The sequence below is a fragment of the Malaclemys terrapin genome, chromosome 2, assembly GCF_027887155.1.
Source record: "Malaclemys terrapin pileata isolate rMalTer1 chromosome 2, rMalTer1.hap1, whole genome shotgun sequence".
Lineage (NCBI taxonomy): Eukaryota > Metazoa > Chordata > Testudines > Emydidae > Malaclemys > Malaclemys terrapin.
In genome coordinates, this window is record NC_071506.1 from 105014019 (window position 1) to 105237982 (window position 223964).

At 42.7% G+C, this 223964-nt stretch overlaps 4 protein-coding genes across 8 annotated transcripts in view; 2 read left to right on the top strand and 2 right to left on the bottom strand.

The window, feature by feature from the left end:
* Window positions 1–13201, bottom strand: part of ALDH5A1 (aldehyde dehydrogenase 5 family member A1) — a 16205-nt gene extending 3004 nt beyond the window's left edge. Inside the window, exons 1-9 of the mRNA XM_054017684.1 lie at window positions 12696–13201; window positions 9418–9501; window positions 8835–9005; window positions 7984–8100; window positions 7314–7457; window positions 6197–6340; window positions 3590–3748; window positions 983–1152; window positions 131–189 (exon numbers count right to left, since the gene is read on the bottom strand). Of these exons, the coding sequence (XP_053873659.1) occupies window positions 131–189; window positions 983–1152; window positions 3590–3748; window positions 6197–6340; window positions 7314–7457; window positions 7984–8100; window positions 8835–9005; window positions 9418–9501; window positions 12696–12995 (1348 nt within the window). The 5' untranslated portion in view covers window positions 12996–13201. The remainder of the gene's footprint in view (window positions 1–130; window positions 190–982; window positions 1153–3589; window positions 3749–6196; window positions 6341–7313; window positions 7458–7983; window positions 8101–8834; window positions 9006–9417; window positions 9502–12695) is intronic.
* A 9205-nt stretch (window positions 13202–22406) lies between these two features.
* On the top strand, window positions 22407–58441 carry GPLD1 (glycosylphosphatidylinositol specific phospholipase D1). 2 transcript variants are annotated; one of them, XM_054019999.1, is made up of 25 exons: window positions 22407–22608; window positions 25702–25757; window positions 28278–28356; window positions 31169–31266; window positions 34088–34198; window positions 34507–34555; window positions 35324–35378; window positions 36415–36522; window positions 37754–37781; window positions 37876–38015; window positions 38834–38899; window positions 40827–40947; window positions 42371–42510; window positions 43726–43912; window positions 45916–46026; window positions 47592–47666; window positions 48585–48741; window positions 50267–50408; window positions 52444–52546; window positions 52643–52736; window positions 53328–53504; window positions 53831–53991; window positions 54316–54342; window positions 54474–54524; window positions 55923–58441. In XM_054019999.1, exons 1-25 carry the CDS (start codon window positions 22491–22493, stop codon window positions 55998–56000), a joined length of 2532 nt encoding a protein of 843 aa, XP_053875974.1. In that variant the 5' UTR covers window positions 22407–22490; the 3' UTR covers window positions 56001–58441. The 2 variants fall into 2 exon arrangements, with proteins under 2 accessions (XP_053875974.1, XP_053875973.1); XM_054019998.1 differs by lacking the exon at window positions 55923–58441 and having other exon boundaries at window positions 54474–55228.
* A 3215-nt stretch (window positions 58442–61656) lies between these two features.
* Window positions 61657–75969, bottom strand: MRS2 (magnesium transporter MRS2). The gene is made up of 11 exons (XM_054017859.1): window positions 75665–75969; window positions 73617–73690; window positions 72186–72222; window positions 71446–71558; window positions 70593–70766; window positions 68459–68589; window positions 67726–67842; window positions 65020–65172; window positions 63798–63915; window positions 62779–62892; window positions 61657–61958 (listed from the first exon to the last, which is right to left on the bottom strand). The coding sequence occupies exons 1-11, from the start codon at window positions 75864–75866 to the stop codon at window positions 61848–61850; spliced, it is 1344 nt and encodes a 447-aa protein (XP_053873834.1). The 5' UTR covers window positions 75867–75969; the 3' UTR covers window positions 61657–61847.
* Window positions 75970–76030: 61 nt separating this feature from the next.
* On the top strand, window positions 76031–203579 carry DCDC2 (doublecortin domain containing 2). Of its 4 annotated transcripts, none has more exons than XR_008443797.1 (12): window positions 76031–76177; window positions 91872–92232; window positions 100690–100741; window positions 133859–133935; window positions 134048–134179; window positions 139804–139950; window positions 142105–142159; window positions 145103–145286; window positions 183293–183393; window positions 201365–201691; window positions 202258–202366; window positions 203012–203099. XR_008443797.1 is itself a non-coding variant. In XM_054017862.1 (12 exons), the coding sequence occupies exons 3-12, from the start codon at window positions 91940–91942 to the stop codon at window positions 203114–203116; spliced, it is 1473 nt and encodes a 490-aa protein (XP_053873837.1). In that variant the 5' UTR covers window positions 76031–76177; window positions 81744–81810; window positions 91872–91939; the 3' UTR covers window positions 203117–203579. The 4 variants fall into 4 exon arrangements, 3 of the variants coding, with proteins under 3 accessions (XP_053873837.1, XP_053873835.1, XP_053873836.1); XM_054017862.1 differs by lacking the exon at window positions 202258–202366 and adding an exon at window positions 81744–81810 and having other exon boundaries at window positions 203012–203579; XM_054017860.1 differs by lacking the exon at window positions 202258–202366 and having other exon boundaries at window positions 203012–203579.
* The last annotated feature ends 20385 nt before the right edge of the window (window positions 203580–223964 follow it).

Genomic DNA, 223964 nt, shown 5'->3' on the forward strand with positions numbered 1-223964 from the left:
GTTTTTGGGGAAGGTCCTTATTAGCCAACAGAACTAATCAAACTGAAATAATTCATCTCATGCAATTGCAACCCTAAGCTCAAGGGTGTAGCTGCACAGTGGTGTATCGGTCTGAAAAGGGAGAACGTACCTGCTAAACCCACATTGGCTGAATTTGCTATAGCAACAGCTTCTGCTTCGGTATCAAACCTGCCAATATAAAGAAACAGATATCAGTGAGACCTGCAATCAACATAGCAGGGGGGAAAGAAAGTAATCCTTGCTGCCTTCCTGTTCTCTGGATACTGAGAAGCAGCCTCACTGCAAATGGGACGAAGTGAATGTCAGTTTGTTCTCCTTGGTATATTTCTGATGTTTATTATTCAATTTTCAGTCTCAAGCTTTTGCCATTTCCCTTGAGTTACATTAAATTTTAAAATGTGTTAACACTTGTCAACTAATGTGGTTTAAATATGCCATTCACTTCCCTGTCTAGACAAGATCTCACATCTGAGAAAGATTAGTAAATCTTCCCCGTACTGAGTCCTACCATGTTCAATCATACTGGGGAGGGGAAGACCTCAGAGAAAAAGACTGCTAGAGAGGGAAAATTGTCCAAAGTGTACTTTGGATCAGAGAAACATAGAACTATTAGGTAATGTGACAAAATGCAAAAAGCTCTCAAGTCCCTTAAAGGAGCATGAAAATTGATGGTCTTTACTGTTATCCTCCCTCGCTAAACTGCAGGTGCCATTTTACAAAAAAAATAATCTTGCTGAATAAAAGTTAACAGGTCAAAATTACAGGTACACTTTTAACAAGTAAAAATCCGAGAGAGAGAGAGTGTGAGTGTGTGTCTGTGTCTATCTCACCAGAAGCCTAAAAGACCTAAACAAAATCTGTATAATAATAATAATGCAGATTGTATACTTATTCACATGAAATAAATCCTTTTTTGAAGTTTACTAAACTCTCTGTTAATCTGAAGAATGGATTATCTTACTTGATAACTGGTGCTAAGGGACCAAATGTCTCTTCTTGCGTGCAAAGCATGTTTGTTGTGACGTTGCTGAGCAGAGTAGGCTCAAAGAAATTCTTTCCAAAGCTGTGTCGTTTCCCTCCTGTCACGATGGATGCTCCTTGAGAAACCGCATCGCTAATGTGTCTCTCCACCTGAGATGAGCAAAATAAGAGATTCTCAAGCTAGCATTTAGTGGCAAAGGTTTGGTCTACTTTTCCTTGAATACACAAGATTCCCCAAATTAAACAGGGCATTAGACAAAAGGAGTTTATGCTGCACCTTATTTAGAGGACTGAGACACTGCTTAAAAACTCCCTTTTTGCTGAATTTTCAGCTCTCCTCCTGAACTTAACCTGAATTTTAGCTTTACAAACCAGGATCACTTGCAATGCAGGGCTGAAATTCAGTAAAGATTTACACACATGCTTAACTTTATGGACACTTATTAGTCCTGCTGAAGTCAAGGGAAGTACTCACAGCGTATAAAGTTAAGCACACATGTAAGTCTTTGCAGGATCAGGGCCACGCATTCATGGTCAGCCTCGTCAGAGAGAGATACAAAAGACCATGTAGTGCTTACCTACTGACAGAAAAAATATTCTATCTCAGGGCTTGTCTACACTGGCAATTTACAGCGCTGCAACTTTCTCACTCAGGGGTGTGAAAAGCGCCAGAGTAGATGGTACCTCCACCTCGTGGAGGTGGTTTTTTTAGAGCGCTGGGAGAACTCTCTCACAGCGCTCTGTCACGACCACACAAGCCACGTTAAAGCACCGCCAGTGTAGACTAGCCCACAATAGCAAGTCTTCAAGATGGTAGTGGAGAGACCATATCTTCATCTATACGCTAACGTAGACAGAACGCACATTAAACTAACATCTATGAACACCAGCCAGGGTGGATAAAAACTGATGATTTCTTTTTAAAAAATTGATTTTTTAAAATTTAAATCAGATTTTTATTTTTAAAAACAAGACCTTAAAATTAAATTTGAATTTATGGTAACCTACGGTAAGGCCTAAACTTACTACAATCTATTCAAATAATTTTCAAAGATGAATTAAAAAAAACCTACTTTACATGAGTGAGTCATCTGCAAATTTTTGTAAGTTAAAGAGTACTACTTTTTAAAATCAACAAGGAGTCTGGTGGCACCTTAAAGACTAACAGATTTATTTGGGCATAAGCTTATCCGAAGAAGTGAGGTTTTTACTCACGAAAGCTTATGCCCAAATAAATCTGTTAGTCTTTAAGGTGCCACCAGACTCCTTGTTGTTTTTGTAGATACAGACTAACACGGCTACCCCCTGATACTTGACTTTTTAAAATGTAAACAGAATTGGGGTCAATTCAAGCTTTATAAATATGTCAATGTCATATGGTGCATTAAATATCTATATTATTTTCAATCTTTACGACAGACTGAATGGTGGTATTGACATTTTTCCTAATACAAGTACTTTCAGTTCCTGTTATACAGAAAAGCTTTTTCCTTCATTTTACTTTTGGATTCAGTTTAGCAAGCTGGGGCAGAGAATTTATTTTCTTTCTTTGGATTAGTTCATCCAAATTAAGAAACCAACTGGGAGTTGAAAAAGTAGGAAAGCTTGTGTTCCTCTTCCAATCTATGAACTATAAGACAAAAAAACCCAGGTGGGAGAAGATGAACTCTACTAGTTCTAAAAATTTGAAGGAGATGGGGCCAGATTTTCAAGGATATTTAGGCACCTAAAGATGCTGATAGGCACCTAATGGGCTGTAGCATCTTCACACTATCTAATAAATAAATGCAATGCCACTCCTCATTTTCCATATAATAAAAAAATGTAAAAATGAAGAATCTGAATGTATGTATGTTAAGAAATAACTACTTATATAAATGAGAATGCACCTTTCTTTAGGAAAATACCTAAAAAGTACAAATGCAAAACAAAATTAAAAAAAAGTCACCCTCCAAATTCAGAGCCACCAATAGTTTTAGCTTTAATTTGAGCCTTAATTTGTTTTTCTGATTAGTTTTGATACACAAAAACAGACTGTTCAAAACAAACTCTGTCTTGCTACCTAGAGACATGAATACACCCAATGCAACTCCCACAGTCTGTTAAGCTTTTGCAAATGTTCTCCAGAAAAATACCAATCAGAATATAATTAGGAAGAAAGGCTTGCTCATGGTATATTATTCCCTTTTCTTTTCCTAGTTTAACAAGGCAATGATGGCTGTAATTACTCCTGTTCACATCATTGTGGGCTTTGAGGAGAGAATACTTTCTGCAAATACAGAGAGACAAAATGGGTGGGGTAATATCGTTTGTTGATGAGACAGACAAGCTTTTGAGCCACACAGAGCTCTTCTTGAGATCTGGGAAAGGTACTCCCAGCATCAGCGCAAAATGCAAGGTGGAACAGATTGTTTAGCGTAAGTAAAGAGCATATATTGTAAGGGACCATTCCAGGTAGAGTGGCAAATATAGTCTTACAAAACAGGTATTAGACAAAACTGGGTATACAATGTGTTTAATACTTCCTAAAAATATAAATTACAATTTCAAAAGTGAAATCAGTATATTTTGATATAGATATACATACCTTTCCCACTGCTTTTTCATTAATTAATGGCCCCTGGGTAGTTCCTTCATCAAATCCATTTCCTACATGTAGCTCTCTTTCAATGGCTCTGGCAAATTTTTCCACAAATGCATCGTGGATCCTTTTTTGCACCAAAAACCGGTTTGTGCAAACACATGTCTGAAAACAAACGTGAAAGAATAACAAAAGACAAAGCTTAGTGCTCTTCCCGCTTTTTAGAGCACAGTAACTGATTACCATTACGATTCCTTCCATGCCTTCTCTTCACCCACAAAGGCTGTTACCAAGGTTTGCCCTTCTCTCATTACAACACTCTGAAAATCAAATACTAACAAACTGCAAGTGTTTCCCTGAAACACCTCACCCTGTAAGCAGGTGTGGCTCTGCTAGGAAAGGGTTAAGTGGGTGCCACTGATTCTCTAATACATGTATCTACCAGAATACCAGGGAGGTGCAGTGGGAGTTATCCTCTAATCAAAGGATACAGGTTAAGTAGCAGACTCTTCATCTAAGTGAAGGTAGGAGCTGACATTTCTATCTTATTGTTGTTGTCTTTGTTAAAATAGCTAAATCCCACATGAAGAAGGAGAGTCTGGATTTTACAAATTGGATTTGTAGATTGGGGGAAGAACACCTGTTCACTCTGACCCTTTGTTCTGTCCACACCCTCCTCTCCTACTGCCTTAATTACTACAACCTCTTGCTTGATGTTCTCCAACACATGACTGCTAATACAGGTCAGAGTGCATTATCCCCTTTGAATCCCTTTGGTAACTTTCTATATCAAGTCTAAATTCCTTATCCTTGCATACAAGATCCTACACAGCTGCGTCTTGGTTTATATCTCGGGTCTTGTTTTATGTTATGTCCCCATTCACCACTTTTGTTCTACCAAAGAGTCCAGCCTCATTACTTTACTCATTTCCTTCTCCCAGGTTAGTATTTGCATTTTCTCTCATGCTGTCCCCTCACTTTGACTAGTGAAATTATTTCATGCTAATCAGGCCCCTTTCAAAATCCACCTAAAACTTGCTTCTTCTGCAAGGTCAATGACTACTAACCCACATCAGTCATGTGCCTTCTCCACATCTTCTAGGCAGTGTGCACCTCAGAACAACTATTGTCTTTAATGGTGCCAAGTGCACTGAACTCCAATGTAAGTGCCAACTACTCTGAAAAGTAACTCTAAAAATGGCAGATTTTTGCCATATTTGTTTGTCTTATAACTATTTTCATAATCAAATGTGCTCCATAGATAAGCAGAGAAGCCTTTTTGAACTGCCAGCCTTGCAAACTCAACCTGGGCACACAACACCATTCACTGTTTTTCCCAAGATACTGCTGATATAATTAACACTTAAAGCAATGTAGAGAGTGCAGGAGGGGTTGGTTGTTTTTTTCCCACTTGACTAAGATCTTACAGGATTGGCTCTAAACCAACTTAGTGAGCTGTACACACTCTGTTTTAGGTGTTAATGACAGCAACTGTGTCTGGGGAGAAACACTGAATCTTGACACAAAGGAGAAATTATTTCCACCTCTTTATCTTAAACTGTTTGTACCATTTATAAACTAACCCTGAACACACATGAACAGATAATGAATGGTTAAGGATAGTGAACTTGATTTTAAAAACTTTTCCATCTGGTTAAACACTTTCACAATGTCCTATTGCTCATCCTTCTCTCATTTCCATTTTGTAGATGTCTAACTCAGGTATGGGACCTGACTTGATTAGAAGAGTGGTTCCTAATCACTGGCACTCGAGATTAGTGACTGGTATTCAGGCTAGTGGCTGCCACTGAAGCCTCTGTCTTGGGCCTGCATGTACCTTATTCAATTATCTGAATTTTAAGCTACAACACAGTTCAATCCTCTGGGAAAAGGAGTTTGAACAACCCTCAATTCCAATTCAAGTTTGATTACACACAACTGAACAAGGGGCAGCTGGTGCCAGAACAGAGGCTGGATTTCAGGTTTGTCATTAAGGTAGGGGACAGAGAAGTTACTGGCTCCAGGAAAAGGGATATGGAGACGTGTCACTACTGAAAACGACTTCTCCTGCGTTCTTTGCACCACCCTCAACTACCACTAACTCCACTGGGCATCCTAGGGGCACAAGGAATACAGGATTAGGTGCACATCCTTACAAACAGGTTTGGTTGCCCAAAAACTGTGAGCCACTAATTTAAAACAGAGCTAAATACACTTTGTAGTGTCTACTTTAATGGCCTGAGAGTTGTTTTAACTCTGTTCCCACTCTTCAGGAATTCGTGTGAGTTTATTGCCTGTGAAATGTCCGTATGACAAAATCATCTGCAACGGATACCCTTGTGGGCAGTTTCAGCACAGAGGCCACTAAACTGGCATTGTAGACTCATCTTCTCAATACTATAGGTAATGACTGAACTGTGTTGCCATGATAGTGCTGCTATCTGTGCTTTATCTGTTCAGTGGATAGGGGACTTCGATGTCCAGGGCTGTAAATCCAGCAGCTTTCCTTTCACAAGCAAATAAAGTTAGGCAAAAATATCTTAATCACAAAAAATATGGCTCTTTCATGCTCCAAAAGGTGAAATAGGCAAGGTAGAAAAATAATTCTCTCACCTGCCCCGAGTTTCTGTATTTAGAAGCCAGAGCTCCTGCAACAGCTCGGTCCACATCAGCGCTGTCAAACACTATAAATGGAGCATGCCCACCAAGCTCCATGGAAACCCGCTTCACGGTGCCAGCAGCATGATGCAGCAGTACCTACAAGTATGCAGCAGACACCAAACAGAGTAAGTGTGTAAGTAAGCAGTTCACTAACAAATCAGAATTTAGAGGCAGAGGGAACTAACTCTGGTGGGGGTTGAACTCCCATAATGAACCTACAAGTTCGCCACAGAGCCAAGAGTCCATCTTTTCCATTCCCTTGCCAAAGCAGGCAGTCCTGTCCTACATTGAAGTCTCCAGTGGAAAAACTCCCATTGACATTAATAGGGCCAGGATTTCACCCAATTACTTTGTCCAGCCTATATTTAACTAGAACTCAAGGAAGAGTTTCTTCTACTTTCCTTTGCAAGATCATTCCACAGTTTAATAAAACTTGCTGTTAAGATTTTTCTCCTGATATCCAGTTTAAATTTTCCTCTTCTCGCTGTCATCCCATTCCCCCTCAGACCATTTTAGAAAATCCCCCTTCCTTGTTAAGGTGAATCTTAACTCATCTTAACCCACACACTAGTATCTTATTCCTCAAATAGTCCTACTGATTTCCATGAGACTACTCACAGAGTAAAGGGAGTAGAATCTAGCCTTAAGTAAAGGTTTCACCTCATTAACCCTTCCCCTCTTTCAGTAATGCACTTCATTACTGAGCAGCACATTCTAATGTGTTCCCACTAGAGTCAAGTCATCACATAACCTGAAACAGCAGTTTCTGGAGCTGAACTTTCCTGAGTAACTGCTCTTCATCAAATTACAAACTGCAATGATGCACATTACCACTGTTCTAAAAAGCTAACAGATACCAGATTAAATGGATAGCAATTCAAGGAAAAGTACTTAACAGGATCAGGGATTTGTGTGAAGCCCTCAACAGCCAGAAGGGAAGAAAGTTTGTTGCAGTGTGGGGAAGAACCACCCCAAAGGAAAATGTTCTATATACACATTTCTCTCCACAAAACCCTTCCCCTTGCTTTTCAATAAAAACCCTTCAAACATTCACTGTCTTGTCATGTACCTTTCCTGTAGCAGTGGAGCCAGTAAAAGATATTTTTGCTACCAAAGGATCAGTGCACAGAGCTTCCCCCACAGCTGGGGTTTGTTGTTGGGAACAGGGGACAACATTATATACACCTGCTGGAATTCCAGCCTGGTTTGCAAGCTGCAATGAGAAACAGTGAATATGCAGTTACAAAATAATATACTTTGTATAAGGATCAGTTAGGTAATATTTTTATATTCGTACATGTATTTGTAAATTTGCTCTGAAGACATAAGCACTGAGTCGATGAGAGCTGAGGGTGCTCATCACTTCACAATATTGGGCCCCATAAACATTACATGTTGGCATTGCTATTTACACACAAATAGGCTATTGCTGACATCAACTAAAGCAAAGATATTCAAAGTTAAACCTGTCTTTTGCAAAGCACTTTTGCAAAGCTAGGCCAATGCTGGAAGATACTCCTACTATGCCCAAAATATATTCCAATGTTTTTATTTATTTTAAAGGTACCTATTCAATCTAAACCACCTGCTTAACAGAATAAATTTGTACTCTCTGTGTGAGATTGTGGCCAAGAGTTATGTTTGAATGCCCCTTCACTTCTTGTTTACAGATTGCTACTGCAAGAGCCTTTGTGCAAGATACAGTCCATTGCCAGGGTAATACCAGTGCAAAAGCTCACCTCAGCAAGTGCTAATGCTGATAATGGTGTGTCTTCTGCAGGCTTCACCACCACAGTACAGCCTGCTGCCAGAGCTGCACCAACTTTTCGTGTAATCATAGCGCTGGGGAAATTCCACTAGTTGGAGAGAAATATACAATGAAAAAATCAGAAAAGCTGCATACTTCCCTCTCTGCCCAAATAACTGGCTATTTTTGCAACTTCTAGCAAGAATCAAAACAAACCTTGTATAAGAATGAGAGTTTGCTTTACTTTCACAATTAAATACTTTTCAAAAACTGAAAAGGGGCGAAGAGGCAGCATTTATAAAAGACCGTGTATATAATGCCACTACCAATTACCTTATGCTCTAAAAATTCTACTAATTAAATGGCTGAGAGATTTCTACATCAGTGAGAAACTGGTACTGACTATAGAAACTCAAAAACTTCAACCTTTTTTTGGGGGGGGGACCTACTGCTAAGAGTAGGTGGAGAAAAAATATGAGGAAACAAATCTGTACCCCTAGGAACATGAATACCAAAAACATGGCATGTATTTTCAGTATAAAGAAGCCATTATTTGTCTCATGATACGTAATTCAATGAAGAATTACATCCAGATCAGGGCTGTAACTTTCTAATATCTTATCCAGAGTCTGTGCTCTGTCCTACATGGCTATGCAGGGGAGTAGAGCGCACCCAGGACAAATGAGTGGGGAGCAGAAAAAGGGCTTTATTTTTTGTGTGTGGGGGCAGAGATTCGAGGGGGGTTCTCCTGGGCAGTGGCGGTCTCTGCTACCCCATTTTCAGAGCTGAGCTGAAAGCCCTAAGTTAGTCCTTAATCAGTCTGGCAGATCCAGCTGCACTTACAGGCGTGATAACGGCTGCCACTCCAACAGGCTGTTTCAGCACCAAGAGCCTTCGATCTTTAACAGAAGGTGGAATGATGACACCATAAATGCGACGAGCTTCTTCTGCAAACCATTCCAGGAAGGAGGCAGAATAAAGAATTTCACCTTGTGCCTCTTTCAGAGGCTTCCCCTATGATTAAATCACAATGCAGAAATACTTCAAAGAGACCAAAGTGATTGAAAAAAGTCACTTAGGTCATTATTTTCACTCTTATTATTATTTGTATAACCACAGCACTTAGGAGCCCTCGTCATTGTGCGAGGCACCATAAATGGCACTTTGATTCCAGGTTACAGACATTTCGGACAGAGTCTGGGCTAAGGATTTATAGGAGTCTTTCCATTACTTCAGCAGGGCCCTACATTACTTCAGGCCCTACATGGTAAATTCGATAGCTAATGTATCTTTCTTGCTTAAGGCCTGGGAGTTGTGGGTGCATACCACCACTCAGGATAAGACTCTTTGTTGCCAAAGGAGTCCTTTGCTGGCAAAGAGGCCTAAAAGATGCTGAAATTAGTACATTTTTACATGTAAAACTCACATTCTCTGCTGTAATTATCTTAGCAAGGTCATCTTTATTCTCCATCATCAAATTGTACCATTTGCGAAGTAACGCACTTCTCTCCTGAGCAAGGAAAAAAAAATATTTTAGCAAAGCTGACATTGTTTTAAACATAGATAAAAATGTTACTACACTGAATTAACTTCTTACTTTATGAATAAGTGAATGTGTGCTGTTCAAACAGAAAAAAGATAACTGAGTAAGGATGACATGAATTCAAAATTGTATTGGAGGGCTAGTGATGCCAGTATAGACAACGGTCCCTTCAGTCGGGTAACTTGTCTCTGACAGCACCAGGTGCTTCAGAGGAAAGTCTTTCCAGAGTAGAAGTTTCTTCCTCAAGTTAGTTGGTAGATTAGAGAGAGAGAGAGAGAGAGAGAGAGGGTGGGTGGGTGCGCGCGTGCTCCCCACTGTTACTATTTGTGTACAGGTCTACCTCTTTTGAAACTAATAAGCCCTTGACCTCAATATCTTGAGGCAGTCAGTTTCACATGCTTTAGATATATGTAAAGGACTACTTGCTTATAAACAGTTAATGAGAACAGGAGGACATGCTTTAAAAAGAAAATCACTTTTTCTAAGGCAGTGGCTCTCAACCTTTCCAGACTACTGTACCACTTCAGAAATTGGATTTGTCTTGTGTACCCCAAGTTTCAGCTCACTTAAAAACTACTTGCTTACAAAATCAAATATTAAAAAAAAGGGTTGTTGATTAATTGCAGTAAATTCACGCAATTAACTCAAAAAAATTAATTGTGATTAATCGCAGTTTTAATTGCACTGTTAAACAATAGAATACCATTTGAAATTTATTAAATATTTTTGGATGTTTTTCTACATTTTCAAATATATTGATTTCAGTTACAACACAGAATACAAAGTGTAGTGCGCTCACTTTATATTATTTTTGATTAAAATACCTGCATGTAAAAATGATAATAAAAAATCATACGAGTAGTGCAATCTCTTTACGTGAAAGTGCAACTTACAAATGTAGGTGTTTGTTTGTTTGTTACATAACTGCACTCAAAAACAAAACAGTGTAAAACTTTAGGCCCTACGAGTCCAATCAGTCCTATTTTTTGTGCAGCCAATTGCTAAGACAAACAAGTTTCTTTACGTTTATGGGAGATAATGCTGCCCACTTCTTATTTACAATGTCACCAGAAAGTGAGAACAGGCATTGGCATGGGACTTTTGTAGCTGGCACTGTAAGGTATTTACGTGCCAGATATGCTAAAGATTCGTATGTCCCTTCATGCCTCAGCCACTATTCCAGAGGACATACTTCCATGCTGATGATGCTCGTTTAAAAAAAATAATGGTTTAATTAAATTTGTGACTGAACTCCTTGGGGGAGAATTGTATGTCTCCGGCTCTGTTTTACCTGCATTCTGCCATACATTTCATGTTATAGTAGTCTTGGATGATGACTCAGCACACGTTGTTCATTTTAAGAACACTTTCGCAGCAGATTTCATAAAACGCGAAGGAGGGACCAATGTGAGATTTCTAAAGATAGCTATAGCACTCGACCCAAGATTTAAGAATCTGAAGTGCCTTCCAAAATCTGAGAGGGACGAGGTGTGGAGCATGCTTTCAGAAGTCTTAAAAGAGCAACACTCCGATGCAGAAACTACAGAACCCGAACCACCAAAAAAGAGAATCAACCTTCTGCTGGTGGCATGACTAAGATGATGAAAATGAACATGCATCGGTCAGCTCTGCTTTGGATTGTTATCTAGCAGAACTCATCATCAGCATGAATGCATGTCCTCTGGAATGGTGATTGAACATGAAGGGACATATGAACTTTAGCACATCTGGCACGTAAATATCTTGCAATGCTGGTTACAACAGCACTATACGAATGCCTGTTCTCACTTTCAGGTGACACTGTAAACAAGAAGTGGGCAGAATTAGCTCTTGCAAATGTAAACAAACTTGTTTGTCCGAGCAATTGGCTGAACATGAAATAGGACTGAATGGACTTGTTTTACATTTGTTTTGTTTTTGATTTCAGTTATTTTTTGTACATAATCCTACATTTGTACGTTCAACTTTCATGATAAAGAGACTATACTACAGTACTTGTATTGGCTGAATTGAAAAATACTATTTCTTTTGTTTTTTACAGTGCAAATATTTGTAATAAAAATAAATATAAAGTGAGCACTGTACACTTTGTATTCTGTGATGTAACTGAAATCAATATATTTGAAAATGTAGAAAACATCCACAAATATTTAAATGGTATTCTATAATTGTTAAACAATGTGATTTAGTCGACAATAAATCTTGATTATTTTTTAATTGCGCAATTAATCACAATTAATTTTTTTAATCACTGGCCAGCCCAAATAAAAATACAAATGTCACAGCACACTATTACTGAAAAATTGCTGACTTTCTAATTTTTACCATATAATTATAAAATAATGCTATTGGAATATAAATATTGTACTTACATTTCAGTGTACAGTATATAGATCTGTATAAACAAGTCATTGTATGAAATTTTAATCTGTACTGACTTCCCTAGGCAAATAACTAGATGAGTTGATGTACCCCCTGGAAGACCTCTGTGTAGCCCCAGAGGTGTACCTGTACCCCTGGTTAAGATTGAACCACTCTTCTAAGGTATGTGTAAGGTGATCTGTGGCCTTCAAGCCAGTTTTTAAATTTAATGCACCACCTTCTAACTGCCTCCACTAACCCTCCTTCTGTATTTCATATTATTGACAGACCTGTGAGAGGCAGTACCTAGAGGTCTATCAGAACCTCACTGAGCTGCACCTGCTGCAAGCCACCAGTCCCTGCCCCAAAGCGCGTGTAGGCGAAGTATGGGATTAAATACACCACCCACAAGAACAGAGGAAGCTGAATCAAGGCCGCGGGAGCTCTTTATTTGAGCGCAGTCCCTCCGTGCAGCGTTTGCAGGAAGGCTCCGACCCTGCACGGGGCTCTGCTCACCCGTGGGCCGGCCTGCCTGGTTCTGCTGCACTCATAGCCTCAGACGCGGGCATGCCATGGGCGCACCTGGAGAGTAAATCACACTCTGCCAAGTCCTGCCGTGCCCCACTCACCCCCGGGGAGGGGGGCCTGACTGCAGCAGGGGCCACCCTCCCCCAAAGCTCCCGTCGGGCCCCTGCTCCATAGGGTGGCGCTTCTCCCCTGGGCCGGGCTTTCCCCGACTGTCCCCATCCTCTGGCCGGGGCCCGCTCCCCTCGCCTCCCCGCCCCCCCCGGGGCTCTCACCTTGGCGGGGGCCGCGCTCCAGCCGGGCCCGGCCTCCCATGCGGCTCTCACCGCGGCCCGGGCCTCGGCCACGCCGCAGTCCGCCACCCGCCCCAGCTCGGCGCCGCTGGCCGGGTCCAGCACGGGGAAGGCGGCGGCCGCCTGCACCCAGCGGCCTCCCACAAAGCCGCCCGAGCGCACCAGGGAGCCGGGCAGCCGCGGCGGGGCCGGGCCGGAGCCGCTGCGCCGGAGCGGGGCCAGGAGCAGGCGCTGGGCCGCCCGCAGCAGCAGCGGGGTCCGGGGGAGCCGCCAGCTCGCCATGGCGGGCGGGGCTCTGCTGGCAGCCGGGCGCTCTGCAGCGGTCGGCCCCGGGGCTGGGGGCGGCACAGCCCGGGAGCCCCCGAGCCTGCGGAAGTCAGGCCCCGGAACACCAGCCGCTCCCCAATCGGCAGGCCTGGCCCTGCCCTACCTGTAACAGTTACTGATCTGTAATGAGTTGTAAGAAACTACTATGGTAAAAGACCGCTACCTCATGTAGCAAGTGCCTATAGATAGCAGTTTGTCCCCTGCACTCAAGGCAGGACAAAGTATTATCTAGACCATTCCTGACATGTGTTTGTCCAACCCACCCTTTAAAAATCTCCACTGATGGAAATTCCCTACCCTAGGCAATTTATTCCAATGCTTTAATCACCCTGACAGTTAGGAAGTTTTTCCTAATGTCCAACCTAAGCCTCCCCTGTTGCAATTTAAGCCCTTTGCTTCTTGTTCTATCCTTAGAGGTTAAGGAGAACAATTCTTCTTCCTCTTCCTTGTAACAACCTTTTACGTACGTGAAAATGGTTATCATGTTTCTGTCTTCCCTCATAGGTCATGTTTTCTAGACCTTTAATCACTTCTGTTACTCTTCTCTGGACTTTCTCCAATTTGTCCACATCTTTCCTGAAATGTGGCACCCAGTATTGGACACAATACTCCAGTTGAGGTCTAATCAGCACGGAGTAGAGCAGAAGAATTACTTCTCCTGTCTTGCTCACAACACTCCTGCTAATACATCCCAGAATTATGTTCCCTTTTTTGCAGCAGTGTTACACTGATGACTCATATTTTTCTTGTGCTCCACTATGACCCCCAGATCCCTTTCCACAGTACTCCCTTCCCAGGAAGGCATTTCGTATGTTGTATACATGCAACTGATTGTTCCTTCCTAAATGGAGTATTTTGTAGGGTTACCATATTTCAACAATCAAAAAAGAGGACGGGAGGAGCCCCGCCCCTGTCCTAGCCCCGCCCCCGTCCTGTCCTAGCCCCGCCCCTGCCCCTTCCACTCCCTCCCACTTCCTGCCCCCTCAGAACTCCCAACCCTCCCCCCCACTCCTTGTCCCCTGACTGCCCCCCAGGACTCCACCCCCTCCCTAAGCCTCCCTGCCTCTTGTCCCCTGACTGCCCCCTCCTGAGACCTTCCCCACATCCTAACTGGCCCCCTAGTACCCTACCCCCCTACCTGTCCCCTGACTGCCCCAACCCTTATCCACACCCCCACCCCCTGACAGCCCCCCCCCAGAACTCCTGACCCATCTAAACCCCTCTGCTCCCTGTCCCCTGACTGGCCCCTCCTGGGACCCCTGCTCCTAACTGCCCTCCAGAACCCCACCCCCTACCTAAGCCTCCCTGTTCCTTATCCCCTAACTGCCCCCCAGGACCCTACCCCCTACCTGTACCCTGACTGCCCAAAACCTTATCCACCCCGCCCCCAGAAAGCCCCCCCCGAACTCCCGACCCTCCCCCGCTCCCTGTCCCCTGACTGCCCCCTCCTGGGACCCCTGCTCCTAACTGCCCTCCAGAACCCCACCCCCTACCTAAGCCTCCCTGTTCCTTGTCCCCTAACTGCCCCTTCCTAAGACCCCTCTCCCTAACTGCCCCCCAGGACCCTACCCCCTACCTGTACCCTGACTGCCCAAAACCTTACACCCCCAACCCCCAGACAGCCCCCCCCAGAACTCCCAAACACCCCCCCCGCTCCTTGTCCCCTAACTGCCCCCTCCTGAGACCCCCCCACCTGTACCCTGACTACCCAAAACCTTACACCCCCAACCCCCAGACAGCCCCCCCCTGAACTCCCTGACCCATCCAACCCTCCCCCCTGCTCCCTGTCTCTTGACTACCCCCCCCGAACCTCCCTGCCGCTTCTCTGGCCCCCCGGCCCCCTTACTGTGCTGCAGAGCAGCGTGCTCGACAGCGGGGGAGGGCAGCAGTGTCGGAGCCGGCGATCTGTGAGTGGAGGGAGGGAGAGGAGGGGGGGTGTCAAGTTTCAGGAGGGAGGAGGGGGAAGTGCAAGCAGGGCTCTGGCTCTGGCTGTCGGAGCACCGGCTGCTTTGTAAGCGCGCGCACGCTCTGCATGGGAGGGGGAAGGAGGGGAAGTCCGGACATTGACAAATTCCCCCCGGACGCTATTTTTAACCCGAAAAAGCCGGACATGTCCGGGGGAATCCGGACGAATGGTAACCCTAGTATTTTGTATTTGTCCTTATTGAATTTCATCCGATGTACTTCAAACCATTTCTCCAGTTTGTCCAGATCATTTTGTATTTTAATCCTATCCTCCAAAGCACTTGCAACCCCTCCCAGCTTGGTATCGTCCACAAACTTTATAAGTGTACTCTCTACGCCATTGTCTAAATCAGGGATCAGCAACCTTTCAGAAGTGCTGTGCCGAGTCTTCATTTATTCACTCTAATTGAAGGTTTTGTGTGCCAGTAATACATTTTAATGTTTTTAGAAGGTCTCTTTCTATAAGTCTATAATATACAACTAAATTATTGTTGTATGTAAAGTAAGTAAGGTTTTTAAAATGTTTAAGAAACTTCTTTTAAAATTAAATTAAAATGCAGAGCCCCCCAGACCGGTGGGCAGGACCCGGGCAGTGTGAGTGCCACTGAAAATCAGCTCGCGTGCCGCCTTCTGCACATGTGCCATAAGTTGCCTACCCCTGGTCTAAATCATTGAAGATATTGAACAGAAATGTATCCAGAACTGATCCCTGCAGGACCCCACTTGTTATGCCCTTCTAGCATGTCTGTGGACCACTGATAACTACTCTCTGGGAACAGTTTTCCAACCAGTTTTGCACCCACCTTATTGTAGTTCCATCTAGGTTGCATTTCCCTAGTTTGTTTATGAGAAGGTCATGCGACACAGTATCAAAAACTTTACTAAAGTCAAGTTATACCAAGTCGACCACTTCCCCCCATTCACAAGTCTTGTTACCCTATCAAAGAAAGCTATCAGGTTGTTTGACAGGATTTGTTCTTGACAAATCCATGCTGACTGTTACTTATCACCTTATTTTCTTCTAGATGTTTGCAAACTAATTGCTTAACTATTTGCTCCATTATCTTTCTGGGTACACAAGTTAAGCTGACTGGTCTGTAATTCCCCAGGTTGTCCTTATTTCCCTTTTTATAGATGGGCACTATATTTGCCCTTTTCCAGTCTTCTGGAATCTCTCCTGTCTTCCATGACTTTTCAAAGATAATTGCTAATGGCTCAGATATCTCCTCAGTCAGCTCCTTGAGTACTCGAGGACGTATTTCATCAGATCCTGGTGACTTAAAGACATCTAATTTGTCTCAGTAATTTTTAACTTGTTCTTTTCCTATTTTTGCCTCTAATACTACCTCATTTTCATTGGCGTTCACTATGTTAGATGTCCAATCACCACCAACCTTCTTGGGGAAAACTGAAACAAGGAAGTCATTAAGCATCTCTTCCATTTCCATATTTTCAGTTATTGTTCCCCCCTTGTTGAGTAATGGGCCTACCCTGTCCTTGGTCTTCCTCTTGCTTCTAATGTATTTGTAGAATGTTTTCTTGTTACCCTTTGTGTCTCTAGCTAGTTCAATCTCATTTTGTGCCTTGGCCTTTCTAATTTTGTCCCTTCATACTTGTGTTATTTGTTTATATTCATCCTTTGTAATTTGACCTAGTTTCCACTTTTTGTAGGGCTCTTTTTTGAGTTTTAGATCATTGAAGATCTCCTGGTTAAGCCAAGGTGGTCTCTTGCCATACTTCCTATCTTTTCTATGCAGTGGGATAGTTTGCTCTTGTGCCCTTAATAATGTCTCTTTGAAAAACTGCCAACTGTCTTCAATTATTTTTCCCCTTAGACTTGCTTCCCATGGATTCTTACCTACCAGCTCCCTGAGTTTGCTACAGTCTGTCTTCTTGAAATCCATTATCTTTATTTTGCTGTTCTCCCTCCTACCAGTCCTTAAAATCATGAACTCTATCATTTCATGATCACTTCCACCAAAGCTGCCTTCCACTTTCAAATTCTTAACCAGTTCCTCCCTATTTGTCAAAATCAAATCTAGAACAGCCTCTCCCCTAGTAGCTTTCTCCACCTTCTGAAATAAAAAATTGTCTCCAATACATTCCAAGAATTTGTTGGATAATCTGTGCCCTGCTGTATTATTTTCCCAACAGATGTCTGGATAGTTGAAGTCCCCCATCACCACCAAGAACATAAGGTTGTTCTTATTTGCTGACTTGTCCTAATTTGTTAAAAACTGCTATATGATGCAGCTAATTCCTACAGATAGCCATTTCTTACACTATAGGGTGTGTGAAACTGCTATCTGTAGGAATTTGCTACTTATAGCGGCAGACAGTTCCTACTTTCCTAAAAACTGCTATCTGATGTAGCTAATTCCTACAGATAGCAGTTTTGCACACCCTATAGCAGGGGTCGGCAATGTTTGGCACGCGGCTCGCCAGGGTAAGCACCCTGGCGGGCCGGGCCAGTTTATTTACCTGCTGACGTGGCAGGTTCGGCCGATTGCAGCCCCTACTTGCCGTGGTTCGCCGTCCCGGGCCAATGGGGGCAGCGAGAAGCAGCGCAGGCGAGGGATGTGCTGACCGCGGCTTCCCGCCGCCCCCATTGGCCTGGGACGGCACCATAGTAAAAACTGAAAAATGTTTCACGATCATTTTATTAGATTTAACTCATGTTTTTAAATCATCACACAAATTAGAGTAGGCTATGCAAGCCTACTATGAAGCACTATATCTACATCTTTCTTGTAATTTTTCACAACTCTGTTAATTAACTTCTCAAATGCAGTGCATTCATCTTTGGTGGCTTCTCATGTGTTAGATACTTCCAGTCCTTCATGATATGCTCATGATCAGGCAGAAGGCGACTTCTTTCAGAACACAAAATTCTATTCAATGAGGAAAAAGAACGCTCAACTGTAGCTGTTGTAACTGGAAGTAGAAAGAGATGAATTCGTACTTCTTTCATCCCAGGAAACACAGCACAAAAATTGGGTTGAACCATTAGTGATGATAAAGAAGAAGTTGAAATCAAATCTACATTCATTCATCATATGATATTCCACTCTGTGTTCAAATTCTCTGTTCTGTCCTGATCACATGGCAGCCCCATTGCTGGTAGTGCCTCACTCCACTCAACTGTTGGTGTTTTATAAGACAGGCATCTGTAAAAGCTACGTAGAGGTTGATGGAATCCAAAAGTTGTTGTAGAGATGTAAGAATTGAGACCGTGTACTTTACTTTTTCAGCTGGCTTAACAAACACTTCTTGGCCTAGGCTACACTAGTGCGAGGGTTTGAACTAAGATATGCAACTACAGCTATGCTATTTGCGTAGCTGAAGTCGAAGTATCTTAGTTCGACTTACCTGGCCATCCTCACAGCGGTGAATTGACCGCTGTGGCTCCCTCGTCAAATCCGCTTACTACTCCTGCTGAGGTGGAGTACGGGCGTCGATTCGGGGATTGATTTATCGCGTCTAGACGAGATGTGATAAATCGATCCCCGATACATCGAACACTACCTGCCGATCCGGGTAGTATAGATGTACCCTTAGTCTTCTTCATTTAAGGAGTTAATATAAGTGTCCTAATTAGTCAACTTCTGAACTGAGGTCTTTGCTTCTTCCAGTATGTTTTTGATGGATATCTCTCTGATTGATCCAAGTGTAGCTTCCATTGCTGGACAGAGATCTATTACTGTTGTAGCAGATGCCTGGATGGCATTGTATAATGACCCAAGTGGTTTCAACAGTTGACTTACAAAAGAGAATGGCGATTGTGTTCTCTGAACTTAGTAGCGAAAGTAATCCACCAGCCTCACTAATTAGATCCATCCCATCTCGGTAGATACTTTCCAAAGCCAATAATAATGGTTGCCGTAATTTTAAGACAACAGCCAAGGATCACTCATGAGAAAGCCAGTGGATTTTCCCAGGATGGACTAATTTGAACTTCTGTCCCAATGTATCTTCTATATTTTCCGAGATGCCTTTTGAAGATTCTGCAGCTTGTACTAGTAGTAGTAGATGACCTCTGCAGTGTGTATTGGAGAGATTAGAGTTACACTTTTCTCTGAGCAAAGCTTGTACCCCACTATGTCTTCCAGAGAAGTTTGCAAGCTCCATCAAATACACACGCAGCCATCTGTTTGGGGGTCAATTGACAAGCATTTAACTCTTCTAAGATGTGGTTGTCAGAGATGCAGCCGATGTGTCTTCTATAAACTGAACATCTAAAAATTCATCTACTGATCTCCCACTGATATCAAGATAACATAGGCAGTGACTTAATACTTGACACCCATTTGCGTTGGTGCATTCATCAGCCATGTATGCACATTTTTTGAATGCGGTGAGAGAGTTCTTCACTTTTTCAACTGCTGAGTCTTTCACTGTTGCACTGCATGCTTCTAACCAGTCAGTTGAGTTTCTTGCAGAAAGATAATGAGCATTTGCTGGTCTTGGTCATAACCAGTGTCCAACTTCTGGATTAACAAATGACAATGCACTTAACATTGGCCTCCAGTCTGTAGTGTGTGGTATCTCTTGCTTAAAGAGAAAGTATGATGTGACAGCCATGTTTGTTTGCATAAACTGTGTTGTGTTTCCAGCATTCTTAACAGCCTCATTAAGTACTGCTAAAAGTGGCTTTGACAGTGACTGGCTTATAAGGCTTTCTGCATGTTGATGCAGTCCAGAGGATTGGTGTTTTTCAGCCTTTTCACATAGTTTGTCAGCAGTGGCTTTGCTGATCAGTCTGGCAAACCAAGCTCCTCCATTTTTACTATATAAATCATGGTATGCTCACATCTTGAATACTGTGTGCAGTCCTGGTCATCCCATCTCAAAAAAGATATATTGGAGTTGGAAAAGGTACAGAGAAGGGCAACTAAAATGATTAGGCATATGGAACAGTTTCCATATGAGGAGAGATTAAAAAGACTGGGGAACTTTCCAGCTTGGAAAAGAGGAGGGTGGGGTGTCTATAAAATCTTGACTGGTGTGGAGAAAATGAAAAGCTCCCTCACGTAACACAAGAACTAGGGGTCACTCAATGACATTAATTGGCAGCGGATTTAAAACAAACAAAAGGAAATACTTCTTCACACAACATACAGTCAACCTGTGGAACTTTTTGTTGTGAAGGCCAAAGCTAGAACAGAATTCAAAAAAGAACTAGATAAGTTCATGGAGGATATGTCTATCAATGGTTATTAGCCAGGATGGGCAGGGATGCAACACCATGCTCTGGGAGTCTGTTTGCCCGAAGCTGGAAGTGGACGGCAGGGAATGGATCAGTCAATAATTGCCTTGTTCCGTTAATTCCCTTTGAAGCACCTAGCATTGGCCACTGTCGGAAGACAGAGTACTGGGCTAGATGGACCATTGGTCTGACCCAATATGGCCATTCTTATATAAAAATTATTTATAATATAATAATGATTAGTACAGAAACTCCCAAAACACCAGCCAAAATTGATCACTTGGGCAACACAGCTTTGTCTGCTGAATACCTAGGCAGAGTAGGTGAGTTCATGTAAATACAGTCTGGTTCTGAAGCCTTCCCCGCAACCCTGGCTCATCATTATCTGTCAGGGAAGAGCTCATTCAGACCTTGCTTACAAATCATAATTTTAAATTATAAGGTTGGCTAACATTGCTGAAATGAATGTGCCAACATTGTCAGAAATAACAACAGCTGTGTGAGGAAGCTAGTCTTTGTTCATACTTTTCAAACCTATTATACTTTTTCAGGTACAAGTATTTTATCATACATTGTATATGCTTTTAAAGTGTGTATTAATGTTTCAATTTCGATTCAAATTTCTAACCAATGACAACATTGGTAACACTGTTGTAACTAGTTGACCACTGGGGGGTGTTGGGAAAATTCAGGGGGGGGTGTACAGCCCCCTGGGGGGATGTAGGGAAGGCCCGGTTTCACTGAATTAAGTCTCCTGCTGCAGCACCTGAGTAGATTACATCAAAGAGGAACTGCAGTGACTAGGCATTTGGATGCCTGTGCCTTTAAGAACTCAGCCCTGGGAAGCCCATGCTGAGAGGTGTGGTCTGTGGGAGGGGAAATAAAAAAAACCCTCTGCTCCCCCCACCCACCCTATTTTTTTGACCAAACACTGGTATCTGAGTCCACCGGGGTAACTGTTACCCCCTCTGCCCCTCCCTGTGCCGGGGTTTTGCCCTCTGCCACCCTCTGGCAGTGCCTCACCCTAGGCTTAACTCTGTCTCCTTCCCCTCCCCGCATCCCTGATTTTGCTTTCAGCCCCTATCCTAACCCTGCTTCCAGCTGCTTGACCCCCCGGACAGTCAATTTTCAACCACTGCTCAGACCCTGGCCACCTCCCTCCTCCAATTTCCACCTTTTGCCCCTTTAACTCCTGTAAAAAGCAGTCAGCAGAATCTTATGGCTAATAAGGGCAGGGTGAAGGGCAGTGGCTTCAGCAGATGTTACTGATCATGCTCAGTTTGTGTAAACATGCAAAAAAGCCCCTCTGATCAAATAAAAAGGCTCCTCTGCCCAACCACCCTATTTTTTTGGCCAAACACTGGTGTCTCAGTCCACCGGGGTAACTGTTACCCCCTCTGCCCCTCCCTGTGCCGGGGTTTTGCCCTCTGCCACCCTCTGGCAGTACCTCACCCCTAGACTTAACTCCATTCATATAAGTCTCTGCAAGATCTGGCCCGAAGTGACTTTTTCTTAGGTTTGCGGCTTTGTGACAGATTTTAAAATGTGACCAACTTTGCTCAAAGTCTTGTGAAACTTTTGACAAACCTGAGCCCCAGTCCTACTGGACTCCATGCAGACACCAGAAACTGAAAAAAACCCAGCAAACACTTTTACAAGCTGTATTACAAGAGCCCACTCAACTCTTAGTGGAAAACAACCTAAACACCACTGGGTTATGGGACCTAAACCACAGAAACATACATGCCAGTTGTTGGTGGGAGGGGTGTTAATAAGTTCTGTGGTTTCTCACCTCAAGCCTTGTGAAACTTGTAAAATTGGTATTTATGTTGATTTCAGCTAAAAAATACCACTTTGTAATATTGTGTTAGTCTTCTATAATAGTTTATGTAGCTGCACAAGACAGCTGTATGCCATACTACAAATATTTTTGAATGACCCTTTTTATCTTACAATGATATCTCTATTTAAAATACAGAAGTGTAGAAGATCAAGTAATAGAAGTTACCCTCCCATAGTCTAGAAATGCCACAGATTTCAGGAGGGAAATATCCTGTAGTACAGATTTCTTTTGCCTTTGGTCATAAAAAACATCCACTCTGATGTAAAAGATAAGTGCTGATAATGATTAACATCAAACTGGAAAACAGGGGCATTTCAAATAACCTGACAGTTTAGCCTCTGTGTCAGCGACATGCTTGAAAGGAGAGAAATATACTGTAACCTAGATTTCAAAGGTCACAGTAATACTGCCCCAAGCATTTTCAAAGCCATGATTTATGTGCCAGTATATTAGCAATATGGATGGTTTCAAGGTTTGGTCTGTTCTGCTGATTATAGTTTACAGCCTGTCCCAAAGATGTATGCCGTCTGGTATTTCAACACATATTGAAATAGGTAAGATACATACAAAATATGCATTTTAGCATAATATTTTAAATTGCTTGCAAAGGAAAGTGAATACAGGATTGGCTAGAAAATTGGATCACTGGAAAGTGATCATGCAAATTCCATCTTTCTTAGACTAAATAGCAGATATGAATGTCTGAGTATATATCCTGTCTGGAACTTGTGCTGTAGCACTAGTTTTCCTGTTTATTTTTATGTTAGGTGTTTAAATCAGTGTGAATTCTCTAAAATGTGGCATCATGTAATTGGAATGTTTGTATTTGTGTCTATGGATCTTATACAAAAATGGCCTGGTTGGCAGAAAGAAGAGAAGAATTAGCCTAATGCTTAACTTCACCAATACTATCACCTTTCTGATCACGAATATGGGATATTTAAATTACAACAGATTTTCTAGGAAATAATTTATGGCTTATTTATATTTCTAAATGTTCTTTGTTGCTACATGGGTGTCTTAATTATATCAGCTTTCTCTGTTCAAATTGTTTTTAATAATATTGTACATTTTCAAAGCACTGTATGTTAACTTCTTTGTAAAATTGGTAGTGAAGTATGATGCTGAATTTGTCATATAAAAATAAGTGTCAAAGTCTCTGTTGTACTTTTATTTGAGGTAGGTAAATATACAGTTCAGCTAATGCCAAATAACATTATGCAACACAGAATCAAGGAGAGATGGGGCAAACTGGGATGGAGGGCAGGGAAGAGGAATCATAAATATTTTTGTTTGAATTTTTAAATAAATTTATTTTATTGCATCTGCTTTCTGTAAATATTCTACCAAATGAGTTTACTGGCAAGAATATTAATGGAAACAGTGAATTTTAAGTGAATGTTGTGGAATGTTCACTCACAACACATTTTTAATTTATAATTTGTGAGTACTTGCACCAGAAATCCTGACACTTAGTATTCATCTTAACCAAATACGGAATAAAAACATAGCATGTGGCCTTGGGCCAATCAAACTTCTCAAATTTCAAATATTGAATATTTGCAATTGTGAACAAGTTACAGACTAAGAGTATGCACAGAATTTATTCAGAGCCAGGTTGTGCCCTCTTACAGTGTGTAGTACTGTAGGCTGTATCCTGCAAAGACATATGCAGATGCTTAACTTTGTACACCATGAGTAGTCCCATTGAAATTAATGGGACAACTCATAGAGCATAAAGTTAAGTAGGTGCATACGTCTTTGCAGGATTTAGGCTAAAGGTGCTTACTGTGAATAAGGATGGCAGAATCTGCAAAACTGAGATAATTCCAATCTGCTTGCAGAAAATTCAGAGACAAAATTTGACAGATTTATTCCAAATTAATCCACTCTAATCAAGGACAAACTTGATATATTTTCCAAATTAAAAAAAGGCTACATTTATTTAACCCGTTGATCATGATTACCTGAGTAATGCTCCTTATAATTTGCTATTGGGTCACAATTTATAACCATATTTTAGTTATTTGTCTGAAAATACCACTCATTGGACCCAATCTTTCTCTCACTGAAGTCAAGCCTGTTATCACTGAAGCAAACTGGAGTTCTGCCATTCACTTAAGTGGTGGCAGGACTGGACCCATAGTTAATAAAGATATCCAGTGCTAATGCAGGTAAAGACATTTCATTTCCTAAGCCATTTCTAGTTTACAGATCCATGAGTTACACTTTATAGAAAACAAACCTGCCAGAAATGGAATAGAATTTGATTTCATATAACACTTTTCATATTCACATTTCTCAAAGGACTTTAAAATTAATCATATAGTCAAAATGTTGACTAAGTTTGGTGTAGGTAGCAATGCTTCCTTGCACTCTACTTACTATGGCCATACAAAAACATGTGCATGGACAAACATATACATCTGAGTGGAGCTCCATTGACGTCCGTTCCTGAGGCTCTACCATTGTAAAGATCTGCCTGCGACGGCGTAGACCAACTTGCAGAATCAATATGTTTGATTAATAGTGTGTATGGAGGAATAGAGGAAATAAATTGCCAATCCAAGAATTCCAGGCACTGGAAATTATATCTCTTCTCTGTTTAAAATATAGAACTAAGAAGGTGGAAAGGCCTATTAAGTTATCTTGTCTATTCCCTTGCTGATGAGAAATTGTTCCCTAAAGTATCTGTGTGTGCTTTATATACCATAGTTTTAAATGGTCCAAGCTACATTAATAGTCAAAATGAAACCAGTATTCATAGCAAGAATTGAATAGCTGGTGGGTTTGCAGTTTGAACCAAATCCTTTTACAGAGAGAATATATGTAAATAAATTGTCTCCAGGGATTGTCACATTAACACAAGTCAAATGTAATCAAAGTTTGAACAATATTTCACTTTAAAATAGTGATGCCCATTTATTTTATTCTATAGTGTGATGCTTGCCTAGTAAGTACTGCGTGGCAATGTGCATGCCTAACTGATCAATGAGTAAACACTGTCTTTACTTTGCTGACTGCAGATTTTTGTTTTTCATGTATGGTAAAAATTAATCAAGTAGTTAAACATTAACGATGGGTCACAGGTTATATCTGATTCAATACCTTAGGGGAACAAAGAAACTTAAATGGTATGTCTATAATAAAAATTAATTAAAATTACAAGAATTACTTTCAAACTCAAATTCCAAGTAGCCTATCTAGTGGTACCTAGAATTTTGTGGAACATACCATATCAAAGCTGTGTGAATGAGCATTCCATTCCTTAATTGTGATAGTCTGGGCTCGGATGTAAGAAGACCCTTTGTTGTGTTACAGTATTAGGCTGGCCAATGCAGCTTGTGGTTTCTGGGAACTGGAGAGTCAAGGAGAACAAGGTCTCAGTCTGTGTCCAAAAGCATCAAAGAAATATCATCTTTGCATTTATTAAAACCGAGTACCATCTATTTGCTATGAGAAGAGAACATGTCATTTACCACATGGGAAATGTCAAGAGGGGTGGTGTGCTGTATGCCAATGCCAGTTGTGTTATAAGTACACTTCAATTCATTCTAGCACCTATATTTTGACAGTACTTCTAATGAAAGCTGGGCCTAGCCACAATACTTTTAAGTTAGTTTTTAATGTTATATGTTGTTTTTCAGCACACCGAGCTCTGGAATTTTTCAGTAAACATGAAGGGAATGTTAACTATAGAAAGGTAAGGAAGCATATTATTGTTTCATTGCATATATGTTGTGACAATTTCCTCTGCCCACTTTTTGTCTATTTGTCAATCTTCAGACAGTGAGCTCATCAGATTCCCGCCTTTTCGGTGTGGAAAGTGCTTTGCCTATGCTGCACGCAACCGGAAATAAATACATAATAACTACCATTAGGTGTACACTGTGTAGCTGTACAGAAATTTTTCTGCTTGTATTCTTGCCAACTGTCTTAAATTAATTAGCATTCCTCTTGAGGTAGATGTCTGGAGGAATTAATCAATGACTCCTGGAATGGAGATTTAACAACAAAAACAAGTAACAAACAAGAGTCATGTTTGTGTTTTCATCAGCCACGTGTAATATCACTTCAGATGAGAGAAAAGGTTTGTGTAATTATAGCACACTTCTACAGGCTTTCCGCAGCCAGAAAAAACACTTTAAGCATGTGCTTCTCTTTAAGTATGTCTGAGTAATCACATTGAATGTGTGCATACATACTTGTATATACAGTAAAAGCTTTGTTATCTGGCATGTTGGGGAAATTGGAATTTTTGATTAACTGGCACTCCCCATTAACTAAGAGTTATACTTACCAATGGAATACCAATTTTCAAAGAATTAGAATAAAATGAATAAAGTAGAAAATAGTAAACAGATACTCACCAATCCAGTAGTAGTACTGCACTGCAGAGTGGTTGGTTTCTTGAAGCACTTAGGTGCATTCAAGTAAAGTTTTCTATACAGTAAGTTATCTTATGACACTACATATCACTATGGGCAGCACATGGCGTACACCCAGATCACTAAAAACACACTTAGCACTAAAACTATGCTGAACATAATTTAATCTTTCTTTGATGATTCAGAAGGCACTTCAGGATCATCATTATCAACATCAGTTATCACTGTAGATGTAGAAGGTTGGGCTGAATCTGTAATGACCCTATGACACACTCTGGAACCTGCTTTTTTGAATAAATCCCTGATATCAGCTTGCTTACTTGTCTTCTGCCTCTTTTGCACATGAGTAGAGTGCAGAATGTGCAATTGCATAACCTCCTGGGCAGTATACTAGTCCTGCTTACTAGATTGAAGATTTGTATTGGTAGATATCAGTAATGCCGGTTAATAGAGCTTTCTGGTTGATAAAAGTGCCCGATAACACAGCTTTCACTGTAGTGCATTTAAAGTGCTTTTGGTATCCTTCAATGCAATATAAATTTTATTATTTATATTTAGGGCTGTCAAGTGATTAAAGAAATTAATCGCGCGATTAATTGCACGGTTAAACAATAATAGAATACCATTTATTTAAATATTTTTGGACGTTTTCTACATTTTCAAATATATTGATTTCAGTTACAACACAGAATACAAAATGTACAGTGCTCACTTTATATTTATTTTTATTACAAATATTTGCACTGTAAAAAACCAGAACCACCAAAAAAGAAAATCAGCCTGCTGGTGGCATCTGACTCAGATGATGACAATGAACATGTGTCGGTCCGCACTGCTTTGGATCGTTATCGAGCAGAACCCGTCATCAACATGGACGCATGTCCCCTGGAATGGTGGTTGAAGCATGAAGGGACATATGAATTTTTAGCGCATCTGGCACATAAACATCTTGTGAGTCGGCTACAAAAGTGCCATGCAAACACCTGTTCTTGCTTTCAGGTGACATTGTAAACAAGAAGCGGGCAGCATTATCACCTGCAAATTGTAAACAAACTTGTTTGTCTGAGTGATTGGCTGAACAAGAAATAGGACTGAGTGAACTTGCAGGCTCTAATGTTTTACATTGTTTTTGTTTTTGAGTGCAGTTATGTAACAAAAAAAATTCTACATTTGTAAGTTACACTTTCATGATAAAGAGATTGCACTACAGTACTTGTATGAGGTGAATTGAAAAATACAATTTCTTTTATCATTTTTACAGTGCAAATATTTGTAATCAAAAATAATAATATAAAGTGAGCACTTTATATTCTGTGTTGTAATAGAATTCAATATATTTGAAAATGTAGAAAAACATCCAAAAATAGTTTAAAAATTTCCATTCGTATTCTATTGCTTAACAGCGCGATTAATCATGATTAATTTTTTAATCACAATTTAATTTTTTTGAGTTAATCGTGTGAGTTAACTGCGATTAATTAACAACCCTATTTATATTATTTGGTCTTTTCTCAGAGTACTGGTTTTATTTAAGTGTCTGTCCACTATTTTATTTTTTGTTGTATAATGTGAAGATTTTTTTGTTTTGTTTTGTGTGTTTGTTTTTGAAATCACTACAATATAAACCAGTTAGTTTAGACTCTTTTTTTTTCTGCCCCATCCCTAATCTTGTAAACTGAAGTAATGTATTTGACTATTAGTTTTACTTTGGCAATATCGTGCTGAAGTGTAAATGTTGTCTTTGACTCATTGCACCTTAAGTATTCACTATAACCTTTTTCTGTCGTCGTTAATTGTATTCTGATTTCTTGTTCCCTCATCCTTTCCTCTCCCAGTTGTTACTAAACCACCAGGATGCATTTCAGGCTGGGAGCCTTTATCCTGATGCTTTTTATCCTGTTATCTGCAAGAATGGTAAGAAGAGGGTTTATTATAGTGGAGCTGTAGTTAAGGTTAAGAACAATTTCTGTTTAAAGATAGACTTCTAAATGCTCTAAAATCTGTGTGGTTACTTGGATTGCTTTGAAATTTTGTGGCTTCCTGGAGTCTGGGTAGGGATAGTAATCCACATTTGGGGTTATTTGAACAAAGGGTTCCTGCAACACAAGCCTCTGAAAAAATCAGCTCTTAAGATTCACAGATTCTACTAACTTTTTGGGCACGCCTGGCTTCTAAAGTTCTCCTGGCGTAATGGGATACGAAAGGGAGGGTGAGCTGGAAATGGTGGCAGAGGTGGGGGGAGAGACACTGTATTAGGTGCATGCTGGGCCTGTCTAGTTTTGGCCTGTTGCCCTCTCTGATCAGTCAGGAATTTCTCGGCTTGATGCGACACCAGTGTTCTTTATTACAGTTGTTTTCCCACCACCACTTTCCATCTACGTACGAGTTTCGCACCCAACTTTGCCAAGTGCAGGCCTGGCCAGCAACAGACCAGAAGGCTCCCAGCTCCCTCTGTGCCTGTGTCCCTTTCTCTTCCCACCCCACTCCTCTGGTTTACTCCCAGCCTTTATAGCCCTGGCTAATGAGGCTGTCAGATGCTGCCCGTTACCAGGCAGACGCAGGGCTATCCAGCCAGCCCCAATCCATTCCCCTAGATTGGGGCTGGAGAGGCAGGGGCTGATTAAGTGCTTCTCACTCAGCACCCTGTCACAGACACATACTAGTCTTCTCCTAAGTTAGGTCTACACATTACTTCAGTATCACTTACGTTGCTCAGGGGAGGGTGAATAATCCACACCCCTGAGAGATGTAAGTTACACCAACCTAAGCACCAGAATGGACAGTGCTATGCCAGCTGGAGAGTTTCTTCCGCCAACATAGCTGCCACCTCTCACAGAAGTAGAGTTAAGCTGACAGAAGAGCTCTGTCCCGTTGACTTCCAGTGTCTTCACCAGAAGCCCTACAGTGGCACAGCTGCAGTGTAGACATAGCTTATCTCATGCCTGTTTGGGGGCCTATTTGAAATAAATTTGAATCCTAATCCCTTTTTTTTGGAGAACGAAAGTCCATATAAAAAAATTATGACTACAACTGGCATTATTGGTACCAATAGCTAAGTCTTCCCATGTTTCCAATTCATCTCCTCTTAAGAATGAAAGGAAAATAGTAGGCTGTGAAATCATCCAGGAGACCCTGTCGATTTTGTTAGCATTTATACATAAAATCATGTTCTTTTCATCCATCATCTTTCCGGATTCTAGAAAATCTATTTGCTCTCTTCCTCCCCCAATAAAAGAGCTGCACTTGGATAGAACTCAAAGTTACACTACTAGGCACTGTAAAATTAACTCCCAAAGCATTACATAGGCACACTGAATTTGCTCTCCTGGCTCAGTATCAGATGAGACCACACAGGGGTGAAAGTAGAAATAGGGACTTACCAGTACGGGGCTGGGTTGGGGCTGGCTCTGGACCCCGGAAGGGGCGGGACCTCGGGTGGAAGGGGCGGGGATGGGGGGGTCAGAGCCAGCCCTGCCCCGCTCTGTACCAGTAAGTGCCCTCCCCATGGGCTCCGGTAGCAGTTTAAAGAGCCCAGGGCTCGGCTGTCGCTACTGCCCCGGGCCCTTTAAACCGCTGCTGGAGCCCTCAGCTGCTGCTGCTACCCCAGGGCTCTGGCAGCAGGACTCCGGGGGCTATTTAAAGGACCCGCGGCTCCCCTGCCTCTTCTGCCCCAGGCCCTTTAAAGAGCTGCCGGAGCCCTGCTGCTGGAGCCCTGAGGTAGTGGCAGCGGGGCTCCGGGGGTTATTTAAAGGGCCGGGGCTCCCACTGCCTCTACTGCCCTGGGCCTTTTAAATAGCCCCCGGAGCCCCGCCGCTACTCCAGGGCTCTGGGGGCTATTTAAAGGGCCCAGGACTCCCCTGTTTCTACCACCCTGGCCCTTTAAATAGCCCCCAGAGCCCTGGGGTAGCAGCGGTGGGGCTACGGCGGCTATTTAAAGGGCCCAGGGCAGTAGAGGCAGCGGGAGCCCCGGCCCTTTAAATAACCCCTGGAGCCCCACTGCCGCTACCCCAGGGCTCCGGCAGCGGGGCTCTGGCGGCAATTTAAAGGGCCTGGGGCTCCAGCCGCTGCTGGGAGCCCCAGGCCCTTTAAATTGCTGCCCGGGGAAGCCGGGCCACCCCGGTACAGCGCACTGGTTCTTGCCGGTATGCTGTACTGGGGCATACTGGCTTACTTTTAACTCTGAGACCAGATCTGAATTGTCCAAGTCCAAGTGAGGCCAGAGATTGATACTTCAGACGAAGACCTAATCTCCCTACACAAACCGATAATATACCTAATCAGTTTTGCAATCTTGTACACCGAGATGATGGCTGTTTCCTTCCAGACCTCTGTGGCAGTCAGCTCATGCCCTGAAGCATGGGATTTTGATTTGCCTGGATTCCCCACTAGCTTGTCTTACCATAAAATCCAGTGCATTCATTTGGCCACTAGCCTCTCTCTTCACTCTGCTAGACTTCTCCCCTTAAGGTGTGATATACTTTTCTGTATCTCACTTACTCATAAACCATGAGGGCAGAGGGGGGTTGGGATAAGGGTTTCACATGTTTCCATCAAAAATACGGCAGGTAAATGTAGTATCTGTTTTGACAATATAAAATATGCACAAGTGCTTTTCAGTGACTCTTGGTACAATAAAATGTTTCAAAAGTAACATGTGCAATTGAGCAGAAATCTAACGTGTGGAGCAGTTCAAATCAAGGTATAATTTTGTTTTTTGATGTTGCAGGAATATTTCATTATGTTTCTGAAGACACTCACTGGGCACCATTTCTCAACACTAGTATCCATTACATCAGGAAGAAGTATCCTCAGCCTTGGGAGGAGGTAGGAAAACCCCTTGAATTTACATGGACTTCTTAAAGCCTCCACCAACCATCTTTTTCACCTAAACAGTATTGCCAACTTCAAAAGATTAAAAATCATGAGTCGGACCCACAAAAATCACAAGATTAAAAAATAAATTATGTTTTTTAGGTCGGTCTCTTGATATTTGAACTCCCCTGCCCATCCCCCAAGTATGTGCATGTTGCCCACTCTCCGACATGTACTAGATAAGGTGATTTTGACCCCGCTACAAATACTCTAACCCCCACATTTGCTCGTCTCCTGCCCAGCAATTAATCCTGTTCCTCAACCCCCCAACAGTTCTACCATCACCACCCCTTCAGTTCAGCGCCCCATCCCCATCAACCCCCACCGCCCTCAGTTCACCCTCCCAGCACTCACTCCCATCTGCTCAGAATCCGCCATCAATACAGCCCCATCAGCCCCCACCTTCCTCACCTCACCCCTCCAGCTGCCTCCAGGCAATAGTTCAGCTCTCCCAACCTCACATCTGCCCCTTTTAGGATTCTTTGCCCTCCCCAAGCCTGGTGAGGCTGCAATGGGGTCCCCTCTCCCATTTCCCAGGCTGTCAGTTGGAGCCTGGTCACCTGGGGTGACAGCAATTTCAAAGTAAAATTAAGTCTCACTCATGAACTCGGGATAGAACTCTCAGATGTCAGTGTGACTGGGTTCCCAATGGGGGCCAGCTGAGGTCACTCAGTTAGGATGAACTGCAAAGAATGGGGAAGATAATCCCCAAAGCTGGTGGATATTTTTAATACTTAGATTTACCAAGCCAGCATAGAACAGCTTCTTTATTACCTCACTGGTTGCCCAGATACCAACAACACAGTTCCCTTAAAGTAACCCAGCCTCAGGCCTCCATCCAGGTACCCATGTCAAGTATGATGAAGATTTCTGAAAATCTTATTTCATCATATAAAAGAAAAGGTTCTACCAATCCCAAAGGATCAGAAACATTACCTCCCAAGTTAATGAATATTCCAGATCTTACCCAAATACACACTACAGTCAATTCTTATTAACTAAACTAAAATTTATTTAAAAAGTAAAGGGAGAGAGTATGGATAAAAGATCAATATACATACAGACATGAGTTCAATTCTTGAGGTTCAGATACATAGCAGAGATGGTGAGTTTTGTAGTTGCAGAGTTCCTTTAAAATTTAGTTCATCGGTTATAGTCCAATGTCCAATATCATATCCAGGGTGTACCAGCTTAACTGGGATCTCATCCTGCGACTCAAACTTCCCTGGATGAAGCTTAAGCAGATCTGAGATAAAAAGGATCGGGACCCAAGGAACTTTTATACAATTTCAGGTCTTCTTTGATAAGTCGGAGTCCTTTGGGGAACAATAGGTAATCAGGGCGTCTTTGAAGTGGGTCCATCATCGATACTTAGCTATACGAATTAACATAAGACAATCGCCTGTTCCTCCACCATTCACTGATGATTTGCTATACATTTCAAAGAGAGATGAATACAGAGCTATCCTGTGTTTACACTTCATTCAAAGATCAAAAGAACATCCTAGCATTTAAATTATCAGAATACAGCATAGACAGGGGCTGTTGATTACATTGTTGACCACTGCCCATACATATGTAAATACACAAAAACACAAACGTTATCTCCCCACATGTCTTTAAGGGTTGAATTTGAGTAATTTATTTTGCAGGATGTTTAACCCTTTCTGGCCATGTGTCACAGTCAGGGTTGTTGTTTTTTTCCAGCCGCGGCTGGATCATATCCTTGGGGGTCATATCCTAGTCCCTGCCCCCTGGAGAGTTTGCCAGTTTTGTAGAATTTTGCCAGCCTTTGCTCAGGAGAATCCAATAATTGCAATAGCAATTCAAGGCATTTTATAGGTCAGCTCTGAAGTGCATTCCTAAACCTGGGAGGTTTGGGAAGAGCTTGCGCAGAGGCTGCCAGCATTTTCCCTAGGTCTGAACAGTACTGTTCATGTGGACTGTTTAACTTTCATGAGCTGTAAAGTTGTTGAGGGGGGAAAATGTATCAGTTCCATATTTTAAAAAATCTCTAAAAGTGATCATGGTTTAGGGAAGACCACTGATTCTTGAAGAAACTCAAACAACACTGCTGAGGAATGTGTTCACAAATGACTTCTCTACTTTTTGCCTATGAAAGCTTGAAATAAACTTCTAATTAGACATAAGGTGGGACTTCATATCATATTGTATTAGAAGTGGATATATCTATTCCTAAGTGACAAAGGAATCTCTCTGAAATTATTCAGTGCTTTATACTTCTACCTTTATGTTGAGTAGTGCTCGCACAGGTACTCCATTGTCTTGTCTATGAGACTATTAGCATAAGTATGGCTAAGTAGGCTCAGTCTTGAAGGATGCCGTCGTGCTGAATATTCTGTCTCTGATCCAGCATAGCACTGATATGCTTAACTCAAAGGAGATGAGTAGGCCGACTGACGTCAATAAAGTCAAGTATGTAACTCCGTAGTCTTGGACCTAATACAGTACTTAATGTTAGGCATGTAACTAAATGCTTTGCAGGATCAGGAACAAAGACCCCAGATCCTTGAAGGTATTTAGGCTCCTAACTTCCAATGAAATCAATGGGAGTTAGGCACCTAAATACCTTCAAGGATCTGGGCCATAGTTCTCAGCACCTTGCAATATAGAGCCCTTAGTGAGAAAGGGTTGCTGAATTGTATCCTTATTTAATGCACTGAGCAGATGAAATGCTAATAACTTTTTTTAAAGATAATGGGGCTGTAGTAAAGTGATTGGGCATTACTACACGCATATTATTGTTGTTTAGGCTACAGAGAAACTGGTGGCTTTCCTGTTTGGAATTGCCTCACATATGGTGGCAGATGTGAGCTGGCATAGCTTGGGCATTGATCAAGGATTTCTAAGGACCATGGGAGAAGTAAGTGTACATCATTTTGTTGGTTAATCAAACCTGTAGATATTGGTATTGATAACTTGTATTTACAAATAGGCTTTTAACCCAGGGGAAAAATCTAGGTCTCTGGCCTTGGAAAGACTTACCCGTAATGCTTAACTTCACACACTGATGTGACAAACATTTGCAGAACAAAGTTGGCCAAATTTTGGGCCTATCAACTTTAGTGTCACTTTACTTATCCTTTTCTGTTTGTACTGAAGGATGATCAAAATTGGCTTATTGTAATTGGTTTTATACATGAAATATTCTTCTTTTTTATTTCCCCCCAGATTGATTTTCATGGCTCATACTCAGATGCTCATCATACTGGTGATTTTGGTAATTTTTATTTTTACTGATATGAACCAATGAGATCCCAGTCCCTCTGTGAATACCAGTGTAGTGCATAGTCAAATTATGGGGATGATTCTGCCCCCGCGTATGCTGATCTGATGGTGTACAGGAGTCAGAAATGAGCCACAAGGACTCTGTCCTGTCTCCCTTCCACCACCCCGCAAGCCCTGGTGTAGGACCCATATGGATGGTGGCTGGGAATGGGAAGGGTGATTGCTAAACTGTTCAGCACTATGTAGAGTCTGGGATGCAATGCAGGTGTTGTAAATTAAAGTAGTGCCACTTCTCCCTCCCCACCCCTCCCTATGTCATTTTGGCTCTCCTTGGCAACAGAGTCTGGATGGCCAGATTCTGCATAAAATCACCTTTGCCCTCCGACCCTGGTGCTGCAGCTGCTGTGCATCCCTCAGAAGATACGCTGCAGAACCTGGCCATTCCTACTTAAAGCCAAAATGTAAGCAGGAGGACTTCAAAGTTAAACTGAGTCACTGCTCTGACTTTAAATATGATAATGCTTTTATCATGTTCTGGAAATGCAGAATGCTTATCCGCTCTCTCTCTTTCAACTGTACCATCAACATATTCCAAGTCAGAAATATTTACATACCTGAAATGGAACTCTACAGTATTAACACGCACAGGAGCCATATGGAGTACTGCCAAGGCCCAGTGATAGATACCTTTTTAAAAAAGAAATTGATGTTTTGTGCTAATATAGTAAAGCTGATTTTTAACCCCTCTCTCTAAATGTAGGAGGTGACGTATTGAGCCAGTTTGAGCTTGATTTTAGTTACCTGAAAGCAGACTGGTAAGAGCATTGTGCTTAAGCTATCAATGTTTTGAAGGAATACTCTCATTAATTTTTGCTGCACACATAACACATACTGTAGATGATAATTTCAGGATGTTCTAATACAATAATATTTATTTGTATTATTGTAGCACCAAGTGGCCCCAACTGAGATCAGAAAGTCATTGTGCTAGGCACAGTACACACGCAGAGTAAGAGATAGTCTCTGCCCTGAAGAGCAGACAAAGGGGAGGGAGAAAGGAAGTAGTAGTATCCCCATTTTACACATGAGAAAACCGACACACACAGATGAAGATATTCACACTGGTCACACAGGAAACCAACAACTACAAAAATAGTTTGCTGGGAAGTCCTAGACGTTCTTTATATAACTCAATGGCAATATCTTTATATGGGATACCTCTGTTTAGTTTAGCTATTTTTTGGTGTTTTTATGCAAAATCTTACTAGTTTTTGTAGAAATAAAAATTTGTGGGTGTCAGTATTTAAATATTTTTCATTGCATAATGAATCATAAAGTGGTCCTATTGGTTATTTGATGTCCTATAAATTGAACATCACTAAGAGAAAAATTGAAATTCATATCAAATGGACACTTGCTTCAATTAAACATTGTAAATCAAGAGTAATACATCATCATCAGGTACATTTAAAAACCAGTTTTAGATATTTTCTTGTAACTTATAACTTTCAGGTACAATATATTTATTTAACAATTACATTGAAACATTGGTTATGTCGTATTTTGTGTGACTAGGGTGAAGTTCATCCCAGTGCAGAAGATCCTTGTCCCTGTTTAAGCCCTGTCATAGGTCTGTGCTGAAGGTGGGGTAGGAACGATTATGCTAGCTCTGAATAGACTGATCCTAGAAGAGTGAGGGGTAGGCTGGGGACAGGCCAGAGGAGAGGACACAATCCAAGACTAGGCATATCTACTAGACAAGAATCCCATGGAGGGAGTTATATAAAATGTATTGTGTTTTATTGGATTAAATGGAAAATATTAGTTCTAACACTTCAGTATTGTTTTTAGGTATGTACCAGTCAAAGACCTGCTAGCTATCTATAAGGAATATTATGGCCAAGAAGTAATAACCGAAGGCACAATTATTGACTGCACTTACCTGCTGTTTCTCGAATTGTAAGTCACTGAGTTGTGAACTTCTTATTTCACAAAACATATGCGGAAAAATTATAACAACTTTCATAGTAAATCACTGAACCTGCATCTCTACGTTAGAGATGAGCCAGACTCAAACTTCTCTCCCACAAACTCTTGAGCTTTGGGGAAATTTGGAATGAAGGTTTGGATCTGTATCCAAATTTCACATTCGGTACATTTTATAAATAGATGAATACAATAGTTGGGCTGTATGTCTTAACAACATAAATAGGCCTGTGTTGTGAGGTAACAGCAATGTTTTGAAGCATGGCCATGTTGTGACACTTCAGCAGTAAAACTCTGATCTTCTTCAATGAAGAGCGCAATATAGCTGTGTAGCTATAGCTAGCTCACTTGCCCACAGACATTTACACCAATGCAGACACTTCCAGGATACTACAGGTCTGAAGGTTAGGTAGGGAAGTTGTCCCTCTTAGCTCAGAGAACCTGAACTGTGGTAATGACTACTTTAGAATATTTTGAGTCTCATAGCTATGTTCATTAATTCAATTATTTACTAATTGGCTATGTCTACACTATCCAACAGGGTAATATATGGGGTATATGTAGCCACAATGAAAATAAGCCGTATCCACGATGCTGTGTCACTGAAAGGCTCTGGCAGTGGAGAAAGGGTTCAGCAGCTCCCCCACTGCCAGAGACTATCACTGCAGCGAGTAAAGGCTCTGCCAGGAAAAGGCAGTGGGGAAAGAATGAGTCTTTCCCCACTGATAGTCTTTTCCTGAAGCGGGGAAAGGCGTTAGCTGTGGGGAGGCAGTGGGACAGTATACTGCTAAAAATAGCAGTGTAGTTGGGGACTGGGGAGGCAATGCTTTGGCAAGTAGAGAGCCATGTACCTACCCACAGCCTTCAGGTATATCTTTACTTTATTGGCCTAAGGAGTGCCTCACCATCTACACTGCTATTTATACCTGTGCTGCAGGCAGTGTAGGTGTACCTATTGTTGTGCTGAGTTGCAGAGCAGTGTAGAAGTTACAACTATTAAGAAGCACAATAAAGATCACAATCTCTGATGTTACAGATCTTATTATGATATAGTAACAAACAAGGAAATATCTCAACATTACCGTCCTTAAAGTCGGATAAATACTGGGTTATTATATAGGGGCCCACAAAGGCTTTGAAATGGGTTATTTTCATATTATTTGTTAATGAAGCACATTTATCTGAAGATTATTTATTTTTGCAGGCATGGAGAAATGCTTGCTGTTGCCAAGGTAACTTATTTTTTTTCTTGTTAGCAACTAGGTACATATTAATGTTAAGATACACTGAACCATTCCACTAATTATACTGTGTTTTGTTTCGTAGCTTTTCCCATCATATGCTAGCAAATCTCCATTTTTGGTGGAGAGGTTCCAGGAGTATTTCCTTGGAGGACTGGATGACATGGCATTTTGGTCAAATAATATTTTTCAGCTAGCAAGCCACATGTTAGAAAATGGGACTAGGTGAGATGTTGTTTTATGTGTTAGGATGCACCTCTTATGAGACTACAGTAAAGTCAGATAAATTACCTTTGCTATATTGAATTTATGAAGTCTGTTTAATTGTTCTCAAGGAAGCAGGCCCAGTCCCAGAATTGAAGCCTGAAACTGAAGACTTTGCTTACTTAGTCAGAATTCAGTCAGACTAAGGGCCCAATCCAACTCCCAGTGAAGTGAGAAGATTCTGATTGAGTTCAGAGAGTTAGAATGAACCTTAATTGTCTAAGAGTTGCAAGTTCAGGCTCGTATTTGGCTGGTATTATTTTCATAGAAAACTTTATCACTATAATACCACTTATACAAATATTTCACCTTTGCCCTGATAGGTTTACAATCCTTGCTGTGGAGAGCAGACCTCAGACAATTGTACTGTTCGTCTTTATAATAATATTACTGCACATATATTGGAAAATGGTGTTGGAAACATCAAATCATATAATCTATTGTGTTGCATGCTTGAAAAATGTCACTTTAATGAAAAACATTTTACCTACCCAAAACCACTTACCTTTACTAGGATTAGCAGGTTATTAGTGCCAAAGTAAGTTCTTACATAATCACACATGACATTCTTATGGATTCTAAATAATTCATCAACAACTTAAAAAAATACAAAAGGAATTTCTCAGGAATATAACAATGCCCTAATTTTGAATAAGCCGAGGCTACTGAGGGAGATGACCTCACTTCCCAAAAAAAGGAATCTGTATGGATGAAAGTTCTATTTAGTTTAACTGCCATTAGAATAAATAAAAAACTGTGTGTTTTCAATATTTTTTCAGTGGCTGCTTCATACCTGAGAACCCTCTGTTTATAGATTGCAATGGGGAGCACAAGAACAGCGACATGTAAGTATAATCCTGAAAGCTGCAAAGATTTACCTCTGAAAGAAGAAATGTCCATTTGTGTGGAAATCCAATTACATGGGTAACCTATCAAGGTCCCTCACTTCTCCTTTTTGGAAAAACTCTACTCCAGGGGAGAAATTTTTTCATGTATGAAGAGAGATACTTGTTTGATCTTTCCTTTGGGTGAAACTTAGGCCCTCCCCACCCAAATAATCTTGTTGCCAGTGGATAGGGTCTGGAGTAAACATTCTGCCCCTTGGGACTGTTGTTCCAGCACCTGGATTGGAGTAGGAGTGCAACATCTGCACACCCATGAATGAGGTCTGGTGGCTCATTGGCCATACGCCTGTCTCTCACACAGATAACATCAAAAAGTCCTACTGTGCTGGTCTATGTGCATATGGAGTCCAGCTCTGTAGTACACAGGATGTGTAGTCACCTGCACACCCATTCCACAGCTAACTTCCTGCTTGTGTTGTGTATGGCCTGAGGCCTCTACACTACTGGTGAATTCTAATTGAACTGAAACTGCAATGAGTCAGAAAGTACATCAGAGACACAGGAGTTAGTCAAACTTTGATCATAAGAATATAGATCATTCCACAAAAATCCACACTCTAAGGGGTATATTTTTATTCCAAGAATTCATAATTAATCCTGGGAATTACATTCAGGATACATCTAAAATCCATGATCACATATTCAGTTTAGATAACAAAAAGATTCAGAGTTTTCTCAGCCTGTATATCTGAAGCTTTCATATGTAATTCACTTCAGTTTGCATCTAACTAGTATCGAGGCAATGGAGTGGTATGGGGCAGCACAGCGTAGAGAAAGGGTCACAGAGAGATAACAAGTAGTGGGGAGAGAAAAAGAAAATTGATAGAGATAGGGAAGAGGATCAGCAAATAGAAGTAGCGAGAGAAAGAGAGAAAGCAAGATGGCAGAGGAGTAGGAGTTTCCTTTGAGGGCTGTGCTTCCCATTTGTGCATAAACCTCTTCACCCTCACTAGTAAACAAACAACTAATGCCCCATGCACAAACTGAAAAAGACTAGGGATTTTTGCTTGACAGGTAGATATGGTTATAAATCTCACATTTTGGGGAAGCCTGGAGGTCTGAGAGCTGCCCTACCTTTATCTTATCACTTTCTTTTTTGGATTTCAAGTGAGAAGAGATTCGCTTTTTATTTTATTTGTTTCCCTTGGTTGCTTCCAGTCTTAGTCAAGGGAGACAATTAAATGTTCTGTAATCCTAACTTACATTCCTTGCAACTCCATTGACTTCAATAGAGTACAAATTGGAGCAGAATTTGGTCTAATATGTGTATGGCAATGGATTTACTAGTCTGAGGAAAGGCAAGTAGAGTATTTTAGAAATATACTCTAGTAATAACATTAACAAATCATTTATTTGCTTGTCTATGTATTACTGCTGTAGAGATCATTAATAACTCATAAAAGAATTTGTATGCTTATGGCTTTAAAAGAAAAGAATTTCAATACTCAGGTTCAAGTGACTAGTGTACAATATCACAATTCAAATCCATCTGTAGACAACATAGTTTGAATGTTGTTCTTACACATTTATAGTGTACCAGCAAAAATAATACTGGTAATGAGGGGAAAACACCTAATGATACTGATGTAATAGGTAATACTAGATTCTCAGCTGCTGTTAACTGGCATAGTTCCACTAACTTCAATGAAGTTAAACTGATGTAACTCAGTAGTGAACCTGGTTCTAAGATCTTTTTATTATAAATTTGGCTAAATGGCCATCTGAATGGCATATGGCATGATCTTCTCATTATATAATCATGGCATAAAATCTTCAGTCCAGTCATTAAATTCCATTTAATGGGTTTATCTTGTTAACGGTCCCCTCAGCAACATTTCTAATTATTACTGCCTCTTTATCTCAACAGAATTAGAGAGTCCAAAAAGGAACAGCACAAGAGCATGACTTCTTCACTCACAAAAACAATTGAAAAGAATATAAATTATACGGAGAAAGGAGTTTATTTCAATATGCAGTCCTGGGCAACCGTAAGTCTTTTTAGATCAATAATGCAAGGGGAGATAGATGGGCCATGCAAAATTTGGATCTGCCATAAATTGTTTTAGTTCCTCAGTCTGGTACATTGCAGGATGGAAGAGAGTCTCCCGATGGTGAACAGCCGTTATATTGTTGTATATAATGATATTACAGTATGTCTTTAATATTCATGCTTCATAGCAGCAGCTGGTCACCCTCACAGGTCAAGAAGGAATCCTACTCTTAGTGCATTCTTGGCCAGTTGTGCTTTGGATTTGTTAGGGTTCTGCCTCTTTCTGAAGCAGCACTAAGGGCCTGATCCAAAGTCCACTGAGTCATACTCCTGGGGGAATGTTGTGTCACTGCATGTGCCTAGAATTCATGTCCCCTGCAGATTTCTTTGCTTCCCTGCAGAAAAATGACTTCTGACAGGGAAGCAAAGGCAAGCTGCAAGAGCAGTCACACGCCCCTCTCCAGCAGCGCAGGCAGGTTGGTTTGGGTGCCTGGAGCAGCCGGTTGTAACGTAAATCACTGCCAAGGGAGACTGCCTTGGCAGTCGTGCATGTGAGAGAGTGAGAGAGACACACTTTATCCTTCTCACTCGCTATTGCAGCATGCTCAATGTGGAGGGGCAGGGCTTCAGGGTGTTTCTGAGGAAGTCAGTGTGGGACATGCTCTGTTCCCTCAGGCAGAGCAGAATGTAGCAGCTTGCCTGCTTAGTGAATTGTTTCCATTCCCCCAGGAATATAAAACAGGTGTAAAAGTCTTAAGGCTCCTTTACTTTGCCACAGTGGTGTAAAGGACAGTATGGCCTTATAAATGCTTATTATGCTTTAGTGATTACAACTGGTCTAAATATTTGGACTGAAAAAATTTCCTATCAAAATGTGCTCCATGAACTGTTTGCTACTTACCTTTCTGGAGATGGTCAGTAGCCAATATAAATTGTGAGTTTGATTCCCCAGCCCTCACTTGCTCTTCAGTTGCCTATAATGTAACCCCAAGCATATGGCTGCATATATTTGTTGTCTACCAACTAGAAATATAGGGTCAAACCTAGCTACATTAATATTAGGCAAAGGGTTTGGGGGATTTCCTCCAATGCTCCCCACTCCCATTCTTCATCCATTATATTGTTGTTTAAATAAATTACCAAAATAATAGAAACCAGTGTGATTATATTGTTATTTTGACAAATAAAATATGCAGAATTTTGCAGAATTTTAAAATAGTGTGTGCAGAATTTTTAATTTTTTAGCACAGAATTCCCCCAGGAGTAACTGAGATCAATGTAAAGACTCCCACTGACCTGCATGGGGTTTGGATCAGGTCCTTATTTGTTCAGAGTTCCTATTGGTAAGGAAAATACACTGTGGGTGTTTGTTTATGTTATATTATTATTCCCATATTTCTTGAATTATTACTTTCTTTCAGGAATCTCTCCACTTTATTAATAGTGCTTTTGGAAAGACTGTCAGGAGAGCGTTTGCAGTCACGCATCAGCAATCCTCTAACCACGTCTTCAAGCCCACAGCCTCATACTTTCTGAAATCACCCTATGCCAGGCTTGGATGGTTGGTGCAGATTTCTCTTCTTTTTCCTTTCCCTCTCTCCTCATTTGTGAATATTTTAAGCAGCAGTTAAAGTATTAAATCTTTATTCCTTGAAGAGATTTTAAAGATACACTTATGGGCCATGTTAAGCAGGATGCAAATGCTGTCAGCTGCAGAACAACTTACTTTAGCTTGACATTGCTGTGAGGTATTGAGATATGGAGCCTTTTTGATTTTGGGGCACTGGTTTACTGCTGACCACATCCGTACTGGTTGAAAGTCATGATCAAAGTTTGATCCAAAGCAAAACCCTGGTTCCAGATAACACCAGTGCTTGGAAATGTTCAGATCTAGATCCAAACTTTGTGGCTAGCCCCGTCTAATGAATAAGACCAAAACTAAATCTGATTATGTACAAACTTTGGGAAAGCTTGGATCCAGATTTGGGTCTGGATCTGAACAACATGACTTGGGACCATCATTACCATCTGATGACCATTTAATAGCTTATGTGACATGAATGGGTTGTCCCAGTTGATACTAATTGGTATTCTTGGTAGCATTTTTAGTAGAGAAATGAAGGACTGACTCAGCATGGAGAATGATACCTACCCTCTCTCTTCTCCTCCATCCTGATTATGGCAGACACGCAATGGAGAAGAGAGATGGAGGAAGTTTGCACTGGTGCTAATCTTGCTGTATCTACTCTGGGACAAAAACTGGAGACGTTAGGCTCCAGGGCTGTTAATCTGGCACCCTTCATCAGTATTTAATACAAAAAAATTACTATATAAATGCCAGTTTGTTCTTTCTCTGTCAACCTCTGTGAGCTCCATCAAGTAACTGAGCCTCACCAAACCAAGTCAAATGAACAGATCAGAAATTGAGGCAGAAATCATGGCAGATGTGAGCAGCACTCTGTCATGGTTCTTTGTTTGATGCTGCTTGGTGGCTGCTAAGTGGTACAGTTCAGTAAATAAGAACACTATCTGATGGCAATCCAGGCAGATCACAGCAATGTTAATGGAAGCTGCACCTCAGAGACTCTAATCTGTTTAGTTCAACAGAATAGGTCTGAGAGTCAATAAGTTTAAATCACTTGGAAAATGGCTTTACAGACTCTTAGGATTAAGAAATGGTGAAAGTGACCAGTTAGCTTTGAATTGTGAATGTTTACATTTGCTGAACCAATGTGGTAATTGATGCTATGCTTTTGTTTTCTCCTTTGGTATACAGGGCAATGGCCACAGGTGACTTAAACCAAGATGGTTATGAGGATCTAGTGGTTGGAGCACCAGGATACAGCAGATTGGGCCATGTTCAGATAGGACAGGTGTACATAATCTACAGTAATCGGTCAGGTTTGCCTCCAGTAAACATGGATCTAGACAAGGAAGCAGATCAAGTGCTGGAGGGTTGTCAGGTGGGGAATCAAGTCAGATATTTGTCATTTAAAACAATTTGCCTTTATTTTTTATTAAAAGGTCAGTGCTCTTTATCCTTCCCTTGACTGATCAGTGGTGCTGTTAATTTTTTTCTCACAAAGAGTTGTCATGGTTTCTGAAATGTCTCTCCTGTAAACCAGGACGTTATGTGCATTTAAAGAAAAACAATCCCTGTTATTAGGAAAGATCCTTGTGGCTGAATTAAAAATTATCTGTTTACTCTTCTCTCCACCAGGCAAAGTAACACTAAAACAAACTGGGACCCTTAACTGACACTGAGCTGGAGGAATCTATACATGGATACCGGGCCACTGCATAATTGGGCCGAAAACTGCCCTTGGCTTCTTTTTGCATACACGGGGCTATTTATCTTAGTTTTTCTATAGTGCCTCTGATTGTAGTAGCTATAATACTGCTTAGGTATAATAGCTATAATACTGCTACTGCTTAGTAGCTATAATACTGCTTAGGCCATTGGAGGAGCTGGGAACCCCACAACTTACGAATTTGAGTCTTGAGACCTCAGTACCTATATCCACTGGGCTTGGGGAGGATGAGGCGCACATTGTTTAAGTGCTATACATGTTTAGGAATCGCCCACCTACCTATTGGAGGTGTTCTTTGTGGATTCACATCTCCTCAGGATACAAAACAGAACAGGAAGTCACATAAATTACTCAGTTTCTATTAGCAAAAACAACGAGGAGTCCTTGTGGCACCTTAGAGACTAACAAATTTATTTGGGCATAAGCTTTCGTGGGCTAGAACCCACTTCATCGGATGCATGGAGTGGAAGTCAAGAACAGACTTAAAAGTGGCAATTTTCAACAAAAAACTTCAAAAACAACGTGAAACTGCAGAACTGGAATGAATTTGCAAACTGGACACCATCAAATTAGGCCTGAATAAAGACTGGGAGTGGATGAGTCCTTACAAAACCTAATTTTACCATACTAATTTCCCCCTACTGTTACTCACACCTTCTTGTCAACTGTTTGAAATGGGCCACCCTCATTACCACTACAAAAGTGATTTTTCCTCCCTTGGTATTCTACTGTTAATTGAATTGTCTCGTTAGACTGATCCCCCACCTGGTAAGGCAACTCCCATTTTTTCATGTACTATATATAACTATACCTGCTACTGTATTTTCCACTCCATGCATCTGATGAAGTGGGTTCTAGCCCACGAAAGCTTATGCCCATGTAAATTTGTTAGTCTCTAAGGTGCCACAAGTACTCCTCGTGGTTTTTGCTGATACAGACTAACATGGCTATCACTCTGAAATCAGTTTCTATTAGTCAGTTTACTAACAATGCAAATGGTTTCTGTGAAATGCTATGCTGTGATGTGACAGAGGGTGGGGAGTGACTTTGGCTTGAGATTGACCAGTAGGACTAGATGATGATATATTGAGTAATATAAAGATCATGCTTTGTTGTAAGCATCTTACTAAGAAACAGAAAGACACACACACACACACCCTTTAAGTACAATAGTGTCTAAAGCAAATATGTTTGAGTCGTGAGGTGTCTTCTGCTTTTTTAACATAAATGTTATTGGTTCACAGACACAATGATAGTAACAGCGGGTAGTCTAAGCATCACCTAAATGAAAAATAAAACCTGCGAAGAGACAACAGTGTCATAATGAGATTAACGAGCTAAGACCAAACATGTTATGTTTTTTTTTAAACTCTCCCTCTCTGTCAAAACAAAACAAACCATTCCCACATGTACTCACTTCAGATATTGGTACTGTACATCTGTACAGGACAATCTGTTTATTCAGCTGCTCTTTTAAGAGTAAATAATACTGACAATCTAAGAACTGTGAGATGGTTTTTTGTCAGTTCTGGATTTCCAGCTGTTTCATAGGATGTTTGTTCTACAAAAAATTCTCGAGGCGGCAGACACCAAGATTTAGTTTTATTGTTTTTAAATGTTACTTAGCTGCATGAGTGTGACATGTGTCTTCTCAGCCTTCAGGCAGGTTCGGTTCTGCCATAGCAGTACTGGACTTCAATGAGGATGGAGTACCAGACTTAGCAGTGGGAGCACCTTCTGTAGGATCACAGAATCTCACTTATACAGTAAGAGCCCTTCATTTAAAACAACATCTGGTTTGTTTGTTTATGTTACAAATAACAGCATTAAAGAGCAAATCTCTCACATTACTCAGGGTGAATAAGCTGGCAGCTTGCTGGTGGTTCCCAAACTGGATCTTGTTTTGTAAACGCGGAGGCCTTGTCAATGGGGAGAGCTCGATCTAAGTTACGCAACTTCAGCTACATGAATAACGTAGCTGAAGTCGACGTACTTAGCTCTACTTACTGTGGGGTCCACACTATGCTATGTTGATGGGAGACAGAAAAATGTGGGCCATATGAATTCTGCACCCCCACATGGCCGCAGAATCCCCCCAGGAGAAATATTCATATGGGGTTCAGCCCCTTTTCCTTATCTGAATTTCCACGCCCTACTTATGTTGGAGTTCCCAGTTTCTATAGGTTAATTAACTGGGTACATCATATTCATGAGCATTTACGTCAATTGGTTGCCATAATATTACTGCTGTCAAACCTTGTGAGTTTCAGTTAAACAGATTATACATATTGCTTAAACATACCTTCTTAAAAAATCAGTAACTTACGTGGTTTCTCACTTCACACATGTCAACTGACTTACTTTTATTTACTGCTATGTTTCATCTTGTGACTTAAAGTCACTTGCCTGTCAGTTATTTATGTCAAGCAAAACCATAGGCCTTGATTTGTTATGCTAAGCTGTTTTACGTTACAGGCCCTAAGCCTGTTGATTCTCTACTTGTGTTACAGCCTCAGTCAATACTTATACTTGACCTATGTAGCCAGCTATATGTATAGGTAATCTTCACCCACCATTCATAGAACTGACATACTGCATCAGATCTTTCCTATATTCTTCCAGTCAGTGTCATCTTGCAGTGGGATAATGGCTGCTATGTTTACATGTACCTTGGTTGCCAGTATTGCTTTATCAAATTGCCTAATACAAACTACAGCCCAAATTCTCAGACTTGACTGCCTCAACTTAGGGATGAAGAGCTATATTTCGGTGCCTAAATAAGTGGTCTGATTTTTCAGAAATGCCCTGAGCAGCCCCCATATAAGTCAATGGGTGTTCGAGCTGCTCAGCACTTCTGGAAAATCAGGTGGTGCTTATTAGCTGCCTAAATATGGATTTAAGTGCTTACATTAGCCTTCAAGTTTGGAAAATTTGATACTACACATCTCTTGTTGCCTACAGTCTGTACCATTGCCTTAAGTTCCTGAGAACTACACTGCAAGCTGCATGCATGGTTTATTTATATTAATGATATTGCCTATTGTCCTTATCAAGTAACATAATGAAAACTCCCTTATCTGTTGAAACGAGCATGTTGATTCTCCTTCCCCTCCCCTCCCCACCTGAAACTCTAGATGGATGATTTGGTCATCACATTTAATTCTTAGGTTTGGGGTGGAAGACACACTATACTGTGTGGGCTAAGAAAAATGCAGCCTAACTAATGGTCTTCCCAGAATTAGTAGTTTCTCTAACTTGTATTATTAAGTCCATATTTGGCATTGGTGTATACATTCTCAAAGGTTTCCTCCCTCCCCCCCCCACTGTTTAGGGTGCTGTGTATGTATATCTGGGCACTACAGGAAGAGGCTTGTCTCCTTGGCCAAACATTACCATAATTTGCCAGGTACAGTACATTTAACAGTAAGAAGGATAATCCAAAACTGCAGAATTGGGGACTGAAGGAGGGGGGCAGATCACGGTACCATTTTATTCAGTATTGTCCTATCCTTTCAGGCTGTTATCTGGGGGATGCATATGAGACAGGCAAACTAATTTTTACATTTACACAGGGACCACAAGGTTATCAGTGGCAGTAGAAAGGAAACATGACACAGTTCATATGACATGGAAAGTCAGGTGCAATAACTGCTGTTTAGAGCCTTTTTCATAAGGCTTCTGTTCAGATGAGCTGTCTACATTCTGCAGACCTTCAGTTGTCCAGGACCAGAGGTTCAATTTTACTACCGCGTGCTTCAGGACAGTATCCCTGAAGTCAAATGGCAGGTGGAGGCAGAGGGGGGAAACAGTCTGTCCACACTGCTATTCTCAAGCCTCCATTACTGGGGATACTGTAGAGATGTTGGCCCAGATCCTCAAAGGTATTTAAACACCTAACTTCTATTGAAATCAGTGGGAGTTAGGTGCCTAAATACCTTTAAGGATCTGGGGCATTGCTATCCGCTTACTACTCACCATGAGAAAGGATGTCAAAATCAACCCCTGTAATTGCAAGGGAATATATATTTGTGCATTTGTCAGAGGCCACACATTAAAAACAAATGCCTCATTGTACTTCTGCCTTGTCTCTTTGTCGAATGGTCATGTCTCTTTGAGTGCATGTACTCCAGGAAATGGACTCCCTATTCTCCAATTATTTTTTTAAAAAACCCAAACAACTTAGTTACAAGATGGGAAGGTGATTGATCAGGTATATTCAAAATTAACTCTTTAGAAGAGATCTAAAGTAACATAACAAAGCAAGTTGGCAATTACAATTCTGCTTTCCACTTTAAAGTTTTGATTGAGATATTGTCTCTTGCAGCACACATTCTGTAACCTTGGCTGGTCACTGCTGGCTGCTGATATTGATGGGGATGGAAAGTCTGATCTGGTTGCCGGTTCTCCTTATGCACCTGGCGGTGGGAAGCAGAGAGGATTTGTAGTTGCATTTTATTCTCACTTCAACAGGAGTGACAAAGGTAATATTTACTGAGTAAAATTGACATTTCCATATTTTATGTGGCTATACTTGTGGTTTTAATTTGACACTTTTGTTTTAATTTGAATCCTTTGTTATGTGAAACCTGAGCAATCTATTAATTGTCACAGATTCTTGAAAGGTTTATGTGCACTCTAGAAGTAAAGAAATACGTAAAAATAGGTTTCTGGTATTTATATTGCCTTACCTGGATTTCTACTGTCCCAGCTGAAGAAAATTTAAAATGAATTTATTCCTGTATTTCTGAGTATTTGATGATTGATTAACAAAAGTCAGCCTAGTAATGCAATAATATTGTAAGCGCCTTGTATGTTAAGTAGGTAATTTTGCACCTCAGCCTAATTGTATAAGTATTAATTCCAAGGTTAGTGCACATAATTCCCAACTCAAGGCAAACAGAAGTGTACATCATAAGAATGGGGGTAGGAGAAAACAGTTTCCTAAGAATTTAGGCCCTGGACCTGCAAACACTTGAGCATGTGTATAACTTTACTTAGATGAGTAGTAGTGCTATTAAAGTCAAGAGCTGTTTAATGCTTGAAGAAAACTACAGAACTTGGCTGTGAAACAGAAATGAATGGCCGACAGTGTGGAAGGAATGCTTATCAACCAGTGCTGCCAGGTAGTGATGGTAGCCCCTTGCATCAGGAGGGGTCTAACTGGATTTTCTCTCAAATTGGCAAGGGCCTGAGAGTACCACAAGATCATTCGTGCTAAGAGCTCCTTCATGTGGCAAAAGGGGAATGCTGCAAGTGAGCACTGTAACTATAGCTCTGTAACTAAAGGGTATGGGTCAAACTGGATTATTGTGGGACGGGAAGAGATGTGAGCTAGAAAAAGGTTGAAGCCTAGAGCTGGAGAAAGTCAGTGTGAATATGTAGGGATGCAAAACTTCATCAGCTGAGGTTTGGTTTTTGCATAATTAAATTTAGATCAGAGTCCCATTGTTTTCAAAACCGGTGTTTGTAGATGGGGAAGGCTTTCAGCTAAATTGTACTAAATTTGACCCATATCTATTTCATATAAGGATGGAAGCAACTGGGCAATGATTTTGAATTCACAAAACTTGTCAGCTGAAGTCTGCGAAAAACCAAAACCCAGCAGTGACTTGAATTAAGATCTCATTTATTTGAACTTTGGATTCAGATAAATGGCTTCAGTTTTATCTCCATCCTAGTGAAGACATTTCAGTTCCATTCAAACTGGTTCGATATCTCCTGTATACCTGCCTTTAGAAGTTGAAAGCATCCCATAGGTCATGTTGGGGTGACTTAGAGCCAAGATTTCACCACAAACACAGCTGCTGAGTACTGCTTTGCCACCAAACACAGTGTATGATAAAATTAGTAATAACTAGTACCATACCCTGGGAAGAGTAACCCAATCAAAACAAACGTGTCTATTGCTAGATTGAAATGTGGTATGTTCCAGAAACTGATAATCAATGTTCTATCCTTGGTGAACATCCCGACTTAACCTTTGCCTGGTTTGATCCTATCTGTCAGAGCTGCTGTCAGTAGAGGATGCCAACTGGATGGTGAAGGGGGAAAAGAACTATGCCTGGTTTGGATATTCACTTGTTAGTCACCAGTTGAAGAACAAAACCTTACTGCTGATTGGAAGCCCTACCTGGAAGAGCTGTATTGGGTGTGTTTCTCTTTTATTTGGTGGTTGTACATGATCATAACACAGTTCCTTTCACAACCTGTATTTTTTTTTCTATAGTCTTTAAGATCTACAGTAGAATAAAATTGTTTCAGTAGGTTTACCTATGGAACTCCACTCTTTGGGGACAATAATAGTCGTATTTAGAGGAAACTTCAGATTAGTAAATTCAAAATTTTTAACTCCTTTTTCAAAGCAGTTGGTCTTTATTATGACTCTTCATCAAAAACAAATTCTCCGGGGTCTTTTTATAATTTTTAAAAATGCCAGCATAGAGGCAAACCTAAACAATCCTACAATGGTAATTAACTATACCGAGTAATACCTACAAGCTTCATGACCGGGGCCCCATTGTGCTAAGTGATGTACAAATATAAAGGTGGACAAAGTCTCTTTTCTGAAAGATCTTACAATAGAACTTCAGAGTTATGAACACCACAGTTATGAATGGACTAATCAACCACACACCTCATTTGGAACTGGAAGTCATAGTCAGGCAGCAGCAGAGACAGCAAATACAGTACAGTGCTGTGTTAAACATAAACTACTAAAAAAAAAGGGAAAGCAGCATTTTACTTCTGCATAGTAAAGTTTCAAAGCTGAATTAAGTCAATGTTCAGTTGTAAAGTTTTGAAAGAACCACCACAGTGTTTTGTTCAGAGTTGACAACTGTGACGGGTTGGATCACAGAAACTCCCTTGGGGCTGCCAACTGATGTGCCAAGACTACTTCTGCCCCTGCTTTCCCTGCCAGCTTGGGACTCCAGCACCCTGTCTTGTTGAGCCAGCCACACCAGTCTGCTCCAACACAGACCCAGGGTCTGAACCACATGCCCCAAAGCTGCAGACTTAACTAAAAGCAGGTTAAGAAGTGTTCCTGTCTTTAACACTCAGATGCCCAATGGGGCCCAAACCCCCAAATAAATCTGTTTTACCCTGTATAAAACTTATACAGGGTAAACTCATAAATTGTTCGCCCTCTATAACACTGATAGAGAGATATGCACAGCTGTTTGCCCCCCCCCCCCAGTATTAATACATACTCTGGGTTAATTAATAAGTAAAAAGTTATTTTATTAAATACAGAAAGTAGGATTTAAATGGTTCCAAGTAATAACGGACAGAACGAAGTGAATTACTAAGCAAAATAAAATAAAACACACATGTCTAAGCCTAGTACAGTAATAAAACTGAATACAGATAAAATCTCATCCTCAGAGATGTTTCAATAAGTTTCTTTCACAAACTGGACACCTTCCTAGTCTGGGCACAATCCTTTCCCTTGGTACAGCCCTTGTTCCAGCTCAGGTGGTAGTTAGGGGATTTCTCATGATGGCCGCCCCCTTTGTTCTGTTCCACCCACTTATATATCTTTTGCATAAGGCGGGAATCCTTTGTCCCTCTCTGGGTTCCCACCCCTCCTTCTCACTGAAAAAGCACCAGGTTAAAGATGGATTCCAGTTCAGGTGACACGATCACATGTCACTGTAAGACTTCATTACCCACTTGCCAGCACACATGTATACAGGAAGACTGACAAGTAAAACAGAGACATCTACAGTCAATTGTCCTGGTTAATGGGACCCATCAAGATTCCAAACCACCATTAATGGCCCACCCATAAATATATGAGTTATATTTCATATTTCTAGTTTCAGATACAGATACATTCATACAAATAGGATGACCACACTCAGTAGATTATAAGCTTTGTAATGATACCTTACACGAGACCTTTTGCATAAAGCATATTTTAGTTACATTATATTCACCCTCATCAGCATATTTTCATAAAATCATATAGAGTGCAACGTCACAAGAACAACCTCCATTCCTGAGGTCATAACTTTGAGGTTCTACTGTAATTCTAATTAGAAACAAGAATGAGAATAATGACCAGAACAGCATTTTGCACACAATGAAAGAAAACAATATTCTGCATACACGCAATGCTGTATGTATCTACAAAATACATTTCAAGTTATTACTTTGACTGAAAATAATATTGTGTGTTCCAGTCTAGGTTGCTACAGCTCATTGGATACCAAACAGAGTGTTGGAAAGGTGTATGGATATAACCCACCAAGCACACTAAGCTGGTTTTCCGTAACTGGAGACATGGTAGGACCTTTTCTTTAGTATGCTGGGAATTTACAGGTATGAACTATGTGAAGCAAAATGGTATTCTGTGCAACTGATGTGTTTAACAATCAACAGGACAGGGGCAAACTGGGTTCGTCATTGGCCAGTGGCTTCATGTCTGTGGCTGGAATTCCAAGAGAAGTGTTGGTGGTGGGTGCACCTACCTCTGGTATGTTGTTCTGGAAACTGAAACCCTTTAGCTAGGCATTATCTATGTCTCAAGTGAGTGGTAAACTAAGCTAATTACAGCAAGCTAGAAAATGGACTTAATAGTCACATTGAATTTATGAGTGCTATATATGATGCTCTCCCTATGGGTATCCTAAAGTGCCTGGTATACTTTGCACAGCCCCATCTGCTAGAGCCTCAGATTAGTTTAGGGCAAGATTTTTGTATGGAACAGACTTTTGTTAAGTGCGTTCTCAACACATTATTTATGTAACTGATTCATTATTAGGCCATAAATTCCTTGGCACCAATGACAGCATAATTAAATGGTCAAGAGTCACTGTATAACTTAGGAGCACACACTTGATACGTGTTCTTGAACACCGATTTTTTTCAATGTAGAACTAACATTGTAACTGGAGTAGAAATAATGAAGTATTTGATAGTTTTTTGTACAGTCAGTATGTTTTCATTTTGTTCATATATTTGATAATGCCAGTATTACCTACTGTTAGTACACTGCATGTACTAAGCCTATTCCTGTGAGTGTACACATCTGAGGGTCTAATTCTGTCACCCTGGCTTCTTTCAGACAGCACGTCTAGGATTGCATTTATATCCTCAGTACTGCACCAAGCTGGAACTGTTCTGATGTATGACTTGACAGATGGTGCCAAACCGTCTTTGCTCAGCACTTTCAGTGGGGACAGGAGGTTCTCTCGCTTTGGAGGAGATGTACACTTAAATGACCTGGACAATGACGGACTAGGTAAAACAAAGGGGATTTAGATGGTGTGGGTGAAGAGATTTTTACTTTGAGCAAGAGTAGACTTGCCTCCTACATTGTCATAGAAACTCAAAACACATCCCACTTTATAGATGGATTTAAACATCCCAAGATGCTTTACAGCAGAAAATCAAACAATTCAGTCATAAGTCAAGAAAACTTCTTAACTTTATCTTTACACTATGGACAGTTAGTCATTAAAGTTCATAGGAATTACTGTATACAGACCAGGGTAAATGGTAACCTTGTCTTTTGGTCTAGTACTATTTCATCTTGACATCATATATCCTCTTTCTGATTATTTACAGATGAAATTATTGTGACATCTCCTCTGAGAACTGACGACATCACATCTGTACTGTTTGGAGAGGAGGCTGGACGTGTGTACATCTACAATGGAAACCAGACCACCTCCGGTCATGTGACAGACAACTGCAAATCATGGACTTCTCCTTGTCCTGAGGACTGGGTAAGAAAACTTACCAGTAAAACCAGGAGACAACATAATGACAACTAATTAATTACATCCACTGAAAAGAAAACAATAGACTGGTGTCCGGAGTCAAGTTTCAGTAAAAACTCCATCTTGTTGCCTTCATCACACAGCAACTTGCTCAGGTTCTTAAATCGAGGTAATTTGGCCCCTTTTTTGGGTTCATGAGCAACCTTGCACAAAGTTCTGCAATGTGGGAGTAAGGCAGTTTTAATGCATGAGGCCTTTAGTCTGCAAGTGAAATACACTCTAAGAAGGTGGTTCTACTAACAGCTTCTCCCCTTCTTTCTTTTGTTTCAGGCACAATATGTACTAATTTCTCCTGAAGTGAGTAACTGAAAATCAATGGCTGAGAGCAAAAAAACCAAAACAAACAAACAAAAAAAAAAAACAACAACAAAACAACTTAAAACATTCTTTAACATTCTCAGAGCATAATGAGCAATCTCATTTTACAGGAAAGATCAAGGTTTGGAAGCTCCATCATCACTGTGAAATCTCAAGGAAAGGTGAGAGAAACAAACATCACTCTTGTCTGCCAGCTTATTTCTTGCCAACACTTGTCTGTGTCGTTTGCATATATTACTTAGAATGGCACTATTCCTCTGCAGATCCCAAAGTGCTTTACAGAAGCTAATCAAGCTTCCCCATTAAGTCACCCTCTGGGCCAATATTAACCCCCTTTTTAGAATGGGTAAAATGAGGCAAAGAGGCCACAGCTGTCTGAATTTCGGCACCTGAAAAGAAATCCACTTAAAAAAACCCCAAACTTGCTCTTAGCAACTTGCCCAAGTCAGCTTGGAAAACGTGTCTGCAAGTCGGCTGCAGACGTGACTCAATCATGTGTTTTAACCACTAGACTACACTCCAACAGCCCGTTATAAGCAATGTTGATGCTCATGACATACTGTAAAATTGGCTACTGGGCAAATGACTATGGTCAGTATATATGTAGTCTTCTATTTTAGTGCTTGTTTCCAGTAGCACTACCCAAAGGCAAGGCCCAGTCCTTGCCCTGATAATCTTGGAGGGCTTCATATGCCCCACTCCTTTCTGGATGAAGATATGAGCCTTTGGAGGGAGACAAAGTCTCTGCCTGCATCTAGAGGTGCTGGAACAATTTGTATAGTGGGGGTGGCTGAGAGCCACTGAACCAAACTGTAAACCCTGTATATGATGGAAACCACTTCAAGCCAGGGGGTGCTGCAGCACCCGTGTACCCCTAGTTACAGTACTATGCCTGCAGCTGTGTGACACAAATGTTTGTTTTTTCATTTGCCGTTACTCTGTACTTTGCGGTTGGTCCAGTGGCTGCTCATATAAATGGACTCCAGAACTTTGGGGTCCTGCCCATTTTCCTCATTATCAGTAATCATTTGAGGAGATGATTGCTCATCTCTGCAGTGATCCCTGCCCAAATGTTGGTTGACCTCACCCACCAAACAGCCTTTAGGAAAAAGCAGCTGGAATCTTAACTGCTTCCAGCCTAAGAGAAAGGGCCATTTTTCATATGACAAACACCTTATGAAACAAGCACCATTCCTGGCTTTCATTAGAGAAGGCTGGTTTACAAGCAAACGTTTCCCTTTTCTTTTTCAGGCCTTGTCTACACTAGAAAGGGTTTGCTGCCATAGGCATACTGGCTAACCCTTGTATCAGAGATGCAGCCTATAGCAAGAGTGCTTTTGCCAGTATAGCTTATATTAGTTCCCTGAATAAATATGCTATACGAGCAAAAGGACTTTGTTGGTACAACTATGTCTGTGCTAGGGCTTTTGCAGGCATAGCTATATTGGTTGTGGGGAGGGAGTCTCCTCCCCCTGCCGCTCCTGACATAGCTATGCTGGCAAAGTGTCTCCTCAGTGATGCAGTTGAATTTTGTTAACCTCTGTTTTGTATCTTTGCAGAGAGAAGTTGTAGTAGCTGCTGAGAGAAGTTCGGTGAAAGCTAGACTTAGTGGAAGGCTTTTTATGTATACCCTTTAAATGTTTAAATGTTCTTTTGTTGAGTTTGGGTACATGCCTGTTTTCAGTGGTGGATCCCCCAGGATCTATGGTGTTCTCCTTCACGCCTCCCCATGCCATGCTAACAAACTAGATGCTCAAACAGGATGTTGCTAAAAAGAGGATGGAAGCAGCAGAGAGGGAATTGGGGTTGATTGGAAAAATAAATAGACGAGGAATACTAACTGTCATGGTCCATCCATACAGCTTTAGAGTTGAAAACCAATTAAAAACCTCTATCCATGTAAGTCAGAAGACTAGATAACCCAGCCACAGACAAAGTAGCATGAAGGGAGCCAAAACAACATTAACCTAGCATCAATTCAACTTATGAGGGAGGCTGGTTCCAGCAGACATATTTGGCTGTGTAAGGAAAAGTGCAGCACTCCTAGTTGATACAATCACTTAAATATGTGCAATACGATGGGGCCTAATTTAGTTAAAACTAATCAGGAAAGAGATCTTGGAGTCATCGTGGATAGTTCTCTGAAGACGTCCACGCAGTATGCAGCGGCAGTCAAAAAAGCAAACAGGATGTTAGGAATCATTAAAAAAGGGATAGAGAATAAGATGGAAAATATCTTATTGCCCTTATATAAATCCATTGTATGCCCACATCTTGAATACTGCGTACAGGTGTGGTCTCCTCATCTCAAAAAAGATATACTGGCATTAGAAAAGGTTCAGAGAAGGGCAACTAAAATGATTAAGGGTTTGGAACAGGTCCCATATGAGGAGAGATTAAAGAGAGTAGGACTTTTCAGCTTGGAAGAGGAGACTAAAGGGGGATATGATAGAGGTATATAAAATCATGTGTGGTTTGGAGAAAGTGAATAAGGAAAAGTTATTTACTTGTTCCCATAATATAAGAACCAGGGGCCACTAAATGAAATTAATAGGCAGCAGTTTTAAAACAAATAAAAGGACGTTCTTCTTCACAGAGCGCACAGTCAACCTGTGGAACTCCTTGCCTGAGGAGGTTGTGAAGGCTAGGACTATAACAGGGTTTAAAAGACAACTAGATACATTAATGGAGGTTAAGTCCATTAATGGCTATTAGCCAGGATGGGTAAGGAATGGTATCTCTAGCCTCTGTTTGTCAGAGGGTGGAGATGGATTTCAGGAGAGAGATCACTTGATCATTACCTGTTATGTTCACGCCCTCTGGGGCACCTGGCATTGGTCATTGTCGGCAGACAGGATACTGGGCTGGATGGACCTTTGGTCTGACCCAGTATGGCCATTCTTACGTTCTTATGTGTACAAACACCTTCAACTCTGCCGTTGTATGCCTGCCCAAACTCCTGTACACCAGCACTCCCCGTATACCCTCTACCTTACATTATGGACATTTCTAATACAGCCAACAAGCTCTCCAATCAGCACCCACTGCTCTCCAGCTCACCCACTTATCATCCAGACACCCTAGAAGCTTGGGTCAGATGTGGTGGTCCAGGCACGCTGCAGACAGAGCAGGTACAAAGGGGGTGCATAGGTAACTAAGCTCATCTTTGCACCACATTTTGCTCCTTGCCTTCCAGCAGCCTTATACTGGCTGCTTAATGCCCCAAAGGACTAAACCACATCCAAGGACCAACATAGCAGCACCCTGGCTACAAGCTCTGTGCCAGCAGCAGGGATAAGGACTTGGCATAGGACTCTGAACATCACATGTGCAACCCTCTTGTGTTAGGGTAATGCTCTCTGGTCTGGATAGATTGGCACTGCAGTGATTGTCTGCCAACAGCATTGCACTAAGTGGCTCTGCTGGACCAGATCATCTGCTGTCTTGCTGCTTTATCCTCCATGGAAAGACAGTTCCTCAGCTTTGCTCCTTATCCCACAACCTTGCATTTTATTTTCCAACTGCAGTCCAGAAACCACCAATCCTGAAGCCAAAATATAATCTACTCCATCCACCCTCCCCTTCTGCTAGGAACCAGAAATCCCATTGTACTTCCTGTATTCAACTGCCTGAGACACGCGGAAGACTCCAACTTTGGGCAACAATCCACACATCCATTTTTGTCCCATCCACTCTACACAGCTCAGATAGGAGTACCCCATTCACAAAGCCAGGACAGTATGTTTATCTGAAAGAAAGTATGCTACCTGCCTAGAATGTTACATTGATACTTGGTGCTGACTTCACTACAGCTGAAGTTGTGCTAGAAAGGTATGCCTGATAGATGGTGGGCAGTTGCAAAGGGTTAGCAGCACCTGGGTGGTAAAACACAGGCCTAGGCCATCCTTAAGGATAGCACTTGCCTGTTGAGAGTCTCAGGGGAGGTGTGTGTTAAGGAAGCAGGATGTCTGCTTCAAGGGGAAGAGAAGGGCAAGGAGCTCAAGGTTGGACTCCACTGGTGACTGTTCCTTATGTTTTTATGTAGAACTCAATGACTCTGGTAAGTTAAAATCCTGCTCTTATTGTTAATTATATTATGTGTTCTACTCATGAGTATTGTGGTTTTGAAGGGGTAGGTTAATGCTGAGCATGTATCCATATACAATTAAACGACATACTTAAGCAACAGCATATGATCTCGTCATTTGTGGGTTGGGTCCACAACCATTGGTGGGTGTATATGTGGGGGAGGGGTCAGAAGTTATGACACTATGAAACTTTTTGTGTGTGTTACAAGCAAGTAGCAAAGTACTGGAGAATTTTAAACAATAATCATCCTCTTATGTATATTTTCCAAAGTCAAAAAAATCTTTCCTACTTTCTCAATGTTTTCAGGAAGCAGTTTTAAAGACTCCTCCAGTTCTTGGTAATTCTAGCTTTAAAACAGAAGATTCAAAGTGGAATTTTACATTTATGCTTTTTTTTTTTACTACATCATCATTTGCCATGGCATCCATACTGGGCATAGTTGTTTTAACCTGCCTAAATAAAGCAATAAACATCAGAGCTAGCAAGAACCTGATAGCTGGATAGCATAAATGAAGAGACGGGGAGGGAGAGGAGGAGAAAGTACTTAAACAAGGGCTCTGTGGAGATAAATAAGAAGAGAGCATGTTGTGCTGAACATTTCAACCTGTAACTGTTTGGAATTTGTTTTGATAAAATAGGAAAAGAAAAGGACACCCCCACTTTAAAATGCTCTCTGGATAAGTGATGGAAATCAAGGAGTAGCTGGAGAATCAGAAGGCATCAGCGTAGATGAGCTGAATGCAGTGCACTTTCCCTCCCCTAGGCCATTATTTTCGCTTTGTCCTTCTTGACTCTTGCTCTTAACACCTTCCCTGTTAGGATGCCGAACCATCCTGCACTTGCCACTTTTGAAAGCACATCCCAGTTGTCAACAGGTCTGATAGAAGTAGTCAGGTGTAGGAGAGCCCAAAAGATTGTAGGAGGCAGACTGACAAGCTGGGGATTGCCTTATTTAGGTTCTTCACCCTCAGCCCTAGAAAAAAATAGGCTTTTTTTGGTCAATTGTGTTGTAAAGAAAATGAGTGAAGTCTATGCAAGCTGAACAGACTCTTCTTACCGTTTAGTCAGCAAAACCAAAGAAGTCAATTTGCCAAACCAGGATAAAACCAGTGGGCATTTTATTTGAGAGTCCTGGGTATTACAAATTAAGTGCAGCTTTGTCAACTACATGTAATGTAAATGCTGAATCAGTTGCTACTGGGGTTTACAGGTCTGGTTCAGTGGTAATTTCATTCAAAACCTTATCAGCCACCGTGGGCTTCAGTTTCTCACTTCTGAGCTCAGAATTCTGTTACCACACCTACATTTTGCAGTGTGAATGAGCCAGGTGTTAAACTTCCAATGGTTTTCTGGACCTGGGGAACTCCTATGACATGGATGCAGCCCTGTAAAAGAACTAATGGTCTTATTTTAAATGCTTTTAATGTACATAAGTCAATTAAGTACAGATGAAAGGAGTCAAAATAATGCCCTGTAGCTGCAGAGAAAATACAGCTGGGAAAGCAACAATGCAAGCTTTCCCAATAGCCCTGTCAATGTATTTCAAAACCAAGACCTGAAGGGATCATTTCCTAAGTCAGAACCTCAGTATACATACCCATTCACCTCTTGCCCTCTCTGGGTATGCCAACATTAGTCCTCAGCCTCATGGGTGTTTGCATATTGTGAACAGTTTCCCCAATAGGAGCTGGATCAAGACCAAACCACTTCCTAAAAGTCACTTGACAATCAGTAAATGGTAATGACTTGGCCACTGGGGATTTCAACTGCCATCCAATCCCCTGCTACCTTTAAAGTAAAATATAGAGAAAGAACAATGCATTATCTTGTAAGATACTATGCTTTGAAAGTGTAAAGATACAAAGTTAAATCAATTAGTTGATAATCATTAGATGCCACACAGGATTTTACTTTGAAAGACCACAGGCTTGCAGAAGTATAACAATTTCTGAACTCTTTAGTTTCCATTTTCTGTTCACCTGAGCACTTAATTATGCTGTTGCTGCTACAATAAATTGTTCAGCCTGTCTGGTGGGCAGTGGTTTACACAATGTTTAAGTTGCTGGCTAAAGAGCTACCTTCCTGTACTTGGCACAGCTGTCTGTGTTCCCATTCTGATCTAGAAGGGTTTTACAGTCACTCTGCACAGTGGGGTAAGGCCCTCAGGAGAGGCAAACAGCAGGTGGGTGGAAGTAGCAGGCATTTAACTCTCTTCCACCATCGCAGGAAGCAAATCAGCACTTTTTTGATAGTCAGACCTGATCTTTGTATCCCTTAGTTACGTAACTTTGCTACTACCTCCCATTCCCCTGACCTGCAGACAATTTTCACCCCACATTTGCCCCTAATCTCACCCACCCTGTGTAGTAATAAAACCAGCTGCAAGACAACTGCAGTATACTTCATGATCCTAGTCATCTATGTCTTCAGAAAGAGATGAAAGGAAACAAGTCAGGTCAGGAAAAAAGTCTGACTTTTCTTTTTTAAATGGGAGTTGGATCAGGCCCTAAGGTAAGTTCTTACTAATCGACTAAGGAACTGATATACTACACATGTAAATACATCTAGTCAGTTACAACTGAAAGGGCAGTGGTTTCATGCTTGAAATGTGCATCTGTTACCAGTCTGAAAGGGCCTGCTGTTCTGATTTTAAAAAACCATTTGGGCCTGATTAGTTTTTGAACAGGTGAGCACTGGACATTCAAAACTTGTTTATTTTTCATTTAATAGAAACAAAGCAGTTTTCTGTATTTACTGTATTTAATGTACAGTATTTCTGTATTGGTCTGGCTGTGCCCGTTTAGTGCTCTGCAAGAAATGTGAGTTTGATTCCTGCTTCTGGTATCCTATTCTCTAGAGTGAATACAACCTTGAAAAACTAAAGGAAAAAAACAACCACCCTACATTAAAAGCCTAAAGTTTGGCTCCTAACTCCATCTCTCAGCTCCTGAATGAGTAGCCTGATTTTCAAAAATCAAACCAGCTGCTATTGAGGACAAGTATAGCAGTTTGTTTTTAATGTTAGCCTCTATCTTTAGCACTACTGCCCTAGGCTGAAATCTTGTCAATGCCTAACTAATGAAGGCTGGGCCTGAGTAGTCCTTGGATGGAAGACCTCAAACTGTAAGAGCCTGAAATTGCAAGCTGTGCATCATGCTGTAGTCTCTATCGTAACACATGAGAAAAAAATTAAGTATCCTCTGGGAATCTTCTCTCTGCATTTACTGACTTTTGTGCCATTAAAATATCAACTTTAAAAACATTTTTGTGCATAAGATATAGATTGACATTCTATGACTTTAAAAATTCTTAATTTTTACTATAGGGAAAACAGGTGTGCAAGTGTGTGTACAGTTCGCCATGTAACAAAAAAAAGCCAGCTGCTTTCTCCGGTTCTATCGATTTGTCAGCGTGCTTCTGCTTGACATAAAGGCTTCTGTTTTAAGGTCATTTTTTACTTCAATTCTTCCAGCTGTTGGATGAGTTTTTTTCAGCAACGTGGGCACCTAGGCAAGTCACATAATAGCCAATGATTATTAAAAAATAATAATAAAAAAAAAAAAAAAAGGGCCATGGAGCATACAAGTGCTGGCCAGTTCTCAGGAAGCTTCCTTTGAAGTGTCATCAAGCTTTGAAAAGCTATGAAAGTCAGCACAAAGGATTCTGGGGTGCATCTGAGGAGGAACAGCTGCAAGTACCTGGAGGGTCAGGCTGCTCCCCTGGCCCTAGCACAAGTGCCACCCTCTCTTTTTCTTTGCTCTTTAGTCTAGTCTTTTGTTCTTGTTTCCCACCCAGCTCCCCCCTGTGATCTTTTCTATCTGGGACTTGTTTATAGCTCCCCCTCTCCAGCACCAAGCTACATCTGGGTGAGGGGTAGGGACGAGTGGGTGGGATGGGGGGAGTGTAACAGCAGCATGGCTGAATTGAGTGCCATAGAAGCAGAGAAAGGATGGCTGTGGCCATGTACATGTGAGCCGCTTCTGTTACCAGTTACATTAGGGGCAGCTTTCAAGGGATTGCCTGCCTCGTCACTTCTGGCAGCAGCAAATACTTGCAGGGTGAAGCAGTGCATCTTAGGTGTCACAACTTTCCTTTGCCCTGTCCTGTGCTCCCCCTATGCCTGCTTAGGGAAGCCTACCCTACTACCTTCCCAAGTTGGGGGATATGGATTTCACCAATTACTTCCATAAAAGTGGAAGTTGTATCCCCGTCCACCCTCCCTTGATCACATCCATTACAAATTCCACAGTACACACTGAACACAGGAAGTAGCAGTGGTACTGTGCACACAGAACGCAGTGGACCTCTTTAGCCAGCCATACGTACTTGAGGAGGTAGTGAAGGTTCTAGATGCCGTCCAAGGAATGAAAGCAAACGCCGCCAGATAAGGCCGCTTCCCAAAAACATAATCCCTGTCACCAGCCAAAATGCTCTGTGGTCCTAACAATGGAAAAAATAACCATTAATCATGCAGCTCTTTCTGTGGAAGAAGGGTCCTCAGTGGATTCCCTCCCACACCTCTAATTTAAACCCCTCTCCATCCCCTCCAAAGGCTCCACAGTATGGTGAACTTCCTTGGCTGGGGAAGGTTGGCTGAGACTCTGGGTTATTACAAGGCAAAGTGATCCACTTGATACACCATCATTTCCAGAGCACTGGTGTGCTGGTCTCTGCACTTTAGTGTTCCTCACTACCACACTAACCCACATGCACGGTTCCTTTCGAAGATAGCTCTTGTTTTTACCAAGAATTTAGAGATTTCCCTCCACCTCATTTTTTGTGTGTGAAGGCGGCGATGAGGAAAGGAAGGAGAAAGAAGAAATCTCTTCCTTTTTAAGGTAATGCATGTAAGTGTGACAGCTACCAGCAATGTAAGTGTAATGATTTAATTTACAGTAGAGTCATGGCTCCACCATGAAGTCTAGAAAATTATTTAACTGATTTACATCTTTGCACATGAAAGTGACCCTAATACAAACTCCAAGACCTTTCAGAAGTATGAATGGCTGAACATTACCATGCCTATTGTCAGCCACCATGCCCAAGTACAGTATTGTCCTCCCTTTTCCTCCTGGAGCATTACTCTTCCTGATCATCCAGAAGAATATCCTGCAGCAGAGTCATAACTGAACAAGCCATGAACTAATTCACGACAAAAGAAAGTCATTGCACTACAGCTGGAATCAGTGGGCCCAATTCACTGATAAGACTCCAGTTTTATACTGGTGTAAAGCGAGAGAAGAGTGTTATACTTAACAGAAAACCTGGGTTAAGTCAGGTGCATTGGTACCCGTGTTGTCTGTCAGTAGTTATAAAATCAATTCTAAAACAGCACTGGATCTCACCTCTTCAAAGGAGGATTCCAAGTTCATACCAAAGGCTACTCCAATCAGTCCAAAAAGAGAGAGAGAAAAAGTCCCCATGGTCAGCTGTAAGTTCAGTCTCATCATCACATTACGGTGGCTGAAGAAGGGAGAAAGATTTATGAGATGAACACAGATGTTTACTTGCTGTCTAGTAATAAAGTTTTACGCAGCATGCACTACATCAGAACAATTGACGGAGCAACTCACACCGGTATTAAGCAACACAGAAACAAGAGCTAGTGTATCAGGTGATTTTTCTCCAAAGAGATGTTTTGAAACTGCAGCAGCAATGCACCTCTCAGGAAGCAGACTCTGCTTTGCAATCAGCAGGATCTAGGACATCTGGTCACACCTGTTATAAATATGTGTGTAAAGTAACAGTAAAAGTTTATGGAAACTTTTGTTTCTTTTTGTTTTCTTACGGTTAGCTATAGGAATTTATAAATGACTATTTAAAAGAAACATTTACTGTTACCTTGCAAGTATACTTACAAAGAAGCAGAGGGTCAGAAAATGCTGTGGACTGTAAAGCAGAGTCTACTTTGGGGCATTCCACATCCACCTCTTCTCGACTTTTGCTGGCCTCCTGATGGGAGTGTCCACTCTGAATGCTTCTTGAGGTAACTCCCCATTTAAGGAGGAGAGAATATCATACACTGCTTTTCAACAGTGGCTTATCTGATACACTTCAAGATGTTAAGACTGTATAAATTATTTTTAAATACAGAAAACTGAAAAAGTTGATTAGTGCGTAATAACAAATTTCAGCCTTTTTATTTACAATAGTTTAGTCTTAATAAAGCTAAATATTTGATGCAAACTAAGCTGATTACTGTATCATCATGCTTAGTGTGGATGCAACATTTATTGGATAGCAGAAGATGTGATCCAGAAAAATCAGGGGCATGCTCTTGAAGGTAGACACCAACACTTAAGTGCAACCTACATTTAAGAGTCAATTCAAGTGTCAGTTTTGCTGCATTACATAGCAATTCTTCATAAATAAGTTATATTTTCCCCATGAACATCTGGGTATTTCTTTTAACTATTACCTTCCCAGAACCACAAGGAATAAGAGCCTCCCAGTCTTGGTTCCCAATGTCTGCTCTCAGACTCCAATTCAAAAAAGGGTAAAACAGCATAAATTTCTGCAAAGCTTCTGACAGTATAACAAGTAGTATGTGTCATAAGGATAGTTAACCTGTCCAGGTTGATGAAGATGATACTTTCGGAATCATCAATCAATACTCTGAGTTCACGTGCTTCATTAGCGAGATCTTCGGCTTGTCTGTAATAATTCTCCAGCAGCAGCTCCATTTCCTCTGCATGGTCAATTCCAGACATGCTCTCCTCACTGTGAGCAATAATTTATATTTTCTAGTTAGGGATCAGCAATGCACTTAACAACATGTTTACATGTTCTGAAGCATGGGCCCAGAATGAAGTGACAAGAGAAACACTCTCCACAAGTCTTGTTTGACAACAATGCTGCAAAATCCAATTAGGCACATGGATTCTGCTGTTACAAAAAGAGTGTCATGGAAAAGAAGGTCCATGCTTTTCCAATTTCTATTAGCTGAAGAGCAAAAGTCAGTTACTTTGGTCAGTAAAATGGGTAACATTTGCCCTGCTATAAACATGCACAGGCAAGGTATAAATATTAGTGTCCCAGCATCACATTGTGACATTTTTAAGGGAGATTGTTAATTTTCTGGTGCCCTCAAACGGTGGAAGTTGACAGTGATGCTGTTAACACTCCCTTCTGTTCCCCCATACAGTGAGGTCTAAGTTATATACATAATATTGAAATCTACTTGGCACTTACATGTGTTTTTAGTTGCACATCGACAATAACTGAAGCATTTTAGTTGAAGCATTTTGTGGACACAGGAACTGATGACAGAAGCCCAACAGTCAGTATGTGAAACTGCTGCCGCTATCCCCCTTCCTGAAGTTTGAGAGATCTCAGTCCTACTGGATGAATCATAGGTGCCTGGTAGCATCCACAAGGCCCAGAGCACCTAGCCAGTCACCTTCTCTACAACAGGCATACAGGTTTCCGGAGTTATCTTTTTGGATCTTTCTTTTGACTAGGCAAACAGTGAGGTCTTTGAGAGCCACGATGGCCCTCTTGTATTTTTAAGATGTCAAGGAGAACTTGGAATAAACCCCCATCCCTCTCTTCACCCAGTGGCACGACCTTAACTGCACTATTTGCTAGGAGGAACTGGATACCCTCCAATGTCTCATGTGGATACTGTTGAACTTGCTTACCTTATCAAGGAGCAATTTAAAGAAGTCTCTCTCAAGCTGTTTTTCCATAAATTCATCTCTAGACCCGTGCCTAAGGACTCATGTGTCTGAGGTAACTAGGGCCACTGGATGTGATAAAAGGACCCTAGTCTCTCTACTAAAGAGAGGGTCCCTTTGAGGCAGACTGGCTGTTCACTTCGGAACCTTCCAAACCTAGAGGTTTCAGTTGCATGTCCTAAGGGGGTGGCTTAGAAGTCTTAGAAGTCTTCAGTTTCTGGTGGCAGAGGCACAAAGTGCTTTGACATGGTCTGTACCAAGCACCCCAAATCCAGTTCTAGTTGGCTTGATGGTGAATGCCTTTACATTCCTCTATAGCTGTAGAAACAGGAAGACTGACCAACAGACCCAAAGGATTTAAAAAGTAGCTTCCAACACCTTTGCTTTCATGAATTAGTCTCTACCACCTCTCCAAAAAACACTCCCTCTGTCCTACAAGTCTTTGACATTTGGCTGCATCTCCGCGTGAAGATATGATTAACATAGTTTTCTGTCTACAAGCACCAATGCTGGAGTCAACGTACAAGAGTACTTTAGTGGCATCAATACACCTCACGTCCGGCTCCTTCCACGCCTTCTCAGGTACACTTCTTGATTTTACACAATGCATCCCTTCACACCCCAACTTTTGGATAATTATGGTCTATTTAGATTTGAAGCTGTGCAGAGCAGGGAGCTATATCATGCACCTGGAGTTGTATAAATAATACTAACTTGCCATGAAGTGTGGGGTGTAACTATCATTTGGCATTATTTACATGGGAACTGAGGCAGGAAGCCAGTTTGCTCTTAGCTTCAAGTCGGATATACCAGTCAATCAATATGCCCTGGATTTTTAAGTAAGGGTCAGACCAGCAGCTTGTCATCAATATGGAACATATGGTTGGTTACTTTCGTTGTTAGAGTGGCCACTGATGTGCGCATGATATTGTATCAGCACACAGGAGGGATGTCATGTGACTATTTCAGACATGTACGGTTCTCTTGGGATGCTATACCACAGCACTAATTTATGTACTTATAGTGGCTATGAAAACAGTGCTCAGTGCTACTACTGTGGGGTTATATGTCCATCAGGGGAGCTCTGCTAGTGGGCAAAGTAAGCTTCAAGGATAGCATGCCAGCTTTTATATATGGAGGTATGGCAACTGATCCACCCGCAGACAAATTTTAAGAGGGGTTCTTTATTTCATTTGTGAAATACAGGTTTTTAGGGAGGAAAAAACAATCTTAAAGTTTTGTCTGAATTGGAAACTGACATTTCCATTTCTCCTTCTGTTTCCCCATTCAGTGATGGTTGTCTTTTCCTCCCCTTTCCATCTCCTGTTCACCAAGGCTGGCTAGCTAAGTCAAACAGTGGATGAAGCAGCATCTTCGATGCTTCCACCCTACTATCAGTAATGCTGCTAACACTATGCTCACACTGCGATGATGGGGTACAACACCTTTTAAAAAGAGGTAAAGCATTATGGTTTAAAAACATTGTATAGATTTTTTTTTTTTGAGGGGAGGGGAGAGAAGCAATCTAATCTGGTATTCAGGTTGTCTTTGGACAAGACATTTTAAAAAGTGTTCTGAATTACCCAACTTTACTTACAATACTTGTGGATCTGTCCATTTAGTTAGACAGAGCTCTTCTATTAATTCCTCTTCATCTAAGATTTCCAGGATTGTTTCTTTGAAAACTTTAAGATCTGTTTCTAATTCTGACAAACTAAAGAAAAAACAAACAGGCATAAACAATCAGGCAATCCCATTTGCATTTTTGTAGAGAGGTAATATTTTCATTTTCCCTGGATCTTGCTAGAATGAGTCAATGGGGAAGAGTTTCTTAGAAAATGTAAATCCCCATTTTGCATTTAGCCACAGTACTGGTCCAGTCTGGGACCAACTGCCCCCAAATCACCAAAACCTTAACTGAAAAGGATTTAGCGGTGTATTCTGGGCATATTTCAAGGGTTCATGAGCACTCGGAGAAACAAGTAATTTGATTCAGACAATTGTATCGTCTGTTGTATTGACACATAGCATAGCCCAATAAGTTCACGTGTACTCAAATGGTTTGAAGAGTGGTTTGAACTCTTGATTTTACATTACAATGAACATATTAAATTGCCTAGTATTAATTTTTTTGCATTATACACAGTTTTAGAAGGTAAACTACAAATCCCAAAGTGGGATTTCATTTTTTCCCAACTAGATAGTTCATACATTTGAATTTACAATGACAAATAAGTTGCACAACTCAAAAGCAAAGTTTTCTAGGAAATGTATATTGTACACTATTTTCTGAAGTTCAGCTATGCTCTCCATTGCTTACTCTTATTTACCTCTTGCCATTTTGTAGCAAAATGTGTACTTTACTTCTATCCACAGACAGTAGCTTGGGGTCCACTAGAGCTTCCAGCGTCTCAATGATCTGAGGCTGCAAAATGTTAAGTCTCCCTTGCAGATTGCTGATCTAGATAATAACATGATCCTTCATAAGAATTAAAATCATCCTTTTAGAACGGTTTGGGCAACTGACTCTCTCACTGAGCACAGAATTTACTGTTACAATCAGGTATGCAGTCTACCTTTTCAATACATAGGCGCTATCTGGAATACAGCTAGCCTTGACAAGATCGTATACCCACCGCAATAGTTTTTGAACAAAATTTACATAAAACTGAAACATTACGCCAACTACTGAATAAACGTGATATGAGGTTCATGTGTCTGAAATTTGGTCAACCTTAGGTGGTGTCATATTTCCATTAACATTTATAGTCTTTAAAGCCAGAAGGGACTATCATGATCATCTAGTCCAGGGGGTCTCAACAATTTTTTTGGTGGCCTCAAAGTGAGGCCACTAATTCTTGCTGGTGGCCACTCTGACAATTTTTCCTAAAATATTTAATTAACTTTATGAAAAATAAATAAATATGCACCTATACGTATCCAAATCATAATTTATAGGGTATTTTTTCAGACTCAATAATAAAAATACTGTACAGTTGTCGCTATTCTTTACTGGACCTACGCAGAATAGAAACACAAATAAAGTGGCTTTGCACATTCTTGTCTTTTTTGTTGTTGTTGTTTCTTTTGCTTTTTAAAAAAGATTTGCTACCTAGTAAGTCTGCTGCTGTGAAAAGTGATATTTGTGTGTTTGTTAATATCACTTTTCACACCAGACTTACTAACTAGCTGGGAGGGAGTGAAAAGTGATATTAACAAAACACACAAATATCAATTTTCACAGTAGACTTACTCAGTCCTGGCAAGCCAGGAGACAAATAAAGTCCTGGATGGGGAGGTGGGTAGGGAGGCAATGGGGCCCAGAGGTGATGCAGGGTGGTGGTGAGCCCAGGGCTAGCATCTGCCGCAGTGCGGCTGGGGTCCAGGGCTAGAGCCAAATGTTCCCTCTAATTTTTTTACATCTGTGTGGAATTAATTTTATGATGTGCCCCAATATGGAGATGATGTGTGGGGTGGGGTGGGGTGGGACTGAGGGTTGGAGTTGGGGGCTCTGACTGGGGGTCTGGGCTCTGGGGTGGGGCTGGGGATGAGGGGTTTGTGGTGCGGGAGGGGGCTCAGGGCTGGGGCAGAGGATTGGGGGATGGGGTGTGTGGGCTCTGGGGTGGGGCAGCATGAGAGGTTTGGGATGCAGGCTGCCTGGGGCTGTGGCAGGGAGAGAGGACTTCCCCCAGCCCTCTGTTGTCATAGCAGCCAGGACAGTGCCTCTCCTCACGGGAGCAGCTCCGGGGCTGGGGCCAGGGGAGAGATGCCTTTCCCTGGCTGGGGCGGGGCCGCAGAAGAGGCGCCTCTCCCCACCTGTGCAGCCTTGATAGCCTGCTGCACAGCTTAGAGGGAACTTAGACCAAAGCCTGAAGTCCCACAGGTGGAGCCTGCCGCCCGCCATCCCAAGGCTGAAGCCTGAGCCCCCCAACTCCTGGGAAGGGAGGGAAGTCACTGGCTGTCTGCTCTTCCAGTATTCATGGATCCAGGGGGGGGACAGGATCCAACCCCTGCTGATGGCCCTGGGGGACAAACCACTGCTTTCCCCCCCCCAGTCACTGCCCAGGAGGCCGTGGCCACAAGAAAAGCCCCTGGGGGTCGCATTCGAGAAATGCTGATCTAGTCTGACCTACTTCATAACACAGGCCAGAGAACCTCCCCCAGTAATTTCGGCCGCAAACATAACTTTTATGTTTCAGCATATATCTGTCAATCTTGATTTAAAAACTCCAAGTGATGAAGAATCCATCATGTCCCTTGGTAAGTTCTTTCAATAGTTAATTCTCTTCACTGCTAAAGGTTTGTATAGATCCCCCATAACCAAAAGAAACAACAACAAAACAAGCCTAAAGCAAACCCAAAATATCCCTAAAAATATTCCTAAATATTTCCAGAACAGAAAATTAAACTGTCATTCCCATGAAACAACATTTTCAAAAGTAGCTAAAGTAACCAGAAGCTCACCCAATATTGCAGTATTGCTTCTATGGCTCTAAATTCAAAGGGCAAGGAATATGTAACTAGCTGACCTTCTCCAGACAGCTGAGATGCAAGTTCTTGGAACAGCCAGTGCTCCATATTTAAATTGCGATAATCTAGTATCAGAAGAAACTCTGGTGTTACCACAGCCTTCAAAAACTGAAAAAGAGAATGCAGTTAGGCAGCCAGCTAATACTTTATGAAGGTTTCCAATTTTCTCACTGCCACTTAATGCATTTCAGAATTTGGTTTTCAATAAACCCACTTCCCATAAGGGGACTGTTATGATAAGCTTTGTTTTTTATTTACCTAGATTTGTTTTGCAAACTCATGTCCAGGGTACCCAAGTGTCTATCTTCCACTGTCATTCCCCCCAACCCCTGAAGTATATGGACCAGACTGACATCGGAAGCACTTTCTTTAGTGTACTCGAGGAGGCCTCTGGTGTTACTGGAGGGACAGGAAGAAAGAAAGATTCTCCAAATTTTTAGCTGTGCTCATCCTGTGCCTCTAAAAATTCTCATCATGCCCACAAAGGGAAAAATTTTGGCTCTCTTGAATAGAGACGGCCATTCTACAAAAGACAAGGAGCTCATTATTATGAAGTGCAACATGAAGTGCTTCTGTTTGCTAGATATTCAGTGCCAGGGTTAAGGACAGATGGATAATAATATATGCAAGGCCATAGATAGCCAGTATTAAAAAGGCCCCTGGATCTCACTAGAACATGACTGTATTGGCAATTGAGACATAGTTCAAGTGTATTTTAATGTCTATTGACACCTATAAAGAGATTTAAGACCCACTGAAGTTAATGAAAATAAAAATATCACTTTACCTCCATTCTAATGATAATCCTGTTGTTTCTAGTTGCAATGCTCATTAGATGCTGAAATCGTAGATCTCGAGCTTGAAGACCCAGTTCCTGGTACAATTCTGTTTTCTTTCTTTCTACCAAGAAGACATTTAAAAAGAAAAATCTTATCTGGGAAAAGTAACACGTTTTATAATTATGGATTAGTCTGTTTTGCAGTCCCAGAAAGAAACTAACTCGATAGTGCTTTCCCTCCTTGATCATCCAATATAATTCTGTCTAACACAGCAAAATAGTCATAACTTGGGTGAAAGAGAACTCCCTTTGTTTATTAATAAAGAAAAGTCTAAAAGTAACCAAATTAACAGGCAAAGACAGTATGTTTCATGTTAGAACACATTAGCAAAGCTCATGTCAAGCACATGTCATGTCACAAAGGTATCCCAGGAAGGAAAAATATACTGGTGATGGACTGGGACAAAGAGGAAAAGGATGAAAGCAAAACGGAACCACACATGACAGATGGTAGTCATATTGCTTAATGCACTATCGGAAGGTGCTCAGATACTACTGTGATGAATGCAGTATTAAGAATTGGTGTAGATCAGACGAGCAAAACCAAGGGAAATGCTGCAACACCGACAGTTATCTAAACCCATGAAAGCTTCTTGAATTGAACTCTCTGTCCAGTATAAACTTCCACTTAGACAATTCTATATTGCACAAAAGAGCAAATAGGAAAAGAAAATGAAAACTCTACCTACCAAAAGAGGTAAGATTTCCTTCCTTGTCAAATTTCATCTAAAGGGAGGAAAAGAGAAAAGAAAACACAAGAAGTAGGTATTTTGTTCTCACAAAGCTGCTATACATACAGGAAAAAGGTTGTGTGAAATTGCTTATATTTGCTTTGAATTCTAGTGGGTGATTCAGTCCACTTATTAAGGAGGGGCAAGGTATGCTATCTTGTCATCTCTGCTAATACTCCTCAGGTAATTATGAATGCCTTAGACAACATATTTCAGGTCATTTGGACATGTGGATGTTACACATAGTACCTGGAAAGCAGCACTTATTAAAATATTTTTCAGACATACACCAATTAAGTTCATAACTATATCTTTGGCTCACACTGATATCTACTTCCCAGGAGGATTTTTTTTTTTTTTTTAAAAGAGAATGAGATTTTTGTGTTGGCACAAAAAGGGCTCTTTACATTTTGTGTTTCAGGTTTTGTTGTTTCATCTTGTGTTGTTTTAGCTGAACAATTTACAAGGCAAAGGGCAACAATAGTAGGGGGCTATTCACTTCCTGATTTTTGAACGGTATTTACTGTGTAATTCCACTATGTGTAAGTGAAAGAATAGATAGCATGCTAATATAACGAAGCAAGGAATAATTTGTTTCTAACATTTTATTTACTTTTCATTTATATTCCAAGTATTAACATAACATGAGTATTTTCTGTAAACTTAAAGTCATTTTATTGGAAAAACTGCAAGAATTGATTTGATCAAAGCTTTTGCACTCTTGCTTTGAGAGATGTTGCTTATTCAAGAGCTATTCATAATTTTTTTTTAAAGGTAGTAGTTGTATATAAGAGGAAACAACTATGTGGTCCTCATTGTAGGATCAGGGCCTGTATGTGTACCAATGCTCTCAACAGTCTGCTTTCACGTGTGTTCACATCATCTTCCAGTGGCAAACAAGGAGGTTGTGAACAGATTGTTCGCTATGAATGGCTAGCCTAGTTCTCTCAGCTGCATACCTAAAACAAGATATTCTTCCTTCAACCATTGGCTGTCCTGCATTGCAGCTACCACATTCCGTGACATTAATAAGAAAAAAAGGCAAAAATAGTGTATTTTTAATAGCAAAAGCATGCATTTTACAACAATTCTTCAAGAGTTAAACTGTGTCTTCATGATTAAATTGTGAGTTAACAAGAATGATCTTCTCATAAAAAAAGCATGTTGGTATTTTACTAGCACATTATAATAGTCCTGTTGCAAATATATCGACAAACATAACTTTCCCTCAAATAAGGGTTTTTAAAACAGTTATTTAGTAAGTAATATCCACACATTATGAACACATCATGGAGAACGACCAGTTCTGTCAAATAATAGTTTGAGAAAAAACACAAGCTGATTAGCTTGGAAAAACTGTCCTTTGTTGAAACCTTTCAATACACTTACCACTGCAAACACAGGGACTACACTGGCTAAGGTGGCTTGAGAGGCCTCTGTAGCTGAGTGTCGACCCAGTTCATCTGCAGAAAGACACACAGCAGTTATAATTTTCTATTACCAGCACACGGTCTTTTGATAGATACATACTTTTTTCCTTCTCTTGTACACTAGGTGGAAAAGGGTCATAAAGAACCCAGTTAACAGATACAATTTTGCTTAAAAACAACAAAAAACCCAGCTGATTTAAGAGGCACCGTCAACTTAAAATCTAATAGAAATAAAATTCCTTCAGCCAACATTTGGGGCTTTATGACCAGTTTTCTTATTCAGAATGTTTCTCCTCATTATTGTGTGAAAGACCCATACAAACAGGAAAAACTGACTATACCTAAAGTACCATCAAGTCTGCAAAGTAAACAGATTTCCTTTCCACCTGTTTGTGGTAATCTTGTTTTACTTGCAACAATCATAGGTAAAAAAAATAGAAATTAGATTAAATTGGAGTATCCTTTAAGAACACAAAGCAGTTGCAATAACACTCCAGTCCTACAATGAGCTCTGTGCAGCTAAACAAGTCTGCCTGCATGAAGTTGACTGCAGGGACTGGGGCCTACATTTGTTGAGCAAATGAGTTATTTGTGCACTGTGGTAATGAATAATAATACCTAGTTCTTATATAGTGCTTTACAAAGCAGGTCAGTATCATTATGCCATTTTACAGATGGGAAAATGGAAGCACAGAGAAGTGAAGTGACTTGTCCAAGGTCACCCAGCAGGCCTGTGGCAGAGTAGGGTATGAAATGGAGGTCTCCTGAGCCAGGCCAATGGTCTATCTGCTAGGCCACCTCCCCTCCTTATCTAACAGAAAGGCCCTGCAAACATTCACATGCTTTGTGCATAGTAGTCCCACTGACTTCAGTGAGACTACCATTTGTCTGAATGTAAAAAGTGAGTAAGTGTTTGCAGGATGGAGGCCTTAATACTCGTTTCATACTGCATGGGCTGCTGGTAAACGACTGACAGACTCAGCCAGAACTTCAGAGGAGCAGTGTGTCCATTTCCTTAGTTAACTGTTAAATATGTAGACATAAGCCCATTTGTCTTTTAGTTGGGTGTTACTGGAACAGAGTTTGGAAATCATAGCAATGGCCTTAATGCTGCCACTGACTATGTGGGGGCCACCCCTATGCCTTAATTGGCCCCACGACACAGCTCCCAAGCAGTCAACTGCAGGATCAGGTCCACTGTTTACAATTAGGCACCTAAATAAAAGCTGCCTGCTTTTCAAAGGAGCCGGCCATCCACAACTCCAAAATTCAGGCCATTTATTTAAGGTTTAGGCACCTAGCGATGAAATTCTGGCCTAATACTTCAGGAAGATATAACAACATTTGTAAGAGCTAAATGGATGCAGAAACTAACAAGTATCCCCATTTTAGAGACACAGTCCTGATATTTGGGGCTGTCTTATATAGGTACTTATTCCCTCCTCCCCAATCTTGATTTTTCCACACTTGCTATCTCGTCCCCCTAAAACACACACTGATAGACTTATAACTAACTACCTATTCCCTGGAGCCATTTCCAGGCCTGAACAGAGTGGAACACTAACTGTGCACCCCATAGGGTAACCGGATAGCAAGTGTGAAAAATCGGGGCGGGGGGTGGGCGGTAATAGCGACCTATAGAAGACAAAGCCCCAAATATCAGGGCACCCGGTCACCCTAGGAAGTGGAGACCTGTGCCCGGGGATTTAAGGCTTGCTCATAGGATGAGCGCTTGGCTGCAGGATTAGCGCCGCTGTGGGTTCTCTAAAAGCCTCTGCCCGCGGTGGTGCCAGCCCCTGCCCTGCAGCCAGCTCTCCCTACGCCAGAGCAGCCAAGTCCCGGGGCGAGGAGTAGGAAAAACGCCCAGGGGAGGCACCGGGGATGACGTGAGAGGCTAAATCAAAGGTGGGGCTTTCACTCCACAGCCGATCCGCCTGCCCCCCGGCCGGGCAGCAACGAGGGCCGGCTCGGCCGTGTGCAGTGCCCCCACTCCCAGGGCACACTTACTTGCCCAGCGCCACGGCTGCCCGCGGGGAGCTGCGGCCCCCAGCCGCGGCCGGCGCTGCCCAGGCCCGTGCGCAGCGCAGCAGGGCCCCCCGCCGCCGCTCAGCCGACGAGCCCACCCCGCTGCGGCGAGCAGGCGGCGGCAGCAGCAGCCCCCGCGCCCGTAGCGGCCCAGCGAGGCGGGGAGGAGCCAGCAGCTGAACATGGGCACGCTCCGCGGGGGGCGAGCGGGCCCCGGCTCCCGGCCGCTTGCAGGCCCCAGAGGCGCCCGCCCGGTTGCACACACGCGGGAGCCGGGCAGAGGAGGAGCTGCGCAGATTAGCCCCTGCCTAGGGGCGGGGTCTCGTGCTGCAGAGCCCCAGCCGTGGGCGGAGGCAGCCCGCTGACTTGCAATGCCGAGCCCCAGGTCCCCGCGCGGGGCGCCCTGCAGGGGAAAGCGCCCCACTGCCTTCTCCGCGCTGATCATTTACTGTCCTTAGCCCCAGGCAGCACCCTCGGGCCTGACCGCTCCTAAAGGTAAGGGGCTGACTGGAGCCCTCTTGGCCAGGGCGAGGAAACCCAGGCATGGAGAAGTTGAATGACTTGCACAAGGTCACACGGTGAAAGTTAATCGGCCCGCTGGGCTGGAGAGATCCCAGCTGTTCGCATCTAGCTCTTGTGCCCTCTCCAGCAGGACTGGGATCTGGGGGGCGGGAGGGGGAAGCACCTGACAATGAAATGGGATGTTCTTAATTTTTTCCCAGTTTGAGTTCAGCACAGCTGTTTTGCCCTAACCAAACATCTTGTAAGCATATCAACCAAATACATTTTGAACGTACATCTAAGCACCAAGATTAACTGGTCAATTGAGGCTCAGATTAAACGAGGTTTTAGCTGCACTTGAAAGTTAGGAAGGATTAGGTTAGGGTGTGAATTTAAAGCTGTTCCTGAGTGACTCCAGCTTTGGGCACACTAACAGCTGAACAGGAACAACTCTGTGTGGAAAGGCTCTCAGTAACTTACCCCTCCACTCCCATCACCAAATACTACTTTTAAAATATTCTGTTCTAATATGAAGCTCTAATAAATTTGTTAGTCTCTAAGGTGCCACAAGTACTCCTGTTCTTTTTGCGGATACAGACTAACACGGCTGCTACTCTAAAAACTGCAAAGGAATTCCCTTTCTTTCATCTGCACTCAAACCACATAGATTGGAATTAATGAAACGCTCCCACCCAAACCAAACCCTTTAGCAATATTCTATCATCAATGTTGCACTTAGAAATTCCTGTACTGTAGTATTCAATGGAGAAAGTGGAGCCAAGCTGGAAACTTAGATTACTAATTAAATATGAGCCTTGGTTGACTAGCTATTGCTTATGGTTATTATACTATATTTCTTAGAACCAAGAACTGCAAATATCCTGTGCTGTGATCCCCTTAGGAACTGTGACCTTTGTTCAGCAAGGGTGCCTAAGCATGTGCTTAACTTTAAGCATATGCTTAGTTGCTTAAGTGTTATCCTGAATAGAGATGGACATAAGGACATGCATTAAGTGCTTTACTGAATCAGGCCCTGAAACTTTTGAGGTAAGAGAACTGGGGCCAAATTCTGCTTTCCGTTACACCTGTGTGCGTTTAACGTAACTCAATTGAGAGCAGAATTTGGCCCCAGCCAGCTCCCACTTTTCCTGCAACCGCCCCTTTTTTAAGACATTTACGGTGATAATGTTTTACAGTCACTATGCACAAGTGTAAATGACTTCACAAGGTGCATGGTCATGATGAAGCAGGTTCACAGTCTTCAGTTCCTGTATAGTGATACTTCAGTTCCTATATACTGAAGTCAAGGGAGTTATTCCAGCTTGAACTCAAATGCATTTGAAAGCAGAATTTGGCTGCTGGTTTAGGGCTTGATCCAAAGCCCACTGAAACAAATGGCTGTCTTTTAGTCTTAATTTTGTTGGGTCACAGTAGGTGGCAGTATGTGCAACAGTATTGAATTTAATAATCTTGGATGCCAAGGATACTTTAAACAAAACAAAACATGGCAATACCAGGCACTGTAGAAGATAACGCAAGAGAGTGGGAAAGTAAGTTAACGTGCACCATTTCTTGGAAGTGACTGCTACTCATATAGGAGCTATAGAGAAGCACCTGAATAAGTAGAATGAAAACACTGGGGGAGTATTTAAAGAGTTTATATTGGAAATTATATTTAGCAAATTTGAAAGAAATCCTTGGCAATTATAAAAGGAAAGCTTATGTTCTTTAATTTGCATGAGGACAAAAGGGAAAAATGTCGGGTTTGTTTTTTCTTTTATCCATCCATTCCCCTGGATGCTTTCATAATAAATAAAAATAGACTGTCCGAACTAAAATCAACAGCAAAAATATCATAAGTTCACATGATTTCAGACAAAATAGTTGCTCATCACAATTATATTAATTGTAAGATCCATATGTCTCACCGATGACTCCAGCACCTCCTCCTCCTAATGCCTATGGAAAAAGACAAGCTTTACAGAGTGTCTACAACAAGGGTGGCCAACCTGAGCCTGAGAAGGAGCCAGAATTTACCAATTAACATTGCCAAAGAGCCACAGTAATACGTCAGCAGCCCCCCATCCGCTACCCCTCTCCAGCCCCCATGCCTCCTGCCCGCCGCAATCAGTTGTTTTGCAGTGCGCAGGAGGCTCTGGTGGGGAGGGGGGAGGAGCGAGGGCACGGCATGCTTGGGGGAAGGGGCAGGGGCCTTGGAAGGGGTGAAGTGGTGGCAGGACCTGGGTCAGAGCAGGGGGTTGAGCAGTGAACACCCCACAGCACACTGGAAAGTTAGCATCTGTAGCTCCAGCCTCTGAATCAGCGCCTATGCAAGGAGACGCACATTAACTTCTGAAGAGCTGCATTTGGCTCCGGAGCCACAGGTTGGCCACCCCTGGTCTACAAGTTTAACAAATCTGGGTTCTAGTATACCAAGTAAATTTAGAGTCATGGGGAATGCTTAGCATCTCTCTCTCCTTTGAGGCTTGGATTTTGCAACTTGTTCCATGCTGGTGGACTCTGGCGCTCATGAGGTACCCCATTATCTTGAATGGGTTCTCCATGGACACAGAGGTCTTCCCACAAAGAATGAATTGAAGAATCAGGCCTAAACAGGGGTAGACATAGCTCAAGCACCTACACTGATTGCAACTATGGCAGTCTTGCCTGGAGAGGTGTCTTTTCAGATAAACAGGACACATTTATAGTTTTAGGGTGAAGCCAACACCTTGAACTCAATAATAGCCAGTTGAGCATTGTTGTAATGTGTAATATAATGATGTAATGAAATGTTGCTGCGTAATAGAGATATATGGAGTTCTAGATGCAGCCTTGATATTTTCAAGATAGGCATGAACTGTCAGCTTAGCTTACTGATGTGTTGATTACAGCTGCTTTTTTAGTATTCAGGACTGTATGCAGATCTGTGAGGTGATGTGCATCTAGGGCAGTGCTTCTCAAAGCCGGTCCGCTGTTTGTTCAGGGAAAGCCCTGGTGGGCCGGGCCGGTTTGTTTACCTGCCGCATCCACAGGTTTGGCTGATCGCGGCTCCCACTGGCTACAGGCCAATGGGGGCTGCGGGAAGCGGCGCGGGCCGAGGGATATGCTGGCTGCTCTTCCCACAGCCCCTGTTAGCCTGGAACGGCGAACCGCGGCCAGTGGGAGCCGCGATCGGCTGAACCTGTGGACGCGGCAGGTAAACAGCCCGACCCAGCCCACCAGGGTGCTTAAAGTTGCCCATGCAACCTTCATTTGCCTCCTCTCCCCTGCACCCTGCATATGCATTCTGATACGGTCTTTAATTATATGATCAAATACTTGTTCTTTCATAGACCCTCGCTTTATTCAGTGCACAGGACAGACAGTGCTCACTGAATGAGCAGCTAGATCTTATTTTGTTTTGTTCAATATGTTTCCATTGGCCTTGTTTGCTGCAGACAATTCACACCCTGCTCTGAACACAGAATTATTAATTTCCTCCTGGGCATTTCTGTGGTGCTTGTCACTATAATATCTGAGGGCTTTACAAACATTAATTCATTCGTTTGTACAATGCCCCATGAGGTGAGGGGTGGTATTATCCCCATTTTAAACACGGAGAATGGAGGCAGAGCGTGATAGAGGTCACAAGTATCCACTGATTTAGGGTGCCCAATTTTAGATGCCGGAGTTTTCAGAATATTTAGCTTTTTATAGCACTTTATATGCTCAGAGGACAGCTCCCAGAGACTCCAGTTGTAGTGTGAATGCTCAACACTTCTGCTAATCAGACCCCAGGGTCTCAAGTTGGGTGCCTAGAAATTAGGTATACAATTAGGGACCATATGTGAAAAGTCTGGTTTATATGATTTGCCCAGCATCACGTAGGAATGCTGTGGCAGAGGCAGGGATAGAAGCCAGTTCTCTAGGGTGGCATGAGACCATCCTTTCTCTTCTTGCAACCCGCTGCCTCATTTATTACACACTTCCCACCTCAATGTCCTCTTCCAGTTGCTTTATTTTTACCTTATGACCCTCACTGCCATCCCTGTGTTTTCATTTGTTGTCCCCTGTAATTACTTGTCTGGGGTCCATTGGCCCCTTCCCCTCAGTGAGCTTAGTTCCCACCACCTCCCAGGCTCATATATAGGTACACGATTTCCACCTCCTGCAACAAACGAGGCAGGGGTCCTAGAGATAACACCCTCTTCACTACACAGCCTCGATTCATTGCTGGAACACAATCCATCCTGTGCAGAGTATGAGGCAGGGGTTGTCTGGAAAAAGTAGTGGGTGGTCAGGTGATTAAAGACATCCCTAATGCATATACACAAGGAAGCTGAATGAAGTTACACTGGCAACCTTAATTCTGACATCTCCTAGTTTTTGAATGCTTGAGTTTGTAACCTAAACAGCCTTTTAACCCAGTTTTTAGTGGCTAAGTCCCTATGTTGCTGCAAATATCAGCATAAAAACCAAACTGAGACCCCCATGGATCATCAGCAGGGTTGGAGCCTTTAGATCCACAGCACAGACCTCTGCCACTTGAAGCAAGGGAATAACTGACAGCTGTAGTGTGAGTTGTCATCCCCTCTGTGGAGGAGCCACTGAGTAGAGGGAGCGAGATACACACCTTGCCTGTGAGTTTCCCAGGTATTTGCTAACACCAGAGGAATGTTCAGACTCATAGGTTCATAGATTCTAGGACTGGAAGGGACCTCGAGAGGTCATCGAGTCCAGTCCCCTGCCCTCATGGCAGGACCAAATGCTGTCTAGACCATCCCTGATAGACATTTATCTAACCTACTCTTAAATATCTCCAGAGATGGAGATTCCACAACCTCCCTAGGCAATTTATTCCAGTGTTTAACCACCCTGACAGTTAGGAACTTTTTCCTAATATCCAACCTAAACCACCCTTGCTGCAGATTAAGCCCATTGCTTCTTGTTCTATCCTTAGAGGCTAAGGTGCACAACTTTTCTCCCTCCTCCTTATGACACCCTTTTAGATACCTGAAAACTGCTATTATGTCCCCTCTCAGTCTTCTCTTTTCCAAACTAAACAAACCCAATTTCCCTGAACAAGCGGTGGATCGGCTTTGAGAACCATTGATCTAGGGCAATGGTTATGCATTTGGGCAGGCCTATTGTATTGGGTTTTTTAAAAAATTGAATGCACCATATTCTGTCAAATAAGGAAAGGGTCCAGCTCAAAGCTGCCCCCAAAATATAATAAATATGGTTGCCTCTAGCTTGCAGGATGAGGGCCTAATGGACGAGCACAGAATTCATGCCCTGCAAGGAAATAGCCACAGAGAGAAAGAGAGAGAGAGAATCAACTCTGTAGAAAATTAAAAACACATAAAATTCACATTTAATTGAGACTTGCTTCTGTTATGTGAAAAAATCAGAAACTACTGACATTGCCTCAGAAGCCTTGATCAAATTGGCTCCATTTCTGTTTCTGCTACTCCTCAGAACTGGATGAAAGAGGTTTTCTTTCATCTTCTTTCCCACCTAAGCTGTCCATCTGGGGTTTTTGCCTAAAAGTTTGTGAAATTTCTCCTGCTTACTCCCTCAGGTATCTCTCAGGAGTCTTGAGTGCACTAAAAAAAACCCATGTTGCTGACAAGTGGAATCAGCAACAGGTATGGCTTAAACTGCAACATTTCAGTGAGGATTTTGGGAAAAAATAGTCGATATGTGTTTACAACATTAATTATATTTTAATGGAGCTTTTGGTTTGGGAACTGTATAAGTGAGTGAAATTGCTGTGGCGTAGATTTTAAAGTTTACAACTGCATCAGTGTTTTATTTCTTCCAATTAGTGTGAGTGAGTCAAAGTGCCCCATAATGTGTACTTCAAACTGTCAATGAAGGCAGTCCAATTACTGCAGAATTATAGCTGTACATAACTGGCTGATATTCCTCAGACCGGTTTTTAGATACATGCACAGAGCAATGTGAGTCTAAGAAAGGATTGTGGGCGTTCCAGTTAGCAAAATCGAGTGCACTGAAATTAAATTCTCTTCTGTTGGAAACTTTACACTAACCCTCTCAGTACATTTTGTTGTTCATATTCATTATTAGGACCAAGCTCAGAGTTGATGTAAGCGGATACTGTGCACTGACTTCACTTGTTTGTCTTGTATTAATTGATTTACACCCTTTGCATCAAGACTAAATGGCTTTTTACAACCTGATTTATCCTATGCAACGTGCTACTGTCTGAGAAACACATCATAGTTAAATGACAGAAATGTAAAATTTAGATTCCCATCATTCATAAGAACAGATATACTGGGTCAGACCAAAGGTCCATCTAGCCCAGTAGCCTGTCTTCTGACAGTGGCCAGTGCCAGGCAGGGCCGGCTCCAGGCACCAGCTTCTCAAGCAGGTGCTTGGGGCGGCCGCTCCGGAGAGGGGCGGCGCGTCCAGGTATTCGGCGGCAATTCGGCGGACGGTCCCTCAGTCCGCCTGGGAGTGAAGGACCTCCCGCTGAATTGCTGCCGCAGATCGCGATCGCGGCTTTTTTTGTTTTGTTTTTTGTTTTTGTTTTGGCTGCTTAGGGCGGCCAAAACCCTGGAGCTGGCTCTGATGCCAGGTGCCCCAGAGGGAATGAACAGAACAGGTAATCATCAAGTGATCCATCTCCTATCTCCCATTCCCAGCTTCTGGCAAACAGAGGCTAGGGACACCATCCCTGTCCATCCTGGCTATTAGCCATTGATCGACCTATCCTCCATGAATTTATCTAGTTCTTTTTTGAACCCTGTTATAGTCTTGGCCTTCACAACATCCTCTGGCAAAGAGTTCCACCGGTTGATTGTGCATTGTGTGAAGAAATACTGCCTTTTGTTTGTTTTAAACCTGCTGCCTATTAATTTCATTTGGTGACCCCTAGTTCTTGTGTTACAAGACGGAGTAAATAACACTTCCTTATTTACTTTCTTCACACCAGTCGTAATTTTATAGACCTCTCTCATCTCTTTTTCAAGCTGAAAAGTCCCAATTTTATTAATCTTTCCTCATATGGAAGCTGGTCCATCCCCCTAATCATTTTGTTGCCCTTTTCTGAACCTTTTCCATTTCCAGTACAGTAACTCCTTACTTAAAGTCATCCCGGTTAACATTGTTTTGTTATTAGGTTGCTGATCTATTAGAGAACATACTCGTTTAAAGTCGCGCAATGTTCTGTTGTAAGGTTGTTTGGCTCGCCCCTCTCCTCCCACCCGCCAGGCGCTCCTGATGGGGAGCAGGGTCAGAGCATGGGGGCTTGCCCCACTCTGCCCACCCGGCGTTCCAGCCGAGGAGCCGGCAAGCCCCTGCCCCCACTCCCCAGCAGGAGCATGGGGTGGGCGAAACGGGGCAAGCCCCCACACCCCAACCCCGCTATGCCCCTGCCTCAACCAAGCTTCACAATCATCATTGGTGAGTATAGTATTGAATTGTTTGTTTAAAATATTTAAAACTTGTATTGTATATGTATATAATGTCCTTTGTCTGGTGAATTTGCCTGGACCCTGCCCCCCCCCCCCCATTTACATTAATTCTTATGGGGAAATTGAATTCGCTTAATATCGTTTCACATAAAGTAGCATTTTTCAGGAACGTAACTACAGTGTTAAGCTAGGAGTTACTGTATATTTTTTTTGAGATGGGGTGACCACATCTGCATGCAGTATTCAAGATGTGGGCGTACCATGGATTTATATTGAAGCAATATGATATTTTCTGTCTTATTATCTATTCCTTTCTTAATGATTCCCAACATTCAATAATCATTTCACAGTGCACACAAGTATGCCATGGAGCATCCAATTATTTTTTCAAATATTATTTATCTAAAAAGGATGATCTGTTCTGTGTTTATCTTAATTATGCACATGGAGACAGATTCTGTCCTCCGTTAGAGAACTGGGTGTACATCAGGGCAGAATTTGGCTGATGAAGGAAAACTATTTATATATAAATATAAAATATTTTTGGATGTTTTTCTGCATTTATATATTGATTTCAATTACAATGCAGAATACAACATATTATTTTTTATTACAAATATTGACACTGTAAAAAGTTGAGGCATGAATGTTTAGCATATCTGGCATGTAAATACCTTGCAATGCTGGCTACAACAGTACCATGCGAACGCCTCTTTTCACTTTCAGGTGACATTGCAAATAAGTAGCAGGCAGCATTATCTCCTGTAAATGTAAACAAGCTTGTTTGTCTTAGCAATTGGCTGAACAAGAAGTAGGACTGAGTGGACTTGTGGGCTCTAAAGTTTTACACTGTTTTGTTTTTGAGTGCAGTTATGTAAAAAAATAAATTTCTACATTTGTAAGTTGCACTTTCATGATAAAGAGATTGCACTACAGTGCTCGTATGAGGTGAATTGAAAAATGCTATTTCTTTTGTTAATATTTTTTACAGTGCAAATATTTGTAATAAAAATAATATAAAGTGAGCACTCTACACTTTGTATTCTGTGTTATAATTGAAATCAATATATTTGAAAATGTAGAAAAGCATCCAGAATATGTATAATACATTTAAATTGGTATTGTGTTATTGTATAACAGTGCGATTAAAACTGTGAGCAGGGCTGTGGCCTGGAGTGGGGCCGCGGTTGGAGTTGGGGGCCCTGGCGGGACTTGGGATGGGGCCGCAGCTGGGAGCGGGGCTGCGGTCAGAGTCAGAACTGCAGCTGGGGCCGTGGCCAGGAGTGGGACTGGGAGCTGGTGGCTGAGGCCGGGGCCAGAGTGGAGCTGGAGGCAGAGCAGGGCTGGGTGGTGCTCCCTCCCTGCCCCAGTAGCATAGCTGGGGGGGAGCAGGGGGAGCGGCCTCTCCCCCACTGAGCACATTCCCCAAAAGTGGCGCCTTTTTAATTTTTACACTGGCGTGGGGACGACATTGCGGGGTGAGACCTTGGAAGCGCCTCTTTGCTTGCGGCTGTCAGTTCGCGGCGCAGCGGGCGCGCATGTCCCTTTAAACTGGGCGGGAGGGGGTGTTCCCATGGTGCCTAGCAGCAGAGGAGCCCGGCCCCAGCCCACTCCACTCTGCCAACTCCCAGCCTTGTCGTTCCGCTGCCGGTGAGTGTGGGGAGGTTGGGGAAGGGATGCCCCCCTGCACTCACCGGCAGCGGGAAGTGGGAGTGATGCAGGCCCAGCCCATTCCGCTTCCTTTGCCCCTGCCCCTACCCCAGCCGTGTTGCTTGCGGGGGGGCCTGGGGAAAGGTCTCCCCTCCCCTGCACTCACTGGCGGCGGGAAGTGGAGCGCCGCGGCTGGGAGCTGGCAGAGTAGAGCTGGCTGGGGCTGGGCTGCTCCGCTTCTGCCTCTGCCGGTGAGTGCAGGGGGGGATCCCTTCCCCCAAGCTCCCTCCCCGAGCGACACGGCTGGGGCTGGAGCGAGGGAAGCAGACAGGGCCGGCTCTGACTTTTTTGCCGCTCCAAGCCAAAAAACAAAACAAAACCCAGGGCGCAGGGCGGCCGGATCTGGAGGCAAAGCCAAAAAAACCAACCAACCAAAAAAAAAAAGAACCCCAGGGCGCAGGGCGGCTGGACCCGGATGCAAAGCCAAAAATAAAATAAAATAAACCACACAGCGCAGGGCGGCTGGACCCGGAGGCAACGCAAAAAAAATAGGGCAGCCGTGCCCCCTTAGGATTGGAGGGAATGCCGCCCCTTAGAATCTGCCGCCCCAAGCACGAGCTTGCCTGGCTGGTGCCTGGAACTGACCCTGGAAACGGAGCAGGCTGCTCCCTGTCTCCCGCTAATCCCCTGGGCCACTCTGGGCCTGCGGGTCCCCAAAAGTGCCCCCCACAGCTCCTACCTCCCAGACCCTCCGGATCTTCAGTGGCGGGACCTTCAGTGGCGCCGAAGAAACCCGGAGCAAGTGAAGGGCCTGCCGCCGAAGACCCGGAGCGCTGCCAGGTAAGTAAAAGTGCCGCAGCGGGTGGTGCCTTTTTTTTCTTATTGCTCCCCCCGTTCCTTCCACCTGGCTACGCCACTGCCCTGCCCCCTGGGTCCTGCTGTGCCCCCCCCAGGGGCACACCCCACAGTTTAGGAACCACTGGCCTATGGGCTGCAGCAGTGCCCAGAATCTCTCCAACACATCCATAACATGTCTCGCCTCCCCCAGCTACCACGATCATGCTTGGTATGCCAGATTTGTATTGGAAGGCAGCCTTATAGTTGGCTTCTGCAGAGCCTGCCCTGGGAAATCTCCTCCATCCTGGGCCCCTTTATGCAACTCTAGATCCTTTATCTGATGTAAGGAGGCTGGAGTAGATGAGCATCTTGTCCCTTATGTCAACTCTGTGCCAGCTGGGATATCCCCCTGCAGAAAGCATATTCTTAGGGACGTTTCTGCTCCTCCATTTTGCCAGTGCATTGGAAAACAATATTGTGTGACTGTGAGAATTGGGCCTAAGGTCAATAGGGATGGCTGAATCTGGCACTGAATAGCTGATGAACTGGTTGACAGATTATACCTCATTGCCTGACTCTGGGACAGTATCAAGGTCATCACCCTTTTGCCTTTTACACACAAAATACTAATGTTTCTTACAGGTTTTTTCATATCTGGCTGAACTGTCTGATTACCAGAGAGCACTGGATAGGAGGACAGTAATATTACTATGCAGTTTTCCCCTTTATAAATTAGATCAGAAGTTGCAAATGAGTGGAGGAATATAACTGTTAACCAATAGCAATAGTACGTCTGACATCACTCAGCCTGAAATTACTCTCTTGTAATGATTAACTGCCTTCCTGGCAATTCACAGCAGGGGGTGATTTTTTCTTTATAAAAATTAAGATAAAAAGCAAGAGAAAAATTCCTGTATGTTTTGATCATCATGCATGTTGAAATCAGTTTAGAAAATGATGATTATGTTGAACAATCTCCAGGTGTGAAGGAACAGAGCCGTTTTGATCTTGCAACAATCAATGGGAAAAACAAGCCAAAAAAGAAATTAGATGAAATGTAATATATTTTCTGTTAATCTCTGTCAGGCTTTACAGTTCCTACTAGCCAGGATTTGTGGAAGGTCCAGTGGGGTCAAAGTCTTAACTGGCTTATACAGTGTTTCATTGTGCAGTGGTCTGGATAGAGCAACACATACAGTGTTAAAAATGTAGTAGAAAATCATGCATTGCTAGCACACACTATTTTCAAGATACAAATTTTGCTGTTTGTCATCAAAATGTGTCCAAATGTATCAAAGCACTTGCTTTCATTGAGTAAGTCCATGAGACATTTAAATTTGTTTTTTTTAATACATTTGAGTAATCAGAGCATAAAACATTCTTATTATAAAACATCTTATATTCTGACTGGGTAATGCAAAGATGTCTAGGAAGAATTTTAGCAAATTTTGTACACACCACAAATAATTTTTGATTAAAAACAAGAAAGGAAAATTTCATTCCAAAGGGTCATTTATTTATGAAAAGTTATAAGTAATTTAGGATGAAAGTGCCACATTGCTGCTGTATTAAGGTCTGATATTAGACCCACTGAAGTCTATGGGGTCTTTCTGTTATCTTTAATGGAAGTTGAATTGGATTCTTAATATGTATGTTATATACATCACTGTTTTGTGTTGAATTATATTAATTATTTGTCAAAAGTACTCAAAATTAACTGGCCTGACTTGAACATTGTCTGTAAACCATGAATAGTTTGTGCTAGGTTGGTTTTTCTCAAAATCTTCTATTGATTGTTTTTGCAAACTTTATTGGCCTTAGATATCCACAGACTTTATCAGGCTATTATTCATGTAGTGTTTTGAATTCAATCCTGGTTCAGAAGGACAGGCTACATTGGGCAAGTCACATCGTTTCTTCTGTGTTTCTGATTGGCTGATGTTATCCCACAGGAGGTCAGACAGTCTCCAGCTCAACAGAAGCCATTTAGATTCTTACAGGATCCAACTGACCTCTCGCAATGGAATGGGTTATTTCTGGTGTTTAGGGCAACTGTGTCCTAGTGCAGCAGTGGTTAAAAAGCTCCACACTTTTAGGGAACACGATCTACCCAAAGTGAATTCACTTTGCAGGAATGAGCTTACACCTGCCTTGCTTGATCATTGTAGGAGCGGACTTTCACTTTGTGTTATCAACAGACCTTGCCCATTCAGGCATAGAAGGACAATAGAAGGCAAAAAAAAGCAACAACACTATATGTATAATTTAATTGGAAAGACTTATATAGCCATATGGAGAGCATCCCCCTACGAAATATGTGTTTATGTGTATTGCTGATCTAGGCAACAAACCAATGCCCACTCTGATTTTTTTAATCTGTATATTCAGAGAACTTGATCTCAGCCGTACGGATATCTTGATTATGACCCAGTCACGTTTTTGAATTGAAGTGAGGAATAAGGAGCAAAAAGATGCAAAGATCCAATCCAGTTGTCATTTGAAAGTTCTTAATAATTGTAGACCAGAAAAGGAAAAAAAATCAGAAAATATATGTTATATAAATACAGAATGGTTTTCAGTGTGTCAGTTGCTTTATACATGGACTGTCCATGTCGTATAAAGAGAAACTATCAGATGCCAGTAACAAACAAAAAGACAAATGTTGGCACCAAATAAATATAGCCCTAATTAAGAACTCACAGATCAGAGTCGGTAAAAAACAAACAAACCAAAAACCCCACTTCTGTTAGTCTTTCATACCCCAGGAGCACCCCACCCCATTCTTCATTTGTTGTGGCTTGTCCTTGCTTCTGTGCTGCGTCAATGGAGTTTTTAGTGAATCTGGTCTTAAAGGAATCCAATAAAAGTCTATTTTATTCTTGAGAGTGAGTAAACTAATCCCTATAAAAAAGGAGTCCAGGAAGAGATGCCAAGTGCAAAATGAAGGGGCTGTTTTTCAGATGTTTCTTATTTCAGCAAAACCTTTCCCCATTATATAGATTTTTTTAAGAGAGAGAGCCAAGTCTCCATGGTGAAGGGAATTTCCTTTGCCCCTTTTAAAGTCTAATAATAATGCTTAGCAATTACATGGCACTTTATATCTTTGAATCACTGAAAAAACTCTAAGGCCCAGTCCTTACCTAGGAAAGTAATTCCAGTAACGTCAGGAGAATTGCTTGTGCAAGTAAAGGCTGCAGAACTGATTACTAACTAGTGAATCCTCCCATCATTATTATTATTTTATTTATTTATTTGTATTACCATGGCACCTAGTCCTGGACCAGGAACCCATAGCAGTGAAGATACGCTGAGGACCAAGCCCTTCTTCTTTTGAATTGTGTTCTCCCAGCAATATTTTATGTAACTGAGTCTCTCTTATTTTGAAGACACTGAAACCGATTCTGTGCAAACAATGTTAATTAAGGGACATATCTCAAAACAGAGTAGGCATTTTAACATTATTTCCTTGTAGAACAAACAAGAGGAATCAGTAAAGGCCTTTCTTATCAGATCTGTAACCATAAGTAAAGAATAATAGCACCAATGAGAAGATAGTGCTTCACCAATTGCTGTATCCATCCACAGTTGTAATGCAGTCAACACTGTTGCTTCTAAACACTGGAGGTCAGATCCTGGCCCCACTGAGATCAGTGGGAGTTTTGCCTTTGATTTCAAGGGAGGCAGGATTTCACCCCAGATACAGGAGTAAGCATAACATTACACCAGAATATCTGAAGGTAAGTTGTCTGAATAAGTTTGAAGCACATTAATAAGTTAAAATGCAGTCTGAGGTTTCCCTTGTGCAATGTATCTTGGCTTTTTGAACTATTATTCATAGTGGCAGAAATATTTTAATTCCAAAGAATTTCTCTCATATGGATAACATTCAAAAAGAGGGATGGATGGATGAATGGATAGATAGATCCGGCCCTTGTGTACAGATATGTGAGGAGGGAAGACGGAGCCTTCACCCCTCTCTTGTACACCTTGTATGATGAGCGGGGACAGTCACAGTCTCTGCTCCGGGGGAGTCTGTTACAGAGGAGAAAACATGATTTATTTAAATAACAAGAAGACGATAATGAAGACAATAAACCCAGCACTGATCTGCTGTAACACAGCATGGCTGTATTCTCTGTCTCAGTCTCTACAACTGCTTCCTGTTGCTGTGTAGACATAGGCCATGAGAGTTGTTGGGAACTGTGGCATTGCATAGTGTCCTGCCAGAGGTGTGGTAACTTTAAATTCTCCCTGAAGTTTAGCCCTTAGAGTTCATCTCTTTCTTCCGCCCTCCCCACTCCCCGCCTCAAGTGCACACAAGCTCTCTTCTCCCCGCTCCCCTCTTTTGGGTTCTCACAAGCTTTCCTCCACCCCTTCAGGCTCACACTGGTTCCCTCCCCCCTGGGGGCTGCAGCAGTGCTCTTTTCTTTCTCTGCAGTGGATTGATGCTCCCCCTGCTCTTGAGCTACCTGGGTCACTATGGAAACTGTGGCAACTAACAACATTCTCCCCCCTACCCCCCGCCCCCAGGAGAAGCTCCTTGAGCAACAGCAAGAACCAACTGCCACGGCTGGTGCCTCCTTCTCGCCCCATCTTCGGGAGCCCCAGAGAGGAGCATGAGACACACACTCAGCAACAGTGTCCAGCGTGCAGCAGTGTGATGTGCCAGGTGGCTCAGAGCTGAGAGCTAGGTGGAGAGAGAGAGAGAGACACACACACACACACACACACACACATACACTGAGAGTGTGTGTGTGTGTGTCTCAGTGTGTGTGTGTGTGTGTGTGTGAGAGAGAGAGAGAGAGAGAGAGAGAGAGTGTGTACTGGGCCTCCCCCAGGCCAGGTGCTGCTCCCCATTCCTCACCTCCTGTCACTCCTGACTTGAATTACCTTTGTCCCCTGTCTACACTGGGGTTTCTGCTTCTCTTCCCTCTGCCAGGCTATTGGTGTTTGAATGATGCACCTACTGCTGATCACATGGGGGCCTAAGGGGCCCATTCATCCTGCACTCCTAGGAGGTGCTGACTGTTCCCATATAATTATGTTGATACGGAGATGGGCAAATGAAAGGCACCAGATAACTAATTCAGCGAGTTTTCTGCGAGTTTTCTGCAACATTTCCACCATGGTGAATAATTCTGAAATAGTCACAAATTTCATGCAATTTTTTCCAAATAAAATATTTGTGACTCAGCCCCCTTCCCCTCCTTTTCTCATTACTCGCCCAGCTCTGATTTGGTTGGTGTGTTTAGGCTTAATCTCTCTGGTTTGTTGCAGTCTGGCAGCCGTCCTCACTTGGCTGAGTTTCTTTCTTTTTTTTTTTTTTTCTTTCTTTTGAGGTGGGAAGGGGAGGGAAGATAAAGTTTCCTGAGCAACAGAGTAAAACCACTTGCGAAAGAAGAGAGCTGCAAGTGCAAAGTGAGGCTGTGAAGATCCGGCAGGACTATGGGTTCCTTACTATGCTCAGTTACTTTTTCTCCTCCTTTAGATCTGTATATACGTTTTTTTGGATATGGCTTAGTGTAATCTGTGTTAGCCACACCAGGCTCCAGGGAGCAGCAAGAATCGGTTGCCTAGCAGAGGTTGCTCTCGAAAGGCTGAACAGAATTGTACTGGAAACCTTAGGGAGGCTCTCATCCCTCCCTGGTTGTTTTAGACAGGGATTTGCCTATTGGAGGTGGTGCTTGGTGCAGGTATTGCGTGCATGTGTGTACACAGTTCATGCATCACAGGTATTTGACAGTGTGTGTGAGAGAGGAACATTCTTGTTGAATAAACAGGTGCAGACAGTGCCTGGAGGGCAGCACTGATTGTCTGGCCGCAGCAACAGCAGCGAGAGGAGGTGAACATGAGTAGCCCCACCACGAAGCCGACCTGCCTGTCACAGCCAATGGTGAAGAGTGTGCTGGTGTATCGCAACGGGGATCCGTTCTTTCCGGGGCACCGGGTAGTCGTCCATGAGAAGAAGGTGTCCAACTTCGAGGTCTTCCTGAAAGAGGTGACCGGTGGGGTGAAGGCGCCTTTTGGGGCTGTGCGTAGCATCTACACCCCCCGGGGCGGGCATCGCGTCCGTCAGCTGGAGGAGCTCCAGAGTGGAGAGCACTACGTGGCTGGTGGCAGGGAGGCCTTCAAGAAACTCAAGTGAGTGATGAATGAAAAAAATAATTAGAAAATGTAATGAAACATTTGCATCTAAACCTTTATTTGTATCACAGCAGTGCTGTGGAGCCCCAGTCATGGACTAGGCTCCCACTGTGCCAGGCGCTGTACAAATACAGAACAGAAAGACAGTCTCTGCCCCAAAGAGTTTAAAATCTAAGTAAATGTGACAGAGGAAATTTAATACAACTTTGTGGGGTGGGGGGAGGGTTCCCTCTTTAAGGCTTAACATAGAATTAGCATTCTAGTATCTCTGCTTGGTACTTTACAAAAATAAAAGAAACAGACCCTAACACCAAGAGATGCACTATCTTTGCAGCATAATGTATTATTTTCTCTGCATGGTAACTGCCTGCATTTGGGAGGAATATATGGTGCTCAGTAATATTTGGGGAGAGCAGAGTGCAGAAGTGTGTATGGTAAAGTTGGATGAGCTTTGCAGATTAGACCTTCCAAACAATTTTGTTTCTTGCTTGTTTTTTTAAATGTTTAAAATATTCTGCTCATTCCAGGTAGGTACATGGCTCTCTATATAACCACAGTAGCTGAACACCTCCTGTTATTGAAAAGACGACAGTGTTTTTGCTCTCTCCCTGCTCTGCCCTGCCACCAAAAAGCAGGCTTAGCGTTGGTTTTTTGTTAACGAATGGTTATGAGAATATTGTGGGAAAGCCTTGGCAAAGTGGTGGGCTTATTGTTCTTATTTTGTCTGACAGTGAGTTCCATAATCTTGGGTTTTTTAACAGAGGCGACACATAACTGTTGATATTGGTGGGTCCCCCCCCAATTTAAAGGTTCTGGTGTGAACCCTGTCCGCAGTGATGACGTGGGGGGGGGGGGGGCATAAGCTGCATGGCCTCACAGTCACTCACTGTGCCTTCTTCAGTGCAATCCCTCCCCCACCTTCGGCAGGTAGCTCGGCTGTCCGGAGTGGGCTGAGCCCCTGTGCCCCTCAGCTCCTGCAGCTCTACCAGGCTGCTGCTGCTGTCTGTGTGGAAGGGCAGGCGATGGCAGGAGTCGCCTCCAGCCCAGGATGGCATCACTGCGCACTGGCAGGGAAGGGAAGTAGCCAGGCTGCTCTGGGCACACCTCACCACTCTCTCCCTGGGCTCGGGTTGGGTGTCGTGTCATCTCCTCCTCCTCCCCTCTGCCAGATCCCAACCAACCCTGCAGGTTCCTGAGGGCCCCACAGTGCACAATGCCTCCTTAACCCCTTCCTGCCTGCGCTGCAGCTAGGGGAGAGGAAGCGGCTGGATTATATCGGTGGCCAGCAGCAGCCTGGAGGTGTTAGCCGCCCTTGGTGCTGTGCGAGTGGGAAGGGACAGGAACTGCTGCCAGCCGCAGCGGTGGGGAGCGGGGAAGAGATGAGCTCTGCAAAGACATGGGCCGGGGCAGCTCCTGGGCAAGTAGGGTGACCAGATAGCAAGTGTGAAAAATTGGAATGGTGGTAATAGGAGCCTACATAAGACAAAGCCCCGAGTATTGGAACTGTCCCTATAAAATCGGGACATCTGATCACCTTATGGGCATGGCAAAGGTAACGAGGGCAACAACCCTCACTAGATGGTTCTGACATTCTGGTGTGAATCCTAGCAGAAATCTGGGGGACAGGGAGCACGTGAACAACTGGGACTGGGAAAGGAATTGTGCTTTCAATAATTGCAGAATTATATATTTAAGGTTCAGTGGCTATTTCCCATCTTTAGAACTTGAACTTCAAACCCCCAAACCCTGTTTAGACCCCATAACTTACTCCTGAGGGAATTCTGCACCAAAACAAATAAAAATTCTGCACACAATATTTTAAAATGTTGCAAATTTTATTTGTCAATAAATAAATGTGGAGGCTCCAGCATGGCAGTGGGGAGCACAGGCCACTAGCTGGACGGAGGTAGAGGATTGCCCTGCAGCCCCCCCACCCCTGTACACTGACTCGGTGGTGAGGCTGCACCTGACCCTGACACAGTGCAAGAGCCAGGCCTGCCCCAGAAATACTCCAGGGCCCTGCCTCTCTATGCCAGGCACACCAGGTATGGGCAGGCAGGCTCAGCCTGGCAGAATCCAAGTGTGGAGGAGCTTAGTGTGGGGGGATCCAGGTGTGGGGTGTGAGGGTTCTGGGTGGACAATCTGATTGCAGGTAGCTCAGTGGGGAGGATCTGGATGTACAGGGGCTTGTTGGGGGGTTAGGGTGGGGGTCCAGGTGGTATGCCACGGTGGTCCAGGTGAAGGGGGGTGTGGAGCTCATCAGGGTGTGGGTTTGAGTGCAAGGGGCTCAGTGGGGGTAGCCTGGGTGTAGGGGTGCAGATCTGGATGTGGGTCGGGGGCTTGGCAGGGGGGGTCTGAGTGCAGGGTGGGCTCCAAATGCAGGGGATGAGGCTCAGCAGGTGGAGGTTCAGGTGTGTGGGGGGGTGAGGCTCGGCAGCGGGGTCTGGGTATGGGGGGGTCTGGATGAACGGGGGTTGGGTGGATGGGGGAGCAGCTCCCTGTACAGAGACCCCTCCCCAGTGCAGCTGAGGAGTGATGGGGGCAAGAGGCTAGGGGTATGTGCAATGCTTCCTGCAGCTGGGGAAAGTTTCTGGGGTGTGTCTGATCTGGCCCAGGCTGCTTCTTGCAGGAGACAAGGCAGTCCTGTCCTCCCCCACCCCCAGCCCAGCTGGGACTAGCAGCTGAGCCTGACATAGGGTAGGAGCCACAGGTCTGGGCATCCCAAGCGGTGATGTACCTCTCTGCCGGCTGCTCTGAGTGCCTGAAAAACACGCCCTGGGGAGGGGTATGTGACTGGTTTTGAGGCTTCCCTTTGCTTCCCCGTTGAAAGTTATTTTTCTGTGGGGAAGCAAAGAAATCTCTGGGAGACATGATTTCTGCACTTACGCAGTGGTGCAGAGTTCCCCCAGTATTATGTCATCTTTATGTCTGTCTCTTCTGACAGTATACATTCTTTTTTAAAATGGTGCAATAGATATAGATTGGGATCTTCAAAAGCACTCTGCACTGGCCTAATCTTGCTCCTATTGAAGTCAATGGGAATTTTACCACTATCTTCACTGAAAGCGGGATAAGCCATTGCTGAGCACTTTTGAAAAATCCCACTCTACTGTAAAGCCACTGTCCAAGAAGAGGAAAAGTTCCTAATTATATAAAATTACTTTTCTAAACATACCAGACCTGATCCTCTACTGCCTTCCAGCTTGTGTAGTCATTTACAACTGTGCTAAGTGAATGTATGCTGTGCGTGTACGTATGTATAGAGCTTGATCTTAGGGCTTGTCCACACAGAGATTAATAGTGAGTGGCAAGCTGGGGTGTAAAGCTATAGTGCTGTAGCCTATCGCACACTAAATAGCGGTATGCACCCACTAAAAGTTCTGTGGTGCGGTAGCAGGCGTCACACTGCGACTTAGTGCATGCTTGATGAATGCGCTGTGGATTCTGTGCACTAATTTGCCATGTGGACAAGCCTTTAGTGCTTTGGTGATTTGTTCTCGGCCTTTGACACTTTTTCTTGTGAGGTATCTATTCCTTATGACACCTTTGTCTTTTTTAGCATTGTAAATTTTAGGTTGCCACCTCCCCCCCGCCCCATTAAGCCTTGGCATCTTTATACCCGGAGAAGCCTCAGCAGTTGGGCACTTTACTTTGGAACCTTGACCCTTATACTGAAGAGTCTCTGCATTTTCATCTCTGGTGTTTCAGTGCTTTGCCTTGGTGTTGGACGTGTTGCCTTGAAGCCTTGTTGTATCTTGATACTTCAGCACTCTGAAGACTTCAGTTCAATACTCTAGAGCAGGGGTTGGCAACTTTTCAGAAGTAGTGTGCCGAGTCTTTCTTTATTCACTCTAATTTAAGGTTTCGCGTGCTGGTAATACATTTTAACTTTTTTAGAAGGTCTTTTTCTATAAGTCTATATATAATATAACTAAACTATTGTATGTAAAGTAAACAAGGTTTTCAAAATGTTTAAGAAGCGTCATTTAAAATTAAATTAAAATGCTGATCTTACACCATCAGCCTGGGGTTCTGTTCACCTAGGCCGGCAGATCAGGGCCTGCGGCCGGGACTCCAGACCTGGTGGGGGTGTGTTTCAGGGGTCAGGACAGAGGGCTGGGGGAGGGGGTTCAGGGCAGAAGGCTGGTGTGTGTGTGGCAGGGGTTCAGTGATCAGGGCAGAGGGCTGTGGGGTGTGGGGGGTTCAGGGCAGAGCGCTGGGGGTGTGTGGGGGTGCAAGGCAGAAGGCTGGGTGTGTATTGGGGTGTGGGGAGTTCAGAACAGAGGGCTGGGGGTGCAGGGCAGAAGGCTGGCGTGCTCGACTTGGGCGGGTGCTCCCAGCCCCCTGCCCTGAGCGGCTTATGGCAGGGGGCTGGAAGGGATATGCCCTGTTCAACCCCCGTCCCCCAGGCTCCATCCCTACCTCTCTCTGCCTGCTCTATGGAGCTGTGTGCACGCTGCTGCTCTTCCCCCTCCCCCTCGCTCGGGCCATCAGCTGACGGAGAGGGGGCGGGGCAGGAAAGTACCGCTGGGGGAAGAAGTGGGGGAGGGGAGAAGCTTGGCTGCCGCAGAACCAAGCTTCTGCCTCCTGCCCCCGCAGGGGAGAGCGGTGGGTGGGGGGGGGGGCTGAGTGGGGCGGGGGGCCGGGACCGCGGCAGGGGGCTGCGTGCCACTGAAAATCGGCTCGCGTGTCATGTTTGGCATGCGTGCCATAGGTTGCCGACCCCTGCTCTAGAGCCTTGGTGCTTTGGCATCGCTATTTCCAGGTTAATGGTGTTTTTTCATTGCAACGTCATTTTTATGCAGGCCTCCTTAATTTGAAATTTTGCCACAAGAAGTTTTTTGACTCACAGACACATCAGATCCCAGCCGCTGACCACAGAGCAATAATGCTTCTGGGAGACTATGCTTGCATCCTGGATTCCCAGCAGAAAGTGCTAATGGGAGATGTGTATCAAACTCTGTTCATCTACCAATACTTTTGTGGTTGCTTTCAAGAAAATCTGTTGAGGAGACCCTCTACCCAACTCTGCTCACCTGCAGATGCATGTGGAACTCCCAGCAGAAAATGCCACTGGGCAGACCCTGCACTGAATGATGATTGCCTGCAGATGCATGTGTGTCTTCCAACTGGAAGTGCTAATTGAGAAAACCCTGAATTGAACACTGACCAGCTGCCAATGAATCTGATGCTTCTGGCAAAGACAGCTTAAAGGAGACACTTGAACTCCAGCCATCTGCCAGTTCATCTTTAACTTCTGTAGGAAGTGCCAAAATGAAGCACTGTGTTGAGATACAACTACCCACTGCAGCATCCTGGGCTCCAGCACATGCCCCATTGCACGTTCCTGCACAGAGTTACAGCCAAAATCGCTGTGCCTGGTGCCTGGCACACATGGGAGACCTATATTTTTCTTAGTTTTTCAGCGTATAACTATGTGGGCAGAGTTAAGTTAGGGTGCTTTGTTCAAGGAGTCCAACCCCAAGTTCCTAAGCATGAGGTGTTGTTTTTTTTTTTAACTCTAATTTTCTTGAAAGGCAATATGCAGTTGTCAAAGTCAGACTCAGGACTCACAATTTGTCAGACCACTCTGTTTATTAGCAAAGCGCTCTGCTAATACACCCAGATAATGTGAGCACCATGCAAGACTCAAACTAAGACGCGAACTTAACAAGATAACAAAAGGAAGCAGAACTGATAAGTTTACCTGGGGCAGAAATACATATCTTATTTCCTTACTATCTGTTACCGATCTCCTGTTAATATCCCACCATCAGCTTAAGTGGACCCATTGTTTCATACCTTAATGTTTCTCTTCCTGACAACTATATTTCAACATTCCTTATTCCTGCTTAAAGGAACATACAGCATTTCTTTAATCCATTCTATTTTAACAATATAATTAATTCTACTTTCACACAGTCAAACAACCAATGCGTACTGCAGTTCAAACGTCACCTTATCAAAGTTTTTTTGTGTGGGAATATAGGTTTTAATTAGGGCTGTCAATTCATCGCAGTTAACTCACGCGATTAACTCAAAAATTAACAATAGAATACCAATTGAAATTTATTAAATATTTTTGGATGTTTTTCAACATTTTCAATATTGATTTCAATTACAACACAATACAAAAGTGCACAGTGCTCACTTTATATTATTTTTTTTATTACACATATATGCATTGTAAAAATGATAAAAGAAATAGTATTTTTCAATTCACCATGTACAAGTTCTGAAGTGTAGGGGGAGGGATAGCTCAGTGGTTTGAGCATTAGCCTGCTAAACCCAGGGTTGTGAGTTCAATCCTTGAGGGCGCCATTTAGGGATCTGGGGCAAAAATCTGTCTTGGGATTGGTCCTGCTTTGAACAAGGGGTTGGACTAGATGGCTTTCTGAGGTTCCTTCCAATCTTGATATTCTATCTCTTTATTGTGAAAGTGTAGCTTACAAATGCAGATTTTTTTTTTGGTTACATAACTGCACTCAAAAACAAAACAGTGTAAAACTTTAGAGCCTACAAGTCCACTTAGGCCCACTTCTTATTCTGCCAGTTGCTAAAACAAACAAGTTTGTTTACATTGACGGAAGATACTGCTGCCTGCTTGTTATTTACAATGTCACCTGAAAGTGAGAACAGGCGTTTGCATCGCAATTTTGTAGCTGGTGTTGCAAGGTATTTACATGCCAGATATGCTAAACATTTGTATGTCCCTTCCATGCTTTGGCCACCATTCCAGAAGACATGCTTCCATGCTGATGATGCTCGTTAAAAAAAATAATGCGTCAATTAAATTTGGGACTGTACTCCTTGGGGAGAGAATTGTATGTCTCCTCTTGGTTTTACCTGCATTCTGCATATATTTCAAGTTATAGCAGTCTCAGATGATGACCCAGCACATGTTTGTTTTAAGAACACTTTCACAGCAGATTTGACAAAATGCAAAGAAGTGACCGATGTGAGATTTCTAAAAATAGCTACAGCACTCGACCCAAGGTTTAAGAATCTGAAGTGTCGTCCAAAATCCGAGAGGGACGAGATGTGGAGCATGCTTTTACAAGTCTTAAAAGAGCAACACATGCGGAAACTATAGAACCCAAACCACCAAAAAAAAAAAAAAAAATCAACCATATGCTAGTGGCATCTGAGTCAGATGATGAAAATGAACATGCGTCAGGTCTGCACTGCTTTGGATCGTTATCAAGCAGAACCCATCATCAGCATGGAAGCATGTCCTCTGGAATGGTGGTTGAAGCATGAAGGGACATATGAATCTTTAGCGCATCTGGCATGTAAATAGCCAGCTACAACAGTGCCATGCGAATGCCTGTTCTCACTTTCAGGTGACATTGTAAACAAGAAGCGGGCAGCATTATCTCCTGCAAATTGTAACCAACCTTTTTTGTCTGAGTGATTTGCTGACCAAGAAGTAGGACTGAGTGGACTTGTAGGCTCTAAAGTTTTACATTGTTTTATTTTTGAATGCAGTTTTTTTTTTACATAATTCTACATTTGTACGTTCAACTTTCATGATAAAGAGATTGCACTACAGTACTTGGACTCCCATGCCTATCCAACCCCCCTGCTCCCTGTCCCCTGACTGTCCCGTGGGACCTCCTGCCCCTTATCCAAGTCCCCGCTCCCTGTCCCCTTACTGCTCAGGGCACCAGGCCTGGCAGCCGCACCATCCGGCCGGAGCCAGCCACGCTGCCGTGCAGTCTAGAGCACCGGGGCAGGCCGGCAGCTCTCGCAGCTGTGCCGCCCGGCAGGAGCTCACAGCCCCGCTGCCTGGCAGGAGCTCACAGCCCTGCTGCCCAGAGCGCTGGTGGCACAGTGAGCTGAGGCGGCGGGGGAGGGAGGACAGCAGGGGAGGGGTTGGGGGCTAGCATCCCCGGCTGGGAGCTCAAAGGCCTGGCAGGATGGTCCCGCGGGCCGAATGTTGCCCACAGGCTGTAGTTTGCCCACCTCTGTACTAGAGGCTGATCAGAAAGATGGAATCCTTGAGCAGGGGCCAGAGTTAGCACCCTGACAGGAATCCTAGCACAACACCTATACATCTAATCTATTTACTGTCCCTCATTACAGTAGTAACTGAGCCTCTTTCTAAGAACTGGATTAGTGAGGGGCTGTGCTTTTTACCAGGACTGGGTTCCTGACTCTAGCTGGTGACTCCTCCTCTGTCTTTTGTATCGGTCTCTGACTGGTAGGCATCTGGTAAACTTTTTAATTAGAAACCTGAATTAAGAGCACTTTATGCTATTGTGGCATGGTTTTTTTTCAGTGCTGCAAGTGGTCAGTTTGTTTCAGTATAAAACTTTGGTTATAATTATATAAGTGAAAACTCTCTAATCTTATTTTACTCATGCTAATTTAATTAAATATAAGAAAAAATATTTGTTGTTGAGATTAAATGCAGCTAAAAGTAACCTATACTATTCTTTTCTCTTCCCCAAGCTATTTGGACATAGGAGAGGCAAAGAAAAAGCCTGCAGAAGTCAATAATGAGGTAATGAGACTCAACTATTTTAAAAAAAATCTAACATTAATACTAGTGTCATCTCTACATTTCTTATTGAAAATTTCGGTTTGTGCTTTGGTATCTCATGTTCAGAAATGATCAAAACCAAGTTCTTCAACATTATGAAGATGTTATTGATGTGACCGTTAGCCCCATCCACACTTCCCACATTTTAATTCTGACTGTGATGAACTGGTTGTCTTCCTTTCAGCTCTGACAGCTGGCAGGTCTAGCAATAAAATAAAGCATCAGTACAAACATTTTATTGCTGTCATCGTTAGATGTGATTAGAAAATGAAGCTCTTTGCTGTGGAAAATTTTGATGAAAATGAAAAAAGTTTTGTTGAAAAAAAAAATCAGTTTTCCATGTTCTGGCTGACAAATTTTAGAAAAAAATATGGACAGCCTTCTTGAGCTGGTCGGGAAACCAAAACTTTTTGTCTGGAAGATTTCTCAGGTCCATAATGGAATTTCTGGTCAAAACCAAAGAGAGACCAAGAGAATGAAACCAAATTCCAAAATCTTTGGTGTTTTTTGTTTGTTGTTTTTTTGCAAAGCAGAATTCTCATTTTCCGGAGAGCCCTATAGTCCTACACTGACCTCTAAGGCTTATGTCAGAGACATGTGACTGCTGGGAATGGCGTTTTAACCTAACAAGGAAATGAAACAAACTCCAAGAGGAATCAGTAAAGGTCTTTCTTATCAAATCTGTAACAGAAAGTAAACAATAATTGCATCAATGAGAAAATAATGCTGCGTCACCAGTTTTTATATCTATCTGCATTTCTAATGCACACAACACCTTTGCTTCTAGGCACTAGATGTCAAATCCTGGCCCCACTGAAGTCAATGGGAGTTTTGCCATTGACTTCAATGAAGCCAGGATTTCACCCTAGATACAGGAGTAAGCATTATAGCACACCAGAATATGCCCTAAAATGAACCTAATGCTCCTTCCTTTTTTGAGCTTCCTACTCACCTGGTTCCAGTCTGCAAAGGCTGTTACACTACTTCACTACTGGGAAAAGCCCTGGTTAAAGGGGGTGTATCCTGCACCGGCATTAAGAGTAGAGAAACTTGTAATCATCCTGATATCTAGTGGTAGTGTATTCCATGGCCAAGGGCCATCAACAGACTAGCTATGGCTACACTATAGCACTTGCAGCTGCGCCTCTGTAGTGCTGCTACTGCAGATGCTCTAAGCTGACAGCAGAGAGCTCTCCCATCAATTTAATTACTCCAGCCCCCACGAGTGGCTGGTAGCTGAGTCGGCAGGAGAAGCTCTTCCACCGACATTAGCACTGTCCATACCAGCGCTTAGGATGGTGTAACTTATGTCACTCAGAGGGGTGGCTTATTCACACACCTGTGAGTGAGTAAGTTATACTGACTTAAGCTGTAGTGTATACATAGCCTAAGAAGGGCATCTTTAGGCACCTTTTCAGTGATGTACAATGGGAATTAGGCATGCAATGCTTTCAGTAATTAACAGGAGTCCTACATCACAGTGAAAATATATTTACAGAAAAAATTTCAAATTACTTTCTCTGATCCAGCAATGCATAGCTCACCCTTGAGATGTGGGAGGAATTCTTCTTTGTTCCTTGCAGTGCCCCAATGTAAATATGGCATCAGATAGATGCTTAACTGTTTTGAAAAACAACAATTTCAGCTCACATTACTCTGCACCATTGTGTTGTGTGCGCGAGTTGGAGGTTAAGACAAGTGCCTCAGTGGGTAAGTGCATAAGCCTTTTACCCTTTAAGAAGAATTTTACATTCTGACTTGGATGACAGCTGAGAATCAGTGGGATGGCTTCATCGTAGTTTCCGTTTGTCCACCTTACCAAACTGCAAACAAATCAACTAATTTCAGCCAGATTCACAGACTTTGCTCAGAAGAAACCTTTCACTGGAATAATAAAGATATCGCAGGTCAGGAACAGGCTTCATTGACAAATGGTGTGGGAAAGCTTGCACAGTCAATGTTTGCACTGTGGCAACTTCTTTCTTGTTCAAAGTTACTAAGAGTTATGTATGCACCTCAGGGACACAATATAGGTCCTTGGCATAGGTCAAGTCAGTATTTAATTTCATTTTTTTTTATTTTAAAAATTGCTTCTCTCTCCCTTTTGCTGTGTAAAGGTGTGACGGGGTGGATTAAGCCCAGAAACCCCTTGCTGGATGCCTCAGGATCCTGCCACACCCATCCCAGGAAAGGAGCAATAGAGTTAAGTCCTCTGAGTGGCCTAGAGAGACTGTGAAGGCCTAGCCAATCAGAGGGTTGCAGGCTAGTATAAAAGGAGCTGCAGTGCAGCCCAGAGTCAGTTCCTTGCTAGCGCCAGAGGAGTGCAGCTCGTGCTTCTGGCTGACCAAAGGGAAATGCAGCACCATGGACAGCTCAATACTGGCAGTGACCAGGGGAGCAAGAAGGAACTTCTGGAGGGCTGCTGGGACTGAATACAAGACTTCAGCCCTACAGATAGGGTGACACATCGGTGAAGGCTGGGGCTGCAGGGAAGTGGTCCAGGGAACTGAAATAGTTTCATTAAAGGGACGTGGCAGCATGTGGGTGCTATTCTTAGGGTCCCTGGGCCAGGACCTGGAGTAGTGGGGGCTGGGGAGAAGAGGCAGGTCCTCCCCACATAGGCCACTGGGAAAGTGGCCTATAATCACACAGCAATAAATCCCCAGAAGGGGAACTGAACAGTTAAGAGGCCCAGCTGGAGAGCTGGGGCCTGAAGAGACCAAGAGGGTGAAACCATTGCCTCCAGGGAAGAAACCCTGGGGATATGGTCCAGGACTGTTTAAAGACTGCAGACACACCCAATCAGAAAGTGTGCTCATGGGTACTCCATTATATTAAGACTAACAAATAACAGGGAAAAAGAACTAACTGACTATACAGGGAGATAGTGAAAATACTTTCCTATAAAGGGCTGGTCAATGTGCAGTGTAAATTAACTGAAAAAATATTTCATGTATAGTACTCCTAGATGTTATTTGTAGTAATAATAGGTAAAAGACTCACAGATTTTCACATACAACATTTAAAATAGTTTTTTAGCAGACAGAATGTGTCACATTTTACATCCTTTGGATAATGAAGAATATCACAGCATCACACCAAATGTCTGTCGGGTGCTAATACTGCTCAACTTTGAGGATCTCTCATTATTAAGTGTCTGTTACCCCAGGTTACATACATTAAACCCCTATTTGCACTACTCAGAGTGCTTTATACTTCTGAAAGGATAGTTCTTGGGATTGATGCTCTTCATCAGCCAGGAGTTGTAAAAAGAAATGTCGCTGAGATATAAAAAAAATAGTTATTTCTATATCCGAGTGACATGGACTCTCATCCCACAGGATCATACCATTGCAAAACACATTAGGTTCTGCACAATATTGGAAGTGGTAAAGACTGAATACCCTACCCTACTTGACATTATATTGTCACTGTTCAAAAGGTACAGGTGAGCTTGGATGCTATGGTTGGGGCTGGCTGAAAATTTTCCATCAAACTATCTTTGGATAGATAGTTGGGTTTTTGACTACATTACATTTTTAAAATAAACTGCTTTCACATAATATTTCAAGTATTTTCACATATCTCAATTTGCATTTTACTTGCACTTTGGATTCCGTTTGTTATCTTCAGAGTATCTAATGCAGACATAGCTAGCTGTTTAATTCAGTGTAATTAATGTATTTGAGTATAGGAGTCTAAAAATAAAATTAAACCAAATAATCTGTAAATGTTCATCTAGGGATATGAAGAGCAGCTACATGGCACCAACTGTTTTTAATGCATTAACATTTCATTAGAAAATCTCCTTTAAAGGGTTACTGCCAAGAACTTTAATCTCCAGATTTATTTGTGTAAAATAGCTTTTTGATGAAGCAAGTCCTGTTTTACTTTTTGCTAATATACCACTTCATTGTTATGGAATTAAAAATAAATCATACATTTTGGGAGGAGGTACGGGACCAAAAACCAATATTTTGTTTTTATTCTCCCTGTTTCCTATGCATTTTTATTCCTAGCACTGTGTGGGATTTTTTGATGCTGTCCCACGAAGATGCTTTGGTGTGATAAGGCATTAATTTAAATAGAATTTCATAAATAAAACCTTCCTAGTTTGTTTCATTTAAAAAATCAGTACTTGCCTAAGGGAAAGGGACAAAATTGGTAAGGAAAGATATTTATGGCTCAGCTCCTGCAAATGCACTCATCAGAGCCTACCTTTTCAGTTTTCTGAGAGCTTAAGGAAAAAAGCAGAAGGAAGCGATTTTATATTTTGTTTAATTAATTAATTAATTGTATTCCACTAGCCACTAGAGCACCCATCCAGATCAGAGCTGCCTAGTGCTAAATGTTGACCAAGGAGCTTACTGGTGGCTTCACAAGCAGCTCCTGGCTACCATCAGGGTAAGGGAAGCTCTTTTTCTAAAGACAACTGCCACTGCCTTGCCTCTTCTTGTTGTGCTGAGGAGGGTGAGAAAACATCTGCCCTCCCCATCAGTTCTGCCTCTTCCTAAGCCTTCTTAGAAAGAAGATGGAACTGGCCAGGCACCTCATCCCTCAGCACAAAAGAAACACAAAGCGGCCATATTGGGTCTGACCAGTGGTCCATGTAGCCCAGTATCTTGCCTGCTACAGTGGGCAGTACCAAAGCTTCAGGGGAAGTATACAGAACAGGGCAGCTGGAGTGCTCCAAGTCTGTCTTCTCTTCTTGACTTTTGGTAGTCAAGGGTTTAGGGTAGCCCCTATGCCTGGGGTTGAATCCCTGACCATCTTGGCTAATAGCCAAGGACGTATCCTCCATGAATTTATTTAGTTCTTTTTTGAACCCAGTTATACTTTTGGCCATCACAACATCCCATGGCAATGAGTTCCACAGGTTAACATACTTCCTCTTGTTTACTTTGTATTAAACCTGCTGCCTATTAATTTCATTGAATGATCCTTGGTTTTTATATTGTGGGAAGAGGAAAATAACACTTCTCTATTCATTTTTTCCACACTAGTCATGATTTTATTGACCTCTATCATACCTCCCTTTAATTGTCCCTTTTCTAAACTGAACAGCTCTAATCTTTTTAGTCTCTCCTCTTATGGAAGCTGCTCTGTATTTTGGACCCTCTTTGTTGCCCTCCTCCTAACCTTTTCCAGTTCCACTATATCCTTTTTGAGATGGGGCGACTAAAAGTGGACACAGTATTCAAAGTGTGGGTGCACCCTGGATTTATATAGTGGCATTATGATATTTTCTGTCTTATTTTCTATCCCTTTCGTAATAGTTCCTAACATTCTCCTAGCCTTTTTGATCTCTGCTGTGTATTGAGTGGAAGTTTTCAGAGAACTATCCAAAGTGACACCAAGATCTCTTTCTTGAGTGGTAACAGCTAATTTAGAATACATCATTATATATGTGTAGTTGGGATTATTTTTTCTAATGTTCATTACTTTGCACTAATCAGTGTTGAATTTCATCTGCCATTTTGTTGCCCAGTCACCCACTTTTGTGAGACCCCTCTGTAACTCTTTGCAGTCAGCCTTGAGCCATGTCTACACTACCGCTTATGTCAGCAAAACTTGTCGCTCAAGGGTGTGAAAAAACACCCCTCTGAGCGACATAAATTATGCCATCTTAAGTAGTAGTGTGCACAGGCTATGTCAGCAGGAGAGTGCTCATTGGGGGTGATTGACAGGGCTTTCTCTTTAGAACTAAATTCAGTTTTTTAAAATAGACCAGAAACATGATAGTATTTCCTGTTGTATCCTTGCAGTGACCAGGGTACCTCTAGAACTGGTCGAAATATTCCAAATTTCCAGTTGATGAATTTTGTTGGTGAAAATTTGGTGAAAATGACAGGGTCAGAAGTTTTTTATGTGGATCAGGATTCCTATTCATGCACCAACTGCTGTCTCCCTCCTTCTCCTTCCCCACCATTTTCTCATTTATCCCGATAGATAAATAACAAGACATCTGCCATATCCCAGCATTGTGGTAGCTCCTCTGTGCTTAAGGGTGAAGCTAGCTTCCTATCAAAAATCAAATTTTCAACATCCCTTAATTTCCCCAATAACAAGGCAGACCCCCAGAATTGTCACATGGAGGTTTTCCTGGGAAGTTTGGGGGAAAAGTCTGAAGAACAGTTTTATGGCATCAGATTCTCAGCTATGCCCAGTATTAGCTAGACTCAGTAGTGGAGGTGAAGGAGAATGCAAAGGAGCCAGCTGCAGCTCCCTGATTCTGGGGCAAATTGTATGCCAGCCTCAGGGCTGCTGTAAATTACACTGGCAGGCCCCTTATGGGCTTTTATTCCAACACAAACAAATATACCTTCATTCCTGTTACTGCAGTACTGATGGGAAAAATATTGTAGTGTAAAAACATTTTACCCTGACTCAAGCTACAACCTTGATGCAACATATTTCCCAGGTCTCTTTCTGTCCTCCAGTCTTTTGGCAGTAGAATTCATTTTGAAGGAATATGTTCCTTTTGTAGTTAAAATGATCTTCAGCAGTGGTTCTCAAAGCCGGTCTGCCGCTAGTTCAGGGAAAGCCCCTGGCGGGCCGAGTCGGTTTGTTTACCTGCCGCGTCTGCAGGTTCGGCCGATGGCGGCTCCCACTGGCCGCAGTTTGCTGCTCCAGGCCAGTGGGGGCTGCGGGAAGGCCAGCCGGCACATCCCTCGGCCCGCGCCGCTTCCTGCAGCCCCCATTGACCTGGAGCGGTGAACCGCAGCCAATGGGAGCCACGATCGGCCGAACCTGCGGACGCGGCCGGTAAACAAACCGGCCCGGCCCGCCAGGGGCTTTCCCTGAATAAGTGGTGGACTGGCTTTGAGAACCACTGATCTACAGTACAGGTGTATCTCAAATGAGTTGTTAAACTGTCTAATCTCTGGAGGGAAGGTGGGTCAACATAGTTACCGTTTGATTATTATGAATAAAGCCTAATTGTTTGTAATGGACAAACAGGGCAATCATCAAGTGATCCATTCCCATACCTGTCATCCATCTCAGCTTCTGGTAGAGGCTTAGGGACACCTAGAGCATGGGATTGCATCCCTGACCACCTTGCCACCTTGGCTAATAGCCATTGACAGACCTAACCTCCATGAACACATCTAATTCTTTTTTGAACCCAGTTATACTTTTGGCCTTAATAATATCCTCAGGCAATGAATTCCACAGGCTGACTGTGTGTTTTGTGAAGAAGTGCTTTCTTATTTTTGTTTTAAGCCTGCTGCCTATTAATTTCATTGGGTGACCCCTGGTTCTTTTGTTATGTGAAGGGGTAAGTAACACTCCCTATTCACTTTCTCTACACCATTCATGCTTTTATAGACTTCTATCATATTCCCCCTTAGTCATCTCTTTTCTAAGCTGAACAGTCCCTGTTGTTTTAACCTCTCCTCATATGGAAGCTGTTCCATACCCCTAATCATTTTTGTTTCCTTTCTCTGTACCTTTTTTAATTGTGATATATCGTTTTTGAGATGGGGTGACCAGAACTGTATGCAGTATTTGCAACTCTTTTAAGTTCTTTTAAGCTTTATTTGATTCAGAAAAATATACTCAATTGAAAAAGAAAAGATATTTTATGGAGGACAGAGATTTGAACATACTAAAGTATACATCACGTTACTGTGAAAACAGAGAGTCACAAGCCCTTATTTGAATGAGAGTATGTACTATAATAGTAAAGAACTAGTTTGCCATTACTGAGACGTGCAAATGAAGATTGTACGTGCTCATATGGAATGACATCTATTCTCCAGAGTTTTTAGGTGGTCCTGTGTTAAGGCCCTTTGCTGATCATATTGTTATATTTGTCCTTAAAAGCTAATAGATTTTTTTCTAAACAGCAACATCTTTCAGTTGTCTTATCCACTGATCCGTTTTTGACATGGATTTCTGGAACAAGGTGACCACATGGCAAGCTGTGAGACTTTATTATTATCATTATTATTTGTATTATAATAGCTTCTTTTTGTTGTGTGTATTTTAAAAAGACATTCACAGGCACATAAGAAAATGTCATGTCAATATATATTGGAGCATAGAGAGAGAGAGGTACACAAACTCGTATTGTAGGGTTTGTGTATAGTGTAGGCAGATGTGTAATAGGTTGGGGAAGAATCTTTCTGTATTATTATGTGGGTGGATGGATGGGCATGTCCTATCTGGGTGAGGTAATGTGGTTTTAATTCTGGGCTGTTACCATTTGTCCTTGTCTCTTATATGTTAAAAGTAGAGTACTGGCTAGAGCCCAGTGATCTTCAAACAGTCCCTAGGATTTTCAGATTCTGTCTGGGATTTATTTGATCCCTTTAATGTTTTGTATTTCATAGACTCCTAGCTTTTAAGGCCAGAAAGGACCATCTAGTCTGAGCTCCTGCACATCACACACCATAGAACCTCACCCACTCACACCTGTGATAGGCCCATAACCTCTGGCTGAGTTACTGAAGTCCTCAGATCTTGATTTAAAGACTTCAAGTTACAGAGAATCCACCATTTACTCTAGTTCAAACTGACAAGTGACCCGTGCCCCATGCTGCACAGCTTGTAGGTTCTCGTTTTGCCAGCCATAGTATAACGATGCATTTTCTTTCAGTAGCTGTTAATATTTTGAGCAAGTATCACTCTCTGTCATTATGGATATTTGGAGGTGTGTCCATCAGGACATAATAGTTTGAGGTTTTGTTTGAAATATATGTCAAAGGATTTCTGTGAGTTTTCATGTGTGTGACCAGAATGTGTGGGTCTGTGGGCAGGTCCAGAAGGTGAGTGTGTGGTGGCCAATATGCCCACATCTTCTCCAGCAGAGGTTAGTAATTGCTAGAATGTAGAAGAAGCATTTGATATCTTTCCACTGGAATTTTCTCCAAAGCACAGTGAGGAGGTATGTGTATAGGTATTTTGGAGGATGTCTGCCATTCTCTGTCATATCCTGGAATTCTGCTTCCCGTTTTTCATTTATATGTTGTGACTTAATTATTTCAGAATCACTAAGGGCTACATAAAGTTTGACAGTTAAATCTCTGGATCTACCTGTTTGAGCCTTTTTGATGCCTCTTTCAGAATGGACAGTAGTGATGGTACAATATGTCTTCCTGGTCTGCACTGGTCTGTAAGTAGTGTTTGTAACTGAATGAATTTGTAATAATTTGATTTGGGGAGCTGATATTGGGAGCTCAGTGTATCATATGATTAAATCCTTAACGCTGGGTAGACTTTTTGTTATGACATATCGTGTAAATCGATATGAAAAATACTTGGAATTAATTCCAGTATTTATGCTTTTTGTACTTATTGGAAGTTTTGTATTTAGGGTTACCTGACAAATAGTTCCTACACCTAACCACTGAGAAAAAGTTGCTGTTATGTAGACACTGTGAGTGGACTGTTGATTTGGTTCTTAGATTTTTAGCCATTGATCACTGAAAATTAATTCCCATTTCTTCAGTAGAGGAAAAATGTCGTGAGGTACTTCGGAAAACAGTTGAGAAATGGTTGAACTATCCCATTTTTCAGTGCTCTCAGAATGCAGCTGAAGATGGGATCGGCTTTGCCAGGCCAAACTAATCCTCACGGAAGCAAATTTTTCCTGATTTTTAGCAATAAGCAATCACAGCTCCTGTTATAAAAATAGCATACACAAAATATTGCTTTATGCTTGGAAGCAATTGAATTGTATGCATGATGTCCATTCGTACTGCCATACAAATATGCCTGATAAAGACCCCTTCAGTGTTCTTTATTGCTCCACATCTTAAAAACTTGATTTCTTTCGCAATTTGCTTCAGGGGCTGAGTATGGAATTCCTCATTTTCTGAAGTGGGATATAATTAATTGTATTAAAAATGTTGCTGCTGGTATAACATACAGCATGAAATTGTCAAAATATAGGGTACAGATGTCAAAGTTTTGATTTAGTTTTCTATCCATGATTGTGTAAAGCTTGCAAATGAAACATTTGATATGTTTCTTAAACCTCTGGAGCAACATCTTTATAAGTTAAATTTTGCATGGCATTGTTTGGTAGTTAGTATCCTGGTAACGTAATTAGCACAACAAGACATACAAACATAGTTACTATTCCGAGTGTTCATAATCAAACTAATACCAGTAGGAATCAGTATGGAATTGACCAGACGGTATCTTTTGGTTTGTACATACTGCTAATTGGAATCATGTATTTTGTAAAGCTAATCATTCTGCTGCCATCTGCATTAGCAATGTATATGGAAGAGATTATCTTAATTTTTATAATTCCATGTATCTTTGTAATGAGCTTATTTATGGACTGGTTCAAAGCCCTCTGAAGTCAACAGAAAGACTCCCACTGACTTAAATGGGCTTTGGATCAAGCGCATGGAGATTTTAGGTTTTGTATTGGGTTTAACATAAGGGTAGCTAATTAGTCTCTTCTAGGTAATTAATGTGGCTGATGTTTTCAAGGAAGCGAACTATAATTTCATTTTTTTGGGTCCAGTTCTGCAGTCTTTAATGAGGTACAACTCCATGTAAGTATAAATACTGGCATTTTCTGTAAGCAGCATTGCCTTCCCCAAGTGTTCAAAAATCATAAATCAGGTACACACACACACACACACACACACACACACACACACACTTGACATTGGATTAAAAATCAAGAGATTTTCAAAAATAATACTTTTGTAAAAATTTGATTTCTTGTTTTTGAACCTTTATGGTCCACATCTTCAAGCTTTTCTCTGCAGCCTTGGGGGGTAAAGACCTTTTATTTTATCTTAAATGAAGCTCAAACCTGAGGGTGTCAGAGGTGAAAAGGGTGAGACAGTAAATACGCTGTGTAGAAGGCACCCCCAGTCTGTCCATTCATTTTGAATGAGGAGAAAAATCTGAGTGAAGTTGCTGAGCCCCTTCTGCCCCTTCCTCATAACAGACCCTCCCCATGTATTTAGTTTCTGATGCGGTTTCTCCAGATGATTATTTAAGCATCCACAGTGAACTTGATGCTGGACAAGACAGAGACATGAAATCAGATCCTCAGTTGATGTAAATCTGTATAACTATGTTGAAACCAATGAAGAACCTGGTTTATGCCAACTGAAGATCTGGCCTGTAATCTCTGCCTTGAGGAGTTTACAGTGATACATGTTGAATATAACAGAATTTTCCCTCCAGAACTTGCATACATGAGGCCAGATATGCCCACATAGGCATAGAAGGTACAAACGACAATGCTCTTCTATTGACATAGGTAGCTGCTGTGGAGTAAGATTTACTCTGGAGGTGAGCGGGAGCCTTCTTTATGGTTTTCACTGGAAGAGGGCAGCTTTAAATGCTTGTGGGGGCTCTCTAGGAGCCTTGCTGTCAGAGGCTGCCTGGAAGATTTGCTGCATCAGCAAATACATATTGACCTGGCACTGCCTCTTTCCTGCTCAGTTATGCTCAATAGGGATTGTGCTGGTTGACAGGAGAGAAGATTGTGTGTAAGCTGCCAAATGCCAGACTATCCGTGGAAGCTGAGAGAACCCAGTGAGTTAATATGGCCCATGGATGTTAAGTGTGTCGTCGTAGAGCTAGCAGCTCTAGACATCTCTAGGAGTACTTTATTTCCACGCCAATAGAGGTAGGCCTCTAGCTAAAGATAAAGAAATTGTGGCCAGGTCCACTGGTACATTGTGGTTGCTTTGCACTATTCAGTGTTGTAATACAGCCATAAACCTAGAGTAATTGGTCGGTCACTACTTTGGGTCAGTGGAATGGTACAAAACATTTAGAACGTGCTGGTGAATCTGGTCCTATATCTTTAAGAAGCATACATAAAGAACACCAGTAATAAAAATCTTATATTTATGTGGTGGATAAAATTGTTTCATGTGCTGTGATAGCTTTTAAAATAAAATAAAATAAAGATGACATTTATCTTTTTTTTCTTTGCTTTTGACCATTGAACCGTGAACCTACTTTCATTTGCATCACAAGCTTTGAACATCCAGGATGATGTATGTTAATGGGGTTTCAGTTCTTTTGACCCCAGCTCTGCCCTTAGGGAAAGCAAACATTTGTTCTCAATTTTCCTGGGGTTAACAAACTGGCCATTGTAACAAACTGGCCAAGCCATGGCTCATTATATGAGCTGATAAGTTTGGTATGCAACACTGTGTTGAAATCTTTCAAATTTCAAAAGGTTTAGCTATATAGTAACATGAGTAATGTGATAGACACTAGTTTTGCCATAGACATATAATAATACTTAGTGCAGTAGCAGTGGGCCATATCCTTTGCTGCTCTAAATTGGAATAGGGCTATCAACTTTAATGAAGCTACACTGATTTACACCAGCTGAGAATCTGGCCCAAAGAATGGCTTTATACATACATGCGGGTATGTGAGGGAAGGCTTGAAGCTGTTCAGGTGAGCCCCTTTGCTAGGGATCGGGTGTTTGTTTTGAACAGGACAAGGCAGCAGATCAGTTTAGTCATGTCATGTTTTAGCTAGAGATTAAATGAATTCCATCAGTGTAGCAATCAGTGCAGGTGCCTCCAGACTTTCATCCTTTGGCACGGATTTCAGATCGCAGATGTGCAGTCATGTTTGTTGCTTGCTGGAAGGAGAAGACAAGCTAAGATGAATGCTTTCATTCTATTTTTAAATCTCTTCAAGGTGACGAAAATTGCCTAGATTTTAGTCTCAATCAATCTTCCTAATGTACCAGATGCCACCACAGAATGCAATGATAATAGTATGTAATCAACTATGTAATTTTCAAGTATTAAGAGCTTAATTCTGCAAAGTGTTGAGCACCTTCTGCAAAGTCCTGTATACGCTCAGCCCAGTAGAAGTTTAAGTACTTTGCTAGACTGGGGCCTAAGTTTCTTATTTGTAACTAGACTGTCCTCTCTTTGTGTGGGAAGGGGGAGAGGAGAAGGAGGAAAGTGAAGTCATATAACGTACCATTCATAGATTCTAAAACTATAAATATGGTAATCAACAAATAAGCTTACATGTTAATTAGCCCAAAGAGAAATATACCATTTGCTACATCTTTGGTTTTATGGCTCTGGCGGTGAGAGACGCAGTTGTAGCAAGCATAGTTCTGATCCCAGTGTAGACAGAGTCTTCTGTTGATTCAAATGTCACTCTTAGGTACTTTTTTCTTTACCTGTTAATGGTTAATACACTCATGAAAGTCTTGGAATGTGTCTCTGAGTCCCAAGCCAATATAGCCTGTGCCCCTGCAGTGTTGCTGAAAGTCTTCATACCAGTAACTGTACTTAATTGTGATTTCAGCTTGAAGCATTGAATTGCATACTGCTCGGGTTGCCTGACCAATGTGGTGCTATTGCAGACTTCACTTTCACAAGTGGTGCTCAACCCCGGGGGCTGGTCTACACTCGGGGGTGAGGGGAATGGTTCCAAGATACGCAACTTCAGCTACGCGAATAGCGTAGCTGAATTTGAAGTATCTTGGATCGAATTACCTGGGGTCCACATGGTGCGAAATCGACGGCTGTGGCTCCCCCGTCGACTGCGCTACCGCCGCTCGCTCTGGTGGAGTTCCGGAGTTGATGGTGAGCGCGTTCGGGGATCAATATATCGCGTCTTAACGAGATGCAATATATCAATCCTGGATAAATCGATTGCTACCCGCCGATATGGCGGGTAGTGAAGACGTACCCCCAGTGTTGACAATTTCTCATTTTCATGAGCAATAAATTCATCGTTAACATAGTTCTAATGCTAGCATTAAACTAATGCTTCAATCGCTCACCTTCAAGAGCACAAGATCACTCTTTATTAAAACTTAAAAAATAGACTTAGAAAGTGTTTTATGCTGAATTTTTGTCTGATAGATAGAAACTTGTGTATGTTTATTATAGATAATTTGATTGTATATATGTTAATTATTTAATTGCTAAACATATTGTGTTTGTTTTTTTTTGCCAACAGTTAACAGTGGAAGATGTAAGTACAAGTATTAGCTAGCAGTGTGTGTATGTGTATATTATTGCCAAATTTTATGAATATTTAATAAATACCTGTAAGGACTATAGTATAAGGATAAATGATGTATGGAGTGTTTGTTATAGAATGACGATAATTTTTACATATCATGCTTTTATTAGAAGTTTAATGCACATTCTGGTTGGGATTTTCAAAGGGGCTTAAGAGAGTTAGGCACCCTACTCCATTAAAATGAATGGGATTTAGGCACTTCCTCGCATAGAAATCCCAGCTTTAGTACCATAGGTTTTGCTATGAGCCTCAGTCATGCTGCAAAAAGTGAGGATGAAAGTTTGGCTTAAAGATACACACTTTAGAGGCCTCAGAATCCGTGTTCTGTGAATGCTTGAATTTCAGAAGCCATGACCACCTGAGGCTGTGATCTCATCAGATTTCAGAAGCTAAGCTGAGTTGGGTTTAGTTGTATGGGAGACCTCCAAGAAAATCTCAGTGTGCTGTAAAAAGTCATTTTGCTGTTTTATTGCTGAGTCAATAATGAACAAATATGGCATTAGCGAGAACAGAACAGCAGTGTTGGAGATGCCATCTTTTTAGATGAAATATAACCGAGACATCCATGATGGTTGTAAGCGTTAGAGATACCATGCTGTATTTCACAAGACTACTGGGGTTGGCTCCTATAGACTGACAAATTCTAATTTAAGTAATAACATAAAATTGCCCCGAAGTTTAAGTTGGATACAGTGCTCTTCGCTTCCTTTCTTAAAATTGTACAGTCCTACTGTGTGCTGTCATTTAACATGATAAACTGGTACCTCACACAAATAAGAAATTATTACCTAGGCAATTTTCACCAGGTGGTAGATGGAAACTGCCTTGAAATGGCCCATTTGAAAGAAATTGAGGGAGCTTCGATATGAAAGCATAAGAGGGCCAGATTCTCATGGAAGTCAATAAAACTATGCTGATTAAAGTGAAATTAAACTACCATGCATTAGAGGATTTAGGTTCTAGTGGTGCTGGCTTCTTAACATAAGTGCAAATATTTACCCAAGGCTTCACTTGGGTTAATATGTAACTTTGTAGCCCCGGAGGGGTCAGACTATTCCAGACACTATGCCATTGTGGTCTCTCCTACAAAGGAAATATGAGCACATCAATGTATGCCTTAAACAAACACTGAGCCAGATATTCAGCTGGTGTAAATTGGCATAGCTCCATTGACTTCAACGGAACTGCATTGTTTTACACCAGCTGAGCACCCAGCCTATTATTTAGGGTGACCAGACAGCAAGTGTGAAAAATCGGGACAGGGGGTCGGGGGTAATAGGAGCTATATAAGAAAAAGACCCAAAAATCGGGACTGTCCCGATAAAATCGGGACATCTGGTCACCCTACTCTTATTTATGTGTTTTGTGTATTTAAAATATATTGCTCTCTTAGAAAATACAGCTCTTTTCATACCTAGAGGTGGCTTAGCAATGGCTAGGCAGAAGTCGGTCTAATGTGTGAACTGATAGCTGTTAAGACTGTGCTGTTAGGGAAATGTGAAACAGAAAGGCAATGTGTAAATGAGAAAAATGTGGTTATGAGGCTTTAAGTGTCTGTAATGCTATATACACTGTGCTTTGTTTAAAATGGTAGCACTGTAGTGAGCATGCTTATGTGGCTACATACTTACTGACTTGAAAACTTATGGTGTGCAAAACTCAGGTGCAGAACTCCATAGTATTTCAGCTAGTGTTTCTTTTTGTGGTTTATTCTTTTCTCCTATCTTTCTCCTGTACCTATCCCATACAGGGCCAGATTGTGCTTGGTCTTTGGGCATGTGCACAGTGTAGAGATGGGTGCAAAGAGTCTTTCCTGCCTTTTGCCACCTGAACCAGGGTCAGGCATAATTGTAGTGGTGACCTTGAAGGGATAGCCACCCCAAAGAGGGTAGGGGAAGACCTGCCCCTTTCAGACCTGCCAATGCAGCATAACTGTCCACACAAGGGTGAGAGAGAATCCTAGGAGCAATGCAGCAGGTCTGTTCCCATTGTACAGTGGGGAATGCCAAAAGGACTTCCTATAGAGCAGTGCAGTTCTGTTCTACCCCCCAAAAGGTCCAGTGCGTGTTAGACACAATCTGGGCCACTGTGTGCAGTATAGTCAATTACTAAAGCTTCTACTCTGTGTACTATGGCAAATATTTATGTGCAGTTAGAGTGGGTTAATGTTGCTCTGGGAACCTTAACATTTTCTACTTTCTGATTTTTGTGTGTGGACTTAAACTGGCAACCTTTAATGTTGTGCTAATGTAGCTTTTTTGCCTTTAATATAAGGCATGTTTGGTTTTAACAAACATGCAGAACTGTGTAGGGTTTTATTTTGTTCTTACTTGTGCCACGTTTGGAGTAAAAGGGAAAAATATAATGGCTTTACTCAAACTGTTCCCATCTTGCATTCCCTAATGATTTGCTCATTTAAAAATGGGGCTATCTTGTTTTCTAGATAGACCAGAGAAGGCTGCTGGGAATAAAATGGCTCTTTGTTTAGAGGGTAACCCAAAAGACAGACTTGCAGGCTGAAGCCATAGTGTCTATTATTGGCAGAAATACAAACCTTTCAATAATAAATGAGCCCTTAGCCGCTCTCACACTGTATCTGTCCTCAGGGGCCAAGTGCAACAACATAGTGGCCTACTGAGGAACTTGGCTAGAAATTTATGGTTTCATCAGCTTGCAGAAACAACTACAGTAATTAATTGGACACGCCAGGGAATAACCTAAATGGTTTGTTCTTTGTGATTAGAGAGCACTTCTTTAACTAGCTCTCCAATGAAGTGTGGGTCACTGAAATCTGGGTGCAACAAAGTATATTGAAGAATGTAGTTTTGATAGGTTATTTAATGTTTGCAGTATATATATGATGTTAATGGGCCCAATCATATAGTTCTTGCCTGCAGAAACTTTCGTTAAGGTAGATGGGAGGCTGTGAGTGCATGTCAGATGCAGGAGTCAGCCCTGAAAATGTTGAACAGCCATTAGAAAAGGTGTGTAGGTGTTAAATGATGGGAGGGGTTTGGTGTGATGAGGGGAAACAAGCTGATGGAAGTGGCTACACCCAGTTTTTTGTTTCTTAAAATCTAAATAATAAATATATATTCTTAAATAGTTTCAGCTTTTTTAGCAAGTGAATAGGCTACCCCTGTGCTTAGCTTGCATCTCATCATAAGTAGTATTAACTGTTAAAAGCATTCACTGATAAGTTTTTGAAGCTTTTAAGGTTAAATCTTTAAACTTGATGCATGACATGTTAGCCACTCAGCTCTCATTAATGGTCAAGGAATTATGCTGCTAGAGCCTTGAATGTCCAGTTGGGATTGTAACCTTGGGGAAATGTTTTCAAAGTTGGCTTACAAATTTGCACCTGCAAAATGGTTGTGCATGCACACAGTTCTCATTTATGTTCAGAAATAGGGTAAAAGTATAATTACCCCATTGTTAGAAAGTCAAAAGGCTCATAGGTGCAATGCCTAGGGCCTTTGAAAAAATGACCTCTAATGTTCATTGAAAGGAAGCAGTCTGTAAAGATTTTTTTAAAATATACGCACTTCAGAAAGCTTAAGTACTTTCTGTGCTGTTTTTTGTACCTTTGTAGTTTTGAACTTCTAGCTGAAGGTCAAATGGGATCACTGGGTTAATTTAATTAAAAAGAAAGAAGAAACTTTCATATGCATCTATGTTTTGGGATGTAGAGGCAGTGGACAGCCGATACCAAAAGTGAATGATTTCATAATATAAGGCCAGAGAACTACACATCGGCGAGTCTGTTCATGCTGATGTGCCTGGGGGAGGTAGCCACTTCCAGGAGGCAGTATGGATTAATGGATAGAGCACTGGACTGGGACTCAGGAGACTTGGATTCTGTTCCTGGCTCTGTCAGAGGTGTACTGGATGGTATTGGGCAAATCACTTCACCTATCTGTGCCTCAGTTTGTAAAATGGGGATAATGATACAGCCCTCCTTTATAAAGCGCTTTGAGGAATATTGATGAGAAGTCCTATATAAAAGTATTATTGTTATTTTATTATGTCTGAAAAGTGGTTGCCTCTCCATCTGCTTCTTCTGGTGCTTTTGAAGATTCTTGAAATGCATTTCTTGCTGGCCTTGTGTTCAGTGGGGGAAATCTGTTCCAGAATCTAAAAGGAAATATAACAAGTAGGGTGTTGAAGGGCCACATTACTGGGGAAGGTGGGAAATCCTACAAAAAAGCCCCTTCGTGTGGAACATCTTTCTCTGTTCCCGAGCACCCTGGGATGTTGATGTTTAGGATATTAGTAGTGATGTAAGGATCAGGTTTGGAGAATCTGGAACCAAAGGATCAAATCAGTCTTTTAGATAGACAAATACTGTTAAGTACTGAAGCCAGTCTGCTTTATGCTGCAGATTGGACTGAGAGCCCCAGCATTGGTTGGGAGGGGAATATACTCTGCATCAGTTGTTCTTTGAACACAGCCCAAGATCTGGGTCTAAATATTCAGACTAGTGACTACTAAAGTATGATTATTGTCATCCTAGCCCTCAGCAGCATGCTTTTCAAAATGTTTCCTGGCTTCTTGGCTTTGAAGCTCTTTGCTACACTGGTTACATTGGTAAATGATCCTTTGACACTGACAGCAGCTACAGGAACATCTTCAAAAAAACAGCTGGCAGTGTACCCTAAACACTGTTACAGATTTCCCAGGACAGCTATCTCAAAAAAGGGACAACCCTGGGAAAACTGGGACATGTGGCAACCTTTGCTCTCACTGACTTCAATGGGATTTAGATCAAACATTAAGGAACACACTGGTTTACAGACAGATAGTACAGGCGAACAAAACAGACTCCAAAGAGATATCCTCGACCACCTCAGGAAATGGCTTTAGTGAAGAGGAGATCCACAGGAGTTCCAGGAATCCACCTCCCAGCTCCCTCCACAGGCACTTCTCGAGTCTAGGGCTGCATTAATCTCCTCAGCCATTCCATCTGTCCCCCTGCTGAGGGTGTAGCCAAAAGCTTCCCGCACACTGGGGCTCAGCTAGTCCCCACAGATTGCAGCTACCCTGTGCCAAAGGAATGCCGGCCCATCTCGTGGAATCCCAAAATCCTGCCAGACCTGTGTAGTGGGCCTGCTTTGCTTGAGTGGACAGGGAGTATGTTTGATCCTGAAAATGCACAGTCACTAGTGAGTTTAGTACTCACTACTGTGAACTACTTCAATGGGCCTGCTCACAGTAGTAAGCGCTAATCTCAGTAGTGTTGGCAGGATCTGCCCCTTGACCAGTAGTCATCTGGCAGTCCCAGGCTACAACATCTCTTTAGTTCGGTTCCATTAATAGTATTAAATAAAATAGATTGTAGGCTGAACGGGACCTGTGATGAATCTACTGTGCTTAATATTTGCATGGCTATTGAATGTATAGCATTTTAGTATAGTCTATTATACGGTATTAAATTTTTTTTTACCATGTAAGTGACTACAGTAGGGGGCTGTAGATTCTAATTTGTTTTTAAGTTTCATCTCTCTTTTTAATTGATTTAATTTTTAAAATTGCTTTCATTTTTTTAAACGTATTTTTATCCCCCCTGCTTTTGGTGCTTAGTTACTACAATGCCAGCTCTAAGTCCATTTTTAACATACATATTTGCCTTTTATATTATAGCTCACTTGAAATGTTACCAATGGTAAATGTTGCCACTCTTCTTTGATGGTAGTTACTGTGTAAACCCTGGGAATTTCTTTAGGGGGTTGCCACACGCCTCCACCAACTGAATTCTTTGACATGCATCACTGCCAAAGGGGGAAAAAAATCATCATGTTAGAAAAAAAGATAGAAGATTGGAATACAGAAAGACATCATAAATAGGTTTTACACAAAAATATATTCAGTGACTGTAAATACATTTGGAACTTTAGGCACAACAACAGAATAATACTTTTTAAGACCACAGTGAAAAGGAAAAACTAAAACATTCAACCCTTACTTATGCTCTGTTAAGGGCAGGCATTCCTGCCCACATTCCATTCTTCTGTTGTGTACAGATAAGTCATTTCATGCACATTTGAAGTGGGGGGAATGCTATTCTAAATGGGCAGCATTTTGCAGTCTGTTAAATTCTACCTCAGCCTCTCCCATTCTCCCACGCCAAAGTAGCATCAATTACTGCAGACAGTTTGAGGTCATTTACACTGCTTACTCCTCCAAGGTGTGGACATGCCCCTCTAGGGTAGTGGTTCTGAAACTTTTTTGATTGGGCTCCCCTTCTTTGTGTCTGTAGTCATTTACACATCCGTCCCCGGCCCAGTACACATTCGCCACCCACCATTTTTCACAGCAGCCTTAGCGCCCCATTGAACCCTTATTTCTGGTGAGGGATTGGGGAGGGGGAGGAGCAAGAGAGCCCACGTGGCAGAGCTCTGGCTGTCCCCTTTATCCCTGCCTCTCAGGTGTGCATAGCCCTTCTGCGTGAGCCCCAGCGACCTGAGGCTGACAACTAGAGCTCATAACAACAACAATAAATAAAGCACACAGCTCACGCCACCCTTGGGAGGCCTTCCCCATAGTTTGAAAACCACTGCTTTAGGGAATTTCTGGGGCAGTCGTGGTTGTGATGAGCAGTCAGTGTCAAATGGGCTGAAGGGGGCAGGAAGTTTTTGAAGGAGAGTGGTCATTACACAGATTACCTCAGCTGTGGTGCATCCCAAGAGTCCTGCAGGTTTGGGAAATGGAATCTTTGAGTGCTCAGACCCCTGCTATGGAGAGGCAAATCCTGCCTCCCTCTCCCCACCACCAATGCAAAAAATCAATGGGTTACACATGCTTAGAATCTCTCAAGAAATGACCTTTGGTAACTAGCATCCCAAGTCTCCTTCCTTTCATAGCAAAACATGCAATTCTAAGCAATGGGCTACCTGAAAATGTGCAGAGATTGAGTGACAGTACTGAACTGGTAGATTAAACATCGAGTCAAGAATTTCTGAGTTCTAATCCTAGCTCTACTATTGACTAATTTGGCTGACAAAGGTACCTGTATACATAGAACATACAAACATACAATGTCAATGAAGCACACATTATGGATTAAAAACTGGCTAACTGATAGATCCCAAAAAGTGATTGTAAATGGGGAATCATCATCTATAGGGGGTGCTTCTAGTGAGGTTCCTTCCTCAAGGATCTCTACTTGGCCTCATTCAAAATCTTTATCAATAATCTGGAGGAAAATATAAAATCATTGCTGGTAAAGTTTGCAGATGACACAATAATTGGTGCAGCGGTAATGGTATGGCCAAGTCAGTTCTACAGAATTATCTGGGTTGCTTGGTAAAGTAGGCTTACTTGAACAATTTGTGTTTTAGTACAGCCAAATGCAAGGTCATACATCTGGGAACAAAGGGTGTAGGTCACAGGTATAGGATGATGGGACTATATTTTGGAAAGTAGTGACTCTGAAAGCAATTTGTGGATCAGAATCAATAACTATCTGCCATAAGCGCTGTTGTGATAATTGGGCCTACACATTTATCTTAATCATGAGCGCAACTGTAAAAGCTGTGAGATCGTTTATAAAGTGTCACAATAACCTACAACAACACACGTTGATGTGGAAAAGGTGAAAAAGCGAGGCAGACTGAATTAGCCTAAACCAAAAGGCCTACTGTTATAACTAAAGGACTGTGTTAAGATTATGCCTGGAAAATAAGAAAAGTGTGGAACCAGAAATCAATCAACCAAAATTAGTGTGGCAGATATTAGGCCTAATTGGTGGACAAAATAATGAGGGGATGGGACTTTCCACCAATCACTCCTTTTTTTGGGATCCTCAAAAAGAGACTTTGGGGGGAAAATATGGATGGCTGGGTGGAGGTGAAGCAGAGGGCCTACCATGCCACTGGCTGACTGAGGGAGGAGAGAAGAAGAAGAGTGAGTTTTACCATCATGACTGCCACTCCCACTTTCTCCTGGGACCCTGTACCACCTTCACCCTAATCCTGAGAGATGTTCTGACCAGAGTAGGCCAGAGAGAGGTACCAGATGACATTGCCACCTCCACCAGCTCTGACTAAATCCCAAACACAACCTGGGATGTGAGATTTTGTCACCTCCCTCCTCCCCCATCCCACGTGTTCTTTTCCTTCCCTGCCTTATTTCTTCTCTTTTATTATCACTCCCCTTTTGCCTTCTGTCTTAATAAGTCTGGCTTAGCCAGCCAAGACTGCGTATTTCACAACTTGCTTTAAGACTGCGAATAGAAAGATTTCAGAGTGGTAGCCATGTTAGTCTGTATTAGCAAAAAGAACGAGGAGTACTTGTGGCACCTTAGAGACTAACAAATTTATTTGGGCATAAGCTTTCGTGGGCTAAAGCCCACTTCATCAGATGCATGGAGTGGAAAATACAGTAGGAAGATATATATGTATATACAGAGAACATGAAAAAATGGGTGTTGCCATACCAACTCTAACGAGTTCTCCTGCTGATAATAGCCCACCTTAATTGATTAGTCTCGTTAGAATTGGTATGGCAACGCCCATTTTTTCATGTTCTCTCTGTGTGTGTATATATATATCTTCCTACTGTGATAGACTGTCAAGCAAGGTTTCCCTTTCCCCCCCTTTTTAAAGGCTCTTGACAGTTAAAGTGATAGGGAATGAGGGGTGCTTAAATGAAAACCTTACTTAACATTTCAAACGCTATAACTGTTTTTCCTTCTTTTTTGTATTTTTAATAAAGGGTTACAAGATTTGTAACGGTATGTTTGCCATGGTACGAAAGCAGACTGAAGTCTCTGTGTACCAAACCCAGAATCTTGTTTAAAACTGCTTAGTGTTGGACAGTTACAGGATCATGTTAAAACCTTTGACTTGGGTCCATTTATTGACCCTGAATGAATTCAACAATGTGATGTGGTGATTAAGAGAGCAAATGTGATCTTTGGATGTCTAAGGGGAATATCAAGTAGAAGCAGGGAGATGTATAATGTATACTACCTTAATGAGACCGTTACTGGAATACTGTGTTCGGTTCTGGTGTCCACACTTTGGAAAACCTGCCTTACTGGGAGAGACAAAATAGCTTATTCTAGTTTATCCAAGAGAAGGTTAAGAGGTGATTTGATCACGTTCTATAAATGCCTATGTGGGGAGAACATTTCTGATAGAGAAGGATCTTTAATTTAGCAGACAAATACATAACAAGAGCCAATGGTGAAGCTAGAGAAACTCAGAGTAAAAACAAGATGCACATTTTAAAGTCAGGGTAACTAGCCATTGGAACAATTTACCTAGCTATGTGGTGGATTCTCCATCTCTGGAAGTCTTTAAATCAACACTGGATGTCTTTCTAAAATATATGTGGTAGATAAACCAGAAAATTAGGGGGGAGGCTGTTCTAGATTTGAGTTTGACAAATAGGGAGGAACTGATTGAGAATTTGAAAGTGGAAGGCAACTTGGGTGAAAGTGATCATGAAACGGTAGCGTTCATGATTCTAAGGAATGGTAGGAGGGAGAACAGCACAATAAAGACAATGGATTTTGAGAAGGCAGACTTTAGCAAACTCAGGGAGTTGGTAGGTAAAATCCCATGGGAAGCAAGTCTAAGGGGAAAAACAATGGAAGACAGTTGGCAGTTTTTCAAAGAGACATTATTAAGGGCACAAGAGCAAACTATTCCACTGTGTAGGAAAGATAGGCAGTATGGCAAGAGACCTAAGCAAGTGGCTTAACCAGGAGATCTTTAATGATCTAAAACTCAAAAAAGAGCCCTACAAAAAGTGGAAACTCGGTCAAATTACAAAGGATGAATAAAAACAAATAACACAAGTGTGTAGGGACAAAATTAGAAAGGCCAACGCACAAAACGAGATCAAACTAGCTAGGGACATAAAGGGTAACAAGAAAACATTCTACAAATACCTTAGAAGCAAGAGAAAGACCAAGGATAGACTAGGCCCGGTACTCAATGTGAGGGGAACGACAATAACAGAAAACGTGGAAATGACAGAGGTGCTTAATGACTTCTTTGTTTCGTATCAGGGGGTAGCCGTGTTAGTCTGTATCTACAAAAACAACAAGGAGTCTGGTGGCACCTTAAAGACTAACAGATTTATTTGGGCATAAGCTTTCGTGAGTTAAAACCTCACTTCTGCATCCGAAGAAGTGAGGTTTTAACTCACGAAAGCTTATGCCCAAATAAATCTGTTAGTCTTTAAGGTGCCACCAGACTCCTTGTTGTTTTTCTTTGTTTCGGTTTTCCCCAAGAAGGTTGGTGGTGATTGGACATCTAACATAGTGAATGCCAATGAAAATGAGGTAGGATCAGAGGCAAAAATAGGGAAAGAATAAGTCAAAAATTACTTAGACGTCTTCAAGTCACCAGGGCCTGATGAAATGCATCCTAGAATACTCAAGGAGCTGACTGAGGAGATATCTGAGCCATTAGCAATTATCTTTGAAAAGTCATGGAAGACGGGAGACATTCCAGAAGACTGGAAGATGGCAAATATAGTGCCCATCTATAAAAAGGGAAATAAGGACAACCCGGGGAATTACAGACCAGTAAGCTTACCTTCTATACCCAGAAAGATAATGGAGAAAATAATTTAGAAATCAATTTGCAGACACCTAGAAGATAATGAGGTGATACGGAACAGTCAGCGTGGATTTGTCAAAAACAAATTGTGTCAAACCAACCTGACAGCTTTCTTTGATAGATTAACAAGCCTTGTGGATAGGGGAGAAGTGATAGATGTGGTATATCTTGACTTTAGTAAGGCTTTTGATACTGTTTCACATGACCTTCTCATAAACAAACTAGGGAAATGCAACCTAGATGGAGCTACAATAAGGTGGGTGCATAACTGGTTGGGAAATCATTCCCAGAGAGTAGTTATCAGTGGTTCACAGTCATGGTGGAAGGCATAACAAGTGGGGTCCAGCAGGGATTGGTTCTGGTTCCGGTTCTGTTCAATATCATCATCAATGATTTAGATAATGGGATAGAGAGTTCACTTATAAAGGTTGCGGACGATACCATGCTGGGAGGAGTTGCAAGTGCTTTGGAGGATAGGATTAAAATTCAAAATGATCTGGACAAACTGGAGAAATGGTTTGAAGTAAAGTGGATGAAATTCAATAAGGACAAATGCAAAGTACTCTACTTAGGAAGGAACAGTCAGTTGCACACCTACAAAACGGGAAATGTGCCTAGGAAGGAGTCCTGCGGAAAGGGATCTGGGTGTCATAGTGGATCACAAGCTAAATATGAGCCAACAGTGTAACACTGTTGCAAAAAAAGCAAACATCATTCTGGGATGTAAGCAAGACATGAGAAGTAATTCTTCTGCTCTACTCCACGCTGATTAGGCCTCAACTGGAGTATTGTGCCACATTTCAGGAAAGATGTGGACAAATTGGAGAAAGTCCAGAGAAGAGCAACAACAATGATTAAAGGTCTAGAAAACATGACCTATGAGGGAAGATTGAAAAAATTGGGTTTGTTTAATTTGGAGAAGAGAAGACTGAGAGAGGACATGATAACAGTTTTCAAGTACATAAAAGGCTGTTACAAGGAGGACAGAGAAAAATTGTTCTTCCTAACCTCTGAGGATAAGACAAGAAGCAATGGGCTTAAATTGAAGCAAGGGTGGTTTAAGTTGGACATTAGGAAAAGCTTCCTAACTGTCAGAGTGGTTAAGCACTGGAATAAATTGCCTAGGGAGGTTGTGGAATCTCCATCATTGGGGATTTTTAAGAGCAGGGTATGTCTACACTACGAAACTAGTTCGAATTTATAGAAGCCGGTTTTATTGAAATCGGTTGTATACAGCCGATTGTGTGTGTCCCCACATAAAATGCTCTAGGTGCTCTAGTCGGCGGACCGCGTCCACAGTACGAGGCTAGCGTTGACTTCCGGAGCATTGTACTATGGGTAGCTATCCCACAGCTATCCCACAGTTCCCGCAGTCTCCGCCGCCCCTTGGACTTCTGGGTTGAGATCCCAATGCCCGGATGATGCAAAACAGTGTCGCGGGCGGTTCTGGGTACATGTCGTCAGGCCCCTCCCCCCCCGTCACAGCAACGGCAGACAATAGATTCGCGCCTTTTTATCTGGGTTACCTGTGCAGACAACATACCACGGCAAGCATGGAGCCCGCTCAGCTCAGCTGAGCTCACCGTCACCATATGTCCTCTGGGTGCCAGCAGACGTGGGACTGCATTGCTACACAGCAGCAGCTGCTAACTGCCTTTTGGCGGTAGACGGTGCAGTAGACTGATAGCCTTCATCGGCGATCTGGGAGCTGGCAGCCGTGGGGCTTGCCTTTTGGCAGTAGATGGTGTATTACGACTGTTAACCGTCCTATTACAAGTTGGGTCATCGCACATTAGCAGAGTCTTCCCCGAGCAGCCGATCGTGCAATAGGCCTGAAGACCATCGTCATACACTAACTGCCAAGCGCCCAGTATTTGCTGCCAAGCACCCAGAAAGATGCCGAGGGCTATCAGTCACGCTGCACCGTCGTCTTAAGATGTAAAAAAATAGATTTGCTCTGTATTCATTTGCTTCCCCCTCCCTCCGTCAAATCAACGGCCTGCTAAACCCAGGGTTTTCAGTTTAATCTTTGGGGGGACCATTCTGTGTGACAGTTGTTTGTGTTTCTCCCTGATGCACAGCCACTGTTCTTGATTTTAATTCCCTGTACCTGTACGCCATGTCGTCACTCGGCCCGCCCTCCCTCCTTCCCCTAGTCCGTCAGATACTACTTTCGCGCCTTTTCTTTGAATTCTGGGTTGAGATCCCAATGCCCGGATGATGCAAAACAGTGTCGCGGGCGGTTCTGGGTACATGTCGTCAGGCCCCTCCCCCCTCGTCACAGCAACGGCAGACAATAGATTCGCGCCTTTTTACCTGGGTTACCTGTGCAGACAACATACCACGGCAAGCATGGAGCCCGCTCAGCTCAGCTGAGCTCACCGTCACCATATGCCCTCTGGGTGCCGGCAGACGTGGGACTGCATTGCTACACAGCAGCAGCTGCTAACTGCCTTTTGGCGGTAGACGGTGTAGCATGAGTGATAGCCGTGGGGCTGGCAGCCGTAGGGCTGCATTGCACCAGCCCCTTGCCCTTTGGTAGGCGATGGTATATTATGACTGGTACCCATCATCGTCGTACTGGAGTGGCTGTCAATCATGGCCACCTGGGCAGACATGCTACTGTTTCGATGATGATGGCTACCAGTCGTAGTATACTATTTTCTGCCAATTGCCCAGTATTGTCTGCTAAGCACCCAGACGAGGGCGATGCTGGGTGCTGGCGGACGTGGGGCTGGCAGACGTGGGGCTGCATTGCTACACAGCAGCAGCCCCTTGCAGACGATGGTATATTATGACTGGTAACCGTCATCATCATACTGGAGAGGCTATCACTCATGCTGCACCGTCGGCTGCCAGCTTAAGATGTAAAAAATAGATTTGTTCTGTATTCATTTGCTTCCCCTCCGTGAAATCAACGGCCTGCTAAGCCCAGGGTTTTCAGTTTAATCTTTGGGGGGACCATTCTGTGTGACAGTTGTTTGTGTTTCTCCCTGATGCACAGCCACCTTTCTTGATTTTATTTCCCTGTACCTGTACCTATACGCCATGTCGTCACTTGGCCCTCCCTCCCTCCCGCCCTCCCTCCTTCTCCTGGTCCATCAGATACTACTTTCGCGCCTTTTTTCTGACCAGGCGCCATAGCTAGCACTGGGATCATGGAGCCCGCTCAGATCACCGCGGCAATTATGAGCACTATGAACACCACGCGCATTGTCCTGGAGTATATGCAGAGCCAGGACATGCCAAGGCGAAACCCAGACCAGGCGAGGAGGCGATTGCAGCGCGGCGAAGAGAGTGATGAGGAAATTGACATGGACATAGACCTCTCACAAGGCACAGGCCCCAGCAATGTGGAAATCATGGTGTCACTGGGGCAGGTTCATGCCGTGGAACGCCGATTCTGGGCCCGGGAAACAAGCACAGACTGGTGGGACCGCATCGTGCTGCAGGATGATTCCCAGTGGCTGCGAAACTTTCGCATGCGTAAGGGCACTTTCATGGAACTTTGTGACTTGCTTTCCCCTGCCCTGAAACGCCAGGATACCAAGATGAGAGCAGCCCTCACAGTTGAGAAGCGAGTGGCAATAGCCCTGTGGAAGCTTGCAACGCCAGACAGCTATCAGTCAGTCGGGAATCAATTTGGAGTGGGCAAATCTACGGTGGGGGCTGCTGTGATCCAATTTGCCAGGGCAATGAAAGACCTGGTGATATCAAGGGTAGTGACTCTGGGCAACGTGCAGTCAATAGTGGATGGTTTTGCTGAAATGGGATTCCCAAACTGTGGCGGGGCCATAGACGGAACCCATATCCCTGTCTTGTCACCGGAGCACCAAGCCACCGACTACGTAAACCGCAAGGGGTTTTCAATGCTGCTGCAAGCCCTGGTGGATCACAAGGGACGTTTCACCAACATCAACGTGGGATGGCCGGGAAAGGTACATGATGCTCGCGTCTTCAGGAACTCTGGTCTTTTTCGAAAGCTGGAGGAAGGGACTTTCTTTCCGGACCAGAAAGTAACCATTGGGGATGTTGAAATGCCTATCGTGATCCTTGGGGACCCAGCCTACCCCTTAATGCCATGGCTCATGAAGCCATATACAGGCAGCCTGGACAGGAGTCAGGACCTGTTCAACTACAGGCTGAGCAAGTGCCGAATGGTGGTGGAATGTGCATTTGGACGTTTAAAAGCGCGCTGGCGCAGCTTACTGACTCGCTCAGACCTCAGCGAAAAGAATATCCCCATTGTTATTGCTGCTTGCTGTGCGCTCCACAATATCTGTGAGAGTAAGGGGGAGACCTTTATGGCGGGGTGGGAGGTTGAGGCAACTCACCTGGCCGCTGATTACGCGCAGCCAGACACCAGGGTGGTTAGAGGAGCACAGCAGGGCGCGGTGCGCATCAGAGAAGCTTTGAAAACGAGTTTTGTGACTGGCCAGGCTACTGTGTGAAACTTCTGTTTGTTTCTCCTTGATGAACCCTCCAAACCCCCCCCCCCCGACCCGGTTCACTCTACTTCCCTGTAAACCAACCACCCCACCCCACCCTCCCCTCCCCAATTTGGGCACCGCTTGCAGAGGCAATAAAGTCATTGTTTTTTCACATTCATGCATTCTTTATTAGTTCCTCACAGAAGTAGGGGGATAATTGCCAAGGTAGCCTGGGATGGGTGGGGGAGGAGGGATGGAAAAGGACACACTGCATTTTAAAACTTTAACTCTTATTGAAGGCCAGCCTTCTGATGCTTGGGCGATCATCTGGGGTGGAGTGACTGGGTGGACGGAGGCCCCCCCACCGTGTTCTTGGGCGTCTTGGTGAGGAGGCTATGGAACTTGGGGAGGAGGGCTGTTGGTTACACAGGGGCTGTAGCGGCGGTCTCTGCTCCTGCTGCCTTTCCTGCAGCTCAACCATACACTGGAGCATATCAGTTTGATGCTCCAGCAGACGGAGCATTGACTCTTGCCGTCTGTCTGCAAGCTGACGCCACCTATCGTCTTCAGCCCGCCACTTGCTCTTTTCATCCCGCCATTCATCCCGCCACCTCTCCTCTCGTTCATATTGTGCTTTTCTCATGTCCGACATTGACTGCCTCCACGCATTCTGCTGTGCTCTATCAGCGTGGGAGGACATCTGCAGCTCCGTGAACATATCGTCCCTCGTCCTACGTTTTCTCTTTCTAATGTTCACTAGCCTCTGTGAAGGAGAAACATTTGCAGCTGGTGGAGGAGAAGGGAGAGGTGGTTAAAAAAGACACATTTTAGAGAACGATGGGTACACTCTTTCATTACAAGGTCGCATATTTCGGCTTGCAGGCAGCCATGGTAGGCCACAGTGTTTTGGCTTTTTTAACCTTCTTAACATGCGGGAAAGGTTGCAAACAGCAGCGCATTTCCCATATCAAGGATGAATTGGGTTGTCCATTTAAAATGGGTTTTCAATGTAAAAGGAGGGGCTGCGGTTTCCCGGTTAACATGCGGCACAAACACAAGTAAACCACCCTCCCCCCCCCCCACGATTCTCTGGGATGATCACTTCACCCCTCCCCTCCACCGCGTGGTTAACAGCGGGGAACATTTCTGTTCAGAAGAGCAGGAACGGGCGCCTCTGAATGTCCCCTTAATAAAATCACCCCATTTCAACCAGGTGACCGTGAATGATATCACTCTCCTGAGGATAACAAAGAGAGATAAGGAATGGATATTGTCTGCATGCCAGCAAACACCGGGACCATACGCTGCCATGCTTTGTTATGCAATGATTCCAGACTACGTGCTACTGACCTGGCGTGGTAAAGTGTCCTACCATGGCGGACGGGATAAGGCAGCCCTCCCCAGAAACCTTTTGCAAACGCTTTGGGAGTACATAAAGGAGAGCTTTCTGGAGATGTCCCTGGAGGATTTCCGCTCCATCCCCATACACGTTAACAGACTTTTCCAGTAGATGTACTGGTCGCGATTGCCAGGGCAAATTAATCATTAAACACGCTTGCTTTTAAACCATGTGTAATGTTTACAAATATTTACAAAGGTACACTCACCAGAGGTCTCCTGTGTGCCCTGAGGGTCTTGGGTGAGTTCGGGGGTTACTGGTTCCAGGTCCAGGGTCACAAACATATCCTGGCTGTTGGGGAAACCGGTTTCTCCGCTTCCTTGCTGCTGTGAGCTACCTACAGTACCTCCATCCTCATCTTCCTCATTCCCCGAACCGTCTTCCCTGTGTGTTTCTCCAGTGAGAGAGTCATAGCACACGGTTGGGGTAGTGGTGGCTGCACCCCCTAGGATCGCATGCAGCTCCGCGTAGTAGCGGCAAGTTTGCGGCTCTGCCCCGGACCTTCCGTTTGCTTCTCTGGCTTTGTGGTAAGCTTGCCGTAGCTCCTTAATTTTCACGCGGCACTGCTGTGTGTCCCTGTTATGGCCTCGGTCCTTCATGGCCTTGGAGATCTTTTCTAATACTTTGCCATTTCTTTTACTGCTACGGAGTTCAGCTATCACTGCTTCATCTCCCCATATGGCGAGCAGATCCCGTACCTCCCGTTCGGTCCATGCTGGAGCTCTTTTGCGATCCTGGGACTCCATCACGGTTACCTGTGCTGATGAGCTCTGCGTGGTCACCTGTGCTCTCCACGCTGAGCAAACAGGAAATGAAATTCAAACATTCGCGGGTCTTTTCCTGTCTACTTGGTCAGTGCATCTGAGTTGAGAGTGCTGTCCAGATCGGTCACAGTGAAGCACTGTGGGATAGCTCCCGGAGGCCAATAACGTCGAATTCCGTCCACACTACCCCAATTCCGACCCGCAAAGGCCGGTTTTATCGCTAATCCCCTTGTCGGAGGTGGTGTAAAGAAACCGGTTTAAAGGACCCTTTTAAGTCGAAAGAAAGGGCTTCGTCGTGTGGACGTGTCCAGGCTTAATTCGATTTAACGCTGCTAAAGTGGACCTAAACCCGTAGTGTAGACCAGGCCTCAATCCTGCCTTGAGTGCAGGGGACTGAACTACTTGACCTCTCGAGGTCCCTTCCAGTTCTATGATTCTATGATTCTAAATATCGTCTTGATGCAGGGATAACTGGATGAGGTTATCTGGCCTGTGTTGTGCAGGACATCAGACTAGATGGTCATAATAATCTCTCCTGACCCTAAAATTTGTGACTATCTGGCAAATCCCTTAACCTCTTTGTCAGTTTTCCAATCTGTACAAGGCAGATGATAATACCTACAGGGTTTTTTCAGATTGAATTAATTTGTTTGTTTGTAAAGCCATTTGAAGATATAAATGCTAGTTTTCCCCGAGTTGAAATGAGGCTTATTAATTAACTTAATGTGTGGACGAGGACTGATAAAGCTTATAAGGGACTAAAGCATGGGCTATTTTTCATCCTACGATTGGGCATGTAACTTGCACTAACTATATAAGTATTGCGAAGCATGTTTCTATTTGTGAGTATGGTGTGTTGAATCCTTCAAACCTGTGACCCTTTCTTGGGGTATTGTGAGATTGTAAATACATTTTTCTTTATTTTTGGATGTTTGTTTGGGATTTTGTCAGCCCACCTGACCCATTTGTGAATTATAGTAGATGAAAAGTCTTCCCTTTAATTGATTTTTGCGGGGGGGAAGAAGATGTGTTTACCTTTTATGTGTTTATTTTTTTACTTGAAAATTTGGAAGAATGTGATGAATGCCATGTGGAAGCCTAGCTTGATAGCATTGGATAACTTTCTATTAAATATTAATGTCATGACTACTGAACACTCTGAACTCAGTGTTTATTAAAAAGGGAGGCAGTATGGTCTAGTGATGAATGCCCATGTCTGGGGATCAGGCAGCCTACGTTCTATTTGGAATGCCACAAACTTCTACCTGTGCGCCTTTTCCCATCTGTAAAATGAGACTTGTACTTACCCTCTTTTGTAAAGTGCTTTGATAATAAAAAGAGCTGGATGAAAAGGGCTTTTTAAGAGCAAAATATTTATTAAACTCTAAGGCCTAGAGGTACTTAGCTATTATACCGCATTGAAGATGCAGGTTTGACTTTCCGAACCAGTAGGCATGAACTAAGACAGAAACACCGTCAGAAGTCAGGGGTGAAGTTTGGGAGGTTGACCCTTGTGTGACTCAACAGCACTTACTGGCAAGTCAGTAATGGCATCTGCAGAGCTCTGAAGTTCAGTGCAGGTTTTGTGGCAGGTGTATGTTTATGGCGACATAACTCCTGCATATTGGGAGGGATAAAGGAAAGCTTTATAAGCGGGTGGGAAGGAAGGTCTTCATGAAGGCAAAAGGTCAAGGTCCAAATTTTATAACCTAATATAATTCCCCCAAGAAGGGCCCCAGTCATTATAGTATTCTGTTATACCAGAGAGTACTTAGTGCCAGATGGCAGTAGTGTGAAGTTTAAACTTACTGCTGGAAAACGAGGAGTGAGGTAAAAGTAAAATGAAATAATTTTTTTAAAAAGTCCTGTCCTAAGATAAAGGCAGAATAAATGACTTTATACTTTTGTCCTTCCAGGTGAAGCCAGTTACCCACAGTAGAATCAATGTGTCAGCACGGTTTCGAAAACCACTTCAAGAGCCATGCACTATTTTGTAAGTAGGATTTTCTGTTAGGGGAGGTAATCCACCATCGTCTTTTTCTTGTTTCTATTGAGTTTTATTTAAACACAGCTACACATTATTTAACTTTCCTTTATTCTTCCAGTCTGATTGCTAATGGAGACCTTATAAATCCAGCAGTGCGCCTCTTCATCCCTAGAAAAACACTAAATCAGTGGGATCATGTTCTTGAAATGGTGACAGAAAAAGTAACCCTCCGAAGTGGAGCTGTGCACAGGTATGGGGAAGTTGTATATTTATAACATATACTTTACATATTGACATATCTTTAAATCTCTATAAATAGAGCTGGTTGGGAACTGAATTTCTATTCCACAGGAAATTCTGACATTTTGAAAAAAATTGTTCCTAATCAGAATGAAAATCTGAAATTTTGCATTTCCACTTAAATGAAAGTTCCAAAAAAGTTGATTCAGTACAGTTGAAATGTTTTGTTTTGGCTTTATAGTTCTGACATATATAATTTTAAATATAATATATAAGGACAATACAACATTGACATTAATATTTAATGTAACAAAATAAAAACAATAAAGTCAAAATATAATGTTTTAACATTATTGAAATGAAACGTTTTGACTTTTGTCATGAAGCGTTTTATCAAAATTGACATGTTCCCACAAAATATTTCAGTTATAAAAACCCTGCATTTTTCAATGGGAAACTGGCCCATCTAATTTCTTTCAACCAGCTCTAACCACAGCCCACCATTTTCTGATGACTTGGGCCCTGCAGCATGCTCAGAAAGTCAACCAGCTCAATCTCTGTTAGACCAAGGTGGGAAGCTGGTTCCAAAGTTATACAAGCATCTCATCTCAGTTGATACAGTATCGATTAGAGGAGAGATGGTCTCTCAGGTAGGTAGTTCCCAAATCATTTAGGGCTTTAAAACTTAAAATCAGCCCCTTTAATTGTACCTGGAAATTATTTGGGAGCCAGTTCAAGTCCTTGAGCACAGATTAAATGTGCTCTCTGTGGGAAACACTGAAGTAAGCAGGCTGCCAAATCCTGCACTAACAAAATTTGTGGCTTTCCAGTACATCCCCATGTAGGGCACATTACAGTAATCCACTTTGCAGATGGGAAAGGCATGGTTAACTTAGGTAAGGTCTGCATCCGAGAGAAAAGGTCACAGCCCTGTACCAGTGAAGCACTCTTTGCAACTGTTGCTTACTAAGCTATTCTGGAGCAGGTGGGAGTCAGTACGACCTCCAGGTTGTAAAGCTGTATCACAAAAAGAGAAACTCCCCCGGAAATAATAAGAGATGAAAAAATCTCCCCCGCTGTATAACCTCAGTCTTGTGTGGGTTGACTCTCTGCCAGCTAGCTTCCATCCAGTTCCCTCATCCCCAGCTCCATGTTTCTATCAACATTACTAGACTCACAAAACACAGTATTTTTTGGGACATCTAAGATGTTATATACAGTAAAATAGATGTAAACATACATGACAACTCTTTCGGTCAGATCCTCAGCAGGTATAAATTGTAGCTCCAGTGAAGTGATGTCACTTTTTACCATCTGAAGATCTGGCCCTCTGTTTTCACCTCCAGATTGTTTTGAAATTAATAAACCATTAGAGGTTTGCTCTCACAGTTTGATGTCACTACTTGGTGTAAGAAATAACCAAATTATGTACAGAAAGGTATAAATTATTCTTTAGGTAATGATGGTTGCAGTTCAGTGTTTTGTGTTATTTTTGATGCTAAAAATGCACATGACATCGCAAGTGCCGACTTTCCAAAGTGCCGGAGGATACTGGACCCCCAGCTCTGCCCCAGGCTCCGCCCCCGACCCCACCCCACCCCTTCCCTCAAGGCCCCACCCTCTCACTTCCCACCCCCCGCTCCCAGGGCCGGCTCTAGGCACCAGCAAACCAAGCAGGTGGTTGGGCGGCACATTTTCAGGGGCGGCATTTTTTTTTTTTTGGCACTTGGGCAGCAAAAGCCTAGAGCCGGCCCTGGCAGAAGCAGCGCGTCCTGCACCGGGGGCACCCTGGGGCCGCAGCAGTTCACGTTGGGGAACAGCGCCCACACCTTATGGCCGGGCGGGCTCCGAGCACGGGACACTCCATCTGGGGGCCGCCCTTTGGGGCACACGGAGCCGCCTGCATTTGCCGCAGGGCAGCCACCCCCCAGCGCCACAGCCGGGGCTGGGCGAAGTGGCCAGAGCCGCCCAGGGACTGCGGCAGGGCGGCCAGGAGCAGCAGCAGAAGCGGGGCCATAGAGGATGGGGCACTGCCATGCGGGGCACGCGTCCCGTTCTCTGGGGCTCTGCTCCCTCTGGGGCTGCCCTACCCCAGCTCCTCAGCCCCTTGCCGGGGTGGTCCCCCAGCTCTGTCCTCCCTGGTCCTGGCCAGTCCTGGAGGCGGGAGCCCTGGCTGGAGGGACCCTGGGCTGAGGCGCGCCCCGGGAGCCCCGCTGCTTACCCTGACCCTGCCAGCGCTGGACCGGCTGGAGGCGAGGGGGGAAGCGGGCGGCGTCCGTGCTGGTGGGGGGAAGCCCAGCACTGGGGCGGCAGGCAGTGCGGGTGGGGTGGGGGGGAGAGGCCAGCGCTGGGGCGGCAGGGGGTGCGGGTGTGGGGGAGAGCCCAGGGCTGGGGTGGAGGGCAGCCATAAAATTTTTTGCTTGGGGCGTCAAAAAACCTATGCATCCGAAGAAGTGGGCTGTAGTCCACGAAAGCTTATGCTCTAATAAATTTGTTAGTCTCTAAGGTGCCACAAGTACTCCTGTTCTTCTTTTTGCAAAAAACCTAGAGCCGGCCCTGCCCGCTCCACTCCTGCCCCTCCTCTTCCCGCCTAGATCCGCCCCCTCCCCTGAGCGCGCTGTGTCTTCACGCCTCTCCCCTCCTCCCCAAAGCCTCCTGCACGCTGCAAAACAGCTGATCACGGCAGGTGGGAGGCACGGGGAGGGAGGGGGAGGTGCTGATCTGCAGGGCCCATCAGTGGGCAGGAGGCGTTGCGGGTGGGGTGGGGGAAAGCTGATAGGGAGGTTGCCGGTGGGTGCTCAGCACCCACAGAGTCGGTGTCTATGTATGGCATTTGAACCATTCAGTGTTTTCCTTTTCTGGTTTCCTATTAACCTAGTTTTCATATTCTGTTCCTTAAAATGCTAGGAATACATACTAAATAAGTTAGTAAAGTGATCATTGTTCCTTAATAAGTTACAAATTAATTGCTGTGGTTTATAGTCACTGTGTTGTCATCCTGTGAGACCATTGATGCCAGAAAGATAGTACTTCTTATTAAACAAGAAAAAACAGAATTACGAGAATGACACTACATGTGTGGTGTTTTTCTTTTCCACATCATTAACAACATAGCTGCCAAGTTTTGTGGTTTCATGCATGACATTTATCAAGTCACTGATTCTCCCGGCCAAGCTCCCCAAGAGTGGGGGCAGGCGCAGGAAGGATGTTTTCCAGGGTTCTCCAAACAGTGTGTGGTCTAACAAACACAATGAGGTGAATTCAGAAATGAGTTTCCTTATTGATTTTAGGTTTCCTTGTCTTTATGGGCTTGTTTGCTCATTAATATTGTTTCATCATTACTGGTGGCTTTTATGTGGCAATGAAGCATAAGTGTTTTTTCAAGTGCAGCCATTACCATGAAATGTTTGTATTTAAAAAATAACTACTAGGTATACTTTGTAGTAGTGGAAGTGCATTTGGGATGACATACTAGATATGCAAGGAACCAGCAAAGTTTAAAAGTGGAGATTGGTATTAATATAAAATAAGAACAAAAAAGTTACCTATGTTAGCATACAATTTGTTGCACCTAGAAAACTGAAGAACTTCCACATCTGGGGGATTAATGATGCATTATGGGTTACAAAAATGTGTCAGAGTATTTTTGCAAATTGTGCTTTTTTATGTTATTTCATGCAAGATTAAACCAAGTGTATGTCTGGCTTCAAAGGGCAATGGATTCATCTGACTAATACTGACTGTCGGAAGTTAGTGTAAAAAGAATTATGGGGAAAAGTAGCTTTTTCTTTTTTATAAAATACAGAATTTTCTGACTTAGCTCAGCTCTCTCATCTTGCACATATCTGTATATATCCGTTGGGAAAAAAGCTTGTTGAGGTGGACTTGTTGAGAAATTAATATTTGTTTATGTCAGTATAGTGTGCATCCATTTGCTGTATGTGCACTTTGTGGATAATATGCACACGCCCTCTAGAAGGCTTCTTAAATACAGATGTTTGAACGTTAAATTTAATTATGTAAACATGCTCCTGTTGTGGAACGTGCTGCACAGGGTAGAACCCGTTCAGTGTAGAGGGATTCCCTCCACCCCCTTGTGATCTTTCTTGTATAAATTCAGAGATTTGGAAATGAGCTGATTCTGACAGAAGAGAAATAGAAATCCCCAAGCAACAAGTTTCTTCCTTCACCCTCAGTAAATGCATGTGTACACACAATAGTCTGTTACTCTATATACCGAGATTATTATGGTAAAGATCTCTCTGGTACAACGCAGACATTAGCTCTTGGTATTTTAATTGTTTTATACATACTGTTCCTTGCTATAATGCAGCGATTCTCAAACTTTAGCAACTCAAGGACCCCTATTTTGATTTAAAATTTTTCGGGGATCCCCAAGGCCCCCCGTGCCGCCCTTGCCCTGCCTCCTTCTCTGAGGCCACGCCCCTTCCCTGCCCCTTCTCCGAGGCCCCAGCCCCACTCAGTCTATCCCCCCTCCCTCTGTCACTCGCTCTCTCCCACCCTCACTCACTTTCACCAGGCTAGTGTAGGGGATTGGGGTGCAGGCTGTGGACCCCGGGAGGGACTCTGGGACCTCAGGTGGCTCCAGAAAGCGACTGACACATCTCTCTGGCAGCAGTTCCTAGGCGGGGGGGACCAAGGGGGTTCTGTGCACTGCCCATGTCCGCAGGCACCGCCCCCACAGCACCCATTGGCTGCAGTTCCCGGCCAATGAGAGCTGCGGAATCGGCACCTGGGTAGTGGGCAGTGCACAGAGACCCCCTGCCAGGGCAGGAAGGAAGCCTGCCGTAGCCCTGATGTGCCTCCAGACTTTAGCGTTCAGGAGGCGCTGGGAGAGAGGGGGAGGAGTTGATCAACGGGGCCTGCGGACCCCTGGGGCACTCTCGGGGACCTCCAGGTGTCCCCAGTTTGAGAAACGCTACTATAAAGTAAAAGTGACCTGATAATATATTAACAATACCCACCACAACAAAAAAAGCCCAATCCAGCATAGATACCCTGTGTGAATAAAAGTACTATGCATAATTATGTTCACATTTGAAATGAATAGAAGATGGGTTCTGAATCTTGGGGTGATGACCTACCTGCCTTTTCCATATAGCTGGACGGGAAGTGAATCCTGATATGGAAAAGAGGGTCCTAGAATGAAAAAGGTTGAGAGCCAGTGGAACAGATCACATTTAGCTCTAGAGAATAAAGTTTCTCTGAGTACAGAAATCCAGTAGTTCTTATATTTATTCCAGTTACCGGATAGAGGAAACCCTCTATCTGTCTCCCAATAGTTCTCGTTTCATTAGCTGACACAGTTCACCCATGACAATGAGAGATCATTCCCAAATTAGATTTCTCTGCTCACCTGCTTGAATCCCAAGTACCATGCGGCTTGATCCAAGTTGTGATGTGGATGGTTAGTTTGATATTTCTTTCCTTGTATTTGATTCTTTGGGGGTATAGCGGTATATATATTTGTATGACAACTGTTATAGCTCTGCTTTTGAAGTCCAGTAAATTAAGGATGAAAAGAATCAGTCATGATTTTTAAGTGGATAGGTTACTCTAGCTTTTCAATGCACTTAGGAAATCTAATTGAAACCCCATTTAATGTTTTGCCAGGCTTTATACTTTAGATGGAAAACTTGTTCAGAGTGGGTCAGATCTGGAGAATGGGCAGTTCTATGTCGCAGTGGGCAGAGACAAGTTTAAGAAGTTGCCTTATGGTGATCTACTGTTTAGCAAGTCTACAATAAGAAGACCTCAGGGGTAAGCTCTCTTTATACACGTGTGTGTGTGTGTGTGTGTGTGTGTGTGTGTGTGTGTGTGTGTGTGTATTTTCATATTACTCGTGTCCTTGTGTGTTAGTCATTGTGTTTACAAACCAAACATAATAAAACACAAAATCATTATTTGAGACACACAAAATGTAACACAGAAGCAGACCTGTATATATATTTTTTGAAAAACCTGTGTTGATGTCCATGAGAAAGAAGAGGACAAAGAATATTAGCAGAGAGAGGAAGGAAACTGAGAGGAAGGGAAGATGTGTTTTTCTCATAAAAGTACCATTAAAGTGAGAGATTATGTATCACAACATGAACACCGTGAGAGAGATTCTGTAGCTCAGCCCTCCCCATCTAGATTTTTCCTCTACTGGTGTTAATCCACATAGCTCTATGGTATTCAATGGAACTATGCTGATTTACAGTGGCTGAGGCCCACTATATTTTGTATGGTGTGCGGAGCATGCATTCTTTCAAAAGGTGCTGTAAGCCAGTTCTATGACCCAGGAGTGGAGCGTGACCTTCCTTAAAGGTATTCTCTCCTTCCCCCCCCACACACACACACTGTTTCCCAACTGCACACTCTTCCAGCCCTTCCCCTGACTACCTGTGTAAGGAGCAAACACCAAGGACCAGACACTGCCTCTGTCACACGAATATTCTTTTAGGGACTGATCCTATGAACACTGTGTGGCTTGTTGCAAAACTACCATTAGTAGTCCCATTGAGTTCCATGGGACTATACATGGTAATAAGCACTACACTGGTAATGTTTGCAAGATTGAGCTCATAATGGGTATCTGCTGGATCACTGTCATTTAAAAATTGGACCGATCTTTTAAATTCTTTAGAAAATTTTGGGCCAAATTCTCTCACTTTCTCTGGTGTAGATCAGAAATAATTCCACTGAAATCAGTGGAGATATGTCAGTGAGAAACTGATGTGAGATCAAAATTTGTCTCGTATTTTGCAAATTAACTCCAGCGCAATACATACTGACTTTTGTGAACTGTATACAGAGAGAAGTAGTAACGCAAAATATTCTGAGAAAAACATTTTTGAGGCACGAATGGAATAGTAGTGCAAAGCATAACCTAAGGCTATGTCTATGCTACGAGCTAGGAGTGTGATTTTTGCTGTTTGTCTACATATACTTGCGCTAGTTCTCATCGAGCTACCATGAGTATAAATAGCAGCGTAGTTGTGGTAGCATGGGTAGCGGTAGTGGAGGCACTGCTGAACTGTGCCAAGTACATACCCACTAATGAGAGCTAGCGGGAGTATGTGTACACGAGCAGGGGAATTGCACCCCTACCTCATTGTGTAGATATAGCCTAAGGGATATTGAGCTAGATCCTCAGTTGGTATAAATCGGCATTGCTCCACTGAAGTCAATGGAGATACTTTGAATTATAGGTGTTGGGGGCGCTCTTGCACAGATTAACAGAATACCTCCTCACATTTTTCAGTATATAAAATATACAAGTGATTCTCAATCTTTCAAAACTACTGTACCCCTTTCAGGAGTCTGATTTATCCTGTGTACCCCCAAGTTTCACCTCACTTAAAAACTACTTGCTTACAAAATCAGACATAAAAATACAAAGGTGTCACCGCACACTGTTACTGAAAAATTGCTCACTTTCTCATTTTACTGTATAATTCTAAAATAAATCAATTGGAATATAAATACTGTACTTACATTTCAGTGTATAGTAAATAGAGCAGTATAAACAAGTCATTGTTTGTATGAAATTTTAGTTTGTACTGACTTTGCTAGTGCTTTTCATGTAGCCTGTTGTAAAACTAGGCAGATATCTAAATGAGTTGATGTACCCACTGGAAGACCCACTGGGCTACATGTACCCCTGGTTGAGAACCACTGAAGTATACATTATGGGAATGACAATACATTTATTTTCATAAAATAAGGATTAGGCATTTATCTGCAACCTAGTAAATAGGAATTTGACATGCATATCAGTGGGATTTCTTAGTAAAATAGTAGATTGGATAAAATAATTAACTACATTGCCATAGTTAGGAAAACAAACCATTGTTTATTATAATAAAGGCACATATAGCGTTTACATTATAGACCGTGTTTAGAATCCTAAGGTATTATTTGTTTCTGCAGTTCCAAAGCCTCTTCACTGCCTCCTGTTGTGGGATCCCGAAAATCGAAAGGGAGTGTAAGTAGCAAATGTAACAATAAGATTTTTGCTGCTAACTCTGCTTAATTCCAATAGATGGAAAGTCATTATCCTTTGGGTTTCAATTAAACGTGTGATAATAAAACCCAGAGCCACCTGGTGGTATGTTTATTACAGCTTGAAGAATATGGAACTATTCCCATGTCAATTAAACAAAAGAAATATCAGAAAATATTGTTGCTGTAATGGTCTATTTATTTTGTACAACATCTCTGAAACACAGCCAAAGACCAACTGTTGCTTTGAGATATTTCTTATAATTCTGGTAAACTATCCTTGTAAGTTTTCACTCATTTTTTAATTCAGTTTATGCAACTAAGGAAAATACACAATCAAGACTTCATACAAAGGCCAGGGAAGACAGTGGGAGTCTTTTCATGGTCTTCGAATCAGGCCTTAAAAGAATTGCCTATCCCATGCTCTAGGAATCCTTTACAGCCTGATTCTTTACTGCCTTACACCCTGTAAGCCATTTACACCTCATGGCAGGTCTTCACTACCCGCCGATCCGGCGGGTAATGATCTATCTATCGGGGATTGATTTATTGTGTCTTGGATAGACATGGATAAATCGATCCCCAAAAACGCTCCCCGTCGACTTCGGAACTCCGGTTCGCGAGAGGCGGAAGTGGAGTAGACGGGGGAGCGGCAGCGATCAACTCGCTGCCGTCCTCATGGCCAGGTAAGTTGACCTAAGATACGCCGACTTCAGCTACACTATTCACGTAGCTGAAGTTGCGTATCTTAGGTTGACCCCCCTCCCCCAGTGTAGACCAGGGCTCAAACACATAGACTTTAAGACCAGAAGGGACCATCATGATCACCTAGTCTGACCTATACACCTGTGCAGAGTGGGTATAAAATGCTGCCAGATCAGAATGGTAGTATTTTATTCCCTGCTTGCATTCACTGTGCACAGAGGTAAATGACCACAGAAGTTGAAGGGAGTGGAAAATCAGGCCCACAGTCTATAAGTTATAAACCCTGTAGTCTATCCCACCCACCCCACTGCCCCAAGGAACACCTCCCCCCCCCAAAAAAACCCCACAACTAAGAAAACACCAAGAAAATATGAAACTATTGGAAAAAAAAGCCTCCACTCAATTCAGTTTAAATTCAATAGAAGATACAAACACCAGTATAAAGTGCAGTTTCCTTGCTTTGGTCACTGTATGTGAATTTCAGCATGCTAGCATTTTTTTTATTAGTCTCATTTAACCATGACAAGTCTGGAAAAAAGAAGCGAGAAGCTAACAAGAATAATGGCTAACATTCAGAATTTATCTGCTTTATGGTTGTATCCCATGTAGAGAAGTAACACAGACAAGATAAAAAATGCACAATTGACACACTGATGCATAGTAGACATTTTAATATATGTAGACTTTTTAGGAATGTGCAATATTAATATTAACTATCTGGGGCAAGATTCTCAGCTAGTGTAAATCATTGGAATTCCATTGGCCTTAATGGGCACCTACGGTTTTACTGCTGTTGCTGATTTGGACCAGCACTTTGATATGTTATGAATTTTGGAATTTGTAGGCATTGAAAGAAAAGGTGAAATGTGGCTATATCCTCATTTTTCAATAAACAAAAAAGCCATCTTTAAATGAAACAAGGTGACATTTCTATTGATTAAATAAAAATCAGAAGAACCACAATGAACATGTTGTTTTTATTAAAAAATGTCAGTGCATAATACATACAGGATTTTGTTAGATGCCAATCTAAATCTACTGTTAAATAAAAGGTTATTGTAGTGAAGTCAGTCCTGAGACCTTTGGTTAAAGATAGGTATTTCCTCTCAACTTCAGCAGCGGGGGAAAACCATGCTGTCCTTGTCTATTCTGCCCATGTTGACACTTTGTAGAATTACAGGGCCCTCTAGTGTCCAAGATTTAAATAGTTTGAATTGTTCAAACAGCTGCACCCAGTGAAAGTACCAAGTGGAATTTACTTGTCCTTTGTGATTTAACTAAATGGCATTATACGTGTCTGAGATATGTAATCTACTCTGCATACATATTTATGAAATAACTTTTATAAAAATTATTGTGAACTGGTTTAAACTAAGGAAAAAACATGTGGAAGTCACATTTTTTTTCAAGCTAAAGATTGTGTTAAACTTAAATGTGGTCAATTAAAGGGAAAAAGTGCATGATGCTTAATTAGAGAACGTTATTAGGTTGACAACTCCAAATTAAGTCAGTGGGCGCTGTGAAGGACTGGGCTCCTATGAAAATCAGCTTCTAGATATCCTTTTAATATGCATTAAAAGGATATTGTGTCATTTTGCCTTCCTTCAAAGATGACTTTCAAATATGACTTCTGAATTTGCCATAGTAAGTCTCCATAAAGAGACGTGGGTCCAGATCCATTGCTCAGTTTCTAGATGCAAAATGGGGAAGTGATTCAGAAGCAGCAGGGTGGCTGGCCTCTTTCAGGGTGTCTACAATGAAGAACATCAGTGCGAATGCCAGATGTCTGCCAGTGCCTCTGCCATCTGCTGTTGCTACGTAGGAGAACAACATACAAATGTAGTTTTGGCCATGTGATCAATTATTTACCAATCACATTGGTTATGAACATCCAATGACTTTATATATGTATATGCATGTATTAATTCACATTAAGGAATCTTGTATCAAAGAGGGCATGCCTGATTTTCCTGAGGGAATTCACAGCATTAATTGAGTTAAATGAACTGACTTTTTTTACTTTTTTGAGTTGACAAGTTGATGAAAGGTTATGGTTTCTTGGATTATTTTAGATAGCATCTAAAAGCACTGGTAGCTAATGAATATATCTGTTTGTATACTTGTTGTCTGTATAAACTATGATTTAGGTAGCTTACAGTGAAACTTAAAAAAAAAATCTATCCTATATTCATCAATGAAAATTCTGAATTTTTTCTCTTAGGGAAATGATCGCCAATCTAAATCTACTGTTGGCTCCCGTGACACAGGAGACATGGTGTCATCTCCTCAGCCTCCAAAGAGAAAGGAAAAGAGAGAACAGACTCAAGAGAAGACCAGTTTTTCTAACAAACCCACGAAAGTGAAGCAAAATATAAGAGTAACAACTTATATCCTTCAAGATAACGGTGAGTATTTAGGTGAAGTATAACATCATGTAGGTTCCTGAACACTCAGGGCCAGATTCCGGTCTTGGTTATACCAGTGAAAATTTGGAATTACACATTGGTGTAAATCCCAGTGAGGTCATCAGATTTTCAGTGTACTTTGTCTGCCACATTAATTTCCAGATCAAATCATCACGTATCAAATGTATCTGTATGCAGCATTCACAGCCGCAGCCCAATTTATAAAAGACAGACTAACCTGGTATATACCATATATAATGTAAGCTAAATAACTTAGGGTTGCCCAACCTTTTATGCTTTTGGTACAGGCATAACCAATGGAAAAACACTGTCAGAATCCCTTTGTCGTTGTTCTGCATTGAAAAAGAAAAAAAAAAGAAAAAGAAAAAGAAAAAGAAAAGCTGGCCTGCTCCAAGGACATTACAATGTCCCAGAGGATCCCTGCTGGCTGCCTGGTTCTGATAAAACAAAATGATTTAGACCCAGAGGGAATAGATCAAATGTAGAACTCCAATTATCCAATAGCTACGGAGACTAATCACACTTCAGACTTGCTGGAGGCAACTTCTGATTTGCTTCCCCACTGTGTCATGGCAGCAATTTAGAAATTTAGAAATTTAATAATAAATGTTCTCTTTGGGAAATTGCTTTCCTCCCCTTACGGTGTAAGAATTTGTTTTATGTCTAGAAGAATATCTACTCTGGACAGATGCTATTGAGACATTAGTGTGCTATTTTTTCTTATTAATAATGGTTCAAAAATTGTTAACATGGAGCAATTAATATCTGTCACGAAAAATAAATTACACTTTTCATAACTTCTGATGTTTCCCCAAACTGCTGTTTAAATGTGCTATAATTATGCATCATGCTTTATAACTTTCGTGTATTGGATCCAATAGTGCATCTGCAATGGTACAGGATTTACAAATTGTACTTCCTGATTCTGAGGAGTAGATTTGAAAATTGGCATTGAAAGATCAATGAAGCCCTTTACTCTGAATCACTTTGTAGTATAATGGTATCTTTCTTAGAAGAAGGTTGTAGAATTGCTGCTTTATTTTTGTTGTGAATCTAATGCCCTTGAATTGTAGTACTGATGTTACTATAGGTTGACATCATTATCCAGCTGTTTATGGGTCATGTTCAAACTATGTTTGTTTCTTGACAGAGAAGATAATTTTCTTATTATACTAAAAGTGACCAAGGGCAATTTTACTGTCTGCCTTTTAGAACTGGCCATCTTCATAGGTTCCCTTTCTTGAAATTGCCTCTGCAGATTCCTCTCTTAAAAGCTATATGCCATGACTTGCAATCTGCAACTTGGTTTAACTGATAGAGGGTAGTCACCCTTGGATGCACCATTCTGAAATTCCAGCTGCAGTTATCAAAGGCTCTGCCTCCTACCTGTTCTCAGGTCCTGGCTTTTCACTGCTAAAGGAGTTTCTTAAACAATTCTCTTATCCCTGATTATGTCATTTAGTTTAATACTACTAGTTATTCAGTAGGTAGTAGTTAAAGTGCTTAAATTAGATGATGATAAGGATTTAATTATGGTTGAGGCTACGATTATGTCATGGAGGTCGCAGAAGTCACAGAATCCATGACTTCCAGCGACCTCAATGACATTGGGGGCCCTGCAGCTGACCAGCTGCCGTGCGATGTGAAAAACTGCGATCTGACTGAATGTGTTATTTAGGGTGTACTGAGCATGCTCACACGAACAGCAGGGGACACCTGCAGCAGCCCAACAGGCGGCAGAACCCCTCGCAACTGACTGGCTGCCTCTGGGGACCCCAGAGATGCCCAGCTGCTGCCGCCAGCAGCAGAGGGATCCCGGAGCTACTCAGCAGCCGCTGGAAGGGGCCCCAACAACTCCCCAGCCGCCAGCAGAGGTGGCGTGGGGACCCCCCCAGTTCCAGTCCCGCAGGGCAATGGGGACTCTGCAGATCCCAGCTGCTGCTGGCGTGGGGTGTGTGTGTGTGTGTGTGCGCGATGGGGAGGAAGGGGGAGGGTGCTGGACCCTCCTCCCTCCCCATTTTGTCAGGGACATATTTAGTAAAAGTCAGGGACAGGTCATAGCTTCTGTGAATTTTTGTTTATTGCCCATGTCCTGTCCCTCACTTTTACTAAAAATATCCATGACAAAATTGTAGCCTTAATTATGGTAGATCTGGAGAAGCCTTGAAGCACTGCACTTAATGAAATAGTATTTGCCACAGACTAGGATGTTAAGAACTTGGAATGCCCTGCGGAAGGGTATACCTTGCAAGGAGTCTCTTACTTTTGTATTTTTTGCCCTTGGTGTTAAAAGCAAGAAGAGAGGCCATGCTCTTGGAGAAGGCTTTGTCTGTTTGGCTTACAGTTTTTAAGGGCTCTGAGACCTCTAACTCAAAATCCTCAGATCAGTCTCCAAGAATACAGGAATTATCTTCTGTTCAGACAGTTCCATCCTGGTTAACTTGAGGCCTTGGAACCTTTTTCTTCTCCTTAGAAAAGAAGCACTCAGTAGTGTTGAGAGACTCTTGATGCAGAGGTCTTAAAGTAGCTCTCAAAATCCAGGTGTATTGATCTACTGTCCTGTTTGGTATATTGAACCTGAACCTCTGGGACGAGATGTTCCTGATTCCAAGTTAAGGAGTCAGTGTACTCGGTCTTCTCTGATCCATGTAACTCTGACCCAGTGATTTGATAGTGTCAGTTTGTTTGGAGTGAGGATTTTCATAAGTAAGGGTTCTGGTTCTGGGGATATTTCTTTAGGTGGGTTCCTGAATTCACGTAGACACCATTGTAAGAAAGATAAGGTATAAAACAAAACCTTAATTAAGCAACTGCTTAACTGATTATCTGTACAACCTTTCTTAGGGTTCTTTTAATTTCGATTGCTTAACTAAAGAAAAAGGACTTGAGAGTTGAATGTAGTTTTATACAATTTATTAAATATCCTTAATAATAGCAACTAATAGTATAGGATACAAGAACGCAAAAATAGTATTGAACTCTGATTTGACTAACAGACTAGAAAACTGGTCAAAATAACCATTCAGATTTTCAGAATCAAATCACATGACCACAATAGAAAACAACAATTATACTCAATTACTATCTTGGGAAGATGACTTTGTTTGGATTTTTGAATAAGAGTCCCTCAAAATAGGGCCTCACTTTCTGCTAATTGGTTATCAGCTCTGGTTTGCTAACAAGAGTAAGAACAATCCAAAGCTAGATCACAAGACAATTTAATCAATTATTTACATGCCAATTCACCAAGGTCTCCTTCCCAATGGATCTATAGTAGTCAACCCTTTTAACCTATTTTCCAATTAATGATATTAGTCCCAGGATCTGATTAACTATCTAGAATAAATTACTACATTTATAACAGACTGCATAGACTGAGTGCAGTTCAAGAAGCTTGCACACTTGGTTTCATTTATGTATGTATACACCTAGAACTTGAAAGGCAGTATGAAATCATTAACTGTGGTAGACACATGTCCATATAAGTGTTCTACAATCTTAGTTAACAACACTAACTTGTTCTGTTTTAAGGCTACTTTACAATAGTCTTGATTGGCACCTGTTACAAAACAAAGACACACACAGTAACTCTATGATAGTCTTTAAATCCATGGTACGCTCACATCTGGAATACTGCGTGCAGATGTGGCCTCCCCATCTCAAAAAAGATATATTGGAATTGGAAAAGGTTCAGAAAAGGGCAACTAAAATGATTAGGGCTATGGAATGGCTTCCGTATTTGGAGCGATTAATAAGACTGGGACTTTTCAGCTTGGAAAAGAGACGATTAAGGGGGGTGTGGTGAGGCGATGACTCACCGGCGTAGCACCTCCTGCTGGTTGTCCAGGGAATTAGCTCTTCCAGCCCAGAGTGCCCTCTGTGGGCCAGTGTCTCGCCTGCTGCTGGCCCCGTGTCCTTCCCAGACCCCGGTGCCCTTTGCCCAGGGGTTCTGCCCACCACAATATCCACTCACTCTGGGTCTCCCCTCCCAGGGCAACCCCCAACCCCCTATCCCCACGTTGCCTTAGTGGCTACTGCCAGTCATCATCTAGCCCTCGTTCCCTGGGGCAGACTGCAGTCTATAAACCACGCATCATTGGCAAGGGGGGTTGGACCAGCTGCCTCTGCCTATATCTGGGCTGCCCCTCTGCAGCCCTGGTACCCTTTTGTGGGCCCTTAACTTGGCCTGCAGCCTGGGGCTTTGCTAGGCTGGAGCTCCCAAGCTCCCTCTGCCCTTCCCCAGCACTGCTCCACCCTAGGTATCCTCCTCAGCTTCCCAGGCAGCCAGGTCCTTCTCTTTCCAAAGCTAGAGAGAGTGTCTGTCTCAGGCTCTGGCCCTCAGCCCTCTTATAGCGCCAGCTCTGGTCTGATTGGGGCGTGGCCCCACCTGTGGCTACTTCCCCCAATCAGCCCAGCTTTTCCCCTGCCAGAGCCCTCTCCCAGGGCTGTTTTAAGCCCTTCAGGGCAGGAGTGAGGTGACATGATGGAGCTCTATAAAATCATGACTGGTGTGGAGAAAGTACATGAAGAAGTGTTATATACTCTTTCTCATAACACAAGGACTAGGGGTCACCAAATGAAATTAATAGGCAGCAGCTTTAAAACAAACAAAAGGAAGTATTTTTTCACACAATCAGAGGGGTAGCCATGTTAGTCTGAATCTGTAAAAAGCAACAAAGTGTCTTGTGGCACCTTATAGACTAACAGATGTATTGGAGCACAAGCTTTTGTGGGTGAATACTCACATGCGTCTGACGAAGTGGGTATTCACCCACGAAAGCTTATGCTCAAATATGTCTGTTAGTCTATAAGGTGCCACAGGACTCTTTGTTGCTTTTTCACAAAACGCACAATCAACCAGTGGAATGCCTTGCCAGAGGATGTTGTGAAGGCCAAGGCTATAACAGGATTCAAAAAAGAACTAGAAAAGTTCCTGGAGGATAGGTCCATCAATGGCTATTAGCCAGGATGGGCAGGGATGTTCTTATCCTGTTTGCCAGAAGCTGGGAATGGGCAATAGGGGGTGGATCACTTGATGATTACCTGTTCTGTTCATTCCCTCTGGGGCACCTGGCATTGGCCACTGTCGGAAGACAGGATAATGGGCTAGATGGACCTTTGGTCTGACCCAGTATGGCCGTTTTTATGTTCTTTAAATCACATACACAAGCAGGTACTCTTCTTTACTAATTAAGTACACATTTTCAAGAATTGATCAGTTGACTGATTTGGGTCATCATCCAAGAGAAAGGCTATGTTACTATCACCAGATCTTTGCTCAGTCGTCAGCTTTCAGTTCAGTTATCATTCACAGCAGGATTTGACACTGCGAACACAGGCAATGCAAAGGACAGACATGACCATAGGCTTTTTCTGGTGCACTAGCAGGCAACTTGAATTGGAAAATAGAAAGTGCCTATCCAAGATAGGCACTCGATGTCATCAGGAGGACACCCAGGTGGCCAGGCTAGGACCTCTGTCTTCTCTCCTCTCGTTGTCTTCGGCTTTTGGGAAACGACGTACTGAAGGAGACAGGCTGTTTTATCCTGTTTTTGCTGTGTGGTTTCACTTGGTCTCTCTTCTTGGAGATGATGGTGTGGACCAATCAGCTGGTGACCTATATTTCTTCTGAAGATTCAAAATGTCCAACCAAAATGAGTCATCCTGTCTCACCATCCAATCAGGGAATGAGACATCAGCTTTTGGGTTCTTACAACTGGGACTGGAATTTTCCAGTCTCTTTGTGCTACACATTTTGTCACACTAGCTTGTATAAGACAAGTTAGAGCATAACTGTTGGGACAGCCATCTTGGAACATACCTTGAACACTGGCTAATTTGCTCTAGTTAGCAACTTCCCTCCACAACTCGCTTTCTGTGGGCCCCTTTGCTAATCAGAGCAAATTAGCCAGTCCCTCCATACTCTTTGAGTCTCTTTAAACTTGTTTTGACAGTCCATTATACAATGCAAAGTCACTTCAAGAACTATTGTTCTCCAGCAGGCAGGAATAGCTGTATGAATCTACCATTTCTATTCTTGTTCTAACAACAATGGTGGGACCTTGGTATGTATGGCTGAGCTGAGTCTCTGTGTTATTACCAAACAGTTCATTTCTGACTAGTCCACTTTGTGGTCAAGTGTCCTTATTACCACACTGTTTGGTTTTAGTTCCTTTTATTTACTGCCTCTTTTGGCACAGGTTATACTAACTTGATATCACAGGCATTTCTCATTGCAAACAACCTTACTTCTTCACTTTATCACGTTAACTAAAAAAAATCAGTATAAATGCAACTCCTTTCTTTCCAAACAGGATTGCCCGGGAGGTAAATCCTGTCATTAATTTACAATATTTTGCCCCAAACTTTATAATTTATTGTTACATTCACTTTTATACTCATTTTAATTATAATTTTAGGTTAAGAACATAAGAACGACCATACTAGGTCAGACCAAAGGTCCATCTAACCCAGTAGCCTGTCTTCTGACAGTGGCCAATGCCAGGTGCCCCAGAGGGAATGAACAGAACAGGTAATCATCGAGTCATCCATCCCCTGTCCCAGCTTCTGGCAAACAGAGGCTAGGGACACCATCCCTGCCCACCCTGGCTAATAGGTTCCATCAAGTTCCCCATTTTACTTCTGTATTTGGCACATCATATAATATCTTAGTTTGATATTAATTTAAGTCAGGGAAAAAGGGGAAGTCTCGTTGCAAAAGTCTGCATCAAGTCTGAGTTTTTTCAGACTATTGAAAAAAATCTAGCCATTGGATTTTTATTCTCTTAGCCCTCTGTTCTGTTTTCTCTAAAAGGCCTCGATGCCTGAAATATTCTTAAAGTGATAACTCATAATTTTGGGGCCTTAATGACTACACCGTATCACGATCATAAGGAAGACTCCACTCTTAGGCCTGGGCATCTGGCTTCAAGAGGCAGGGTCTTCTTATGGCCTTCTTCTCCTCTCCCAGAGAGGGAAGGGAAGGAAGAGGGGCAGCCTCCCTATTTCCCTCTCTCTCCTTTTAGCACATTGGGTGCTGGCTGGAAGCCAGAGCCTCTTTTAGAAGATAGGAAACAAACATAGGATTCCCCCCGGGACATCTCTCTTTCTGTACTGGTTGCTATTGCTGTTCCACCCACTGGCAGGAAAGGCTGGGAGCCCCAGAAACTCCCCCGCTAGGCATCAGCTGGCTCCACGCTGCTTTCATGTCAGATTTCCCTGTCTGGTGACTTGCATCAGCCAAAGAGAAGGGCGAGCTCTGAAGGAGCTGAGCTTCCTATACTGAGGAGAGGGCAGGTCTTTCTCTAATTTTAGATGAAGGAGGGAGGACTGTGCTTCCCTCTCTGTTTCCCTTACTTTAACCCTAGTGTGAAGGCACACAGGGCCAAGTGTGAAGACAGATAAGTCCAAGGCTTTGCTGCTGGTAGGAGACTGGGAGGAAGGAGATGTGCCTGTCTGTAGGTTGGGCTTAGCTGGGCCCTGAAGGCAGCTGCTGTGGGAAATGACTGCAACTGAGCTCCTGCAGCTAGGGAGGAGGCATCTTCATGGTCGGCCCTGCAGGTAGCTGCTGGTGGAGGCACACATGCAGCCACCGATGCCCACCCTCCTGATCATTCTCCCCTGCCTGCTGGCTATCTTGACTCTGTCCTGATAGGTCATGCAGACTGCAGGACAATTTGAGATGGCAAGCCACCCCTCAAAAACTGGCCCATGTGCAAAATGATCCATAAAATGTAGGCTTCTTAAGAGGCCTGTGCAGGGTAAAAATGACTTGCCAACACTTTTTCAAAAATATCCTGTTATCATTTCTTTTTCATGCTGAAATTAAAATCTAATATTGAATTAAATAATAATAAATGTTATGATCAGACACACAGCTTGCAGACAGTAGTGCCATTCAGAGTTCAAACTGAATCCTTTCTAATAGCCATTACAGTAAAGATGGGACTTTGCCTGTGGTTAAATGACACTAGATAACCCACACTGAAAGTACAGTAGTGCTGTGCTAACAGAAAAAGCAATGTCTCTAAGGTCCCCTTCCTAGAAACCTCTGCACTTGCATAGGTCCCCATTGACTTGCTGGAATGGGTCCTAAGACTGTAAAAACACAGTCTGGTGAGTCTTTGGTTAAGGACTGTTCAGAAGCAGTTGCAGACTTCCCTCTTGCCACCAGCCGTGGAATTATGTTTTCATTACTGAATGCTCTGATAGTTGTTCAACCAGATCAAATGAAAGAATAGCCAGGAAGCAGCTGCATGATTCTGCTATTTCAAAATAATTTCTAGTTATGTCATGTATTTTAACAAGGATGACATTATTATTCCATTATATATTTTTACACTTATTTTTCAATTAAGCTTAACTCTACTTTTTAGTTAGAAGATTCAGATTTCATTTTGGTCACTTCATGATGCTATCTATGGCTTCTTTTCTTCAGCTTTCCTTGGTACTTGTCCCCCATCTTGACTTATGATCTTTTCTGCTGTCAAGAGCAGTCAGATAGAATGCCAGCATTGCTAGATTTTGATTTAAGATCAGCTGCTAGTTATGGTCCCAGACATATAATTTTATTTGAGGAGCTGATGGCAGGTATTCTTTCAATTAGAAGGTTTGCATTGTTAACCATGGCATTTTTCTAAATAAAAGGTTGTTCTTGTCATGTAGAAGTTGCTTTGACATTACACAGGATTCTGAGCAGACGTTTTGTAGTAAGATTTTCTTCTATTTATTTTCTCCTTTTTATTTTCTTTTGATTGTAATGATCATAAAAGTGCCTGAGAGCCCTGAAAACTTAAAGGCCTCTATGCAATCCACAGAAGAGGTACAGCAGTGACTGCAGCACCACATGTGCTTAAACCAAGTTCTGGGGCACCTGTCTCTGTAAGAGAGAGGTTAATTCAGTTTCCCTGCCCATTCGTTTCCTAGATCCTCTGACAATGTAATGGTCTGGCTGTGTTTGTTTGAAAAGCCCCTTCCTGTTACCAGGAGTTGATCCTGTTGGGAAAAGGTTCAGTGGATTCTACTGACTCACTGAGGCAGGTGCCTCATTTTCCTATTTAAATATAAGGGAAGTAGAAGACCCACTCTAGAGAGACCATATCTTAGAAGTTTTGAGGCAGGAAGCTTGGGTGACAGCAGCAGCTGTCACCACCAAACCTGGGGAGAAGGCTGAAGCCAAACTTTGTTATTGGTAACTACTTTATTAATGACAGGTTTCAGGGTAGCAGCCGTGTTAGTCTGTATCCTCAAAAAGAACAGGAGTACTTGTGGCACCTTAGAGACTAACAAATTTATTAGAGCATAAGCTTTCGTGGGCTACAACCCACTTCTTCGGATGCATATAGAGTGAAACATATATTGAGGAGAAATATATACACACATACAGAGAGCATGAACAGGTGGGAGTTGTCTTACCAACTCTGAGAGGCCAATTAAGTAAGAGAAAAAAACTTTTGAAGTGATAATCAAGGTAGCTCAGTACAGACAGTATTAATAAAGCTAAACTCCAGGAAGGGGGTGACTTTTTGACCCTACACTGTGTGTAGCTTTTGTTTTAAAGCAGGTTAGGAAAGGTATCTGCTCACATGCTGATTTTAGAGAAATATTCCCATATTATCTGGAAAATAAAGAAAATCCTCTTTTCCCACAGAGGCATAAAATACACAATCAAACTTAGAGGAGACTGTGGCAGCACTTAGAGAAGATAGCATTAACTATACTACAGCCGCATAGGTAAACATTGCAGTGTATGTTTAATTTAGACTTGGTGCATTCATTTTGTTGCATGTCCTCTAAATAAATCCTTCACAGTACTGCTTGAGTATGCTGATTGTATGAACATGGCGCATCAAAATATATTTTTGACATATTATAATTAATTAATTGCTATAGACAATTTAATCTATTTCGTCATCAACGTTGAGACTTTAAGATGGCCTGTGGCATATAACAAATATTAGCTTGCAGTCATATTTGAAATTAAGTGTGATGATGTATTCAGTGAATATTTTCCCTGGATAAAATAGTGGATTTCAAGGAGATAGAAATTACCTGAAGTTACAGATACAATTATTTAGCTAAGTTTGAAAAATTCTGTTTCTTGTCATGGGAGGGGGAGTCATTTAAAAAAAAAAAGTATGATGAAAATATTTCTGCTGGAGTGTATACCTGAGCAGCATACTAATTTGTTTCCATTGTATAACACATTATTCCAGTGTAACACAATATGCCAAGTCATGGCCAAAGCCAAGATGATAATTTAAATCTTTTCATAGAAATGAAAGGCAAGCTGCTTCTTGGAAATTCAAGTGCACCAGGAAACAAAAATCCTTTAAAATAAAGTGTAATAAATTGCACTCACAACATTTTTAGCATGCAACCATTTGTACATGTGATTCAGGTTGCTGGTACAATTGCTGGTAAAATCCGGGAGAGCTGCTGACAATCAGAATTCTCTAAAAGATGAAATATAGAACATTATGATATCATGATTATCATAGTGTTTTATATAAATTCTTATAGTCTAGTAGTGATAACCTATTAAAACCAAGACAAACCTTGATCCACACTTCAGAGCAGATATAAGCTCTTCTGCCCCATTATGTACCTTTTGCCATTAAATGTAATGGGCCTGATTCACTGGTGCTCTGCATGTTTTATGTTAATTTATACCAGTTCAAAGTAGGGTGACCAGATGTCTGATTTTCGACCGGAACACCCGGTCAAAAAGGGACCATGGCAGCTCCAGTCAGCACCGCCGACCGGGCCATTAAAAGTCTGGTCAGTGGTGCTGCGAAGCTAAGGCAGGCTAGTTCCTACTTGTCCTGGCTCTGCGCTGCGCCCTGGAAATGGCCAGCAGATCCAGCTCCTAGGTGGGGGGGGCACGGGGTTCCGCGTGCTGCCCCCATCCCGAACACTGGCTCTGCACTCCCATTGGCTGGGCACCGGCAGAGGCGGTGCCTGCAGGTGAGAGCAATTAAATTAATTAAATTAATGGAGATATACCTATCTCCTGGAACTGGAAGGGACCTTGAAAGGTCATCGAGTCCAGCCCCCTGCCTTCACTAGCAGGACCAAGTACTGATTTTGCCCTAGATCCCCAAGTGGCCCCCTCAAGGATTGAACTCACAACCCTGGGTTTAGCAGGCCAATGCTCAAACCACTGAGCTATCCCTCCCCCAATGTGCAGACAGAGCCGCCTGCCACACCTCTACCTAGGAGCCAGACTTGCTGACTGCTTCCAGGGCCCAGCATGGAGTCAGGACAGGCAGGAAGCCTACCTTAGCCCCTCCTGCTGTGTCGCTGACTGGAAGCTGCCAGAGGTAAGTCCACCCTGCAACCCACTGCTCCAGACCTGAGCCCCACCCAAACCCGGAGGCGCCTCCCACACCCTGAACCCCTCATCCCCAGCCCTACCCCAGAGTCTGCACCCCCAGACAGAGCCCTCACCCCCTCCTGAACCCCAACCCGTGCCCCAGCCCAGAGCCCCCTTCTGCACCCTGAACCCCTCTGCCCACCCCCCAGCCTGGAGCCCCCTTCTGCACCCCAAACCCCTCATCCCGGACCCCACCCCAGAGCCCGCACCCTCAGTCGGAGCCCTCACCCCCTCCCGAACTCCAACCCCCTGCCCCAGCTCGGAGCCCCCTCCCGCACACTGAACCCCTCATTTCCGGCCCCATCCTAGAGCCTGCACCCCCAGTTAGAGCCCTCACCCCCTCCCACACCGCAACCCCCTGCCCCAGCTCAGTGAAAGTGACTGAGGGTGGGGGGAGAGAGTGAGCTACCGAGGGAGGGGGAATGTAGTGAGCGGGGGGTGGGGGCAGAGCCTCGGAGAAGGGGCGGGGCAGGGGCCATGCAGGGCCGGCTCCAGGGTTTTTGCTGCCCCAAGCAGAAAAAAAAAAAGCCACAATCGCGATCAGCTCTACCGCCACCGCTTCAGTCTTTGGCGGCAATTCGGCGGCAGGTCCTTCGCTCCGAGAGGGAGTGAGGGACCCGCCGCCGAATTGCTGCCAAAGACCCGGAAGTGCCGCCCCTCTCCGTTGGCCGCCCCAAGCACCTGCTTATTGGGCTGGTGCCTGTAGCTGGCCCTGGGGCCATGGCCCCCAGAAGGGACGGGGCTAGGGTGTTCAGTTTTGTGGGATTAGAAAGTTGGCAATCCTAGTTCAAAGTAAGGGTAAAACACTATTTGATTTCAATAGGGCTTTGTGCGGGCTCTGGGGCCTACACAGGATTAGGGGCTATTAACACAATACTAACAACAAGCAATAGGCATTACACCGTAAAAGCTGTAAGTAGTAAGTTACCATAAACTCTATGTCATCTTGATCTGAATATATGACATATCTTTCCTAGTCTCCAATTGCTTATCTGTGTTTCTGTGCACTGAAGGTGTTCACAGAAAATATTCTTGTGTTTTGTTTGCTAAAGAACTAAATTAAAATCCATTGTGGCTGTTCTATCATGGAGACTTTCAGGCTCTGTTTTTATTACAAGGGTTTGCAGAAAGGTTTTAGATTTACTGGGGTAATGTCTGCACCCAGCTTGTAGATAGTTAAATAAGGTCTAACCAACGTGGTTGCTGCAAAGGAAAAATGTGTCTCACTAATCTGCTAGAATTCTTTGGAAGTGTCAGTGTGGTAATACGTACAAATAAATAGTGATGATGATAAAGTAGTGGATAAAAGAGAATTGGTTTATAAATTCAAACGGCCTCTGACAAGATCCCGCAGGGTATGTGTCTACACTGCAGCTGGCAGCGTGCCTTGCAGTCTGTAGACAGACGCTTGTGAGCTCTGTGTGAGCTACTGTGCTAAAGTTAGCAGTGTAACATAGCGCAGGCAGCGGTATGGGCTAGCTGCCAGAGTATGAGCCTGAGCTCAGCTGGCTAGCCCATGCCGCTGCCCATGGTGCAATGTCCACACTTCGGTTTTTAGTGCGTTACTTGGAGCGAAGCAAGTGTGTGTTTGTCTCCCCCAGCTGGAGGCACACTCTCAGCTGCAGCGTAGACATACCCTCAGAAGAGGCTGTGACAGACTGACAGTATCCTGTAATATCATGAACAAATGTTATGGACTTAAGATAAACCTTATGGAGTTAGGGTTAATACCTTTGGGGTCCATTGTATTAAAAATGCAATTGTGTATGTGTTATTGTGGCGTGTGCACTTTCTCTAGTAGGAGGGGATGCTGACGTACTTCCTCTGTCATCTGTCCTTTGAAGCCATCCCCCTTGCGAGGTGGATACTTTAGGGACAAACAGACAAAGAAAGGATTTTTGGATAAATAGTCTGGTTTTAAACTGGCTCAAGGCCTTCTTCCTGATCCAGCAAAAGGACAGTACCCCTGGTCCACAGAGGACCCCGGTCCTTATGAAAGGATTGGAAAGACATGACCTACTGAGGCCCCATAAGACTGGGTGCTAGTTCTGAGATGAGGCTGTGATGAACTTGTGACCACAAAGGAAACCCCTTGGGTGGGTGGGGTTTTGAAGGACTGCTCCTGCCAGAGCCCGTGTTAGAGTTGGGGTGATCTCTGGTAAGCTTTTTAGCTTGTGTGTAGGTTCTTTATTGTTTTAAAAATGTTTTCTCTGTAGTGCTTTTACCTTATAAATTGGCTTGCATAAAAATATGCTGTGTGGGTAACTTAGAATTGTAGCAATTACAGGTATCTGTCTCTGCAGAGAAAGCAAGTAGGTGTGTTTTGGGAGCCTGTCTCTGCTGGGAATAACACTGTGCAGTTGGGAAATATGCCAGTCAGAAGGGAGTGAGATGTGGTTTTTGACTCAAGAAAGGCAACAGATAGGGAGCTGGAAGTTGAGAGTTGGTGGCCTTGCTGGACCACTGAGGGGAAATACAGGTGCAGCTGCCCTGAACTGTAACAAAGTCTATTGAAAAAACTAAGTAATCATGAGGTGAGAGGCAAGCTATTGTCATGTATCAAAAACTGGCAGAAACAGGATTGGATGGTCAGTTTTCACCATGGCAGAAGTTAACAGCAGGATATTAGTTCTGATGTTGATTAATATATTTATTAATGATTTGGAAAGGGGGATGAGCAGTCAGGTTGTAACATTTGCAGATGATGAAGTTTTTAGGTTAGTCAAGTGAAGAGAAGTCTGTAAGGAACATCAGAGGGACCTAACCAAGATACGTGCATGGGCAATGTAATGGTAGATGAAGTTCAGTATTGATACAAGGGGATGCAGATTGGTAGGAAAAGGTTGTGCAACTCAGATACCTTAGAGACTTCTAAGTTAACTGTATCAGCTCAGGAAGGATACTTGGGAATCACTGTATCCAGCTCAATAGAGACCTCTTTGCATTGTGCATCTGTGGTCAAAAAAGCAGGATGGAGAATAATATGGAAAATATAATGTCATTATGTAAGTCAGTGGTATGACCTGGTTTTGTTGGTGCTGGTATACTGTGTGCACTACCGGTCACCCCATATCAGAAAGGATATTACGGATTTAGAGGAGATTCCAAGAAGGAAAAAGAATGTGATTAGGGACACGGAAAAATACATATGAAGAGACTGAAAAAATTAGGATTGTTTACCTTAGAAAAGAGGAGACATGATAAAAGTATATAAAATAACGAATGGTGTGGAGAAGATAGATTACGCACTTTTGTTCCCCCAGTCTCATAACACAAGAACAAGGTGATAGTGAGTGAAATTTAAAAGTGGCAAATTCAAAATTAATAAAGGGAAATGCTTTCTTTTACACGACTGTGGAACTCATTGCCATTGGATTTTGTTGGGGCCAAAAATTTAGCAAGATTCAAAAATGGATCAGACATTTATATGGATATTAAGAATATCCAGAGTTATACTAGTTAATGCTAACAAGTGGTTAATGCTAACAAATTTTGGAAGGTATATAAAACCTCATTTTTCAGAGCATAAACCAGTCTCTAACTGTTAGGGATTAGGATGAGAGCATCATGGGGGCAGATTATTCTACATCAGCCTGCTGAGGGGTTTCTTGCATTTTCCTCTAAGCCTTAAGACATCTGGTGCTGACCTCTGTCAGGGACAAGATATTGGACTAGCTGGACTATGAATCTGACCCAGTAAAGCAGTTTCTATGTTCCTATTTACACATTGACTTTCTGAATAATATAGACTTTTATTTTAAATAGCTTTAATTGGCGATTTTAAGCAGTAGGCGGTGAAATGTTCATTTTATTTCTGACAGGAAAAAATGTAAAAGTTCTCAAATGGCATGGGCAGAAGTGAATTAAGTTATTTTCCCCCCAAGATCTCTAAAATGAGTCTTTTACTGCCTGCAGTGTAATAGTTTTCTTTTGCTATGTAAACGCAGTATCAGTCTGGTTTGCTATAGAAATGTTTTCCTAATGCCTTTTTTTGTGCTTTTCATGCTGTGAAGCAGCTGATAGGTGTTCTCGTGAAAGGTAAATTGTAGGAGATTCATATTTATAGGGATTCTGGCAGTAACTTAGGAGAACAGACATTTGAAGTGTAGCATGCATTTGTTAGTGAAGAATATTGGTAAATCGATAGCCTTTTTGAGGTTGAATGGGACAGTGAAATAAAAAGTAGTCTTCTTTTATCCCCTTCTGGCTTACCTCAAGACAATTTTTAACTTATATTAGTCTCCAGAGATATTGCTCCCAGAGTGGGAATTGTAAATCAGTTTAAACACACTGATGAATCTAACTTTTTTAAACAGGTACTTCGATAATCTTTTTGTGCTAAAATGTGAATTTAAAAAAAAGATATTACATTATAGGACTCTTATCCTGAAGGAAACTTCCAAATATGTTAAGTCAAATTCTCCCTTTTGTGCACTGGAAGTGGGAGATGATACGGGGTTGGAAGGAAGAGATGGATTTATTGAATGGGCGGGTCAGTGCATGAACATCCCTACAGCCCATTTCTGACAGGGTATCTGGCCTGTGTTTCAGGCTCATCCCCACATCTTTTCCACCAGTGACCAAATTGGCTTATCAAATTATGCTTTCTGTCAGTTTGTAGCTGGAATAAGGAGCTGGTGGCACATAACATGGCCACTTGCATCAGCACATCTGGCCGCTGAGAAGTCTGTGGTGAAAGGGCTACACGGAAGGTTTTCACAGGAGGAAGTATGAGAAGCTACAGGGGGAGGGAAGCAGTGAGGGTGTGTGTGTGTGCGTGCAAGGGTTACCAGTTTAAAGCCCCAGTTTAGTAAAGCACTCAAGCATGTGTTTAACCCCATTCCTATTCAGGACAGCACATGATTATCTTTTTAAATGGAACATCAATGGGACTCTGCCTTTGTCTACTCACACAGGTTGTACATTGATTTAAGACTACCTTACACTGATTTTAGCTTAAGTTGATAAAAAATAAACTTAAGTTAAATCAGTGCCAGGCACTCCTAAATTGATTTAAGTGTCCCCACACGAGAGATGCACTGATTTAATTAAATCAATTTATAAACCACTTTAGTGTACTTGGTACAATTTCTGTATGTGGACAAGACTTCAAGTGCATGTTTGCTTAAAGTGAAACATGTGATTAAATGCTGTAGGCCCCGATCCTACAATCACACACATGCATACATTGTCTTCAGTGAAACTGATTTCACGTTTAAAGTTAAGCATGTGAATACGAGTTTGGAGGATCAGGGCCTAATATATTGTGTCTTCAGAGATTAAATTTTATTCCAAAACTGAAATATATAAATTACTACACAAGTCATCTGGAAAACATGGAGCTTCATTAAGTGCTGTTATTTAACATTTAATGGCAGTTTTCTCACATATGCCACTCTCTGCATCATCATTAAACAGTGTGGAATAAACAGTTCATATTTGATATAAAATAATTTATAATCTCTACTCTTGGAATGAAAGTCAATAAATCCAAGAAAGTATATCATCCTTGAGCACATCAGTTGTTTGTGGTTGGGATGTCTTTCACAGAAACTTTTCAGCTTCATATCAATTATTCAGCATATATTTGAGTATATGTTCTCTGTGTGTGTTTGTTTAGTACATTAAACAGAAAAAATCTATTAATGCAAATGTTCAAGTTATAGCACAGTTGAGAGAAAATATAAACCAAGAAATAAAAAGCTCTAGTTCCTACTGCAACATTAACTTGGACATATTTTATATATGTATTATTTCCTATTCCTGATTTGCTGGTTAAAAATGTAGTTTATATATGTTTCTGTCCATTATAAAATGTATACTCCAAAATATACAAGATGTACATATAGTTGATTTAATATTGCTGCAGAAACTATCCTGTCATTTTATATTGATGAAAGCTTAAATGTTACATTAATGTGGTAATCTTCTGCATTTAATTTCCTTCTTTTTAAAAATAAATAATTTTAAAATGTGACTGTGGTTAATAAAGTTGGCATTTAGATAGTCTTAACTAGACTAGAGTTCACATCTCACTGAGATGAATTTGATTGGTGTGTGTGTGGTATAATTCACACCTCATTGAGGGGACTCGGATAGTTCAGAGTTGGGCTCCCAATCCTGCAGTTGCTACCATTTGCTTGGAGAGAGAAATTTTTTTTTTACATGCAGCAGTAATTGACAGTACTTACGATATTCCCTATAATCAAAACAGGAAATACAACAAATATATAGCTGCTACGAGCAGTAAATGTTTTTTTATGGTACCATCTATATTAGCTGACCATTGCTAAATGCAGCAAAAAATGGCCCTGAAGGCCCTAAAGTTATGAGATCTGCAACCGTTCACACCTGTAGTTATCTTCTGTGCCTGATATTAAGGCAGGATATTCTTGTGTATTTGTGGGTAAGTTTTTGTTTGCTTTTTGTTTTTAATTATTGTTTTTTTTTCTGTAGTACTTAACACAATGGTATCTGAGTTCACCAGGATTATAATGAATTTAGCCTCACAACTTCTTTCTCTAGTTCTCTTTCCATCCATTTAACTATTATTTTATATCTTCTTATCCCCTCCTTACTGTCCGTCCTGTTCTGTTCTCTTCTAACCACTCCATTCCTCCCCCATTTTCTGTGATCCACGATTTTTGATCCACTTGTTGCTGGCCCAGATGGGCCCGAGGAGGCAAACAGCAGGGTTCGTTGCCCAGTGTGCTTCGCACTAATAGACACACCAGATGTGGAGAAGCAAAACCAACTTTATTCAAGAGCTCTGAATAGGCACTAGGAGACCAACACGTCTCAAATCAAGCGCAGCACATATTAGCACATGTTCCATTTTATATTCCAAGCAGTTTCTGTGTAAGCCTTTGTCTGTTACTCCCTCTTACCCCTCCCACCCCTCCCTTCTCGAGCAGTTACAGTTAGAAAAATTCCCATTCTTCTGCTTATCTTTGACCTTGTTATGAACGAAACAGCAGCTATCTGCTAGAAAAGCTGACCCTTACATTTCTGCTTCAGCATGTAAGCAGTTAGTACAGAAGTAGGTGAAAGTTCTCAAGATGGAGTCACCGTGACTCACTTAGACCCAGAGCAAAGGAGTTTCATCGGCTCTTCTGGCCTTCCACTCCCCTGAGTTACCTGGTAGCTATGCCTAGTGACACCAACACACTTGCTTTCTCACTTTCCGTTGCCTCTCTCCATACCCTTCCTTGCTCTCTGTTCTCTCCTCCTCTCATTAGGACTAGGATGCAATGCAAGAGATCTTCCAACTCTGTCACAGACTTCTTGTGTGACTTTGGACAAGTCATTTAACTTCCATACCTTGGTTTTCCCATTTTACAATACCATAGCATAAGCATGTGTATAAAAATACTCATCTCATATCAGTGTTGAGAGAGTCAGTTCACTGATGTTTGCAGAGCACTTTGAGGTCCTTAGATGGAAAGTGTTATAGAAGTGCAAAGTGTTGCTTTTGTTTTTCTGCTCTTCCTTATTCCACGGTTCCCACACCATTCTCATCTCCTCTGGTGCTGTATTCTCTTTGTCTCCTATTCCTCTGGCAATCACCACAGTCTCTCTTCCAGTCGCTGACGGAGAAGGCTTCTTCTGGCAGCTCCCAGGGAACCAGTCCAACTTGTTCAGCGGGTCTGATTTAGAATTTCAGAGTCTCTTCATTTTGCACCTCTTATTGTCTGCACAGAGTAGAGCACCCAACAGAGAAATACTCCCCTGTCTCTTAATGTGGGAGTCAAGGCCTGCTTGGAGTTGCTGAGCAAAAGGAAGGGCTGAGCAGACAGGTTTTTTGTGTAAGCTAGCATATCTGAGCAGTGCACCCATAGAGTGGGCAGCAGTTTAGCACAGAAGCTTTCTCTGTCAGATCGGCAGATAAATAAATATTTGGCTGGTGAACTAGGCCAGGGGGTAAAAAATCAAGGAGGCATGTAGTAACTACTTCTTGAAAAATGCTGGGCAATAATTCCCATAGGCTTTCCCTGACAGCTAGGAGGGGAGAGGACATACCATTCCTCTTTGATAGGTGTCCCTTTCCTTTTGTACTTAGCCCATGGGACAGGCAGGGGACCTGTTAACCCTTTACAGACTGCAGCACCTTTGCCTTGCCAAAAGGTTGTGCTAGGCATTTAAATTAGAACACACTACCAGGAAAACTTAGTAGCTAAAACATTGTTTGAGTTTTTACACCTTATTAAAGTCATATTTCTTGTCTCTGTAGTTGCTTTTAGTGAAACATAGCTCTCCAATCATGACAGTAATGTGAAATATAACTTTTTTTATGAGTTGGAAGTTATTATTTTGGCCAGATCAGTAAAATATATGTCTAAATGCTCCTTCAAAAGCTCTAACTGTGGTTTTGATGTTTGATTTGTAGATTATGATTTTTAAAGCAAAAACTAATTTACGTGCAATTACTAGATAAGTTATATTAAAAGTGTGACAAGAACTCACAAGAACAAAGAATATTGTTTTTTTTTTCTTTTAAGTATTCATTACAAGTTAATGCAAAGGCTGTTCTATGACTGAAGGACAAGAATCTTTAACTCAGTTACAAAAAACCCCAGGAGGTGTACACTGGTCTGCATTGCATTTTAAAATGCAGTGTCTCTGGGGTCAGTGTTTAAAGATATTTAGATTTGTTTTCATTTACTCTGCTCTGACAGTGAAGAGGAGCCTTATCCTGCCAGAATGGTGTAAATGAGGCCCGCGTGTAACTGAGAATTGGGCAAAATTAACAATAGTGCAATGGATTCCTTTTCCAGGGGGACTGTTTTTCACTCTTAGTGTTTTATTGTTACACATTCTTTGTTACTTAAAAACCTGCATTAAACCAAAATCCAGTTTTGGTTTAATGCAGGTTTTTAAGTAACAAAGAACGTATAACAATAAAACACTAAGAGTGAAAAACAGTCACAGACAGCAACAGTCCAGATTCCAGACTGAGGAGCTTTCAAAGTCAAATTGGTCACTGACTTTGAAAGCTCCTCAGTCTGGAATCTAGAATGTTGCTGTCTGTGACATCATTCTATGCAATTCCAATTCCCCTAGCTGGATGCTGTGCTTTCGGAGCTCAGAAAAGCCCCTCCACTAACACCATCTCTCTCTCAGCCCCAGTCTCCTACCTTATGGTGAGATAGGAACTCCTGCTGCAGGGTCCTGCAGTTGTGGTGTGAGCAGCGGGACTGTAGTGGCTCATAAGGTACTGCAGTGACTACAGAGGGACCCAGGGCCATTTTGTGACAGGCATCTTTCAATCCTGGTAACTCATGGGACCCTTCACCAGAGGGATAGGAGGCTTAATAAGTTGCAGTTACCCTGCTAAGTAGACATCAGACAAGCAGCATGTCTCATGGCAAGTGCTGGGGCCAAGGCACAGATCTGGAGGAGTATGAGTTCAGGTAAATAGACTCCATGTTCCTGCTTTCCTTCCAGCTTCTCTCTGCCTTTGTGATCTGACTCAATTCTGTGTTTGAGAAATTTAAGATGGGAGAGGTGAGCAGGCCACTTTCTGACTCTCTATCACCCTGTCCACAAGCTCTAAGCTGTAGTGACTCTAAGATAGAAGCTAGCCTGTTCCTCCTCCAGCAGGATCTCTGTTAGATGACTGGTGCCCTGTCCCCGTTCCCCAGTGTTGCAGTCAGCCACAATGTTGGGGAGGGTCCCAATCATCATAGTTTGAACTAGGGTTGCCATAAGGCTGGTTTCTAATGGATCTGGGTGGTTTTTGTACTGCCTTCCTGGTTAAAAGATTTAATGTGCCGTTTTCTCCCTACATGAGAGCAGTGGTTCCCAAATGTTTTACTAACGTGACCAACTGCAATTTGTCTTATTTTGAAACCCTAATCCTGCCCTAGTGCAGAGGGATTGGAGAATGAACCTGTCCCACATTCACCTTGCAGTGGTGGCTCCTGTCCTGTGGGGCTGGGCCTGGCTCTCCACGCCAGGCATTGCGATCTGGCGTATGAGGTCACAGCAGCACTCAGATTTGGTGGCTGGAACAAACCTGAGTGGCACTGAGACTCCATGTGAAATGGTTCTTTCTCTCAAACATTTTAGTAATAATTAGCTATAGTTGGCAGTAGGACCGTTTTTGTTGGTGGGGTGGGTGGCGAGTGGATGAGTTTTTGGTGTCTTGGAGGTGGCAATCCTAGTCTGGAGGCATTCTTCCCCACTTTGATTTCCCTAGTACAGTGGTCCCCAACGCGGTGCCTGCAGGCGCCATGGCACCCGCCGGGGCATTTATGTGCACCCGCCTAGTGCCCAGCAGGGGAGACAAGCCGCAGCCCCATGCCTGACAGGGACAGAGAACTCAGGCTGCGGGCACGGTGTTCTCTGTCCCCGGCTGGCGCGGGGCCCACCTAGTGCCCAGCAAGGGAAAGAAGCCGGGGCCCCGCACCTGCTGGGGACAGAGTACTCCGGGGCTGCGGGCGCCAGTGTTCTCTGTCCTCATGGCTTCTCTCTTCTCGCTGGATTCATATATTCTGTAATATTAAATATGATATTTTTCATATTATTTAATGTACAAATACAAAATAAGCCTTGAAAAATTGTTGGTGCCCGCCACATTCTTCTGAAAACATAAATGTGCTACTGGCCACGAAAAGGTTGGGGACCACTGCCCTGGTACCTACCAAATTCATCTCAAAGCAGATGCCAGGGGAAGCAGTCTCTTGCCATCTGGCTGTCAGTCCCAGGGTACTGGAAAACCCAGAGGAAGAGGGTGAGTGCTCCTTAGAGATTGGGTCTTCAACATCACTGAGGAAGTGGCATCCTCCATCCTGGATTTCCCCCAGGATATCTCCCAAGAACAAAAGCCCCCTAAAAGAGGCTGTTTATGTGGGAAGAACCCTTTGGCTGTTTCTTTTCCCACAAGGACATCTAAGGAAGTGTCAATGAATCCTGGGATGTGCTAAATTCTCATCCTATCCTAATGGACCACCTGCTCAAGAAACATAGGAAATCCCAAGTCTCTCATGGATATAGACACTGAGTTAACTCCTCACTTGAAGATACCTGCTCTCACATAGAGGAGGGAATTTTCTCTGAAAGATCCTTTTGACAGGAAGCTGGAATCCAAAAGAAAGCATGAACTGAACACGACTATTTTGGTGGATTCAGCCAGAACGTTATGCTCTGAAAAGACTCCCGTCAACTTCAATGTTCTTTGGAGCAATTCCTACAGCAGTTTAGCAGCAGGCTGTGGATCAGGATTCTCATTGGGTCACAAGTAGGTGAAGGAATCCTGGTCTAGCCTCCACTTCATTTCCAACTACATGAATGGTGTCCCCTTGAAAGTGGTCACCGCATACTTATAAACAGGCTCAAGAGAGGAGAATCCTCTTAAGGCTACAGTTCCAGGAGATTCAGACCAAGCAGACGCTCATAGCTACTCCTGTTAAAGGTGAGAAGTTTTCTGGGGAACATCCTTTTGGAGCCCAAGAAGCTGATTACCTTCTCTGTGCCAGGATCATCCAGCCCCTCCGATTCCCATTTAAGTGTTGGTAGAGGTCATAGGCCCCAAGGTCCGACTGGGCAAGAGTCCTGAGGAATAGACCTGTGGCAGCAGGAGTGCACAATGCTGGTGAAGGAGAGTTTTTAATGTCAGGGAAGCAAGGCCCATCCCTGCTTCCAGTGAGAAGAAATCTCCATTTCCTATAAGCAGTGAGGGCAGATTACCAAAGATAGCTGGGTGCTATCTGTGATCTCATTCGGATATTTGTGGATTTATAGTCTTTTCCAAATTCTCACTGATTTTTGCCATCTCCCATCTCTTATCAGCCAGAGAAGCAAGAAACTGTGTGGCTGGACCTACAGCAGAACCATCTTCAGGTGCCAATCAAGGATTGCTTTGCAGGGATCTGAGCTCTGTTGTTTGTGATGACAAAAAGCTTGGGGGGAGGGTTATGATCTTCTGCATCCAGTCTTAAATTTGAAGAGGTTTATTTCCAGTGTAGAATACAGAAAAATCAATATGGATTCACCTGGACAATTATACCTGTGGTGGGACCTGGAGAATTCCTAACGTCCATAGCTCTAGCAGTCACCTTCCTGCATATTGCCATCTCTCTACCTGAATATGTCCACTGGGAAGCAAACATAGCCTGTTTTGCCATTGGGACCTCACAGTCATGTATACTTTGTACAAGATAGGTGATGGGCATGCTGCTAGCAGCTGAGATTCCTGTACCAGATGTAGACTGGCTATAGAGCCTCCTTCTCAGAGAGACATACCAGAGATGTGTCTTCCACAAGAAGATCCTTTAATGAACTTCCAGGAATGGCTGATACGCGCTTCATTTAAATATGTTACACATGGTGTCTAGTAGCTGAACAGTATAATACAGTTTAGCACCAGGGTCTAGTCACCAGATTCATGAGAGTAGACAAGAATCTCTCTTCTAGGTCCACTGTTTTTGGATTCTAAAAATACTTTTGCATAAGCTCTTCATAAGTTTAGGGTCCTATTTGGGTGGGTGACTTTCAATTGAGATGGCCATGTTGTTGGTCCTTTCCGCTGTGTGGAGGATGAGAGAATTAGCAGGTCTTTTCTTATAGGTTCTTTCCTGATCTTACACCAGGTCAAAGTATCCATCTACTTGGTACCTAGTTTTCCTCCAAAGTTAACTCTAGTTTTTGTAGAGATCAGTCCACTGATCTCCCTTCGAGTTGTCCTCTTACCCCTATTCTAAAGAGTTCTTAGAAAAATAATTTGAATGAGTCAGACTTATCGCATATCTCCAAGAAATTCACTACTCCTTGATTGTGCTGTTCAAAATATATTTTTTTAAAGGGTGGGAGCTGGAAAGAGACCTTCCACTGAATCATAGTAAAGAGGCTGCCATTAAGAAAACCTATGTATTAGAATTACGTCCTTGCTCTATTTGTATTGTTATTACCTGTACTGTAAATAAATACAAGATTTCACATTTCACTTAGACCAATCAGGCACATCTCATGAACACTAACAACTTTAAATGTGAACCGTAAAGCTTTTATAAAGTAATATAAGTGTTCAGGAATCCAAATAATGAACAGAATAGACAGCAGTTATAGATTTACAAATTACAAATATATCTACTTTTAACAGCATATTTGAAAATAGCACCACATCTGCTCATCTGCCACATCTTGGGTATTGTTCCTGATTTTTGTTTCCTATGTACAGTGCTTTAAGAATCTTCATATTTTATGTGCTATATATATTAGAAGTTGCTATTGGATTCATTTTAATTTGGACCAAATAAACTATACGCAGAATTGAAATGTGCACTCTTTGGAGTATACTGAAGTGGATAAAAACTAAATATTCTTTGGAGACAATGTGTTTTTGCTCCTCAAGCTTAGAATCTTATTTTCTGTTGTTTGAGTACATAAGTGCCAAATGTTTGAAGGAGGTTGATTCCAGGATTTAATTAATCAAGAATTATGTCCATATAATACTTAAAGGCTTAACCTAAATCTTCCAGCACAGTTCAGACTGCAAGGTTAGCCATACGTTATTTCTGAATTTGCTTTTTTTTTTAAATGCACATACTAGAAACTGTTTCACCGGTATGCCATACATATCATAACCCATGCATGTAACAATCCCATAAAATCAAGATGATTGAAGAATTACTTATTTTTTTATGTTTAACTCCCTTCATGTTTATGACAAATCTGGTAGACTGCAAGCTAGCATTTCAGTTTTTCTAACCTATTAGACATAATAATGGTATGATTGGATTTGTGTCACACTGGTAATAGCATAAGCAATACTGAACATGTTTTTTCTTACGGTGGCTGCAACTGGAAATGTCAGTGAGGTTTAGAGCCATAGATTACTACAGCTGTGCCTCAGCAATAATTGGGTTTATTAAAGTGATACCAAAAGCATATGTTGTTGTGATATCTCCTCCATCCAGTAGATATTTTACCCCACTGTTTATTTGGTTGGCACCTATTGTGCAAATAGTAGTTTAGCCCAATTCTAGACAGTAAAATCCTACTTTAGCCTTAGGAAACAAGAGCCAATTTAAAATACTTCAGTTGTATAATGTGACTGGAAAATGAAGAGAACTGTGCGAGCTGTTCAGGTATACATCCCTCACATTTATGTTGTTCAATGCCAACTTGGTGAGCAATCTTTCATCCCATAAAACCATCTTTAAAAGGCCAAAGCACACTCTTTATTGTGTTAGGCTTCATCATCACCTTTAGAGGCATCCATTTCCTCACAGCCCAGTTCAGTTCTGAAACATTAGAAAAAGGATACCAGTCTCAACCCGATAGGAATTATTCAGAATAGTGTCATATGGAGACATCCAAAATGCTGGCATCGAGGGGTAGTTAAAAGAAAAATATGCAAAACCCATCTCTTTTAAAAGCCAGATGTTTGAGACATCCATGTGATCCTAATAAAATTGATGAAAGCCCCATTGGAGCCAATTTATTACTACAAGCTCAATATCAAACCTAGAAGATTATTTTCTGATACCATATTTTAGTAGATTGTAGCATCAGTTTAGAGTTTTTGTAGTGTGTGATAGTTTAGTATAATCTTCTAGTACTATTTACTAATGTTCAAACTTCTGAGCACCTAACTCATATTTATGCCTTTGAAAATCTCCCCCTAAAATAAACTCCTTGTCATATATTACACACATCTGGTGGTTTCCCACACATATTTTGCAAGTATCTACTCTATATGCGGGTTGGTTATTCTCACTGAATGATATTTTAAGGTGTTGGGTCCCCCTAGAGAGGTGACCTGTCTTACTGCATGGTATTTTTTGCCTTTCATAATCACTAATGGCTCTTATAGATTTTTTTCGCAACTACAGGAATTTAATTTCAAAATCACAAGCTGAGTACATTTGAACCATCATTGATTACAAAACAGAAACCACAATCTCAATTTTTCCTCTCAAGAATGAAAGTGATTTCTTCAGCCTGAGACCTTAGTGAATTTTATTTTGCGAGGATTAGGAGTTGGCTAAAAAAGAAAGTGAGATCTGGTAGGTATTAGATCAATACTGTGTAGGCATACAGTATGCATCATCTTTACATTTGTATCTCCATAAACACATCTCTTCCATTGAAGTGCATTTTATTTTCACTCTTCATTAAGAATGAGTGCCACTAATGCCAAGAAAACGTGAATTTAGCATAATGTAAACATGGATAGTTGAGTGCATGGCTGATATTCAGAGTTAAAAATGTTAATGACCATGTTTACACGATGTTGACTCTTAGTTGTTTTATAAAAATCTGTAGTTCAAATATAGTAATATGACCAGCTCATTGAGAAGTTACCATGCATATGAAACTATGCTAAAGAAAGGGAAGTGTTGACAATAACTCAGTAAAGAATAAAGTCATGTTTGTTTATTTATTGATTTATTGTTTGTGAGAGAGAAATCATAATCCTATTTATTTGCAGAGATTTCCCTGGACTTGGAGGTTTATTATTGGCGGTAATTACAACTGATGAAGGAAATAAGATCATTGTTTTACAATTAGTCTATATCACAATGCTTCATTAGTAGCAGTCATGTGACACTGAATGTAGTCTTCCATCTGCCACAAACCTCACCACCTTCCGTTCCTAGTGCAAGGCACACTTTTTCAACTTTGCCTTCTCTAATATAAACACAGAAACATGTACATAAAAAAGAAGAATTCTCCCTATTAAAATAAAACACTCCACTGTACACACATTTCTGCCTGGGGGAGAGGATGAGAGAACAAATCACATGTGACAGATTAGTCACATTGCTTAATGCAGTACTGGAAGGCACTCAGATACTCCAGTGATGAATGCAGAATAAGACCCCATATAGAGTAAAATAGAATATAAGTTGCAGTGCTTCATCTGGTCCTGTACAAAAGTTTTGCCATTATGAGAGATGAGTTACACTAGGGACCTAAGAGAGTGATGTATTTTAAAACTGACAAGAAATCAAAACAGATCTAGACTAAACAGGCGATACTTTATTATTGTAACATACACATAGTCTTTAATGGTCTATAACTGTCATTTGAACAATAAATAAATACATTAAACACCTAGAAGCAGAGAGAGAAAATAAATATGGGAATGTTCAAAGAAAGTGGGGGGGGAAACAAATCCCAAAATATCACATCCATTCTTTTTTGTAGCAGCGAACTGTAAGATAAATAACGTAATCCTTTCAGAACGAACTACTGCATACAAGTGAAGCACCCTTTTCTCTGCTCTAGCATTTACTGCATTCCTATCAATAAAGGAGACTGCTTCATACAAGGTCAACCTTCTGGAAGCACCTTTTGCAATTTCCATTGAGATAGTTTGATGTCAGCAATCTATAGCTGAGTGAATTCTTATTAGGAATTCAGTACATTCTGAAGCAAGCAACTAAATGTTTAAAAGCTTGATCCTGTCGACCACATTAGCATCAGATGAAGAAAAGTATTTTTCATATTCAGGTTCCCTGCCGCCAATTTCTGTTTAATTCCTTCTCTCTCCACACATAATGAACTACCACCAAACCCATTTAAAGGAAAAATCATGGAACTTCCACCACAATGCAGCCTGGAGATTTTTTCAAAAAGAAAATGGGCATAGACAGGCATAAACTCCTAGGTTGCCCCCATCCCTCATAGCAATCTATGAGATTTAATGAACCACAGATTTTTTACATTTTGTTTATTTGACGTAGCATTTTATGAGGCAGAGTCTGGTAATTCACATTAATATTTTTATAGTCATATTAATTTTTTGCTTACATACAGAGCTTACAGTTAATAAATGCCTCTGATTTCCATAAAATATTCAGGGCAGGCCATTGTTACAATGACTTTCTTTTATCCCTACTGCTAAACTTCAATCAGTTTCAAATCTGAAATGCATTAAATGGCTGTGTATTATGTTAAAATTTGTGCTACAATAAATTTTTTATAGTTAGTGCTAGTTAGGAAAGGAGCTTATACAAGAGGCATTAATTGCTGTGCTTAATTATTTAAAATATATAGATTTCTTACCAGTTATTTGAATGTGTAACTCATTTACCATTTAATACATCCATGTAATGTTCTTGTTTAGCAAAGTGGACAAAAGGATTCCAGTCAGGCTAAACTGAAATACTGAACGGCATCGAACAGGAAAGGGTCTTGGCATTTCAGCTCTTCTGTTTTGCTCAGAAGTTCCAAATATGCAGTTTCTGTGCTTCCTTCTACAGGATAAAGGTGTCCCCATTTATTAAATGGCATATCTGCACAGGGTTATGAACATTGTTTAGACAGTGGAAAAATATCCTTGGTGAATTGTGTCTCTCAGAATATTTTGAGATATCTATAGTTTTTCTAGGACATTTGTTACTAATTTATCTACATTTTCCCTCTTTGGGGTTTAGTTGGCAGCCCAAAGCAGTTGGAGTGTCCCTGTAGAGGTAGTTGAGGGTTCCCCTTGTCACGGTGAATCCTCAGGTGGTGCAAAGCCAGCAGAGTGCAGGGAGGGAGAGGGTAGACTCTCTGACAGATCCTGGGCTACTGTGGCTGCTGGCTGCAGGCAGTGCGATTTAGAGCAGTCCTGAAGCTGCGTAAGTTTCACTGGTGTTCATTTCAGCTCCAACTGGCTGAGGATGGAGGTTGTGGAAAGATACATTCACACCCCTTTCCCCCCCCCCACCTTTACTTCTCATCTGCACTGAGTGTATACTTGTCCTGCCTGAGGGTTGAGCCCCACTGAATTTTATGAAATATACATAACCAAGTGCAGTATCAGTCTAATATCTGATATGTCCTTAATGGGAACTAGTCATTGTAGGGGGATAGACATGATCTAATGTGTCTTTTTCTTCAATAGCAGTGATCCTGGGTCCTATGGCAGTGGTACTCAAGCAGGGGTATGCCTACCACTGGAGGTCTTCCATGTGGTACATCAGCTCATCTAGATATTTGCCTAGTTTTACAACAGGCAACATAAAAAGCATTAGTGAAGTCAGTACAAACTAAAATTTCATACAGACAATGGCCTGCTCTATTGATTATATCAGTGTTTCTCAACCTGGGGGCTGCAATTCATTTTATTATTATATGATAAAAATGAGAAAGGAAGCAATTTTTCAGCAGTAGTGTGCTGTGACACTTTTGTATTTTTATCTCTGATTTTGTAAGCAAATAGATTTTAAGTGAGGTGAAACTTGGGGTAGGCAAGACAAATCAGGCTCCTGAAAGGGGTACAGTAATCTGGAAAGGTTGAGAACCACTGTCCTATGGGTCTGGTTTTCAGATGTACTGAGTGCCACAACTCCTCCGAAGTTTTTACACTACTTTTTTTTTTTTTTTTAAATCTAAAATGTCCCTTTGTTGCAACGAGTCATACAGTTCCACTACTGGTAGCTATGGTGGTAATGCTACTATAGGTCAGTCATCAAGAGGTCTGGCAGCTTTGGATGGGATTAAGCCCATTCAATCCAGCAGATTCTTCAGCTCCTGGGGAGAATTACAACTTTCATAGATATGGTTCCCTTAGCCAGAAACAGAGTTAAAGTTGTGCCAGAACGCTCGGGAATGCCATTCCAGCACTTTTAATAGCATTGTGGTACTTGTGGTACCATCACTTACGAGTGTGTCAGAGGGTAGCTGCCTCTGAAGGGGTCAGAGGTGCAGCCTACCTCAGACAGGCTCCACAAGAGAGATTGGGTCAGCTCAGGTTCACCTGGGAGTAGTTAAATCACTTGAGTAACTGGCTGCATTTAATTAGGCAGGGAAGCACCTGAGCATGATAAAAGGCTAAGGGCCTCCATTAGAGAGAGAGAGAGAGAAACTTCAGAAGAGAAAGGAAGCTCCAGCAGATTGGAGCTCCCAGAGAGCCCGAACCAGACAAAAGCTGTGCTGTTAGAAGAGAGAGAGACAGCGCACTTCACTTAAGTGGAAGCTGTGCTCCCAGTGTAAGGAGATGGAGGTAGATGGAATGTGAACCAAACAGAAACTATGCTTCTAGGGCAGAGGACCTAAAGGATGATCTTGGAAACAGAAAGCTCCCTGGTGAGCCTACCAGGGCAGGGAGCCTGGAAAAATGCTTCAAGGGAGCAGAGAATTCACAATGGTCTGAGAGGCCAGAGAGCCCTGTCTGATGTTTGGAACAGTCTTCTGAGAGACCTTCACGGACCTGGACGTCAGAGGAAAACTCCATCCAGACAGCATCAGGAGTTCTGAGGCAACAGCAACCAGACAGAGCTCCTGGACAGAGGCAAATACTAAACCCAAGACAAATGACAGATAGACTGGGACTGACTGAGTCCCTCAACCAGGAAGCTGAGGTAGAAAGGTGTTGTGTATGTCTGTGTGAGGTTGTTCAGTTAAAGACTTTCTGGTAAATAAAGGAGACCCTCCGTGGAGGGTGCTCTCTAATATCTGAAACTGGTCTGTGCTTGTTTACACTCCAGGTGGAGGGAGATCAAGGCAGAACTCTGTGGTGCTGTGATTGACCAGAGGAATGTGTGCTGGGGTGACCTCCCATACCTTCACAGAGTGATCGTGCCAGAAGTGTGTACTGGCACTTCTTTTTTTAAGACTGGAGCACTGGACAGGAACATGTACATCCTCTTTCTGCATCTTCTGTTGGCTCAGTGGAAGCTGAGGGACAGTGACTTACAAGCAAGGATCCTTCTGTCTCCAGAAGCCAGACAATGTGTGTTTTGGTTGGAAGACTGTGCGCCAGAAGAGAGGGATGTTATTGCAGGACCTGTAAGGAATAACGTTTACACTAAATACCATCCTCTGAGATGGGGAGTGACTTTGTAGTTCAAGAAACCTGGTCCAAGCAAGTGAAGTTATTTCATCAGTCTACTTAAGGGACAGCCCTTCAGGAAAGCTCTGAGCTGAGAGGGTCACGCAACTAGCCTTCAAGAAACAGATATTATATTTCCCAATTCATCTAGACAACATGACTGTAGACTCTTACATCAACAAGCAAAGGAGCACCAGGAGCACAAGGTTAGCTCAAGAAGTAGCAGCACTAAAGAACTGGGTGAAACAGCACCCTCTGCCAATTAAGATCAGGTGCTTAACTGCTAAGCTAACCTAGCAGATGTTATATGGGAATGGGAGTTCAGGCTAGCAATTTTTGTTGGTATGGAAATTATGGGTCACTCTATATGAATCTAGAAGACCCACCTGAGGTATTATGTCTAAGTTGTACTTTCAGAGATGAATCAATTTAGTTTGGAAGTACCTGCTAAGGAAGCTGTCGCCTGGGTTAGAAGGTGGATTGCAAGACCAGAGAGCTAAGCACAAATCCTTTGGCAGCAGAGCTGCTTGTAGCTAGGCAATGAGATGGAGCGGCCCTTTCCAGCTGGTGATCCCATATGCAGAAAATTTCTTTTTCACTCTCCAACTATGGTTTCCTTTTTATATTATACTCTGTCTACATGCCGTGCTATCACAGTTGAGATCAACAGAGACACTTGCACAGAAGCCCAGTTGGTATAAGTAAGACTGCTGAAAGGATGTTCTCTGTGAGGGCCCTATTGCTTTGAAATTTGCTCCTTGCCACACCTTCGTCCAAAAAGGGTCTGAATCGGATGACCTTCAGGGCATGCTGCAAAGCTCATCTTACCCCCACCCCCGGCACTTGACAATGGAGCTGAATAGTAAGGGTGGTGACTTGTTGGAGAAGAAGGGTGGTTTTAGCTTTTTATTTACTTGGGTTGCTGGTTACAGGCCATATTGAATGGCATTGCTGCACTAGAGTTAGGTTGGAATGTTGTTTTGCATAGGGGCACTTTTAGGTTGTGTCAAAGGTGCCTTTAGTGTATCAATAGGCAGCCTTCTGTAGAGTGTATGTGCATGTGCACATCTAAAACTTTTATTCTCTAACACTTTCATTTTCCTTTCTAACTGAGATTTGTACCTGACATACTCCACTGGTTTTGTTATTTTTTATTTATTGGTTGGTGATGTAGGTACCTATATACACTTTACATTTCTCCAGTAGATCTATTGGATTTCACTCAATATTTATTGATGTATTCTCTTAACTTAGTGTGCCCTACTTTATGCCTGCCTAGTTAAAATCTCTCATTACTACAAGCATGCTCTTTACACACATGTTTTTGATTTCAGTCCATTATCACAGCACCTCTATTCTTGTGCTCCACTGGTGCATATGCTGCTACTACATGATCAGGGTAAATTCTTCCTACATGTGATATCAATGCTCAGTGCTGGTACAGTCAGCACTTGGGTATCTCAGAAATGGATATCTATCAGTCTTGTGTAGCTCATCAGAAAGTTGCAAAGCAAACCTTTCCCCATTGGTTTTTAGTGCTGGTACCCATCATTCTTCAAGTGTTTGCTCATGTCCATTCCATGCTAGATGTGTGTGCACCGTTGCCGGAGTTTTTTCCCCTTAGTGGTATCTCTTGGGCCGGCTCTAGCACCCTGTGGAGCTGCGCGCATATGCACCGGTGTAAGGGGTGCCACCAGCCCGCACCCTCTCACTTCCTTCGTACCACCTGGGATTGTTGCTGGTATGACCCTTTCTTGCTCTGACAAATCTGTCGGGACTTCAGACCACGAAGCCACCACGGTATCAGCGGACTGACGGTGCCATCAACTCTGAAGCATCTCTCTTCTGGTCCTTCCAACCCCAATGGGGCACCTACCAGCTCCGGTGTCTGGAAGCAGGAGGGAACAGAGGGCATCAGGTGCCTTCCCAGCACCAGGCCCCCTGGCATCATCCAGGGGCAAGCCCCACATGATCCCAGCATCCCAATCCCTGGCACGCCACAGTTCCCCATAATTCTGGCACCATATAGAGGCGGAAGTAGGTACTGCTGCACCATGGTTGCCAAGAGAGGAATCCTCTTCGGAGTCCGAAGGGGAACCCTATGTACCACCAAAAGCCCACCATCAGTACCCAGCCTACGCCCCCCCCCGGGCTTCAGTGCCGGTCCTCCAGCAGGTACCTGGCCAGCGGGTCACTGGACAATGCAATGGCCCTACTGGAATCCCTGGGGGTTTCTCCCAGTACCGGGGCCTTCCTCCCACTTGGTGGTCTCTGAGAAACAGGCTACTGCTCTTTCCTGCTCAGCACTGGATCCCAACTCTGGTACCGACCCCAGTGCCTCTAGGGGACATAGTCGAGGAAAAGGAAGGAACCCCTCCTCTGGTGCAAGCCTCCTCCTCATCCTCCCCAGATGAGGCTGTTGCGGGTTCCAGCCCAGGATGATTTCAGGGCCCATCAGGACCTTCTGAAGCAGATTGCTTCAAACCTGGGCTTGGAGATCGAGGAGCTCAAAGAGACATCATACAGCCTTATTGATATCTTGGCTGCAGCAGCTCCGTCCAAGGGGCCCTGCTCATCAATGAGGTGGTGATGGGGCCAGTCAAGGCCCTATGGCAAACCTCTTCTTCTTTGATCCCCACTTCAAAGAGGGCAGAGAAAGTATTATGTGCCAGCCAAGTGGATTTGATTACCTGTACTCGCTCCTCTACCCCACCCTGGGGATCCCTGGTGGTGTCTGCAGTGAACTTCAAGCCTCAGCAGCCTCTCTTTCTGTGTGAGAGACTCCAGGCGTCTCATTGCCTGGGAGCCTGGAACGTATTGGCGGATTACCTCAGCAGGTTCTTCTCCTCTCACCATGACTTCTCTCTTCCCTGGAGGTTGTCAGTGTCATCTTCCAAAAGTGGGGCCTCCCTAGGTGGACCTGTTTGCCACCAGGCAGAACAGAAAATGCCATTAGTTCTGTTCACTGCTTGGGCACAGCCTAGGCTCCCTCTCCGATGCCTTCCTGCTCTTGTGGGCAGACTACCTACCAAGGGCACCAGAGCCCTACCAAAAGTGTGGGGGCTGGGCCCCCCCCGCCTCCCCAGGCCCTGGCCAAGCTGGAAACTCCATTCTCTACTGGAAGCTGGAGCAGGGCCGGGGAAGGGCCTGAAAGCAATCGTCTACCCAACCTCCCCTTAGCTCCCCATCCAGGGCAGGTGGAGGGACCCAAGACCCCCCACAGCTGCGCATGCAACTCTCCCTGACCTGGCTCCGGCTGAGGCGAGGGGGAGGGGCTCAGAGCCGCAGCCCAGCCATGGTAAGAACCATGCGGGCAGCTGTGGGGAGCTGCGGTGGACCTTCCACCTGCCCTGGGTGGAGGGCCCGAGCAGCCCCCGGCCTCTGCCCCTGCCCCCCGGGCACTCTGCCCAGGGCAGGTGGAGGGTCTGTGCTCCTCACAGCTGACCGCACAGCTCTTACCGTGGTTGGGCTGCAGCTCTGAGGCTTCTCCCCCGCTCCACCTGGCTAGAGCTGGGTCGGGGAGAGGCACGTGCGCAGCTGTGGGGAGTCTGCGCGGAGTTGCGGACCCTCCACCTGCCCTTGGCCAGACAGGGACACAGGCCGGGAGCTTCTCTCAGCCCTCCTGTACCCCGGGCAGGTGGAGGGTCATCCATAGCTCCCAACAACTGCCTGAGTTCCCCGGCTGGACTTTATGCTGGCCTGCCCCGGGGCCTTGGGGAGAAGAGGAGGAGAGGAAGGGGGCGGGGTCCGCCCCTGCGAAAAGTAGACTAGCTAGGCCCCCTACTTTCTAAAAGTGGGAGGACCCTGGCCCTCCCTCTCCCGATTCCAATGCCACTGCTGCCTACTGTATGCCTTTCCTCCGATCCTCTTGCTTCACAAGGTTCTTCTGAAAATCAAATGAGACAAGGCAAGAATTATCCTGATAGCACCAGCATGACCATGCCAGCATTGATTTGGCACAATTCTGGACCTCTCGGTGGCAGCTCCATTCCGCCCAGACTTGATTTCACAAGACCACAGCCGGTTGCTTCACCCAAACCTTGCCTTCCTGCACCTAACTGCATGGATGCTGCATAGCTGAACCCTGAAGAACAGGCCTGCTTGGAACAGGTTTGACAAGTCTTTCTAGGTAGTAGAAAGCCTTCCATCAGTGCTACCTACTTGGCCAAGTTGAAACGTTTCACTTGGTGGGCTCCGGACGGAATCTCTCTCCATCTCTATCTTCTCTTCAGTCTATCTTGGACTGTTTGCTCCACCTAAAGCACCAGGGTCTGGCATTCTCATCTATTAAGGTTCATTTGGTAGCCATCTCCGCCTTCCACTCTCCAGAGAATGGCAGATCAGTGTTCTCCCATGAAATGACACCCTAGTTTCTCAAGGGGTTGGAAGGACTCTATCCTCAGGTTCGCAAACCAACTAACCCCCCCCCGCCTCCCACGGGACTTAAACCTGGTCCTGTTGAGACTTATGGGCCCTCCTTCAAGCTGTTAGCATCATGCTTCCTACTACTTTTCTCCTGGAAGGTCGCCTTCCTGGTGGCGATCACCTTGGCTAGAAGGGTCACTCAGATCAAGGCCCTTATGTCAGAATCACCTTACACATTTTTCTCCAAGGACAAGGTTCAACTGCGCCCCCATTCAGCTTCCTGCCAAGGGTGATGGCACAATTCCACAACAACAAGGTGTCTTCTTCCCAAAAGCTCTTAGGAATGACGGCTTCATGTGTTGGACATTAGGCGGGCCCTTGCCTTTTGTATTGAGAGGACTAAGCCCTTCCAGAAATCCACACAGCTCTTTGTAGCAATAGCGGAAACGATGTGAGGGCTACTTGTGTCAACCCAAAAAATTTCTCATCCTGGATAACTGCCTGTATTCAGGCTTGCTATGAGCAGGCGACCATCCCACCTCCAGCCATCGTGACCATTCATTCCACAAGAGCCCAGGCTCCATCAGCAGCATTCCTCGCACAGGTACCAATTCAGGACATCTGCAGAGCCCCCATACCTTCACGTCCCACTACACCATCACCCAACAGGCCCAAGGTAAGGGCGACGGATTCTTCCTAAAAGTGGGGGGGCACAAGGTCTCTCGGGCCCCTTCACCTGCCCAGGGTGGGGAGGGCCAAGAGCAGCTCCCGGCCTGTCTCTCCAGCCCCCAGGCCTACCACCCAGGGCAGGTGGAGGGTCCATAGCTTTCCACAGTTGCCCATGAGGATGTTACTCTGACCCAGCTCCGGCTTCCAGCCTAGCCTGGAGGTGGGTCCTCAGAGGCTGAAGATCCACAGCTGGGCCATGGTAAGAGCTGCCTGAGCAGCTGTGGGGAGTCACGGACCCTATACCTGCCCTGGACGGGGGGCCTGAGTGGTGGGGACACAGGCTGGGGGCTGCTCTTGTCCCCCCTGCCCTGGGCAGATGGAGGGCCTGCAGCTCCCCATAGCTCCCCGGGCCAGGTTCCAGCTTTGGGGAGGAAGAGGAGGCACTGGGAGGCAGGCCCATGATGAAAAGTGGATGAGCCAGGCCCGTCCACTTTCAAAAGTGGGAGGGCCATGGTCCCCTGGCCTCCCCCATTCTGGCGCCCCTGGCCCAAGACGATGCCAATTTTGGGAGAAGAGTGTTGCAGTCAGCACATTCATGAACTTTGAGCCCACTTCCTGGGGTACTTCTTGAAATGGACATGAGCAAGCACTTGAAGAAGAAAAAACAGTTACCTACCTTTCAAAACTCTTGTTCTTTGAGATGTGTTGGTCCTGTCCGTTTCATGACCCACTCTCCTCCCCCTCTGTCAGAGTTACTGGCAAGAAGGAACTGAGATGGCATAGGGCCATTGGTGCTTCTTATATCGGTGCATACACATGCGGCTCCAGAGGGTGCCAGAGCCAGCCCAACAGATACCACTAAGGGAAAAATCTCTGGCAACAGTGCATGTGGCATGCACACACCTAGCACGGAATGGACATGAGCAACACATCTCGAAGAACAACAGTTATGAAAGGTAACTAACTGCTTTTTCTGTTTTTAAACCCTTATTACTCTTTGAGGCTACAAACTATACCTGTCATTCCAGTTTTTCCTTCCCAGTTTTCTGGTACAAAAAATTTGCCTGGCTAAGGCATTTGGAAGTTTCTTGCAGAGTACAATAACAAATGAATCAAATAAAATGAAGACTAGTGTAAACCAGATGTGAACTAGAATGAGGTTGGGAATCGACTATCTGCTTGTGGACCTATTAGTCTTGCTGACCTAAAACAACCCTCTCCTCGGTCCTGGGCAGGCTCGCTCAGTGCCTTTGCATAACAGAACTGTAGAGTTTCTTCTATTGTTTAGGCTATGAACGGGGAACTGCGGTTGATTCCCCTGGTTATCTTTGTAAATTCTAAATTGTAATATCACAGCTGCAACAACTCACCACATTTATTTTTTCTTCTGAGCTTGTGATGTTTTTCTTAGCACTGGAAATATTAGCTCATTTATCATGAGCTAATATCATAATTTTGAATCTATATGCATATTCTATTGTTTATATGTAATGTGATAGCTCTGTGTTGTGAAGATCAGGTTCACATCTGAGCTTCCCCAGAGTTGAGGGGAGTTCAGATGCAGGGTGTTTGTTCAGATCTCTCTCTCTTTATCCTTCCTCCCCTACATAATGTAGCATGTGTTTAACTGTAATTAGAAACAAAGGAAACAAAATTGAACATAATGAGACATTTAAAATCCATTAAAAGGTCTGCACTGGAAATGGTATGTGAGCTTTGAAAGCTATTCTTAGAAGCAGAATTTAGGTGCAGTTCAGTTGTTGTTCCACACAGTGTCACAGTTGGTCTTTACGTCTTTCTTTCTGGTTGTAGATGAAGGTATTTACAAAGCTGGTGAAAAACGGTCTGAAACGTGGGGGGCAACGGAAATCCAGGAAGATGAAGACACTCAAGTAGAGGTTCCAGTAGATCAGGTAATCTTTAAGCTTTGAACAAATGACTAATGTGGAAAACAAATCTTGTGTTTTTCTTTTGCCGCTTCCCTTGATGCCTGCTGCATTTTTTTTTTTTTTTACAGGGTTCATTGGTACAGCATTGTGTACAAGGTTGCACTGCTTTTGAATACATTCCCTTTTCTTGAATGCTTTTTGAGTCCCAGTTATTTGTTCCTGTCAAGAGATGAGCCTCTCCAGCATGTTCCCTTGTGGCCCTGCCTGCACATGTTCTTTTAACCAATTACCAGACTTAGGTTAGACCTCTTTGTGGGGTCTAATTTATTAAATCTTTCTGTAAAAGGTGACTTACTTTGTTAGTTATCCTGGTCACCCCACTCTGCTGCTTCATCATGGTTCAGGAGACAACCCCATCCCTGACTGTCTTCTCTATCAATAACCCCCAGGTCTCTTTTATTCATATATATAAAAATAGGCCCTTTAAAACCTTAATGGGCCAAATAACATGGTGGGATGGGTTGACCACTAGGCACCACTGCCCCTAAGAGGGCACACGACCCCATCATAGTTTCCTTTGTGTCAGTGCAAAGTCCTTGCACTCCCAAAATCTATTCAAATACCCCCTGAGTCTTCAGACAATGTTTACTGTAAAAAGAAGCCCCTGTCCTGAGGTGAAGTATCACAGTATTGTTTCCAGAAACTGTGCCCCCAATCTCCTTATTTGCACCTTGTCTACATTTGAAAGGGTTTGCCAGTAGAGCTGTACTGGTAGAGTTTTACAAGCAACCCCACTAGTGGAGAAGCAGCTGATACTGGAAAGGGGTTATTTCGCTGGCATAGCTTAAACTAGTTCCCAAAGGGAATAAGCTGTACCAGCAAAAAAGAGTTTTAAAGTGTAGACCATCCCTCAAGATGCCTAGAAAACTTCAGTAGTTTACTAAGACTGAGGAAGGGTGAATAAAGGGGATCTGCTGGTCTCCACCCACCCACTCCGGAAAGCTTCTTGGGAAGTACCTGCCATTTGATACCATCTGGTATATTTCAAAAGACAAAACAATCACTCCTGTGTAATATTTTGACATTCAACATTTTTTTAACTGTAATTTATGTCTCCCTTGCATTTGTTCTTCCTCCTTTCCCTTCCTTAGCCCTACTTTTCTTTCTCTTGCATGTCTTTGGTATCCTTTTTCTCTTCCTTCATCTTCTTCATTTTTCCTTGCATTGTGTTCTCTTCCTCCATGTTTTCAGTCTCTCTCCCCTCCCCCTTTCTTAAGCCCTCAACTCTCCCACTATTACTCTCTTAATATAACACTTCAATCCTTCCCTAAACTCCCAAATCTATTCCTCTGGCTCACCCACAAAAACTACAGAGGTTGTTCTACGTTACAGTGATCTTGATTAAGACACCTATAGACCACTAGCCTAGACTATCCAGACCACAGTATGTTCTAGCCATAATGCTTTTCACCATATTGCTGAAGAAAGGCAGAATTGGGCTGTTCCAGCCTTTTGCTAGCAGGTGGAGCCCTGCATTGTCAGAAGGATTCCTTAGTGTGTATATCCACCTGGGTTCCGGTCCCTCTGTGCCAGCGGAGCAGTATAAAGGGGCGATTAATAACGCTGTTAAACAATAGAATACTATTTATATAAATATTAGGATGTTTTCCACATTTTCCACATTTTCAAATATATTGATTTCAATTACAACACATAATACAAAGTGTACTGTGCTCACTTTATATTTTTATTATAAATATTTGTACAGTAAATAAAATAGTATTTTTCAGTTCCCCTAAGTACTGTAGTGAATCTCTTTATCATAAAAGTTGAACTTACAAATGTAGAATTACGTACAAAAAAACCTGCATTCAAAAATAAAACAATGTAAAACTTTAGAGCCCACAAGTCCACTCAGACCTACTTTTTTGTTCAGCCAATCACTGAGACAAACAAGTTTGTTTACATTTACAGGAGATAATGCTGCCCACTTATGGTTTACAGTGTCACCTGAAAATGAAAACAGGCATTCTCATGGCACTGTTGTAGCTGGCGTCGCAAGATATTTACGTGCCAGATGTGCTAAAGATTCATATGTCCCCTCATGCTTCAACCACCATTTCAGAGGACATGCTTCCATGCTGATGGGTTCTGCTTGATAACGATCCAAAGCAGTGCAGACTGACGCATGTTCATTTTCATCATTTGAGTCAGATGTCACTGGCAGAAGATTGATTTTCTTTTTTGGTAGTTTGGGTTCTGTAGTTTCCGCATGGGAATGTTGCTCTTTTAAGACTTCTGAAAGCATGCTCCACACCCTGTCCTGATCAGATTTTGGAAGGTACTTCAGATTCTAAAACCTTTGGTCGAGTGCTGTAGCTATTTTTAGAAATCTCACATTAGTACCTTCTTTGTGTTTTATCAAATTTTCAGTGAAAGTGTTCTTAAAACAAACAACATGTGTTGGATCATCATCCAAGACTGCTATAACATGAAATATATGGCAGAATATGGGTAAAACAGAGCAGGGGACACTTCTCCGCCAAGAAGTTCAGTCACAAATTTAATTAACGCATTATTTTTTTAATGAGCGTCATCAGCATGGAAGCATGTTCTCTGGAATGGTGGACAAAGCATGAAGGGGCATACAAATGTTTAGAATATCTGGCACGTAAATACCTTGCAATTCCAGCTACAAAAGTGCCATGCAAACGTCTGTTCTCACTTTCAGGTGACGTAAATAAGAAGCGGGCAGCATTATCTCCTGTAAAGGTAAACAAACTTGTTTCTTTTAGCGATTGGCTGAACAAGAAGTAAGACTGAGTGGACCTGTAGGTTCTGAAGTTTTACATGGTTTTGAGTTCAGTTATGTTAGAAAATGTACATTAGTAAGTTGCGCTTTCATGATAAAGAGATTGTACTATGGTACTGGTATGAGGTGAATTAAATATAATTTCTTTTGTTTATCATTTGTACAGTGCAAATATTTGTAATAAAAATAAAGTGAGTACTGCACATTTTGTATCTATGTTGTAAAATTGAAATCAATATTTGAAAATGTAGAAAAACGTCCAAAATATTTAATAAATTTCAATTGGTATTCTATTGTTTAACAGAGCGATTAAAACTGCGATTAATCACGAATAACTTTTTTTAGTTAATCATGTGAGTTAACCGCGATTAATCAACATCTGTAGTTTTTAGCATAAGGGACTGTTTGTCTTTGATATGTTTGCCCTCCTTTGATTAGCCACCTAACATAGTATTTCTAATCTTTGCTGGAGAATAATGAATAACATTGACTTGGTAGGGGTTTCAGACTAACAATTATCTCTGCATGTTTTGGGAGTCAACCATTTTTAATAATATCTGATTGTCATTTCAATGCCCAAGAATAATGATTAGTATGAACCTACAAACAGAGGAGTGAAATCAAACCACTTATTAACACATATTTGTGAATCTTTATTGTTATCATTATGTAACCAGTTCTGTCAGAAAGCCTGGTCTGGTTGTGCTTACTTATCTAGAGGCTAATTTTCTAAATTTTGTTTGACTCAGATAAAAGAACACTAGGCCTTTTGATTAATTCTCAAACACAGTGTACAAAAAGGTAAAGGTGTTTTGGGGAAGATAAATGGAGGATTTATGTTATACAGTGTAGTAATTTCAGTATAGGCATTGCTAGTATACCAAAATACCTAGCTGCCACAGAGAATATTAAGAACAGCATCGTTTCTATCAGAAAAAGGAACAGACTCGCCACACCTCCTTTGTTTTGTGCTGCTTTTGTAAGTGGGGTCACTCCTGGTGATTTTCTGCTGGAAGCATTGCTGGACTATCCTGCTGCCATTGTTACTGAGGAAAGGTCTCCGAGAGGCATGAATTCTATATTATGCTCTAAAAGTAGCAAGAGTTTGCTTCATCCTGCTGTCTGATGTAAGGAATTCCACAGCCAAGGTCCTTCCACTGAAAATACCCTGCCACAGCCTCGAGAGTTTCACCTGGGCCACCATCAGCCTCCCTGTTAGTTGTATCTATCATTGTTGAGAGAGAAGCAGCCTTTGTGATAGAGTTAGGCCGCTGTGAATACTACTGTTAGGATAGAACAACGCCTCATGTCCCGTCTAGTTCATCTGTGTTTCTTGTGGCAGCCTGAATTATCCTGTCTTGGTCTTGGCTTGCTAATAGTAAATTAGTGAGATCATCATTCCATTTACTGACTTCCACAGAGGCTTCCTATGGGCATTTTGGAGTGTTTGACAGCAATGCATTCAGTCATCAGGAACTGTCTTGTTCTAATGTTCATGTTGAATTTATTGCTTGTGAAAGGTGCCAACTTGACAGCACTGAAGATTGAAATCTTACTTATCCCCTATACTGGTACAGCACAAGCAGCAGCTCTGCAAGCTTTTGCATACAGTCCTGCCAGTGTGCCTCAGCACAACCTGATGGGGCCCTTCTTTAGGGATGAAAGAATAGTTTATTCTCCATTGCCAGTTTAGCATGTGGTCTGTCTGCTGAGGTTGCCAACAAGTGTTAATCATGCTGATGACTTTTGTAACACAAGGAACCTGTTTGAGACCTTTGCAAAGGTCACCGTACAGCCATCAGATGCGAACAACTTTCAGTCACTACCAACTTGGGCTGGAAATTGGCATCACATTTGATAACTAGTATCCTTCCCCCCCCCCCCCCATTCCCTCCCCCCACGCACATACACCACCCATGAAGAATCTTCTGATTCCATACTTTACAAGGAAAAAGCCAAAATTCACACTCCCCACTCTTCGCCTCTGATCAAACGTCAGTGGATGTATTTGTAACTTTAAAACAATATGTATATTCTCTTAGGGCCCAATATTGCAAGGGACTAGGTACGTCTCAGATCCCAATGCTCCCAAACCAAGGCATTCAGCACCACTTGGAAGCACTCATCACCTTGCAGGGTTAGACCCTTATTGATCATCTTCAACAGTTTTAAACTGCGCTGGAAAGGTTTTCTGTTCACCTTGGCTGCTGCACTGTTGCCTTATGTACCAGGAATATGGGACAAAATGCACCACCAGTACTGTCCTTTATGCATGGGACGCTACTATATATGCACCAACTTTTCATTAGAATGCTGGGACTTCAGATAACGCCACCATGTTCTCCAGCCACCAGAAATGAAGTGGTTAAGATGCTGTTTACTTGAGCCTTCTTCTCTGTTTTACCATTTATAGCATACAGTTGAACAAATGCCAGATTAGCCATTGACTAAATGTAGTGTGAGATCAGCTAGATGCACGCTTATATACTGTGCTGCAAAATGTTGACTTCCAGATGAGTGCATTAAAATGGCTGCCTTTATTTTATTGTAGGCTAGATGCCAGTGGTAATTGAAAATCAAGTAGGAAAAAACAGTGTTTCCCTTAAACGGCACATCTCCTCTGTTTTACATTCGAAGCCAAGAGTGGAGGTTCCAAATACAAAATGCACGGTGGCTTTGTGTGGAATACAGGCTTTCTCCAGCTTCACACTTCTCTGTTTGCATCACTATGCCAATGTCAGTGGGAGTTGGGGACATGCTATGAAATCAGTTGGACAAAGGGGTGGGAAAAACAGTTTATAGTGTTTTCACTTCTCAGTGATGGGGAACAAAATAGTAGGGGCTTCGTCAGGTAAACTTGAAATACTAATCTAATGTGTGAACACGCGGGTGGTGTTTTAAATGTCCCTATTATTATTATTATTATTACTGTTAACTTTCTGACAGAAGAGTTTAGATAAACCCTCTTCATATTTTAATGCTGCTATTATTTGATATATTTAAAACATACTAATACAATGTTTTGTTAAAAACAGTAAAGGAAATCTCCCCTATTTTTTTTTCCTTTCCATAAGCAGAAAGAATCTGGCTCTTAGAGGAGGTAAAACAGTGGGAACTAGGCAGTATATCAAATTAACTGTTGTAGTGTCCCAAGATAGGAACCAGGAGATGCTGCCAGTTACTCTTTTGTGCTCTCGTAAATTAGGCAGTGTCCCCAGCAAGTGACTCCAGCTCCAGTTTTAAGCCAGGAAGTGGAAGTAGGAGCTGGGGACCAGATACTCAAATGTATTTAGGTGCTGAACTCCTATTGAAATCAATGGGTCTTAGATGCCTAAATACCTAAGAGGATATGGGCCTGGGAGACTCTACCTGCACTTTAAAAATAATATAAAAAAATCTGATTGGGATGTTACAGTTTTTTGGTAGCTCCTATGTGTAAAATGTGGTAGCGGTGATACAGACACTGGCTTAATTTAAATGTAAATAATTGGGAACACATCCAAAAGATTTCCCTGATGTGTGTGCACTTTGTTCTCCCCTGCTCCTCCCACATCATTGTAAAGGTTTCATGAGGTGACTATGTTGGATGCTAACAGAGTTGGAATCTTTGCTACCCAACCAACCTGCTTTGCAAATACAGATTTGGCTTTTTATTAATGCTCTCTTGATGCCACCGATGACTTTACATTTTCTGGAGATGTGATGGGACCTGAAAGTCTTAACTCACTGAAGTATCGCTTGTGTAGTCAGAGTATGTCATAAGTGATAGAAGCATTGCACCTTTCATTCACTGTTTTAGATATAAAGCAGAAGTTTTGGGATGAAGACCTGAATTTCACCCTGGTGAAGAGTATGCAAAATTTCTCTCCCCGTTGCCAAAGGCAAAAACAGTTACGTTTGCGTTGATTCAGAGCTGCCAACCTGTTTTAAGACTGAGACATCCCTCGATTATAAAGGCCAGATCTTTTCATGAGAAAAAAATTCATATTACATCAGTTCCTTCCTGTCCTATAAAATCAGCAAGCTTCTCAAAATGGCATTTAGAAAGATTACAGGCAAGAGATCATGCACGAGCCTCAAAATTAATTAGAACAAGCGATGATGTGTTCAAATAAAAACCACCACTTAGATCTTCTGTTTACTGATTACTGGGCAGGTCAGTGTCTAATAAAGGGTTCTTTCTTCTCTTGCTGTTTGTTTTTTTCAGATCCATTGACTTATACCCTCAGGACTTGAGAGAGAGAGAACATGTAACTGTCTTTTGATTGGTTGCTGCTTAGAACAGATTTTCTGTTGGCTCAGGTGGTAGAGGCCTGTGATTTTTTTTTTTTTTTTTTTTTTTTTTTAAAGCTGTTTGACAAGGATTCCAGCCCTGGATTTGTGTGCGCATGTGATTTTATTATTGAGAGGTGGTAACTTCTCCAAAGTTAAGATCGCAGCTACAGTCCTATTATAAAATTGATTTTGATTTCCCCTTTCTAGTGTGCTCCCAACCCCCCCCCCACCCACCGAAAAAAATCCAGAAAAATCCTCAGACTTTCAAATGTTTAGGTTTAATTTTCATTGCCTGTTGAATACTTTTTGAAAGCTGTATGATTAATGTCAAACAAATATTTGTTGAGACTTCAAAATAGCTCCTTTTGAATTGTTTGCCAGCTGTCTAACGTTTCATTGTCCCTTCGTCTGCCCAATAAATCACATCGATTCACAAAATCTGAAATGTAGATGTTTTAACACGGACTCAAACGGTCACTAATTAAAAACAGACATGATTCTCTGTCAGTGAAACAGATGGAGGAAAAAATGTCGTTGACTTGTGTACTAATGTGGCTACTTCTCAAATGTGAAAGAACTCCAGGATCTGGTAAAATGATTCTTCCTCCATTCCTTACCAAAATGGCCTATTGGCTTAGGGGGGATGCGCAGAGATCCCTTTTCCATGTAACTGAGGAAGAGAGGTTGAAAGCCTGATTTTTTTGCAGTGGTGCTGAGCACTCCTGCTCCTGCTAACTGCAATTGGACTTGTGGGGGCTGAGCATTTATGAAAATCCAGCCCTAAATGCTTAGATACTGATATCAGTATAACAAAATCATATATAAAAACACACCCAAATGGCTCAGTGTTTCAAGTTATTGGCTTCATGATGGTAAACACATATTTTTATACTGAGTAAGAACAGCATACTTATTATGTGGGAAGTGTAAGACCGAGTCCTTAATGTTTATTTCCTTGCTTTTAAGTGCTTGGGTTTTGTAAGTGATGTTGTCACTTAGCAACCCTAACTGGATTTGGAACAAAGTGTTTTTGCTTTTGGAATATATGCAACATATCTATAAAGCACTATTCATTGGGTAATAGTAGTTATATTTTAAAGGTGGTTGTTGTCTCAAAGCTAAGTGAGCCTGATGTTGTGTTCATGAGATCTGCATGCCATGCTATTTATGACCACTAAGATTTTGTTGCCTACTTCATTGTCTGTGACCATTGTCTGAGTAAACATTTGGAAATGGTTTCAGCAAAGCAAAATTACAATTGACATTAAAATGGATTCTACTTGGTATTTAAAAATGTATTTTTCCCATATAAAATATCTACCTTGAAAAGAATTTCTATGATGTTGGTCTCTGTAATATATTAATAGCAGCCATGCACTAACCAAATGATTGGAAGTAAAATGCCTCACTGTCTTTGTGATTTATTGCTTTTTGGCATTTTGATGGCACTTGGTAACCATAGCTCTTAATGAATGGTAGCATAATGAATGCAGTTAGAATACCTCCTCCTTTTTAAGCTCCTTTGCCAACATTCAAAATACTACCAAGCAATCGTACTTCTTGAATGTGAACTGAAATTTACTCCTGCGCTACATTAAGCTGCTGTTAGACCACCATGGGCCTGATTTGTAAACCAGGGGCCAGATCTTCAGCCAGTGTAAACTGACATAGCACTGTTAATGTCAGTGGATCTACATTGTTTCAGACCAGATGAGAATCTGGCCTTAAGTCTTTTTTGGTAGGCACAGTTTTTCATTGACAATTCATTAAGAGCGTAGAATTGTGCCCATAAAAATGGAAGCCTGGTCTGAAAATCAGGCCTTGTAATTCTCTAAGCTATGTGCAATAAAACTAGTGAATTGTGAAAATGTTACTTTAAAAACAGATAAGCTCACTTAATTTTAAAATTTCTGCACTATTTGTGATACATCTTTCCTCTTTCTTGCCATCAGACAAAAGGAAAACTCCTTACTGTGAGTTGCTATTACTCTAGGAGGCAAAAGAAAGGTCAGCTATACCCACTATTAAAGGCAGAGCCCTATCCCTTTCACGTCAGTCCCTTCAACACCTTAAGTATGTTATTCAGTCCTCTTTCCTCACCCCTTTCTAACTTTTTTTGGTGTGGGTTTGGTGCTTGTTAAAGATACTGTATTGATATCTCTGGAGGCTCAGTTCCTCTGCTTATCAAGGTACCTCAAACAGGTACCTTATGGGGAGTAGCAGTGAAAGTTTCCCCAAGATGCTCTATCAATATGCTCTAATTCTCACCTGAAGGGACTAGAGGGTAGTTGTCTCCTTACGTGTTCAATCCTTCGCAGTTTCAGCAAAGGTCGAGAAGGGTGCCAGTTGTGCTTGTGTTATTTTGTGATGTGGACGCCTGTCCACGGGGAAAACAACACCAGCAAACTCATTTTGCATAGGCCACTGGTTGGCTACCAGTTGGTATTCACTCTTAGCCACTGTTGATCACAGCTGACTCTACTTGCATTCTCATGAGGGGTGAGGCAGCCCTTTTGGCCTTTCTGCTGTGTAACACTGGTTTTACTCAGTTGTCTCTTGGGGTACGTCTACGCTGCAGCTGGGAGTTGAAATTTCCAGCTTGGATAGATGTGCACATGCTAGCTGTGTTTGAGCTAGTATGCTAAAAATAGCCATGTAACTGCCACACTGCAGGCAGACTAGCTGCCAGAGTACTTACCTATGGTCCTGGGCAGGATTGTACTGTGGTGGCTAGCTTGTGCCACCACGAAGACTGTCACAGCTACACTGCTATTTTTAGTGTGTTAGCTCAGTCAAAGGTAGCATCTGTGCATCTCCCTGAGCTGGAAATTACACCTCCAGCTGCCGTGTAGACCGACCCTTAAGCACTGGTAGAGCCAGTACTGAGAGTCCTGTTCATCTGTGATATACACTAGCAAGTAAGTCATGCTTCTGGCTCAATCACTCATTACAGGTTAGGACAACTAATTGACTGTCTGGATTTGAAGTGTATTGAACCCTTGTGGAGTCTGTGGAACTACTTTGCCCCTCTTAACCATGCATTGTGCTTATTGACACAGCTTCCACTAAGTGAAAAGATTGCCACTCTTTCTGATGTGGGTCGGATAGTCCCAATTTTAATGGCTCTATGCTGCTTCCTGCAAGCCAAGGTACTGACTGTAAGCCCCATTGTGTTCCACTCAGATGAAAGGGTCCGCCTGCCCAGGTCCAGTGGTCGGGATTAGGGCCCTCATCTGTGCCAAAGTTAAAGCCCTCAATAAATGTTGGGCTCCCAGACATAGCACTGCAGCATTTTGACAGGGGTAGCATTGCGTCTCGTTGCAGCTGGGTTTCACATTGATGCAGCATCACACATTGTGCAAACACCAATATTGATGGCCAGCGTTGTGGCACTGAGGCATCACTTTGTCCACAAAAACGGTCCATGGGAATGCTATATGTTGGTTATTTTGAAGATTGGAGCTAATCACCAGTGAGAGGCTGGCAGGTAAAACTAAGGGGGCAGGCTCAGGGGAGAATTCTAAGGTAGGTGTGGAAGGCACAAGAAATCTCAAAGCCAGAAAATAAATGCACCAAAGAAGCAACTACACAATAAAACTGTCATAACTATAAAGGGAAGGGTAACAGCCCTCCTGTGTACAATACTATAAAATCCCTCCTGGCCAGAGACACAAAAATCCTTTTACCTGTAAAGAGTTAAGAAGCTCCGGTAACTTGGCTGACACCTGACCCAAAGGACCAATAAGGGGACAAGATACTTTCAAATCTTGGTGGGGGGGAAGGCTTTTGTTTGTGCTCTTTGTTTTGGGGGTTATTAGCTCTTGGGACTAAGAGGGACCAGACATCAATCCATGCTCTCCAAATCTTCTGAACAAGTCTCTCATATTTCAAACTTGTAAGTAACAGCCAGGCAAGGCGTGTTAGGTTTATCTTTGTTTTCTCAACTTGAAAATGTACCTTTTGCTAGAGGGTTTACCTCTGTTTGCTGTAACTTTGAACTTAAGGCTAGAGGGGGTTCCTCTGGGCTCTTTGAATCTGATTACCCTGTAAAGTTATTTTCCATCCTGATTTTACAGAGATGATTTTTTACCTTTCTTTCTTTAATTAAAAGCCTTCTTTTTAAGAACCGGATTGATTTTTCCTTGTTTTAAGATCCAAGGGGATTGGATCTGGACTCACCAGGAATTAGTAGGGGGAAAGGGGCGGGGGGGAGAATGATTAATTCCTCCTTGTTTTAAGATCCAAGGGGTTTGGATTGGTGTTCACCAGGGAATTGGTGGAGGAGTCTCTCAAGGCTACCCAGGGAGGGAAAGGTTTTTTGGGGGAAGACAGAGTTTCCCAAATGACTCAAACTATTTGGGTGGTGGCAGCAAAAGCAGATCTAAGCTGGTAATTCAGTTTAGAAGTTCACATGCAGGTTCCCATATCTCTACTCTAAAGTTCAGAGTGGGGAAGAAACCTTGACAAAAACATAAGATGTTTCTGGCACTTCCAGTGTTATCAAGACCATGGCTAACTTTTGCAAATGAATCTATACTTTGTTAGGACGTAGTAGACATATTCTCAGCTGGTGTGAATCAGCATTGCTCCCTTGAAATGAATTGAGCGATGCTGATTTTAATCCAGCTGAGAATTATGGGTTGTAATGTCTTCCATAGGTACACAATGAACACTCACGTACACCTATGCACTAAGGACCTGCTCCAGAGCCCATTAAACTCTGTTGAAAGACTCCAATTGACTTTAATAGGCTTTAGATCGAGGCCTGATCCTGTCTGCATTCCCACATGTGTTAAAGTTTACTAATTCGCTGATGTTGGCTCAGTTTGGAGAACTGCTGCATCTGATGGCTGATCTGTCTGGGGGAAAAAGCAGTGTACATTGGTTGGTCGTTAATCCAGATAAAACTAACTCCCTGGCCATTGCCATCAAGCAGCTCCAGATTACAACCAGCTCACTATTAACCTATCTGAATGGGACATGGAGCAGGTGACCTCTGTCAAATATTTGGGTAGTGTCAGACAGTGCTGGAGAATGCTTGAAAGATGTGGGCACTTGTATAGCAGCAGCTGCTGCCATGTTTTGGGTATCAAGTTTGCTTCATGGGCATATTTAATGGCATCAAGCTTGCTATGAAGCTGCAGATACATAGAACTGCTGTTAGACCAACTCTTTTAAATGAAAAAGTGAAATGTGGGTGTAGAGGAGCGGACTCACCCCTGTGGCGCCTCCTGCTGGTGACTTCCAGGAATTAGCTCTTTCCAGCTCCAGAGCACCTTCTGCAGGCCGGTGATCTACCTGTCCTCTGGTCCCCGTGTCCCTCCCTGGACCCCGGTGCCCTTGTACCTGGGGTGCTGCCCCCTAGCAGTAACCCTTCAGTCTTAGGGTCTCCCCTCCCCAGGGAACCCCCACCCACTATTCCCACCTCACCTCAGTATAAGGCTACTGCCAGTCATCATCTAGCCCCACACCCTGGAGCAGACTGCAGTATCACCCTACTCATCATTGGCAAGGTTGGGTTTGGACCTGCTGCCTTGGCTTACCCCTGGGCTGCCCTCTGCAACCCCCAGTATCTTTGAGCCCAGTGCTAGGCCACAGCCTGGGGCTTTCCAGGCTGGAGCTCCCCAGCACTTCTGCCTTTCCCCAGTCCTGCTCCACTCAGGTACCCTGTCTCTAACTTCCTGTAGCCAGGCCCTTCTCTCTCTGAATGCAGAGAGAGACTGAGTCCTTGCGCCTGGCTCCCAGCCTTTATAGGGCCAGCTGGGCTCTGACTGGGGCATGGCCCAGCTGCAGCTGCTTCCCCAATCAGCCCAGGTCTTTCTTTCACAGCCTGCCAGCCCTCTCCCAGGGCTGGTTCCAACCCTATTAGGGCTGGAGCGGGTCACCACCCCGCTACAGTGGGCATTGAGGAAGACTGAATAATATTGGATTGATGTTTTCAGTTCTCATTGTCTGCATCAGCTGCTCCATACATAGTGGCAGGACAAGATCAGAAGTGAGGCTATCCAGAGCCCAAGAATATCACACATAGTATATCAGGAATAATGTCTAACTGGGTGGGTAACTTGGCCTTCAGTTTCCTGCCTACAGCCATCTACAGTAAACCTCAGAGTTACAAACATCAGAGTTACAAACTGACCTCATTTGGAACCAGAAGTACGCAATCAGGTAGCACCACACCCACACACACACCACAGCACTGTTATTAAACATAAACTATTTTTTTTAAAAAGGGGAGTTAGAGTTACGAACAGTCTCCATTCCTGAGGTGTTTGTAATTCTGAGGTTCTACTGTCACAGACTTATTGTGTACTGTAAGAGCTATTTTATATGTAGTTCTTTATATTTTAGAGCAGAAGTCCCCAAAAGGTGGGGTGTGCCTCCTGGGGGGGGTGCCAAAGAACATTTGGGGGGGAATGGTTCGGTCCTGGGCCAGCCCCCATGGGGGGCAGGAAAGTGTGCCACCCAGCTCTTCTCCTGCCCCCAGCTGTGGCCCTAGCCTCTGCCCCCTTATCCCAGTCCACGTCCCCCACTCCTGGCCTTGGCTATGGGGGCAGGGGGCGGACAGGGGTAAGGGAGGGTGTGAGGTAAAAAGTTTGGGGACCACTTTTTTAGACTTATGTACATCTTTGCATGGAACTAAGGTCAGTTTGCATAAATAATGCATGAGAAAAAAGGCCCTTTCCCTTGGGGATAATAAATTAAATGTACACTATAAACATCCTTAATTAGGTATTGCCAGCTTGAAAAATGATAAATGCACATCACTTTTCAGTTGTGTGCTGTAAACATGGCTAACTATATTTTTGTCCTTCGTAGTAACAGTGAATGCTGCAATGTACTTAAGTTTTAAAAAATATCCTAAGAGTCTTTCAGTCACTGTTAAAATATTTTGTTCACAATGATGGGATTTGTTTTTTCTTACCTTGTTTTGGAGCATTCCAATGCTTAACCAATATAGTTTAGATGTCCAATATAGTTCAGGCTAAATGAGATGTCACCTGAATGTTACCTATTGAAAGTATCTGAGAGTGTTGCACTGGCATTCAGTAAGTTTCTGGGCAGAGTTCAAGGTGTTGCTTTAGCCTCTAAACTCCTAAATAGTTTTAACCTCTGCCCCCCTAACTGATTTCCTAGTCCGTTAGGATCCTCTCTCTAGGATACTGCTGCAGTTGTAATGGTTAGATGCACTCAATATCCTATGAAGAGACAGTGTCTAAAGTAGACTAAGATCTAAATTATTTAGAGATCCACTGGTTAAAATCAACAAAGAGTCCTGTGGCACCTTATAGACTAACAAATGTATTGGAGCATAAGCTTTCATGGGTGAATACCCACTTCATCAGACGCATGTAATGGAAACTTCCAGAGGCAGGTATAAATATGCAGGCAAGAATCATTCTGGAGATAACGAGGTTAGTTCAATCAGGGAGGGTGAGGCCCTCTTCTAGCAGTTGAGGTGTGAACACCAAGGGAGGAGAAACTGCTTTTGTAGTTGGCTAGCCATTCACAGTCTTTGCTTAATCCTGAGCTGATGGTGTCAAATTTGCAAATGAACTGAAGTTCAGCAGTTTCTCTTTGAAGTCTGGTCCTGAAGTTTTTTTTGCTGTAGGATGGCTAGCAGTTATAGGGACAATTTGATGCTATCAGATAAAATAGAGTCATGAACATATGAGTAAGGAACATGTTGAGATCATTGTGCTTTAAAAGCCACCTTTTTGAGTCTTTGTCTAGCTAAAAAGCAACAGAGGGTCCTGTGGCACCTTTAAGACTAACAGAACCCTCTGTTGCTTTTTACAGATTCAGACTAACACGGCTACCCCTCTGATATTTGTCTAGCTAGTTAGACTACAATATAATATCACCAGCTACCAGAGATTCTGTGGCTCATTGCAGTAAAATGATATGTCCTATATGATATGATGTCAATGGAATATAATTGTATTATGGAGCTATATAAAGGCAAAACATTTGGATCAGGAGACCACTGATCATTTAATAACATTCTTATAATGCCTTTTATTTATACATGCTTAGCATTTTTTTGGCATGTTAGTGTTGTCAGCAGCAAGGTTAATAGATTTTTGTATGGCTTTTTAAAAATAGATTCTGCAGCAGTTATCATCTTATCGCAACAATTCACTAATGGCCATAACATTCCAAATATTCTTGGCTGAGTGAGAATCTTTTGAAATGTGCTAGTTGGCTTTAGATTCTGATGAAGTTCAATGGAAGAAGAGGGAGGCAGTCACCCCTTTCACTCATCTCTAGATCTGAATGGAAATAAAGGATGAAAATCTAAACAAAAATATCTAAGCCAGCTCTGCAGTGGGAACATTGTAGTTCATTGAATGGCAAGGTGATGCAAATACAATCTTTAAAACTCTTTTATTAAATGGTGTTACTTTATCAGTAATGAGGACTTGCTTGTCCTTCCTTCGGGCCCAGGGCAAGGTGCTGTTCCTCTGCCTTGTGACCTTTCTACACAAGAAACATTTTGGGGAAATTTCCCACTATTGCTAATACTGAATATAAACGAGACCTGTGTGTGTTTACACACAAACACAGAAAGGGTCAGGGAAGAGAGAGCTTTGCTTTAAAGTGGTTTTTGTATTGGTGGGAAAGGGTGAAAGGTGACTTTTTTATAGGCGATACAATGCAAAGAATTATAAATAAGACCCATGAAACCAGTGTCCTTGCAATGAATCAGATTGCCTGTTCCTTTCATGACCACCTGGCAGGTCATGACATCTCCTGATAAGAAACCCTGTCATGGGTTTTCCCCCGGGGTGCAACCTGGAACTGGGGTACCACTGAGCCCTCTGTTTTACCAGTCTGGGTTCCCTTTCACATTGTTACATTGTGACAAGCTGCAAAGCCCTCCAAGCTTGTCCTCACACAAACATCCATAGGCAGGGGCCACACCCAGCCATGTTCATGAATGCTCTACCAGCTACTTTCATGAACCAACAATAGCAAGGCTCCAGCCAAAATACCCCCCAGCTCCCAAGCCTAGGATCCCAGAGCTATAACGTTCTGAGCCTGACCAATATGAATTGATTACCCAATCCGCCCCTTCCTCAGTGTAGAGAGGACAATGCACCAGCCCCCGGTTCCTGAGCAGATTTCCCTTTGCACCTCAACCAAAGCACACTCTGTTTGTGTGGAGCTCCAGTTCATTTGCAAATTTGACACCATCAGATCAGGATTAAACAAAAACTGTGAATGGCTATCCAACTACAGAAACAGTTTCTCCTCCCTTGGTGTTCACACCTCAACTGCTAGCAGAGCACCTCACCCTCCCTGATTGAACTAACCTCGTTAACTCCACACTGATATATACCTGCCTCTGGAGATTTCCATTACTTGCATCTGAAGAAGTGAGGTTCTTACCCACGAAAGCTTATGCTCCCAGTACTTCTGTTAGTCTCAAAGGTGCCACAGGACCCTCTAAAAAGAAGAACAGGAGTACTTGTGGCACCTTAGAGACCCTCTGTTGCTTTTTACAGATTCAGACTAACACGGCTATCCCTCTGATATGGTGAATATGTAGTGCAGAGTGTCACAATCCTCCCTTACTAAATTGGGAGTGTTTGTTTAAATGAAGAATTTATTTGATATGCACAAAATTATATTTTGTTTATGCCAAAATAACACTTAAAACAGTGGGACCAGATTTTTCCAAAGTTCTCAATATGAACAGTTGGAGCCAGGGTTTTCAGAAGAACTCGGCTCCTGTGTAGGCACCTAAATTGACTTTTTAGCAGTGCTTAGCACCCAGTAGCTCCCACCATTCTCAGTGTGAGTGGTTGGGTGCTGGGCACTTCTGAAAATTGGGCCCATTGGTTTTCAAATTTGGAGCATGTGAATTGGAAGTAGATTTCTTATAAAATCTTGAAAATGTAGGTAAATGAATGCTCTCTATTAAACACTAAGTGTTCCCCACTTAAAGCTGTGCAGTATAGTGATTACCATAACCAGATCTGCCAGCAGTCTGGGACAGGCTATATGGTACCTCTGTTTTCAGGTTCTCTGGGGCATCTGCAGTTGGTAGATCTCATATGTTCAGAGGCCTTGTCCCTCCACAATGGCTCTGGGACTCCTGTCTACCTCCTTATCTCCTTAATGGAAATGGAGCCATGGAAGAGGTAGCACAGCCATGGACTGTTTTTGTTTCCTCAGTAATCTCTACAGGCTGAGGAGAGGGTGATGTGTATGCTTCCCAGCCCCTGCCTGTCCCACTCACTGTTCCTTCTCACCATGCAAATCCCAATCCTCAGCCCTCTAGAACGGGGAATATGGGATTGTGGAGTGGTTGGTCTCATACATTCCCACCCCCACAATACCTTCTGCCATCTTCCTCATGGTGTGAACAAACTGGACTTTTCCCCTTCTTCCCCCTGCTGATCTCTGTGGCATTGTCTATCCCAGGAGTTCTCAAACTGGGGGTCAGGACCTCTCAGGGGATCACGAGGTTATTACATGGGGGGGGTCGCGAACTGTCAGCCTCCACCCCAAACCGCGCGTTGCCTCCAGCATTTATAATGATGTTAAATATGTTAAAAAGTGTTTTTAATTTATAAGGGGGGCCACACACAGAGGCTTGCTATGTGAAAGGGATCACCAGTACAAAAGTTTGAGAACCACTGGTCTAGCCCTTAGTTAGAGAGAAGTGGCTGGGACACATGATTCTTGGGCTGATAATATATTTAGACCATTTATATCCATTATATCCATCTAATATATATAGGCCATGTATATAAATAACTTCCTTGTTGTAAATTAGTACAGCTATCCCTTTATGATGATGCAATTATGACTTAGGGGTCCACCATATTATTACATTGCTTGGGATGTTTTGATTAAAGATGTTTGAAAATGACATAACTCTGCTCTTGCTTTCATCAGAGGCCAGCAGAAACAGTAGATGAGGAAGAAAATGAAGAAGAGGGAGATGAGGGAGAAATGAACGGAGATCAGGGAGAGGAAATGGGGGAGGCCGTTAATGGAAATGTTCTCCAGAATGAGATAGAAGAAAATGAAGAGAAAATAAATGAGAATTATGAAGAGCAAGAGGAAGAGAATTTTGGACAGCTGGAGGAAGAGGGGCCTTTCCACTTAAATGGTGAAACTAATGAAGAAAATGGTGAGGAAATGGAGCAGTTTAATGACCACAATGATCTTCATCCTGAAGAAGAAACAAAAGCACCAGAGGACTTTGACAATCAAAGCCAGGTAAACAGCTTATTTTTTCAATTTTTTGTTTTAAAAAAAATAGATATCGCCTCATTCATTCCAGCACTAGCTTTCTGTACTGCAAATGTAGTCCAACTCAACCACGATGATGTTCTTGGAGTCTCATGGAGTTTCAACTTTCAGGAAAGCTATTTCCCCTCATTTACAACCCCTCTCATCTTCTGGCTACAACTGCAGAATTCTTTCTCCAACTGGCAAATAATGTATTTGTTGCTCCATCACTTTGACAGGTCTTTGTCCTGCCTTTGTGGGTAGGCAGGGTACTAGAAATACAAGACTCCTGCACTCTCAAGAAGAAATGGGTGATTGTATATTTCATTCTTCACTTCCTCTGTCGGACATAGCAGGGGGACAGTGGGATGTGCACAAGCATGTCTACTGGTTTAGGAAACCAGTGCCTTGTTTGTTTGGCTGAGTTGCCCTGCACAGAGGTTGTATTTAATAAGTGTTGCTGCCCTCATTTCATGGAAGTCTTATTGACAAGGAGGGGCATGCCACAAATTTAGGGAGAGGTGCCTGATGCTGTATCCTCCATTTGCTGATAGGAGAGGGTCTTCGACAGCAGGAAATGGAATCAGAAATGTCTGTGTCACGTGTGAACTACCCCAAGTGTTCGGTAACCTGAGCAGTGGATAGATTTCCTGAGATTACACGGTGCGTGGATTGTAAACTTAACATGGCACTCCCTGACTGGATTCCCCAGTGTCAGGGATAGGACAACTGGGGCCAGCTCTCTGATTGCATACCATTAAGAAGTGAAAGTTCCTGTACCTCCCATGATGCTCAGGATAGTCTCTGCCATATTTCTAAATTTGGGATTTATTCTGAGCCATTTGTATGACACACAAGGACATTTTCAAATAAAGATTACCAGACAGATATGCAACAACATTCTCATCAGAAGTAGGATTTATTATTTTCTGTGCTTCATATGTTGATGGAACAGTGTTGAGACTATGAGAGGGTTTATGTCACAAAGTGAGACTACATCTTTGGGAGGCTCAATTTAGAAGGGATGTTTGCTCAGATGGGGGTATAAACAGGAAAAATATTCTAATTTGAGCAAAGGTTCTGCTACTTTCACCTTTTTTCCTACTTATCCGTACCTAATGGGAGGACCCCATGTATAAGCTACCCAAGAATGTTATATTGGTGACTAGCTCTTATATATTTTTTCACTTGAAGAATTCTTAGTAGAAATTCTAGTGTAGACTACTTAATTATATATTTGTTGACATGCAATGAAGTCTATTACCTGCCAAGCTTAAAATATCTATTTTTGGTTCCTTTTTTCTCTAGATTGACTCTCATCTGGAAAAAACATCAAATCCAAGAGTAACTATCACCAGCCCACAAGAAAGTGAAAAAAATGACCAAACCAATGAGTATGCTGCTGTAGCATAGACTTTTTAAAAAGTAGATTAGCAGAAAATGAAGGATTGTAATATTTGTCATTTAAAGCATGTTGTTATCTGTGATTGATAATTTATAATGTGAAGATACAGTTGAGTACCACCTATTGAGTCTTGAAATGATAATGCCATATGGATTGACAGAGATAATGAATATCCTATTAAAAGGAAGACTGAATTATTTTCACAATATGTGACTTACTGATGAGATTTTAGGGGGGAAATTTAGGGGGTTTTGTTTAGAAATACTATAAATAAGTGAGCTATTCCTTCTTTGTTCTCAGATGATAGTACTAGAATCAACCCCATTTGTTAGTCTTCCAATGTGCTCCAAAAAAGCATTTGTTAGACATCAGAGTTTTTCAGCAATTTTGTTTAGAAAAGAATATTTTTGTGACTTCTAATGGAAAAATGTATAATGTTTTTCTTAGAATAATAAACAGCTAGAAATATGAGGTATACTTAATTTCCAGGCTTATAATTTAGAGGTAATGTGCCAGATTCTCCTCTTGGTGGAGTTCACCCACATAAAACTGGAGTCGAGAATCTATCCTAATTAGATGTACAAAACTGGATAGTGGCTTTCCAGTAAAGCAGCAGCATTTGTGGTGGTTTTGTTAATAAAAAGCACATATATAGCACCCTGAATAGAGCGGGGGAGAGAGAGAGACTTCAGTACTGCAACCTGATCCATGTACTCAGATCCCTGCTGCTGCAGAAAGACCCACTGACTTCAGTAGAACTCTGCACAGATGTAGGAAGTCTGCATGCACATAGAACCGTTTGCAGGATTTGGGCTATAGAGTAGAATTGGGCAACATTTTTCAGACGCATAATTTATTTGCCGAAAAATGCAGTTTTGCTTGACCACAAACTAGTCAAGAATTTGGCATGGATTTGCTGAATAGTTTCAGCCAAATTTTTTTTTTTGGCTGACTTAGGACCATTCACAAAATGGCTGGAGGAGGTGATGTTGACTAGAGCACTTACCTGTGACATGGGAGGCCTGTCTTCAATTCCTGCCTCTGCCTGTTGTGGAGCAGGGATTTGAAATCAGTCTCCCACATCGCAGGAGGGTGCCCGAGCCACTGGGCTGAAGGTTATAAGAGAACAAACACCACTGCTTCCTCCTCTAGCTCTTCTGTGTACCTCGCCCTTCATTTCCTTTGCTTCCAAAAGTGACTAGTGGAAACTAGGGCTGTCGATTAATCATAGTTAATTCACACGATTAACTCAAAAACTTAATCGCAGTTAATCACAGTTTTAATCACACTGTTATACAATAGAATACCAATTGAAATTTATTAAATTTTTGGGATGTTTCTCTACATTTTCATATATATTGTATTCTGTGTTATAATTGAAATCAAAGTGTATATTATTTTTATTACAAATATTTGCACTTTAAAAATGATAAACAAAATAAATAGTATTTTTCAGTTCACCTCATACAAGTATTGTAGTGCAATCTCTTTGTCGTGAATGTGCAACTAACAAATGTAGGGTTTGTACATAACTGCACTCAAAACCAAAACAAAGTAAAACTTCAGCGCCTACAAGTCCACTCATTCCTACTTCTTGTTCAGCCAATCGCTAAGACAAACAATTTTGTTCACATTTACAGGAGATAATGCTGCCTGCTTCTTATTTACAATGTCACCAGAAAGGGAGAACAGGCATTTGCATGGCACTTTTGTAGCTGGCATTGCAAGGTATTTACGTGCCAGATATGCTATACATTCATATGCCCCTTCATGCTTTGGCCACCATTCCAGAGGACGTGCTTCCATGCTGATGACACTCGTTAAAAAATAATGCATTAATTAAATATGTGACTGAACTCCTTGGGGGAGAATTGTATGTCCCCTGCTCTGTTTTACCCGCATTCTGCCATATATTTCATGTTATAGCAGTCTCGGATGATGACCCAGCACATGTTGTTCATTTTAAGAACACTTTCACTGCAGATTTCAAAAAATGCAAAGAAGATACCAATGTGAGATTTCCAAAGATAGCTACAGCACTTGATCCAAAGTTTAAGAATCTGAAGTGCCTTCCAAAATCTGAGAGGGACGAGGTGTGGAGCATGCTTTCAGAAGCCTTAAAAGAGCAACACTGTGATGTGGAAACTACAGAACCCGAACCACCAAAAAAGAAAATCAACCTTCTGCTGGTGGCATCTGACTCAGATAATGAAAATGAACATGTGTCTGTCCACACTGCTTTGGATTGTTATTGAGCAGAACCCATCATCAGCATGGATGCATGTCTCCTAAACTGATGGTTGAAGCATGAAGGGACATATGAATCTTTAGCGCATCTGGCACGTAAATATCTTGTGACGCCAGCTACAACAGTATCATGAGAACGCTGGTTCTCACTTTTGGGCGACATTGTAAACAAGAAGCGGGCAGCTTCTGAAATGTAAACTCCTGCAAATGTAAACAAACTTTTTTGTCTGAGCAATTGGCTGAACAGGACTGAGTGGACTTGCAGGTTTTAAAATTTTACATTGTTTTATTTTTGAATGCAGTTTTTTTTGTACATAATTCTACATTTGTAAGTTCAACTTTCATGATAAAGAGACTGCACTACAGTACTTGTATTAGGTGAATTGAAAAATACTATTTCTTTTATTTTTTTACAGTGCAAATACTTGTAATCAAAAATAAATATAAAGTGAGCATTGTACACTTTGTATTCTGTGTTGTAAATGAAATCAATATATTTGAAAATGTAGAAAATATCCAAAAATATTTAAATAAATTGTATTCTGTTTAACAGTGCGATTAATTACGCAATTAATCACGATTAATTTTTTTAATCGCACAATTAATTGTGATTAATTTTTTTAATTGCTTGACAGCCCTAGTGGAAACAAAACAAAATTTCTGTCAACTTTTGATTCACCTGAAATTTTCATCAGTTTCGGTTTAGCTTGAACTGAATCCTTTTTCTTTGAACTGCCAGCAAAACAAAAAATCAGTTATTCACCCAGCTTTACTATAAAGTAAGACAACTTCATTCAGATATAAACCCGTAAGCTAATATGTTCATTTTTCATGGAAAGTTTACCCAGTCACAATGTTAAATTTTAACTAACTTTTTACAACAAATATTAAGAGATTTTAAATCTCTGTAGTAGATTAATAGATTAATGGAAGAAAATTTAACTTCTGTTTTAGTTTTGAAAAATTGGATTGCAGCTGATTCATCAGCCAATGAGAAACTAATTTATAAATGAAAACACTGGCCCAGATCCTCTGCTACCATAACTCAGTTTAGCTCCACCGATGTCAACGGAGCCATCTCTGTTTACACCACTTGATGATCTGGCCCATTAGGTTTTTTTGCACAAAACTCTGCTATAAATGCTCTATGTTTTAATCCTGAGCATAGTTCTGAAAGTTTAAAAATGTTACTTCACCGGTCGTAGTAAGATGGTTCCAGATAAACTGAGGTTTCATTTGCACTAGTACGTAAGAGTATCATCCAGAATATTGGTTGTCTTTATTACGTGGATTCCCACTGTCTTTATTTCTTTTCTAAACTTCAACAGATAATGCCACTATGTTGCAAGTCATAGAAATGAAAATTTCTCTGATCTTAACCATATTTTAGCTAACTATAGATATGTGATAGAGGTGTCTTGGTTTTGATTTTGAGGGTTTTTTTTTTGTTAATGCTAACAAATTACTACTAAACACTCACTTTTTGTGGTTATCATGCAGTTAATTTTTTAAAGTTCATTCTAAGCTGCTGAAACAAACTTTAAAAAAATGTAAAAAAGCATTCACAGTAATTGAAAACCACCTAAACTGCTATATTTTCTCTAGCAGATATTTTGATATTTTCCCCCAATGGAAAAGTAATGTATGTTGACCCTCCAATATATCTCACAGTATTAGCAATATAGATATAAAAGGTGACATTAAAAACCAGAGGAACAAAGTATGTTCATGTTGCTAGCACTTGGGTCCCCAATTCAGCAAAGTCCTTACTATTTGCTTATGACCACCTTTATTCAGCAAAGCACATAGGCATGTCCTTAAGTGCTTTGCTGAAGTCCCAGTGACTTCAGTGGGACATAAGCACGTGTTTAAAGTTAAGCACTTGCTTAAATTATTTTATTTACATTTTAAGCAATGGTAAAAAAGACCTGTAGAAGAGCTCTAGGCACCCTGACAATTAATCTTCCAATAGTTAAACAGGAGCAAATTAACTAAATTCAACCAGTGTATCAGCTACCAAAAAACATCTGTATCTTCTCTGGGTACATATGCTCAACTTTCTGTAAAAACCCTAGCAAATAAATGGCTGTTGTAGCACACTTTGCTCAGTCAGAATTTGATCGTTCAGGTGCCTAGTTAGTATTAAGCACATGCCTAAGTGCTTTGCTGAATTGGGAACTAGGGCACTGATCATGGGACTGTCGTACCTATGTTGAGCCCCACAGAAGTCAATGGGATCCATGTGGTGTGGAGGTGCACCGCTTGTTACAAGATTAGGGTCTAGATGACCTAATAGGTACTTTCCATCTTCAGTACCTGTGATTTTTCCTAGTATTCCTAGGATCAACAAATAGCTAGCAAACCTGAAAACTTTAAAGGGACAGCTACAACTTGAAAAACATATTTGTGTGAAAACTTTGTATCTAAAAGTAGGTACATGGACATCCCGATAACAATATTTTCTCTTCTTTCTAGTTTGTTTATTTTGTGTATTTGGCAGCACGCTGTATAGTCAGTGGCATTGTTTCGCTGTACAGTCAGTGCCTCCCTGGCTTAAAATATGTTTATAAACATCAGTGGGAGAACATAAACCTTCATATTTTTTCAGGGTGTTTTTTTTTTAATTTCAGGACATGCTATTTAAAGGGTTAAACTGAATTTTGTTTTCAAATTAGTCAGTTTTAAAAAGTTCAAGTTGACAGTATATAGTTAACTCTAATGTAAGATTATTTCATTTATTGTCTGACAGCAGGCAATTTTCATTCATTCTTATAAATTTCTCTCTGTTGCTCACCTACAAAACATCTAAGCATACATTTCTTCAGGATAGCAAATAAGACTCTTTATAAAATAAAAATATAGGCATTTTCAGTATGTCATCTCCTGCAATGATACATAGTATCATTCAGAACATGAATGTTGTACCAGGTACTCTTTAATTTGCGGAGAAAGAATAAGCATAGTCTGTAACAGGTAGTTCTGATGACATCTCAGTAAAAGTGATAGATTTTATATCACTGAATCCTTGAGTGTGTGGCCTTATTAAGAGTTTTCCCTTTAAAATATTCAGTGGTGTAGGGATTACAGAAGTAGCTAAACTAAATTCCATGTTCCCCAAATGAGAATTGGGGAAACTCTGTTTTCCCTCGACCACACTACTGAAGATATTTCCTTTGGACACCAACATTTAGATATCACTGATCACTTTTGAAAAGCTTAGCTATTAGGAAAGGAGGCATCTCATTAGTGTGCTTATAAATGCACAGGTCAGGACAGGACTTTATTTTTGTTCTGCACAATTGGCATTCAACAAATAATAGCTGTTCACCAGGGATAGCCCAGGAAATTTTCAAATCAGTGGTGCCTTCCTAATCTGTATACATTCTAGGCTATTAAAGGAGGAGATGAAGCCACCAATGCAGCAAAGGATTTAAGCATGTGCTTAAGTCCCATGGAACTGCAGCATGCTCTCAAAGTTAATCACATGCCTAAGTATTATGATGAAACAGGTCTAAATAAAGTAAGTTCATATAAGGAAATGGAAATGCCTCCCCAATTTCAATGTATGAAAGTGAAGACAATTTAAAAAAAAATCCAATCTAAAATAAAGCTAAATAAATATTTCTTGTCTGTTAGCAGAAAAGAAATTACCCCTCCCCCCAAATGGCAGTCTGTACAAAATACTGAAAAAGAGTGTCGGCCCTGGGTATCTTAATGTCTGGCTCAAACACCCATTAAGATGGCCTTTAAAATTAGTCAGATACTAAATAAAGTAGCTTGAGAAATTTTATTATAATTATTTTACTATAGAAATTACTTATTTCATACACCACAACAGCAGTCTAGTGCACAGGAGGATTGGTGATATCCTGCTAGTGGCTGGCTAAGAACTCCACACACAGCTAGCCTGTGCTAAATATCACGTTTTTATTACTCATTTTCTCCCCAACGTGTCTGATTGTAGGCTGTTTAGGGATGGGGCTGTCACTTACGGTGTTTGTACAGCTGCTAGAACAATGGGTGAGGACTCTGGGCACTACTGCAATAGAACTGTTAAATAATCACAAGAGGAGCAATTAAATAGGAATACTGTTCATAGATGTATCATTTTGGGTGATTGAAATCCCGCTATGTAGCCTCTAGCCAAACAGCACTCTAGACATGCCAGTATACAGTAAAATCATTCACCTGCTTATGGGTTATTGTTTATGGGCATATCAGTGCATACATCAAATTTTGTACAGGTGTATACATAATGTGTGATTGAAGCTTTCTGTTACTTTGTTAATGGAAGGTAAGACGCTTCTGGTTTCAGGTGCTATTCCTTATACTTAGTACTGGTTCTAATGGTATTTCCTATTATATCTTACCTACTGAAAAGGGATTATACATATATTTAAAGTTTTAAGCACATGCTTCAGTGCTTTGCTGGATTGAGATCAGAACTCTTGAAAAATTGAGCCCTGAATGCAGAGGAAGAGAACAGCCTAGACCTGGCAGAGAAGCTGTCAATGGATGAGGAGCTCAGAAAGAGATGGTATGGGGCCGGAAAATTCTGGGAAATAATTAAAGCCTTTACAACTATAGGGTGTAGCTCTTTTAAACTGATTGAAGCCAACTCTTGGCATATCCTGTACTGTTGTTGTTATGGCACAGCTCCAGTGCTTATTTTGTGCTAGGGCTGAGCCCTGGCACCTCTAGGCTTGGCAGTTCATAGAGCTGGCACATCTGGGCTTGCTGCATCAGTTATCATAGAATATCAGGCTTGGAAGGGACCTTAGGAGAGTATCTAATCCAACCCCTGCTCAAAGCAGGACCAATCCCCAAATTGCCCCCTCAAGGATTGAACTCACAACCGTGGGTTTAACAGGCTGATGCTCAAACCACTGAGATAATCCTCCCCTTTATGAATGTAAAAAAATTGCTTGAGCCCCAGTACCTCTTTCATTACAAATTAAGCACTGAAGAGCTCCCCACTGGTTTCAAATCAGTGGTATGATGTGGCCTTGTCACAGGCCCAAGAACTCCCTCCCTCATTTTACTCTTAGGCCTTAATCCTGCAAAAATTTATGCACATGCATAACTGGGCACACTGGGTACCCCCATGGAAGTCAGTGCAAAAAGTTAAGAAGGTGCTTAATGGGCCCCAGGCCTTAATTTTCATCAGTTGTCCTTTGGTGTATGCTTGCAGGGATGTGGAGTATGCTTGGATCAGTTGTTTAAATTACTTCAGTAAGTGTAAAACAATCACAGGGGTTTAATGTGAACTTTCCTCTTTTCTAAAGAGAGAGGCTCCAAACCCCTATATATTTTTTTTATTTAACAGGCATTAAATAAAACATACTTTGCAAAACAAATATATAAATCAAATATTATATTGTAAAATGGTAGAATGCTTTTGTTAACAGAAAACACCTATTTATTTATAAAGAGAATTCTATGCCTTCATTCAGTTGTGTGTGGTTTTTTTCCCCCTTATCCTGTTGTAGACCCAACATTGTGAGGGAAACCAGAGGTACGTGAGGCAACCTGGAAGCGTGAAATTTGCTCAAAAGTTTGACTTCTTGAAGTCTATCATATTTTAACAGCTCAATGAAATACATCTGAAAGTTGCCTGAATATAAACAAAGGGGTGAACCCTGATACATTGAAGTCAATGGGATAGTTTGCATGTGTCATGGTTCATAAGATTGAACTCTATTTGAGGTAACCATCTGAAGACTGGAAATAGATGAAGAGTACCAAAATTGACGAGGACGTCATAGGTCACATCAGCAAATTGAGAAATAGTTATCTTTCCAGTGACCTTTGACACTAATAGTTGAGGAGTTCCAGTCTGACTCTGCAGTCCTTCAGAATCGATTCACATTGTCATGACTTTGAGACATAGAGATCAGAGGTCAAGCCAAAGGCTTTCAAAATTCTAAGGACAATTACATTTCCTAAGACACGTGGCATGACTTTCAACTCTTCATAGCATAGGGGGATTTTTTGCAGTTCTCCAAAGCTACATAATATACAATATAAGAGCACTTCAGTTTCACATGTGAAAATAAGCATTATTCCTCTTTCAGAAACAGTTCCCCTTTGTTGAAATAAAAAGTGTTGGAATTTAATACCTTCACCTGTGTGTAGAAACTGTACTAGGACAGGATACTAAAACAACACTCACTACACTTCTAAAAAAAATAATAATCAAGGTTAATAAACACTTTTTTCCTGTATAAAAGCAAGTAATTTAAAAAACCAGACAAACCCATGTTAAATGACTATGACCTAGTCAGAGGACCTGGTTCTACCACCACTGTCTGGTGTTCCAGCATGTGGAACAAAATCAAATCTGTAATGTGATAGGTTCTGACTGTTACCTTTAATGGGCCTTGGCTTTACGCTGGATACAATTGAATCCCAGTCACACAACAAATTTTAATCCTATTGTAACCAGGTCAGCATCCTTGGTTTAGTTGTAGTGCAAAATCACCTATTTGTGCCTTAACCCCTAATTTGATTCACCTCCCTGTCACAGGTCGAGCTGAATCATTAAGAGGAGCTCAGGGTATGGTTTTCCTCACAGATCAGGTGATTGCAAGCTACAGCAAGGCCTGTTGGGGAAGGGAGGGCAGAACTATAAAAAGAGCTCCCTTCACCTCAGCTGGAAATGGTCTTGGGGATGCTCCCTGGGATTCTTGTTGGCTCTCTGTGAGGGGACTGGGGATAGAGCTCAGGTGAGGCTTGGCTGATAGGTTAGGAAGGAAAATTAGAATAAGAGCCTGCTGGTGAGGCTCTGTAGGATAAGCTGAAGTAATGTGTGCAAGGGCCAGGGTTAAGGCCTAAGAAGTATGCAAACCAGAGTAGGAAGTAGCTCTGAGGGAATAGTGAAGTGTATGTCTGAGGCTGGAGCAGATGCCTTTGTTAGTACCTCAGGCCTGGAGCCCTGAGCAGAGGGGGGACATGTACCTGAGCTTCCTGAAAGAAGCAAGTTCTGCACCTGAGGGGAGGAAGATTCTCTGCAGAGCCCCAGCATGGAGACAAGAAAGAAGTGAGACTTTGGACTGTTTGGCCCAGATGAGATGGACTTTAACTTGACCAGAGGGTGATATTAAATTACCCTACCAGTTTGGGGAAGTCTCCAAAGGAGGGAAACTGAGATACAGCAAGGAAATAAAAGTATGGCCATGCAGCTAATGTCATAGGGGTAAGTAAAACCCGCTCCCTCTCCTGATCAGAGTACCCAGGTTTGTGAAGCCTTATTAACTTGCTACCAAATGTTTAAAATTTATTCGTACCTTTTCATATGTTTCCCTAGTGACATTTGCTCTCCCCTAATCAAAAGCTGGTTGTAAAGTTTCACTCAGGTTTACCCCATTATCCAGGGGCACAACTTCACTCCCATATAACCCCCTAAGCATCTCTGCAACTGTTCTCCCAGTTCTGTACTGGATAGGGTTACCATACGTCTGGATTTTCCCGGACATGTCCGGCTTTTGGGGGCTCAAATCCCCGTCCGGGGGGAAATCCCCAAAAGTCGGGCATGTCCGGGAAAATCGGGAGGGAGGGAGGGCTCGGCCGGGGCCTCTTTGGCTGGGGTCGGCGGTGCGGGGCCGGGGCCGGTGCGGGGCCAGGCCGGGGTCGCGGGGCCGGGGGCATGGTGCCGGGCCGGGAGCCGGGCCGGGCGCGCGGTGCCGGGCCAGGGTCCAGGGGCGCAGTGCCGGGCCGGGTGGGAAGCCGGGGGCGCGGGGCCGGGAAGCCAGTCGCGAGGCTGGGAGCCGGGCCGGGAACCGGTCGCGGGGCTGGGGTCGCCAGGCCGGGCCGGGGTCGCGGGGCCGGTCACCGGGCCAGGAGCCGGGGTCACGGGGCCGGGCTGCCGGGGGGTGCGCCGGGCCGCCAGGGGGTGCGCCGGGGGCCGGCAGTGCTGGGCGGGCCGGGGCCGGTCGGCCGGGGCCGGCACCCCAGGGCCCGAGCCGACCCAGGCTGGAGCCGCCGGGGGGCCAGCCTGGGCCACGCCTCCTCCCCCCACACTCCCCCTTACCTGCTTCAGGCTTCCCGCGAATCAAATGTTCGCGGGAAGCAGGGGAGGGGGCGGAGACTTTGGGGCAGGGGCGGGGCTGGGGGCGGGGCCGGGGCCCCGTGGAGTGTCCTCCATTTGGAGGCACAAAATATGGTAATCCTAGTACGGGAGCATGATGCCCAGGCTGCTCCATATTTCATCGAAGTTGGGGCTTCCTAGATGGAAGATTTCATCCCTCCCTGACCTCCAAGCACTTAATTTCTTTCAAGCATTAGACCACCACCCAACTTGTGAAATTAGAGGCCTGTTCTTCTTCCTGTAGTACTTGTTTCTCAAATCAGTGCACTGTGCTAGTTCTAACTCACTGGGCGACTTTCCTACTAACGGTCTACATGGGAGTCCTGCTATGAAAACAATTTCTGACCAGTGGAGAAACAGAAATTGTTCAAGGCCACTACTGTTCTTCAATACTCTTCATACCAGCCACGGTGTAGCACTACACAGCCAAGTTGTTTATTTTGTTTTAAAAAGATGATGGTTGGTTAGGTAGAAAATCCTGTTTAAAACTTCTTCTTTGAGGTGATTTTTAGCTTTCTGAAAGCCCATTTACTTACTATGCAAATGGAGCAAGTGTGTGGCAGAGGATCCTTCTTTCTCTAGTGCATTACTCAAAGCTTCACCACACTGACATCATAAAGCTTCACCACAAATCAGAAACTGGAACTTTGGCAACTTTTGGTGGCTGCACTTAGCACAAACACACATGGGAGCACACCTTATCTCTGTGCATGTGAAGGTATCCTCTCAACCTTGTGGCTCCTCTCCTCTAGCTGTTTTCACTGGTGCATATATTGCCATCATTAGCTTGATCTCTCTCCTACTGGTTCTGCCTCTGTTCTTGCACAGCTTGCCTGCCTCTACTGAGTGTTTTCATTCCACCGTGCACACAACTCAGTGGTCTCCAAACTTTTTTGATCGTGCACCCCATCAGTAAAAAATTTGAGCATGCAACCTCTACCACACCGGCTCTACCATTTTTGCAGAAGTGCAAAAAAACAAAACCAAAAAAGCCACTCGGACTCCTGCCCGAACTTACGAAGTGCCCCCCCCAAAAGCTCCTTCTGCTGCCCACCCCCAAGGATCCTCTTGCGTACCCCACTTTGGCGACCACTGGTCTAGCTAAATACTTTTGGATTCTGCTGCTAAACCTGTAATGGTATGAACCACTTTAGGACACCTTGAACACAGGAACACAATGATTCTGCTGGAGGGAGAATAAAGCTGGGATTTTCAAAGGAGTTCAAGAGACTTAGTTGCCCAACTCCTATTGCATTTCTATGGCAATTGGGCACCTAAATCCTTTGGGCTCCTTTGAAAATCCCAGCCTAAATTTTTTAGTGACACATGGTGTTATTGCCTGGTTTGTTTGTTTACAGGAGATAAGCTCATGAAGTGAGCCTGCCAGATAGATCTGATAAGAATACTCTACCAATATGTGCTTCTTGGGGATACTGAAAAGAGACCTGCATTATTTAGAACCCGAGGAACATTCACCTGGGCAGCAAACAAAGTGTTTAATACTTGCCCACCTCCAGCCTCACCAAAAGGAGAGAAGGGAGAGCAATACTTTTACTAGCCTTGGCTGAGCAATACCTGTGTTAGGGCCAGCAGAGAAGACTTCACCTTCATGAAGAAATTCTTCTTTTGCATTTGTTCTAAGTGAGAATACATGGTCCCAAGGCAAGTGCCAGCAAAACCATTTAAGTAGAAAGAACTCAGCTCCCAAACATGCACGCTCCATTGTCCATGGCCACTAGACTGAAATGTCTGGCTTATTTAAAAAGCCTACGTCTACCCTCCTACGGCTGTCAGCCAGAACCCCTCTTTTTGCTTCCACTGTGCTGTTTCATAGCAGCTGCAACTAGTTCTGCTCCACTATCCGTGACCCTTATTAAAAGAAGGTCAGAATCTGTGGGGGTCACAGAAGTTCAAGCAGGGAATGTGGAGCTCCCGAAAAAGACATAGTGAGTAGGAGCAGCAGATTCCAAAGAAGTTCTGAGAGCTGGCATAGGCAAACACTCCAATTCCAACCTGGCCCCTTTCCATCAGAATAGATGCTCCGGGTGATATCAGGCTGGAAGCATCTAATCTAGAATCTAATTCTTAGAGTAACATATCTCAAATAATTTGGCTAACTCATAGGTAGTGTTTAAATAAAAGTCCCTCTTTATTTGCAAAAAATCCACCACTGGGCCATTTAAAAATTTGCAATATTTGCAGCAGTTTTGTTCCTTATATTTGATTCTCTCTTTGCATTTATGTTACAAATACGTACCCAAGTTGGTGTTGAGTTCATTTTGGAAAAGAGAGTCTCCTTATAACTTACCTAACAGCTAAACTGAGCCTTAGCGTGTTTAGTATATTAATATAATCAATCTCTCCCCCAAATCCAACCTGAAAATGAAGACAGATGGCTGTTTACACAGGCATCTGAGAGACCCATAAGAAGCATTAGTAGTCTCATAATGTCTGAAATGGGAGATTACCATAGGCACACACCGTGCATTCCCATTTGTGTCAATGTCACCAAGAGACAAGCTGTACTACAAGAGCAAACCGGCAGAACCCAAAACATAATTACCTCAAACAGTATGTGGCCTTCTAAAGTAGCTTAACCCCCAGAACCTCTGAAGAGGATGTACTCTATAAATGTGCCACAGCTCTTAGCTCACTAATGAAGTGGGAGGAGTAGAGAGAGCCTTCAAGCCCTACCCCGGAGATCAAGGGCATCATATTCTATCCTAGTCGTTGTAACTCTGATTGCGAGATCTAAGTTTATCTGGCGTCCTGGTGTATAATGTCAGGGTGACCTGCTAACGTTGAGTGGGCCTACACCCCAATACCTTCATTTTATTAAAATTGCTGCTTTGGCTATTAGACCACCGATAAAGAGGAGCTCTTGAAATGCTTACAGCTTAGATTCTTGAAATTTGCTATAGGCTTTCTCTCCTTTACATTACCCAGGATAAAGTTCCTCCCGCTTGTTCATACACTTCTGCCTTTCTGCAACTTCTTAGGCCAAACAGTCGTGAAGTGGTAGGGTCCATCCTCTTGATCTCTTATCACTGCTATTTCCACAAATAGCCATTTGTTTGCAAACACACACTTAAAAATGTCATGTTGGGGCTGCACCATACATTCTCAATGAATCTGCTGACATTCAGCTGAGGATGAGAGCATTTGTTTCCCTGTCTTTAGCCAGTGAGTCACCACAGTGGGAATGAAAGGCAGATAAAGGGGTCAATAGAGCCTGCAGGGAGAAAACACAGATGCTGCAGCGAAGTCACTGTGTGATGCAGTAGGGAAAACAGACCCAACCATCGTGTGTGTGTTTACCCAAATTAACACAATAAAAGCAACCAATCAAACTGCAAAATTCGATTTCCTCCATGCAGATTGCAGCATGAGTACTCTTATGGTAAAGGAGGTCTTGTAATTCTAACTCTAAGAAGGATAGAATAAAAAATGAAAATAGTCAAATATGCATAAGAATTTGATAGAAGGCAATTGGGTGGGGAGCAGAAAGGGCGGGGAATATTTCTGCTGGTAAGATGGCCCTTACCTGTGTTGTAGATTCCATTCTACTTGTGAACGTGATGTTATCCAGTCCTTGAGCTGGGAAGTGTTCCAGGACCCAGGAAGGCTGAATCCAAGGCCCATACTTGGGCAGAAGAGGGGCAGTGTCAGACATTGATGGGGTTCATGATGGGGACTGTAGAGCTCAAGGAAGCAGTGGAGAGCAGTGAGAACTGTGTTTAGTTATTTGGGGTCCTTTGTTTGCTATGGGACTTATGGCTGGAATTTGGATTAGATCCCTAGCTCAAGTGGTAGGCATTATCCCCATGTGGACTAACCACAGTGGAGGGAAGAAATGCTTGTTTCACAACTCTTTGCCCATTAGCAGCGGAATGTTGAGACTCTGGAATCCTGTGTTTAAAACATGGATTACACTTAAAGGTTCTATTGGCATAGCTATGCTGCTCAGGGCTGTAGAAAAAACCCATCTCTGACCGATATAGCTATACCTACAGAGCCCTCATTGTAGACACAGCTATGTTGACAGATGAGGGCTTCTGTCAATGTGGCCAAGATTGTTTTGGGGAGGTGGTGTTCCTGTAGGTGTAGGTTGCATCTACACTAGAGGGCTGTGCTAGGGTGGCTATGCCAGCATAGGGTCCATAGTGTAGACATAGCCTAATTCCAGGTTTTGGAAGTGAGTGTGCTCTAGTGGTTCTAGACCGTTCTGCCCCTGCTCTCATAACCTGTCCCTCTCTTCTCCTGTTCCCTGCCATCACTCCTGTCCATTCTGTCTTTGTTCCTATTTCTACTCCCCTTCACAGCTCTTATCACTCTCAACCTATCCCTCTGAACCACTCATCAATGTCCTATACTCCTCAACCCTCTGTATTAGTCATGCTGTTTTCCTTTCACACTGCCTGGATGCCAGCAGAGGAAGCATTCAGAGCACAGGACTGACTATTTATTTGTCCCCAGTTCCAGTGCTTGGAGCCACTGCAGGCTGCCAGGAAACAGCAATTGCAGCTCCCGCAGCCCGCTCAGCTGCTCTGTGGATATGGCGCATGTGCACATAAGAGCAGTGAGAGGATGGAGCATGCTCAGTGCAGATGTGAAATTCAGAGAATTTAGCTGCCAAAATCTAACCATCCTCTACTGAGAATGTGTGAACTGAGCTTTATTGAGGCTTATAACTTGGCCATACATAGGTAGATTTTTCTCAAGGATGGCAAATAGTATACCCCTAGAGCCAGTGCTATCCCTTTACCAAAGTCAAGTATGGAAAGACTTAGAGTTCCACAATGAAATGACTGTAAGAATTATTTAACACAAGCAAAATGATATGCCCTAAACTGGTTCTTGGAAATGACAGAACCGTTTTTGCTGAAACTTTCCAAAAAATTCCACCTGAGACAAGCATCTGTCATGGAAAATGTCTGCTTGAACAGTTTTTAATTTTGGCAAAGTTTTAAGTGACTGAAAACAGGGTCTTACCATGGAAAGTGTTCAACCTTAGCTAGAGACAGTGTTACCCACTTCCCCCTTCAATATGAGCAGAGAGGGTGCTGCAGACAGGGGAGTTTGAGAGGGAGAGCAAGAGATCCCACTGCCAAACAGGCTACCAGGTGAGAGTACTAGCTGTTGGTGTGAGTGAGTTTGCTCGACTGTTTGAATTTTAATTGTGATTCTGATTTCAGGTGACTTCAGTTTCAGTTACAGCTGCTGAGGCAGCTGGGACTGAGTGCCTGACCTTGTTCCCTTGATTGTTCCCTTGATTGCCTTCGATTGGCCTTCCCCAGTGAGACTCATGAGGGGGTGGGACTGACCTAGGCAAGCAGGCTTTAAAAGCCAGAGGCAGAGCAACCAGGGAGCTGCAGAGCGGACAGGGTAGTTTGACAGTGGGAGGCTTATGAGGGTTAGGAAGACCCGCAACACCTGTACCAGCACTGCTTTTGTCTCCTCCACCTGCGCCTGTAGCCAGACAGAGCTCCTGAGCATGGATGCTTCTACCCAGATCCTGGTGTGGTTTTGCAGGGACTGTAACTTGCAATTTCCACTTACTGATATCCAGGCTGAGGGGGGGCATCCAATGTGAAAGGTGCCTGCTGGTGGAATCTCTCAGGCAGCAGGTGGGAGAGCTACAGGAGAAGGTGGCTAGATTGAGGAGCATCCGAATCCATGAGCAATTCCTGGACAGTGTCCATGTGGAGACAGCTGAGGTAGCTGTCCCAGTACACAGGACTGCTGACACACCACTGGTGGAGGAGGAGATGGCTCAGGGTGGACACTGGCAGCTGGTTACTTCTGGCAGCAGGCAGTGCTCCACCCCTGCTCCGAACCCTCCCGAAATGGTAATAGGTAACCATTATGCTCTTCTTGATACAGGAGAGAAGGAATCACCCCCTACAGTAAACGAGGAGAAGCCTCATACCCCTAAGGCTGGGAGGTCTGTTGCCACCACTGCGAATAGGAAATGTTGGGTAGTGGTGGTCGGAGACTCTCTGCTGAGGGGGACGGAGGTGCCCATCTGTCGCCCTGACATTTCGTCTCGGGAGGTATGCTGCCTGCCCGGGGCCCGTATCCAAAATGTTTCGGAGGCATTGTCAAGGATTATACAGCCCTCTGACTACTACCCCATGCTACTCATCCATGTGGGCACAAATGATACTGTGAGGTGTGACACTGAGCGGATCAAGGGTGACTACAGGGCTCTGGAAGTACGGGTGAAGGAGTTTGGAGCGCAGGTGGTATTCTCTTCAATTCTTCCTGTCAAAGGTAGGGGCCCGGGCAGAGACAGATGTGTCATGGAGGTGAATGCCTGGCTGCAAAGATGGTGTCGCCAGGAGGGCTTTGGCTTCCTTGACCACGGGATGCTATTCGAGGAAGGACTGCTAGGCAGAGATGGCGTTCACCTTTCGAGGAGGGGAAAGACCCTATTTGGACACAGACTGGCTAACCTAGTGAGGAGGGCTTTAAACTAGGTTCGACGGGGACAGGTGAGCAAAGCCCACAGGTAAGTGGGGAACATGGAGACCTGGGAGATGGGTCAGAAACAAGATGGAGCGTGGGCTATAATGGCAGAGAGAAAGGAGGGTCAGGGCAAAACTGGGAGGAAAGATCAAACCAGTATCTAAGATGCCTATATACAAATGCGAGAAGTATGGGTAATAAGCAGGAAGAACTGGAAGCGCTAATAAATAAATACAACTATGACATTGTTGGCATCACTGAAACTTGGTGGGATAATACACGTGATTGGAATGTTGGTGTGGATGGGTACAGCTTGCTCAGGAAGAATAGACAGGGGGAAAAGAGAGGAGGTGTTGCCTTATATATTAAAAATGTACACACTTGGACTGAGGTAGAGATGGACATAGGAGACGGAAGTGTTGAGAGTCTCCGGGTTAGGCAAAAAGGGGTAAAAAACAAGGGTGATGTCATGCTAGGAGTCTACTACAGGCCACCTAACCAGGTGGAAGAGATGGATGAGGCTTTTTTTAAACAATTAACAAAATCATCCAAAGCCCAAGATTTGGTGGTGATGGGGGACTTCAACTATCCAAATATATGTTGGGAAAATTACACAGCAGGGCACAGACTATCCAATAAATTCTTGGACTGCATTGCAGACAACTTTTTATTTCAAAAGGTTGAAAAAGCTACTGGGGGGGAAGCTGTTCTAGACTTGATTTTAACAAATACGGAGGAACTCGTTGAGAATTTGAAAGTAGAAGGCATCTTGGGTGAAAGTGATCATGAAATTATAGAGTTTGCAATTCTAAGGAAGGGTAGAAGGGAGTACAGCAAAATAGAGACAATGGATTTCAGGAAGGCAGATTTTGGTAAGCTCAGAGAGCTGATAGGTAAGGTCCCACAGGAATCAAGACTGAGGGGAAAAACAACTGAGGAGACTTGGCAGTTTTTCAAAGGGACACTATTAAGGGCCCAAAAGCAAGCTATTCCGCTGGGTAGGAAAGATAGAAAATGTGGCAAAAGACCACCTTGGCTTAACCACGAGATCTTGCATGATCTAAAAAATAAAAAGGAGTCATCTAAAAAATGGAAACTAGTACAGATTACAAAGGATGAATATAGGCAAACAACACAGAATGCAGGGGCAAGATTAGAAAGGCAAAGGCACAAAATGAGCTCGAACTAGCTACGGGAATAAAGGGAAACAAGATGACTTTTTTATCAATACATTAGAAGCAAGAGGAAGACCAAGGACAGGGTAGGCCCACTGCTCAGTGAAGAGGGAGAAACAGTAACAGGAAACTTGGAAATGGCAGAGATGCTTAATGACTTCTTTGTTTCGGTCTTCACCGAGAAGTCTGAAGGAATGCCTAACCTAGTGAATACTAATGGGAAGGGGGTAGGTTTGGCAGATAAAATAAAAAAAGAACAAGTTAAAAAATCACTTAGAAAAGTTAGATGCCTGCAAGTCACCAGGGCCTGATGAAATGCATCCCAGAATACTCAAGGAGCTAATAGAGGAGGTATCTGAGCCTCTAGCTATTATCTTTGGAAAATCATGGGAGACGGGAGAGATTCCAGAAGACAGGAAAAGGGCAAATATAGTGCCCATCTATAAAAAGGGAAATAAAAACAACCCAGGAAACTACAGACCAGTTAGTTTAACTTCTGTGCCAGGGAAGATAATGGAGCAAGTAATTAAGGAAATCATCTGCAAACACTTGGAAGGTGATAGGGAATAGCCAGCATGGATTTGTAAAAAACAAATCATGTCAAACCAATCTGATAGCTTTCTTTGATAGGATAATGAGTATTGTGGATAAGGGAGAAGCGGTGGATGTGGTATACCTAGACTTTAGTAAGGCATTTGATACAGTCTCGCATGATATTCTTATTGATAAACTAGGCAAATACAATTTAGATGGGGCTACTATAAGGTGGGTGCATAACTGGCTGGATAACCATACTCAGAGAGTTGTTATTAATGGTTCCCAATCCTGCTAGAAAGGTATAACAAGTGGGGTTCCCCAGGGGTTTGTTTTGGGACCAGCTCTGTTCAATATCTTCATCAATGACTTAGATATTGGCATAGAAAGTATGCTTATTAAGTTTGCAGATTATACCAAACTGGAAGGGATTGCAACTGCTTTGGAGGACAGGGTCATAATTCAAAATGATCTGGACAAATTGGAGAAATGGTCTGAGGTAAACAGGATGAAGTTTAACAAAGACAAATGCAAAGTGCTCCACTTAGGAAGAAAAAATCAGTTTCACACATACAGAATGGGAAGAGACTGTCTAGGAAGGAGTACGGCAGAAAGGGATCTAGGGGTTATAGTGGACCACAAGCTAAATATGAGTCAACAGTGTGATGCTGTTGCAAAAAAGCAAACATGATTCTGGGATGTATTAACAGGTGTGTGTGAGCAATACACGAGAAGTCATTCTTCCACTCTACTCTGTGCTGGTTAGGCTTCAACTGGAGTATTGTGTCCAGTTCTGGGCACCACATTTCAAGAAAGGATATCTCCATTAATTTATTTATCTATCTCCTAGAACTGGAAGGGACCTTGAAAGGTCATCGAGTCCAGCCCCCTGCCTTCACTAGCAGGACCAAGTACTAATTTTTGCCCCAGATCCCTCAGTGGCCCCCCTCAAGGACTGAACTTACAACCCTGGGTTTAGGAGGCCAATGCTCAAACCACGGAGCTATCCCTACCCGCAGCTCCACAGAGGTGGAGAAATTGGAGAGGGTCCAGAGAAGAGCAACAAGAATGATTAAAGGTCTTGAGAACATGACCTGTGAAGGAAGGCTGAAAGAATTGGGTTTGTTTAGTTTGGAAAAGAGAAGACTGAGAGGGGACATGATAGCAGTTTTCAGGTATCTAAAAGGGTGTCATAAGGAGGAGGGAGAAAAGTTGTTCACCTTAGCCTCTAAGGATAGAACAAGAAGCAATGGGCTTAAACTGCAGCAAGGGAGGTTTAGGTTGGACATTAGGAAAAAGTTCCTGTCAGGGTGGTTAAACACTGGAATAAATTGCCTAGGGAGGTTGTGGAATCTCCATCTCTGGAGATATTTAAGAGTAGGTTAGATAAATGTCTATCAGGGATGGTCTAGACAGTATTTGGTCCTGCCATGCGGGCAGGGGACTGGACTCGATGACCTCTTGAGGTCCCTTCCAGTCCTAGAATATATGAATCTATGAATATCCTTCACCTCCTGGGTTCCAATCATGCTTCTCAGCATGGCAGGCTTCAGTAATATCCGTAAGGCCTGCTTTTTCCTAACATATGGTTGCTGCAGTGACTCATCCTTAAAGTGTCAAAACGTATTAACCCAAGAAGGGGTCTGGGCAATATGCTAGAATGCTCAGTGTTTGTACCAACCCATCTTGAATGGAGCTCATTGCATGCTGATCACCTCTCCTCCCAGTCAAAAATGTTAGATGATGATAAAAGTGCATGTTTAAGAACATTCTGTGTCCATTCAGCCCTTGTTGGAAAAACTATAATTCATTTGAAAGTTGGATTTTCATTCTGATAAAGGTTAGTGTAGAGATAGGAGTAGCTAATAGATATTAGAACCATCATTTTAATCTCCTGTAGTGAGCTATACTGTAAGACCTGAAATGTCACATTTTCACTATTCACAATCTTTAATTAAACTTCAAGTTGAAAAAGTTAGTGTCCTGTCTCCCTGCTGCCCACACACTAACAACCTGACAGCAGTGAAGGAGCGGCGTAGTAAACAAGCCTCCTTCTGACATGAAAAGAGCTAGATAAGGACTTATGCTGCTGTTCTACCTCTTGGCTATAATGCATAGAATAAAGAACAAGCAACTGTGAATGATGTGTTGTTTATCACACACCATATAAGCAATCATCAGAACTCTCCCCTCCCACCCCCATGAAACACTTGCAGTCTTTGCTTGTTTTATATAATCATAGAAACATAGAGCTGGAAGGGACCTCGAGGTTTTCTAGTCCAGCCCCTTGTGCTGAGGCAGCACCAAGTATACCTAGATAATCCCGACACGTGTTTGTGACCTGTT

Coding starts and splice junctions, on each gene's coding strand:
- MRS2 (XM_054017859.1), bottom strand. CDS start 75,866: ATGTTCAGCTGCTGGCTCCTCCCCGCCTCGCTGGGCCGCTACGGGCGC. Junction 65,173..67,725: donor TGGACAGATCCACAAGTATT/GTAAGTAAAGTT, acceptor TATTGCTCACAG/TGAGGAGAGCATGTCTGGAA. Junction 62,893..63,797: donor TGGAATCCTCCTTTGAAGAG/GTGAGATCCAGT, acceptor TTCCATTGTTAG/GACCACAGAGCATTTTGGCT.
- GPLD1 (XM_054019998.1), top strand. CDS start 22,491: ATGTGCCAGTATATTAGCAATATGGATGGTTTCAAGGTTTGGTCTGTT. Junction 22,609..25,701: donor TTCAACACATATTGAAATAG/GTAAGATACATA, acceptor GTTGTTTTTCAG/CACACCGAGCTCTGGAATTT. Junction 52,547..52,642: donor TTTCCGTAACTGGAGACATG/GTAGGACCTTTT, acceptor AACAATCAACAG/GACAGGGGCAAACTGGGTTC.
- DCDC2 (XM_054017862.1), top strand. CDS start 91,940: ATGAGTAGCCCCACCACGAAGCCGACCTGCCTGTCACAGCCAATGGTG. Junction 100,742..133,858: donor CTGCAGAAGTCAATAATGAG/GTAATGAGACTC, acceptor TTGTCCTTCCAG/GTGAAGCCAGTTACCCACAG. Junction 201,692..203,011: donor ACTTTGACAATCAAAGCCAG/GTAAACAGCTTA, acceptor TTTTTTCTCTAG/ATTGACTCTCATCTGGAAAA.